General features: G+C 41.1%; 3 protein-coding genes, 1 long non-coding RNA gene and 5 other non-coding genes across 10 annotated transcripts; 6 read left to right on the top strand and 3 right to left on the bottom strand.

The window, feature by feature from the left end:
- The first annotated feature begins 55,532 nt into the window (after nucleotides 1-55,532).
- LOC132898801 (uncharacterized) lies at nucleotides 55,533-57,951 on the top strand. Its single transcript, XR_009656583.1, has 3 exons — nucleotides 55,533-55,727; nucleotides 57,051-57,117; nucleotides 57,347-57,951. It is a non-coding gene; the product is annotated as an uncharacterized LOC132898801 (long non-coding RNA).
- Nucleotides 57,952-73,221: 15,270 nt separating this feature from the next.
- trnar-acg (transfer RNA arginine (anticodon ACG)) lies at nucleotides 73,222-73,294 on the top strand. Its single transcript has one exon. It is a non-coding gene; the product is annotated as a tRNA-Arg (tRNA).
- Nucleotides 73,295-76,329: 3,035 nt separating this feature from the next.
- Nucleotides 76,330-76,402, top strand: trnar-acg (transfer RNA arginine (anticodon ACG)). Its single transcript has one exon. It is a non-coding gene; the product is annotated as a tRNA-Arg (tRNA).
- A 536-nt stretch (nucleotides 76,403-76,938) lies between these two features.
- On the bottom strand, nucleotides 76,939-77,011 carry trnar-ucg (transfer RNA arginine (anticodon UCG)). The gene has a single exon. It is a non-coding gene; the product is annotated as a tRNA-Arg (tRNA).
- Nucleotides 77,012-77,895: 884 nt separating this feature from the next.
- On the top strand, nucleotides 77,896-77,968 carry trnar-acg (transfer RNA arginine (anticodon ACG)). Its single transcript has one exon. It is a non-coding gene; the product is annotated as a tRNA-Arg (tRNA).
- Nucleotides 77,969-78,392: 424 nt separating this feature from the next.
- On the top strand, nucleotides 78,393-78,465 carry trnar-acg (transfer RNA arginine (anticodon ACG)). The gene has a single exon. It is a non-coding gene; the product is annotated as a tRNA-Arg (tRNA).
- A 159-nt stretch (nucleotides 78,466-78,624) lies between these two features.
- Nucleotides 78,625-286,795, bottom strand: kif7 (kinesin family member 7). 2 transcript variants are annotated; one of them, XM_060941068.1, is made up of 19 exons: nucleotides 286,786-286,795; nucleotides 119,867-120,254; nucleotides 114,449-114,649; nucleotides 111,126-111,513; nucleotides 109,461-110,001; nucleotides 106,209-106,346; nucleotides 105,903-106,097; nucleotides 100,517-100,647; nucleotides 99,756-99,883; nucleotides 98,210-98,371; nucleotides 97,677-97,879; nucleotides 91,051-91,248; nucleotides 90,612-90,737; nucleotides 90,087-90,263; nucleotides 88,310-88,525; nucleotides 82,797-83,003; nucleotides 82,403-82,601; nucleotides 79,420-79,569; nucleotides 78,625-79,186 (listed from the first exon to the last, which is right to left on the bottom strand). In XM_060941068.1, exons 2-19 carry the CDS (start codon nucleotides 120,195-120,197, stop codon nucleotides 78,822-78,824), a joined length of 4,056 nt encoding a protein of 1,351 aa, XP_060797051.1. In that variant the 5' UTR covers nucleotides 120,198-120,254; nucleotides 286,786-286,795; the 3' UTR covers nucleotides 78,625-78,821. The 2 variants fall into 2 exon arrangements, with proteins under 2 accessions (XP_060797051.1, XP_060797050.1); XM_060941067.1 differs by lacking the exon at nucleotides 286,786-286,795 and adding an exon at nucleotides 123,028-123,086.
- mrps11 (mitochondrial ribosomal protein S11) lies at nucleotides 167,761-215,994 on the bottom strand. The gene is made up of 6 exons (XM_060940468.1): nucleotides 215,817-215,994; nucleotides 215,369-215,485; nucleotides 202,569-202,667; nucleotides 195,797-195,926; nucleotides 186,887-186,952; nucleotides 167,761-168,088 (listed from the first exon to the last, which is right to left on the bottom strand). The coding sequence occupies exons 1-6, from the start codon at nucleotides 215,903-215,905 to the stop codon at nucleotides 167,981-167,983; spliced, it is 609 nt and encodes a 202-aa protein (XP_060796451.1). The 5' UTR covers nucleotides 215,906-215,994; the 3' UTR covers nucleotides 167,761-167,980.
- mrpl46 (mitochondrial ribosomal protein L46) lies at nucleotides 216,439-231,381 on the top strand. The gene is made up of 4 exons (XM_060941066.1): nucleotides 216,439-216,669; nucleotides 218,382-218,583; nucleotides 227,780-227,950; nucleotides 230,674-231,381. Exons 1-4 carry the CDS (start codon nucleotides 216,439-216,441, stop codon nucleotides 230,919-230,921), a joined length of 852 nt encoding a protein of 283 aa, XP_060797049.1. The 3' UTR covers nucleotides 230,922-231,381.
- Nucleotides 286,796-288,358: the final 1,563 nt, after the last annotated feature.

Here is a 288,358-nt window from a genome sequence, read left to right as displayed (position 1 = left end):
CTGAACCTGGCCTGATTTGCCTTCTGAAAGACACTGTACCCTTGTGATTTAGCCTATCCTTGATCCTGTAACCCTGGTTTGTGTTTTAGTGGGATAGAAAAGAGATGATTTTACTTCTCACTGCATGCATGTGAATGTGTTTTTCTAATGTGGATGCATGAATTTGTGCATGTGCATTTCAACAGAAGCCCGATAACTAACTTGACATGCTTATGTGGAAGAACAGATTTGCTTGGCATTGCCCACCCTATGAAAAGTGGCAAACCTCCAATTGGCATTAGCAGTGCCCTGGCAGCATTGTGTATTGGAATGTGTGAAATGACCCAAGCCTTAGAGTAAGCGCTCATTATGGCTGTGTTGCACTGCAAAAAGGATGTCATGAAACACTGTCCTGTTTCGTTGTGCCGTGCACAGACTGTCAATAAATGTTTTTTTAGGGTGCAGCCAGTTGAAATGATGAGAGACTGCACCATCAAAGTCTCAGAAGATAATTGCACACATTTGATCTCACTAAGGACATCCAGTGTTAATTGGAAGCTCTGAATGGCCAAAGTGGGCAAAGTGAAGGGAAATGTTTGTGCTTTGTTTCACTGTACAAAGCTTGGAGGAAGCTTTGCTGAGGTGCCGAAGTGCACTCTGGCCTTCTGCTCCTGCCTCCTGACTGGCGCCTTGTTCCATTACATCCAGACTTTCCATTACTCTGAACTCAATAATCTAAAACAATGAACTTTTCTGAGAATGTTATCAGAAGAAAAGAAAGCATTTCCCCCTTCTCATCAGTAATTTTCAGACTGCTGGGTATCTAAACAGAGCATTCCTTCTTTGGTTTATTAATGTGAAGTCAAATGTAATAAACTGAGGATACTTGCAAGAAAATTTATTTATGAGAATAATGATTTTTGTGTATCAATCTGTAAAGATGCATTAGTCTGAAAACAGCACAAAAGGTACCCTAACACTGGCTATATGGTCTTTGCTGCCACCAGAGGGTGCCACGGTGGCATGCCAAGGCTAGAGATTGGCATTGTGTACCATTCTATCAGGTGTGACATCAAAAATGCAAATTAGCACCTAACCATAGCACTCTCTCCGTCCTACATTGCAATGGATTTTACATGTAGAGTATATAAGCCTGCACTAAACAGAGTATAAAAGAGTATATAAGGACTGTATAAGGGGTATAATATGCATAATGATGTAATATACTGTATACACACTGATCTTTAAAACCACCTGCCTAATATTGTGTAGGTCCCCCTTTTGCCACCAAAACAGCTCTGACCCATCGAGGCATGGACTCTACAGGACCTCTGAATATGTGTTTCAAGATCTTAACAGCAGATCATTTAAGTATTGTAAGCTGCAAAGTGGGGCCTCCATGGATTGGACATGTTTGTCCAGCACATCCCACAGATGCTCAAGAGGACTGAGATCTGAGGAATTAGGAGGCCAAATCAACACCTTGAACACTTTGTTCTTCATACCATTCCTGAACAAATTTTGCAGTGTGGCAGGGCACATTATACTACTGAAGGAGTGTACTTGATCTGCAACAATGTTTATGTAGGTGGTATGTGTAACATCCACATGAATGCCAGGACCCAGTGTTTCCTAGCAGAACATTGCCCAGAGCATCACACTGCCTCCACTGGCTTGCCTTCTTCCCATCCTGCATCATGGTTCAAACTCTTCCCCAGGTAAGCGATGCACACACACCTGGGCATCTACATGATGTAAAAGAAAACATGATTCAGCAAACCAGGCCACCTTATTCCACTGCTCCATGGTCCAGTTCTGATGCTCACATGCCCATTGTAGGTTCTTTGGGCAATGGACAGGGATCAGAGCTATACAGTCCCATATGCAGCAGGCTGCAATGCACTGTGTTCGGACACATTTCTATCATAGCCAGAATTAACTTTTCAGCAATTTGTGCTGAAAAGTTGTGCTACAATAGCTCTTCTGTGGGATCAGACCAGATGAGCTAGCCTTCACTCCCCCACGATCATCAGTGAGTCTTGGGTGCCCTTGATCCTGTAGCTGGTTCACTGGTTGGCCTGCCTTGGACCACTTATGGAAGGTACTAACCACTATATATTGGGAACACCCCACAAGACTGCCTTTTTGGAGATGAGAACTCTGACCCAGTTGTCTAGCCATTATAATCTGGCCATTGTCAAAGTTGTTCAGATCCTTATGCTTGTCAACTTTTCCTGCCTCCAGCACATCAGCATGCCTAATATAGCCCACTCCCAGGTGCCATTATAATGAGAGATTTTAATGTTATGGTGCCATTATAATGAGAGCTTTTAATGTTATGGCTTGTGTGTGTGTGTGTGCGCACGTGCGTGCACGGTGGTGTAGTTGTTAGCACTATCACCTCACAGTAAGAAGATTCTGGGTTTGAGCCCAGTGGCCAATGGGGGCCTTTTTGTGTGGAGTTTGCATGTTCTCCCTGTGTCTGCGTGGGTTTCCTCCATGTGCTCCAGTTTCCCCCACAGTCCAAAGACATGCAGGTTAGGCTAATTGGTGGCTCTCAATGGACTGTAGGTGTGAATGGTTGTTTGTCTCTATGTATCAGCCCTGCAATGACCTGGAGACTTGTCCAGAGTGTACTCCACCTCTCGCCCATTGTCAGCTGGGATAGGCTCCAGCTTGCCCGTGACCCTGCACAGGATAAGCAGCTACAGATAATGGATGGATATATAAACACACACTCACTGGCTACTTTATTAGGTACACCCATACACTGGCTGTTTTTTGCAGTTATCTGATCAGCCAATCCATTGACAGCAGTACAATGCATAAAATCATGCAGATACAAATTAAGATCTTCAAAAATTGTGATCTCTATGACTTTCACTGTGGCATGGGTGTTGGTGTCAGATGGACTGGTTTGTGTATTTCAAAAACTGCTGATCTGGGGTTTTCACACACAACAGTCTTGAGAGTTAACAAATTGGTGCAAAAAAACAAAAAACACTGAGTGAGTGACAGTTCACTCAATTGGACCAAAAGTGGTCCAAGGAAGGACAACCGGTGAACCAGCGACAGCGTCAGGGGTGGCCAAGGTTAACTGATTTGCATGGGGCACGAAGACTAGCCCATATGATCCAATCCCATAGAAGAGCTACTGTAGCGCAAACTGCTGAAAAAGTTAATGCTGACACCTATCTGTTTTCACCCACATTAACTTTTTTAGTTAATGAAAAAGTTCATTGAACTCTCTCAATTCTGCCAAAAGGAGTGGTCACATATTCAGTCAGATTTCTCCAGAAGCTTGTTAATGGTGACCAAAAGCATCTGGTCATGTTGGAACTTGTGAAGGGACATTTAACCAAATATTAGGTGTACTGTATGTATATTTTTTGACCATGCGTGTATAGTTTGTTATATCTGTATTGATTTCAGAAAACCCTAAATAAATTAAAAATTGTGCACCATATTCTTGTTTTTTTCTCCTACTAAAAATGTATGTTTTACAATCAGTCTGCCACAGAATAAGAACAGTCCAAAGAAATCACTGAAAGCCAAATATTGCCATGTGTCAGGAATGCAGGCTCAGATGAATGTAAAAGCTGAAAGAGAGGGGGATTTTTTTCAGGCAAAACTGACAGACAAATCCAAATCATGAGACAAATAGCAGAATCAAAAACAGGCAATGGTCAGGCGAGGCACAAACAGGGTATCAGAGGCAAAGGCAAAAAAGCAAAATACAAAATCAAAACCAGAATCAGCAGAGCAATAAAAAAAAGGCTTAGTAAAGTCAGACACAAGGAACTGCATGCATACTTCACAATAATCTGTGAGAATTGAAGTCCTTAAGTAGTGAGCTGTGGTGGCTGAACTTTTGCATGTGATTATAACTCAGGAGACTGAGAGTGGTGAGGTGCAGAATGGGTGTTGTAGTCTGTAGTTGTAAGTGTTGAAGGCAGCTGTGAATTCTGGGAAGGGGAGTCTTGAGTGCAAGCAGGTACAGATGTCACAGAGTCCCCCACGTCCTCCCTCTCGAGGAGATACTTTTTCTTGGGTGGCCCTGGGTGTGAAGGCATAGTTTATCAGGGTGCTTGACATGGAATTCTTGGTAAAGGAGTGGGTCTAAAATGTCCTTGGCCAGGACCCAGCAACGCTCCTCAGGGCTGTAGACCTTCCACTTGACCAAGTATTTGCCTCCTTGGTGGCAAGAGTTGAGGATGTTGTGAACAATGTAAGCAGGTTGACTGCCAAGAGTGAGTGGTGCAGGAGGTGAAGTGGAGGGAACATTGGTGGCTAAGGGACCAGGGATAGCAGGTTTTAGGCATGAGACATGGAATGTGGATGAGAGGCTCCTGTGTTGGTGCAGGTCCAGCTTGTAAGTGAAGATTCTGCAACACATCAACATAAAGGGGCCAATGTACTTGGTACTGAGGTGTTTTTTTTAACAAGCTTGTGATTCCTGATGTCCTTGGTTCATAGCCACACTCTGTCACTTAGGTTATATTGGGGGTTTCCCCCTCTATGACCGTCAGTGAAGTGTTTGCATCTTTGCACCACTTGCTCTAAGTGCTAGTGGACACTCTCCCACACCTGTTCACTGCACTTGAACCAGTCATCAACTATGGGTATATTGACAAATTGTCCCATGGGAAGAGGGGAGGTTGATAGCCAAGTATGTATTGCAGAAACAAGTTGGATGGCAGTGTTGCAGTGAGTTTTAGGCGTATTGAGCCCATGGCAGGAACTGCATGCAGTCCTTCTGATTCTCCATGCAGAATACCCAGAAGAAAACACCCAGTCTCTTGGTTGGCCACTTCCACTTGGCCATTTGATACTGGGTGATAACCCATAATAAAGTTCACAGAAAATCCCAGTTTGTTTATGAACCTTGACCATAGATGAAATGTGAACTGTGAACCATGATTGCTGATGATATCCTCTGGGATACCAAAATAATGAAACACATGGGTGAAGAGGAATTCAGATGTCTCAAATGCTGTGGGGAGAACTGGGAGAGGGATAAGTCCTAATGACTTTGAGAATCGATCTATGATGACAAGAAGGCAAGCCGTCCTGGCCCAGATGCAGTAAAACAGGCCCAAACCATGATACTACCACCACCATGTTTCACAGATGGGATAAGGTTCTTATGCTGGAATGCAGTGTTTTCCTTTCTCCAAACATAACGCTTCTCATTTAAACCAAAAAAGTTCTATTTTGGGTTTAATTAATTAACAATTGGAACAATTAATTCAGAATTAATTGTTCCAATTGTTGATGGAACAATTAATTCTGAATTATACCAGTGAATTCTAAAGAAAAATGTCAGGACATCTGTTCATGAACTGAATCTCAAGAGAAAGTGGGTCATGCAGCAAGACAACGACCCTAAGCACACAAGTCATTCTACCAAAGAATGGTTAAAGAAGAATAAAGTTAATGTTTTGGAATGGCCAAGTCAAAGTCCTGACCTTAATCCAATCAAAATGTTGTGGAAGGACCTGAAGCGAGCAGTTCATGTGAGGAAACCCACCAACATCCCAGAGTTGAAGCTGTTCTGTATGGAGGAATGGGCTCAAATTCCTCCAAGCCAGTGTGCAGGACTGATCAACAGTTACTGGAAATGTTTAGTTGCAGTTATTGCTGCACAAGGGGATCACACCAGATACTGAAAGCAAAGGTTCACATACTTTTGCCACTCACAGATATGTAATATTGGATCATTTTCCTCAATAAATAAATGACCAAGTATAATATTTTTGTCTCATTTGTTTAACTGGGTTCTCTTTATCTACTTTTAGCACTTGTGTGAAAATCTGATGATGTTTTAAGTCATATTTATGCAGAAATATAGAAAATTCTAAAGGGTTCACAAACTTTCAAGCACCACTGTAGATTGCTCCCTCCGGCCAGTGCCACCACTCCTCAAGTGTCAGCTTGACAGCTAAAAGCTCCCTGATACCAAAGTCGTAGTTCTGTTCTGTGGGGGTAAGTTTATTGGAAAAGAAAGCTACAAGGGGAAACTTGGGCTTCTCACCAAAATGCTGAGACAGCACTGCTCCAGCTCAGGACTGGGATGAATCAACTTCCATGATGAAAGGATTAGTAGGATCAGGGTGTTTCAGGATGGGAACAGATGTGAATGCTGTTTTGAACTGTGAGTAGGTTCTTTCAGCAGCTGGGTTCCATTGAAAACACTTGGACCCTTTTTGAGTAGGACTGTCCTTGGAATGGTGCAGATGCACACCACATTATACAGTAAGCACTGCATAGGTCAAGCTTGGTAAACACTTTAATCAAATCAAGTTTGTTTGTATAGCACTTTTAATAACAGACATTGTTGCAAAGCAGCTTTATAAAAAATTAAGGACTTTAAACATATGAGCTAATTTTATTCCTAATAAATATATTTATCCCTGATAAGCTAGCCTGTGGTGATGGTGGCAAGGAAAAACTCCCTCAGATGACATGAAGAAACCTTGCGAGGAACCAGATTCAAAACAGATAGTGTAATTATAAATAACTTGCTTTTATAACTGTGCCCTATATAATCAAAGTACAACTGTATAACTAGGAAATTCATTATATTTTAGCATGAAGTCAATTTGTTGAAGTTATCAACTGTTCATTAATGCAGTCCTAAAGTTATCATGGCAATTATAGTCCTCAGTCATCATAGCAAAATTAAATGTCCAGAGCCATCTTCCAAATATGACTTTCAACTGTCCATATGGGGCCATCCTCCACAGGAGCGAGTTGAGACTCCAGCCAGACATAGGGCATCAGGATGGATCAGGCAGGTCCAGAGAACAAAAGAGGTCAGCATCACTGCTGTCTCAGGATTGACATGTAACTCCAAGAGAGAGACAGAGAAGGTAAGGAGAAGAGCAAGAGTGTGAAAACATAGGTTGTTAGGTCTGCCCAGTGTCACCTAATGGTTAAGATCAGTATACATTTTGCACAGAATGCAAGCAAGGACTCTAGCAAAACTAAAGGGGAACGCCAGTAGGTAACAGACATGAGGGAACCCTGGGACATAAAGTAGCCAGCCACTCCACCGTCAAACCTGAATGAATGTGTGAGTGTTTTTTTGTTTGTTTGTTTGTTTGTTTGTTTGTTGTTGTTGTTGTTTTTTTGGGGGGGTCAACAGCATCCATACATCCCAGTTTACCAAAACACTATGCCTGAGGACCCTCCAGATCTACTCCTTTACCTAAGAAAAAGCAATTAACAAAAGGCTTGACTAAAAGAGGTTTTCAGCCTAGACTTAAACATTGAGACTGTGTCCGAGTCCTGAACACTACTTGGAAGACTATTCCATAACTGTGAGGCTTTGTAATAAAAAGTAAAAAGGTTTTGCCCATTGATGTAGCCTTCACTTTATGAGGTACCAAAAGATAGCCTGCATCTTTTGATCCAAGCAGGCATGACATAAAAGACCAGAAGTTCACTCAGGTACTGTGGCTCAAGACCATTCAGTGCTTTATAGGTCAATAGTAGTATTTTATAATCAATACAAAATTTGATTAGGAGCCAGTGCAATGTGGATAAGATAATGATGTGGTCATATGATCATATCTTCTAGTTCTTGTAAGGACTCAATGCTGAATTTTTAACTAACTGGAGCTTGTTTATGCAATTATTGGAACATCCAGATAGTAAGGTGTTACTCTAATCCAACCTAGAGGCAACAAAAGCATGAACTAGTTTTTCTGCATCATGTAGTAACATTATTTCTTATCTTCACAATATTTCTGAGATGAAAGAAAGCCATCCTTGTAATGTTAGCAATATGAGTTTCAAATGAAAAACTGCAGTCATTGATCACCCCAAGGTCTTTTACTGCTGCATGTGAAGAAACAAAGGCCATCCAGAGTTACTCTGTAATCAGAAAGCCTACTTCTAGTTGCACGTGGTCAGAACAAGTACTTCTGTCTTGTTAGAGTTAAGTAGAAGGAAGTTAATAAGCACCCAGTGTCTAGTGTCCTTTACGCGTTCCTCAGTTTTATTAAGCTGGTGTCTCATCCGGCTTTGCAGAAACATACTGTAAGGTAAGGGTGGCTCTTTAGAAGTTATCAGAGATATTAACTGAGCGCCCTTGGTCTAAGTTTCTTTTCAAGGAGGAGGATAACACAATTTTGACAGGTAAGTAAAGTTGAAAAAACACAGCCGCGTTTATTTTAATAAAGAACACAATGAAATTTCTTGTCTTTGCTTTTCTTTGTATAAGCTTAGTCCCTTTAAATTGTCCTTTAAATTGTCCTTTAAATCCTCAAAGAGGAAAGTAGAAGAAATAGAAAAATAGAAAAAACCCTCAGAGCTCTGAATCGAAATAAAATAAAATGAATAAACCCAATGTCCATCTACCCGGGTAGTGTGTTTTTTATGTGTCCCGAGTGTGGGTGTGTGCAACGAATCTCCTTATCTGGAGCCTTTGGATGGAGACACGGGAGTAAACGAGTGGCAAGACGCTCCTCTTCTTCTCTCTACTGGCCGCGCGTGCATCCAGGGAAGTTCGATGACGAAATCAATCTCTCAAAAAAAAAACCAACCTGCATCGCAGGATAACAGTACTGTAAATAACTCTTCTTAAACACGCCTGTCAGATCTGAAACTTATTCTTTGATATTTTAACTCAAAGTGCAGTATTTCAAACGTAATAGTCCATTCAGTCCATAAACTGCACAAAATGAAATTCAGTCGCTAGCTTAGTAGCTCAACAACATGGAATTGAAACGGTATTCACGAGCATGGCAGTCCATTAGTTCAGTGCAGGGGCGTGTTTAGCCTATTTTTGGGGGTGCTCAAGCACCCCCAAAAACGAGCTCAGCACCCCCAAGCTCAGCACCCTCAAAAACACTGCTTTTGGACGTAATTTTCAGAAATAAGTGCCCTTGCGCACTGCGCAATGAATGTGTGCGCGGCCGTGTGTGTGTTCTTGAATTCACCTGTTACGTGATAGTTCTTTGACCAGTAAAATACCTCTCCTCCTTGCGTCCCCTCTGACTGGGTTGCCTGTCCACACGAGTGCTTGCTACGACATGGTGGTTTTTTTAACTGGATTCCACGCCGATGAGGAACTCGAAGTAGCACCTGAGTATTACTGGCATAGCAAGATGTGAAGGTACGGACTGGAGTTACAGTTGTTAAACACAACACAATAATATGCATAATGCAATATTGATGTTCCCTGGTCTATGAACAGAATGATAAAAACGACATTTATCATCCATATCGAGATACTTTTGTGCAGAGCTGTACAAGTGCTACGGTGCTAGACCACCGTGTGTTAGTCAATTTTATTTAATGTAACATAGCGTTTACGTTTGCTTATCATTTATATATTTATATTTATATATTTATCATAAATAACATCATAATAATTAGCAAATTAATCAAAACAGACACTGAAACGTACATGCACGAAGCAAACAATTAAACAAATGACTATCAAAAGAACACGACCAAAATATAACAAATATAACAAAAAATATAAACTAATGTAAACTAATGTAAAATCATAATAATACACACTATTATTACACAATACACAATAACACATTAATTAACAATTACCACTGTTCAAAATGAATAGCTCCAATGTTACAAATGCAGTAGTAGGCCTTGTTTAGTTAAAAATATAACGTAAATATTTGTGTCAGTGGTTGTAAATGTGTAGATATCATAGTTTATTGGGTCAGCTTCTGTTAAAACATTGCATAAGTCTAGTCTTCTTGTCTAGTTAAGTCTAGTCTAAATGCGGAATAAACGTGGAAACACTGTCGTTCAAGCCAGGTGCCTCTGTCAGCTCTGGGGGCTAAGCACCCCCAAAGATCAGATGCTAGAATCGCCCCTGGTTCAGTGTAACTCCAGTTGGTTTTTAGCTTACAGTCAAAATACATCAAAGTTGCTCAAAATAAGCTTACACAATGAAATCATACAACTACATGAACCAAATGCATCTTCATAAGAGAAGTTTTACATGCTCATTTCGCGTTTTTAACCAAGACCATGAATCAAAACCATGTTAGCTAATCACTCGCCTGGCAAGGAAAAAAAAAAAAAAAAACTCACCGGAGTAAAGGAAAGCATAGACACAATAACAGTGCTGTCCGGGTCTTTTCTTGCACAAATCTTGCTTCTCAAATGAAGGATTACTCAAAACAAAAGTAGTTTTTAACTTTATCATGAAAATAAAATATGAATTTAACTCTTTTTAATCTTTGCTTCACCGCAGTTCTTTTGTTGATGCAGTCGTTTCCTCACGTCTATGATCACGCTCTGTTCACATGTACTCTTCATCTACTAATCTCCCTTCCTTACAGTGCTACTACTGCCCGTAGTGGACGGGAATGGAATTTCAAGTAAATAACAAAAGACACATAGGAAATAAAATGAGAAATGAGGTTAACAGAAGGATTCGAGTGGGTTGCATCACAGTTGTGTGTCATCAGCATAAAAGTGGAAGCTAATACCATGCTTACAAATAATATTACACAGAGGTAACATATATAAAGAAAAACACAGTGGGTCTAAGGCAGGGCCTTGTGGAACACCAAACTTTACCTTAGTATGCATAGAAAAAAAGAGGAAAAAAAATAACCACCAACATCAACAAACTGAGAACGATCAGTAAAATAAGACCTGAGCCAGGAGAGGGCCATTCCCTTAACTTCCACATTTTCTAGTCTATCCAGGAGAATGGCATGATCAGTGGTGTCAAAGCCTGCACTAAAAGTCAAGCAATACAAGCAGGGCGACACAGATGCCAACAGTATGTCATTTACTACTTTAACCAGTGCTGTCTGTGCTATGATGAGGTCTAAATCCTGACATATATTTCATGGATGTTATTCCTATGTAGATATGAGCATAACTGCTGTGCCACAGCTTTTTCTTGGAGCTTTGAGATAAAGGGGAGGTTTGATATTGGCCTATAATTGGACAGCTGACAGGGGTCAAAGTCAGGTTTTTTAATCAGGGGTTTGATAACTGCTAGTTTAAAGGATTTGGGTACATAATTCTTCCCTTAGAAGTGGCTATTTTTAGAAGCGGTTCAATTGCTTCTGGTATTATCTGTTTGAAGAGTTATGTAGGTAAGGGCTCTAGTACGCAAGTTGATTTTGATGTGGAAATTAATTAACTTAGTTCAGTTTCTCTAATGGGAGTAAAACATTCTAATTGCTCATCTGATAATTATTGTTAACTACAAGGTTACTTAAGTTGTCTGACCTTAAATTAGGAGCTTGAATTTTTTTGTCAGATATTTTCAATTTTGTCATTGGAAAAAAAAAATCCATGAAGTCATTGTTACTACATATTGCAGGTGTGTATGTGTCTATGGTGGTCTTTTTCCTAGTTAATTTTGCTTAAATAAGAATCTAGGATTATTTTTGTTATATTCTATTAGGGTGGAGATATGTTGATCTAGCAGCACTAAGTGCTTTTCTGTACTTTAAGAGGCTCTCCAAACTACCAATTTTGTTTGACGCCATTTATGTTCTAAATTTTGAGTGGTCTGTTTTAAGGTGCATGTGTAATCATTATACCAGGGTGCTGTTTTTTTTTTCCTCTCTGATCATTTTAAGTGGTATTACATTATCTAAAGCATAGTGGAAAGTTGACTAAGCCATCAGTTGCCCAATCAGATCGTGTGGGGTCTGATGGTGATCCAATCAAAGTTGATAACTCTGGGAGACAAAACTTTGTGAAGCAGTTGATGTGAATGTACAGTATGTTTGACAGTAGTGTGGCAAGGTGCATATATTATTGCTCAGACATATTTTAAATAAGAGATAATGATCTAAGGTAGCTTCAGACTGTGGAAGTGTGACTATGTTTAACCCAAATGTTAGTATTAGATCAAGAGTGTGACCACCATTACGAGTAGGTCCTAGGATGTTCTGATTAAACCCTACTGACTCTAGAATGGACATTCTAGAATGAATGCTGTTTTTAGAGGGTCTTCTGAATTATTGAAATGAAGATTAATGTATCCAACAACTAAATCCACAAATTCAGAATATGGCCCTGGGGGCCTGTAAATAATAGGTAACGGAATTGACCAGGTAGACTTCTTGTGGCTACATACATTAAGTTAGTATGAAGAACTTCAAATGTATTGAAGTTATGTCCAGGTTTGTTATATACCTAGATAATCATTAAAAATAACCACAATGCCGCCTCCTCTGCCAGTTAGACGAGGCTGATGTATATAATTGTATCCAGGAGGACTAGCTTCATTGAATGCTACATATTAATTTGGTTTAATCCGCATTTTATGTTAGATTACTAGAACAAATTCCTAGTATTTTTACTTTTTTGTATAGCTCAGGGAACAGACACAGTCTCAATATAGTGGAACTTGAGTGACGACTCTGTGCAGCTAGCAGACAGTAGGTTTAACCTGTTTGTCTGCTCCCTGACCTTGGCTCTGGACTGTCACAAGTTAACTAGGTCTGTTCTGAGACTATGAGCTTTGCTACAAGAAATGAGAGCAGCAGCTACCCGAGTGGGATGGATACCCAACAGGCCAACCTTGCCCTCAAAACTACTCCAATTATCTATAAAACCCACAATGTTTTCAGAGCACCACCTGGACAACCAGCAGTTCAACGACCAGAACCTGCTGAAAGCTACATCGCCATGCTACATTGGGATGGGGCCAAAGCATACTACAGCATCAGACATTGCCTTTGCTAATTTAAACACTGTAGCGGTTCGTGTAGAAGGGTGGAGCACAGAAGACGGCAGGACAGATCGGGTTGACAGAGCGTTTTATTGCCACACTTTTCAGTTTAACAACTAGTATGCACTTTACAGACACACACACACACACACACTCGGTGTCTGGTTCGGGAAGAGCTCCCTCTGCTCTCGCTCTCCCTCCTTAAGAAGGGCGCGGTCACTGGGAAGACACACAAACACAGGTTAATTGTTCTCAGGTGTAGTGATTCTGCCACTTACCTTCCCTGACTCCACCCCCTGTCACAGACCAGTGCTTGACCACGCCCCCGCTGCCACATACCCCCACCGCCCAACTCAGGCCGGGTGGCCGTCTGGCCTGCAGCCAACTCCCCCCCCCTTGATGGGAGAGGAAGTCCGCCACGACCATCTGCGCCCCCGGCCTGTGGACCACCTTGAAATTAAAGGGTTGGAGTGCCAGATACCAATGGGTGATCCGCGCATTGGCATCCTTCATGCGGTGGAGCCACTGGAGGGGCGCGTGGTCCGAGCAGAGGGTGAAAGGGCGTCCCAGCAGGTAGTAATGGAGGGCGAGGACCGCCCACTTGATCTCCAAGCACTCTTTCTCTATGGTGCTGTAGCGCCCCTCACGCACTGACAGCTTCCTGCTGATGTACAAGACTGGGCGGTCCTCCCCCTCCACCTCCTGGGACAAAACAGCCCCCAGCCCTCTGTCCGACACATCTGTCTGCAACATAAAGGGGAGAGAGAAGTCAGGGGAGTGTAAAAGTGGCCCCCCACACAGTGCAGCCTTTACCTCAGAGAAAGCCCGCTGGCATTGCTCCGTCCACTGGACCGAATCTGGTGCCCCCTTTTTAGTCAGATCAGTCAGTGGGCTGGTGACGTCCGAGTAATTAGGTATAAACCTACGGTAATAGCCAGCCAGCCCCAGGAACTGTCTCACCTCCTTTTTGGTCTTGGGCCTTGGGCAGGCCGCAATTGTTGCCGTCTTATTAATTTGGGGCTGCACCTGCCCGTTGCCCAAGTGGAAGCCCAGATACCGTACTTCCACCCGCCCAATCACACACTTCTTTGGGTTGGCTGTGAGCCCCGCTCGCCTCAGTGACCTAAGGATGGCCCTCAGATGTTCGAGGTGCCTCGGCCAGTCATTACTATAGACGATGATGTCATCTAGGTAAGTGGCTGCATAAGTGGCGTGGGGGCGGAGGACCCTGTCCATCAGCCGCTGAAACGTAGCGGGCACCCCAAACAGCCCAAAAGGAAGTGTGACGAATTGGTGTAATCCGAACGGTGTGGAAAAGGCCGTTTTTTCTCGGGATAGTGGAGTCAAGGGGATCTGCCAGTATCCCTTTGTCAAATCCAGTGTTGAATAAAAGTGAGCCATGCCTACTTGATGGAGCAACTCATCAATCCGAGGCATTGGGTACACGTCAAATTTAGACACCGCGTTGACTTTCCTATAGTCCACACAGAACCGGACCGACCCGTCGGCCTTGGGTACCAAGACCACCGGGCTGCTCCAGTCACTGTGGGACTCCTCGACGATGCCCATTTCGAGCATGGCCTCGAGTTCTTCCCAAACCACCTTTTTTTTGTGTTTGGGTAGCCTGTAAGGGCGGCTACACACTACCACCCCCGGGGCCGTCTCTATGTGGTGCTCTATGAGGTTAGTGTGACCGGGCAGGGGCGAGAACACATGTGAAAACTCGGTCTGCAACTGGGTGACCTCCGCGAGTTGGGTTGGGGAGAGGTGGTCTCCACAGGGGACTGGAGTGATACATGACGCCAATGCCCCTTTTTGAACCTCCGGCCCCAGCTCCGCCTTCTTCGAAACCACTGACACCAACGCCACGGGGACCTCCTCATTCCAGAGTTTAAGCAGATTGAGGTGGTAAATCTGTAGCGCCCCACCCCTGTCCATTCGCCTCACCTCATAGTCGACATCCCCGACTCGCCGTGTGACCTCAAAGGGTCCTTGCCACTTGGTGACCAATTTGGAGCTCGATGTGGGCAACAGTACGAGTACTTTATCTCCCGGTGCAAACTCTCTAAGGCGCGTACCCTTGTTGTACAGGCGGGTTTGCTGTTCTTGGGCCTGCCGCAAATTCTCCTGGGTTAGGTGGGTGAGGGTGTGGAGTTTTGCACGCAGGTCCATAACGTATTGAATTTCGTTTTTGCTTTGTGAAGGTCCCTCCTCCCAATTTTCCCGCAGCACATCTAGAATGCCACGGGGCTTATGCTCATATAATAATTCAAATGGGGAGAACCCCGTGGAGGCTTGGGTACCTCTCGCACTGAAAACAGCAAGGGCTCGAGCCACTTATCCCAATTATGTGCGTCCTCACTTACGAATTTTTTAATTATATTCTTGAGGGTGCGGTTGAACCGTTCAACTAAACCGTCCGTTTCTGGGTGATACACGCTGGTGCGGATCGGCTTAATCCCCAATAACCCATACAGTTCGTGCAGTGTCCGTGACATAAACGTGATGCCTTGATCAGTCAGAATCTCTTTCGGGATTCCAACTCAGGAGATGACGCGGAAGAGCGCCTCCGCAATACTGCGTGCTGAGTTATTGCGCAGAGGCACTGCTTCCGGGTATCGCGTTGCATAGTGCACCAGAACTAATATAAAGCGGTACCCTCATGTTGACCGATCTAATGGCCCGACGAGATCCATCCCAACTCTTTCAAACGGGGTCTCGATTAATGGTAGAGGGCGCAAAGGCGCTTTTGGAATGGCCGCTGGATTTACTAACTGGCATTCGTAGCACGCCGTACACCACCTACGAACATCGCCGCAAATCCCCGGCCAATAGAATCGGGCCATTATTTGGGCTAGTGTCTTATCCTGCCCTAGGTGTCCAGCCATGGGATTAAAGTGAGCCACCTGGAATACCAATTTCCGGCGGCTCTTTGGAATTAAAAGCTGCATGACTTGCTCTTTCGTCTGAGTGTCCTGCATCACTCGGTATAATCTATCCTTCATAATAGAGAAATAGGGGAAGGACAGGGTGGCATTCGGCGGGAGCGTTTGACCATCGATTACTCTCGCTTGGTCAAACGCATGCCGCAGAGTCTCGTCTTGCGACTGTTCTAACTGGAAATCCATGAGGGATTCCCTGAGAGAGAGAGGAGGAGCCTGTGGCTCCTCACTCTGACGCAGAGGTGACATAGACGGCTCTGTGACAGCTGCTCCCATCAAGGCGACACCGGGACCTCCCCCTGCTGAAGTACGGCAGGACCCACTCTCCACTAAACGGCTCATCAACTCCCCGAATCCCGGCCAATCAGTCCCCAAAATTATCGAGTGGGTGAGGCGAGGATTAACCGCCACCTTTACTATGAATTTTTCCCCTCGGAAAAAATGTGGACCGACACCAAAGGGTAGCTGTGAACATCCCCGTGCACACACAACACCTTCACCCCTTGTGCTCCCCCCAATGCCTCATTTTGCACCAGGCTTTGGTGAATTGAGGTTTGATTACACCCGGAATCCACCAACGCCTGATATGTATCCCCTTGAATACTCACTGGTATGCGATACGCTCCGGCCCGATCAAGGGCGGCTTCTGGTGCGTCTGGGATCTGAACCACCGCGCCCACCTCCATTGCTGTGCACTGCTGTTGGAGGTGGCCCAGCTCCCCGCAGCGCCAGCAAACCGGCCCGGGCTTCCTCTCTGCACCGGTGTTCTGGGGCTCACTCACCTGAGGGGGGGGAGAAACAGACACAGAAGGGAGAAACGGGAGGGCACCGCGGGTGCGGCGGGACAGCTGGGGTGGTGCCGGCCCCCACCTCCGCGGTGGGGGAATGGGGCAAGGACGGGACACAGGAGGAGGAGGAGAGAGAGAAAGAGAGAGAGAGAGAGAGAGAGAGAGAGAGAGAAGAGGAGAGAAGAGAAGAGGCTGTCTGCTGTCCTGCTGCCAGAACAGCCGCCAAATGGTCCTCCGCCAGCTCGATGGCCTGATCCAGCGACGCCGGGTGGTGGCACTGGACCCACTCCGCGGTTCCTGTTGGCAAGCACGCGATGAACTGCTCCAGCACCACCTGGTCGACGATCTCCTCGGTGTCGCAGTTGTTGGCCCTCAGCCACTGCCAGCAGGCGTCCCGGAGTTGCTGGCCAAACGCGAACGGCCGGCCGACTTCCTCCAAGCACAAAGCGCGGAAGCGCTGGCGCTGCTGTTCGGAGGTGCACCCCACACGCTGGAGGATGGCCTGGCGGAGGTCTGCGTAGGCCAGCTGGCGGTTGGCGGGGAGCTGTAGCGCGGCCAGCTGCGCCTCTCCCGTTAGCAGTGGGAGGAGGCGCACCATGCGCTGATCCATCGGCCACGCCGAGGTCTCCGCGACTTGCTCAAAGAGCGTGATGAAAGCCTCGGGGTCATCCTACGGGCCCATCTTTGTCAGGGTGAGGGGGGATGGGCCCGCGGTGGAAGCGTCGGTAGTCCCCGCCGAAGTGAGGAGGTGCCAGAACACCTGTCGATCCTCTTGCTGGGCCAACACCAGGGCCTCGAAACGCTGCTCCTGCTCCTTACGGAGCATGACTAGCGCCTGGTGCTGGCTTTGCTGGGGTGTGGTGAGGGCGTGGACCAGGTCAGCGAACGGAGAAGACTCCATGGGGCGGTTCGGTGTCTGTGCTCCAGGTCCCGGGTTTCGGCACCACTGTAGCGGTTCGTGTAGAAGGGTGGAGCACAGAAGATGGTAGGACAGAGATCGGGTTGACAGAGCATTTTATTGCCACACTTTTCAGTTTAACAACTAGTATGCACTTTACAGACACACACACACACACACACACACACACACACACACACACACACACTCGGTGTCTGGTTCGGGAAGAGCTCCCTCTGCTCTCGCTCTCCCTCCTTAAGTAGGGCGCAGTCACTGGGAAGACACACAAACACAGGTTAATTGCTCTCAGGTGTAGTGATTCTGCCACTTACCTTCCCTGACTCCACCCCCCGTCACAGACCAGCGCTTGACCACACCCCCGCTGCCACAAACACCTTTACAAAAGTTACTCTTAATAACCTCAGACTGATGGTGTATATCTGTAGCTCGTATCGAGTGTGGGTGGAGCACAGAGGATGGCAGGACAACATTTGGAGGCAGACAAGGCGATTTATTTTTACAACTTTTCAGTTTAAGTAACCTCATCCATTCACACACACACACACTCGTCTGGTCCCGGGTTGCGCTCCCTCTCCTCTCTCTCTGCCTCCTTAAATAGGGAGCGGTTACTGGGAAAACACACAAACACAGGTTAATTACTGTCAGGTGAAGCGATTCTGCCACTCACCTTCCCTGGCTCCACCCTCCTGTCACAGACCGGCGCTTGACCACGCCCCCGCTGCCACATACCCCCACCGCCCGACTCAGGCCGGGCGCCCGTCCGGCCCGCAGCCGACTCCCCCTCCCCTTGACGGGAGAGGAAGTCCGCCACGACCATCTGCGCCCCCGGCCTGTGGACCACCTTGAAGTTGAAGGGTTGGAGTGCCAGATATCAACGGGTGATCCACGCGTTGGCATCCTTCATGCGGTGGAGCCACTGGAGGGGTGCGTGGTCCAAACAGAGGGTGAAAGAGCGCCCCAGCAGGTAGTAACGGAGGGCGAGGACCGCCCACTTGATCGCCAGGCACTCCTTCTCAATTGTGCTGTAGCGCCCCTCACGCACTGACAGCTTCCTGCTGATGTATAAGACTGGGCGGTCCTCCCCCTCCACCTGCTGGGACAAAACGTCTCCCAGCCCTCTGTCCGATGCATCAGTCTGCAACAAAAAAGGGAGAGAGAAGTCAGGGGAGTGTAAAAGTGGCCCCCCACACAGTGCAGCCTTTACCTCAGAGAAAGCCCGCTGGCACTGCTCTGTCCACTGGACCGGATCTGGCGCCCCCTTTTTAGTGAGGTCAGTCAGCGGGCTGGTGACGTCTGAATAATTAGGTATAAACCTACGATAGTAGCCAGCCTGCCCCAGGAACTGTCTCACCCCCTTTTTGGTCTTGGGCCTCGGGCAGGCCGCAATCGCTGCTGTCTTATTAATTTGGGGACGCACCTGCCCGTTGCCCAAGTGGAAGCCCAGATACCGTACTTCCACCCACCCAATCGCACACTTCTTCGGGTTGGCAGTGAGTCCCACCCACCTCAGCGACCTAAGGATGGCCCTCAGGTGTTGTAGGTGCCTCGGCCAATCATTACTATAAATGATGATATCGTCTAGGTAAGCGGCCGCATAGGTGGCGTGGGGCCGGAGGACCTGGTCCATCAGCCGCTGAAACATAGCGGGCGCCCCAAACAGCCCAAATGGAAGTGTGACGAACTGGTGTAAGCCGAACGGTGTGGAAAAGGCCGTTTTTTCCCGGGATAATGGAGTCAAGGGGATCTGCCAATATCCCTTCGTCAAATCCAGTGTCAAGTAAAAGTGAGCCGTGCCTAGTCGATCGAGCAGCTCATCAATACCAGGCATTGGGTACGCGTCGAATTTAGACACCGCGTTGACTTTTCTATAGTCCACACAGAACCGGACCGAGCCGTCAGCCTTGGGAACCAAGACCACCGGGCTGCTCCAGTCACTGTGGGACTCCTCGACGATGCCCATTTCGAGCATGGCCTGAAGTTCTTCCCGAACCACCTTTTTTTTGTGTTCGGGTAGTCTATAAGGGCAGCTATGCACTACCACCCCCGGGGGCGTCTCTATGTGGTGTTCTATGAGGTTAGTGCGACCGGGCAGGGGCGAGAACACATCCGAAAACTCGGCCTGCAACTGGGCGACCTCCGTGAGTTGGGTCGGGGAGAGGTGGTCTCCACAGGGGACCGGAGAGGTACGTGATGCCAATGACCCTTTTTGGACCTCCGGCCCCAGCTCCACCTTCTCCGGAACTACCGACACCAACGCCACGGGGACCTCCTCGTTCCAGAGTTTCAGCAGATTGAGGTGGTAGATCTGTAGTGCCCCCTCCCTGTCCGTTCACCTAACCTCATAGTCGACGTCCCCGACTTGCCGTGTGACCTCAAAGGGTCCTTGCCACCTGGCGATTAATTTGGAGCTCGACGTGGGCAACAGGATGAGTACCTTATCTCCCGGAGTGAACTCTCTAAGGTGTGTGCCCTTGGTGTACAGGCGGGCTTGCCGTTCCTGGGCCTGCTGCAAATTCTCCTGAGTTAGGTGGGTGAGCGTGTGGAGCTTTGCACGCAGATCCATAACGTACTGAATTTCGTTTTTGCTCGGTGAAGGTCCCTCCTCCCAATTTTCCCGCAGTACATCTAAGATGCCGCATGGCTTACGCCCATATAATAATTCAAATGGGGAGAACCCCGTGGAGGCTTGGGGGACCTCTCGCACTGCAAAGAACAAGGGTTCGAGCCACTTATCCCAGTTACGTGCGTCCTCACTTACGAATTTTTTGATAATATTCTTGAGGGTGCGATTGAACTGTTCAACTAACCCGTCCATCTGTGGGTGATAAACGCTGGTGCGGATCGGCTTAATACCCAGTAGCCCATACAGTTCGCTCAGTGTTCGTGACATAAACGAGGTGCCTTGGTCAGTCAGAATCTCTTTCGGGATTCCAACCCGGGAGATGACGTGGAAGAGGGCCTCCACAATACTGCGTGCTGAGATATTGCGAAGAGGCACCGCTTCCGGGTATCGCGTTGCATAGTCCACCAGAACCAATATAAAGCGGTACCCTCGTGTTGACCGATCTAATGGCCTGACGAGATCCATCCCAATTCTTTCGAACAGGGTCTCGATTAATGGTAGGGGGCGCAAGTGCGCTTTTGGAATGGCCACTGGATTTACTAACTGGCATTCGCGGCACGCCGTACACCACTTACGGACGTTGCCGCGAATCCCCGGCCAATAGAATCGGGCCATTATCCGGGCGAGTGTCTTATCCTGCCCGAGGTGTCCAGCCATGGGATTAAAGTGAGCCGCCTGAAATACCAATTCCCGGCGGCTCTTTGGAATTAACAATTGGGTGACTCGCTCTTTCGTCTGAGTGTCCTGCGTCACTCGGTATAACCTATCCTTCAAAATGGAAAAATAGGGGAAGGACGGGGTGGCGCCCGGCTGGAGCGTCTGACCATCGATTACTCTCACTTGGTCAAACGCGTGTTGCAGAGTCTTGTCTCGCGATTGTTCCAGTGGGAAATCCGCGAGGGATTCCCCAATAGAAAGAGGAGGGGCTGGTGGCTCCTCACTCTGTCGCAGAGATGACGTAGACGGCTCTGCGACCGCAGCTCCAGCCAAAGCGACACCGGGACCTTCCCCTGTTAACCGGCAGGACCCACTCTTTACTAGGCGTGCCATTAAACCCCCAAATCCCGGCCAATCAGTCCCCAAGATCAAAGAGTGGGTAAGGCAAGGATTAACCGCTGCCTTCACTATCGATTTTTCCCCTCTGAAATGTATGTGGACCGACACCAACGGGTAGCTGTGAATATCCCCATGCACACACAACACCTTCACCCCTTGTGCTCCCCCAATGCCTCGTCTTGCACCAGGCTTTGGCGGATCGAGGTCTGATTGCAACCTGAATCCACCAACACCTGATATGTAGCCCCTTGTACACTTACCGGTATGCGATACGCTCCGGCCCGATCGAGGGCAGCCTCTGGCGCGTCGGGGATCCGCACCACCGCCCCCACTTCCATCGCTGCACACTGTTGCTGCCGGTGGCTCGGTTCCCCGCAGCGCCAGCAAACCGGCCTGGGCCTTCCCTCTGAAGCTGTGTTCTGGGGCTCACTCACCTGAGGGGGGGAGAGAGACACAGAAGGGAGAAACGGGAGGGCACCACGGGTGCGGCGGGCCGGCTGGGGTGGAGCCGGCCCCCGCCTCCGTGGTGGGGGAACGGGGCGAGGACGGGACACGGGAGGAGGGGGGGAAGAGAGAGAGAGAAGAGGAGAAAGAAGATGATGTCATCTGCTGTCCTGCCGCCGGAACAGCCACCAGATGATCCTCCGCCAGTCCCACGGCCTGATCCAGTGACGCCAGGCGGTGGCACTGGACCCACTCCGCGGTTCCAGCTGGTAAGCGGGCGATGAACTGTTCCAGCGCCACCTGGTCGATGATTCCCTCGGCGTCGCGATCTTCGGCCCTCAGCCACCACCAGCAGGTGTCCCGGAGCTGCTGGCCGAACGCGAACGGGCTGCCGACTTCCTCCATCCACAGCACGCAGAAGCGCTGGCGCTGCTGCTCCGGCGTGCGCCCCACGCGCTGGAGGACAGCCCGGCGAAGGTCGGCGTAGGCCAACCTGCGGTCGGCGGGGAGCTGTAGTGCGGCCAGCTGCGCCTCTCCCGTCAGGAGGGGGAGGAAGCGCGCCACGCGCTGCTCCATCGGCCACCCCGAGGCTTCGGCGACCTGCTCGAACAATGTGATGAAAGCCTCGGGGTCATCCTGCGGGCCCATCTTGGTCAAGGTGAGGGGAGACGGGCCCGCGGCCGGGGCGCTGGGGGACCCCGCCAACACGAGGAGACGCCGGAACGCCTCTCGATCTTCCTGCTGGGCCAGCACCAGGGCTTCAAAGCAGCGCTCCTGCTCCTTTCGGAGCATGACAAGTGCCTGGTGCTGGCTCTGCTGAGCCATGGCGAGGGCGTGAACCAAGTCCGCGAACGGGGAGGATTCCATGGGGCTGCTGTGTTGGTGCTCCACCTTAATCCCGGGTTTCGGCACCACTGTAGCGCGTATCGAGTGTGGGTGGAGCACAGAGGACGGCAGGACAACGTTTGGAGGCAGACAAGGCGATTTATTTTTACAACTTTTCAGTTTAAGTAACCTCATCCATTCACACACACACCCACTCGTCTGGTCCCAGGTTGCGCTCCCTCTCCTCTCTCTCTGCCTCCTTAAATAGGGAGCGGTTACTGGGAAAACACACAAAAACAGGTTAATTACAGTCAGGTGAAGCGATTCTGCCACTCACCTTCCCTGGCTCCACCCTTCTGTCACAGACTGGCGCTTGACCACGCCCCCGCTGCCACAATATCATTAGCTCCTTCATGGGTAATTATCTTTGAACCCTGTGCTTGCCTAAGCCCCTAAGATTTCAAATGCCATAAGATAGAGGCTCCTACTGTATAAGCAGATCACTTTCAGGTTTCTCAGTGGGTGCTTAAGTGAGGAGAGCTAACCTGTTAGACATGTGAAGCAGAAATGAGTGGTGCTCCTGTGGGTGAGCCTCAGTGATAGCTTTGGCTCTGCAATTATGCCACCAAATTGTAACTCATTTGCCCTGCTGTGAGGGCTTTAATGCTGGGGGTGGGGGCATCCAGACTTTCCCTTACAGAAACTACACTGCTCTCACTAACCCTCTCTAGAGTCTGGATGCACATTTCTAAAGCTGCCATCTTCTCCGTCAGAGAGCTAACTAAAATACACATCACAAATGAAGCCATTACAAGTGATGGAGGAAGAATGACTAAACATCCTGCGCTCAACACACTGAACAAGCTGAATGTGTGCCATGATAAATGGTTTATGTACCTTAATCAAAGATCTGTTGATATTAAAGCAGAGCTGATGTGGCTGGCCTCTGATTGCAGTCTTTGCATATGAAGGAAACAACTTCAGGTCTTTGGGGTTCTCCAAAAAAAATTAAAATGATGGTGAAAGATTATTTGTAGAAAAGATGAAAGATTGTAGATTAAATGCCAACACTGAAAGAAAACTCACATTAAACAACTTGAAGACCAGAATTATGGTCACAGGAAACTTTAGCTGATCTGAGTTGTTCAAGGGCCAAGGGAACTAAATGCCAGGGATGAGGATATTTTACTGTGGCCTGGTTGAGTCCTCTATAGTCAATAGATGGCCTAAGGCCCCTTCCTTTCTTCTCCACAAAAAAGAAACCAGCAGAAGCAGGCGACATGGATGGACATATTGTTGCATATTGTTGCATATGGACATATTGTTGGATGGACTGTTGCAGAGCTTACTGCACATAATCCTCCATTGCCTTCTGCTCCAAGATGGAAAGTGGGTAGATGCAGCAGCGAGGGGGGAGGGTGCCAGGAAGGTGCTCTGTGGCACAGTCCGAGTCAGTGGGGGGGGAGCCCACTGGCTACCGAGTACTTCTAAGTGTTCCCAGTAATATTCTGGAATGTTGGTAGCCATAGTGACTTCAAGACTTTCCACTGAGGTAGAAGCAATGAAGTTTGGGGAGACAATTATTGATGCATAAATGATAGGCCACTGTAATATTTGTCCTGCCATGAAATATGTGGGTCATGCCAATGATGGAATGGTCCTTGGTTACTGTGACAAGGAATGTGATGGTTTCATAATGCAAGGCACTGACTTTGAGCATGAGAGACTTTGTACATGATGTGATCATGCCACTCCTGACAAGTCCCCCATCGATGGTCCTAATCCTCAGGGGTTGTTGGAGTGGTTGTGTGGGCATTTGGAACCTTTGCATGGTGTCACCATTATGAAGTTTCTGGTGGCTCTGGAATTAATCAGGGCTGAAAGAACAAACAGACTCAGATTCTTATCTGTACATGAAGCTTGAAGAATCAGTAAAGCTGGGCATACATTGTGCGATTTTTGGCCCGATTTTGACACGATTTTCACTCGTGCGACTATTTTGGAGATCAGGACGAGTTTTGGCTCAATCGTGCGTCTCGGATCGTGTAGTATACATGGGGTAACGACAAGCAATTAACACCTCACGACCTCCTCCCAGTCGATCGGATGAAAATCAAACCTGTTTGAAATCCTGAGCATCGGAGCAGAGCATCGCATCCGAGCACCGGATCATATAGTGTGAGAACAGGAATCGTAAGCTGTGTGCTGTTTACCCCTGCGATTCACTCGTACAGTGTGAGCAGCAGCTGAATACCGCGATTGAAAAAATCGCACAGTGTATGCCCAGCTTAAAAGAGAGACTTAGACTGACTCACTGGGTGAGGGCTTGGTATAGTTGAGGCTCTCTCAGTAGCCATTGATGCTTTGGAGCCTCCCTGTCAGGAAGGACAGCTTGACACAATGTGTAGGGTCCCCACACTTGAAACAGACTCTCCACAAGCCTCCACTCATGTTCAGAAAGGTTTAGTTTAGTGCATGAGATCCCCATGGGCTTTGGGTCCTCAGTGACGTGTGGGTGGTGCATGGGGTTTTGCAGTGACAGCCGATTCCGGAGTAAAACTGTCGAGCTGAATAGACACATTGATAAGGGAGTCGAAAGGCTTGATCACGGTGACAGGCTAGTTCAGTGAGAATTTCAGGATTGACGCTTTGGGGGAAATGCAGCTTTAAGGGCAGCCTCATTCCAGCTACTTCCTACTGAGTGTGTGCAAAATTCAAGCACTTACTCAGCAACTTGTCTCTTCCCTTGTTTAGCAGTGAATAGTTGTTCCCTGACTTCCACCCCTTCAGGGCTGTAATCAAAATCTTGGTGAACAATTAAATTAACTGCTTGTAGGAAGATGTGGGTTCTCCACCCTTCTGCCATACAGTGGTCAGCCACTTGAGCACTTTACTGGTGAGAAGGTTGATAAACTGAACAATACAAGTTCACCCAGGTGTTGCTGCTGTTCTCCAAGGAGACAACACTGTGTAGAAAAAGTAGTGTGCCTGCTTTTTGCAAAAGAGCAAAATCCAAAGTACAAGCAAAGTCAAACCAAAATCAGCAGCACAATAACAAAAGGCTTTGTAAACTCAGACTCAAGGAACTGACTTCACACGAAACTGTGAGAACTGAAGTCCTTAAGTAGTGATCTGTGCTGATTCTGAACAGGTGCATGTGATTAGAACTCAGGAGCCTGTGAGTAGAGAGGTGCAGGATGGGTGTTGTAGTCCATGGCGGCTATATTTGAAAGCTGCTGTGAATTCTGTGAAATGGAGTCTTGAGTGCAAGGGTGATACCATGACATTCATGTCCATAATGACATCCATGTCTGTGTATGTTAACCTCTGACTGCAACTGTACTTTTTTTCCCAGCCACTGAATCCAGCAAATTGTCTAAGCATATAATCTTCCTCTCTTGATTTTTATAAAGATCAGGAAAGGTCCAAATGGTTCATGCAAGCACATGTCAGCACTGAGAAAAATGGCTTCACCAGTTCACTGAAATAAATTTGATTTTGAATGATGGTGACCGGGGTGGTGTAGTGGTTAGCACTGTTGCCTCACAGCAAGAAGGTCCGGGTTCAAGCCCCGTGGCCGGCGAGGGCCTTTCTGTGCGGAGTTTGCATGTTGTCCGCGTGGGTTTCCTCCGGGTGCTCCGGTTTCCCCCACAGTCCAAAGACATGCAGGCTAGGTTAACTGGTGACTCTAAATTGACCGTGAGTGTGAATGGTTGTCTGTATCTATGTGTCAGCCCTATGATGACCTGGCGACTTGTCCAGGGTGTACCCCGCCTTTCGCCCGTAGTCAGCTGGGATAGGCTCCAGCTTGCCTGCGACCCTGTAGAACAGGATAAAGCGGCTAGAGATAATGAGATGAGATGATGATGGTGACCTTTTATTCTATCATTTGCCCACTGCTCTGGGTATGTGTGTGTGCTCATTGCTCACGTGTGTGTGCATGTGTGTGTTCACTGCTTCAGATGGGTTAAATGCAGAAAGGAATTTCACAAGTGTGTGATGAATAAAGTTGTGCTTTCTTTCTTTCTTTCTTTCTTTCTTTCTTTCTTTCTTTCTTTCTTTCTTTCTTTAGTGCTAACAACCAAGCAGTGTAAACTAACCAATCCAGAAAGCTTGGTCAATTAAAATTAATACATGTTTGTGCACTGCATGTAATTACATGAAATTATATATGCAACAAATGGTGAAATCTGATCACTGAGTTTCATTTTTGTTGAAACTAATAGCTTAGATAAACACTATGGAAAATGGATTCAATAAAACCGCCTGTCAGTTGCCTGCAGTGGGTTTCTAGCCTCTGTTACTGTCAAAAAAGGAAAGCCTCACTTATCATTTTTCTGAAAGGCAAGCAGCATGGGATGTGGGAGGACTTTGTTTTAAGAGCTTATTTTTTTTAATAGAGCCTTGAAAGTGTGGATAATGCATTCTGAATTTGAATCTTAGTGGTGCTGAAAATGGACTATTTTTCAGCATTGGAATGCCTACAGTAAACTAAAATGTCTAGTATTAGACAGTATTATAACATTTAATTATATTATAGAATTATAACAACTGAACAAAACAGATTCAACAACTTTAAAAATCTGTTTCTCATATTGATTGCATGCTGGATATATATATATATATATATATATATATATATATATATATATATATATATATATATATATATATATATATATATATATAATGTATCCTGCGTGAGTGTGTGTGTATGTGTGTGTGTGTATATATATATATATATATATATATATATATATATATATATATATATATATATATATATATATATATATGTGTGTGTGTGTGTGTATGTATGTATGTATGTATTGAATGTGTCAATGTTTTTCTCAGTAAATATATTTCTGATGGGGCTATTGACATGAAATTTTCACCAGATGTTGGTAACACCCCAAGTAATTCACACATACAAAGAAATCAAAACATATATGTCCATAAATTAAGTGGAATGACACAGGGAATAAGTATTGAACACACTTAATGAAATTTATTTAATACTTAGTAGAAAAGCCTTTGTTGGTAATGACAGCATTAAGATGCCTCCTGTATGGAGAAACTAGTCGCATGCATTGCTCAGGCGTGATTTTGGCCCATTCTTCCACACAAACTGTCTTCAAATCTTGAAGGTTCCAGGGGCCTCTTCTATGAACTCTGATCTTCAGTTCTTTCCATAGATTTTCAATTGGATTCAAGTCGGGTGATTGAATGGGTCATTCTAGCAGCTTTATTTTCTTTCTCTGAAACCAATTGGGTTTCCTTGGCTGTGTGTATGGGATTATTGTCTTGCTGAAATGTTCACCCTCATTTCATCTTCAGCATCCTGGTAGATGGCAGCAGATTCTTATCAAGAATGTCTTGGTACATTTCTCCATTCATCCTTCCTTCAATTATATGAAGTCTGCCAGTACCATATGCTGAAAAACAGCCCCACACCATGATGTTCCCACCTCCAAACTTCACTGATGGTATGGTGTTTTTGGGGTGATGTGCAGTGCCATTTCTCCTCCAAACATGGTGTGTGCTATGACATCCAAAGAGTTCAATTTTGGTCTCATCTGACCAGACTATATTCTCTCAGTATTTCATAGGCTTGTCCAAATGTTGTGCAGCAAACTTTAAATGAGCTTCAACATGCTCAGCAATGGAGTCATTCATGGTGAGCGTGCATAGAGACCATGGTGGTTGAATGCATTACTTATTGTGTTCTTTGAAACAAATGTACCTGTTAATTCCAGGTCTTTCTGAAGCTTTCCATGAGTGATCCTTGGCTCTTGGACAACACTTCTGATTATTCTTTTGACTCCTGTTAAAAATTTTGTGAGTAGCACCTGGTCGTGCACTGTAAAAAATGTAACTTGCAAAATTGTTGAGTGAAAAAAGGATTCTAAGTTGAATGAACAAATTTCCCTTCTAATTGTTCAAGTAACTAAAAAAAATAGTTGAGACGCCTTTCCTCGCCACAAGTTCATAGGAATTGGAAAATTAAGTTAAGTGAACTTGGGTGGCACGGTGGTGTAGTGGTTAGCGCTGTCGCCTCACAGCAAGAAGGTCCAGGTTCGAGGGCCTTTCTGTGCGGAGTTTGCATTTTCTCCCCGTGTCCATGTGGGTTTCCTCTGGGTGCTCCGGTTTCCCCCACAGTCCAAAGACATGCAGGTTAGGTTAATTGGTGACTCTAAATTGACCGTAGGTATGAATGTGAGTGTGAATGGCTGTCTGTGTCTATGTGTCAGCCCTGTGATGACCTGGCGACTTGTCCAGGGTGTACCCCGCCTTTCGCCCGTAGTCAGCTGGGATAGGCTCCAGCTTGCCTGCGACCCTGTAGAACAGGATAAAGCGGCTACAGATAATGAGATGAGATGAGTTAAGTGAACTTATATATTCAAGTGCTGATTGACGCCCCTTAACCGATGCCACTGCGCATGCGCACTTCACAAGTTCGAAAGTTTCAATGGTCAGGTGGAGTGAGAAGTCCGTGGAAACTGACACGAAACATTGTATAGGAGTATAGACTAAGCTTTCCTCAACAGAGGCCAGGGAATTCCCTCCTTGTATGTCAGTATTTGTTTCTGTTTGTGTAATAATAGGCAAAGTGAAGTAGAACTTAAGTGTTGAGAGGTTTGTGTTAACTAAAAAATGTAATGCACACTAAATCATTGTAAAAAAAAAATAGTCAAGCCAACTTAAAAATGTAACGCAACCTGCTGCCAAAGGATTTTGAGTAAACTCAACTTAGAACCATGATGTGCCAACTTGCTCTTCTAAGTTAATTGGCATTATTATTTCAATTTATTTCAACTAAACAATTTGTTGGACTGAACTTCTAAAGGCAAGTCAAGTCAACTCAACATAAAATACTCTTCTATGTGAACTTAAAAGAACATTCTCAGGTGGATAAGGCGCCATACCATAAATCCAGGGACTCGGGTTCAATTCTGACCCGAGGTCGTTTCCTGATCCTGTCTCTACACCTTCCTATCCAATAAAGGTGGAAAAAGCCCAAAAAAGATCTTTAAATAGGATAACTTAATGTTTTTTGTGCCAACTTGCTTTTCCAAGTTAATTGGAATGATTATTTCAATTTATTTCAACATCACAATTTGAATGCACTGAACTTGCTAAATAAAGTAAGGTCAACATAAAATACTCATCTGTGTCGACTTAAAAGAGCAAGTCAGCACAACTATTTGGCCCAGAGTTGAGTTTACTCAAAATCCTTTGGCAGCAGGTTGCGTTACATTTTTAAGTTGGCTTGACTAATTTTTTTTTACAGTGTGGCCAGTTTATGGTGAAATGATCTTTCCACTTCCGGATAATGGCCCCAATGGTGCTTACTGGAACATTCAGAAGTTTAGAAATAGATCTGTAACCAATGCCATCAGTATGCTGTGCAACAATAAGGTTGCAAAGGTCTTGAGAGAGCTCTTTTCTTTTACCCATCATGAGATGTTTCTTGTGTGAGACCTTGGTAATGAGAAACCTTTTCTAGGCCATCAATTAGGACTAAACCAGCTGATATTAATTTGCACTGATAGGGGGCAGGATTGCTTTCTAAATACTGACAGATTTCAGCTGGTTTCTTGGCTTTCTATGCCTTTTTGCACCTCCTTTTCTTCATGTGTTCAATACTTATTCCCTGTGTCATTCCACTTTATTACACTTAATTTATGGGCATATATGTTTTGATTTCTTTGTAAGTGTGAAATACTTGGGTTGCTACATACATCTGGTGAAAATTTCATGTCAATAGCCCCATCAGAAATATATTTACTGAGAAAAATGTTGACGCATTCAGTACATACACACACACACATACATATATATATATATATATATATATATATATATATATATATATATATATATATATATATATATATATATATAGTAGTGGGTATATGTGTGTGTACCCCACTTGCCCCTCCTTTGGGCGGTTTTTATTTTCCCTCAAGCTTGGGTCCTCTCAGAGGCCTGGGAGTTTGAGGGTCCTACGCAGTATCTTAGCTGTTCCTAGGCCCGCACTTTTCTGGACAAAGAAATATATATATTTCAAACAGTATGAGAAACAGATTTTTAAAAGTTGTTGAATCTGTTTTGTAATCTAGTTTACATGATGACCACTACAGGTGAAGTGAATAACATTGATTATCTCATTATAATGGCACCTGTCAAGGGGTGGGATATATTAGGCAGCAAGAGAACAGTCAGTTCTTGAAGTTAATGTGTTGGAAGCAGGAAAAATGGGTAAGCATAAGGATCTGAGCAACTTTGACAAGGGCCAAATTATGATTGCCAGATACTGGGTCTCAGCATCTCCAAAATGGCACATCTTGCGGGGTGTTCCTGGTATGCAGTGGTTAGTACCTACCAAAAGTGGTCCAAGGAAGGACAAACGGTGAACTGGCAACAGGGTCATGGGTGTCGAAGCCTTGTTAATTCGCATGGGGCACGAAAGCTAGCCCATTTGGTCCAATCCCACAGAAGAGATCATTTAGCACAAACTGCTGAAAAATTAATGCTGACACCTTTCTGTGTGTGTATATATATATATATATATATATATATATATATATATATATATATATATATATATATATATATATATATATATATATATATATATAAAATTTAAGTGGTCTGAAAAATAAAAAAGATAATTCGCATTATAACAGCTTATATAACAATAGTATGTATTCAATCATGTTCTGACTTATTTAACTTATTTAAATGAACTTATTTAAATGAATTATAGAGATATGTGATTTGAAGTAACATCACAGCAGTTAACAGAGTGGATGTGTGAAAGATGGAGAACTAAGAAGTGTTATAATAAAAAAAATCTGAGAAAATGTGTAGGAAAGGCAGGAGTGTGTCTTGGTTTGTTTTACAGCTCTTAAATAGTTATAAAGGGATGTAGAGGGGAGTTTTATAGCTTAAGACTGAATAAGTGTCCTTATTAAAGCTTCCTTATTATGTATTTAATCTTAATATTCAGGCTACCTCAGGACATAGAGGTATTACATGTTTATAGCACAATGTAAAACTGTTGGTTCTTTAATATCTCCCCTTTCTCCAACCTTTTTACTCCTTTACTGCCTTGACAAAGCCCCAGCATGCCAGGCACCTGGGTGGCACAAAGCAATGTTTCACCCCACTGAGACAAGTGTTATGGCTTTCTTGCCAAGCCTCAAATGCCCTCCATGCCCCCCATGCCAAAACCCAAACCTTTCAACCAATGTTTCCTTGTTTTTCATTCCCTTCTTTCTCAATACAGCACAGGAAGAAGCATTAGAGGGGCAAGAAAAAGCCCAGTTCACAAATCACAACGTTCCCTGCTTGCTGAAAGAAACCTGACGGCAGGCTATTTTAACATTCTGAGCAAGCCACCGAACCCTGAACAGTGATGCTGAAACTCTCTGTGACTGTGACAGACTACAGGACAATGAATCTACTGTGCAACTTCCTCTTCCTTTCACATTCCCTCATTCTCCGAAAGAAGTAAAACACCATCCCTCACCCCATGCCAAAATGAACCACTGAAGGGCTAAAAGCAGGTTTTGCAAACATGGTTTAGGTTTAGTAATGGACTAAAAATGGGCAATTCACAATGTCTATTAAAATTCATGTAAAGTTTAGGAGGTGTTCTTGCAATCCCCAAAACCCAACATTAAAGCCTACAGCTTCCACTGCATGTGATCCAACTGACTGCAACTTATGTACTCATCTAGCACACTCGGTTCCCAACTCTGATCCTGGAGTAACCCTTGTCCTGCACATTTTACTGTTTTCCCTGATCCCAGCACACCCACTTCATATCAGGAAAATTGGTTAATTAGCTGAAAACTAAGTAGATGTTCAGGCAGTGTAATGCAGATAACCAGTCACTTTAATACTAACATCCTAAAAAGGCTAGTTTATTAACTTCATCTACCATATGAAGGCTCATGTCTCATGGCCATGCTATTAACCTATTTGATTTACATTATAATAAGAAAAATTAGAAAGCATTATGATGTCATTACTACATGAGAGTTGAGAAATAAAAACTGTTAAAGATAGCATATTCTACTAGAGCAGGATCACAAATCTTTCAGCTCTTTCAGTATAACTACGTCTGGCAAAAAGTAAGGAATAAAACATGACAAGGAATTTGGGGCAGGAAAGTAATCAATGATGGTGTAGTGTGATGTAACCTGACATGAAACACATAATTTTCCAATAACAGCATTTCTCAAAGTGTTTTATTCCTTTTTTACAATAGCGATTTAACAACTATTGCAAACCTTAATTTATCAATGATACTCATACTTTTTAACTGTTTATAGTTACATTTAATGCTGTGGAATGTCCATGAAACAAGTTAGTTCCTGTTATCACTTACATTACAGCAGCTAGTCATTCCCTCACCAATCTCTTTTCTCTATTTTGAAGTTTCATAGATAGATAGATAGATAGATAGATAGATAGATAGATAGATAGATAGATAGATAGATAGATAGATAGATAGATAGATAGATAGATAGAACCCCAATTCCATACATTTGGGACACTGTGTAAAACGTAAATAAAAAATAGAATATGACGATTTGCAAATCTTGGAAACCCTATATTTCATTGAAAATAGTACAAAGACAACATATCAAATGTTGAAACCAAGAAATTTTTATTGGTTTTTGAAAAACATATGCTGATTTTGGATTTGATCTCAGCAAGAGGTTTCAAAAAAGTTGGGACAGGGGCATGTTTACTACTGTGTTGTGTCACCTCTACTTTTAACAACATTCTGTAAATGGTTGGGGACTGAGACCAATTGCTGTAGGATTGAAAGAGAAATGTTGTCCCATTCTTGCCTGATATACAATTTCAGTTGCTTAACAGTGTTGGGTCTCCTTTATCATATTTTGTGTTTCATAATGCATCAAATGTTTTAAATGGGAGACAGGTCTGGACTGCAGGCAGGCCAGTTTAGCACCCCAACTCTTTTACTACAGAGCCATGCAGTTTTAGTATGTGCAGAAAGTGGTTTGGCATTGTCTTGCTGAAAGAAAGACCTTCCCTGAAAAAGATTTTCTCTGGATGGCAGCATATTGCTCTGAAATGTGTATATATCATTCAGCATTAATGATGCCTTCCCAGATGTACAAGCTATCCATGTCATGTGCACTAATGCACCCTCATATCACAGATGCTGGCTTTTGAACTGTGCACTGATAACTAACTGGATGGTCCATCTCCTCTTTAGCCTGGAGGATGTGGTGTCCATGATTTCTAAAAAGAACTTCTAATTTTGATTCATGAGACCTCTGGACAATTTTCCACTTCGCCTCATCGTAAAAGAGCTCGGGCCCAGAGAAGGTGGTGGTGTTTCTGGATATTGTTTATATATGGTTTTAACTTGCATTTGTGGATGCAGTAATTAGCTGTTTTCATAGACAATGTTTTTCTGAAGTGTTCCTGAGCCTATACAGTGATTTTCAATACAGACATGTCTGCTTTTAATGCAGTGTCACCTGAGGGCCTAAAGATCACTGGCAACCAATGTCAGTTTTCAGCCTTGTCTCTTGCATACAGAGATTTCTCCAGATTCTTTGAATCTTTTAATGATATTATGTAGATGATGTGACCCCCAAATTCTTTGCAATTTTACACTGAAGAATGTTATTCTTAAATTGTTGCACTGTTTGCCCATACAGTCTTTCACAGAGCAGTGAACCCCTCCCCATCTTTACTTCTGAGAGACGCAGCCCCTAGGATGCTCTTTTTATACCCAATCATGTTACTGACCTGTTGCCAATTAACCAAATAATATATTTTTTTTAGTATTACACAACCTATTCAGTCTTTTGTTGCTCTTGTCCCAACTTTTTTGAAAGGTGTTGCTGACATCATATCTCAAATGAGCATATATTTTTCAGAAAACAATAAAATTTCTCAGTTTTAACATTTGATAGGTTGTGTTTGTAATATTTTCAATGAAATTTTGGGTTTCCAAGATTTGCATATCTTATTTATTTATTTATTTATTTATTTATTTATTTATTTAGTTAGTTAGTTAGTTAGTTAGTTAGTTAGTTAGTTACATTTTACACATGTGTCCCAAATTTACAGAATTAGGGTTGTAAATAAATAAATAAATAAATAAATAAATGTTATCTAGAAACTGCAAAGTCCTCTGTCCTGAAGATTCTCCCACAGCAGAAAACTCACTGACCATTGTAAAGCACTGATATGCCAGACTCCCTCCAGAAATAAATGTCTGTGTTCAGAAAACTTCACTGTACCAACGGTTTTATACATCCATCAATCCGTTATCTGTAGACGCTTACCCTGTACAGGGTCGCAGGCAAACTGGAGCCTATCCCAGCTGACTATGGGCTAAAGGCGGGGTACACCTTGGACAAGTCGCCAGGTCATTGCAGGGCTGACACATAGAGACAAACAACCATTTACATCTATGGTCAATTTAGAGTCGCCAATTAGCCTAACCTGCATGTCTTTGGACTGTGAGGAAAACTGGAGTACCCAGAGGAAACCCATGCAGACACAGGGAGAACATGCAAACTCCACACAGAAAGGCCTTCGTCGGCCACTGGGCTCAAACCCAGAACCTTCTTGCTGTGAGGCGACAGTGCTAACCACTACACCACCGTGGCACCATATAAAATAACAACACGGCTTTAACCTCTGTGTATTATTTGTCACTATGTCGAGCATCCGCTATACACGTCCCTGTGAATGAACTGTTACTATACAGAAGCAATAAAGTATAAGAATGAGCGCATTAATACACATGTGAGATTTGAATTACAGCCAGAACTACTATCAGATTCATAAGGTTACAGAGAATTCAACAGCCCTGTGGTATAAATGAATATAGAGATTATAGTGTTTCCTCCTTCAAGACTTCAATCCTCACTCTCATAATGTAATATGAACTTAATATAATAATTTTGTATAGTTTTCTATGCATCAGTTAGAGAGTAATCATTAAGGGTTTGTAAATGTAAAGAAGCATGAGATATTTTGTTGGCTATTATAGTAAGTGTTGCTTTGATTTTAAACAACCACTTGATGACTAATCTTTTTTTTTTTTTTTTAGCCGTTGTCAAGTCCATCTATAACCATGCCTCAGGTTACACGGTCTTTATTTTTGTGAAGGAAAAGGTATCAGACTTTTCTGAAACTATTCGGGAAGGATTTATGGTGTGCAGGACTGAAAACACAAGAGAAATGATCTCGTTAGAGAAGTTAGACGTGGCTTTATTTATTTATTTACTTACACAGACAGACAGAGAGAGAGAGAGAGAGAGAGAGAGAGAGAGAGAGAGAGAGAGTTTAACTGATATTCTATAAATGAACTGCGTATTTATTCCTTTCCTTCTTTGTATTATTATAATCTGCACTACTGTTGCACTAAAATATTCTCAGAAATTTACAAAGTAAGGTTCAAGTGAGACAAACATTTTGTGTATTATTATTATTCATCCATTATCTGTAGCCGCTTACCCTGTGCAGGGTCGTGGGCAAGCTGGACAATGGGCGAGAGAGGGGGTACACCCTGGACAAGTCGACAAGTCATTACAGGGCTGACACATAATCATTCACTCACACCTACGGTCAATTTAAAGCCACCAATTAGCCTAACCTGCATGTATTTGGACTGTGAGGGAAACCGGAGCACCCGGAGGAAACCCATGCAGACACGGGGAGAACGTGCAAACTCCACACAGAAAGGCCCCCGTCGGCCACTGGGCTCGAACCCAGAACCTTCTTGCCGTGAGGCGACAGTGCTAACCACCGTGCCGCCCTAATAATAATAATAATAATAATAAGCTACTAACTACAACTTCAGGTGGCTTGTTCTTTCACTGTATTTGCATTAGTTTCAGAGAATCATTAAAAACATTATATACGTTTATTTAATCAGACAGATACATTCACATAAACATGAAATGTTTTATGCCGGCCTTTAGCGACGTAAATACAGAAATAAAATTAAATGCTTTGTGACCGCACGTCTGAGATAGCCTTTTCCCGTGTGTGTGTGTGTGTGTGTGTGTGAGAGAGAGAGAGAGAGAGAGAGAGAGACCGAGACCTAGGCTAGATAACGCATGTATGAAATTACTGTACGGGCGAAGGGAAGGTGTGAATTTGGCTTATTTGGTTCAACAAACCTACTTCACATTTCAAATCTATATTTGGTAACGTCCTTGTCCCTTAATCTTACTCTCTGTGCTAATAAGAGATCTCATTTTAAGCCTAAAGCGGTGGCCATGTGATGAAACGTTTTTAGTATTTTTCGTTTTGCTTTTTCAGTATGTATGCATGTATGTATGTATGTGTGTGTGTAAAAGCAAAAATTCCCTTTGAAATTAAACCACAAATCTGTATAGAAACATCTATTTCGGAAAAAGGAGAGCGTATACTGAAGCTGAGAGTGCTGACCATAAGCACTCATAACTTTTATACATGCTGCTAATTGACTACTCCTGTGAAAACGGAAAAACTAAAACTAAAGTCATTATTTCAATTCTGATTTAGATTTTTTTTTTTTGCTTAATCACTTTCTGTACATAATCTGTAAATATACTGCTAATTATTTCCAGAAAACAGTGGTTTATGTCAGTATGTTCCCACAACTTGCATTGATGATAGATAGATAGATAGATAGATAGATAGATAGATAGATAGATAGATAGATAGATAGATAGATAGATAGATAGATAGATAGATAGATAGATAGATAGATAGATAAAACCAATTCCGAAACAGCTGAAAGCTTCAGGATAAGTGAGTGCTCGTATAACTTTTAGATGAGTCATTTTTTAGAATCCGCAGGGAAGATTGCTGGTCATGCTGTAGCCTATTCTATTCTTACATGTTAAAAAATTTCTAATGCTTAATAGACTAACATATATAGCCTATATAACCTATAATCTGTATGTTCTTCTAAAGTCGCATGCAGGTTACTAAGTCAGTTTCAGTTTTACTATATTGTAAATAGAATACAAATCCGCACACTTGAAGTCTGTGCAATGATTTCTTTACTGAGATAGCAAGCTTTCGGTCGCTAGACCTTCATCAGGCAGCTAGACTTTACTTAATCCTGCACCTTGCCACAGATGAGCGGTGATCTTTGATTTCTTTACTATATTGTATTACATTGGACTGATTATATAGCCTATAATTGTGAATTCATAAGATTTTCTTGTAATGTGTAATTTAATTGTGATTATACTTTAGAAAAAGGGTTGTTTTTTTGCACAGATATTTATTTTTAAGATAGACTAGCAACATTTTTGTTGAAAATAAAATGAAAAATCACATGGTCACTGTCCTACAAATAGCACACTGAGATTACTACGTTAACTGGTGAATGATTAGTTGAAATAACCATATATATTTTTTTTTAGTTTAAATATTTTTATATTTAACACTTAAAACTCTAAGTTTTCAAAAATAGCCATGTGGGCCAAAAAGATCACGAGCTCTTTAAGCTATTTTGCTCGGTGTGTCCTATTGTTAGTTGGCCTACCTTAGGCCTCGACTTTCATTTGCCATGTGTTGAATTATCTGCAGCAGGGCTGATGGAGGTAATTATGTTTATTAAAGAGGGAAAATGTGCCATGGGTGAAGATGAAATTACAAGGCCAGGTGAACTCTGGGTAAAAGGTTTAGGCTTATTTGTACAGTATGAAAGGTTAAAAAGTTAAACATTCTTTTACATTTAAAACCTTTAGTATAAACAACAAAGGTTATTTGTTCATAAATAGGCCTGTAGGCCATGGGTTCCACTAAAGGGCGATAAGAGGAGGCAGGCTTATAGTTAAACATTTAAATCTAAGGTTAATTGAAATTCACGAAATGGTGGCGAGAACATTGCAATAAACTCGCTCACATGTATGTGTGATTGAGTGTATGTGTCTTTAAGGGCGGCTGAAGTGAAACAGAACCGAGGCGCGTCTCTTTGCTCTCGCGATACAGCGCGCGCAATGTTACATCACTCTCAATTAGTTTATGCATAAATTATCTCGCCGCCATAATTAATGTTGTTTAATGCTTTGATGTGCTCAGTTTCAGTCTGCCCACCAACGAATGCGCCCTAGATGGAGGCGTACATCAATCCTGGGGTAGGAAAATTACTAAAATCTGAGTAGTATTGGACTTTTCCTTATATTATAGGCTATTAAATATTATTTTATTACACAGATGTGATATTTCGAAATAGGTCTATACTACAGAGTACGGCAGCGCTCTGTTTTAAATATGGCCGCGTCTTCCCTTTTGTTAAGCCTGTTAACGTACTCGTTAATCTTTTTGTTTTCTATCATGGAACTTCGGGCGTTACTAAAGCTCTGTGTGAATTTGCTTCGTGTTTCTGCCCAGAGATGTCGCCTTTTTCCCTTAAGTATGGTTTGCATGAGCGCTACAGCCATCAGAAGAGGAGCGGCTTGTGATTGTATTATGCAGTGTGCAGATGCACAATGTGTTTGAGCAGGTGCACAAATTTGGGCTGGTGAAGTACATTAAAAAAAAAATCTATAAAGTGCATCTCTTAAATGTATAATTTAAATGGCAATAACATCTGAGTAACGAAAATCTACACTCTCACACTCATCAGAACATTGCCACGCCGTTTTCATTACTATCAAGTGCATGTCTTGCTATAAAGATGATTAGTTTAGGTATTAGGCGTCAGGGTCGAAATGGCACATTTTATCTTTGCATCAGGATAATGTATTATGCTTGTTGTTGCATGATCCTCTAATGCACAAGTGTGGCATGCATATATATATATATATATATATATATATATATATATATATATATATATATATATATATATGTGTGTGTGTGTGTGTGTGTGTGTGTGCGCTATATATAATTGTTTGGTGTTTCTGAAAATTTTCTATGATGGAAAATTCAGATCAATCTGTCTGGCAATACTGCACAGGTACATTGTTAGGATGTTTTCTTTTGCATCTTATCATAACCTTATTTAATTGACCTTATCTTATTTACTTGAAAAATATCATATCCGTGTATTTATTCGAGGCAAAACTTGCAAACAACAACTCCTGATTAATTTAAACAATTTTGAAAATTGTCATGTCAAAGAATGATAATCTCTATCAGTTTTATAATGAATACGCCAAAATATTTTAATCTATGTTTTATGTATCTTTTAATTTAAAATATTTAAGGCATATTATCATGTTTGATATTTAAATGGTTCTATTTTTATAGCAATGGGAGCACGGTTTATTAGGTTAGGCCAAAAAAAAAAAAGAGGCTTTTATGATGTCCGAAGGTGTCATGAATGCCTAAAACAAACTGCGGATGGATGAGAATAAAGGCGGTTGGGGGCTTAAGATATATTAAATTACCATAATTAAGAATTTAGGCATGGTTCAAGCTTGTAGGAGAGAGGCTGGGAGTCTCAAAGTGGTGCTATTCATCGGAGGGAAAAAGAGAGTCAGGAGGTCGCGGAAGTTCACAGGACCTGTTTCTATTCTTATGCTAACGTATAGCACAAGCTGTAATGCTTATTGATTTGGAAGATATAAATGATGGCACAATTATGCCTTGGTTCTCCAAGACTAGACGAGCAGCTCTATAGCTAATTTGCGCCTTGAATCACATTCACGATGAGATTTAACGGCGATCTATCACCAATAGGCTAGAGGTGCCAATTCTTTTATTTCTTAATTTTCTGATAGGTAGTCACGATAGCCACAAATAAAAGTTGTTGCACAAAACTTCTGCTGTAGGCCTACCTCCATGAGTGCCATACATTTAAGCCTCAGTAGGCCATCAAGGATTTCAGAAATCCAACAGTCAGGAATTTTAACCAAAACGTTCAAATAATTATAGGCGTCTCTCGGTGAGTCACAGATAAGCTGCAGCATTCCAGTTTTTCATCTGGGATATGAAGTAGCTGTTTTGTCTTTTGTTCATTTAGTCATCTTTGACAATCAGAACCTCATCATACCACGAAACATATCGAGTAATGGACCCTGAATGCTTTTTAGTAGCCTACAATAGAAGCTATGCCTATTTATCTCTCTTATGACAAGCAGAAAATCTGACCAGAATCTCAGAATGAATACAAATGATGGTTCAGTACCACACGCAGAGCTGTTCTCATATATAATCAGCTGCACAAACCCATAGCATTCACACACTCTGTCCCTATGAGTTTCATTTTAAATATTTAGCTGTGTTCCAATGAATTAATGAATGGTTTCAGAATAAACAGAATTAGGACAATATTAAATGTATTATGCAAAATATGATAGATTTAAATTAAATAGACTAAAGCTTTCCAGGTCACCCTTGTGTCAAGAATGGATTTATCTCTATAGGCCCATCATATATAAAGATTATGTCTTCAACTCGGAAACAGACATTAGCCTCGATTATTGCACGTGTCGATTTTTAACATGAACTGACATCATGAGGAAAATCGTGCCATTTCCTGTTACCGTGGCCCGTCAGATGAGCCATTAGGGAATAGCCGGACAACCCACTTGACCCCTGATCATCACCTCTGACCCTGGGCGACCCTCCAGAGACTGGGGATCAAAACCAAACTCACACACCGCCAGCTTCCTCTGGCAGCATCTTATTCCAATTAATATAAAGCCATATCGTTTTGTTTTGTTTGTTTGTTTGTTTGTTTGTTTGTTTTTTAACTCACAAAAGCAATGCATGTTTCACTAATTTAACAGCACAGTTAGAATAATTATCTGCACTTAAGTATTGTATTTAGGCCTATTGGGTGTAGTTTCTTTATTTAATCGAATCCACTTGAGACCATTAAAAATGGTAAATTTAAAAAACCTTCACTGGAATCTAGGGTGTCCTTCTAGAAAAGACTGGATCTTTTAGGTACCTAGTTCTATAAGACATCCTGGTGACCAGAATCAAGTAAAATTTTCTTATTATTATGAACATTTTTAACAGAGATACTAATCATGTGGAGAACTAATTTTAATTAATATCAGTATTAATTTTATTAATACTGAGAATGTCTTCGTTGTCAGGAGGTGTGGTCTGGTGCCCAGGTGACCATAGCAACCGACAGCACTTTTGCATAGATCATACAGAACCTCGATTCAACAAAAATGACTTTGACACTGGATTTAAATTATTATTATTATTATTATTATTATTATTATTATTATTATTATTATTATTATTATTATTATTGAATATAAATCAATAAGACTTCCACAGTGAACGGATTCTCCAGTTTCATGGTCAAAACGTTATACAGAAGTATCTAGATAATATAGGGATATCAAAAACCAATAAGTAAGTGTACATTAATGTAAGTTTAACCCTTGTAAAACAAACAAACAAACAAACAAACAAACAAACAAACAAACAACAGATGCCTTGACAACCTGTATGCTTTTTATGTTTAGGCTTATAAAAGGATAATTTCTTTTCTAAATGTAGGCTATGAAGGATTAACCTTTCATACTGACTTTCCTATAAAAACATGTATGAACCACAATTTTAGTTAAAAATTTACTGTTAATAAGACCATGTGCAACTTGCAAATGTAGGTCCATATTATTATTTATAATAATTCAGAAGAAAACTATGGATATTTGTAAATGACGCATCAGTTTGTTTGGTTTTATACCTCTTCTGGGGCAATTTGTCTCTAATGATAATGATAATGTCTTATATGTTTGCTCCAATAGCCACTGACAGATTTCAAAATTCACATTTGAAATGCATTTTTTCCATTATTAGTATTTATTTTACTTGCAGGATCTCTAAGGCAAGCCTGATTGCAGTGTGCTGTAACTTTCTTTCCTAAACCAGAAGCTATCCAGTGACAGCAAGGACTGCTTCATTTATTATCGATAAATCTGGTTCATTTTAGACTAATTATTCCTATTTCTAATACATACAGCATATACTTGTAATGCAGTAAATAGTAATTTTACTAATTGGATCGATCGATCGATAGATAGATCTTATTGATCCCAAGCTGGGAAATTGTTAATAAGCATATTGTTTCAATGTTTTATAAAACTGTAACTGTAAGTGTGTATGTTTTTGCATCAGTGTCATATTGTCTTATTTTCTGTTGATGGCATATCATTATCATTTCCTTAAAAGGCTATAAAATGTATTTATAATATCCTGAGAAGTGAATCAAATCTACCTGAGATAGTGTGGCTGCTTAAATGGACTGCCTGTTTTTTTTTTGTTTTTGTTTTTTTGGGGGGGGGGTTGTTTTTTTTGTTTTTTTTTAATTTAAACTGTTATTCAGTTTCATCTGCACAATAAAACAAATCATTAAATGTATCACTTTATTCTGATGTGTTTGTATTTTTGGAATGTGTACTTCATATGCATAATATGTGGATTTAAAAGCAAGATCTGCTGTGGTCCCACATGAAGAAGTCATTCCCTAGTACACATTTAAAGATCATCACTACCATGACACTGTACATAATTAATTAATTATTGATTTAATCACGATTTAATGATGTAGGTGTTTTAAGCAGAACAATATTGTTTGAATTGGAAAGTGATTCAGTGTAAAGTACCTTATGCTATGCATTATGTCCAGAGTGCCAATCTACAACTATGGCATAATATTTACCAAAAATATTTAACTTAGAGCTGGGAATAACAACTCACCTTATAAATCTCAGTTTTATATTGCACATATTTATTGATTCTTATTTATATAGCACTGAGTAAAGTATTTAAAAAACAGTGTTAAACAATAGAGCCACTGAAAATGTTGTAGCTCTCCATTTCTGTTGCATAGCACATTAAAGACTAAAATGCTAAATGTTGAGTATTATGCAAAAAACAAAAACGACAACAACAACAAAAAAAAGCCAAGAATGCTTTCTTATTCAACTGGGTTTTTAAGAAATCTAACTTTCATCATGGAAAGGAATACATTTCATTTATTCACAGAGACAATGACACACTAAAGGTACAGGTAAAACAGTTAAAACAGGGACAGCAGAAACAACTCACACATACATTAACTATACAGTTGTCTATTAAATGTCATTAATTGCAAATTACATTTGTACTGTAAACAATTCACACATTAAGGCACACTTTCATTAGCCAACATTCTGCACAGTCTAAAATGATCATTAAATGCTTAGCCTTTGCAGCTTAGAAAATACAAATTGTTCAGTTTTATACAGATTGGCATGTTGTTTATTCAAAAAGCAAAAAAGGACTTTATGTCAGTTTTCTAATATCATATGCTTTGCAAATTGTTTTGATTGTCCACTGCAAGATCAGCAAAACCAGTTCGTATCAGGGACCAGAATGGCTAATCTATATGAGAATGCCCCAGGGACATTGGAATAGGATATACTCTCCAGTCTGCTTGATGTTGTCCTCAAGAGAGTTCCTAGAGGAAAAAAAATAGAACAATTAATATGACTTATGTTTTCAGCTCTGACACAACACACAATTGCAGCCAAGGTGGTTATTCAACATCATTCTCTACACAATATACACACATTTGATTGAAACAGTAGAGTATGTAATCTACTTTTTCATCTAACTCTTACTATCCAAAAAAAGGCCCCTGATTAGAGTGCTCTATACTTATGGATGGGAGAACCACCCCTTTGCCATTCCAGACTCATCATCATCATCATCATGTTCCCCTAGTGGAGTATCATACTGTACTTCTCAGGGTGCTCCTGTCAGGACTTGGCCCAACAGTTGCTGGAAGTCTGTGTTATGCATCATTATTGTTCTAATTTGTCTAATCCCAGAAGATTCTCAAACTTTGTCCATCTAGAAGATTGTGCGTCAAATAGAAGTTGTTTTTGGAGTTCACTATTGTCCAGACGGCAAATGTGTGCCAAGTTCTTTAGTTGTTGTTCAAAACAGAATAGCTTTATGGACTGGGTCTTAGTTTTTTCTCGCAAGTCCGCATTAGACAGTTTAAAGCTCCAATCCAATTCCCCATCGAGACCATCATATTCTGGATCATTACATTTAGGGGACCTTTTCCTTTTGTAGCCTCCCTTTATCATCTTGCGTAAGAAGCCGTGCCAGACTACTTCAATCTTTTGGATTTCATTGGCAGATAGCTGCCACGTCTGTACACTATACAAAAGATGGAATCGGACACAGGTCGTAAGAAACTTCACCCTTGTTGGTAAATAAATATGGTGGTCCGTGAATACGTTTTAATTCATTCCATTTCTGGAATGCAGACCCAATCCTCATGCCAAGAAGGTATGTTTCTTCTTCTTTGGAGTTAGTAATCGTGTAACTGAGGTAGACTGACTCAGCAAATTTCTGAGAGAACGTGCCTACTCTGACGTTGACAGAATCCCAAGAAGCATGTTATGTGTAATGCATTCTCTCAAAATCGAGAGCTGTTTTACCGTATGACAAAGATTCAGTTGCATTCTAAAACTTAGTCTCTATGCACAGTAAATGACTAGAAATTGATTTTGTGATTGATGCAAAGCATATTGTGGTTGTAATTGTGCCAAAAAACATATTGTGGTTGTAACTGTGCCAGCTGATAAATTGGCAAATAAGAATTTTTAGGAAATCTGCATGTTTGAGCAGTTTCATAAATGTGTTAGTATGCATCAATAATCATGTTTTATTGGACCTGCACAAGGCTTGTTTTATATTTTGTGCTATGTAGTGTTCTTACATATCTTGAGTTGCAACATTACCTTTTTATGGTTGTAATGTTGCTTAATACTGATCAATACATTTTCATTCTGTCAAAATGATTAATAATTCAGGCTACTCTATATGATCAACTGGCAGTGTCCTTTCTCCCATTTCTTTACAGCGCCCTTGTCCTGTTTTTTCTTGTTTGCCTCACAAAGTCATAAAAATCACTGCTGTTCTTCATCATGAACAAGTACTATGTAGTGGTGCCATTAACAGTTTGAACAAATTATATGTAGAGAGGCTTTTGGACAATTTAATCCCTCCAGGAGACTTGGTGAAACCTCTTTCTCTGTTAATTTTCACCCTCTCCCTCATTCAAGCACCCTCTCTCTTTCTCTGCCTCCACAATGTGGGGTTTCTTTCTTTCCTTTTTTATGTTCCCTTATATCGTTTTTTCCCTCCCCAGCTTCCACCCCCAAGCCCTCAGACAGCATGCAGCTTATGCAAATCATTGGCCTTTTATTCTCGATCCTCGTCCTCCGACTTCAATGAGACCTCAAAAAAACACAACCTCACATGCAACATTAGGTTTTTCTTTCTCACCAATATTCTCCCAAGCTACTGTACACTGTATATACACACACACACACACACACACACACACACACACACAGAGCTCAGCATTATTTTGTTACACTACCAAAAAAAACAGATTTATTTAAAATTTCCCATAAGCCCACATCACAGTGGTCTATGGAAACATTCACTGAGCACAAAAAAAAAAAAAAAACACTGAAAGCAACATCATATTAAAAATATTAAAATATCCTCACAAAATAGCCCATATTCTTTAACTTTGAACATTTCCTCATTTTCTCTGTCTGGAAAAGTGCTTTTTTCATATTTTAATGGAACACAGCAATTGATGTCCAGTTCATTTGGGCTCTTTTTTTTTCTTTTTTTTTTTTAACCAAGAGCTGATCAGACATCGGGGAGGGGTAGTTAGTAGATGGAGATAGACTAGACACTTAAGATGACGGGGGCTGTTTACCAAAGTCACTGAGAGAGGGGGAGGAGGGAGGGCCTGATGAATATAAAATGCTCATTGGAAAGCTGACTTTCCCAGGCCCTGGAAATGCACCCACACTCACACTGTAGTCGTGCCCAGCTGCTAGGGATGGCATGTGGAGTGTGTATGGGGGTGCAGGGGGGGGGGGGGGGGGGGGGGGCAACTAGCCTGACTTTCCTCAGACACTTTGACAGGCCGGCCTTTTCAGCAACACATTTCTGGGCCTGTCTGCCCCCTCTCCCTTGGCAACTGCCCTGAGTTGAGAGACCCCTCCCTTTGGTTGGGGGTGGACGGGGAAACAAAGTTGACATAACTGGATGAAGAAGTACCCAGTCTGTCTGGCTTTGGCTAGACATCCCTCCAAGTGAACTTGAACTTGACTCTGGTGGAGAAGCTCAGAGAAACAATATTAAATTAGCTGTATTTATTTGCATTTCATTTAAAGAGGTATCAGGTTTAATTGGATGAGAACCAATCACAGAACCCATGGGTTATTTAACTGTGACCAATTTGAGAGTACATGGAAAAAAAAACAGAATATTGTGTTCTCATTTCCCATGTAGGGTGACATAGTCTAGAAAAAATTTAGAAAAATATTTTTGCTCTTCTTATGTTGTTGCATCCACTGGTAATTTTTGAACATATACTCTAATGTTAAGTATTCTGTGACTCATATTCTCTCATAATGCTTATAATACAGTTACTGGTGTCCAATTTGTCCTCTTCTTTTAGGATTTCAGCTAAAGTCAGAGACTGACTCTAATTTCTGCAGCTCTATCATTGTGTAATGCTGTGGAACTCGGTTTCTAGCAGAACATTTAAATGTCTATTATTATGGACATGTACAGAAAACACTTTTATCATAATGGGTGCAAAGAGCTTAGAAAACACCGGTTAGCAAAGAAAAAGACATTTAGATGATTTTGTTTCAGTATATATTTTTCTTCCAAAGTAGTAGCATAGGTATGGTAGTGGTGCTATGAGAATATATTTTGAGTTGGATTGGAGCCTGACCACATAAGTAACATTTGTGCAATTTCCATAAGTATCATATGGAAATATTACGACAGTTAGCATCAAATACACACACACGTATTATATACATAGATAGATAGATAGATAGATAGATAGATAGATAGATAGATAGAGCGGTGGCACGGTGGTGTAGTGGTTAGCGCTGTTGCCTCACAGCAAGAAGGTCTGGGTTCGAGCCCCCTGGCTGGTGAGGGCCTTTCTGTGTGGAGTTTGCATGTTCTCCCCGTGTCCGCGTGGGTTTCCTCCGGGTGCTCCGGTTTCCCCCAAAGACATGCAGGTTAGGTTAACTGGTGACTCTAAATTGACCATAGATGTGAGTGTGAATGGTTGTCTGTGTCTATGGCCAAGTTTACATTAGACCGTATCTGTCTCGTTTTCTTCGCGGATGCACTGTCCGTTTACATTAAAACGCCTGGAAACGCCGGGAAACGGGAATCCGCCAGGGTCCATGTATTCAATCCAGATCGTGTCTGGTCCGGTGCTGTGTAAACATTGAGAATACGCGGATACGCTGTGCTGAGCTCTAGCTGGCGTCGTCATTGGACAACGTCACTGTGACATCCACCTTCCTGATTTGCTGGCGTTGGTCATATGACGCGAATGCTGAAAAACGGCGCGGACTTCCGCCTTGTATCACCTTTCATTAAAGAGTATAAAAGTATGAAAATACTGCAAATACTGATGCAAATACTGCCCACTGTGTAGTTATGATTGTCTTTAGGCTTGCCATCCTTCCACTTGCAAGTGGTGAGTGACTTGCGCACAGCGGCTCAGTCCCGAATCACTGCTCGTGCGCTTCACTCGAGCGCTCTGTGAGCTGCGCAGGGCTGGAGTGCGCACCCTCCAGAGGGCACTCGCTGTTCAGGGCGGAGTGATTTGGAGCGCAGCCGCTGAGGAGGAAACAATGAGCCGCACTGACACATTTCAACTTGCATGCCAAATTAGTCATGTGATTAGCGTATCCGTGTATTGGCGTTGCTGTGTGCACGCGAATCGTGTATTGGCGTTGCTGTGTGCACGCTAATCGTTTTTAAAAACGTTAATCTGATGATCCGCTGATACGGTCTAATGTAAACCCCACCTATGTGTCAGCCCTGTGATGACCTGGTGACTTGTCCAGGGTGTACCCCGCCTTTCGCCCATAGTCAGCTGGGATAGGCTCCAGCTTGCCTGCGACCCTGTAGAACAGGATAAAGTGGCTAGAGATAATGAGATGAGAGATTTTATATATATATATATATATATATATATATATATATATATATATATATATATATATATATATATATATATTACACACGAGTGGATATATATATATATATATATATATATATATATATATATATATATATATATATATATATATATATATCTGAATGGGTAAGTCAAAAAGTTCTAAGACAGATGTTATAATTTCAAAAGGAATACAAAGAAGGAATTCTCTGATGGAAACATCACTTACAGAAGTGTTTAGACTTAAATGGAGGATAATGTAGAGAAATAGCTTTGTTATTTTCATAAATAAAGATTTTTTTCATTTGTCTTAGAACTTTCTGACTTACTCTCGTATATATATCATCACTGTCATGGTGAATTCAAAATCACTAGCCTCCAAACCAAATTTGCCTAACCATGTTCCTGTATGTTTGGAACACATTTGGTGATTTCCCTGTTCTAACCCACTTGGCCAACAAAACCCATCTCAGAATGCAAGTGATGATCTGGGATGACCAGGAGAAGAACCTCCTTCATGCATGGCCATGCTGATCTTAGCAAGTGAAAATATCTTAAACATAGTCAGATTAATCAGTATTTTCTATTACAAGATTACTGCAAAACAAATATGCGATTATTAAACCTATTTCTGGGAATTTTTCTAATTTCAGTCTTTACATTTCTATATTCTATTCGAAAATTATTTGTTTCTTTCTGGAAATAATTTCTTAAAGTTATCAAATTTATTTGCTAATAGAACAAGAGTAGTTCAGGCTTGAAATTAGTACAAATAGATTTAATAATCTTATATTTTGTTTATTGCAATCTTAAAATCGGAAATACTAGATAAATTTGACTATATATTCAAAATATTTTCACTTGCTAAGATGTCATTTTTGCAGTGCAGAAATTCCCATGCCAAACTTTTCACGGCCAATTGGCCAGCAACAGGGCAAAGAAAGGGTAACAGGCCATTTGAAAGCACCCCTGTAGCTGATATAAAGCTGAGAACAAGCATTCTCAGCTTGTCATAAAGTGATAATTACTTTTATGCTGGGATTAAAACAGGATCAGCAGCTGAGGTAGGATCAATGGATGAAAAAGGGATTTTACCATAAAAGATCCTTCAGAGAAATCTCAGAGGTGGCTTGACAAGATTCTGACTGTGTTGAATGATCACTATGGTAGTTGCATGCATCTTTATGTTTTGACACAATTCTGTGGTCTATATCTAGAGTATAATGTAGTAAACATATGATGAAATTTACATGCATATATCACAAATCTAAATGAACATGAACGTAAATGGAGCAGTCTTGCAAGTCATGCAATAACAGAAATGTTTAAGGTAATATGTTATTGCAAGTGTGTCACTTCTACCATGTACCGTGTTTCATAATACCAAAAGCAGAGTTCTCTATCTTAAATTAATAGTGATCATAATATTAAAAATTAACAAAAATCTCACTTATACTTAACATGAAAGATGACATATGAAGTTTGGGAGGTGGGTGGGGGGGGTGAGGGAGACTGGGTGAGGGATGTTAACCGGGGGGTGCTGTAAATTCTGTTACTATGCCAGACAAATATTCCCAGATAGTTGGCTCCCATAGACCTTTGCTATTAGCATGCCAGCTGCAGCATCTGCCACATGGGGCCACAGGCAGAGCCAGAGAGTAAAGCCCTTCTGCCCCTCCCCATACAGCAGATATCGCCTTCTACTCCTCACCACACACATGGTGGAACCAAAGGTTCTCACTATACAAACACCAGCCCCATCATGTGGTTATCTGAGATTTGTTCTTAATATTGTCCTTATCTAATCTGGTGAAGGGGAGACAACCTATTGATCCAGGTGAGCTTAATGCAGAGAGATATATTTTGTCTCTTATTCACGATACTTTGGGAATAGGTTATGCCCTGTTTTGTCTCCAGTACTTCATGCTTTTCCCATGAAATACTGCCTCAGTCCCTGGTGTAAACTTTTGTTCTCTTTCTCAATGGCTTTCTGTATCGCTGGTTCAATTCTTCTGGGTAATATATTATAATGGTGCTTTAATTAATTGCTCTCCCAACTGCTCTGCTATGGCAGAAGGGAAAAGAGAGACAGACAGACTGTCTGTCAGGTCTACACTGTTATTTTTCCTGGACCTCACGTTCAGATTCATTGTTTTATTTCTATGATAAACCAAAAAAATTTTTGCTGGTATTGATCTAATTTCTAATATACTACTTCATATCATACTTTGTGCACTTCAAAATAAGGAACAAAGATGTATATAAAATGTATGACTATGTGATGCACTGAACACACAAACATCACTTGTAGACGGTCGCTATTGCATGTGCACATGTGAAACAGTGTAGGCACCTATACACTCACAATCATTTATCCACATGCACAGAAAAATAAGGGCTCTCTCTCGGTTGTCTTTTCCTCTTCAGTAGATTGTCTCTCAGGGTTTGGGCGCTAATTTAGGCATCTGGGCTCCGTCTGGGACTGAGCATCTTTCCCAGTCTAGTGCCTCCTGTGTCTCTCACTCCACATCCACACTGACAATGGTGGGAAAAAGGGGCACCATAGAATCACGTCAAGAGCTACACTCACAATGCTGCTATTGTAGAGGGCAGACGAGGATCAGAATAATAATGCAGTAACGTCTAACTGTTTACCAACATGTACCCTACAGCTGCAGACTTCACCAAGCCAACCATCTACATTGCAATGAACCAGAATTTAACATTCAAGCAGGTTTTTTTTTTAACCATGATTTGTAATTTAGTAACCAGTTTGCCAGTACGTCATTTGTTAAATAATATTTAGAAAGCCATAAATGCATTTCTTTGTTCTGACACTGAGCATTTTGCTATTTATTATATAGAATGCTAAGGTCTGGCATTGCTAGCTTTCCTGAACACACACACACACACACACACACACACACACACACACACACACAAAGATGGTCCTTCTACAGATGCTAATTTTTAATGCAGCTAATCAATACGAGGCTTACATCTACACCAGATATTCCTATCTTTGTGACTACATTTTATCCTCACCAAGATATAAAAACAAGCACCCCCCTCCCCCCGACACACACTGTTGCCCTAATATGCACAACTAGATATCTAATCAGTCATTCTCAAGATCTGTCTATTAAAGACAAAGACAACCAATATACTACACTAAACATGAAGATTATTACATGCTGAGAAGCAATGAAGGTCAGTCTAATGTCATCCAGTTTTAACACAGTTCGATGTGGTTAAATATTCAGCAGAAATCTTCAGTATCCTAAAAATTATCATGATTTAAGCGACAGTTTTAATTACACAGCATAGTCTTCATCTCAAATGTAGATTAAAGCTTTAGCATATACAATTAAAATTCACAGAAAAAAGGCAAGCATGCAGTTTGTGTTGTACAACAATACAGTCATTATCCTGATTCCTTGTCATAAAGAGATAGGTATTATTTCTCAAAACTACATCATTAACCACAAGGTATATATTTATCCTACACAGCTGAAAAACACAGCAGCTGGCTGTTTGTGCTGAACCTCAATAACAAAGCTCATTTTATGTTGCATGTTTAAAACTGGAAAAATCTGGTATAGGATTGACACCGTGCCAAGTGGCATAATTAACACTTAACGCCAGTTCTCTGCAGCAGTCACACTATGCTTACACACACACACACACACACACACACACAGCTTCTCGTCTAATACACAAAATAACATTTGTAGAATAAATGAATAAAATGATAAGTGAATTTTTAGTGCAACTTCATGCTGGCATTTGCAGCTATATCTTATCTTTATGTGGTCTCTTGTATTGTTCTGTGAATCTATCTTATACACATAGGCAGTGAAGATCTTGCACATAAAGGTCTGAGAGATGCAAAACAGGAAGGGGAGCCTCCACTCCCCTTTCTCTAGTAATACACTGCCTAATTAGAAAACAGCTATTAAAGGCAAAGCGCTCTCATTTCAGCCACAGACAATTCTGGCCATGAATATAGCCTACAGTGATGTGCCAAATAGTATATATATAAAAAGACGATGCGTTTCTTTTTGTAAATACATCATAATGTATTAAAATTGTGTAACACACAACAATGAACTTTTGAATATGGGATTTTGCACTGAATTTGTCCACTGCATAACCTTAATCTGAATAACCATCACCACACGTTTGTCAATAGGTATTGTGAAGATGCATTTGATTAGGCATTCTAATAGTTTCCTGTGCATTTATGTCCATTATGGATGCAACAGCATCTCCCACACTTTGCATTAATGTGTATGACATTTAGGCTTACTGCAGGGGCGTAGCTGGGGGGGCCTGGGATGCCCATGCCCCCCCCCCCCCCCCCCCCCTTTGTTGGACCATACGTTTTTTCAATAGCCGCATAAGAATATTAGAAAAGCGCACACTGTAATTTTTCTAACATTTTTTTTTTTAACTAGATTGTCACCTCAGCCTCATTAGGGTTTCTATAACCTTGTATGGACTTCCTGTGGTTTGGGCGCAAAAACCTAGTTCTGTGCAAGTGCAACATGATTGCACTAGAAAGCATGGTCAAGCTGCATTGGGTGACTAGGGTAAGATATTGAGCCGCTATCCATACACTGCCAGATAAAGCTTATTTGGCCTAATCATTGTCCGACATCTCAACAGCTCGCAACATGAGATGAAAGAATGATGCAAAGATGGTGTTATTTTCTCAAATGTATTCAATGTATTTTTTCATTTACAAACCTATGGGTATGTACTGTACTCAGGCTGCCAGTCAGTGTATGACCCCCCCTTTGAAAAATCCTAGCTACGCCCCTGTACTGACTCTGTGCTCTCCTGCATCATGTTTGTGCTATCACTGCTGGTTTTGAGGGCTTATGATATTTCTGAGGGATTCTACTTTAACTGAAAGCCTTGGCCTGGCTTTAAATAGGAAATATTTGTTTAAATAGACCCCTTCGCAGTAAACGTCATTCATACGTAAGAGGAAATTGCGCGCGCAGCCTGGACCCAAAAAAGACTCAGCGACGGTAGAGACGAGAAGAAATATTTGGAAGAAATGCCTAGTTGTTGTGTTGTCGGGTGTCAGAATGTGATGGGGTTAAAATGTACAGAATTCCAGCAGGATCTCACCCATTCCAAAAAAAAAGCCGACGTCTATGGCTACAAGCCATCAAACGTGTAGACTGGGATGAAAACACTATCAAAAATGCGCGGGTTTGCAGCGCCCACTTCATCACAGGTAAGATCAGGCTATTTATTAAATCTTTCTTTTTTATTCTTTCTAGTCTTCATTTATTGATGTAGCAAAATACTTTGGTAACGTTTGTCTGATTAGCTGGGTCATAGTTACACAATGTAATGAATATTGTTAGCATGTTAACTTAGCTTTGCATGCAATTTTGTTTGTAGGAGAGGTCTCGCTTGACTCAAGCAGTCCAGATTTTGTGCCATCATTATTTGTGTATGCCGAAAATCACAATTTTAAAGCAAGGATGGAAAGGTAAAATTGTGCGCCCTCACTCTAAATGCCAACTTACGTTGACTACTCTAACCTAGCTCCCGCCCCATTCAGTTTCATTTCTGGTCTCTGCCTCTCGCTTTTTACGCAGCTCTGATTTCTCTTAGCTGCACTCTTTACACTATCATTCCTTTCATGCCATTACCTCCTGCAAATTGCTGTTTAGTGTTGGTATTTGCTGTTGTAGCTAAAGCCACATTGCCATCACATCACTGGCATAATTTGATTAAAACAAAATGAATATGAATGTCCCATTGTTAATCAAGTTGTAGTCTAGCTGTAACCAGAATGTTGATGGCAGGCTACTTTTGTAAATAGGGGTTGTTGTTGGGGTTTTTTTTGAGTTTGACATTTTTTGTAAATAGTATGACTGCCTTCAGGTATCAGAGGAAAACTTACTAACATCGTCCGTCCACTCTTTAATTAAATACGGATCCGGTAGGCGATGTCCACTTGTTAGAGTTAATTTATTTATGTAGCATTCTCGATCTTGTAACGACAATTGTTTTGCATAATCTGACAGCTCATAAGGGCGGCACGGTGGTGTAGTGGTTAGCGCTGTCGCCTCACAGCAAGAAGGTCCGGGTTCGAGCCCCGTGGCCGGCGAGGGCCTTTCTGTGTGGAGTTTGCATGTTCTCCCCGTGTCCGCGTGGGTTTCCTCCGGGTGCTCCGGTTTCCCCCACAGTCCAAAGACATGCAGGTTAGGTTAACTGGTGGCTCTAAATTGACCGTAGGTGTGAATGTGAGTGTGAATGGTTGTCTGTGTCTATGTGTCAGCCCTGTGATGACCTGGCGACTTGTCCAGGGTGTACCCCGCCTTTCGCCCGTAGTCAGCTGGGATAGGCTCCAGCTTGCCTGTGACCCTGTGTAGAAGGATAAAGCGGCTAGAGATAATGAGATGAGAGATGAGATGACAGCTCATAATGCCGGTCTATGGGCAGCGCCATTGTTTCTGAGTCCAGGCTGCGCGCGCATCCTAGCAACGGTCGGTTTGTTTACAAACATGCGAAGGGGTCTATTGGAAATGAAACAAACGAATTCAGTTATCTATCATGATGGATGCTTTAAAATACCTGGGACGGGTCTCAGTTTAAAGGGCGGCACGGTGGTGTAGTGGTTAGCACTGTCGCCTCACAGCAAGAAGGTCCGGGGTTCGAGCCCCGGGGCTGGCGAGGGCCTTTCTGTGCGGAGTTTGCATGTTCTCCCCGTGTCCGCGTGGGTTTCCTCCGGGTGCTCCGGTTTCCCCCACAGTCCAAAGACATGCAGGTTAGGTTAACTGGTGACTCTAAAGTGAGTGTGAATGGTTGTCTGTGTCTATGTGTCAGCCCTGTGATGACCTGGCGACTTGTCCAGGGTGTACCCCGCTTTTCGCCCATAGTCAGCTGGGATAGGCTCCAGCTTGCCTGCGACCCTGTAGAAGGATAAAAGCGGCTACAGATAATGAGATGAGATGAGATGAGATGAGATGGGTCTCAGTTTACACATGAACTTCACCTGAAACCTGAACTCAGGAGCTGATGCTGTTTCATGTGACCTCGAGACAGGTTGGCATTTGGTGCGCGCACGCGCAGTGAAACACTTCAATGCTTTTCAGAAACTGAGGCTGCATTAAAAAAAAAAAAGCGTCGCTGCGCCTTTAATTGTGAGCTCGCGCGCCTATGCAATTATGCTAATATGAGCGCGTGTCCTCTTTTTCATTAGCACACGGCGTCTGTGTTGTTGCTCCTGTTTTTGTTTTTTTTCTCCAAGGCACACGAAGCCAGCAAAAGCGTTTCTTATGGCTTCAGTTTTAATTCCACTTTATTTATCTTCTACATGAAGTGACTGTCTGACATTCTCTCTGTGAACGGCGGTTTGTTTGTTTTTACATAAACAATTAGGACAGAGAATCAGCCTTTGTTAACAACAGACTGTCTTTAGCCTTCTTCCTACAGGTAAGCTGTGTCCTTCCTCAGGACGTCAAAAATATGTTACAGACACGTAGCTGTTGATCTGGTCGTTTTCATTTCATACATTTCAGAGATAAAAACGTAAATTAGTGACAAATATTGTTCCTAACAGGCCTGACTTGCTTTTCATTAGTCGTTATAGTTGTAATCACACACACACACACACACACACACAAGGACTTAACCAGTGGAAGCATCAACAGCCTTCTGGTGTTAACAACCTTCTAGATCTAGCCATTTTAAAGTAACAGTATTTTGGCACATGATGCATGAAAACCTGCAATTTTAATACGTTGTGATAAGTTTACTATATAAAAGTAATGTATAAAACTTCATAGACTGTCAAAAATCACCACATCTGCATGTCTCTCAGCGTCGCTATTGTGGTGTCCAGACATGGTGTTTTCATCTATTATTTGCTAAATACTGCCTCTTTTGTATGTACTCATTTTTCTCCAGCAGTATTTTATGAGGTATGTGTTTTGTTATTTCTATATACAGCCCCTGGTTACATTTAAAACCTTACACTCGCATGCCAAATAGTCTAGTGGGGTCCAGGGACACCTATGGGTCTATGACTCTTTTAATTATATTCCACTGCTGGAAATTACAACCTGCTTTTATCAAAAGTATTATATTATTGAGTTCTTATAGTTATTAGCCATATTTACTGCTCACTTGAATAAAAATCTTTTGAGGGTTCCAATAAATAGCCAGAGAATTACTGTACATGTTTAAATAAGGACCTTAATATTTGAATGGATTATGATCAGAAAATAAATCTGTCCTGAGCTGGTCTATTTTACAGTTATGGAGTGCCTGAAGAAGTTTGAGAAACTCTGATCTCGTGTGTTTCTCTGTTAACAGCCATCCATTTACATGTGCATGATGATGTGGTTTGTTTTTCCAGAATGGTTAAGTCAACCAGTAGAACCTAATTGAAGCTTTTAAATTGCAAAATGTTCAACCGAGGTACACCACACTAAATTCAATATACACCATGTTACTACATTGCAAATTAGGTGTTGATACTTCTGAGGTTTCCTGTGTGGTTTTACAAAATAATGGCATTTGAATGTCTGAGGAGCGGCCTTGACGCCCTATCATGAGATTAAGTGTAGATGATGCTCTAAATAGAGTGAGCAATTCAACTTGCTCTTTATTGTAGGAGTAAAAACTAATTTTATGAAAACTACTCAAAGAGCCTGAAAGTACTTCAAAATGGGTCAGGTCTGGTTCACTGGTCAAAAGGATGACTGTATATCAACATATTTGGTTAAAAGTGAAGTAGTTGTGATCTTTTTACAGGAGGTTCAGCAAAATTTAACAAGTAAGGATCTTTGTGTGTATGCTGGTTTAAGTGACCCTTGATGTGGTAAGTGTTCCTATTATGTAATTTTTTTTTTTTTTAATTCTCATAATTTTTATTCAGTCTTACATCGTGCAGGCTGATTATTATAATAAAGCAACTGGGTGATTTTGTTTTAATTACAAATGACTAAAGCTTATTTTAAACTATGTGATCACCTTCTTACTATATATTTATGTAACCTTTTGATATTCTGGTGAGATTGACTGAAGGCTTGTCCATATTCATTTTATAGAATGATTTCACTGCATGCTAATAAAAGCTGGGTGCAACATGAACAAATGATGATAAAAACGGAGTAATATGTTGTTGACATATTGTCAAGAACCAGGTTCTGTACTACTACTGCATTTGAAAGGACTGGAGCAATTGATATGATCAGCATGACCAGTGGAGAGGTTAAAGTGAGCTCAAAGCTTTGTTGTGAACTAGGACTAATGGAGAATGCTTGGTCAAACAGAGGCAACGATGCAAACGTACCTCATGCCAACACAGCCATTTTAGGAAGCAGGGAGCCAGCCTTTCCATCAAGATGGCTTCCTCAAAGCACAGCCCCTCATTCAGAGCTCCAATCTTCAGCATCTGTGGGGATCGTGGCGACTGGCAGCCTCTTTGTCTCCACTGGCACATGAACTGTAGCCTCTTGCTCATCATTTTTCTCTTCTCCCGCCCTCTGCTCCAGGGGGTATGCATGGCACCGAGTGCTTCCGTTGATGAAGGGAGGAGGCTGGTAGAAAGAGGATGAAAGTTGACCATTATTTTATGCTCTTTAATTTAGCTGGCCCTTTTTGTGTGTGTGTGTGTGTGTGTGTGTACACTGTGCTCCATCAAGACAGTGTGAATGGCCTGGCAGTCACTGGGGGGGGGGGGCAAGAATAAAGTGCAATTAAAGAAAAAGCCCCTTTTAATCACTGCCAAAGCAGATGTCATGGCAACTACCATATAATCTGTCTTTAGATAGAGGGGGAAAAAATATCAAGGAACAAAATCACTGTAATTCCTTTGTCCCCTCCACAAAGCAAGTCCACAATAAAGAACTTGACAGTTGTTGGCTTTACCAATCCTACTTCTGCCTTTTACTATTGTCTCTTCAGTGGAATACTAAAATGCAGTATTCCAGATTGTGTAATCCTTGGCTCTTTGATTCTTATAGTTGTATGGTTTTATGTAGCGGTTGCAGGATAGGTGTACTAAATCAGCTTCACCATCAATTGCTGTCCACCCATAATTTCATATCATAACCCTTATTCAATTTAGCTGGGTAACCAGTTTAGCTGGAAAAGATCATTTGTTAATGAATGATGACACAATTTCTTTGCTTGCATTAATTTTACATAACAGTAATATGTAATGTGATGGCTAGCCATACATTTTTATCATTATTGAGATGGAGACAGACATATAATTTCCTCTCTCTGCTCATTTATTGCACTGAAGCCCCCAGCCTAATGTCCTGGAGTCATTCTAACTGCATCTTCTAAAGCACGCCAAAAGACATTCAAATTTAGTCTCACTCTCTTTGATCTTATCTAGGATTCATACAAAATATATTTTGTGGCTTTAACATGACATCATTGAGTTCTGTGCATTAGCATCATTTTTACTTCCAGCTTCAGCTAGTCATAATTGATGGATATTCCAAGTGCTCTTTTTGATAGATGATAACTAACATCTTGTATTTTGTATAAAACTAAAAATAGCATATTACTGCAAAAAAAAAATTATATAACCATGAGTATGAAATACAAAGTGATGGTCTTTTTTTTTTTTTTAAATAGAATTCTGTTTTATACAGAAAAGTCAAATGGTGGAGTGCCAGACCAAGATGGAAAACTGATTTTTCATTTCTGGAGAAGACTGGAAATCAGAGCTGCCATTTATGTTGACAGGATGTGTTACAGGAACTGTGAATATCGAGGGCCAGGTGATGGGTGTGTGGACGCAAGAGTGGCAACACACACAGACAAAAGATATGACAAAATAATCAGAGTAAACAAATGCCAGAGGATAAAGAGGCTAGTACAAGTGCTGACGTTTCTGCTTTCCTTTTCATCTGTTCTCCATGTTCTGATTCTAGAGCAGATGGTTAAAACTCAAAGCTAAATATCATACTACATGTGACTTCCAGAACCACAGATAAAAACATAGCTGCAAAAACATTTTGTTGCTTTGATATTTTCAGCTGCTTCTTGTAAGAACCTGGTTATATTTTACACTGCCAGGATGTTTGAATACAGTACTCATGTCAAAAGTAAGGGACAGTTCAAGGTCAGCATTTAGTAGTGATCATTTTCAGTGATGTGTTCAATGTGCTTCACACTTAGTAAACCACACAACAACCCCAATTTGAATATCATGGGAGATCTTGGTTGTTCTTACCACATGGTGGTGTTCCAGGGCATAGTGGTCCGGCCTCTCAGCAAACGCTACAGTCATGAAGGAGCTAGAGGTTTGAATGAAAAACATGTCTGACTTTTCAGAGTATTCTTAGGACTCTAATGATTGTACTAAAATATATAATTAATTTACAGGCATTTAGCAGACACTCTTAACCAGAGCAAGATACAACAGCACCCTGACATAGCCACAGCAGTGGGGGGTTAGGTGCCTTGCTCAAGGGCATTTCAACTATTCCTGGGAATCAAACCAGCAACCTTTTGGTCCCGAAGCTGCAGCTCTAGCCTTTAGGCCATGGCTTCCCATGACCTGCTGAACAAAACTTGATTGACTGAATGCATGAATGAATGAATATCCTTATATATTGATTTTTTTTTCTCTGATTTTATTTTTCATTTGTGTTGAACTGGCAGTTTTACAGGTCTACTTGTGAATCATCCACTTTATTCTATCATATTGATAACTAAAACAGGCTCTTTGAAATATATGAAATGAATGAGTACAAGTAGTTGCACATTATGATGATATATCTAATAAACCTGCACAGCAAATTCCCCAGTGTTGAAGTAACACCCAGTGTGTTTATATTGGTCCAATTGGACCAATATAGACACTCTGGGTGTTACTTCAACACTGGGGAATTTGCTGTGTGCCCAGCTGTACATTTTTGTCTTTGTGGTTACAAATGGATCTTGGTTTCCCTTATAATGAGACTCCTGGTGATGTGACACCGATATTGTGGTTAAGCAGCTAACTGTGACTAAACCACTAACGAAGCCACATGTATATGGCATAGTGATACAGACCACTCAAAGCTTTATGTAATAGTTCGCTTTATGTAATATCACTTGGATGCATGAAACAGCTGGCCTGCACATATGTATTGGAGCCTCATGCAGCATGTTTAGAACATTTTGTCATTTTGCCACAGAATATAGGAATTATGTAAACTTGACGACAACCTACACAAGTGTTCATGGCATCAACACACATTTTACTTTGCCTATAAGCAAAAATATAATTTCTTATGCAACATTTTGTGATCTCAAACAAGCATGATGATGTTATCCTGGACACTTTGAAAAATTGTGACCCTTAAAGGGGGTGGCCTAGGTATGCAGCATTTTTGGACAAGGTTTGCACGCACACAAAAAAACTCTGTCCCATTCAGAAGGCAGTATAACACATTTATTTTTCTCATTGCATGTGTTCTCCCCAGAAAGGGCAGCTCTATAATTCTGTTCACCAGACAGTGATGTAAAATGGCAAATGTTACCTGTCAGTTAGGCTGCAGACAGTTAGTTAGCTTTGTAAAATATATTGTAAACTATGATAAAATATTTAATGTTCAAGATATAATTTGGTCTTTGGTCATGGTTTGTGACATTCCTGACAAATGATGACAACTACAAGCGTGCTTCTGTTTTGCCATTAATAGAGCATTTAAGTTTATATAGCTCTTTGTGTGTGTGTGTCTGTGTGAGAGAGAGATTATTCAAATGAGAGAGAGCCAGCCCATAAGCCGCCTCATCATCTACTGTCTTTGTATTGAGGGGGGAAATCCACACTGGCCCCTGAACTACTTCGGGCAGAAATCCGTGCCGTCGTGGGAAAACCCTGCACGGCCCTTTCACAAGTCCCTCCAAATCAAACCAATTAGTAAGGACCGTGCTCAAGCCATTGAGCACCACTACACGCCTATTGAGCGCCACTGTAGGCCTCACGGCTGAGAGTGCTATAGGCTGTAATGTAGCCCTGTTGGCTGAAAGAAAGTGGTTCATCACGTTTGGGAGCCAGCGACAGAGTCCTATATACATAGGCAATCAGGATGAAGAGCTTGAGGTAGGCTGAATTGACTTTATTCAAAGCCTTGTCCTGAAAAATCCCCAGTCTTGAATTTACATGAACAAAATTGCCCAGTGTACAGTGGGTGTTAATCTACACCTGTAGGTGTAAATTCAACATTAGCCGTGTATGATTTAAATAGTAGTTAAAATATTATTAAAAATAATCAAAGGGCATAGGTTGGTTTGGGTTCCCCACTCACAGAATGTATGGCTTACGACAGCCTACACAGAAAAATCACCCTAAAAGAAGTGTGTTTTTAAAAAAGGATTTCCTTTTAAATGTCAAATGAACTGCAGATGTAAATAATGTCTCCTTTCCTTGTTATTTTAGCAGTGGAGTTTGTTTTAAAAAAAATGACAGAAGCAACTTGAAGATGAACAGTGATTTGAACCAAATTTAATGATAAAAACAACTAATTTCTCAAATTTTGTTAAATATATGTTAATATGGTAAGACAGGCTATATCTGCAAAGTAGGCCTCGATTAGAATCGCAAGGTCTGAACAAAACAAATTGACCATTTCACAATTATTATTAATAAATGTTATTGAGCATATTTGGAATCAATTATCATGCAAATGACATTTAAACTGGGAGGAAGCAAGAACAAGTTCGCTGAATATCGTGCGCGCAAAATCGTCCCACTAACCCCGCCCCTCACATTACCGTTAATAGGTAGTAACTTTTAATAGGACTACGAACTGGGTCGTGCATCAGCTTAGCATAAACAAACAATAAATAAGGCTGCATAGTACGAAATTATATGGGTAAGGCAGGATGTCGTGGGCTTAGATAACATTGACGTAGGCCTCAGTGACACGTAGCTGCCTATATCGAGTCACAGTATAATGTCTAAATAAGGTTTCAGTATTCTAGGATATTAACATTGTTTTAGAATGTCACTAGTAAGATTTAAGTATTCTAAGATGTTAATACAAAGTATGAACGTCAAACTATTTCCAGTGTTCCAGAACATCAGTAGTCAGGTTTCAGTATTATTATAATGCGAAAAAAATCACATTCTAGAACGCCAAACTATGTTTTCAGTGTACTAGAATGTGAGTAGTCAGTTTTCAGTATTTTATATTATTTAAAAAATTTAAATATCCGTATTCTAGAACGCCAGTGTTATACAATGTCAGTAGTTAGAGTCCAGTATTCTAGAATCCCAAGACCATGTTTTCGGTATTCTAGAATATCACAACTAATGTTTCAGTATTCTAGAATGTTTTATATTTATTTAAAAAAAAACGTGCACACACTTGCTTACCTTCCTTATGATGGGTCCCCATGCACTCAGAGGTCAATATTTTTCCTGCTCATGCTCTAGTGCAGGAGCAGTGCGCAGTACAGGAGACCGCTCCTACTTTCGGTTATCTAGCTTTATGACGGAGGAGAAACACTCATACAGCTAGATAACCAAAGATAGCAACCGACCCCTTCACACACGACACAAGTAACGAGGAGGATCTCGTAAGAGTAGACCTGATAATGAACAAAGAAGAGGTACAAATGTTAGCCAACGAACAAAGGGGACAGTTTGGTTTTGAATGCACTCTGCATCATCGCTACGCACAGAGGCCTGAGCATTTATTCAACCTGATCATCAGAGTTGCCGGTGCTGTCGTTTTGTGGGGTTGTCATTCATTTGGCTCCTTTAGACACGATTAGTCCCCGTCGTCTAATAACAGCCAGCACAAGCTTACTATTCCTAAAATAGACCATTGTATGTTTCTCCGGTATTAGGCTCCAGTCTTCATGATCGCTTTGGCCCTTTCAGTGCTCTATTTCTGAGTTTGCACAAAATGAAAGGAACAGACGTGTGTTCATTTTCAGATGGGAAATTAAACATAACAGTCTGAATAGAAATCTCACTGCGAGCAGGATAATATATATAACAGTTTAGTTATGGCAAAACAGTTTAGTTATGGCATAAGTTACAGGACGGACTGATGATGCTAAAAAGCTCAATGCTGCAATATCAATAAACATACACACGTAATAAAATGTGTGTGTGTATGTGTATATATATATATATATATATATATATATATATATATATATATATATATATATATATATATATATAATCTGTCTGTAACGGACCAAAATAAGACTACAGCCTATAATTATTAACAAGGTTTACACTAAAAGCGTTATGTAATGCCCCTTCCCTCGGGAAGTAACTTTTAATCGCGAGAAAATTATTTTTATTGAGTGTAGTTTACTCAGGGCATTGCGCCAGAAATTACCAAGTTATATTGATGAATGGCATTGCAATGAGCTAATCGTAACTTCACATTTGAATCTAAAAGAATTTTATTTTCTTGTTTAAAAAAAGTAATAAATGGAAACATTGTTTTCTTAATATCACTGGTGACAACAAATAAAATTATATGCTTCTAACATTAAAAGCCTAACTTCTTCTTATGATGATGATGAGGAATTTCTTGTTTATTTATTTCATTTTTTTTTTAAGTATTATTTCGCTGTAGCTACTATAAATTTTGACGCCATCCCTTAATAATGACCCTACAATTCTCTGGAGCGCGGTGCATGACGTCATGTGGCTTGATTTCTTTGTGACTGCTTGGCTTACCTGTTGTGTTGCATATTAAATAAGATTTATGAAGCAAGTGAATAGATTTACACCGAGTCATACAGTCTACTACAGGGCACAATAATTATGATAAAAAAACAAAACAATAACAAACAAACCCATCTTCATGTTGTCTTAGTAATACACTTATATATGATTACAGTCATATAATATTTAAGATAGGCATGCAAACTTTTTTCAAAATTATTATTGCAATTGTTTAACCTTTTAAAACACATTTTCTCAAAATGTACCAGAGTTCAAAGAACACCAATTCTGACACCCTGAAATACATTTTATAAAATTTTATTACACAGACACATAGATAACTTCTTATTGGCCTCTATGCCATTATTGCATCCTTATGCAAGTCGTACATTGAACTTGTGGGAGGGTTTTAGCATCCACCGTTTTACAGGACTCGGTTTAACAGGATATACATTCTCTTGCCGTTATAATGAGCATTATTACACAGTGTGTACCTAATAATGTTTCTTTCTAAAAGTTAACACTATTTTGCGAATTACTTATATTTAGCTATATTGCTTTTTCGCTGCTTCTTTTTCACGGTGTAATTGGAGAAGGAATATGGAAAGGAATTGTTAGCACTTTGTCTGGCCTCTTCTCTTAGTCTGTACAGGAGATAACTATGCAAACATTCACGTGTCTCCATTAATAAACTTAACAATGACGATAATCACATGCTGGGCGATGACCATTAGATATGATCATTTAATAATGAGCGAGTTCGTATGATCCAGAGATCAAGTGCAATTCCTGACAATGAAATATGAAGTCTTACTTTTTATGATGCCGTGCGTATTCCTTTCGGTCGTGCTCAGGATGCAAAGTGTTAAGTGCCCAAGTGTTGGGCACATCTAAGTGCTGGTCTCTGTGTCTGCCAAGCAAGATCAACGCCGCGCAAGATGCGTTAACAGCACTGTGTGATGCACTTGTGAAACATTCACTGCCAAAAATGAAATAAATCGTGATCGTCAATGGCACCAGCCATGGCGCGTTTTCCTCTGTAAGTCCGTGAAGCCTGGGATGGCGTTTCTTTAAGATCCAGTGAGCAGGAACTGGGCAGTTTATTTCCAACATGGGGGATTTCCTCCCATGAAACCAGCACAGCCTTGGTTTTATGTTTTATTTAAGATGCACGTGGCTTTGCCTGACTTTTCACAGGCCGAGCTAAGCTTCAGGCTGGAGTGGACTCTTTCGTGCGTGTGGTGCGCTCAATCTCTCTCTCTCGGTCTAGCTCTGGAGTCTTTAGTTTTCGGATCTAAAAGCCTGCACGGTCGCTTCTTTCCCGCAGTGACGTCAAGAAGCAGCAGGCCACGGGCCAATCAGAGACAAGAGGATCAAAGATGAGAGAGAAGAGACGCATCTCTCTCTCTCTCTCTCTCTCTCTCTCTCTGCATCAGCAGGTAGTGGATATCTGTGAGATCTTTGTAGTCACCGAGGTCTTTTATAGATAATAAACTTTAAAAATCGATGGCCTAATTCCTAGGTATGTAACAGCTGTAATGTTGAACACTAATGTTGTATATATTATGGTATGGCCAAAAACACCATATTGCATTTATCTGCGATCACAATGTGCTTAAAACAAACTAGTAAAGTCTTAATGTTTTATTTAAAGATTTGCTGCACTAATTTAACTAAATTATATTTTCCCCCCTCTTCCAATGAAAATGTTCATCAAAACACCGCAAGAAACCGTATCTGGAACCTGTGAGAATGCACTTTATAATGCAGTTTATAATGCGATATTATGTAGCCTATGAAAAGGCAATTCTGAGATGACTCTGAGATTACTACTAACAAACGTGTATCACTATTACATAGTAAAAGTGTTAAATAAACCCACAAAAGTGAAAAATAATTTTGTTTTCAGTTGTTAACACCTAGTGTTCATCTCTGTCCAGCTAGACTTAAATTAGCACTTTAGGGGTTAATGGAAAGTTCGCCTCACTGACCTCTTGGTCAAGACCATTATTTCTAACTATACAACTTTAAAGATATATATTTTAAAAAATTATATTTTATATGTGTACCTCATGGTTTACCCACCCACCCCCAATAATTGCAGTCGCTATATTGCAATTAGCTGAAGGCATTTTGCAAAGGTGATAATTCTCTTCTTTACACCTGCTGTCGGGATTCATGACGCCATGAAACAAATACTGCATCCCTAATTGCATCAATCATTATATGTAATAAAGCAAGACAACATCATTTCCATCTAGAAGAGTAGCACAAAATACAGAGCAAGGTAATATAGAGCGGTTTGACATTTGACAGGGGCTATCTGTGGTTTTATTTTTTATCATGCATCTTGGAATTAGTTCTTTGTTACCTCGAAGGAGTCTGCTAATAGCCCAACACAAACAACTATATGTTTAGACAATGTAGCTGAAACATGTGGCTTCTTAGTGCGTCTATGAGACAATCATACTTCTATCAAACCCATGTATTGCGATATTTATTTATGTATTTATTATAATTTTAAAATGTTCGAATGCTTCGGCAGTAAAACTCTTTGAACCGTCAGTGAATTTCGTTTCATTGTCAGTTGAATCACAAATAACATCCATCACTGGCCTACTCGTACAATGCAGACCTGCAGATCTCAATATCTAAGAATAATGAGTTTTTAATTACTCGCTAACTTGTAAATAAAGAAGAGTAAAAGCTCAATTTCATCTCCAACACACACAGACATGTCATCATCTCACTTATATTTACAGGCTGTTTTTAATTCCGAGATAAAATACAATTGGTTTTCATCATAAAGGAAGGACAATGAGACCGACTGGCCAGTCTGATGGAAGTCCTTGACCCCTGCCTTTCCGTATTGTGATTATAAAGTGCTCACTTTAAGAGTCCACCCTCTCGGTTTAGTGCAGGTCAGAAGGGAAGCCACTGGTTGTCCTTTGACCCTCGATCTGGTTATTATCAGTCGCCCAACACATCGTCTATAGTCCATGGTCATTCAGTGCTGTGGTTTATCCCAGCCTGACATCTTATTTTATGGTGGTTAAAACAGGCAAGGTATAGTTCCTCTGGATTTATTTTCCACAAAACGCAACCAAGGGATATGCTATATTTATAGTCAAATTAGTACAGGCTCATTAGTTAGTTTAGTTACTGGCAAGAATAATATGCATAGCCTAATTCCTGTTTTCCAAAGCCATCTTGGATTATTTTTAAGTTACCAGTTAAAAAGTGTTTTTCTTGGCAAAAAAAAAAATTAAACTTTTCAGAAAATTATATTTTTCTTTCTGTTTTTTAACATTAAAAACATATATATTTAAGTGCAAAATAAATGTGCATGGATTCGATGGATTCGTACATTTGAATATTTATTTACAGTATTTGTGTACTTTTACTTTCCTGGCGGCCTTGGGGATGGTGATTGAGTAGTAAACTATTTTACATTCAAAGAGAGAAACCCTGTGAGAAAAAGATTCACGAATGAATGAATAGGCATACTCTGTTTTTATATAATATTGCACTAGTTCTGAACAGTTTTGTATATTAGTCTTCAATGTCATGCATTCATATTCAACTTTAATTTCAGCAGATCCTCTGACTGGATAATTCAGACAGATAATTATAAGATAATACAAGTAGAACTGTTGATGGATCATTCACTTTCCGTAATGCGTTTTTTGTATATGCTGATCATGAATTCACTAATCTTAAAATATATCATTGTTCAATATATAATTGTATAATCTTAAAATATATACTTGTTGCCAAGTTGTCTGAGAATCAGAATGATCACAAATCCTACATTTTTGACGAGCCTATAAATTATGCAGGGCCACAAATACGTTAATCATCATAAAACTGTTTTTCTGCGAGCCTTGCTGTACCAACACTGACCTCTAGCGACCAGAGCTCGCTATGATCATCTGATTGCGTCAAATACCGTTTTCTTTAAACGACTCAAAAATACATCAAGGTATGATCATATTCGTGTCTGTTTCTCAGAATCGTGCTAACCTTTTAATTTTGTATAATTCAACAAGGTTGCATCTAAAATCTACACATTTAAAAATGCAGGGTATATAGGTTACTTAACGTAATAACTCTAATAATGGAAATAATCCGCTATTTAATTCTTCTCTAGGTCACACAAACACCAGCACACATACTGCTTGTCAGACCTTTTTAATTACCCTTTTCTTATTGGTACGAGTTTACTCTGAAGAAGTCTGATGAAACCTCTGAAACTGTTCTGAAAGATTTCTGTTAAGTGTCCGAAAAATACAGCATGAGATTTTAAGTGCTCCACTAATACAGAGTATCATATTAATTTGCTATAAAAATGCATAAATTTTTGCGCACACAGTTTTTTTTTTTTCTCACGTGATAAACACAATGGGGGAAAAAGAGATTTGTGATATTTTCCTCCACAATATTAAAAACACAATAAAGCGCCTCCTGTTGCTCTTTTTGCCCATTTCAGCTAATTTTCTTGTAGCTATGGAGGCTATAGTTTTTAAATATATAACTGTACCTCTTTTGTTCTGGTGTCCATTTAATTTTCTTGCATTGAGTGTTAATATGGGATAAAGGTTTTAGAGAGAAACTGATACCATTCTTTAAGCAAATACAACTAGAGTCGATTTCCTGTGGTTTATTTTATGATTGTCTGAGAAGAAAAATGTACATCAAGTATTTTTGTAATGTAAGCAAAATGCACCACAATTAAGTATAAAGGCTACTCCAAACTGTAAAATGAAATTTGAGATTGCCTTTGGTTTATAAAGTTTTTTTTTTTTTTTTTTTTTTTTTTTTTTACTTTTTTGTGTAAAACATTAAACATACATACAAATATGAAGGTGTTCACCCCTTCTTGATATATTTGGTGCTTACACAATAATCTGAAAGTCTTTAACCTGCACTGCTCTTTACTGTCTGTTTGAAATTACAAATCGGCGATGAATTAACTTTCACATGCCGATACTATAGCTATTTCAGTAAAATTAGCTTTTTCCAGTACTTCACAAATGTTTTCATTTGCCTGTATTAATCAGTCGCAACCTGCCCGAATTATGTCTGGGTGCAGATTGGCACAAGAAGAAAACCCTTTTAAAGGGGTTTGTTCATTGACAACGGTTTAAAGTTTTTATTGATTTGACGGAACATTAGCAATAACAACGCTATTACACAGCAGGCTATGTATAATAGCGACGGTTTTCAAAAATATATTCTGAAATAGGCCTACATTTTTTATAAATTCTAGATTTGGAGTTGAAAATGTAGCGGCTGGCTGTATTGAAAGTGAACAGTGTCATCTAGTGGTCAGATTATGGAACTGCAATAATGTTTATAATTTTTTTTTTTTCGGTTTGCAAAGCAGTCGGTTACCATGGAGACACTCGGTGTACAGTGCGGCAACAGCCTTTCTTAGACAACCTTTTTTTTTGTCATTCAGTATGCAGCAAGTGTACACCGAACGAAATTTCGTTGCAATTTGGCTCAGCACAGAATTAAATATGAAGTGTATTAAATTAAATTATGCAGCAGCAAAAATATTATAAAGTGCAGTAGTATAAAGTGACCTGTGGAATTAGGAATGTTCAAGTTATAAATAGCAGTTTAGAGTTTGGATTTGGAGTTCAGCAGTCTGGTGACCTGGGGGAAAAAAGCTGTTACAGAACCTGATGGTCCTGCACCTAATGCTGCGGAACCTCTTTCCAGAGGCCAGAGGGAACAGTCCATAGTGAGGGTGTGAGGGGTCACTGATGATGTTTCTGGCTCGAGACATGCAATGTCTTGGTGCAATGTCCTGAATGGAGGGAAGAGAAGTCCCAATGATTTTCTCTGCTGTCCTCACCACTTTCCTCACATTCTTCCAGTCAGAGGCACTGCAGCCTCCACACCACACAGAGATGCAGCTGGTGATGCATCTTCCAATATGAGTTTAATTCGCACTCTTATTGACTTTTGTCACCATTGTAATGCTTAATTTGATTATTCTGATGTTTAGTAGATGGGTCCACGAAAGCCCAAGACACTATAAATGTATCCAGAAAAATTTGCAGATGCACTTCTCTTTTTAAAATAGAAGTTGCTTACAAATGCCAACAGCTTAAAAATTTTGTTTTATCAGGGTTTAATTATATAAGTTTAAAGCAATTTAATTCAGGCACATTTATAATGAAAAGCAAAGCTTAGCCACTTGACTCTCGGTGGAAATGTGGTCCGGGGTGAGGTTTCAATGCTAACTCAACAATAACTGCTCTTAAATTTTAGCTGCAGTTTCTCTAAGAGGTACATTCTGAGAGCACAAACCGATTAAACTGTATATCACCTGGGTGGCACGGTGGTGTAATGTCCCAGAACCTCACAGCAAGAAGGTTCTGGGTTTGAGCCCAGTGGCCAATGGGGGCCTTTCTGTGTGGTGTTGGCATGTTCTCCCCGTGTCTGCTTGGGTTTTCTCTGGGTGCTCCGGTTTCCCCCATAGTTCAAAAACCTGCGGTTCGGTTAACATGGGGCAGCCATGGCCTGAGGTTGGGCTGAAGTGCCCTTGAGCAAGGGTAACTAACCCACAACTGCTCCCCAGATGCTGTAGTATAGCTGCCTACTGCTCTGGGTATATTATGTGTGTGTTCACTGCTTCAGATGGGTTAAATGCAGAGGTTAAATTTCACTAAGTACTTAAGTCTGTGCTTGAGTGTACATGTGACAAATAAAGGCTGCTTGGCTACCAAACAGAGATGGGTTACCCAAAAGCCTCTTAATGCTAAAAAAAGTTCATTGTACTGCTCACTCTATCATTTAAAGGTAGACGGTCTTTCAGATTTTTCAAGTTTAATTCATAAGAATTTTCCCTGACACCCAGTTGTTTTTGTTTAGTGGACCAAGAGCTACTGAATTTGAATCACAGATTTCCAATTTTTTTTAGGGGTTTTTGTTTTGTTTTTGTTTTTTTAAGTAGAACAATTAATGAATTTAGGGCCACACAGCCTTAAATTCTCCGCTATTTTTTCCTGCTTCACCATGACCCAATTCAAGATACTACATCATGCATCACATGGTGGGCTTTCCCTGTTCGCACAAGGCATTGTGGGATACAAATTTGAAAGAGGAGAGAAAAATGGAGGACATGAATGAAACATGAAAGACCAACTACAGTAATGGAAAGCGAGAAGAAAAGACGTTATGTTGCGAAGGAAAGGAAACACAGGACCAAACTAATAAATATCGGTGGTCAGTGAGCACCTCGGTGTGATTAGCTGTTTGTTTAGCAACAGAATGATGTCAGTGCACGGTCGAGGTAAACCTGTAGATGGCAGTAATGCAACACTGGACGTCAGCTGCCGTAAAACCCAGAAGAAGAAGAAGAAGAAGGTGGTAAACCTGCACATGCGCATGCTAGACTTCCTCTGTCTGCTGACTGCGCGAAGCGAGTGATTTCATGCACATTTATTTGCTAAGGAATCCCCTCAAATTAAATAACTTCCCAGCCACAGAATGGCCTCTTTTGTTTTTTTTTTTTGTTTTTTATGAAGATATTACAGAAGTAAACATATATCACAATTTGACCAATTTGAGAGAACTAAATTTCACCGATTTTATGAAATCGAAAGGCCGTCTAGCTTTAATGATGATCTTTGTGTTACGATGCTTTGGGGAAACTCAGGCCAGATGTGCAGATTGCAATTCATTACATTAACTAAATAACTGATAAGATTAATATTGGGCGCACTCTGTTTCTTCACTTTTCATAACACACAGGATGTTCCAACCAGCACACTAACTGTTACTATCTTATTCTTCTGATCTCAAGTTCAACTCCTTACTTGGTAGCACTCTAAAGTCTGTCTTTGTTAACCAGTTGTAGAAAAAACACGTATTTCTTTGTTTTGAATTGACCGATCATGTTTGTCTCACCGCACCTTTGTGTGAATATATACTCATGCTTGACCTACAATAATCTGAGAAACATCTCTGAACAGTTGTGTCTGCATCAGTGAATGTCACTCCCAGATATCCATGAGGCAGAATGGGTGGCAGAGGACTTTTATTTCTTGATAACTCATACTTTATCGATTCAACTTTCTTCAGTACAGACAAATCAAAACCTAGCAGTTAAAAGACATTCACTTCATAAGTCACATAGTTAGTTGATTAAGATCCACGTGTGTAATATTAGTGTCACGTCATCAAAAACATTGGCACCCCACAGGGATGTGCCCTCAGCCCCATCCTCTACACTCTGTTCACCCATGACTGTGTCGCCTCCCACAAGGACACCATCATCCTGAAGTTTGCGGACGACACTGCAGTGATAGGATGCATCACTGGTAGTGACAAAACAGCCTACAGGAGGGAGGTAGCCAGTCTGGTGTCATGGTGTGAGGACAACAACCTCACCCTCAACATGGACAAGACGAAGGAGATGATAGTGGACATGAGGAAGGAGAGGAGACCTCATCGGCCACTGTTCATCCAGGAGCTTGAGGTGGAGAGGGTGAGCAGCTTCAAGTACCTGGGTGTTCACATCAGTGAGGACCTCACATGGACACTTAACACCACACAGCTGGTTAGGAAGGCTCAGCAGTGGCTGTACTTTCTGAGGAGGCTGAGGAAGTTTGGTATGTCACCCAAGATCCTCAGCAACTTCTACAGCTGCATGATTGAGAGCATCCTCACCAACTGCATCACTGTGTGGTATGGCAGCACTACAGCAATGGACTGCAAACACCTGCAGAGGGTGGTGAAGACTGCTGAGAGGATCAACAAAACTCCACTGCCCTCTCTGCAGAGCATCTACCACCACAGAGTCCACAGGAGAGCTACCTCCATCCTCAAAGACCCCATCCACCCCCAGCACGGACTGTTCATACTCCTCCTACCCTCAGGCCGGAGGTACAGAAGTGTGAAAAGAAACTGTCAGACTAAAGAACTTTCTTTCCCACCGCCATCAGACTCCTGAACAGCTGACAGGAGTCTTAAACCATGGATTACCTCTCTGTAAACTGTCCTTGACTGTTTCCATTTGTTTGCACATTACTGCCCTTTTTGTTGCTGTTCCTTGACTGTTTACATCTGATTACATTGTTTGCACATATTTGCGCATTACTGCTATTTTGCTGCTGTTTCCTTGACTGTTTGCACATTCGCACATTACTGCTCTTCTGCTGCTACGTCTGATTATTGCCTTCTTTTTTTGTTACACTACCATTTTTGCACTACATTTACAATTGCAACTCATTAGGTCAATTTTGGGCAGCGTTTTACATCATCGGGCCAGTGGCGCAATGGATAACGCGTCTGACTACGGATCAGAAGATTCTAGGTTCGACTCCTGGCTGGCTCGGTTGTTCCTTGTTTTCCATTTGGACACGGGGACACACACAAAATAACAAAAAAAACCAACTGCGAGTTAATCAAAATTTTAATTTTGAACCAGTTCACCATTTTGACAAAGCGCATCCAGTCAGCGGGAAAACACTGGGAGTCAGATCATCGGAGTGACATATCGGAAAATGTCACTCAAATTTGCAATGTATTTCATATTAAAGTTTTTTCAACACGAGAAGATAAAGTCCATATCTTCAAGCCAAGATGTGATTTTCTTTTTATTATATAGACACATTCACAAACAAAAAATACCCAAATTTATCAAAACAATTCATCAGTTTCCTCACAAGTGACCTGTAGAGATTTACAGTTTTGGTTCTCTATGTCCCGGATGTAGCATGTATGAAGAATATGAGTGGTGTATTTCCCAGTAAAACACTTGTTTCCATATAATATATAGTACGGTATGCAGGGAAATGCTCAGTGCAAATTGAATATAATAAATAGAATAAAAAATAACGTGATAGAATACTCTGCAGAATATTATACTTCATAGCGGAGCTCCAGCGGAGCACCATACCTAAGCAGTGCCGTATTAAGCCAATGCGGTGCCCCTGGGCACTATACCTCAAGTGCCCCACCACCACCACCCTGCGCGCACGCGTTCAGTAACCTCCTGCACACACTCACAAACCTTGCCCTTTGCTGTCAAATTCGCACATATCCTCCTCCCTGGGGTCTCCCTCGCTCCCATCTTCCTCAAGGGGATCCTCGTCGTCGCCGACCCCTCGGCTAACACTGGCTGTGATTGTAGCATCTCCCCGGCTAGTGCTAGCAGGGCCATCTCCCTCACTAGCATCGCTGATTTCACTAGCTTCGGCTTCAGCGCTGGTAGTGACAGCAGTTGTCGATGTTTTTATAAAAAAACTATCTAAGACTGGAACATTTTTTAATTGTAGCTACACGCCTGGAGTCTTTCTCTTTTTTTAATTTTCTCTTCACACAACCACTCAATTGATGTCTGTCCATTTTTCATTTCTACCGCGTTTTTTTAAAAATTGATACATTTCACCGTAGGTGAACTGACAGGTTGAGGAAAGGGGGGTTAATGGTCACATAGGCCACTCTTGCTCAGAATTATGATTATTGTTGTTGTTCTTATGAAATTAGTGTTCATAATGAATTATATATGACTATTTAACAATGTCAAGTGTATAACCATTTTAAGTGTACAAACATTCACGAAAAATATTTTTAAAGTTTCTGTCATGTGGTGCCCCCCCACTGGCTGTGAGTGGTTAGTGCAGGGCACTGTGCCGCAGGCCCATATAGTTAATCCGGCCTTGTACCTAAGAAAAAATGGTAAGCCCATCGAATCGATTTTTTGTGGTTTGTCCGTGTACCACCAGTCATACACACCGCCTAGTGGTCAGTGTTAGTAATTACCAGTCATACCGCCTAGTGGTCAGTGTTAGTAATTACCAGTCATACACACCGCCTCGTGGCCAGTGTTACCAGTCATACACACCGCCTAGTGGTCAGTGTTACCAGTCATACACACCGCCTAGTGGTCAGTGTTACCAGTCATACACACCGCCTAGTGGTCAGTGTTAGTAATTACCAGTCATACACACCGCCTCGTGGCCAGTGTTACCAGTCATACACACCGCCTAGTGGTCAGTGTTACCAGTCATACACACCGCCTAGTGGTCAGTGTTACCAGTCATACACACCGCCTCGTGGCCAGTGTTACCAGTCATACACACCGCCTCGTGGCCAGTGTTACCAGTCATACACACCGCCTCGTGGCCAGTGTTACCAGTCATACACACCGCCTCGTGGCCAGTGTTACCAGTCATACACACCGCCTCGTGGCCAGTGTTACCAGTCATACACACCGCCTAGTGGTCAGTGTTACCAGTCATACACACCGCCTAGTGGTCAGTGTTACCAGTCATACACACCGCCTCGTGGCCAGTGTTACCAGTCATACACACCGCCTCGTGGCCAGTGTTACCAGTCATACACACCGCCTCGTGGCCAGTGTTACCAGTCATACACACCGCCTCGTGGCCAGTGTTACCAGTCATACACACCGCCTCGTGGCCAGTGTTACCAGTCATACACACCGCCTAGTGGCCAGTGTTACCAGTCATACACACCGCCTAGTGGCCAGTGTTACCAGTCATACACACCGCCTAGTGGCCAGTGTTACCAGTCATACACACCGCCTAGTGGCCAGTGTTACCAGTCATACACACCGCCTAGTGGCCAGTGTTACCAGTCATACACACCGCCTAGTGGCCAGTGTTACCAGTCATACACACCGCCTAGTGGTCAGTGTTACCAGTCATACACACCGCCTAGTGGTCAGTGCTAGTAATTACCAGTCATACACACCGCCTAGTGGCCAGTGCTAGCCAGTAAAGAAATAAAACAAAAGAGACTGGCTATGATATAAGAAAATTCTACAACCCAGAAACAGATGGGAGCTCCGCTTTTAGGCAGTGCCTAAATCTATATATTATATTTAAACTAATATAGTTTAAATTACTATTGCCCGTCTAAGGCCATACATGTACACATGAGGGTGTAAAAATAGTGAGCTACGCCCGCTAGTGTCAGGATGGCGTCTGTTCACAACTCTAACCTGCTCTGGATAAGTATCGAAGTATAATATCAAATATAAACACCGCAAAATACTGCAATGATTAACGTTTGTTAAAACAAAATAATCACAAAAACTAATGAGCATTTTGATTTAAAAAAAAAAAAAACTCATACCCAATCCGTTATCTGGACTAACTGCAACCTTTTCATTCTTTTTTTATATTTTAAATAAATAACTAAAATAGCATAAAACCACTGTCTAAACCAGAGTATGTAAGTGTCGAAAAACTCATTGTTAGTTTGTACTTTTTCTTTTTTTGCGAGCCGATATTTCTTATCTCATTATCTCTAGCTAGCCGCTTTATCCAGTTCTACAGGGTCGCAGGCAAGCTGGAGCCGATATGTGTATTCATAAAGAATAGTTCAACTTCTTACGTCATTGGGCCAGTGGCGCAATGGATAACGCGTCTGACTACGGATCAGAAGATTCTAGGTTCGACTCCTGGCTGGCTCGGGAGCTATTTTCTTTCCATATAGTTTTAACTGTGTTACATGTTTGCAGACCGTCATTTTCAAACCGAACATAAATTACTTCCCCCCCCCCCCCCAAAAAAAGTCACACATGCTAATATTTCCTTGGACCACTTTTAGCGTTTTTCAAGGAGTTTAAGGTCAAGACTCTGTGGTGGCCACTGCTCAAGATGTTTTTATGGTTTATTATTCATTCAGTAATGCATATAACACCGAAGTTCCACATCTAACTTACAGTAGGCTAAACGATCAACACATTGATAATCGGTCTAATTTATCAATGCATATCCTCAAAGAAAACAAGCAACACTGAGCGGGCAGAAAAATGCCAAAAAGGTTAAAAGAGAGATATCTTTCTACAAAGACACTAAAGCAATATGAAGAGATAATACATTTAAAAAGCAAATAAGAACAAAAAGATTTGTTAATAGTCTATATGTGTATAATTCTGTGTGTAATTTTTATTTGTATTTTTGACTAAAATAATTTTTTACTTGCGATAACTCCCCCTCAAAAATCCGACCCCGGCAGGACTCGAACCTGCAATCTTCTGATCCGAAGTCAGACGCCTTATCCATTAGGCCACGAGGCCGTTTCTTTAATAATGTTGGACACGTTCCAATTTCAACTACTACTCAAAGATAGCGCCCTTACAAGTCTATATATGTACATATGAGGGTGTAAATATTGAGATACGACCGCTCGCGATAGGACGGAAACTATTTTGACAACTCTCTATTGGTCTAGATTTCCTACTGTGGGGTTAAATATCGGGATATAATACCAGCTACAAAAACCGCGAAATACTGCGATGGTTAATAAAAAGAACCACACACACACACACACACAAAAACGATAACTAATGACCATTTTGATAAAAGTACTCATACCCGTTCAGTTATCTGGACTAACTGCAACCGTTTTGTTCTATTTATATTTTTAATAAAGAAATAAAATAGTATTTAATCATGCATATTACTGTTGAAAAAAATATTTCTAAGCCTATTTCTATATTATAACTATTTTTTTTTGCTTGCAAAATTTATATAGAAACGAATCCGATTCCATGGAATCGATTCATAAAAGATTCATAAAGAACGAACCAGTCGTTCGGACTCTGAGAATATGATTCAGTCACGTGACAAGAAGACTCATTTGTAAACTGAGTGACGTGCATGTGTGAACGAATCACTCACTGAGACAACTCGTTAATTTCGAATGACACAAAAGATTAGTTCAAAATAAACGAGTCATTCACGAATGACACATCAGTAGAGTCCGAGAGGGAGGGGGGCGTGTGGCGCGTCGTCGCCATATCCAACTACCTCATTCAGGAAAAAAGAAAAATGTGTTATATAACAAATTGCTTCTGAAATGTTATATACCCGAGTGTTTATTTTGTATTGCAAGTATGTATAAATAAAATCAGACTGCAGAAATCAGTTCATAATTAATAGTTCAATATTTTACGTCATCGGGCCAGTGGCGCAATGGATAACGCGTCTGACTACGGATCAGAAGATTCTAGGTTCGACTCCTGGCTGGCTCGGAAATGTTTTGCGTTAGATTTACATTTAAACACGATTAGCAGTTAAACATAAAATTGATAAATTCAGTGAAATGTTGCTGCTATTTTATTCCAGTCAGTTCAATCTACAACACTGTCTAAGACAAGCAATCAATATTTTATTTGGGTGTAATGTTAGCTTGTTAAGATTACTCGTTCGGCTTTGAGCAAGACTATACGCATCCGACTAAACGAAAATTACAGTCTGACAATATTTATAGTGTGAAAATTTATCTTTATCTGACGACGTGTCTAGGATGTACCTCGCTCGTAGTCTGCTGGGATGGGCTCCAGCTTACCCGCTACTCTGCATAGGATAAACAGTTATGAATGGAAAGTTACGTTTCATAATTACATACTTATGTATTTTTATTTATATATAGCCGACTCCGTACTATAACCTATTGGGCCAGTGGCGCAATGGATAACGCGTCTGACTACGGATCAGAAGATTCTAGGTTCGACTCCTGGCTGGCTCGAGAGTTTTTCTGTTAATAATTTGTTTTACAAACTATGTTATAGACACAATGTCATGATGTATAAATGTTTTAATTGTATAAAAATATCTCATTGTTCTTTTAAACTAGTTATCAAAAAATATTCTTCTAAAATCCACCAAAAGCAGACACAAGACAAAATCTGCTCAAGAAATTTAATTACCATTACATAAAGTGCTTTTGTACTGTACACAAGAATGTTATATAACAATGTTTTAAAAAGGTCCATAGTATAAATTTAGCACTGGATTTGTACACGGCAGAGATGCAGTTGAATGAAAAATAAATGTATAATAGAAATAAAAGTAAACAGATTTGACTGTCAAATGACAAGCTTGCTATAATGGATTTTTCCGAACATCAATGATTGCAGAGTTTGAACTAATGAGTCCTGGGTTTAGGCTTGACCTCCGACTCTCTCTCCGTGTTTTGATAAGAGACAGTGGGCCTGTTCCGCTCCAATATGCAGTGTTCATATTAGGTTGGACAATTCTGTTGGCTGGCAGCTCACAAGCTACCCTCTGCCTAAGCTCCTCCATTCCATGCTGGTCTTCAGTGGGGAGGGAGGAGCGCCTCCATGTGGGGGGCAGAGGTGCATTTACTAACTCCCTCATTTCCTCTCTTGACTTGTGAACTCTTTCAGGTTCAGGAGTGTACTTGGTACTGTCTCCACCTACCTTGCCCTGCACCTTGTCTACTCCACCTGCAAAAATCAGACATTTCACCATATTAAGATAAGTTTTATAAATATGAAAAATATATTTATAAAATAAATATGTACAAATTTAAGACTAAAGCAAGCTAGGTGTTGCTCACTGTGTTTACTGTGAGTAATTTAGGATACAGATTCTCAATTTACATTACTGATACAAATAATAATGGCACCATGAATTAGCACACTGTCATCTTTATAATAACATTTAACTAAAGGCTCACTCTTGCTCTGATCTCCCAGTCCACACATGTCTCTTATTTTGTTATTGAGCTCCTGATTGGCTGCTCTGCACAGGTTCAGTTCTTTGCTCAAGTTGTGGATCAATCCCTCATACTGTCGCTGTCTACCAGCCAGACCTTCATCCATTTGATCTGTGGAAGAAGTCCAGTAAGACTTGTTTCACTTGTATGTAAGTATTTTATCTCCACAACACATTCCAGTTGATGACTTGGGAGCTGATTCACAAAACAGAAACCTTGTAATTAAAAAAAGCTTTAAAAAAATTCAAGCCATCAAACTACTTCATTATAGCATATTATCAGATTAAAAAAAAGAAAGAATAAAAGGAAAAAAAAAACATTCAGATATGCACATTAAGAAACAGGTTTTTAGAATCCTTTGCAATATTTTCTTGGACCCAAAGTAAACAATGGCGATTAAAAGCTGACAAATACACTTATAGAATAATTCATTATTATGCTGACCTTCATACCTGGTATTGTTTTTCCTAATGCTTTCTCTCGCTTCTCTGCTGCCATTAATTTGCATTTTATACTGAAAATGTAGATATGTCATTGCCTTACCTTCTTCACAGCTCCTTCTGTTACAGCACTTACATATCCACAGGAAAAACAGCAACTTAAAGCCTGGCCTCTTCCTCTTTCCCTGGACTGGAATCCTAAACCCTCTTCAGACATTTGTTTTTGTTTGTTACTGTTTTGCATGTAACGTGTCTAGATGACCTCTGTGCTACTTTAAATTTATGAGATTATAATTAAGCACTATCTTTAAAGCCCAAGGGAAAATAAAAGTGATTATTTTTGAATTATGGTTAGTACTTTCTAATAATGTTGGTTTTATGGCACACAATATGCAGCAACAAATATGAGTAATGAAAGCATGAACAATTGGTTCATTTTTCAAAGCTAATAAATAGGACAATAAGATATGAATCAAGTGTGCTCATTAGAATATTAGGTTCAGCCCAAATAATTCCCACGTGTCGAATTTGCAAATTCAGATGACTTCTTTTTTTATGTTTATATCTTGTTTTTCCCCCAATTTTCTGGATTTTTTGTAGCAAATAAGACAGCATACATTTAAATATTTGACACTACAATTCCTGTAAATTTAAAAAATGAAAAATTGTCTGTTGTGCCCTGAGGCCTTGTTCATAACTAGTGTTATGTTTACATTTACAGTATTTTATGAATACATTGTTACATCTTTTTACACATCATGCTACATCTTGCACCTTATTCATACCAGAACTGTGTACTGGTTTTGTAATGTGCCTGTTGTCCTGTCATTATTGCACTATCTTGTAATGTTTGCACTTTATGTAGTTTCATGTAGTCCTGTGTTGTTTTACATAGCACCATGATCCTGGAGAAATGTTGTTTTAATAATGTTCGGGAATCAGACACAGTCTCAGCATTTAAGTCTAGGCTGAAAACATATCTGTTTAGTCAAGCCTTTTATTAATGATGTTTATGAGGTAAAGGAGTAGATCTGGAGGGTCCTCAGACATAGAGTGTTTTGGTAAACTGGGATGTATGGATGCTGTCAGTCCCCACTCGCTTGCTCACTCGAGTTTGTTGACGGTGCAGTGGCTGGCTGCTTTATGTCCCGGGGCTCCCTCATGCCTGTGTTACCTTCTGGCTCTCTCCTTTTAGTTATGCTGTCATAGTTAGTTGCCGGAGTCCCTGCTTGTACTCGGTGCAATATGTATACTGTTCCTACTTATTCAGGTGACATCGGGCATACCTAACCACCTGTGTTTTCTTTCTCTCCCCCCCCACTCCAAATCTGTCCCTCTGAGTTACATGGAGTCAACAGGAAATCTTTTGGTGGAGACGGTGTGGACCTCGACTGGCTATCGTAGCCTGCAGGGAATCGGCCGTCAGACATTCTGTCGCATGTCCCAGACCCGGTTAAATGTAACTGAATTGTCTTGGCCAGCCCTAAGGGTCCCATCTGCATCTCATCATTGGTGAGGAGTGTGCTCCCATCACCCAATCAAGCATCCAGCCAGAGCAGGTCATGATATATTTTTTTTTACCATATTAACATGCCATTGTGTGTCATGCCTGATGTAAAGACTCTCGTCTCTGCGAGCCTACCACACAGATTTAATACTTGTCATTTTTAGGGCATACCTAACAACATGTTTTCTTCCCCCCCCCCCCCCCCCCCCCCCCCCCCCCCCCCGTCCCTCTGAGTTACATGTTGATCCTGGGATTGAGATGCTGGCCTCTTCTGCCCCTCGGACCTGCTTGATCCATCCTGGTGCCCTGTGTCTGGTCGGAGTTTTATCGCCCCACTCCTGTGAAGGACGGCCCCATGAGGACAGTTGAGGGTTATACCTGTTAAAACTGTTAATATTATAGTCAGGCTGTCTGTTGTTGCCCAAATGAGGATGGGTTCCCTTTTGAGTCTGGTTCCTCTCGAGGTTTCTTCCTCATGTCGTCTGAGGGAGTTTTTCCTTGCCACCGTCGCCACAGGCTTGCTCATTGGGGATAGATTAGGGATAAAATTAGCTCATGTTTTAAGTCGTTCAAATTCTGTAAAGCTGCTTTGCGACAATGTTTATTGTTAAAAGCGCTGTACAAATAAACTTGATTTGATTTGATTTGATTTGTTTTGTTTCACTGTGTACTGTACCAACTATGTATGGCTGAAATGACAATAAAGCCACTTGACTTGACTTGAGTAACATAAACAAAAGAAATGTAAAAAGAAGCATTGCTCATAAAACCCAAATACTCTCCATTTCATTTGATGTCCCATGCTGAAGGTAGAAAACAGCTCTTCTTTAAAGTATCACTACAGCTTTTCTTAAATAACATCTAAAACTGAAAGCACTAAAACTGAGCTTTCTTATTACTGACAGTATAAGTCAAGCAAGAATCTTATTCTGAACAACTGAACACAAGGGCAAGTGTCTGAGTAAGCCGTTTGTCTGCTGATGAATTTGACAGTCACCTCGGCACTGCTGCAGCAGGAGCTGTATGTTTCTTTCATGCTCTTTTTGTTGTTGTGTGAGCCGGCGGTCTGCGTCCAGCTGTTGGCGCTCCAGAGCTGCTTCCAACCACCCGACCAGGTGCTGCTGCTCCTCCACCCGCATCTCCAGCTCAGCCAGGGCCATCTGCAGCTTCCGCTCTTCCTCTCGCAGGGACACCACCTTCACAAGAATTTACAGGAAACATGGGGGAAAACAAACCAAAAAAATTTAAGTGTAACTACGTTTTCATTTTAATGCAACATCAGACATGAAAAATACAAAGGTAAAAAATATACACTCAACTATTAGTGACACTCCCTTTGAGAGCAGACAATAATAACAAACATCAGTTAAAAAAAAAGAGAAGGTGCAGACCTTATCAAAGTACTTGCAGAGCAAAGCGCGTGTCTCAGAAGCAGACAAGTAGGTGAGTTTGGCCATCAGGTTCATCTCCCACTGAGTGAGCATGCTACCTGACGCTCTCAGTTGCCTCTGCCTCTGTGTAATGGCCTCATTCTTGTACTCAATAGCAGCGTCCAGCGCCTCTATAGCCTCATCTAGCTGGAACAGGGTGCGCTCCTCCTACAGGACAGTTAGGAGACAGTGAGCATTTAGAGGTGATTCCCTTACAGGAACATCTTCAAAAACCACAAAGCCTTTTCAAGGACTTGCTGGAAGAATCAGAAGGTACTCTCCAGCAATCCTGGAGCTATTGGGGTGGAGCTTGCTGTTCTAAACACAACAACTGGTGAAAAATCAGCTTAAAGGTCATAGGCAATGGTCGGAGGTGAAACATAGAATATCAACTTTATTGTCTAGAAGAACGACCCAAAAAGCGAATTCAATTTTCCTAGTGTCTAATTTGCACCCTAAAATTGAATAAAACGGTTAAAATATACTGTTTTGCCCAATTTCCGAAGGTTTGTTTACATATCACTTATGTGCACTTTCACCACCAGGGGACCGTCGTCATGACGTCATTTAAGCCAAACAGACTGGGAGCAGCTCTGTGTTTACTTGCAAACCGAGCACACGTGTACAGACTTTGGTCGTGAGAGGTTGTGTAAAATGTCTGAAAGCGATAGCGATTTTGAAGTAAGAACTCTCCAAATTGAATATCGAGAGGTGAAACCATATATGCATGAACCTATGGCCGTTGCGAAGCAATCGGTGAATGTGGCTCACTGGTTTGACCGGGCGGCCTCGGAATCGGACAGCGACTCGGCCGACTCTGATCGCGGTAACCCCAGACCTCAACAAGACTCGCGCCCAAACTATTTATCCTGGTAGTTATGATAAATTCCTACTTTTATCGTAATACTAAATAAGAGCCCTTTCGAAGAATAATTAAACCTCCCTCCCTAGTGGATATAGGTAACGATTAACTTGACAGTGCGCCGGTAGGCCACATTAGCCCGCCATCCGCGGCATTATACTATTTATAGCCTACTCTAAGCAAGGAAATATCCCTTTGTCTCATTTCCACAATGATTGCACAGGATCCCTCAGGATTCTTGACTTGCCAATTGCAAGCAAAAGTAAAAATTTTTACCTCCAATCTTCTCCTTTTTGCTTGAGCGTTGCTGCGCCATTTCTTCTTTGACTGCTTGATTTTGTTTCACGTGCACTGTAGGTACAGTCCCTTTAAGAACTACATTTCCCATCAGCCAACTTCCACGTTGGCCTACGTCACGCCTGGGCTAACTTATTTTAATTATTACTTATTAACAATACTTCTTGGGACCAGAAGAAAATTACAGAGGGTTTTTTAACATATAAAGTTTCAAATGTGCATAAAATTAAAACTGCTGCCTATGAGCTTTAATGCTAACCCTCTTACACATCACAAACCTAAAGCTCTTACTAATGCTGTATAACAGAGGTTATGGTGAAGCTATGCTTTTGGCAGGAGTGTATCTTGTACATTTAATACATATCCAGAATGTATTTTGTTCAGTTGTTTCTTGTTGCTTACTGCTTGTGGCAAGCATCAACAACAGACTTGTGACCACTGCTTTTCATGCATACCTCGTTTAAATGTTACAATAACTTTAACGTCATATTTGCACAACAAAGAAAAACAATATAACATAAACCAAACAAAACTTAAATTTCTACCAGTGGTGTGTGTCACCATTTTGCCTAACGGTTAGAGGCCCTTGTAAGCAGGAACCCACAAGCAATTTAAAATACTGTTAGAATCATTAGTGGTTACTAATTATAACTATAAGAACCTCTTGTTAGCATGATAATGTGATAAACTTTGTCACAAAAGGTATGGCTGTCACCTACAAGCCATATCAATATTAACACGTGTTGCCAGGCAAAACAAACCTCGCCCGGTAGCACTTATGATGAATACGAAGGAAGATATCGCGAAAAAAAATAGGTACCCTATGGGTACATGTAGCTACTGCTTATAAATAAAACTGTTTTCTGATACCATGTCCATACAGTAAATAGTTTTAGAACATTTTTATTGTCATTGTAAATAAATACAACGAAATTAAATGCAATCCTTGGTGCAAAAAAAAGTGCATCTAAAAAACCTATGAAAATAATACAAGATAAACTCATAAATATATAAATAAATAATTTAAAAAGTTACTTAAAACAGCAGTCATCACTCGCAAACATTTACATCCTATGGTGTGGAGGGCATTGCACGATCCCATATTGTATTATATTGTATTATTGAATGTACAGGTTTGCTTTATTTAATGCCCTTATGGCACTGCAGTGTTCTCCACTATCGTTAATGACTCGGCGGCCCGCCGAGTCATAACGGCTAGAAGAGCTATTACCGCCGACTCATAAATGCGCCACCGAGCCTTAATTTTTGGCCGCCCAGTCAAAAAAAAAAAAGTTTACTTCAATGAAAAGTAAAAAAAACCACGCCAATTCAAACACCAAATACAAACACCAAAGTAATTCTCTGATCACAGATTGCTGATGTGCTTTACTTTACAATAGGTTCAACAGAGGCCCTTAACGCTTGCTCGCTCACTTGTCACTACACATGTGTAGTGCGGCGACAGAGCAGTGCGTGTCAGTTAAGTGGCTCCGATTGCCTCAGACCTCCGAGAGGAGTACGGTGGAAAGAAAAGACACATACTGCACATCAAATGAAAGGTAATTTTGTGTAGAATTCAACTTAAAACAAAGATATTCTATTCAATAAACATTTCAGTAACGGAGTGACAAAATAAATGTAAAGTCGGCTCCCAGTGTCAGAAGATTTTGCACAAAAGCAGCTACTTTCGAAATAAATAACATGCAACTTAGATGCCAGGAAATGGCATCTGAGGGGTTTCTTATTTCAAAATTTTCTGGTGCGAGGGGGGACACCCCCCTTGCGAACCCCCCGGGGACGGCCACTCAATACTACCGCCGAGCTACAACTTCAGGTAGTGGAGAACACTGCACTGGCATAGAAACTGTTCCTAATCCTGTTTGTCCTGGCTGTTAATGGCCTGTAATGTCTGCCTGAAGGCAGCAGTTCAAGCACAGTGTGTCCGGGGTGAGATGGGTCCCCGAGAATGTTTTGTGCTTTTTTTTATACTGCGAGAACTGTACAAATCCTCCAGAGAGGGGAGAGGGTAGCCAATGAGCTTCTGGGCCGTAGTGACAACCCTCTGGAGCACTTTCCTGGCTCCTACTGTGCAACTAGAAAACCATACACAAAAACAGTAAGTCAATATGCTCTCAATTGAGCAACGGTAGAAGGACACAGGTAGTTTTTGTGAAAGATGGTAGTCCCTGAGGGGCGGCACGGTGGTGTAGTGGTTAGCACTGTCGCCTCACAGCAAGAAGGTCCTGGGTTCGAGCCTGGAGGTCCTGGAGTTTGCATGTTGTCTGTGTGGGTTTCTTCCGGGTGCTCCGGTTTCCCCCACAGTCCAAAGGCATGCAGGTTAGGCTAACTGGTGGCTCTAAATTGACCATAGGTGTGAATGGTTGTTTGTGTCTCTGTGTCAGCCCTGCGATAACCTGGCGACTTGTCCAGGGTGTACCCCGCCTCTCGCCCATAGTCAGCTGGGATAGGCTCCAGCTTGCCTGCGACCCTGTAGGACAGGATAAGCAGCTACAGATAATGGATGGATGGAGGGTAGTTCCTGAGCACTCTCAAGAAATACAGTCTTTGCTGTGCCTTCTTGATAACATTTGTAGTGCTGACGCTCCAGGTCAGGTTGTCCTGAATGTGGAGCCCCAGAAACCGAAATTCTGAGACCCTCTCCATACAGTTCCCACTAATAAACAGGGGCAGAATGAAATATAGCATATACAGGGGGCTGCAAAAGTAGGTATACAGTAATGATTTTTCCAGTATTATAATAGTGGCGAGGCGGCACGGTGGTGTAGTGGTTAGTGCTGTCGCCTCACAGCAAGAAGGTCTGGGTTCGAGCCCCGTGGCCGGCGAGGGCCTTTCTGTGTGGAGTTTGCATGTTCTCCCCGTGTCCGCGTGGGTTTCCTCCGGGTGCTCCGGTTTCCCCCACAGTCCAAAGACATGCAGGTTAGGCTAACTGGTGGCTTTAAATTGACCGTGAGTGTGAATGGTTGTCTGTGTCTATGTGTCAGCCCTGTGATGACCTGGCGACTTGTCCAGGGTGTACCCCGCCTTTCGCCCGTAGTCAGCTGGGATAGGCTCCAGCTTGCCTACGACCCTGTAGAAGGATAAAGCGGCTAGAGATAATGAGAGATGAGATAATAGTGGCGCCCAGTTTCATTTAATACTAACATTTTGTGTGAACATTTTGTTTTTCATTACTGTATAACTACTTTTGCAGCCCCCTGTATATTTACTCTATGAGGCAGTAGCCACAAAAATGAAGCATAATCCAAAAATGAACAATTTAAAAAATCACAGAAGTAAAATATACTGAGTGTCTGTACTTTACATTATTCTACTCTTACCCCTTACATTTTTCGAAACTGAAACCTCCGAACCGAGGCTGACATACACGTGTTGTCGCCATGGCCGAAACTCTTATTTCCTGGAAATGGCCCGGCGCTAGAGCTCAGTGGAACGCACTTTCCTTCTGTAATAAGCATAAACATGTCTGAAAGCGATTTCTTTAGTCTAATCCATTTATTTCGAATGGTGAACCGAATTGTATACACTCACCAGCCATTTTAATCGGAACATGTGTATACGCATGCGCAGTGTGTGATTGTTACACTCTTACCTTCTTACAGCACGATGACATAGTGGCTAGCGCCTCTATATGAGGCAGTAGCCACAACAAAAACGATTTTGACCTTTTTGGCGACCTTGACCGGATGACCCTCAAAATGTTGGAGGTTCTATTTGAGACCAATGCCCATCTATCCTGAAAGTTTCATAAAGATTGATCCAGCTATTTTCCTGTAATATCGTTAACAAAAAAACAAAGAAACAAACAAATAAAGAAACCCGACCGAAAACAATACCTTGCCCCCTGGTGGACTCCGTCCCGGGTGAGGTAAAAAGACTTGGTGAATTCAAGTGGCATTCAACTTGGGATATAACAGCATGTCTGCATAAGCTGGTTAGTTACATAGATCAGGCAATGCTCTATCATTTGTCATTTGTTTATGGTTATAACCTTTCATACAATGCATAGGAAGAGTTCAAATGAGAAATTACTTTATAGAAATAAATTTTAAAGGATGATCAAGCATGATTGATTTTCTAAAATGATCTCGACCCAAATGTTAATTTTTTTAGCTATGAGCTTAGCTTATCTGTCAAAGCTTATCTTCTCACACTATGTCTATCTAAGCAACAATAGAATTAGAGAGAGAGAGAGAGAGAGAGAGAGAGAGAGAGAGATGCAATGTGTAATGAGGTCACTAACGTAATTTGTTCCATTAATGTAGCTAATAGAGTAGTGTTTATGCTGTGTACCCACCTCAGCAGACAGCAGGTTACCCTGGCGGAGCTTGTCATCCAGTTCTACTCTCTGTTTGAGGAGCTGCTCTTTCTCCTGCCGTAGGTTGGAGATCTCCTGGCGGATGTGCTGTGAGTCTTGAGCACTGCTACTGCGCAACTGGCCATTCCGCTCACTCAGCTCCTGCTCCAGTGATTCAATACGGTTTGACAGTGTCGCCAGATCCTTACTCAGAGCCTGCCAAGTGAAATGAGCATGGTGGACTTTCACACAGCATTACTATATGCTTCAGTAATAACAGTACTGTGTACTTGAGACTGGAAATATTTGTGACTAAACAACATTCAGGTTTTTTATAAGCTTAATGGGGTATTGCTGGAGCCATATTCAGAGTTTTTTGTATTTAGATAAGAAAACATGTCAGAGAGATATTTTGATTTAGATTACGATATTTTTGATTGATGAGATATTATGAAATGTGTTAAAACTGTTATAGCCCAAAGGAGATCGATTACTTAGGTGATGACTATGTGTGAAGTATATTGTGCACACCCTGGATTCTGTGTCACAAGAGCACGGATAGGTAGCCTTTAATTAGGAAACTGAGATATTCGTTTGTGGCAGAGAGCAAGAGTCATTAAAGTATTCTGAATCCTGTGTTTGATCTTGTTTTATTTTCTTTCTGGAAAAGTCAACCAGAGTTTATACAGTGGTGCTTGAAAGTTTGTGAACCCTTTACAATTTTGTATATTTCTGCATAAATATGACCTAAAAAATCATCAGATTTTCACAAAGTCCTAAACGTAGATAAAGAGAACCCAGTTAAACAAATGAGACAAAAATATTATACTTGGTCATTTATTTATTGAGGAAAATGATCCAATATTACATATCTGTGAGTGGCAAAAGTATGTGAACCTCTAAGATTAACAGTTAATTTGAAGGTGAAATTAGCCAGGTGTTTTCCATCAATGGGATGACAATCAGGTGTGAGTGGGCACCCTGTTTTATTTAAAGAACAGGGATCTATCAAAGTCTTCTTATTCAAAGAAGAATAAAGTTAATGTTTTGGAATGGCCAAGTCAAAGTCCTGACCTTAATCCAATCGAAATGTTGTGGAAGGACCTGAAGCGAGCAGTTCATGTGAGGAAACCCACCAACATTCCAGAGTCGAAGCTGTTCTGTACGGAGGAATGGGCTAAAATTCTTCCAAGCCGGTGTGCAGGACTGATCAACAGTTACCGGAAACGTTTAGTTGCAGTTATTGCTGCACAAGGGGGTCACACCAGATACTGAAAGCAAAGGTTCACATACTTTTGCCACTCAAGATATGTACTATTGGATCATTTTCCTCAATAAATAAATGACCAAGTAAAATATTTTTGTCTCATTTGTTTAACTTGGTTCTCTTTATCTACTTTTAGGACTTGTGTGAAAATGTGATGATGTTTTCGGTCACATTTATGCAGAAATATAGAAAATTCTAAAGGGTTCACAAACTTTCAAGCACCACTGTAGCTTAAATTATGTTTCAGTTATTTTGACCAGCCTATATACATGCATGTACACGCGTGCGCACACACACACACACACACACACACACACACGCACACAGTATAATGAACAGTATGTGTATTTAAGGCTGTAATTTTGCTGTAGGGTTTTCACTGGGTTCAACACTTGATCAGTCAGATTGCTTTTTTATGAGAGCAAGAACTTTGTCAGGGCCATATGTGTGGAGTTTACACGTATTTTGTATCAAATCATACAGGCGTTGGATGAACAAGGTCAGACATACCTGGCTGGACCGGAGTCGTTTGGTCTCCAGGCCGCTACGCTCTAAGAGCAATGCCTCCTTCTTGGCCAGGATCTCTTCTCTTTTGGTCAACTCTCCCTCCAGGTCTTCAAGACCCCTCCTCTGTCCCAGAACTTTCTCCATCTCTTCATCTAGCCATCGCTTCTGTTCTTCTATCTTCTGCTCAGAAGATCAACACAAAAAGACTGCAACAAACTGAACTCTGCTACATTTTTTTCTTTATCTAAAATGCTGTTACTCTTAGGGAAGCTCAAAAACTTTGAGACATGACGAAGCATGTTTACTGCAGACAGGAATAACACTGTTATCAAAACACAAGTTCAAATACCAGTCCAAGAGTGAGTAAGAGCAGAGAGTGTAAACTTAAAACATGCTGAAACAAGCCATGAGACAGTAACATCAAGTCTGCCTATTATGAAACAAAACCACGTAAGAACTACACAAGCTTAAGGTAGAGTTTCATTTCTATTTTGATAACGCTGTGGTTAGGCTTCTCCAGGTCTTCACCTGTTGTTCCTCTAGTGAGACGACTGAGCCGTTACTGCCGCTCCTTCTTTGCCTTTGGAAGGCAGCAATTTCTTCTGTCTTAATCCGCAGAATCTTCTGCTGCTGCTCGTTTTTTATCTCCAGCTCCTAAAAACAGACAGGTAGCATACACAGTAAATCACAAAATCTCCACACTTCTGATACAACCTTTTAGGATCATTATATTCCAGGCATACACTATACAACCCTATTTTTTATAAGTGTAAACTGGCTGTAAAATCTGGTGGTATTTCACATGTATCAGCCATCACTTGATGTGTGAAGCAGGGGCACTGATGCCAAATTAACTACCCAAACAATCTCAGAATGAGCTGTTGGATGATTGATCAGACTGATCATAAAAATACAGGTGATATGAGTAAGCTCCTAAGGCTGAAAAGCCCCTGGCTAATGTGCTCACCTTTACACGATGTTTGCCTCGTTGCATCTCATTCTCCAGCCTTCTCTTTTGTTGGCACTCCTCCCGAAGGCGCCGCTGGAGCTGGTCTTGCTGTTGCCGCAAGCTTTGCACACTCCTCTCTAGCTCCTGCACACGCCGCTCACTCTGCACTGACAGAGAGGCCAGCTGCGCAGTGTCCCGCTGCTTCTGCTTCAGCACCTGCAAACATGCGAAACAAAGATATCACACTCAGAGCATCTATGGAAAATTAAAGCTGTCAGTGGTGCAAAAATTCACACAGACTTAGGGAATGTTTTGAGAAATACGACTATGTGGATATTCTTTGGCCAGAAAATCTTAAATCACACTTAACAGCCATTTAAGAAAAGGCATGAAACAGTGTCACAGGCTTTGAGGCACAGACATTCTCTGTTACCATTATAGACAAAAACCAGAGGTGCCAACATTGCTAAAAAAAAAAAAATCCTGGCAGGCTGAGAGGCAAAACAGGATCTTACCACAAACCCCAGCATATGCCAGTGGATGGAACAGCATATGCTAACAGCAGAAATGATATTTAACTGCAATCTGCAGACATGTTTGGACTGATAAGGCTCCAATGAAGTATATAAGCTCCAGCTGAGTGTAAAAGCTTACTTTATACAAATGTCACAAAATGAACACATTGTCTGTCCGGTCTGCAATTCAGTCCATGTCAGATGTTGCAGATAATAAACTCTACAACTATATATAAAATGGCTTCAAATTTGACATATCAGAATAATGCCTGTGCATTTTCTTGTTCAAGCAGAGGATTTTAGCTTGTTTAGGATCTAGAAAATCATTTGATCAGTGTTTAGTTGATAGCTTCTTTAACACCGTGGGCTGAAAAATGTTAAAAAAAAACAACTCCTTTTTTCTAAGCAGGTTTATAAGTACACTACCTGTGGAATTTAACCACTTGTCTAGAGAAGTGAAATATTTCATCAAGGCTGCAGTGATCCTGTAGCACTACAACCTAATCAAGGACTTTCTGGTAGGGAGATGATTCTATAGTAGGTAGAAGGGATTGAATGTCCATGGCAGACAGTGTGGGACATTAGGTGTTTTACGGACGGTGTGGGACACTTAAAAATATTAACGTTGAATACGTACAGTGGTGCTTGAAAGTTTGTGAACCCTTTAGAATTTTCTAAATTTCTGCATAAATATGACCTAAACCATCATCAGATTTTCACACAAGTCCTACAAGTAGATAAAGAAAACCCAGTTAAACAAATGAGACAAAATATTATACTTGGTCATTTATATATTGAGGAAAATGATGCAATATTACATATCTGTGAGTGGCAAAAGTATGTGAACCTTTGCTTTCAGTATCTGGTGTGACCCCCCTTGTGCAGCAATAACTGCAATTAAACGTTTCCGATAACTGTTGATCAGTCCTGCACACTGGCTTGGAGGAATTTTAGCCCATTCCTCCGTACAGAACAGCTTCAACTCTGGGATGCTGGTGGTGATGAACTGCTCGCTTCAGGTCCTTCCACAGTATTTCGACTGGATTAAGGTCAGGACTTTGACTTGGCCATTCCAGAACATTAACTTTATTCTTCTTTAACCATTCTTTGGTAGAACAACTTGTGTGCTTAGGGTCGTTGTCTTGCTGCATGACCCACCTTCTCTTGAGATTCAGTTCATGGACAGATGTCCTGACATTTTCCTTTCGAATTCACTGGTATATTTCAGAATTTATTGTTCCATCAATGATGGCAAGCCGTCCTGACCCAGATGCAACAAAACAACCCCAAACCATGATACTACCACCACCATGTTTCACAGATGGGGTAAGGTTCTTATGCTGGAATGCAGTGTTTTCCTTTATCCAAACATAACGCTTCTCATTTAAACCAAAAAGTTCTATTTTGGTCTCATCCGTCCACAAAACATTTTTTCAGTAGCCTGCTGGCTTATCCACGTGATCTTTAACAAACTGCAGACAAGCAGCAATGTTCTTTTTGGAGAGTAGTGGCTTTCTCCTTGCAACCCTGCCATGCACACCATTGTTGTTCAGTATTCTCCTGATGGTGGACTTATGAACATTAACATTAGCCAATGTGAGAGAGGCCTTCAGTTGCTTGGAAGTTGCCCTGGGGTCCTTTATGACCTCACCGACTATTACACACCTTGCTCTTGGAGTGATCTTTGTTCGTCGACCACTCCTGGGGAGGGTAACAATGGTCTTGAATTTCCTCCATTTGTACACAATCTGTCTGACTGTGGATTGGTGGAGTCCAAACTCTTTAGAGATGGTTTTGTCATCTTTTCCAGCCTGATGAGCATCAACAACACTTTTTCTGAGGTCCTCAGAAATCTCCTTTGTTCATCCCATGATACACTTCCACAAACACGTGTTGTGAAGATCAGACTTTGATAGATCCCTGTTCTTTAAATAAAATTGGGTGCCCACTCACACCTGATTGTCATCCCATTGATTGAAAACACCTGACTCTATTTTCACCTTGAAATCACTGGTTCATCCTAGAGGTTCACATACTTTTGCCACTCACAGATATGTAATATTGGATCATTTTCCTCAATGAATAAATGACCAAGCATAATATTTTTGTCTCATTTGTTTAATTGGGTTCTCTTTCTCTACTTTTAGGATTTGTGTGAAAATCTGATGATGTTTTAGGTCATATTTATGCAGAAATAGAGAAAATTATAAAGGGTTCACAAACTTTCAAGCACCACTGTAAATAATAAAGGCTGCTTTATTCGCATGGAATTAATGCATCACAAAAAATGACATTTTTAGAGAACCATTAACTATCAAGTGTATTATAAAAACAATGAACTACTGTATGTAAAACAAAAACGTTTCAAAAGTACCACTGAAGGTGAGGAGCTCTTTGCGTTATCCTGCACCTGGCTCAAATTGAAATAAGCATGTCACAGCGGGCTTTTAGGGAGGGGCGAAAGTGCACCACTGGAAAGGAAAAAAGGATGCACTAGATTTACAACATGACAAAACAAGCGCGTCATTGTGAAACATTTATATAATCATTTACAGAATTGAATAATTGTTTTATCTCAATTATCTTGTTTTTATAATTGTTTAAAGCCAAAATCGTAATTGAAAATAAACTCCAATTAATTACCCAGTCCTACTATGACCTTGTATTACACTGATGACTAGTCTGTTTAGTACATTCTAATAAATAGCCTTGACATTTGGCTCAGTTGCACTTAAGTGCAGCTTTCCTGTCATGGTAAATGCACCTATTTTCTACCTTAATTTTACTGATATCAGCTGAATGGATAAACAAAGTGCTGGTCATGTAAACTACAGCTGGGCTGTCAAACTCGGGTTCCAGACCACCAGATTACATCCATGAAGGCCTTATTGGGTGTGTTAAAATAGTTAAAATAAACAAGAAAATTAGATATTTGTAGCACTGGGATCCCCTGACTCTAACACGTCTGCACTGGAGAGTAATCACATATCGACAACTTATTGACATATGCAGATAAATGGATTCTAGTAATAGTAGGGATATTTTATCCAAAGTAATTAGCATGCATTGCAATGATTTATTTTTCCATGTGACATTAGTGTTCCTGGAGGCATTGTAAGGTCTTGTGATTTTGAATTACACTCCTCAAGTGCCTGAGGACAATCTCTAGAAGAAAAATGGTGAAAGGATGTTTAAGTTATAGCTGCAGGCCTAAAACACTTTGTCCCAATATCTTAATGCTCCACTGGGAAATCAACTCTTCAACCCTACAGTAAAAAGCATAGAGCCACTGCTCCGTTCAAATGTAATTGCCAAAACAAAAACCATGTGATCTTTGGTTATGTTGGTAAATAGATTACATGGATGACAAAGCCCACAAATTAAGAGTCAGGGATAAAATGACAGTATGATTTCATCAAACAAATCAAGCATGTGCTGAAAGGGACACTCGCCAAAAATAAATAAATAAATAGATAGATAGATAGATAGATAGATACATCTGCTGTAAAATGCAACACAGCTTCAAACAAGATGAGAATGATTCTGCTATTTTGTCTGTAGCCTCATGCAAAAAAAGGCCAGCACACTCTAACAGAAACATTTATTATTTGAAACATTAATTTCAGTGGTCAGTCTACTTTAAAAATGTAGTTCCCTTTCAAGATACAAGTTAATCTATTAAAAAATAGGAATGCAGGAAGCTGTTCTACATTGGGGGTCCTGGAAGCTGAAAACGTGCCGTTTGCTATGACGCCACACCCAAACGATTCTAATAAATTCATTCAATCTGTTATTCTTTTAACAGAGAAATGTGTCTTGATTGTAATGATATATATGAAAGAATTCTCATTAATTTCATCCAACGATTTTCGATAACATCACAGCTCTGACAGTACTGCAGTTATGGCAGTAACAAAAATGACACATTTATTAATGCCCTTGTTCTAATATGTTATCTTTTCTATAGTAACAGCTCATACACATAATCAATCCTAGTACAAGCATATAAAATGTGTGGTTTAACAGTGACAAGAGTATAATCACTGACAGGGTGAAGTCTTGAATATAGGTGCTTTGTAATGGTCAGTAAGTTTCCCTCCATGGAGACTAGCTCATGTAATTGTTCATTACAGTAGCTATATACAGTCATTGTCTCACCACAATCTGCTTTTGTTTTCATTAACTTATCTTGAAGTTAATGAGACAAAAATAAATGCAGTTTGCCATATTACTGAGAAAGCAGAAGGCGCAAACTCCTCAGTCCTGAAGACTTGAGGTTTTTCGCTGTTCCATAACATCAAACAGATAAAATGTGTGATGTGCTGTTCATTAAAAAATGCAGAATTGTAATCATTAGCAAATTGTTGTGGCATAAGAGGAACGCTATCTCTGACATACAAACTCAAAAGACTCAAGTTTAAAGTTTGCTTATTTCTTTCTTTGTTTATCTATCGATATATCATTATTATTTTTCTCTCTTTTTTTTCCCACAGCTGCAGTTAAAGGAATCAAGTTTGTAGTGTTTACACCCCCGACTTCCCATGTCCTCACCTGAAACACTCACTACGTTTACATGCACATAGAGAGAATCGAATTTCTGCCGTTGCTCGACTGAAATCGAAGTTCAAAATGCCATGTATACACCTTAATTCGGCTGAAATTGAACCGAACTTGATTTCTCGGAATCGAGCTACACGACCTAGTTTATGCGATTTCTGCCGAGCTACTTTGTGCATGTATACCCTATCGAGCTAGTTGTCGAGCTACTTCCGGAAGTGACGAGTGACGAGACCACAAGCGGGAAACACAACAGCCTCGGTCGGCATGACAACGAATCATGACAACGGCATGAATCTTTTCTTTTTGTGGCATTGTTTGCACTGTTAAAATTTAGCTCACTTACTGTATCACCAAATACATCTGTACAGCTGTTGCATAGCTGTGAATTGTGTACATAAGTCATTGTATTTGTGTGTGTGTGTGTGTGTGTGTGTGTGTGTGTGTGTATATATATATATATATATATATATATATATATATGTCCAACATCTGAAGAATGTCAATAAAAACAAAACAATTGAACTTTTTGTGTGTTTATTAAGACATAAGTTAAATTGTAAGCAAAAAAAAAAAATTTTTTTGTAAGCAAAAAATGGACTTTAGAAAAATATTATTGTGCAAAATAAGTTGTCTTACAAAACAGTGGTCTGCGCCGGACAGTTTGTAGCCATAGTCTGTTAGAGCAAGCCTAACAGCTTGAACATGGAACTGCTAGTGTTGCCAGATTGGGGGTTTTAAGTGCATTTTAGCGGATTTGAACATGTTTTGGGCTGGAAAACGTCAGCAGTATCTGGCAACACTATAGCTCTTCTTCATGACGACAACCGGAAGTGTACCAACACGATGGGGCGTGTAGCGCCACGTGTGGCTCGGGTGCACAATGCACCTTGCACAATAGCCCGATTTCACTTGTGCATGTAGGATTGGATTTCTCTGGCACCCCTGCTGGGACCCTTTGCTCGATTACCAACAGCAGCTCGATTTGGACGTGCATGTAAACGTAGTCACTGATTCCATAAAATCAGGCAATGACCTGAAAGAGAAACACTACTTCACCTGACCAACTTGATAAGCAAGGAATAAAAAATAGATGGGGTGTGCTATTAGAGGAAAATAATCAACATAAGCAATTGGTTTTCCTATAACAGCATGCCCTGTGTTTTATTCTTCTTACACCACAGCCATTTTCCAATGATTACAATTTTGTATTAATAAAAAAAACAAAACATTGTACTTTCTACCTGCTTACAGTAACATTATGTTGAGCAACATCCACATAACAAGCTAGTTATCATTTAGGTTACTGCAGCTATAAACAGTTCCCTCATACCTTCTGACTAATCACTATCAAAATTTCAACAGCACTGCGTTATACTATTTTAATGACCAAGTAATGCTTATTGAAGGTATTAGAAGCTCGTTTGGAAAGAAATCTATAAATTAGGATTAATAGATTTTAACATAACAAATGTAATTAAAAGCCATTTTATACTGGAATTCCTGTTTAACAAACATTCAGTAACACAGCATGCTAGTTTTACTTCAGAAAAACACATTTAACAGCCTGACCTGCACTTTGCTTTGTGCAGCGGCGATCTTTCTCCTGCACTCCTGAGCTTTAGAGCGGTCAGCGGCGTCACGACTGCCCTGCACCTCCAGCTCCTGCAGTTGTTTGTGGGCCTCGGTGAGCTCGGCTCGTGCCTGCTCAGCCTCCTGCTCCAGCTCAGCTACCTTTCGGCTGTACTGCTTGTTCATGGCTTGGGCATCTTTACCTGAGAAAACACCATTAGGATCCCATCATGGGCAATGTGTAGAGACATACTGGTTCAACAATCTAATATGACAAATGAGTGTTTACACTTAGACAGCAGAGCAGAAAGAAAATCATTATATTTGTCATTCAACTGTGCTTAAATATTTACTCTGCCACAGAAATTGTATATTTCATTGCTTTGTCTTATATAAATCTTTTACTTCATTCCAGGGTTTTGGTTCTGCTCTGGGACACCATGTATATTCATGCAAGAGTCTCTCATGACTGGGACTGCTTTAGAGTTTTCTAAAATTGAAAATCACACATGCATCTGTATGACCATAGTTACCTGTTTTGACCAACTCCTTGATGAGATCCTCCTTCATCCGGATGGTGACAGAGAGCTCTCTGATCTTCTGCTGGGCCAAGAGCAACCCTTTCTCTGAGCCCATCTCCCACATGCAGCCTCTTAGACTCTCCAGCACTGAGCTTTCACCTACACTGCTGTTCGCTATTCACACAAAACAAAGTCAAACTAAGTGTACACGGGGTCCTAACTGCATATGCTCATCTATCGAAGATTGAAACTTCATATTTCACTAACAAATGAAAGGTAGATGCATTGCACAAATTCAAACTAGGCTAAACAGATTTTGGCATCATTCATTTATTTTAGTCACCTAAGCATTTTGGGGGAAATAAAACAACTTTAAAGAAATGCTGCGGTTGCTCATTTAGGGAAGTATAGTACTGATACAAGGATATACACAGAGCATGCTGCAGTTATGAATGGAACTGTTCTGTGAAAAAAATGGACCACTCAGATATCATTTCACCATAGGATGCAAAATCATTTATAAATTCTAAAATACATTACATTTATAGCAGTGCTATAAATACAGTATATTTATAACAATGCTGTTTCATAGTAATAATTACTTCCAAGGTGCTTTTATAATGCCACTCACTGTCATTACTGCTGTAATTAACTATCATGTCAATGTACAGGCAAATAAATATTCATATAATTATTCAAGAATATTTGAATACGCCACAAGGCTAAATTGCCCCGGGTGTGAATAAGTGTATGAATGGGTGACAAAGATAAAGCAGTTAATGAAGATGAAAATGTCACACAATTTTTTTAACACTTGTTATAAAATGTCTACAAGATTAATATTAAATGTGATATAATTAAATACAATACTTGTGTTCATGAGCAAAAGGTTTTGTCTTGTTCACTAAGTTCATGAAATTTGTGATATAATGCAGCCCTTTCAACTGGCTATATCTATAATTAGAAATGTTAAAGAATACAAATCAAGCACTGTCTTTATTGGTTAAGGTATTCGATAAAACAATGACACTATACTCCAATTCTGGAAGCCCAAATTATTGTCTTAACAGTGGATTTCCAGATGTTTAGCTATTTTTAATCCTCACTTCTTGATTTATGAAGGACAGCAGCTTTTCATTTTTGTATTCAAGAATCTTCCCATATTAATGAGAAATGTGGCCTCTGTATCACCTCATATTTATACCCAAGTGGAACATGGACATGGTCATGGATGGCTGCTTTAAAAGAATAAAATATTCATGGAAATATAGTCCAGTTAGAGTTTCTGCATAAGAATTTCTACGGGTGCCAATAATTGTGACATATGTAGTTTTGTTAAAATTATTTCTGATAAGGTTTTTAGTTTTTTAAAAACATTTTCTTATAATACATTTAACTGAATTAAAGACAATATTTCTCTCATATTTTCAGTCTGAGATTAAGCTAATTAACTGTAAAACCTTTTTTTTTTTTTCAAATCTTTTTAAACCCATCTCTGCCAAGGGTGCTCATAATTCTGAAGCTGACTGTACTTAAACCATTTCAGTGCTGAACTCACAAGTCCGTCTGCTGTAGTGTAATCCTGGAGGGTGGCCAGGCCCCAGGACCTGAGACAGGGTTCCCCTAGCTCTTCTGGGTGATCCTTGAAATGGCGCATCCTTCTTTGCCCAGGTAATATTCATGCATCTGTAGAAAAGGCATATGAATACAGAATCCAAGAATCCACAATGAAGCTACTTGCAAAGAATTAAAGCTATATTTAGATTAGTGACTGCACTATTTGGCAAAGCAAATAATGTCTTGTAATCATTCAGCCGATCATTAGATTGGAGTAGAGTGTGTGCAAGTGTTTTTCACACCCACCAACTCTAAATAACAACTCTAGAATCACATTTCACTATGCTGCCTACATATTACATTTTGGTTCAGGGCACTCTTCATGCTAATTTGCTCCCTCCTTTTTACCGTGTTCAAACTGGCAGTTTTTCGCCTCACTTCACTCAAGTGACTGAATGTAACTTTCTTGTGGGTGGTCCTAGCTTGAGATACTGCCAGCTGTTACGGTTTTCATGGTTGTCCCTGGCTAGTGGAATATGGCCACAGTTATATATCTCTATCCCTCACTCTCATTAGTAGTTTCCAAAAAGTTAAGCTCAGCTCAGCTCAGTTGAAAATGAATGGCTTTCAGATGCTCCATTGTGCATTCATTTCAGGCACAAGGTTACATTTGCACCCCTGATTTGCAGTTAGAAGCAAGCACCTACTGAGTGAACCTATTTATTTGTAGAGAAGTAGCAAGATAAAGAGTACCATCCATACTTGCGTTTGTCTTTGACTCCTCTGTTGGAAGTGTTCTCGCCTTCTCTGTCCTCTCCACAGGACTCGCACTCCTTGTTCCACGGGGGCTGTTCAGAAAATGAACGGTTGACGATAGAAACACTCAGGCCAGTCTGAAAGCATACAATATAGAGAACATTATTTTTACTGCAAAATACACTATAAGGCAGACATTTAGAGAAGATTATCACAGTGCATCTCACAACAAATAATTGATACAGGCTCCCACACTCAGTGAAGGTATTCTGACAAGATGGTATACAATGATACAGGAATATCACATAGCTACAACACTTTTAACATTGTGCCAAACTACTGTCACTATTTAGGTTTGATGCCTCACAAAATTGATCTCATCTCAATATCTCTAGCCGCTTTATCCTTCGACAGGGTCGCAGGCAAGCTGGAGCCTATCCCAGCTGACTACGGGCGAAAGGCGGGGTACACCCTGGACAAGTCGCCAGGTCATCACAGGGCTGACACATAGACACAGACAACCATTCACACTCACATTCACACCTACGGTCAATTTAGAGTCACCAGTTAACCTAACCTGCATGTCTTTGGACTGTGGGGGAAACCGGAGCACCCGGAGGAAACCCACGCAGACACGGGGAGAACATGCAAACTCCGCACAGAAAGGCCCTCGTCAGCCACGGGGCTCGAACCCGGACCTTCTTGCCGTGAGCCGACAGCGCTAACCACTACACCACTGTGCCGCCCCGCCTCACAGAATGATCACACAAAATTTTTAAAACAGCCTAGTAAACAGACTAGGCTTAATACAAGCAATTTCCCTACAAAATAACCGAATCCTTACCCTGTCCCTACATATTATGCTACACTCACATCACAAGGCTGAAGCCTTAATGTGACACAGCTCCAATGTTTTCAGGGCTGTGTGGACACAGAAATCTGATTTTTTCACGTCAGATTTGAGTCACTTTCATATGTGGTCCTAAATCAGATACATATCTGATTCGTGGCACGATGGTGTAGTGGTTAGCACTGTTCGAGCCCAGTTGCTGACAAGGGCCTTTCTGTGTGGAGTTTGCATGTTCTCCCCGTGTCTGCATGGGTTTCCTCCGGGTGCTCCGGTTTCCACCACAGTCCAAAGACATGCAGGTTAGGCTAATTGGTGGCTCTAAATTGACCGTAGGTGTGAATGTGAGTGTGAATGGTTGTTTGTCTCTATGTGTCAGCCCTGAGATGACCTGGCGACTTGTCCAGGGTGTACCCCGCCTCTTGCCCATAGTTAGCTGGGATAGGCTCCAGTTTGCCTGTGACCCTGTACAGGATAAGTGGCTACAGATAACGGATGGATGTGATTCGTGGCCTTGTGACATGAATGAGAATGGGCAGATTGAAATTCATGTGGCTTTTTGCCTGTACACATGCGCTGAGCCCTGTCTTCTTCAGCCAGCTCTGGTAGCGCAGTAAAACAACAATGGAGGAGAGCTACAATAGCTGAGAAAACCAAAAGCTAACCGTTTGGCTTTTTTCACCTTCTCAACCCAATAAAGTACAACTGACAAAATGTCCGGAGCAAAATGCAACGCATGCATTAGCTACTCGCGTGTTCAATATGTCAGTTTTAATACAATGAATTCATTCATTCATTATCTCTAGCCGCTTTATCCTTCGACAGGGTCGCAGGCAAGCTGGAGCCTATCCCAGCTGACTACGGGCGAAAGGCGGGGTACACCCTGGACAAGTCGCCAGGTCATCACAGGGCTGACACATAGACACAGACAACCATTCAGACCCACATTCACACCTACGGTCAATTTAGAGTCACCAGTTAACCTAACCTGCATGTCTTTGGACTGTGGGGGAAACCGGAGCACCCCCACGCGGACACGGGGAGAACATGCAAACTCCACACAGAAAGGCCCTCGCCGGCCCTGGGGCTCGAACCCAGGACCTTCTTGCTGTGAGGCGACAGCACTAACCACTACACTACCGTGCCGCTCAATACAATGAATTGTCTCATAAATATGATGTTTTTTTGTTGGTGGTGGTGATGCAGATGTCTCATGCAAAAACATATATTAGATACAGGTAACTTGTAATTATGAATGTGAACCATCAAGATAGTCAAATTGGATCTGAGCAAAAAATCGGAAATGAACAACGAGGCTTAAATGTGAACATAACCTTATATAGCTCCCTACTAGCCTAATAGCATCTAGCTAGGAGGCTAGGTAGATGCATTGACAACACTGCCTTCACTAGCTAGCTAACATGTTCCTCCATGCTTGAATGGTGGTTATATAACAAGACACTGATCATCATGATTTTTGCACAGATACACAGTATATTAGAGACCCAAATAGATGATAATGACATTTTATAAAGAGCAATGTGGAGCCACTTGGACATGCTGGCTCTCCCCTAAATAAATTGTCTATTAAACAGAATTTGTAAGCATAATGAAAACAAGTGAATATAACCAAAATGCCACATTTTCTTTCATTAGCACCAATGCATGCTTTATGTCACTGCTTTAAAATGTCTGAGCATAACTGATGTTATTCTATCTACATTCACTGGATATGAGTAATTGTGTGCTCTGATTGGCTACTCTACTACTAGGCTATCAGCTCATATACCGTGAGTAGAGAAAAACAAAATGGCAGAGCTTGTTGCTGAACCAACCAAGGATGAAATAAAAACTATTCAAAAACAAAACCCCAAAAATTATCAAGTATTTAAAAGAAACAGAAATAGCTTAAAGAATATAGTTTTTTTCACCCAATATCTCCTGTTCCACACTCCAGCCCAGTCAGTGGTGGTAAAGCACCTTTAAGTTGGTTTGCCAACCGCCAAAAACACCCTAAAGGAGACCCCAAAAATGTGAAAAAAGCAACAAAATCTGAAATAAAAGTATTTGATGGTAAGAACGTATCTTTTTTCTTTTTCAAAAATTATTATAAAATTTAACAAATGCCCTGCGATAACCTGGCGACTTGTCCAGGGTGTACCCCGCCTCTCGCCCATAGTCAGCTGGGATAGGCTCCAGCTTGCCTGCGACCCTGTAGAACAGGATAAGTGGCTACAGATGATGGATGGATTTTTAACAAATTGATACTGTCATTTCGCTGGTTTGTTTACATTCTAAGCATAAATGATTTTATTGGATGTTTTGCATAAAGTTTTTTTTATCAAATTTGCAAAAAATAAAAATGCTCTGTTTCTGAAAAGCCAGTGAATGTGGATCGAATCAGCTCATGTACAACTCATGTACGACTCAATTTCATGAAATATCTGTTAATTAGCTTGTGCTAACATCAGTTATGCTCTGTCTAAAGTTACTAGGCAGTCTAGAGTTATTACTGCCTACAGTGTCTTGCAAAAGTATTCATCCCCCTTAGTGTTTGTCCTGTTTTGCTGCATTACAAGCTGGAATTAAAATGGATTTTTGGGGGGTTAGCACCATTTGATTTACACAACATGCCTACCACTTTAACGGTGCACAGTGTTTTTTTTTATTGTGACACAAATAATAATTAAGATGAAAAAACAGAAATCTGGAGTGTGCACAGGTATTCACTCCCCTGAAAGTCAATACTTTGTAGAGCCACCTTTTGCTACAATTACAGCTGCAAGTCTCTTGGGGTATGTCTCTATTAGCTTAGCACATCTAGCCACTGGGATTTTTGCCCATTCCTCAAGGCAAAACTGCTCCAACTCCTTCAAGTTAGATGGGTTGCGTTGGTGTACAGCAACCTTCAAGTTATGCCACAGATTCTCAATTGGATTGGACTGAGGTCTGAGCTTTGATTAGGCCATTGCAAGACATTTAAATGTTTCCCTTTAAACCACTCCAGTGTCACTTTAGCAGTATGTTGAGGGTCATTGTCCTGCTGGACCATGAACCTTCATCCCAGTCTGAAACCTCTGGCTGACTCAAACAGGTTTTCCTCCAGAATTGCCCGGAATTTAGTGCCATCCATCTTTCCTTCAGTCCTGACCAGCTTTCCTGTCAATGCAGATGAAAAACATCCCCACAGCATGATGCTGCCACCATCATGCTTCACTGTAGGAATGGTGTTCTCAGGGTGTTGGGTTTGTGCCACACATAGCATTTCCCATGATGGCCAGAACATTCAGTTTTAGTCTCATTTGACCAGAGAATGTTCTTTCATGTGTTTGGGGAGTCTGTTACATGCTGTTGGGCAAACTCCAAACGTGTTTTCTTCAGCAATTACTTTTTTCTGGCCACTCTTCCATAAAGCCCCACTCTGTGGAGTGTACAGCTTAAAGTGGTCCTATGGACAGATACTCCCATCTCTGCTGTGGATCTTTGCAGCTCCTCCAGTGTTATCTTTGGTGTCTTTGTTGCATCGCTGATTAATGCCCTCCTTGCCCGGTCTGTGAGTTTTGTGGGCGGCCTTCTCTTGTCAGGTTTGTAGTGGTGCCATGTTCTTTTCATTTTGCTATAATGGATTTAATGGTGCTCCCTGGGACATTCAAAGTTAGGGATATTTTTTATAACCCAACCCTGATCTATATTTCTCCACAATTTTGTCTCTGACCTGTTTGGAGTGCTCCTTGGTTTTCATGTTGCTTGCTTAGTGGTGTTGCAGAGTCAGGGTCCTTCCAGAACAGGCTGATTTATACAGACATCATGTCACAGATCATATGACACATTGTTTGCACACAAGTGGATCTTAATCAACTCATTATGCAACTTTTGGATCAGCTCTTATTTAGGGGTTTCATACGAAAGGGGGTGAATACTTATACTCCAGATTTCTGTTTTTTCATCTTAATTATTGTTTGTGTCACAATAAAAAAAAACAATGTGTGCCTTTAAAGTGGTAGGCATGTTGTGTAAATCAAATGGTGCTTACCCCCCAAAAATCCATTTTAATTCCAGCTTGTAATGTAACAAAACAGGACAAACACCAAGGGGGATGAATACTTTTGTAAGGCACTGTATATGCAGTATAGTGTTACTCGAAAAATCAAGACTTAATATAACTACTCAGTTTTCTCTCACTATATTAGCTAAATTGATGAAATTCAGTTAAGCACGTAAGCTGACTCACCAATGTTAACAATGTAGGATGGATTTAGTGTTAAGACTGTTAACAGCATTTTCTTATTTAAAAGTTGCAAACACTAAAGTGCATTATATAAGTGTTGTTTTTTGTAGATAATATATGCTTTTTGAAGAACAAAGACTTTAAAAAATAAAATATAATATGTTGCTGGAACTGTGGCTTCAAAAAGTTGGCTGAATAGAATAATATTTTCACTCCTGCTGTTGACCCTCAATTCATCTGTACCATCTGTGACAAATAAGCCATATTTCTTATTACGGTCTGGTTTTTTTAACATAAAGAAGGGGGAAAGTATCTACCTGTCGTGCAGGGATTCCTCCGGCTTCTCCATCGCAGAAAGGTGTCAAATGGCCTGGGCCAAGGCTTGCTTGTTGTAATGAGTTAATAGGTGCAGTGTGGGGTCTCTGTGTCAGCTGCAGCATCCCCATCCCTGGATGGGCAAGAAGACAATGCAGCTCTTCTATGAGGTCCTGCTGCTCCTGGAGCTTATCACTCTGAAAGGGAGGCCAAAGCCAAGGCATACAATTGAGCTATAAGGCCATTAAAACATCAAAATATGTATCTTTTACCTCTGATGAAGGTCGAATGTACACAAATTCTCTCACCTGCTGTTTGTACTGTTCCATTGCATCTTCCAGTGCAGCGAGGAAGTCTGTGTTTTCCTGCTCTAGTCGCTGGATTTGTGCTTGCAGCTGGGAGATATTCTCCCTTTCCCTGTTCCACTCTTCTTTCACATCTGGCTCCTGGGAAACCGAAACATGTAAGTATAAATGTACAACATAAGGTATGGAATAAGAGATAACCAAAATGGTAGGGTTTTTCACTTAGAAGGCAACAAATTGGTCTCTGCTCCTTCTGCCTCTCTGTACTTCACAAAGATGAAGAAGAAAAATCTCTTAAATGATAACTATAGTGAAAGCAACACAAAATACAGCTAGCATTTGGTCATAGGCTACATCTCGAAAACAGAAAATTGTTAACCAGAAATAATTATGGCCACCTTTTTCATATACTATTTTAGCAAAACATAAGCATGTCTATTTGGGTGAAGCTGTTTAGAAATGCCAGAGACTTATTAACCCCGTTTCCAGAAAAGTTGGGATATTTTCCAAAATGCACTAAAGACAAAAATCTTTGATTTGTTAATTCATGTGAATCTTTATTTAACTGACAAAAGTACAATGAAAATATGTTCAATAGTTTTCCTGAACAGCTTAATTGTATTTCGCAATAAACAAAGTTAGAATCTGATGCCTGCAACAAACTAAAAAAAAAAAAAGTTGGGACAAAGGCAACATAAGACTAAAAAGTTCATAGGATATTCAAATAACTCCATTTTGGAAGATTCCACAACAAGCAATTTAATTGGTAACACTATCGGGTATAAAAGGAGCATGCACCAAAGGGTCAGTCTTTGCAAGCAATGATGAGTTGGGGCTCACCCCTTTGTGCCAAAATTTGTGAGAGAATTGTTAGTCAATTCAAAAAGAACATTTCTCAATGCAAAGTTTTAGGTCTTTCAAAATCTACAGTACATAATATTGTGAAAAGATTCAGGGAATACAGAGACATCTCAGGCCCTGTCCACACGGCAACGGATTCAGGTGAATCCGATAAAATTGTTTATCGTTTCGGCCTGGCGTCCACACGGCACCGGCGTTTTGGGTGCCCCAAAACGAAATCTTTTGAGAACGGGCTCCAGAGTGGAAAGATCTGGCAACGGAGCCGTTGTGAAGTCGTCTGGATGAGTAGAATGGATTTGTTTACGATGACGTCACAACCACATGTGCTTCACGCCGGGTAGAAGTGTAACAAACTCGATGCGAGTTGTCAACAAATCCTATAACTTGGTTCATGAAACGCGCTTACAAAATATTTTCACTGTGAATATTTATTGTGTAATGGTGCAAAGTGTGAGAGAGAGAGTGAGAGTCAATCCCACCAGCAAAAATAGGGAAAAAAAGGAGCGATCTCACCTCTTCAGATGTTGGTTTAAGTCCTACAATACATTCCTCAAAAAGGGAGTAGAAGAATAAATTAATCCATCAATGTGTAGCATTCAATTTATTCCAGACCATTAAAGACGCCGCCTTCCGCGTAGAATCATACGTCATCCTCGCCGCCATATTGGATGGGTCAAAGCGGAGAATAAAGATGCCTCATTCATGTGCTGCATTTAACTGTACCAACAGGTTTGCCGTCTAAACGAGATCACATGGGATTACCTTTCACAGGTGAGACTGGAAAAATACTTTTCATTGTATTTGGTCATTATAATGTAATTTTACGAACAGATTTTTCTGACTTTGTGGCTAATATGAAGTCTCGCGCATAATAATTTATGCGCATGCGTCCTTACTTCTTCTATTGTTCTGGTGTCTACGAAGGGACCGTCTTACAGCGCCCCTAGAGGTGTGGCATGTGTATTGCATCGTTTTCAGCAAGCGTTGCGTTGCCATATGTACCTGATATTTTACTGATCCGTTGCCCATGTGGACACGATATTTTTTTTAATAACATCTCGTTGCCGCTGTCGTGTGGATGTAGCCTCAGTGTGTAAAGGACAAGGTTGGAAACCACTGTTGAATGTGCATGACCTTCAAGCCTTCAGATGGCACTGCCTGAGAAATTGTCATGCTAATGTGACAAATATAGCCACATGCGCTCGGGAGTACTTCGGTAAACCACTGTCACTTAACACAGTTTGCTGCTGCATCCAGAAATGCAACCTGAAACTGTATTACGCAAGGAGGAAGCCATTCATCAATTCTATGCAGAAACATCACTGATTTCTCTGGGCCCGAACTCATTTCTGATGAACCAAAAGACAGTGGAAACATGTGCATGTGCTTGACTGGCCTGCTGTGAGTCCAGATCTGTCTCTTATTGAGAATCGGTGCATCATGAAGAGCAGAATCAGACAATGGCTACTATGGACTGCTGAGCAGCTAAAGTCTTGTATCAAGCAAGAATGGACAAAAATTCCAATTGCAAAACTGCAACAATTAGTATCCTCAGATCCAGTATAATTAAAAAGTGTTATTAAAGGAAAGGTGATGTAACACAATGGTAATAATGCCTCTTTCCCAACTTTTTTTGAGTGCGTTGCAGGCATCAAACTCTAACTTTGTTTACAAAATACAATTCATTTGTTCAGTAAAACTATTGAAAATCTTTTCTTTGTACATTTGTCAGTTAAATAAAGGTTCACGTCAATTAACAAATCACAGATTTTTGTTTTTATTGCATTTTGGAAAATATCACAACTTTTCTGGAAATGGGGTTAGTACATATAGATTTATAAATTCAGTCAGACGCGCAACAGAGGTAACTTAGCAAGCTACTAGACTTATATACATAAATTATAACACACATACACACACACATACTAGCTAGCATTTTACATCCTTCATGGTGATTTCATTTCTATGCAAAAAAGAATCATGACCTCTTAATTTTGTTAGGCAAGCTGAAATTGTTGACCAACACTGGCATGGTTTTTGCACCATAACCCGAATTTTGTTACTCTGACAGGCACCACGTGCGCAATGATTTCTCAGGGTCGAGCATGCATGCCACACCGCCTGCCACTCCGTCTGTGTCACTCTGCCTGCCTGCTTGATGAATACAGGGTGAGCGACTGTCACTTCTCATGTGAAAAACACTTAAAATGACCAAGAACATTAGCACTGCTACAAGCTTTGGTTAGTGTCAGACATAAGAACAAACTGACACCTAAATAAGAATGAAATGAGATCTATTCTCTAAGCTATTGGAGCTGGTACAATAATGAATTTTGGCCTCTGGGTGTATTTCTGTTCAATGTATGAATAAAACTTTACTGTTGGATGGCCCACCTGGCACTTTAGAAGCTCCCGTCCCTTTTTCAGTGCAGTGGTGTCCTCAGTGGAACTGCTCTCAATGCCACTGTCCAGCCCTGAGGCTGTACTCAAACCACTGCGCTCTTCCTCTACAGTGCAAAACCACTCCTTCACACGCAACAGCTGGCTTGGGTTTAGTGTTCCTTCTCCCTGCAGCTCCATCAACAGCCTGTAGGCTGAGTCTGTGCACGTTCTATAGTGGGTGCTCTCCGCCTGCAACTTACTCACATCTGGTTCAAGGGAACGCACCTGGCGCTCTGGCTCGGAACGAGCAAGGATTCGGGTCTCAGAGCGCTGCCGGTTCTCCAGGGCTCGCTTTAGAGCTTTGATCTGGAGTTCCAGACTTTCCACTCGATCTGGCTCCCCATGACAGTTCACCATGGCTCGGTTTTGAATGTTGCGAGCACGTTTAGCATAATTGAGGGTGTTAAGACTTTCGTCAAAGTCAGAGGATGAGGGACTGATGCAGGCAATCATGAGTGTTTTGGCATTGCCTCCAAGAGAGTCTTTTAAGATTCTGAAGAAAGATGGGAAAATATACAATTCTGTATTATATCGTTCTTTCAAGGAATAGCTAAAAAATAATAATAAAAGGTGTCACTATGCATAAAATAAATCATGCTAACTGGTCCCTAGGGCTGGCCAATATGACAATATTGATGTCGAAATATTAAAATACCGTTTTATTTAGCATAGCAAGTATCTTCAATACTGCCATAACATTTATTGTTACTCAATATATAATTCGATTGTTAATCAGCTAGCAAGGAGCTGAATAGATGTTAAAATCTATTTTTGTATTCATTATTACTTTTACGCCTCTCTTTATTAAGAACTTGTGTACATGTTAAAAATCATTCAAAGTCTCATAACTACACTAACCATCTTAGCATCATAAATATTAAAAGTTCTTTAATCAGCATATACACTATATGGTCAAAAGTTTGTTTGTGGACACTTGACCATCCCATTTGAACACCCATATGTGCTTTTTGAACACCCCATTCTATATTTAGCCCCCCCGACATAATATCCTCCACTCTTCTGGCAAGGTTTTCCACTAGACCTTGGAGTGTGCCTATGGGGATTTGTGCTCATTCAGCCACAAGATCTTTAGTGAGGTCAGGCACTGATGTTGGGTGAGCAGTCCTGGGGTGCAGTCGGCATTCCAATACATCCCAAATGTGTTAATTGGGGTTGAGGTCAGGGCTCTATGCAGGCTAGAGTTCTTCCACTCCAACCTCAGCAAACCATGTTTTTTTGGCGCTCAATTTGTGCATGGGGTATTGTCATGCTGGAACAGGTTTGGCCTTCTTAATTCCAGTGAAGGGAAATTGTAATGCTACAGCATAAAAAGGCATCCTATACAACTGTGCACTTCCAACTTTGAGGCAACAGTTTGGGGAAGAACCACATGGTTGTGATGGTTAGGTGTTCATAAACTTTTGGCCATATAGCGTATTCAACCATCACTGATCCCAATACCATTCTTTCACTACTAGCTCTTTCAAATGTTAGCATTCCTTTTTATTATAGACCACAATAAATAATTCTCTGATGTCTAATTCAGATTAATTACTGTACAAGAAATGGTTCTCTGGGGTACACTGGAAAATTAGACTTTTAAACTATGCTTCATACCTTGTGATTTTGGAGTCCCTGTAAGGAACATGGCTGCCTTTCCTTTTTGGGTCCCCTAGCGCCCCGATCACATTTCCCAGAGCAAGAAGTCCACTGTTGATCTGAATGCTCTCCTTGAGTCGTTCCCCAGTGTTGCCTGTTTTAAGAATTCGCTCGGATCCGGCCAGATCCACAAAGTGGAATTTAGAGGACAGGATCTGTGAGTTCCTGCTGGCAGCTCGAGAGCCACCACGCCTCTGCTCCATCAGCACAGTGAAGATAGTGTGAGAGCGGCTGGAGTGAGGGTTCATCTGAGTAGCTCCTGTGTGGCGGGCCGTGTTTCCGGATTCTAAAAGACTTAAGACCTCATCAAGTCCCTCCACCTCACATTCTTTCACTCCACACAGAACTGTGGAGAAAGAAGCACAGAAAAACACTTTGTTGTACCTTCAAAGCAGACTTTTGGTCCAGAGTCTAAGAGAGCATAAAGTTGGGTGCATCTACAGGGAAGATTCACAGAATACCACCACCGGGACTGGGAAATAATAACATCATACAAGCTGATGTAATATTTCAAATGTATAAACATAATGCTGTACAACCCCGATTCCAAAAAAGTTGGGACAAAGTACAAATTGTAAATAAAAACGGAATGCAATAATTTACAAATCTCAAAAAATGATCTTGTATTCACAATAGAACATAGACAACATATCAAATGTCGAAAGTGAGACATTTTTAAATTTCATGCCAAATATTGGCTCATTTGAAATTTCATGACAGCAACACATCTCAAAAAAGTTGGGACGGGGCAATAAGAGGCTGGAAAAGTTAAAGGTACAAAAAAGGAACAGCTGGAGGACCAAATTGCAACTCATTAGGTCAATTGGCAATAGGTCATTAACATGACTGGGTATAAAAAGAGCATCTTGGAGTGGCAGCGGCTCTCAGAAGTAAAGATGGGAAGAGGATCACCAATCCCCCTAATTCTGCGCCGACAAATAGTGGAGCAATATCAGAAAGGAGTTCAACAGTGTAAAATTGCAAAGAGTTTGAACATATCATCATATACAGTGCATAATATCATCAAAAGATTCAGAGAATCTGGAAGAATCTCTGTGCGTAAGGGTCAAGGCCGGAAAACCATACTGGGTGCCTGTGATCTTCGGGCCCTTAGACGGCACTGCATCACATACAGGCATGCTTCTGTATTGGAAATCACAAAATGGGCTCAGGAATATTTCCAGAGAACATTATCTGTGAACACAATTCACCGTGCCATCCGCCGTTGCCAGCTAAAACTCTATAGTTCAAAGAAGCAGCCGTATCTAAACATGATCCAGAAGCGCAGACGTCTTCTCTGGGCCAAGGCTCATTTAAAATGGACTGTGGCAAAGTGGAAAACTGTTCTGTGGTCAGACGAATCAAAATTTGAAGTTCTTTATGGAAATCAGGGACGCCGTGTCATTCGGACTAAAGAGGAGAAGGACGACCCAAGTTGTTATCAGCGCTCAGTTCAGAAGCCTGCATCTCTGATGGTATGGGGTTGCATTAGTGCGTGTGGCATGGGCAGCTTACACATCTGGAAAGACACCATCAATGCTGAAAGGTATATCCAGGTTCTAGAGCAACATACGGTATGCTCCCATCCAGATGACGTCTCTTTCAGGGAAGACCTTGCATTTTCCAATATGACAATGCCAAACCATATACTGCATCAATTACAGCATCATAGCTGCGTAGAAGAAGGGTCCGGGTACTGAACTGGCCAGCCTGCAGTCCAGATCTTTCACCCATAGAAAACATTTGGCGCCTCATAAAACGGAAGATACGACAAAAAAGACCTAAGACAGTTGAGCAGCTAGAATCCTACATTAGACAAGAATGGGTTAACATTCCTATCCCTAAACTTGAGCAACTTGTCTCCTCAGTCCCCAGACGTTTACAGACTGTTGTAAAGAGAAAAGGGGATGTCTCACAGTGGTAAACATGGCCTTGTCCCAACTTTTTTGAGATGTGTTGTTGTCATGAAATTTAAAATCACCTAATTTTTCTCTTTAAATGATACATTTTCTAAGTTTAAACATTTGATATGTCATCTATGTTCTATTCTGAATAAAATATGTAATTTTGAAACTTCCACATCATTGCATTCCGTTTTTATTTACAATTTGTACTTTGTCCCAACTTTTTTGGAATCGGAGTTGTAATACAGGTTGTAATTTTTATTGCTTTTTGATGCTTAATTGCATTACATTGCACAAAATTTAATTATTGCATCAGTTTTTATGTCCTTTGGGCATTTTATGTGTATAAAAATAAACATGACGTTTTATGAAAATTGTGACACACATAAGCAAGCCTTTCTACCACAGCAGCTAATTATTGTGCTAGTATCTAGTATTCTCTTGCAAATATCTTTCCATGATATAAGGGGTAAGGCTATGTGGGGCTCAGTAGGAGCTATTTCGTCACTCATACACACAGTAATAAACAAGCACCTACTCTTCTACAAACCTGTTTTGACATTCAGACATGTGACATGAGTTGACAATGTTATTAATGGGGCCAGAGCATAACTTCAAGTCCCACTGCCAAACAAATGTACTCCATGGTAAATTGCAAAAACAGGATGCTACTAATGGACTGTTAATTATACCTGTTAAATATTTGTCTAACCAAACATACTGCATTTCATGACTAAAAATATATGTTTCAGGGAGGAAGCGAAAGGCATAAGAGAAAACATGCAGTATGAAAAATCAAAGGCTTTTATCATGTGAAATTCTGAGTAAAATGAAGTCAGTGCTACCGTTTCCTATCTAAAGAAGCAGGCTAATTTGAGATCCATTTATTGGACATGTATCAAGAAATGGAACCGCCTGCAGAGATCTCAGCGACAACCGTGGGCACACTGTGTTCACAAACAAGCCCACAAACACATCCATAAACTGTCTATTTAAGCTCCACTTACTCCAAGAGCTTTTAAAGTCTCTTCATGATCCAACCATAATAATTTAGGCAATCCTGTTAATAATAATTTCAGCAATAAGGATGTTTACTTTATCCACAGGTTCTTTATCCTTGGAGTGACTGACATTTGTTAATGCCAATTTCAACATATTTGTCATTTGATACAAACTAAAATACAGTTGCTTGTCATGACAATATTGTTTATTTGCTTATATGTTTACTGGGTGCATACTCAAATATAAATATTACCTGCAGACAAACTGATATTTGAATCGCTGTGCAAATCCATACATGGCAATGAAGAACATGGCATTTCGCTTAGGCATTTCAAAGATTCTTTAGGAAACCCTGCACCAACACAAGCTCCTCACCTATACTGCCCTTGTCATCCTCTCGGATATGAATGTCTTTGCTTGCTGTTTCCACCTCCAAAAGGTCTCTGAAGATTTCCTTGTAAACCTCGAGGTAGGACACTCTGACGGAGAAGTCGCTGAGGTCATTCTCGTCCAGGAGCTTGAAGATCTCAGCCACTGCTCTGGGAATGATTCCTTGCTCGTCATCACTGAAGGAGGCTGCAGCCAAAAAAACAGCAGTGGGTTCAAAATCGCTCTCCACAGCCAAATGCCAAAAAGCAAGATCTCAGATGGCAAGAGGGGCTGTGCTTTCGAGCAGTGACAGCTGTACCAGGGGAAGTGTTGCTGGCATCCCAAATGTGTGTGAACTCATAGGAAGATTTTAACAAGAAGCAAGCAACCATCTTCAAACCCAGAAAATTGCTGGCCTTGATAAAACACAAAAACTCTATAGTTGTCATGAGAAGCACTCTTTAAGATAACACTAGTTTAAGTAAATTCAAATACACTGAGGCATGTCAATGAATCATGATTTCTTTCAGGAAATATCTTTCGCCTTTGTGTAAAAATTTCCGGTCAGCTACTTGGCTAGCTAGTGAGTTAACCAAATTAACAACAACAAACAAAATGAACGAAGTTACATGGGAAGAAACCAAAGAAGGAAAAAGAAGCTTGAATGGAACAAGATTACCTCATCTAAGGGTTATAACACATACCCCTTTTTGACCAACAGGGAACGGGTTCTTGAACCGGTGTAACTTTGGACCTTGGTGCCAGCTAACAAACCGGCCCACATTTTCGCCAGTTTTGAGCAGAACTGTTGTAATCAAGGATGCATTATGAACAGAGAGTGTTGCACAAATCACAACGGGAGCAAACAGTAGTAGTAAGATGACAGAGTGTATTGATTACCTGCGAGCTTTTGTTCTGTTATTGCAGATATTTGTTTTTGGTCCATTTCTTTCTGAAGATGTATCCTTTTCCATTGTGTTCTCCATTGCTGTGCTCTGCTTCCTCTCCAAACTAACGACACATCCAATGATGTCGCCATGGTTCGTGCTGGAAAAACCAGCTTTTTTTCGGTTCCCACTGGGAACCAATTTGTCAGGTTCCAAACCAATTTATTTTTGTTTGAAATACTCTGAACAGTTCAAAATCTGGTGCGCTAATCAGAATGGAACCCGTTCCCTGTTAGTCGAAAAGGGTAATAGTGGTTGGATGAAAGGTGGCATGGTGGTGTAGTGGTTAACACTGTCACCTCACAGCAAGAAGGTTCTGGGTTCCAACCTCACGGCCAACGGGGGCCTTTCTGTGTGGAGTCTGCATGTTCTCCCCATGTCTGCGTGGGTTTCTTCTGGGTGCTCCAGTTTCCCCCACAGTCCAGACATGCAGGTTAGGTTAATTGGTGGTTCTAAATGGACCATAGGCGTCAATGTGAGTTTGTCTCTATGTCTCAGTCCTGCGATGATTTGGCGACTTGTCCAGGGTGTACCCCGCCTCTCGCCCATAGTCAGCTGGGATAAGCTCCAGCTTGCCTGCGACCCTGCACAGGATAAGTGGTTATGAATGGCTGGATGAGATGAAAAGGTGTCCTATGGTGACTTTTTCAATTATTTTGTCCTCTCAGTAAGCACAGACAGTTTGGCGAGAAAAAACTATTTAAGTACGGAAAAGCAAAGGTGCCTATGTAGTGGGAAGGTTAGCTATGTATTCCTACACAAAGAGGGTGAATTCATATTCCTTAAAGCTAATGTAAACCCAAGTCAAGCCAGCTGCCTGAGCCACTCAGTGTGGGTGCTGGTTGTAGCCCAGGGAGCTGTGGAGATGAGAGGGTGTTCCTGTATCGCCAGCTTAGAAAGATTCTTCAGTCATGCCACAGCAATATTGTGGAGGTAAGCTTGTATACTGTATGGGCCAACGTTATGTTCTGCTTCTTCTTCTTTCAGCTGCTCCCATTAGGGGTCGCCACAGCAGATCTATTCCATATATTTGATTTGGTTTTACACCAGATGCCTTTCCTGATGCAACCCTCCCCAATCTATCCGGACTTGGAACCAGCACTAAGTATGCACTAGCTTATACAATCCCAGTGGCTGGGTATTTTACCTAACCTGCATGAGAACATGCAAACTCCACACACCTCCATCAGCCACGAGGTTTGAACCCAGAACCTTCCTTCTTGCTATGAGGCAACAGTGCTAACCACTGCACCACAGTACCGCCCATGGACCAACATTATGTTAATGTGCACATTTCAGTGACAGTCAGCCTTTCTCTCACGTAATTCTGCAAACTTATCTGCTGTCTGTCAACTGCATATGACATTGGCTAGCGTTTCCTCATACTTTTCCAGTGTTCCAGCTAGTCTTCCAAGACAGCAGGGCACGAATGATTATTGCAGGAAATTTTTTGTGGATCTAGGGCAATTTTGCGCACATCACTATGAATAGTCTATCATGCAAAATTAGCCATACTGGGCAACTATGCAAGGTAGATTACTTTTATAAAACAAAGTAAGCAAATCTGAAAGTTTAGTTAACCAGTTTAATACAATGCTTCATAATAGTATTATAGTATTATTAATATTATATTGATCCACACACATCTCAAAAAATTAAAACATCGTGAAAAAGTTTTTTTTCGTAATTTGATTCAAAAAGGTAAACTTTCATATATTCTATATTCATTACATGTACAATGAAATATTCCAAGCCTTTTTTTGTTTTAATTTTGATGATTATGGATTATAGCTCATGAAAATCAGAAATCCAGTATCTCACATTATTAGAATATTTCATTTCGAGTTTAAGTAAACAGTATAAATACCATGTATCTCTCGGCCTAGGTCAGTACACACAACCACAATCATGAGGAAGGCTGCTACCTACTTATTCCTACACCATACCCTACAGTGTAGATTCAATGCAGAAGTATAAATTAACCCTGCTGTTCATGCAAAATACTCATCTTCTTCCAATTCTTTTGACACCACCTAACTGAACATATTACACTACTTGTACTGTATGTGTATTATCGCTGTGGCTTTAATCTGAATCAGTGGATCAGCTGTTGCACTGGAAGTTCCAACACAAAGTAAACAAACATGGCTCTTCCTTTGTTGTCATGGAAAATGAGGTGAATAGGTCATTAGGTGGGCGGCACGGTGGTGTAGTGGTTAGCGCTGTCGCCTCACAGCAAGAAGGTCCGGGTTCGAGCCCTGTGGCTGGCGAGGGCCTTTCTGTGTGAAATGTGCATGTTCTCCCCGTGTCCGCGTGGGTTTCCTCCAGGTGCTCCGGTTTTCCCCACAGGCCAAAGACATGCAGGTTAGGTTAACTGGTGACTCTAAATTGACCGTAGGTGTGAATGTGAGTGTGAATGGTTGTCTGTGTCTATGTGTCAGCCCTGTGATGACCTGGCGACTTGTCCAGGGTGTACCCCGCCTTTCGCCCGTAGTCAGCTGGGATAGGCTCCAGCTTGTCTGCGACCCTGTAGAACAGGATAAAGCGGCTAGAGATAATGAGATGAGATGAGATAATGAGATGAGATGATGAGGTCATTAGGTAGTACTGTTACTAACTGTAGCTCATCTGTTACTATACACAGTGTGTCACCCTGTCTGGACTTCATCCATCAGTGCAAAGGGACTCCCATAGGACAACTACTAACCAAAGATCTTCAACCAGTTTCACTCATGTACTGAGCATCATCAACCAAAATATTCTACCAACAACAGTCTAGAACTGAACTCTACTATCAAATTGGATTCCCAGAATGGGTACCAACAAGGTAGGTTTGACAATATAGTGGCCAGACTGCCCTGTGCTAAGAATAATCCACCACCCTCAGAATATATGCTCAATAGTGGTAATTATAGACTAATGGAAGATCTACAGACAGCTACCATTTACCTATAAATCACACCTATGTGGTAACTAATTATCCAGCGTATATTTTCATTAGCTATTTAAGTAATAAAACAAAGCAAGGCAAGCTGATGCAAATTTACTGTTTCCACCCCCAGTGTGTTTTGCTTTTCTTTTTTTTTAATCCATGTACAGCTATATGGAACTTCCACAAATCATTTATAACACCTATAAAGAGCCATTTCTTCACCGACCTCTTTTTCTTCTCTTGAAGTTAAAGGTGCTGACTGCAAAATCATCTGAAATTTAAAAATTTTTTTTGACTGTGCATGGCATTTTCCTATGAATTTTCCTGAGAACTATATCATGCGGACGAGATGTGATCATTTTGATGTGCTGAGGGTCACTTTCCTCCGTTTTGGGACCGAATATCCGACCTCTTGAGGTAAACAGTATGGCCCTACAGAAACAGCCGAACGCAAGGAGCTTGAACTAATTAGCATAATTACGGAACTGGGTCACATCAAAATGGCGATGCGCAGAAAACATCATGACTCTGCATCGACCTCTGAGAGTTTTGAGTCACAGGTATGTAATTTGTGGTGGATATTCGCGAATAAATCCATGAAACAAAAGATGAATATATCTTTTCTCTGTTACTGCTTTTGTGTTATTGTTTCTTTCTCTGTAAGATCAAAATATTAGGTGTATAACGCCATACTCAGACTCACCAATCCAGGAAAAGCGCTGCAAATTCTTCATCAGATTTCGTGCCTGTTTCATCCTTCAGTCAATTCCAGCGATCGATCTGGTTTCCATCGGTTTTCTGGCACACTTTCTAGCTGACTGGCTTTCATATTTTCCTTTTCCTTTCCACTGACTTTTAGCTGGCGGGAGAGTGGAGTCCGCCATGTTTGCCCATGCTGACTTGTTTTGGTTAAAAGTAGGTCAAACACGCCCCACGGTGGTCATGTGATATTGTTGCTCACTTGCTTTGGCAATCTCCAGAATCATAAAATGAGGGACGCATTTTATCTTGGCAAAACATTTACACATAGGATACACGGTGTTTGCAGTAGCGCAACTCCTCAAGTTCAACTCAAGTCAACTTCACATCAATGCGAAACATCTTGAAACTCCAACAGCAATAGAAATAGAATATTTTTGCCCAGAATTCAACTTTGCAGTCAGAACCTTTAATAAGCAGCCCATCGTGTAGTCCAATAGTCCATTCTCAAGACTATTCCATATCAGAAAACCTAAAGGAACAGCTTTACCTCTGACTGTTAAAGCTCTGGCATTGGAGACTCCTTCCACAAATTCTAAATAAACATATCCTCACAGACAATTTCAACAAATTAAAATAAACTTGTGATTACCCTACTCTTCCTGCTGAGCTGTTATAGAAAATCTCACCAGTCAGAATCGAGAATTCAACAGAACTGCAGTATAAGACTGGAAACATGCCACACATCATGTGATTTGTGAGATTACTTATCGGCTAAATGCACTGCATACTGTCCTCCTGAGACACTGAGGCAAACTGCAGAGGTAATGCAGAAAATATACTTACATATATTAGCCTCTCCAATCGTGTATGTTTTGCCTGAGCCTGTCTGACCATAAGCGAAGACAGTGGCATTAAAACCCTGAAAAAAGGCTTCGATGAGGGGTTGGACACAGGCTGCATATACATCCTCCTGGGCAGCAGTTTCCTCGAAAACAAAGTCAAAGTGGAAGTGGCGATCATGGCCGAGAGTAACCCTTTTATCTTCAGGCAGTGCAGTGATGCAGCTCTCATGGTTGTGCAGGATTTCTTTAGGGATCAGTGGACGTACTCGCACTGCCACCTGCACAGCTGTGTCCTCGGCCTTACCCTGCTGGTGTGCCACTTTGGGAGACATGACCGTGTAGATCTACAGCACAACACTGCTCAGGATCCTGCATCCATTTTCCTTTTTCTCCAAAAGATCAATGAAAGTTTATTTAGAAAGTATTTAAAATGGACTACATTCAGAGCAAAAGCATTTCTGTGAAAGCTACTAATTGGGCTAATATTTTCACTACGTATGAGAAAACATTACACAAACCACATTTTGGTGAGACTACTGTGGTGATATTAAATACAGTACTATGGGATACATTAGGAGTACTTTGAACAGCTCTTTATCAGTACACAATATAGCAATAATACAGGGTTGGTCAAAATTATGTTAACACTTAAATGGTAGAAACCATTTATTCACAAAACATACATCATATGTGTAAGATGATTTACAGGATGGTCTCAACCTGTTCGAGCAACAGTACCATTTAAAACCCGGACACACATTTCACGGTCACGGCGCACCACACATTCAGGAGAAAAATAATCCATTAGTATTAACATAATTTTGACTAACCCTGTATATTATTGTCATACATTTAGTCACACACCGTTTACAAAGTACGGATGAGTCACGGAATACGGATTCACGGAAAATAAAAAATATAATAACAAATACGGATCTTTTATTCATGGATATGTGATATTTTCCGTGAAATATCAATAATAAATTAGTACAGTAAACATATAAATGCAGGTAAGATATTTTAATTATGAACTTCAGCAGTCCAAATATTTAATTGTTTTAGACTTCTTAATTTTTTTTTTAAGTAGCTGAAGTTGAAGACTTTAGTTTAATTCATTCAGCATGTCTCCCATGCCTGAAATTACAATAAGATCCGGAAAAGTTGCAATGAAATGAAAATCCTTTGTCTTCATGTGCAATTGCTTGCAAATTTATTAGGGCATCTTTAGTCAGCCTTTCTTCTCTTTTGTTTTTCTCTTTAAGGTAATGGATTTGACGGCCATTCCGTGGCGTGTCCAGGATTTCTGCCTTCTTTTCTGTGGCTACAGACTCTTTGTATAATTTATGGACACTTTGGTCCGTGTTGCTTTTTACCGTCTCCTCCAACTTTTTAATGACAGAAGGCTTTGGTCTTATAGATATTTTTGTTTGCTTTATGCAATTTCCGTGTGCCTTCGGTTTAGATATAGATTCATCACCGATATAACGTGCAATGTTCTTAAAGTTTTGCGACAACGGGATGTAAACTTCTTTTCGAACTTCTTTTCTACATCAGTCTTTGGGTGAAATACGTAAACTTCACCCCCTTTTGGCAAAAAGGGCATTTCAGAGTTGTGTTCTCTGTATGTTATTAGACGTTCCACGTCTCTTATCGAAAGACTCGTCTGCCGATTAGTTAGTATTGGCTCGACTTTATCTGGCGCTGTTCTACCTCCATCATGTAGCTACCATCAGCAGGTAACATCACCGTGGAGACGATCTTTGTGATGTTCCTTAGACTCGTAGAAACATTGCTTCGTAGACTCTGTAGAAACGTCTGTAAAATTAACCATCCGTGATCCGTATGAAATCCATAATACACTGAAACATCCGTGATCAATCTGTAAATTACTAGCCTCTGTGATGCATCCATATTAAAATCTGCAACCACTTTGAGTTTTGTATCCTTTTTTATTATATTTCCGTAATCTGTGTTCTGTATCCTTTTTTATTATATTTCCGTAATCTGTAGTCTGTGACCTATCTGTGTTTTGTCAACCAACTTAGTCACATTAATATTCAACTGTAAATGTAGGTTTAACTGAGACCATTCGTTTGATCATTTACATTGTTTTATATCCATTCTCTGGGCAGCACGGTGGTGTGTTGGTTAGCACTGTTGCCTCACAGCAAGAAGGTTTCGGGTTCGAGCCCCGTGGCCCTTTCTGTATGGAGTTTGCATGTTCTCCCCGTGTCTGCGTGGGTTTCCTCCGGGTGCTCTGGTTTCCCCCACGGTCCAAAGACATGCAGTTAGGTTAACGTGGGGTGGCCTTGGGCTGAAGTGCCCTTGAGCAGGGTACCTAACCCCTGACTGTGTGTGTGTGTGTTCACTGCTTCAGATGGGTTAAATGCATAGGATAAATTTCACTGTGCTTGAAGTGTGCATGTGACAAATAAAGGTTTCTTCTTCTTCTGGATATGAAACCAGGTTTGTTTGTTTGTTTGTTTGTTTGTTTTTTTCCCATTGGGCATTTTGTAGAATCTGAATTTTACACACAATTCACATGACTTTATATTGCAGGTTCAATACAATCCCCATTTTTTCCTAACAATGACAATCTAACTGGCAAAGTGTACACTAACCAACAGCATTATTATTAGTAGTAGTAGTACTAATAATGATTAATAATAACTATTACGTTGTAATAAATGCTGTTTTACTTAGCATGCTGCAGCTTTAGGATTATTTGCTAACTTTACATGATCTAGCACACTTTCTTCTGCTAAATTTATTCTTATTTACTGTTTTACTTTTTGAAAAACTTACATTACATGTGGAAGATACACTATGATAACACAGACACGAGGGAGTATTTTTTTAATCACCAATGAGTCACAAGAAACGTACTGATAAAAGTATAAATTTGCGATTTTCACAAGTTTTACAGATGTACAATGCAGCGTATAACTTTGTTAGCTCGGATGCTACAAGCGTTAGCTCGAAAAAGAACCAAAAAAAGTTAAATGCATTTTATTTTTATCGTTTAACATTTTAACCATTCATTTTTTTATATGAACAGCATTCTGACAGTCTGTTAATGGTCGAATTTATCGTTTACCTACTAAAACGAAATTTTTGGCAAACTGTGGTTTGTGAAAGTCTGTAATAATTTAACAAACTTACTGTTGCTTCCGACTCCATGTTTTTCTCCAAAAAGCCCTAACGCGTTTTCTCCCCACCCGTATTCCAAAAATCCCGCCTCCTCTGCTATGATTGGCTTGTATCCAGAGTTCCTGTCTACTATTGGTGAACTGCTTATGAATTAGGATTATTAGCCAATCCTAGCTCATGACACGGGATTTAATGGAGTGGGGGAAATGTTATACATCCAGCAGGAGAGGAGGAGTTTGTAAATCTGGGTTCTTTGTGACTTTCCGAAATCTGTGCATCAAACATTTCTGCTACACAGAATTACTTATGGTTTCCATTAAACATTTTAATTTTCATCAACCGAATTATTTCACTTGTGGCTAATAGAATTATGGTTTGTGACGGTTTTTTCTAACGTGAACAGCGGTTTACTCAGTAAACTTTACTGTAAATAAATGTAAATATTTGGGATCAAATTAAACTAAAACAACCTTCGAGATATTTCATTGAATCAGAATCAGAAATGTTTCAGACACATAAATGCTACTTTTGAAGTGGTTTGGGGTTACATGTCCTGCTCAAAACACATGCAGTTGCATTATTAATTCATTTTTTTTTATTTTAGAAAATTATTTATTGAAAATAAAATGAATCCCTTTAACCTGAGTGAATTTTGATTTGCAATTCACTACATCTACAAATGTTTGTTGGCTGCAGTTAAAACTTTACAGTTACAATCATGACCTTAAGCTACAGTTGTAAACTTACAGTTTACAGTGTGACATAACTTTACAGTTTAAGTTATAGCCTCACAACTTCACTTACAGACTTACAGTTACTGTTATAGCCTCACAGCTTCACTTACAGACTTACAGTTACTGTTATAGCCTCACAGCTTCACTTACAGACTTACAGTTACTGTTATAGCCTCACAGCTTCACTTATAGACTTACAGTTAGCCTCACAGCTTCACTGATAGACTTACAGTTACTGTTATAGCCTCACAGCTTCACTTATAGCCTCACAGCTTCACTTATAGACTTACAGTTACTGTTATAGCCTCACAGCTTCACTTACAGACTTACAATTACTGTTATAGCCTCACAGCTTCACTTATAGACTTACAGTTACTGTTATAGCCTCACAGCTTCACTTATAGACTTACAGTTACTGTTATAGCCTCACAGCTTCACTTATAGACTTACAGTTACTGTTATAGCCTCACAGCTTTCTCTCCTCTTCCTCTCCTCTCTCTTGTGGTGTCCCGCAGGGGTCAGTTCTGGGCCCACTCCTTTTTACACTGTACATGTTACCGCTGGGTCATATTATAAATAGTTTTAATATCACTTATCATATGTACGCAGACAATTTACAACTTCATTTTAATTTTAAACCCAAGGAGGCGTCAAGGTTCTCTAGGCTCCTAGGCTGCCTAGATGCCATCAAGAAGTGGATGGCAGGAATTTTTTTGCAGCTGAACACTGGTAAAACAGAGGTGTTAATATTTGCTCCTGATAATGTTGCACCTGAGATTATACAGAATATTGGGCCTTATTCACCTTTTGTTCAGTCCAGTCTGAGAAACCTAGGGGTGACTTTTGACAAGTCCTTGTCTTTCGAAACAGATATCAAACAGTTAAACAAATCATGTTTTTTTCATCTGCGTAAAATTAGTAAACTGAGATCTATGGTGTCTTACACAGAATTAGAGATGCTTCTTCATGCTTTCATCTCTTCCCGCATTGATTATTGTAACGTTCGTTTCTCTTCCCTTAACAAATCTGTCCTTTCTCGCTTACAGTCCATTCAAAATGCTGCTGCTAGGCTACTTACTAAATCAGACAGATATTCCCACATTACTCCAATTCTCAGCTCCCTTCACTGGCTTCCTGTACAGTACAGGATTCAGTTTAAAATTCTCACTATCACCTATAGAACACTACATGGCCAGGCCCCTGCCTATTTAGCAGATTTAATTCACCCTCACATACTAGCACGTTCTCTCAGGTCTGACAATCAAAACCTTCTGTCTGTCCCACGTACTCGTCTAAAAACCCGTGGTGACCGTGCGTTTGAGACAGTTACCCCTAAATTGTGGAATGCCCTACCTATTCATCTCAGGTTTGCTGTCTCTGTAGACTGTTTTAAAAGGCAGCTAAAGACACATTTCTTTAAACTAGCTTTTGGTTAACATTGTATACCTATTGCTACATTATCTGTGACTATGTCTCATTGTGTTATTATGTTACTGTGTTTTAGCCTTTTAATTATTCTGTTATTGTGAAGCACCTTGTGACTGTTTTGTCTGGGAAAAGCGCTATATACAACCCCAATTCCAAAAAGGTTGGGACACTGTGTAAAACAGAAATAAAAACAGAATGTGAAGATTTGCAAATCATGGAAACCCTATATTTCACTGAAAATAGAACAAAGACAACATATCAAATGTTGAAACTGAGAAATTTTATTGTTTTCTGAAAAATATATGCTCATTTTGAATTTGATGTCAGCAACACATTTCAGAAAAGTTGGGACAGGGGCAACAAAAGACTGAAAAATTTGTGTTATGCTCACCAAAAAAAAATAAAATAAAATAAAAATTTGGTTAATTGGCAACAGGTCAGTAACATGATTGTGTATAAAAAGAGCATCCCAGAGAGGCAGAGTCTCTCAGAAGTAAAGATGGGGAGGGGTTCACCGCTCTGTGAAAGACTGCATGGGCAAACAGTGGAACAATTTAAGAATAACATTACTCAATGTAAAATTGCAAAGAATTTGGGAATCGCATCATCTGTGGTGCATAATATCATGAAAAGATTCAGAGAATCTGGAGAAATCTCTGTATGTAAGAGACAAGGCTGAAAACTGACATTGGATACCTGTGATCTTCAGACACGTGTCTGTACTGGAAATCACTATATGGGCTCAGGAACACTTCAGAAAACCATCGTCTGTGAAAACAGTTCATTACTGCATCCACAAATGCAAGTTAAAACTGGATATAAACAATATCCAGAAACACCGCCACCTTCTCTGGGCCCGAGCTCTTTTATGATGGACTGAGGCGAAGTGGAAAATTGTCCCGAGGTCTGACGAATCAAAAGTAGAAATTCTTTTTAGAAATCATGGACACCACATCCTCCAGGCTAGAGTCGAGGGGCCATCTGGTTTGTTATCAGTGCACAGTTCAAAAGCCATCATCTGCGATGGTATGAGGGTGCATTAGTGCACATGACATGGGTAGCTTGTACATCTGAGAAGGCCTCATTAATGCTGAATGATATATACATGTTTCAGAGCAATATGCTGCCATCCAGACAAAATCTTTTTTAGGGAAGGCCTTCCTTCTTTCAGCAAGACAATGCCAAACTGCTTTCTGCACATATTAAAACTGCATGGCTCTGTAGTCAAAGAGTCCAGGTGCTAAACTGGCCTGCCTGCAGTCCAGACCTGTCTCCCATTTAAAATACTGTAGTTGGCACATTATGAAGCACAAAATACGACAAAGGAGAACTCAAACTGTTGAGCAACTGAAATTGTATATCAGGCAAGAATGGGACAACATTTCCCTTTCAAAACTACAGTGATTGGTCTCCTCAGTTCCCAAACATTTACAGTGTTGTTAAAAGTAGAGGTGATGCAACACAGTGGTAAACATGCCCCTGTCCCAACTTTTTTGAAATGTGTTGCTGACATCAAATTCAAAATGAGCATATATTTTTCAAAAAACAACAAAATTTCTCAGTTTCAACATTTGATATGTTGTCTTTGTACTATTTTCAATGAAATATAAGGTTTCCATGATTTGGAAATTATTGCATTCTGTTTTTATTTACAGTTTACATAGCATCCCAACTTTTTTGGAATTGGGATTGTAAATAAATTTTACTTTACTTTACAGCTTCACTTATAGACTTACAGTTACAGTTATATCCTTGCAGTTTTGATTATAACCTTGCAGATACAGATATAAATGTATCGCTACAGTTGCAAATTTACAGTTACTGTTATATTCTTACAGCTTCAGTTATAAACTTACAGTTACGGTTATATCCAGTACTTGCAGTGTTAGTTACATCCTTGCAGTTTTGGCTATAACTTTATGGTTATAAACTTACAGTTATAACTGTCCAGTTACAGTCATATACTTGCAGTTTTGGTTATAACCTTACAGGTACAGATATAACTTCATGGTTACAGTTGTAAACTTACAGTTACTGTTCTATCCTTACACCTTCAGTTGTAACCTTACAGTTTCAGTTATACACTTGTAATTTTGGTTATCACATTACAGGTACAGATATAACCTGATAGTTACAGTTGTAAACTTACAGTTACTTTTATATCCTTACAATCTCAGTTATAACCATACAGTTACCATTATATTCTTGCAGTTTTGGTTATAACTTTACAGTTTTAATCTTACAGTTATAGCCTTACAATTATAACCTTACAGTGACAGTCATATCCTTGCAATTTTGGTTATAACCTTACAGATACAGATATAACTATGGTTACAAATGTAAAGTTACAGTTACTGTTATATCCTTACAGCTTCAGTTGTAACCTTACAGTTTCGATTAGAACCTTGCAGTTACAGTTATATACTTGCAGTTTTGGTTATAATCTTACAGGTACAGGTATAACCTTATGGTTACAGCTGTAAACTTACAGTTCCTGTTTTTGCCTTACAGCTTCAGTTGTAACCTTACAGTTTCAGTTAAACACTTATGATTCCAGTTATAAGCTTACAGTTTTGGTTAAAACAGGGATTCCCAATCTAAGAGTTGTTAATTTCACAATGCAACAAATAATTTAAAATTTGAATTTACATTTTAATCATGCTAATTATCATTTATAATTCCTAATTAATTAATCAATAACATTCTGTACATCATCCTTTCATCCAAAGCCAGCTACTAAAACTGTGTCAGCTTAAATAAAAACAGGGTTGTTTTAAGTATTTTAATTATTAATTTATGTATAGTTTGGTCAACAGAACCAACTAAGTTAATTACAAGAAATAACATGCGCAGGTGCAACAAAAATAACTGAGAGAGCAAAACTTTCTTTAGGATGTACTGAGCTGGTTAGTATTTCTTTGTCTAGAATTAACAAAGTTATAGATTTGCCACCGTTTTGCCACCAGGCTGTTGCTTAATGAACATCTGCATCCTAGCTAGACTAGATCAGTGTTTCTCAACCACTGGGCCGTGAAGCGCCATCTAGTGGGCCTCGATTTTTTTTTCAAGTTTGAAGCCAAATACTAAATAGTTCAAGATGTCGTAGTGTCCCAAATCCAGTAGCTGGTTTGACGTACACCTTTTAAGTGGAATAAATACATTTGTGGGTAAATTAAGAAGAACAAGTCTTTATTGTCACGTTCCTCCTTTGCATTTAACCCCCATGTGCGCGCACACACACACATAGACAGAGCATGCACACGCAGTGGATAGAATAAATAAATACATTTGTGGGTAAATTATATGGATCTGTGATGCCTGCAGGAAGAGAAGAGCAGGGAGGATTGAGAATCAATAAGCTGTGGTTTGTTTATACCCAATACTAAAACTTCTAGCATCCTCGCAACCATCTCAAAGACACGTACAAAGCCCAGAAATTCCTCCTTACCCGGGCAAAAACGATACAGGATTTATCTTGTAGTGTCCTGATCCCCAGATCTTTAACCCAGCCTCATATAAAAAGTTGCACTCCTCCATGCTCTTCCAGGTTTTCATCTGTTTGTCCGTGTAGAATGATGTCTGCAGCACCAGGTAGTTTGAGATGTCAGGGAACTCAATGGATGGATAATTTTACAACGTATAATGAATGAATGAATGAATAACTATATTTAAACATGATAAGTTGATCAGCAGAGCAGGTGGAGTTGCGCATGTACAGATACAAATAATTATGAATACTAAATACTAAAAATAAACACAATCTTAAAAAAACCTTAAAATCTGTTGATTATTTGTTAATTAGCTTCACATTAAGTTAATTAATAGTATGCATAACTATTGTCTTTGTATTTAGTTCCGGCTACAATAGGATCAAAATTAATTCTACTCATGTCAAATTTAGCTAATAAATTTTTCTTTCATAGGAAAATTTTTTCTTTGTTAATGTGTAAGGATCTATCCTATTGAGTGGGTTCTATATCCACTTCTTTTGAGTGAACTTCTTGGTTTTAATAACTTGCTTGTTTGCTGGACACAAACATGGCAGTAAGTTCTTGTGTTAACTGGCCAGACTCCACTTTTGGATCATTAAACCCTTTTGAGTGAGAATGTCCTGCATGCATGGTTTTATGTTGGTTTCTGGCACATCCATAGAATTTTAAATACAATACCTACAATTAGGCGGCATGGTGGTGTAGTGGTTTAGCCTGTGCCTGCCCATCCTAAGTGTGACGCAACACGGGGGGCTGTTGCGAACTTAGTCTGGCAAGGCAAGCTATCTCCAGCTCTTCCAAGCTCCCGAAAAATCGGGAGCCAATCAACTTTGAGCATCTCCAACGGCCCTGGGTAGAGGCGTGTTCAAGGCAGTGACGTAGTAGAACTGCGACCGGAAGCCATAGATTGTTTACAGAATCTATGCTGGAAGCGCTTCATTCACTAGAAACATTATGAACATGGAGCAGCGGCAAGCCTTTGACACAGTGGTAGATGCTGTATTGAAAGCATTCAACGGGAAGTTCTCATTGAAAACGGAGCAAAGAGCAGCCCTGGAGGTATTTATTGAAAGGAAGGACGTTTTTGCCTTGCTCCCGACCGGCTTCGGTAAGAGTTTAATCTACCAGTTAGCCCCGCTGGTAGCCAAATCAATGGGGCTCAGCGAGAATCCTATCGTCGCGTCACATACGTCAGAGGAAAGAGTGATGTGATTGGTTTAAGCTTCGTCACAGCCTTTTCTGGCTTTGAGCAGTAGCAAACTGAAGCATTTCAGGGAGGCAGGTCAACCACGCGCTTTGGGAAATGGTTGGGCTTAATATCTATGCCAGACCAATGCTCGCAGAGCTTTGAAGTTGCGTTAGCCAGACTAGTAGTGGTTAGCACTGTCGCCTCACAGCAAGAAGGTCCTGGGTTCAAGCCCAGTGGCCGGCGAGGGCCTTTCTGTGTGGAGTTTGCATGTTCTCCCCGTGTCTGCGTGGGTTTCCTCTGGGTGCTCCGGTTTCCCCCACAGTCCAAAGACATGCAGGTTAGGCTAATTGGTGGTTCTAAATTGACCGTAGGTGTGAATGGTTGTTTGTCTATATGTCAGCCCTGCGATGACCTGGCAACTTGTCCAGGGTGTACCCCGCCTCTTGCCCATAGTCAGCTGGGATAAGCTCCAGCATGCCTGCGGCCCTGTAGAACAGGATAAGCGGCTACAGATAATGGATGGATGGATGGATGGATACCTACAATTAAAAACAGTTTGTTTTTATTGCATTTATTTAATTCCTGGGCTCCCATCTGTAACAGGAAGTGATGTTGCATCCCATTAATACACTTTACAATAAATTATTGATTCTAATAGAATAGATGAGCCAAAATAATTAGGGATCTTTTTTAATGGGCCCCAACTCGTTACAAGTATGGGGGTGGGCCTCAAAGCAGAAAAGGTTGAGAACTTCTGATCTAGATAACAGTTTGGATTGAACTTGTTAATCAGCAAGATTTCAACAAAAGCCAAGTGAGACATGGATGACCAAAGTAACCACACTATTTAAATTTGAAAGGCACACAGTAGAGTGCATACCTTTGCCAAGCCACACATTATTGTCATCAAAATCAAATCACTTGAACCTAGGATAAGACTGAAGCTGTACACCAAATTTCATCAAATTCCGTTCACTACTTTTTGAGTTACACTGGGAACAGTGAAAAAAATAAATAAATCAGGGATCCATGTACATATCGGGATCCTGGATCCACATACATATCCGGATTTGTATCAAAATCTAATAAATTGTTCCTTGGCTTATGGCACACCTTTCCTCAAAATGTCATCAAAATCCATTCACTATTTTTTGTGTTATGTTGGAAACAGACAAACAAACAAACAAATGGAGGTGAAAACATAACCTCCTTCAACAAAGTTGGTGGAGGTAAAAAAAAAAAAAATTAAAAGTACCAAGAATGTAGTGTTCATTATGCTGGCTTAAAAGCAATAGTGTATCTTGTATTTCTGTCATAAAATATTTACAAGATATTTTGATATCACTTTTATCCTGGAAAGGACAAACAAGGAATACTGAAAACTTGAAATCTGGCCACCCAATTGTACTTCGATACATTAAGTCCTGACTATTTAGCACTCTCCAGAAATGTAAGAACAATACACTCACTGCAGCAGAAGGCAAGATAGGGAATCTTAGGACTTTATCACCTGCTTTGGTGGTCAGGATACCTGTAGCTTGAACCATAGTCACCAGCTGCTAAGCAAATAGATCCATATGGTGTTCTGATGTGTACAAAGTCAGAAGAAGAAAGGGCAGGATGACTGTATGCCAATTGTGTTTATAGCAAATACCAAATTATATGTCATCTGCACCCCAATGTCTTGGATTATATAAAGTAACACAAAATAATTATTTAAAAACCTTCTATAGTCCTCCTCTTTTCCATGACAAACAGCTTTTGAGTCACCTTCATAAAAACTGCAAATTTCTGTTATTCATGAGTAATTTGTATATTTTTGCCACACACAAAAATACTCACTATGTACAGTGGTGCTTGAAAGTTTGTGAACCTTTTAGAATTTTCTATATTTCTGCATAATTATGACCTAAAACATCATCAGATTTTCACACAAGTCCTAAAAGTAGATAAAGAGAACCCAGTTAAACAAATGAGACAAAAATATTATACTTGGTCATTTATTTATTGAGGAAAATGATCCAATATTACATATCTGTGAGTGGCAAAAGTATATGAACCTTTGCTTTCAGTATCTGGTGTGACCCCCTTGTGCAGCAATAACTGCAACTAAACATTTCTGGTAACTGTTGATCAGTCCTGCACACTGGCTTGGAGGAATTTTAGCCCATTCCTCTGTACAGAACAGCTTCAACTCTGGGATGTTGGTGGGTTTCCTCACATGAACTGCTCACTTCAGGTCCTTCCACAACATTTCGATTGGATTAAGGTCAGGACTTTGACTTGGCCATTCCAAAACATTAACTTTATTCTTCTTTAACCATTCTTTGGTAGAACAACTTGTGTGCTGAGGGTCGTTGTCTTGCTGCATGACCCACCTTCTCTTGAGATTTAGTTCATGGACAGATGTCCTGACATTTTCCTTTAGAATTCACTGGTATAATTCAGAATTCATTGTTCCATCAATGATGGCAAGCCGTCCTGGCCCAGATGCAGCAAAACAGGCCCAAACCATGATACTACCACCACTATATTTCACAGATGGGATAAGGTTCTTATGCTGGAATGCAGTGTTTTCCTTTATCCAAACATAACGCGTCTCATTTCAACCAAAAAGTTCTATTTTGGTTTCATCCAACCACAAAATATTTTTCTAATAGCCTTCTGGCTTGTCCATGTGATCTTTAGTAAACTGCAGATGAGCAGCAATGTTCTTTTTGGAGAGTAGTGGCTTTCTCCTTGCAACCCTGCCATGCACACCATTGTTGTTCAGTGTTCTCCTGATGGTGGACTCATGAACATTAACATTAGCCAATGTGAGAGAGGCCTTCAGTTGCTTAGAAGTTACTCTGGGGTCCTTTGTGACCTTGCCAACTATTACACACCTTGCTCTTGGAGTGATCTTTGTTGGTCGACCACTCCTGGGGAGGGTAACAATGATCTTGAATTTCCTCCATTTGTACACAATCTGTCTGACTGTGGATTGGTGGAGTCCAAGCTCTTTAGAGATGGTTTTGTAACCTTTTCCAGCCTGATGAGCATCAACAATGCTTTTTCTGAGTTCCTCAGAAATCTCCTTTGTTCGTGCCATGATACACTTCCACAAACACGTGTTGTGAAGATCAGACTTTGATAGATCCCTGCTCTTTAAATAAAACAGGGTGCCCACTCACACCTGAGTTTCATTCCATTGATTTTAAAACACCTGACTCTAATTTCACCTTCAAATTAACTGCTAATCCTAGAGGTTCATATACTTTTGCCACTCACAGATATGTAATATTGGATCATTTCCCTCAATAAATAAATGACCAAGTATAATATTTTTGTCTCATTTGCTTAACTGGGTTCTCTTTATCTACTTTTAGGTCTTGTGTGAAAATCTGATGATGTTTTAGGTCATATTTATGCAGAAATGTAGAAAATTCTAAAGGGTTCACAAACTTTCAAGCACCACTGTATGTTGCCATTAAAAACTTTGTGGCATTGTTTAAACTGTTATTGAACTGTATCTTGATATTGCTATTGGTTTAGCAAAAAAAACAACAACAACAACCAAAAAAAAACCCTATTCCATGAGCATGAAGGTTATATGATTCTGATTGCTTTTATAATCTTTGTAAAGAAGAAATGTATTATTTCTCATTTATTGTATGTATTATTCCATGTTCATTTTAAGCATCTTTTACAATAATAATAGTCAATACTTTTTTGTTCAGAACATGGACAGAGAAATGGGCTATGTGCTGGGCATAAAGAGCCTGGCATTGGCTATTCCTACAGAAAAATTAGATCACAACTTAGTGAGAAGTGGACCAATAATGCAAGAAGTGAAAACCATTGAATTTCAGCAGACACACAGGCAAAAGAAAGAACTATGTGCTTTAAAGAATGCCCAGGTTAAGTGTAAATTCCTACCTCCAAATAAAATGTGACTGTCTTTTTTTTGTGACAGGTAGAGATTGTGGACAGAGAGTTTGAATGTGGAAATTAAATTGAGGAAATGTGCAACACCCTGGTTGCTAGATAATCAGAGTTAAATGCATGTATAGGTCTAGTTCCGTTGTTATACTGTGTTGCCATGTGACCCCAAAATACATCCTAAAGTAAAAAATAAAAAGGAATAATATTAACATTGTGAAAGTGTCAAGTGAATAAAATGCAATATGGCTTTTTTTTCATGTCAGTATAATATGTGCAGTAGAGGGATGAGAAAAATGTCAACTGAAAATTTTAAACTTACTGAACAGACAAGGGTGATGTGACTGAAGGTATCAAAATGTGAAATCAACTGATATAAATGGTGAAAAATTATCAACGTATCCCCACCCCTGGGAAAAAAAAAAAAAACCAACAACTCCTATTTGCTCCTGAAAATGTTTTCCCAACTCACTTAAAATAATGCAAATGTTAATTTAAAAAATCGATTATTTGGCAAAGGAAGAATGTCCCATTGTAATATGCTATCCTCAGACACTTGCCTATGCCAAAGCAAGTATGTGGAACAGATCTGCTGTAGTGGCCCTGAACATATGGGGGCAGCCAAAAGAAGAAGAAGAAGAAGAGGAGGATCCTCAGACAGGAGTATTTGTATAAACCAAGGCCTCAAACTGAGCACACGCTTCTCTTATTACAGTACTAGTCTTTTAATTCTCACCATCATGTTTAAAAACTAAATGAAGAATTGGAGGGAATGTAAATGCATTAAATGAGACACCAAATAATCAAGTTTCTTATTTCTCAATAATTTGCTCTATGAATTTGATGTAACCTGGTGTAATTCTGAAATTTTGCTGTTTTTTTTCTCTTTTTAACTTGAACAGCTTAGCATCCTGGTTTCTCAGATTTTGCCTTTTGAAATCCATCACAGTTAAAATTATTTAAACTGTAATCTACTGACATCAAGTGTGAAAAGTAAAGGATTCTCAAGAATTCCCAAGGACGCACTCGACTCTCTTTGTACCCCACACCAATCAGCGTGGTAGTCATGACTACACATTATTTGAATATGTATTATAATCTCTCTCATCTTTTCTCATGATAAATGCTTCATTGGTATAAAAAGAACTGTGTTTATAAAACTACATCGCTATTTAATGGCCAATCTTAAGGCTGATGGATGCTGAGTGATATATGCAGACATCCTATCAGGCATTGTTACAGCCATGAGACAGACATTTTTTTTTTTATGTCTAGAAGACTTTGTGCTTGAATTGTGATAGAGGCTGACAAAGGAAATAAAAGGATCCATTCTACTGTCTGTGAAATTATTTTGATTTATAATCACTCCTTATTTGTTTGGTCAGGAATGAGACAGAAACCTCAGTGAATTGTCTTTATTTGACAGGTCAGGTTAAAAAAAAAACTTCAGCTTGTACATAAAAGAAGTTGGCCATGAAAAGAAAAGAGGAAAGAATAATTACCTATAATGACAGGGAAAAAAAGTCAAGCATTTCTTTGTCTCTTTACAGCATGCTAAAAAGAACATTTTAAAATTTTCCACTTATATCAGGTCTTGAGAATGAGATTTTACACTAGTAATGATTATCATAGCGAATGTGTCCCGGTCACTGAGGTAGACTATGACTTGTTGTCGCCATTGTTATATTTTCAACAACAAAATCACTAGTCTTCCACAATACCCAGAACTAAACTGGAATCAGTATGTAGGCTGTGTTTATCATGTATATCACGATGTATTATTCATATTTATTGGAAACAAGGATATCAAGTTACAGGTTATTTGAAGCAAAAGAACCCAAGAAAGCATAACTGGCCTGTTCACTGTGTGGAAGGGATAGCTTCTGTCTGTCCACTATTGATGAAAGTGAAAATAGGAAATCAAAGGTATTTGTTAGTTCATATATTCAGAATTGCGCAGTTAGCATCTCCGCCTCGTTCATCCAGAAATCCTGTGACATTACAAAAGCAACAGTTTGAAAATATGCAGAGGGTTCATGTATCTTGAAGGATGTCTTTAGCCTCCTAGACTGGGCGAGACTTGGATTAAAGATAAGAATAACAAGAGGAAAATATTTCATTACAAATTAGAAGACAGTTTGATATACATACTGCATATTAGTGGTGTGATTATAAATTAGCACAATTATGATGTGTTATGATAATTAAACATGAAATAACTGTATGGTATGGTGTGCTGTGGTGTGGTATGATATGGTATGCTAGTCTAGATATTGACATCAGAAATATAGTTCCACTTGAAATATGATGCAAATGAATGAAACCAGTAACTACTGAATAAACTACTCATGTCTGTTTTTTTTTTTAAATAAAGCAAATATTTGTATCCTTGCATGGCTGCTGAGTTATAAAGACAATATTGTGTCTTATTGTGCTTTTGAAAGCAGTGACTTGCATAAACCTGTGATGCAGGGCTGAGATGTGTGTCATACCATGAATATTTCATATCGTTCCCATCAACTTGACTGCATTACATACATTTTATATATTTTCATATACGTATGCCACAATTACATGCAGATTTATAATCTGATGAATACCGGTCACATGTTTTTCGAAATGTTTCAAGCCAGAGCTGAAAGACCTTTAAACGAACAGTCTGAGAGAGCCTTTTGTAATATAAAGTGACTTACGCAGCCCTGAAAAATATCTCCAATTAAAAATGTCATGCTACTGAGGCACATGCCCTTTCCACAAACCGTCCAGTCCAGTCCCATATTCACCTTGATGTCAAAGTTCTGTCTCTGTCCCTCGTTTGTTCTATGTTTTTCACCCCACTGGCTCATTTTTTTTTCTGAAGATAATTAATGTGTATGAAATGCATTTATTGGTTTGTGTCAAGCCTTTCTAATTCTACCAACTGTGTAATTATGTCTGTAGCTCGCTCAGTAAACAACATCATAAGAGCACAGAACAATTGTAATCAAATTCAGAAGGATGGATATCTCTCTTTCTTTTTGCCTACCTCATTTTTCTTGGATCCTTGTGGCCTTCTGGGCATGTGTTCATCCATAGCTATTCATCTGTTTGAATATCTTTTACATTAATTGTTAAGAGCTCTGCAGAAAAAAAGAAAAAAAAAAAACATACAATTGAAAGCTTGTAAAAATGAGTGATGTGCTCAAAGTCTGGGGAATGAGAAACACCTTGTCAAGTAAGGCAGCTTTGAAATTTACTTCATGTTCAAATCGTGGTATATGCCTTGCTGATTTAAACTATAGTTCTCTTGAGACTATACAACCAAAGTCCTGGGGGAATATAATGGCTGCCATGCTGAACAGTACTGCATTATTAAAATCTGAGAAATTATATCCCTGGATGTGATGAAAGCTTTACATTCTGCTCGACTGCTGACGTTTCTCAGCAAGGAGAGATGGCCAAGCACAGCAGCGCGAACTTCCGTCCCTCCACCATCTGAATGGAAACTAATGATCACGATAAGTGCTCATGCAATTTGGCAGACATATGACTTAGAAAGCATAGCCAATCTTTCTTATGACCACTTCGGATAAGAAGGGAAATACAATGCGAGCTACGGAGCACAGTTTTGAAAGAAAAAAAAAAGCTATATTGAAATAAATGATTTGAAGAAAACCAAGTCAGCCATAAGGAATTTGACTGAAATTATAAGTCAAGATGAGTGGCAATGTCAAAGGATTTTTTTAAAAAAATCATAACCAACAGAGATTTTATTATTCTATTCAATTTTTCATATGCATTCAGTAAATATGGATTAGCCAGCATCAGAAGCTTATTAAAGTCACCGTCCTGATGTTGTATTCATGCAGGCAAACTCATATATAGTCAGTAATAAATATGAATATATGAGAACAGATACATAACAAACTTCTGTTAAGTACGTTTTTATGAAACCTGATTAGTAAACTCAGAGCTGACACACAGATTTCAAATATTGGGTCAGTAAACCTGACAACTAATAATAATAGAAAACATTTCATAAATTTTGGGATATTTTTACACACTTTGCTCTATGCAAATGTGGCCAGAATTCTACATTTGTAGTTATAGTTCTACATCAGATAAATTAAAATGTTATTGGAATGGTAATACAATGCAAAAAGAAAAAAGAAAAAAAGATGTGGCTCAGATTGATAACAGGAAACATAATGATGCGAAATTAATATTTTGCTGGGGACGCAAAATAATGTAATAGCATTTATTTTGAAAAATTGTGCCTTTAAGGCAGAACACTGTCCTCTCCTTATGCCATGATTTGATTATGCTGACATATCAAACAAGCTTGCTATTGGGAGAATGTGACAGAAATATTTTACACACTTTCTTTATTCAATGTGTTTTTCATTAATTTTTTCTTGTTCCTGGCGTGCAGAGGGATTTATGGAAATAAGCAATGGCACCTCACTCAATCTTTTTCTCCTTTGGTCTCTCTCTCTCTGAATGCTTCCCCTCACACACAGGAGGTAGATTAGGTTTAGAAGAAACCAATCAGCCCAGCCAACCCGCAGTATTCCTTCCCTCTGTGTGTGTGTATGGGCAGAAAGAGAAAGATGCAGCACCATGCTGGCACCATCAGATGCACCAAGCAGGCTCCATATTAACCCTAATAAAATATGACAATAAAAATAATGGTGACATTTCTTATCAGTGTAGTTGGTGTCATGGTATCGTTCGTGAGGGGTAATGTGGTGCCTGGCTGGTGTATCTGTATTTGTTTCTGGACAAAGTTTATAAATTGTTGTGATAACTACAACACGATTACAGCGAATATTTTTTTTTGCATGCACTTTCTGTCCACAAAATTGCACTGTGCTACAGCTGAAAACTGGATTAGTTGTATAACCATGCCAGTTTGCAGTGAAAATCAATAATCATCAGAAGAGAGAAAAACATAATATAAATTTTAATTTTAAAATGTTTTGGAATTTCTGATTTAATTGAACAACAACTTCAATGTAAGACCTGCATCCAAAAAAAATGCAGTTGTAAACATTATTTTCTTTGACAATGTCATCAAGGAAAGGAACAAGAGATTGCTTGGTGTCTATTAAGAGTATTGACATCTGCAAAGGAAATTAGTAATGGCTGAAAGCCAGGAAGTTTGAGCCTTGCTAGCTGGTTCCAGATTTCATTAACCTTAAATACTGCACCTTTTTCATATTTTTTTCGGTCATATTGAGAGAAGGACCTTGACTCAAAGAACAAGGTAAGGATGGATCTGGCCTCCTACTCTTGTTTCTCGCTCAACTCCATGCCACAAGAGAACCACCATGGTTGGAAGGACTCTTTGTAGGCATCATCCAACACCCCCACTTTTGGTGCCCCCTCATTTTAGTAATCATATTTCCTCCTAACATTCTCAGATTTTCCTGCCTCTGTCACATTCAGCTTTCTTATTAGTGGTCTCTGTGTGGACCTCTGTAAAGCTACTTTCTGTCCAGCTGTTGTTCAAAGCACTATATGAGTACACTGAAACATTTAATAATGAACCCTGTTTAAATTTGTTGATGAAATCTTTCTAACAAGGCTTTCATGTTCATATTGAGCTGGTGTCAATCATCCTGTTGTCTTTAGATGGCATTTCTAAACCAGAAAGTCACTTGATAGCTTGCGCATCTTAACCATTTCCTTGACTCAGTAAAGAGCCTCAGCATTTCCTCCCCCTCCCTTTATACTACCACTACCACATCAAAAACAGCCTGTGCCCCCCCTTCCAGCCTCTAGGGACCACAAACCCTGCCGGTCTAGTGCTCTACCACAGACTGTAATAGTGCATCAAATGTGTCCTTAAATGGAGTCCCTTTACACACATTCTATCATGTTTTGATCTCAGTTTTTCCCCCAGTGTCCTGGTGCTTCAAAAGAGTCAGTTGTCTTCTTCAAAAGCCCATAGGCCTCTTCAAAGATGGCTGCAAAATTATAGCACCTCCATGTCTAAAGTCATCCATCCGCACAGGCTATGTTTATCGTGCACTTTGGCAGCAGGCTGAATCTATAAGTAGTGTGTGCCTGTGTGTGTCATGCACTTATAATTACAGTATACCAAGAAAAACCCCAAAATAAACATACAGCAGGGTGGCAGTTTCAATTCACTGTACACAAGAGACAGCACTAAATAAACCTAAATGAATCAGAAACAAGTCCCTTTAATATCATCTGTGCATGATGTGCAAAATGAAAGCTCAAGAGGAGCATTGAAACTATATTTCAGTATCGTTTACAACTGGATTAAACTGCACAATTATCACATCACAATCTGTTAATTAAATGCAATTTGTTAATGTAACCTTTTGAGGTAAAGGTTAGCACATGCACACATCAAGCAAGAATTTTTGCCTTATTTACTGTCGATTTGATTTAATCAGGTTAATCTGCTCCCCACCCTGACCTTTCACAGCTTGCAGGGTATTTATGTGCAGCTGCAGTTAGGTGGTTTCTAATACAGCAAACATTTCCAAAACTACAGCATGCAATAAATAGTGTTATAATGTCATAATTTGTCAGTTAGGAATTCATTCAGTAGTTTATCGATTGGAAGGAACATTTAAAGAGCATACATGTAAATCTCTTCACACCAGAACCGTTACAGTACATTCTGCATGTCAGATGAACTATAAACCAGCACTTTAAATAAATTAGTAACAACAATAACAACAACAACAGCAGCAGCAGCAGCAGCAGCAGCAGCAGCAAATAAATCAAAGCTTATTAGCGGCAGTACATTTATGAGTAGACTGTATCTGTTTTGGTTTTAGGAGCTGTCCTCCTCTCGGTGCTGAAACACCCTTAGCTGCTGAGGGTATTCCATGAAGGTCTGTAGTTCTGACCCCCATGTAACCCTAAACCTAACCGAATAACCGCTAATGATAATCATATACAGCGATCTGACTAAATGAATTCTGGCAGAGGAACGGAAATGTCCCTGTATAACAATACACGCTTATAGGCTATTTAATCTATCATTTCATCCATTATCGTTAAATATTCTCGTAAACCAAAAGCAAAAGCGTTCATCTGCTTCCCATGAGCTGCAATTAATTGTTTAGAGCGAGACTAAGGCTTTATATATATATATATATATATATATATATATATATATATATATATATATATATATATATATATATATCGCTTTTAAAAGGCTCAGATGACTTCCGAGCTAAAGAAGATAAATAGATAAGAAAAATCTATAAAGAATACAAAATAACTCAGGATAAGGCATACGTGGACGAGAGCAGGTTAAAATGAAAAAGAAAGAGCAAAAAAAAAAAAACTACAACAACAAAAATGCATGTCAATATGAGAATAAAATACATAAAAATATTCTGACAAAAAAAATATGGAGTTGAGCACGGGTTGGGAAAACAGTCTATATGAAGATTAATTGTTTTATAGTATAATAATAATAATAATAATAATAAGAAGAAGAAGAAGAAGAAGAAGAGAAGAAGAAGAAGCAGCGGTAAGAACATATATATCGCGGATTTCCGACTGAAAACGTGACTGAAATATAAAAATCTACCTGTTGCATCGATGCCCCTGAACTGTGCGCGCGCGCGCGCGCCCGCCCGCCCGCCCGCACACACACACACACACACACACACACACACACACAGAGCCACACCAGAACCCGTCAGCAAAGCCGTCATGAAGGAAGGAAGGAAGAAGGTGGGATACACACGTCTGTCTGATCGAGGTCCCCTTTTTCCCCCGACATTTGCCTTTCCTGTTGTTCACACGTCATCGCATTTATTCGCTGATTTAAACGACAAAGGCTGTGTTTTTCTTTCTCTCCGCATATCGACCATCTCTGATCGCACTGATAATCTCGCTTGCCGTTTGCACAAGCAGCTCCTTCTGCACCATGTGAGATGAAAAAGCTCTGGCTTTCACGCCAGCGCCGCTTCTTAAAGGCCCGGCAATTTCACCCCACGTGACGTCATCGCGACGCAAGCGCCATTAAAAGAAACAAATAAATGAAATAAAACCTTCGCGCGCACCTTCATAACAAGATACCCTGCGGGTTGGGGGTGGGGTTGGGGTGCACGTTTGAATGACAAGAAAGGGCGAAAGGTGCTCATTAAAAACTGGCATGGGATTCAAACTCAAACCGAGTCACAAAAAAAAAGGCATTATGATTTCATCACTGTTGTTCTGTCCTTTTTGCTCCACAAATGCAAAGATTTCCACTTACCAACAAGCAGGTTATGCTCAAGTCTCACTCCTTCCTTCTTCATCTGGATGTAAGCATATATCTAAGAACTGCTGCTGTAATCCTAAAGACCATACCCTCTTTTTCTCAGCCTGTTCAAGGTGGGCATGTTATACCTTTATTCCACCTGACTGTTCTGTATAACGTGTATAAAAATGAAATGGAGGGTCATTGTTGATACGCCTCTGGCCTGGCAGCAGAGATAATCACAGCGCCGAATCGAAGTCTGTGTAAAAGGGAAAGCCGGCACGATGGAACAGGGGTGTGACATTTTGATGACATATCATGTGCATGACCTGACACCAGGGGATTTAAAAATCTCTGAAGAAGTTGTTGTTAGCAGCTAATACACTCAATTCATCCTCCATTATTGCTTTGAAAGCAAGGCTGGTATGCTCGGGGTATTCGTATTACCGACGTGTAGTATGTTATACTACACGTCATGCTAGATACCGACGCTCTACTGTGTTAAACATCATGTCTCTGGTTTCAGACCACTGGCATCTCATCTCATTATCTCTAGTCGCTTTATCCTGTTCTACAGGGTCGCAGGCAAGCTGGAGCCTATCCCAGCTGACTACTGGCGAAAGGCGGGGTACACCCTGGACAAGTCGCCAGGTCATCACAGGGCTGACACATAGACACAGACAACCATTCACACTCACACCTACGGTCAATTTAGAGTCACCAGTTAACCTAACCTGCATGTCTTTGGACTGTGGGGGAAACCGGAGCACCCAGAGGAAACTCACACGGACACGGGGAGAACATGCAAACTCCGCACAGAAAGGCCCTCGCCGGCCATGGGGCTCGAACCCGGACCTTCTTGTTGTGAGGCGACAGCACTAACCACTACACCACCGTGCTGCCCTGAACACTGGCATGCTATCTAAAAAACACACACTGGGGTGGCTTTATGCCGGCTCTGTTTGGTTCAGTGTAAACAACCAAAGCCAGCATAATGAGGGATCATTTTAATGGCAATATAATGGGATCTCTGTTTAAAAGGGGCTTAAGATGAACATCCTTTCAGTGCTCTTAAGAAGATAAGATGGGTTCTTGTTTGAATCTGGTTCCTCTCAATGTTTCTTCCTCATGTTATCTCAGGGAGTTTTTCCTTGCCACTCCCATTCATTTACTGATCTAAATCAAAATCGGATTTCTGCAAGGCCGCTTTGTGACAATGTCTGTGTAAAAACACTAAACAAATTTCACTGAACTGAAACCATTTCAGTTCAGTTCAATTGTATTTTAATAATGGACATTGTCACAAAGCAGCTTCACAGAAATCCACATAAAGCTTTAGATTTATCCCTAATGCGCAAGTCAGAGGTGGTGTTGGCAAGGAAACACTCCCTAACAAAGAAACTCCAGTTCTTAATATGAAACAGTTACTACAGTCATGTTAGCGAGCTCATTAGAGGACATGGCAAACAATCATTTTAACGTACTTAATTTTAAAATATAACTTTTGAATTAAAATATGAAAGTTCATCAGATGAAGATCCAAAGGAAGCAGGGAAGCCAATTTTACCAGAAGCACCCTTAACAGGATTGAGGATCATCAGGATAAAGTGAGCGTGGCTCCTTTTGGATCTATTTCCGCTCACATAGGAAAAATAAACCATATTGGCCATATTGTATCCAAAATGTCAATTACTGTATTAATTTCTTGTTTATAGAACTGTTGTATAAAAGCAGTATCACACTCAAGGTCGTGCTGTTGTACTGAATATCAGCACGGCTGTGATTATTTTTGGCACTTGGTCTACGGCCTTGTGTCTACGCCCGAATCACAGCTGAGCTGATATTGAGTATGACAGCACTCCCTCTCGTGTGATATTGATTAATTCTAAGAGTTCACACCCTGATCACACATATCATTTTGGCCCAATTTCAATAAGCCTGTGCTCATATGTATAACGCAGACTTTATTGTTCAAAAGTTAGCGTATCAGATATTTTACTGACAGACACAGTATATTTTAACTAAAACAGCAATCATACTCCTACTTACCTAGAGTAACATTATCCAAAGAGATTCTTAATCTAATCCAAAAAGGTACTGAAAACGTCATGCTCAAAGGCCCAACAGTGACTCTCTGCCCTAAATGGGTTTTTAATTCAAATCTTCTGATCACTAGGTCAATGCTTACACTATAGAAACAGAGTGAAATTACAGCTAATTAAATTTCACTGTGCTTAAGTGTACATGTGACAAATAAAGGTTTCTTCTTCTTAATTATAACACATTTACAGTAAATTACAGAAACATATTTAAAGGTAATTACTGTACTTTACTGTTGGTTTCATTCAATGTGACATAATTGAAACAGGATACAACTGAGCAGTTGAATTTTAAGGGTATTGCTGACCGACTCAACCATGGCAGCTTAGCGGTACAGGAATTTGAACTCACAACCTTCTTACCTATATCTCCAAACCTTACTCACTGCACCACCACCAATTCCTGTTAAGTAGTGTAGGTGCATTTGGGTAATTGAGTGATCAATCTCATTAAATCTGAAGGTTAATAATTAAAATTGAATCAGACTCATTTGAATTGTTTTCAGTGAATCATTTTCATTGAATCAGTCTCATATTATCATTAAATCACTCATGGAATCAGTCTCATTTTATCATTAAATCAGTCTCATTAATTAATACCATTAATTTTGGTGCTTAATAAATTACCAAACAGCTAAATTATGGTATATTCCAAATTATTATGATCACTTACCATATTACATAAATCATATGCACCTTTTAGAATTCTTTGGAGATTGGGGACTTCAGAGATATTGGAACACAAATAAACACACAGTTTCAATAATAAATGAATTTATTATAACAAAGATAAAAATGGATAATGGCAGTTGAAATATATACAAACACTGAGATGTGTGTGTGTGTGAGATGTGCGTGTGTGTGTGAGTGAAAGGCCCTATGGCCTGAGCAGAAGGCTAGCGTGGGATGCTAGCTAGGTATGTTCGTGTGTGTCCACGTGGTGTAGGGATCACCACATGGGATTTGAGGAGAACAAAGGAATTAGCCTTGTGTGGCTAATCTAAGACAAAGGGATGCTAGCTAAGGTGGGTTTGTGTGTGGGGAGAGAGAGAGGCCTTGTGTGTGGCCTACAAAAAGGATTAGCTCTGGTAGCTAACTCCACGTGTGTTTATGGGGGAGGAATTGACCACGTGGTAAGGCCTATGGCCTAGCAAAAGAAAGAAGCTAGCCTGGGATGCTAACTGAGGTGTGTTCGTGAGGCCAGGTGAGGCCTGTGACCACATGTTCGTGTAGGCCTAGATTAACCTCGTGTGGCTAAGCTAAGACAAAGGAATGCTAGCTAAGGTGTGTTTGTGAGAGGCCACGTGTTTGTGTAGGCCTAGATTAGCCTTGTGTTTAGCTAAGGCAAAGGAAAGCTAGCTAAGGTGTGTTTGTGAGAGGCCATGTGTTTCTAAGACAATACACTTAGCTTTGGATGCTAATGGGACAAAAGAAATTAGCCGTAGGCTAATTTCACTAGCTTATAACAGTACTGAATCCACTGAAACCTTGATAAGGTCAAAATGTCTCATCTCATCTCATCTCATTATCTCTAGCCGCTTTATCCTTCTACAGGGTCGCAGGCAAGCTGGAGCCTATCCCAGCTGACTACGGGCGAAAGGCGGGGTACACCCTGGACAAGTCGCCAGGTCATCACAGGCAACAGACAACCATTCACACTCACATTCACACCTACGGTCAATTTAGAGTCACCAGTTAACCTAACCTGCATGTCTTTGGACTGTGGGGGAAACCGGAGCACCCGGAGGAAACCCACGCGGACACGGGGAGAACATGCAAACTCCACACAGAAGGGCCCTCGCCGGCCCCGGGGCTCGAACCCAGGACCTTCTTGCTGTGAGGCGACAGCGCTAACCACTACACCACCGTGCCGCCCAGGTCAAAATGTGTGATAAGGAAATTAAAGTGTTAGTCAGGAATAAAGAGAAGCATGCACAGCCTATCTATTAAAACAACTGAGAGATTAAAACAAAACAATAAATCAATTCAACACGCTGCGTGTTTACAGTGTAACAAACCGTTCCTGAGGTTAAATTCACACTACTTCAATAAAAGCTAATTCCTAAGACTAGGTTTATCTGCCCAAATGCCAAGTCTTACTCAGTATCTTGCCTCTAGCAAGATTATGAAGAGATGTTCCGAGACTTTTGGAGTTTCGCCGTTGTGGAGCACGTGAGTCGCTTCCGTGAGGCGCAGAGAACTTCTTGATCTGACGCGTGGTCGCTCGTGATGAAAAGAAATTCTCTGATTAAACAATGTGCACAGCTTTTGAGTTAAAAAGGATCCAGTTGCTTCTTAACTTTAAAATAACTGCCTGGACTGCAGTAGTACGTACTTATAAGGAACAAATGAAAAACCAGTTGTAAACTCAAGCTGAGTTTAAAATCGCGCGATCTTAGAGTCTACCCTGGCCAAAGGTAAACAAAGAAAAGCGCGAAACTCTGATTCTTGCAAGAAAGAAAAGAAAAGACGTCTTTTTGGGTTTGCTCGCGGAGCGAGCGATTCCTCCCTGTGTCCGTGTTGAAATCATGGCGCCAAAAGAGGAGGAGCTAGGAGTTCCCGGGTTTCTTATGCTTTCATGGAGGATGTGACGTTGGTGATCCCGCCCCCGCGTGACGCAGGTCAACGCGGAAGTTGGCTGATGGGAAATGTAGTTAAAAAGGGACTGTACCTACAGTAGCTTGCACTGATTCAACCAACTCTACCTTTGAACTGAATCGCACTAAATGACAAACTTCAGTGCTTTATTTTAGCAAGTTTTTACGAGTACATACATCAAAGAGAGTTTGGTAGCACATTTCTCTACTAGTAAGGACAAAAGTGCCTGGATGATTTTACGTCAATATGCATTTGATTACAGTGGGGCAAAAAAGTATTTAGTCAGCCACCAATTGTGCAAGTTCTCCCACTTAAAAAGATGTGAGAGGCCTGTAATTTTCATCATAGGTAGACTTCAACTATGAGAGACAGAATGGGGGGAAAGAATCCAGGAAATCACATTGTAGGATTTTTAATGAATTAATTGGTAAATTCCTCGGTAAAATAAGTATTTGGTCACCTACAAACAAGCAAGATTTCTGGCTCTCACAGACCTGTAACAACTTCTTTAAGAGGCTCCTCTGTCCTCCACTCGTTACCTGTATTAATGGCACCTGTTTGAACTCGTGATCAGTATAAAAGACACCTGTCCACAACCTCAAACAGTCACACTCCAAACTCCACTATGGCCAAGACCAAAGAGCTGTCAAAGGACACCAGAAACAAAATTGTAGACCTGCACCAGGCTGGGAAGACTGAATCTGCAATAGGTAAGCAGCTTGGTGTGAAGAAATCAACTGTGGGAGCAATTATTAGAAAATGGAAGACATAGAAGACCACTGATAATCTCCCTCGATCTGGGGCTCCATACAAGATCTCACCCTGTGGGGTCAAAATGATCACAAGAACGGTGAGCAAAAATCCCAGAACCACACGGGGGGACCTAATGAATGACCTGCAGAGAGCTGGGACCAAAGTAACAAAGGCTACCATCAGTAACACACCACGCCACCAGGGACTCAAATCCTGCAGTGCCAGACGTGTCCCCCTGCTTAAGCCAGTACATGTCCAGGCCCGTCTGAAGTTTGCTAGAGAGCATTTGGATGATCCAGAAGAGGATTGGGAGAATGTCATATGGTCAGATGAAACCAAAATAGAACTTTTTGGTAAAAACTCAACTTGTTGTGTTTGGAGGAGAAAGAATGCTGAGTTGCATCCAAAGAACACCATATCTACTGTGAAGCATGGGGGTGGAAACATCATGCTTTGGGGCTGTTTTTCTGCAAAGGGACCAGGACGACTGATCCGTGTAAAGGAAAGAATGAATGGGGCCATGTATCGTGAGATTTTGAGTGAAAACCTCCTTCCATCAGCAAGGGCATTGAAGATGAAACGTGGCTGGGTCTTTCAGCATGACAATGATTCCAAACACACCGCCCGGGCAACGAAGGACTGGCTTCGTAAGAAGCATTTCAAGGTCCTGGAGTGGCCTAGCCAGTCTCCAGATCTCAACCCCATAGAAAATCTTTGGAGGGAGTTGAAAGTCCATGTTGCCCAGCGACAGCCCCAAAACATCACTGCTCTAGAGGAGATCTGCATGGAGGAATGGGCCAAAATACCAGCAACAGTGTGTGAAAACCTTGTGAAGACTTATAGAAAACGTTTGACCTCTGTCATTGCCAACAAAGGGTATATAACAAAGTATTGAGATGAACTTTTGCTATTGACCAAATACTTATTTTCCACCATAATTTACAAATAGGGCGGTACGGTGGTGTAGTGGTTAGCGCTGTCGCCTCACAGCAAGAAGGTCCTGGGTTCGAGCCCCATGGCCGGCAAGGGCCTTTCTGTACGGAGTTTGCATGTTGTCCGCGTGGGTTTCCTCCGGGTGCTCCGGTTTCCCCCACAGTCCAAAGACATGCAGGTTAGGTTAACTGGTGACTCTAAATTGACTGTAGGTGTGAATGGTTGTCTATGTGTCAGCCCTGTGATGACCTGGCGACTTGTCCAGGGTGTACCCTGCCTTTTGCCCGTAGTCAGCTGGGATAGGCTCCAGCTTGCCTGCGACCCTGTAGAAGGATAAAGCGGCTAGAGATAATGAGATGAGATGAGAATTTGCAAATAAATTCCTTAAAAATCAGACAATGTGATTTTCTGGATTTTTTTTCTCATTTTGTCTCTCATAGTTGAGGTATCCCTATGATGAAAATTACAGGCCTCTCTCATCTTTTTAAGTGGGAGAACTTGCACAATTGGTGACTGACTAAATACTTTTTTGCCCCACTGTATGTAGTAGCTAAGCTCATAGGTACATGCTATAAGGCAAATTACCATTATGAGGAAACGGTAATTGAAGTGCAAAAGGTTTTTTCTAAATTTAATCAGGGATTGGAGATGAGATATTTAACACCCTTTGTTACTGAAGGAGGGTGGTACACAGTTGGGGGCAAATTGTTGCCCTCTTGTGGACCCCAAATACATTACATTTATACATTGTGTGTAGATCTAACCCCTGCCCTAACCTCTTTGCCCTCACACACACATAGCACACAAACCCACACTCACAGTACCGGGTGTACAACTCCCCCCAACATGCACGCATGCACCTGCCCTGACTAAAACCCCCCCATTTACATGACTCACTAACTGAATTACACACAACTAGCACACACAATCACCTACTTGCTGTGGGCATCCGCCACCCCTCGACCACCCACCCCCACCCCACTTCCTGTTTCCCCCCTCTCCTTTGGCAATGTACAGTAACCATGACAACGAGTATCAGGGAGCCATAAGTATAGAGAAATGTTTTGTCTGAGGCTGTCAGGATATCCCGTGTAAGCAAACAGGGATGCGGTCTGTGTCGTGAAAAAAAACAATAAATGGAAAAAAGGAAATAAATAGCAGATATTTACCAGTACAAGGTTAATGTTGCTGTAGGTATGAAAAACAGAGACAACAGAAGATGAGGCGTGTTAAACGTTCATATTTAGAGAGGAAATTACAACTGCTGTCAATTTCAAGCCATGCAGCGCAGACCAAGCGAAGTGACAATTAAGGCAGAATAGTCATGTTCCTAAGCAACAGAGGCCTGTCACATTGATGGCTAATCATCCAAGCAATCCCTTGTTGGACTTTTTAGTCAAACCAAATGCCTCTGTAGAGAGGTTTGTTTGTTTCTGTGCATGTCTTTCATGCCCAGGATTCTCTGCATCTAAGGTGACGCTTGTTGCTTCTCTTTTTCCACGTTTTGTGTACAAAATTTGGGTTTTGTGATGATTCATAATACTGTGTTCCTCTGAACAAAAGACCAGAAATTAAAGAAATTTTGTTATATCTATGTCAGATTTCAGATGCAATCATCAGCTATCACAACTATTTATATTCAGTGACAAAGCCATGTTACCGTTTTGAGTAATTGGTATAATATAATATATTATTATACATACAGGCCACTTTTTCCATGGAATAAAAACATGTATTCTATTCCCTTTTAGTGGGTTTATTGATAGCATGCAATATTGTTATCATATCGCTTATCCTCCATGTATTACACCACTCTCTCCAGTGGAGAATGCTTGTGCAATATTGTTACAATATTGCATGTTGTCAAGACAACACGATGTCACACATCAGAGCTCATGCGAAGATCCAATGACAAAACTTTTCTGCTGCGCATGTTCACAATCATTTCTTTGTCAGCCGGGAAAGAGAAAAGATCCAGTGCTAGGTTTAACCACTAAATAAATAAACCAAAAACTGAAACTAAAGATGCACTGAACACCCGAAAGGCTACCAAAACTTCATTATATATTCTTCACGTACATTTACAAGAGAAAAACAGACCAATGGACATCAAAAAACTGGAAAAGAGACACATTGGAGACGTAAAACTCCTGCACTAGTGAGTGACTGTGACAGTTTGTACACAAACATGGCTGCAAGGTTTGCTTCATTAAAAGCGGAAGATTTAGAGAGAATTTTGAAAGAGAGAGATGCGCTGAACACCCAAAAGGCTACCAAAACGTCACTGGATATTATTCACACATTTAATCTTCTGCATTAAATATATGGGAAAGCTGGAAAAGAGACACGTCGGAGATGTAAAACTTCCACGCAAATGAGTGACTATGACAGTTTGTACACAAACATGGCAGCGAGGTTTGCTTCGTTAAAAGCACATGATTTAAAGAGAAAGACGCGCTGAACACCCAAAAGGCTACCAAAACTTCACTGGATATTCTTCACGCATATTTACAAGAAAAAAAACCATACCAACAGACATAGAAAAACTGGAAAAGAGAGCAATAGCGGAAATATTGTCAAAGTTCTATTTGGAGGTGAGGAAAAGTGACGGAGACTTTTACAAGAGGACTTCACTCGTGGACTTCACTCAGCAAAGTGCGTTTGTTTTGATCAACTGCAATGTAACAATTAACTCTGACCAAAAGTAACTTTGAACTTGAACTGTCAACCTGTATATAGCTTGTATATAAGTTGGGTTGTTGTTCAGGCTTTTTGGACTTGTACCATTTTTATTGTTCGAACTTTGACTTTGTACGTGTACATTGGATTGACAGAACATTGAATTACATTTGATCAGAATCAGCATTCAATATTGCTAAGTTACTTCAACTCACTCAGTATCATGCTAGCTGAATGGAATATATCTGATATACCACTCAAAGCCAGCCAATATTATTTAAATATAATATAATATAATATAATATAATATAATATAATATAATATATACAGGACACTTTTTCAGTGAAATAAAAGCATCTATTCTATTTCCTTCTAGTGGGTTTTATTCATTTGGTTTGATAGCATGCAACATTGTTAGCATATCGCTTATCCTACGTGTATTACGTCACTCGACCCAATGGAGAATGAGTGTTGAATATGCTTTACGATATTGCATGGTTGTCAAGACAACATGATATCACACATCGAAGCTGATGCAAATAATCAATGAGAAAGTTTTCTGCTGCACATGCACAGAAGCATTTCTTTCTTCACCGCCAGCACCTGCAGTAATCTGTCGCAGTGAATTGAAAAAGCCATAAGATATGTATTACACGTAAAACATCTGCGCTAGCGAGCAACTGTGACAAGTTGTAAACAAATCTATAATTGTTCCACTGAATATGTATAATAATAATAATAATAATAATAATAATCTGGCTTTTTTTCATGGTATATCAGATATACTCCATTCAGCTAGCATGATACTAAACTTGTCTTCGACTTGTTCAGTATCATGCTAGCTGAATGGAGTATATATAATATACCACTCAGCACTCAATGCCAGACAATATTATTTAAATATAATGCAGGTGCTGTCATAATGCTGTTTTGGACAAATGTACTGTAATTAGCTATGCTAGTATGATATACCACTCAAAGCCAGCCTATATTATTTAAATATAATATAATATAATATAATATAATATAATATAATATAATATAATATAATATAATACAATACATACAGGACACTTTTTCAATGAAATAAAAGCATCTATTCTATTTCCTTCTAGTGGGTTTTATTCATTTGGTTTGATAGCATGCAACATTGTTAGCATATCGCTTATCCTACGTGTATTACGTCACTCGACCCAATGGAGAATGAGTGTTGAATATGCTTTACGATATTGCATGGTTGTCAAGACAACATGATATCACACATCGAAGCTGATGCAAATAATCAATGAGAAAGTTTTCTGCTGCACATGCACAGAAGCATTTCTTTCTTCACCGCCAGCACCTGCAGTAATCTGTCGCAGTGAATTGAAAAAGCCATAAGATATGTATTACACGTAAAACATCCGCGCTAGCGAGCAACTGTGACAAGTTGTAAACAAATCTATAATTGTTCCACTGAATGTGTATAATAATAATAATAATAATAATAATAATCTGGCTTTTTTTCATGGTATATCAGATATACTCCATTCAGCTAGCATGATACTAAACTTGTCTTCGACTTGTTCAGTATCATGCTAGCTGAATGGAGTATATATAATATACCACTCAATGCCAGACAATATTATTTAAATATAATGCAGGTGCTGTCATAATGCTGTTTTGGACAAATGTACTGTAATTAGCTATGCTAGTACATTTACAGTGCAATGTTATGGTCACATTGCCCACAGTAGTACCATAGTCTGCATGAAGAACCTGTCATGAAATATGTAATAGGGTATAAGATGTAACATACTGTAGTCTGTCATGCCATTAAACATCACATTATCACTTGACATAAACAATTAATATAAATATGTAGGTGATTATAGAAAATCGTGTGCACTGATTGGTCGAGAAATTCGTCTATTTCTTGATAATCACCTCGAGCGATTTGGCAAAATGGCAGCCAATCGTTTTGTCACCGTAAGTGAGGAAGAATTACAAATGATGAAAGAAAATGCTGTTCCTAAAAGCACTAAAAGGTGCTACAAAGTTTGGTCAAAAACTATTCAAAGGTAAGGTGGAATTGTGATTTATTTTATCTATTTCAAAACAAAGTATTTTATGTGAGTTGGCATCAATAAATTACAAGTCTGCGCACATTACCATGCATGCTGCTTTTGAAGATTGAAACAAGACAATTAATTAAAAATTTTTTTTTAATAATCACCTGTGTACTTATACTAAAAAATTTTTTTGCCTCAGGCTCAGTGAATATCGGTGAATAATAACCCCGACTTCGTCTTGGTTATCATTCACTGATATTCACTTCGCCTTCGGTGAATAATTGTTAATTAATGATGGCACATGACCACTGGCATAATGTATTTAATATGATCATGACAGATAAAGAAAAAAACCCAAACAAACACAACATCCAACATCCTATAATCAACCCAGCCCCAGCCAAGCGACCCCCAAAACTCATATTCAGCTTGGTTAAAAATGATTATACATATTATTAATTAATAGAAAATATCAACAATTGTTATACACCTGAGGGATTTATTCAAATAAAACAGGTCAAAATATTTCACACAGCTATAACTAGAGCAGACTGTATATCAAAACCTGTAACTGATTCATTGTGAACTAAGAGCATGCAGGTAAACAAACTGCGCAGTAATGCCAGGCTAAGGGCATGGCCAATAGCAGTCTATGCTCCTGGGTTTAATTATGCCATTGTATATCTTCCAAACGTCTTATACTGTATCTCAAAAGCCTTGGACATGCTGGCCAATGCGGAGCTGAGTCCTTCCTTAGTTTAGAACAAAGGTGCTATTGAATGTAGCAGGGCAGTTAAGAGCACCTAAATGGAGCTCAAGTGGGTTCTGGCCTTCTTGACTGAATAGCTAATGAGCATTCAAACCTTGCCATTCATTCTCTGCCTCGATCTATCTGTCTCTGCTCCCACTGCATTTTAAAAATGTACCATTGCTGGCAGCTGCTAAAAGCTTGGGCATGGAGTAGGAGGAATATTAGGCAACAACAACGATAACAACAACCAAAAAAAAAAAAAAGCCAAAGCTGCTGTCTTTAGGATCCTCCTGGTTGAAACAGGTAAAGGCAGATTTCAAAAGGGAAGAACATTAAGGACCAAATGGCTGCTGCTCAAAAACCAACAACCAGAAAACATTTTCAGAGTCCACTTAGCATAACTCCTAGTCTTCTCACACATTTTTTGTAAAACTACAGCTCCCCATCCATGTTCCAAGCCTGCCATTATAGTAAATTACAACTAAGTCTAGATTCTTCGAACAGGGATAATTGGAAGGCCATTATCCAGCACTCATGGCCAAACACAGAGCTTTCTTTCCTGCTTTTAATGTGTTAGTCCTTTGCTCTTTACCTTTTTTTAAATAAAAAAAAACATGCTTGCTGTAAAAAAAAAAAAAACAGAAACAAAAAAACTACAACGTGCAAAGAAGCTGCAGGAACAGCTCTAGCCACCGCACAGCCACCTCTCCATCATTGCTTGTTAGTTTCATTTAGGCTTTTCCAGAACATGCAGCATGTCTCATGAAAGAAACACCAATCAGTCAGATTCTCCCCCACAACAAACTCCGCTGAACCAGAGGATAGAGATGTGGCATTAATAACAAAATATCATAACGGGGAGAAACAGAACACATAATTGCTCAAAGAATTACTTGCAATTTTAAATGTTGGTTGGCGGAAAATATGTGCCTTCCATATGATGACCTCCTTTAAATAAGCAGAGGCAATTAAATGGAAAATGCTCATAATGGTTGCAAAATCCATATTCAACACTGCAGGGTGTACTTAGCAGTATGAATATGTTTGATTATAATAGTGCAAATGGATTCCTGAACAGTTCTCATTATATTGCCAAGGATTACCGAGGTCTGAGGTCAAAACATGTTTTGATGTCCTTACCAGAGTCACAGCATCAGTATTATTTACAGTGATCGTTTCGAATCTGGACTTTTCCAGCTAGCAAGTGAGAACGACAAGCATGATCCCAGAGACAGGGCTGTAACCTGTAATGAAATGTCACACTGCGTGTTTCCAAAATGAAAAGGAAACAAGACATGTACTGATTACAAGTCCGATGTATGCTGATCTTTTGATGGAAAACCAATCTGGCATGTTTGCATGAAAACTGGACATCTGGATAAATAACATCTTGGTCACATTGATTTTACCGTTCCAGTAAATACAACAAAAATGAAATAAAAGGCTGAAGGAGTTATAATTTTGCTGCATGTAGCCTTTTTTCCCCCCACAGGATTTGTGCAGGCACAAAATTTCAGCACAAAAGAGGACTTTGACTTGTAATTACATAAATTGCCTTTCAAAAGGTTCAGTCATTTTCAGAATTGTCTTTCTCAACATTCTTAAATGTGTTTTTTTTTAAAATCCAAACTGAATCCTTTGTACCTTTTTGTGTTGGTTCATTGGTGAAATTGGTTTAGTAACTAACTTCAGATGCATCACTAAGAAATGTATAACATATGGAAAAATGAAATGAGCAAGCACTGCTATTTAACAGTTATTCCACGAAATCGAGTCGTACATGAGCTGATAGCTGACGAGGTGTGTAGCACCAAGTTGGCTAAAAGCCATGTACGATGAGCTTGAGTGGAATAACTGTTTTATTCTATCCACAGTCACTGGATTTTGAGAAACAAGGCATTTTTATTTTTAGCAAATTCGATAAATAAAAATAAAATAAAAACTATACAAAATGTCCGACAAAATCATTTCTGCTTAGAATGTAAACAAACTGGTGAAATGACAGAAGCAATTTGTGAAAAGCGCTATAATAATAATAATTCTTGAAAAATTAAAAAAAAGATACTTTCTTACCATCAAATACTTTTATTCCATATTTTATTGCTTTTTTGTATTTTTGGGGGTTTTGTTTTCGAGTAGAGTTTTTATTTCACCCTTGGTTGGTTCAGCAACATGCTCCGGCATTTTGTTTTTCTCTACTCATGGTATATGAGCTGATAGCCTAGTAATAGAGTAGCCAATCAGAGCATGCGATGGCTCATATCCAGTGAATGTGGATAGAATAAGATGCATTATTTTTTTTCACGGTCCAAATCCTGCGCTCTGATTGGCTGGTGAGCGGGTCCGTATCCTACGATACGGACCCTGGTTACGGACCTCTGGCGACTCGCTCGTTCACAACAACAACAACAAACAAACGTAGCATTTTTTTTGTCAACATTGATCTTTTTTTATAAGATTTATTTATAAGATTATCAAAAATCTTATAAATTTTTGCCAGCATTTCTCAGGAGAATAGCATTAATTTTACAGCATGGATAGTGATAACGACAGTGTTCACAGCGAAAGCGAGTTTTACTACCCTGAGGAAGACAAAATAAAAGAAAACATTTCAGGAGAAAGCTAAAAACATGTAACTTGCTAACACCGAGCAAAAACATGGCTGAATCCTGAATGACTCAATTTTGTATAAATAGGGGACTACATAGGCGGCAAAATGTAGTTTTTTTCCTGCCATGGAAGTGCACTTGTATACCGAAGAGGAAATAATTTGCATTACAGCCGTGAATGAGGATTCAAAATAGCATTAATTTTACAGCATGGATAGTGATAACGACAGTGTTCACAGCGAAAGTGAGTTTTACTACCCTGAGGAAGACAAAATTAAAGAAAACATTTCAGGAGAAAGCTAAAAACCTCTAACTTGCTAACAGTTTGATCTCATTAGTTAATGAGGCCCATTTTGGACCATGTTATCCTAATACATAATATTACGTTTGGTAAAAACTTTAAACCAGTACAATCTCTTCTTCAAAGTTTCACTAAATGGCTTTATTGATGCAATATAAAGGTCATAATACTGTATAACTTTGGTCGAGCAAAAACACTGAGCAAAAACATGGCTGAATCCTGAATGACTCAATTTTGTATAAATAGGGGACTACATAGGTGGCAAAATGTAGTTTTTTTCCTGCCATGGAAGTGCACTTGTATACCGAGGAGGAAGCAATTTGCATTACAGCCGTGAATGAGGATTCAAAATGGTGGCTCGACTCGGTTTTCCCTTTTGGGTGCTCTCGTTTTCTGTTAGAATTTGGTAAAGAAAAAAATATATATTATTTACCTGCTTAAGGTCGGTCCGTATGGTGAAATACCGTGACCTCCGCCTTGAATACTGACCTCGGCCCAGAGGGCCTCGCTCAGTACTTCCATCCTTCCCTCACTCGTGAACAAGATCCCGAGATACTTAAACTCTTCCACTTGAGGCAGGACTTCTCCACCAACCTGGAGAGGGCAAGCCACCCTTTTCCGGTCGAGAACCATGGCCTCGGACTTGGAGGTGCTGATTCTCATCCCAGCCACTTCACACTCGACTGCAAACCGCCCCAGTGCATGCTGGAGGTCCTGGTTTGAAGAAGCCAACAGGACAACATCATCCGCAAAAAGCAGAGATGAAATCCTGTGGTTCCCAAACAGGATTCCTTCCGGCCCCTGGCTGCGCCTAGAAATTCTGTCCATAAAAATTATGAACAGAACCGAATAATATATATATATATATATATATCAGCTGGATAGTACAGTGGTAATGCTCACTGACTACGACGCAGGAGATCGGGGTTCGAATCCCGGTCGGGGCAAAACATCATCCAGTAAGGGTCCTTAGGCAAAAACCCCTCATGATATATCAGCCTACCTCAGGAATGAGTGAAAACATAACTAATAGAGTCATACCGGCTCAGACGTCGCCCGGGTCAACAAGGTCTGCGTCAGTTGCTAGGGAACCAGGGCAAACTGATGAGAAATGGGCTACTGGAACAAGACATCGATGGACGAGGACAGAAAATACGGATTTGCTGGAATGCTACTATACAAGCAATCCCAGAGAGAGGGGATACATGCAGAGAATGTGGGACCATTGGATACTTTGAAACCCACAATCAAGGCTAACAAAGAAACAGCTATTAGCCCAGTGTTCCAACATCCATAATCGAAATCTGCTATCACAACTAGAGATTAATGAAATACAACAACGATGCTACGGCAAGGGGGAGCCAGGAAGACAGGTCAGCGGGGAGATGTCATCATCCCCACAACCAGAGATTGGGTACCAAGCCCCAACAGCTAACAGCCTCAACACAAGAGCTGCTGACCTGAGAAGGAAGATCGTGACCCAACTGGAAACCTGGAGCCCCCGACGAATACCGAAGCTGAGTTGCCAAGTACCTTCAGAAGATCTACTAGTAGATGTGAATGCTGCTCTGAAGACAATCTCCACAAGAACCATCACTGAGACCAACAAGCTGATACACAGTACAGCAACAGTAATCATGGAGATGCTTGGACACAAGGTGGGCTCGGGACATAACAAACAGTATCCACCAGTATCCATACCAGAGGCACTCGAAACTGCCAAACAGCGACTAACAGCTCTGGCCACCCGGTTGAGGAGATACACCAAGGAAGGAGAGGCCAGGAGAATAAACAAGCTGTTCTCCACTGAACCAGCCAAGGTGTACTCTCAATGGCAGGGGAACAACAACCGGTCAGACCCACCAAGAGCTGAGGTGGAAAAATACTGGAAAGACATATGGGAAAGAAAGGCATCACACAACACCGATGCCCAATGGTTAGTGGACCTAAGAGCTGACCACAGCAACCTCCCAGAACAAGAACCAGTAACCATCTCAATGGCAGACGTCCAAGAAAGAGTGTCAAAGATGAAGAGCTGGACAGCACCAGGCCCCGATATGATCCATATGTACTGGCTGAAGAAGCTAACTGCACTCCATGAACGCCTAGCAGCACAGATGAACCAGCTGCTGAGGGATGGAACCCACCCAGAATGGCTAACCCAAGGCAGGACAGTCCTAATCATGAAGGACCCCCAGAAGGGACCCATCCCATCCAACTACCGGCCAATTACCTGTCTCTGCACAACATGGAAGGCCCTGTCAGGCATCATTGCGGCAAAAATGAGTAAGCATGTGGCTCAATACATGAGCGAGGCACAGAAAGGAATTGGCAGTAACACCAGAGGAGCCAAGCACCAGCTACTGGCCGATAGAACAGTCGCCCGAGACTGTAAGAAGAGACAGACCAACCTGTGCACTGCCTGGATTGACTACAAGAAAGCCTACGACTCAATGCCACACACATGGATACTGGAATGTCTGGAACTGTATAAGATCAACAGGAACCTAAGGACCTTCATACAGAACTCAATGGAAATGTGGAAGACAACCCTAGAGGCCAACTCAAAACCCATTGCCCAAGTCAACATCAAGTGCGGCATATACCAAGGAGATGCGCTATCACCACTGCTGTTCTGCATAGGCCTGAACCCCCTCAGTCAGATCATCACGAAGAGCGGCTACGGGTACCGATTCCGTAGTGGGGCAACAATCAGCCACCTGCTCTACATGGATGACATCAAGCTGTATGCCAGGAATGAGCGAGAAATAGACTCGCTGATCCACACCACCCGGATCTACAGCAATGACATAGGGATGTCATTCGGATTGGACAAGTGTGGCCGGATGGTCTCAAAGAGAGGCAAGATGATCTGGACTGAAGGGATTGACCTACCAGAGGGCAACATAGGTGATATCCAAGACAGCTACAAGTACCTTGGCATCCCACAGGCTAATGGAAACCATGAAGAGGCCACAAGGAAGTCAACCACAGCCAAATACCTCCAGAGAGTAAGGCAGGTCCTGAAAAGTCAGCTGAATGGTAAAAACAAGGTCCAAGCCATCAACATGTACGCACTACCAGTCATCAGATACCCCGCTGGTATCATAAACTGGCCAAAGGAGGAGATAGAAGCCACAGATATCAAGACTAGAAAGCTCCTCACCATGCATGGAGGGTTCCACCCCAAGTCCAGCACCCTGAGACTATACACTAAGCGGAAAGAGGGAGGCCGAGGGCTAGTGAGCGTCAAGACCACGGTCCAGGATGAAACATCGAAAATCCGAGAATACATCAGAAAGATGGCCCCAAAGGATGAACTGCTAAGTGAATGTCTCAGGCAGCAGAACCCTGATGAGAGTGCAGAGGAGGAGGAGGAACAGACAACCTGGAGAGACAAACCCCTACATGGCATGTACCACCGTCAGATAGAGGAAGTGGCTGATATCAAGAAATCCTACCAGTGGCTGGATAATGCAGGACTGACAGACAGCACAGAGGCACTAATCATGGCAGCACAAGAACAGGCCATAAGCACAAGAGCCATAGAGGCCAGGATCTACCAGAGTAGATCAGACCCAAGATGCAGACTGTGCAAAGAAGCCCCTGAAACAGTCCAGCACATAGTAGCAGGGTGTAAGATGCTAGCTGGATCAGCGTACATGGAGAGGCACAATCAAGTGGCTGGGATAGTATACAGGAACATCTGCAACCAGTATGGAATAGAAATGCCCAAGTCCCAATGGGCCATACCACAGAAGGTGGCTGAGAACAACAGGGCCAAGATTCTGTGGGACTTCAGCTTCCAGACTGACAAACAGATCCTGGCTAACCAACCGGACATAGTGGTGGTGGACAAAGAGCAGAAGAGGGTGGTGGTGATAGATGTGGCGATCCCAGCTGACGCCAACATCAGGAAGAAGGAACATGAGAAACTTGAGAAGTATCAAGGGTTGAAAGAGCAGCTGGAACGGATGTGGAAGGTCAAGGGTTGCGTGGTCCCCGTGGTAGTGGGGGCACTTGGGGCAGTAACCCCCAAACTGGGAGAGTGGCTCCAGCAAATCCCAGGAACAACATCTGAAGCCTCAGTCCAGAAAAGCGCAGTCCTTGGAACATCGAAGATACTGCGCAGAACCCTCAAACTCCCAGGCCTCTGGTAGAGGACCCGAGCTTGAGGATGACATGGATACCACCCCCCCGCCGGGGGTGAGAAGGAGATTATATATATATATATATATATATATATATATATATATATATATATATATATATATATAATGCATAAAATATTTATAATATCAATAATATAGAATATCTATCATATATACAGTAGTATACATTATAAATATGTAGGAACTAAATTGTCTTCATGATGGCACTGCGTTTTTTTCCCCCATTTATAGTTACGTTTAAAGTTGTGGGACATCTGAGACAAGTTAGTTCCCCTCATCAGTTACCTTCTAGTAATGATAAACAGTTCTTCCCTTCCACTTCACCAGACATGTGGTAGTCAAGACCACCTAAACTGAGACCAAGTCATAACCGAAACCAGAGTGAATCGAGACCAAGACAAGACCAAGACTTTGAGGGGTTGAGATCAAGTCAAGAGCAAGACCAAGGCAGGGTGAGATCATGTCAAGACCAGGACCAGACCAGTGCATGTGAAAGGGTGGGGGAGGGGTGGCCATCATTACAGTAACGAAAATTCAAAATGATCAGTGAATTATGTCATTGGTTGCATTTGAAGCAGGAAATTTTACATCCAATCACAGACACAATGTTAACAAATAAATCAGACAGTGCACAGGCAACTTAGTGAAATCCCCACAGTTATGGTCTTGAAATAAAATCCCGAGTCCTGTATGTCCGAGACCGAGACAAGACTGAGTAAAAATGCAGTCGATTCTGAGACAAGCCCGAGACCTTCAAAAAGGGTCTTGAGACCAATCTCGAGTATTGGCTATAAGCCATGTACGACAAGATTGAGTGGAATAACTGTTTTATTCTATCCACATTCACTGGATTTTGAGAAATGGAGCATTTTTTGCAAATTTGATAAAATCTTTATACAAAATCTCATCTCATCTCATTATCTCTAGCTGCTTTATCCTGTTCTACAGGGTCGCAGGCAAGCTGGAGCCTATCCCAGCTGACTATGGGCGAAAGGCGGGGTACACCCTGGACAAGTCGCCAGGTCATCACAGGGCTGACACATAGACACAGACAACCATTCACACTCACATTCACACCTACGGTCAATTTAGAATCACCAGTTAACCTAACCTGCATGTCTTTGGACTGTGGGGGAAACCGGAGCACCCGGAGGAAACCCACGCGGACACGGGGAGAACATGCAAACTCCGCACAGAAAGGCCCTCGCCGGCCACAGGGCTCGAACCCGGACCTTCTTGCTGTGAGGCAACAGCGCTAACCACTACACCACCGTGCCGCCCCCTTTATACAAAATGTCTGACAAAATCATTTCCGCTTAGAATGTAAACAAACTGGCAAAATGACAGTAGCAATTTATGAAAAATGCTATAATCATAATTCTTGAAAACTAAAAAAAAGTATACATTCTTACCATCAAATACTTTTATTCCATATTTTCTTGCTTTTTTATTTTTGGGGGGGTTTGTTTTCGAGTAGTTTTTATTTTGTCCTCGGTTGGTTCAGCAACACACTCCACCATTTTGTTTTTTTCTACTCATGGTATATGAGCTGATATCCTAGGAGTAGAGTAGCCAATCAGAGCACGCGATTGCTCATATCCAGTGAATGTTGATAGAATAGTTTAATATAGATTACTGTATATGACCATATACAGTATGTGTATACGAGGTCAGTTTCTCTGTTGATAAAATGCACAAGTTAATAAATGAAAGTTCAATTTCAGTCCTTTGAGGTATTTTTTGAGGATTTTTCTAATCAAGCACAGCACAAAACCTCAGCAGGCGTTCTCAAGTTCCACTTGTGTTCTACCTCTGCATGTAAAAGGCTAACTGAGGACATCTGAGACGCCTGGCCATCTGGGTGAAACACTCAGTGCCTCTGGATGCTTGCTGATCGAAGAACGGCTCTGCTGTTTCGGCCCGATTAGATGATGTTATAAAGACGCTGACCTTAGAACAGTGACCGGGAATCTGCCCCATCAGCCTGAAATTTCGTTTGGGGAAGGTTTTCCTCCTGGGTAATTCTCTTTAATGAATTTAATTTCTTCGTGCTAGAATGCATGGAACCAGCAGCATGGTGTTCATGCGGCTTTTCTGCCTCCATTCAGAATCGATAGCTTCTGTCGTTGTTGTCATGGTTACTATGAACAAATCGATGATATATTTGATCATCTTTGTGTATATTCTAAAACATAATCTGAAATACATAACATTGCACTAATTTCCTTTTCCCAAGCCCCAGGATGCTGTATGTTCTGTGATCAAACTCTCTCCCTAAATATGACTTGTATAGAATTGCTAATACTTCCACACTAGACCTACTTATCCAAGTGCATTATTATATTCATTGGACACAGAATTGTCTTCAAATTCAAATTTCCTATTCCAGATATCGCAATCATAGATCTAACAAAGACACAATATATTTTCATATATTGCATGACTATTGTGATTTTCACATGTGAAACAATATAAGGTCATCTAGCAATCCACTGAGAAGTGAGGAGTTTTGAAGTTTATGAGGAAAAAAGGTCATTACATGACGGTTGAACGAGAGACTTGTGTGTGCGTGCGTGTGTGAGAAAGCTGTAATTTTGAGGATGAGGACACAGCAGCTGTGCTGATACACTTCTGCTTTCAGTGAATCACAATAAAGAATACAGTGACATTAAGTGTCAAATGCCGCATGAGCGACAGGGACACAACTGCCTTGTGCTTAATAACAATACTGATATTCTGCCAGCAATGGATGGAAGTAATGCTAGATGCAGGATTTTGTAGGATATGAATACATTCAAATAATGGGTTTGTATCCTAGTTTCGGTAAACATCCCCAAAATCATGCGCATAAATACGAGAAGAAAGAATACTCCACATTTTCTTTATTCTGTCTACTATAAATCCTAGTCTTTCAATCAATTATTATTATTAAAGTCTGGGATATATAAAGTAATACGTATTGTTATCAGGATCCCAAGAAGACATCTCATCTCATCTCATTATCTCTAGCCGCTTTATACTTCTACAGGGTCGCAGGCAAGCTGGAGCCTATCCCAGCTGACTACGGGCGAAAGGCGGGGTACACCCTGGACAAGTCGCCAGGTCATCACAGGGCTGACACATAGACACAGACAACCATTCACACTCACATTCACACCTACGGTCAATTTAGAGTCACCAGTTAACCTAACCTGCATGTCTTTGGACTGTGGGGGAAACCGGAGCACCCGGAGGAAACCCACGCAGACACGGGGAGAACATGCAAACTCCACACAGAAAGGCCCTCGCCGGCCCCGGGGCTCAAACCCAGGACCTTCTTGCTGTGAGGCGACAGCGCTAACCACTACACCACCGTGCCGCCCCCCAAGAAGACATCTATTAATTAAATATCCTAATTAGATTTTCTTCCTGTCAAACAGCAATACTGCTATTTTGCGAGCAATGGAGATGGAGTTAATGCTATAACTATACACAGGAGCTTGTACAAATATTCAAACAAAACTTGAATGATAACCCTTGTCGGGAAAATCAAATCCGACAACAGATGAATAATTATTCTTTATGCCATTTTCAGGGATCATCAGGGTCTACATTCATCTTAGGCATGTAGGAAACCTATAACAGCTAACTTACCAACATTATTAGCCAAACTGATGTGTTGAATCAGATAGCAGTAGTATAGCTCTTAACTTGGTTTATGGACATTATTCATGTGATCTCATAAGTGCATTCAAATATTGGCCTGGTCCAGACTTTAGGTGCAGTAAAACCCTTAATAAGCACTGAAAGGAAATAAATAAGAGACAAAACAAGATCAACTGTGAGCTACTGCTCACTTGCATATCCCCCCGCTCTCGCTTATATCAGAATGCAAGCAATTGAAGGAATAAGACACTTATTATGAATGTTGACTTCAACAAATAAGTAACCCTGAAACAAGGAAGTAAAGAGCAGTGTTCTCTCCAGGTATTTCGAACAGCATCCTGGTAAACTGTCATTTTGAAATAGCGTTTTACTTCTTGAAATAGCATCAAAATCCATGCTATATGTTTCGTAAATACATTCAGTCGGTTAACAGGAAGTTGATGTGCGACAGACCTGAAAACGATATACGCAGTATAGAACCCCAAGCTGAAGCTCGATACCAAATATCAAGCAGTTGTGATTTGTAGTTGCTGAAAAAAGTGAAAATTTTGTAAATCCACGCTATATGTTTCGTAAATACATTCAGTTGGTAAACAGGAAGTCGATGTGGGACAGACCTGAAAACGGTATACATGGTATAGAACCCCAAGCTGAAGTTCAATACCAAATATCAAGCAGTTGTGATTTGCAGTTGCTGAGAAAAGTGTTATGAAAATTTTGTAAATCCACGCTATATGTTTCGTAAATGCATTCAGTCGGTAAACAGGAAGTCAACGTAGGACAGACCTGAAAACGGTATACATGGTATAGAACCCCAAGCTGAAGCTCAATACCAAATATCAAGTAGTTGTGATTTGTAGTTGCTGAGAAAACAGTGTGATGAAAATTTTGTAAATCTACGCTATATGTTTCATAAATACATTCAGTCGGTAAACAGGAAGTCAACCTAGGACAGACCTGAAAACAGTATACACGGTATAGAACCCCAAGCTGAAGTTTGGTACCAAGTGGCTATGATTTGTGGTTGCTGAGAAAAAGGGTGTTTCGGACGGACAGAGATGTGGACGGACAGACAGAGGTAAACCAGTATATTCCCCTCCTTCGGAGTGGGGGTATAAATAATAATAATAATAATAATATCCTGGCTTATTAATCTATTATTATTTATTTTATTAAGGTGTACTGTATGTACATTAGACATTATGGGAAATCAGGGTGCGAGATGGGAAAACACCCTCGATGGGAGGCCAGTTCTTTGCAGGGCACCATACGTACAAATTCACATACATTTCACACCTGGGGCAATTTGGCATAGCTAATTTAGCTCTCAAAATGTTTTGGGCATGTGTAAACATACCCAGAGAGCCCAAAGGAAACTCCACACAGACAGGACCATGGAGCTGTGAGAAATTTTTGCTGGCCAAAATATAACGCTGTTAAAAAATGCCACTGTCAGATAACAATACATGAAGAGCTTTTAACGTGGTAAAGATTATTGACTGTTGGTTCTTGCCTTGTGATGAAAGCTATTAATTTGACAACAGCAGTAGCCCGTGAATGCGTCCAGATTACGGCTTCTTTTATATTTCAGCTATAGGAGACAGAGTAAAACCTGATCCATAAGGCCACCTTCAACCACTGAAAGGGAAAAAAAAACAACAACAACCCACAGTCATAATGCATAGACCAATTATTATACTTAAAGTCATGGATCATTTATAAAGTCATATAAAGCCAGAAATATACACTTGCAGCTTGAATACTCATCGATGTGTAAAAAGTTAACCCATGACCAGAAAACAAAGCAAACTGGTATGCTTGAACAACTCCGTGTTTCTTTATGCTGTTGGTTCTTGCCTTGTTCTAATAGACAATATTAATTAGACAGCAACCTGTACAAATTTCAGATAATGACTTGCTTCGTTTGGTTGAACACCTTAAAAACTGTTAACAACCACAAAGAACAAAACTGCATTTTTGCTACTCAGGTCAAATATGACACTCCATGTTTTGATCAATTGCTTTAATTTCTGACTTACTATTACTCTCATGAACAGGGATTGATTAAGCATATATTTCTATTGAGAATGAAAGAGTACATTATGACTTTTCACCAAAATGCATTATGTTTATGAGTCCACTGTTGGAAACCAGCAGATTTAACATGTTCCTGTGTTGTTTCGTTGTTGCGCTGCTAATAATTATTAGTTTGAAGATGGCAGAAGCCCGTAAATGCAATAATAATAATAATAATAATAATAATCACCGAACCCTAAAAACAACCACTGACTTGACAATTTGGGTCAAATCCGACAATTACGCAACGTCCTGACTAATTCTTCTTTTTCAAGTAGCAGACATTTTGATTTTAATCAGAGTACACTGCACCTCTGAAATCAAGTGAAAATATCACAAGGTTGTATTCAACAGGTTAGAAATCAACAGTCTGTAACAGTGACTGGTGTTAAAATGGTTCTTTAGGTCACTGGCAATTGGTTCTCATCTTCCTAAGAATGCTATAAATTTGAAGATGGCAGTATGCGCTTAAGACCCTTCCTTCAGTGATAGTAAGACTACCACTTTGTTTTCTAATTACTGCTTTAATTGGGGTCTAAATAGAAGCCATAAGCCTCATGGTGCCACAACATTTTGGAAATGGCCTCCCACACAGCCTAATGCTCCCTTAACCCTCTAGCTTTAGTGCACGCTGAAAGCGGGTTAGCAATGAAAAGCAGACGTGTGTTGCGGGCCTGACCTTGGTTGCCATGGGTACGAGGGACAGGCTCGTATTCAACCTCCCGCCCGAGTCCTTGCTAATTGCTGTCGCTATGGCAACGAAGCACCTGATGTAACACTAGGAAAGGGCAATAACCTTACAACAGTCCATTTATTTATAGGGAGCTATTCTGCACTCTGCCTCTCACTCAGTACTGGGAAAACGGACTTGAGAGGCGGATCTGACATATCTAATACCAGTGATGGTGCAAAAAAAAAATTCTTAAGTGTACATTAGAATGATGGGTACCATTGTTAGAACTGAACGAGCATCAAAAGGTGCCTTTCGCCCATTTTCTATAACTAGCACCTTCATATGGCAGTGATGACTGTCTTTAGCATGCACAAAATTACAGCTGCTGAAGATATGTGATGATGTAAGAAGAGAAGACAAATGTTAACTCTTTAATTCCATTGGTTTAATACTTTAAAAAACAAAAACAAACAAAAAAAACAACAAAGAAGCCACAAAAATCTACCAAAATACCCCAAGTAGTTACATGAAGTGTGATACGTCATACTGTGCAAAGGAAATGAGCAATGTGTTCAGCTCCTCCGCTCAGACTGCAGGCTCAGCTGTTGATGCTTTCGGCACAGACGGACTGGATTACTGGGGTTTACATCCTCCGAGCTTTACGAGGCCGACAGCCATTGTGTGGAACCGGCGTGTTGTCAGTGATGGACACAATCTCCAGTCCTCCCATGGTTAACCCTTTAATAGCAGACTGAACACAGAAACAGAAAAGACTGAACCACCTGGGGGGGGGGGGGGGGGACATTTACAGTAACACAATGCTTTTCATGTTTTTAATTTATTTTTTAAGTTCTATATTTGGGTGAATCCCAAATACAGAACTTGTAAAGTGATTGAGGTCACATGACCTCAACAACACCTTTTAATTATGCATCTCTGAATCACAGTCAAATAACTTTTTTTTTTAAAATGCCAAATTAAACGTATTACTGATTCAAGAAGACGCTGATGGGAGGAACAAAAACAAAAGGTTCTGAGACTCAACTTGGAAACACAAGGTGAATGCCTACATTAGTTAATTTTCATCTTTACCTTATTTTACTCTGGTCATTGTTGTATAGCTGCTGAAACAGGTTTTTATCAAGTTCCCTGAAAGTAAGCAAGCTATTACGGATATACGTGTTTTTATTTGAATCACAACTTATGTATTGTCTTGTCAGAAACAGCACCTTGGCTTATTACTTGTTTAGATTCATTTGTCGTCTTTCTGTTTTGTGTGACAGATTAGTAATAGTAAGTTTTAATATGCATGGATGATTTCAATTTATTTGCACCATCACAGCTTTACACCATGAATATTCTGTTACCACTTACTGGGTATATTTTCACCTGCAGAAATGAACATGCATTAAAAAAAATCAGGTTGATTACGAGACAAATATTATTCAGGTACTTGTATGGAAACACCAGCAAGTATTGAAAGTCTGCAAAATGCTGTTCAGGCCACTGGACACATGTTTCTTTCTCAAATGTGCTGAAAGAACTTTAGATGGATGCAGCAAACATCAGCAAGTTGACTCCATCTGCAGTATACATGTAAATTTAAACCATTACAAATAACGAGTTCAATAATAAATTTATTTAAAGCTATACGGCCTTTCGATTTCATAAAATCTGTGAAATTTAGTTCCCTCTGAAATTTGGTCATTGTGATGTATGTTTATTTCTGCAATATCTAAAAAAACAACCCCCAGGCCATTCTGTGGCTGGGAAGTTATTTAATTTGAGGAGATTCCCGAGCAAATAATGTGCATGAAATTGCTCGCTTTGTACAGTCAAGCAGACGGAGGAAGTCCGTGTGCGCATGCACAGGTTTACCTTCTTCTTCTTTTGGGTTTTACAGCAGCTGGCATCCAGTGTTGCATTACTGCCATCTACAGGTTTACCTTTGACCGTGCACTGACGGTTACATCATTTTGTCACTAAATGAACAGTTGATCACACCGAGGTGCTCGCTGACCGCCGATATTTATTAGTTTGGTCCTGCGTTTCCTTTCCTTTGTAACATTACGCCTTTTCTTCTCGCTTTCTGTTACTGTCATCGGTCTTTCATGTTTCATTCACGTCCTCCATTTGTCTCTCCTGTTTCAAATTTGTATCCCACAGTGCCTTGCGTGAACGGGGAAAGCCCACCACGTGATGCATGATGTAGTATCTTGAATTGGGTCAGGGTGAAGCAGGAAAAAATAGTAGAGAATTTAGGGCCACGTGGCCCTAAATTCATTAATTGTTCTATTAAAAAAATAAAACTAATAAAATTGGAAGTCTGTGATTCGAATTCAGCAGCTTTTGGTCCACTGAACAAAAATAATCGGGTGTCAGGGAAATTCTTTTTCTGATCTAAACTTGAAAAATATGAAAGGCAGTCAACCTTTAATTTGCCCAAGAAATTGGTAAGCTTGCTTCAGAACATCTATACAAGCTTACTCTCATAAAGGATAAGCAGCATTGATGATAGGCTGTAGGTCTTTGGATTTTTTTCATGATCACAAACCTAGCTCATACATCATCCTCTCGAAATCATTTTTTGCAGATACTATCCCCCCACTGAATAGAAATTCTCTCATTAAATAAACAATACCCATGTAAAGTCTTAAAACAATTTTCCTTAAACACCAATCTACGTAATCAGTATCAGATATCTGACCGTTTTATAACGTTCCGTTACATAACAGAAGTATTTTTCCTTGAATCTTTGTCTTCAGGATCACATCAGAATCACAGAAAGATGAAAAATGTCCCCAATGTCTGTTATCCTGTATACCCCTGGTTCTCAATGCAGGGACTGAGGACCCCCAGGGGTCTCTGTTGTCTGAGTGTGAATCACATGACATTATCAACTAATTGTACGTCACTCTGGATAAGAGCATCTGCTAAATGCCATGGAACGTAATGCAATGTAACCAGTATCAATGCTGTTATAGTTACTAGTTAGTTATTACAGTTGTAATCCATTGTTATATGAAAGGGGTTCATCTCAACTATAAAACAAGTATAAATAATCTCAACTTTAATCAAGATTTAAATTGAAACCAGCAAGTGATGTTAATATGATTAGACAGTGTTTAAAATCTACATATCGATGAGTGAAAAAGGTCAGGAATAAAAACGCTCTCATGGTGCAACTAAATGAATATGATGGCACATGTTTGCCCTGTTGTTCTTCAAAATAAATCTGTGCTGTGGTGATAAGGAGCATGGAAGAAGTCTGCAAAAAAAGTTTAAGAAAACATTGCTCTATACACAGAGACAAAAAGAAAAATGGCTACTTTAAATACACTGGAGTGGATGGGATTTTGGGGTCAACTTGAGAGTTAAAGGCCTCGTTCCTGAGACCGACAGGTGCTGGGAATGAAATGTTCAACCTTTCACTTAACTGCCTGACCATGAGCGTTGATGCCTGATGAACAATCACTGCTGTCTGAGAAACTGCCATCACATATATTACCTCTTGACTAGGTAAGAAAGCTACTTGAAGCTAATCTTAGGGTGTGTAATGAGTTTAAGGAGTCATTAAACTGATGCCAAAAAAAAATAAATATGTGTTCTCTTGCGGCTGTTTTGGTGGCGTATTGGTTAACGTTGCTGCTATAGGGTCTCTGGTTCAATCCTGAGCTCAGGTTATTCAAGCATCATCCTTTTAACATTTCATCTCCAAGATAACCATCACCATACTATTCAACCCCCTCGAGGTTCAAGTCCACATTAGTCATTACTGTAGCGCCCCCTCCCGCTGGTATGTCCAGGCTAACATTAGCTTTAATACATTGCGATTCTAGATCCTTCTTGAATATTCTGGGGTGGGGGAAAAAAAAAAAAAAGGCACAGAGGTCTTAAAAGCCTGCGATTGCCTGCGGTTCTGAAGGAGCTCATTATATTCTCGCCCTGCCTTAATGTCCACCTCCCCAGCTTTCACTCGACAGCCAGGGAACCTGCTGCGGGCAATCAGGTCGACGGTCAGGCTCATATTATTTATTGGAAAATTAGCATTCATAAACTTTGCCTTACAGGGCACGAAAGTTTAAAAAAAAAGAAAGAAAAGAAAAAAGAACAAGACATGCAATGATGTCATGGAGAGATTATGCCAAAAACAAAAGATTTTGGTTGATACAGCACATTAGATGAACAGTGTTAGCACAATGCATTGAATCATGTAGAATTAAGATGCTGGTACAACTGAGTCAATGAGTCTCTCTTTGCAAGTATAATTTGCACAACAGTTTGTGATTCAAAATACGCTGAAGTTACTGTATCTTCACTTCTACTTATTCCATTTTCCTCAACTGTCTTTCCATCAGGCAATTTTCCAGTTTTGTCCCATTGCTATTCTTTTTTGTTGTTGTTGCTACCATCCCCAATCAAACCTGTCAGCTTTACAGATGCATTTTATAAGGGGGTGAAAATAACAAAAATTAGTTGATTAAAATTTATTTATATTGTATGTGAAGTAAAAATTAATCTGAGGGAAAGTCATTTGCTTTCATAAATCAAAATAATGTGATTAAATCTCAACAGAATTTGATAAAATATGAGCCGTGATCATCATCGTTATCATTTAAACCACAAAACTACCGTTAACATTCTGGCTAGACACAGTGCACAGTATTAAACAAACAAAATTATTAATTAAAACTGTGATTTTATTACATTTCTATTACCTTTGTGTAATTTTATCATTTTGGTCAGTGCTGGTTATCATTAAAATACTTCTTGTTACTTCCTCCACATTTCTGTTACTTCTGACTACCAGCTAATTGAATCTGTAAGAGATTGTGTGGTGAATGTTGATCGATTGCTGTGCAGAAGAGATAAGATTAGTTGAGCGCTGCTGAATATAAACATTATCCAAGCCAAATGATGAACGAGACAGAAGTAAGAAAAACTACCTGAGGAAAACGATTAACAAGGTGGACAGATACTCAACTGATAACACGGAGATGAGGAAAAAAGCCCTCAAATGATGAAATGATCAAATCATAATTCTAAGAACATTTTTTTTTTAAATCAAGTATTACTTTCATCCTTACGTCTGACTTCTGTTTTGTAGTTTGAATGCTAAACACTGATGGGCAGAAAGTGGTGATAAATTATATTCACAGCTCATTTTATAAAATCTGCACCGTTTAATCAAATTTATCAACTCAAATTGCTGTTTAATCACTCATTCATTTAATTAACTTGCATTTTGATGAGCTTGATTTTGACTTTTTGTATTTGTCAAATCCATTTTATAATTTTTTTTTTGTAACTTGCACACCTAACATTTTAAATGCTTTCTTATGTTCAAAAATTAAAAAGTGGGCTCAGCAATTTGGAGGTCAAAATACTTTTGGAAATATTTGGTGAAGTAAAATACATGTTTAGAGAAGCAGTTCAGGACAAGGCACCTCTACTCACCTGTCAATTCAGGAAACATTTTTTTTGTACTAGCATTTAGACAGAGTAGCTTAGACTGAATAGAGGATCTGAATTTCCACTAGCAAGTGACAAAGCTACAGGTGACCATTCGTTTTCCATTCTCGATTTTCTCACCTCTGTACAAATTACATATGATGCGGTAAAGTGACCAATTCAAACAGCTGGCTCAAATGAATGACTGGACCAATTGTATGGAGTGTGTGGCGCAACGTTTTTTTTTCCCCCCGTTCTCTATTCACAACTTTATTTCTTATCTGCTATTAGTTCCCATTTACTGTTTGGCGCACAAAGAAAAACTTGTACTCATCTTATCCTGTCATATACGACCTTGAATTAAATGTGTACAGAGACATCTCATCTCATCTCATTATCTCTAGCCGCTTTATCCTTCTACAGGGTCGCAGGCAAGCTGGAGCCTATCCCAGCTGACTACGGGCGAAAGGCGGGGTACACCCTGGACAAGTCGCCAGGTCATCACAGGGCTGACACATAGACACAGACAACCATTCACACTCACATTCACACCTACGGTCAATTTAGAGTCACCAGTTAACCTAACCTGCACGTCTTTGGACTGTGGGGGAAACCGGAGCACCCGGAGGAAACCCACGCGGAGAACATGCAAACTCCACACAGAAAGACCCTCGCCGGCCACGGGGCTTGAACCCGGACCTTCTTGCTGTGAGGCAACAGCGCTAACCACTACACCACCGTGCCGCCCTGTACAGAGACAACATGAAGAAAAATAAAAGCTTGGAAGGAAACAGCAGAGATTATTGGTGCCTTTGGTAAGTGTATGAAGCCAGTACAGTTAGTATACACCAAATCAGCCATAACATTAAAAACCACCTGCCAAATATTGTGTAGGTCCCACTTGTGCCTCAAAAACAGCTTTGACCCGTCAAGACCTCTGAAGGTGTGTTGTGGTATCTGGCACCAAGACTTGAGCAGCAGATCCTTTAACTCATGTAAATTGTGAGGTGGAGCCTCCCTCCATGGATCAGACTTGTTTGTCCAGCATGTCCCACAGATGCACCACTGGACTTAGAGCTGGGGAATCTGGAGGCCCAGTTAACACCTGTTCACTCGAAGCGTTCCCGCATTTTTTACAGTGCGTCAGAGCATATTATCCTGCTGAAAGAGGCCACTGCCATGACTGAATACCGTTACCATGAAGGGCTGTAATTGGTATGCAACAATGTTTAGGTAGGGGATGTGTGTCAAAGTAACATCCGCATGAATGCCAGGACCCAAGGTTTCCCAGCAGATCATCACACTGTCTCCATCAGCTTGCCTTTTTCTCATCGTGTATCCTGGTGCCATGACTTCCCCAGGTAAGTGATGCACATACACCCAGCCATCAACATGATGCAAAAGAAAATATCATTTATCAGACTAGGCCACCTTCTTCCACTGCTCCATGGTCCAGTTCTGATGCTCATGTGCACATTGCAGGTGCTTTCGGCAGTGGCCAGGGGTCAGCATGGGCACTCTGATTAGTCTGTGACTACACAGCCCCATATGCAGAAAGCTGTAACACACTGTGTGCACCTTTCTATCACAGCCAGCATTAACTTTTTCAGCATCTTGTGCAACAGTAGCTCTTCTGTGGGATCGGACCAGATGGGCTAGTCTTCCCTCGCTACACACATGAATAAGCCTTGGGCACCTATGACCCTGTCGCTGGTTCACCAGTTGTTCTTTCTTGGACCACTTTTGGTAGGTACTAACCTCTGCATACCAGAAACACCCCACAAGACCGATGTAGTACGTTATTCTATAGCAAGAATACAGGTGAATACAGTTTTAATGCCCATAAAAGACAAACTCTAAGTTATTGAAATCCTCACAGCTGTGTGAACACCAGGTAATATATGGTTTTGCTGTGGTTACCAAGATGATGTATATTGCAATACTAATATTAAAGATAATGAATCATAAACATAGCTGCAAGTGGTGATCTTCAGGGGTCCAAGCACTCTCTGCAAATATTGCCCCCAATGGCCAGTTCAAGCCAATTTACACTGAACAATAAAGAGGTGATAGATAGCCTACTTATTTAATTTTGTGACAACAGCACTAATGCTCAGTGCCAAATGTGAAACGCGTGCCCAATGATATCTGATTGGTGGATGTCAGCCACGCAGTACACCAAACATGAGTTTGATCAGACTTATGGTTACTGAGAAAAAACTATTTAAACTTAAGCCCTCCCCTTTTTAACCCTCTTCTTTAAATAAAGAAAAAAAAAAATCATTTTCTTAATAACCAACAATAATTATTTACCCATATGTGTAAAAGTATAATAGTCTATTAGCTTAAATATTACCTTCATTAAAAATGAAAAATGTTCATGACTAATAGGCATTTTCTTCATAAACTTTTAGGAACATTTTATTACCTACTATTTTTCTTCTCTTTTCTTTAGCTTTCGGCAAATCAGTAAAAAGATATCTCTGACTTCTTATTAAATTCGTTTGTACATTCAAACGCACAACAGCTCTTTCCCATTTTAGCTCTTTTCTTTTTTTTTGTTTAATGCCATGTTACTGCTGTCTACGGTGAAGTCACACGTATTCCTGCTATTTTACGTTACTGCCCTCTCGTGTCTAAACAATGCAATCACAACTAGGAAAAACCAAGAGATTATGCAGCCTGATAAAAAATGAATTGTCTGTTTTCACTTAGAATTTGAGGCCTTCGTTAGAATCTTGGCGTGAAAATGCCTTTTCGAATTTCATGATCAGTCCTGAGTTACAGCTGTTTGAGTAAACCAAACTTTACCCCACTGGGATTGATTGGCATGTGGTGGCCATATTGTTTATTGAGACCCTGTAACTCGGACAATTACGTAGTTGTAGTTAGCATGTCGATCGCTCGTGATTTTCCACATTACACACATATATGGTAAAACATTAGCTCAGTACAAAGTCTTTTTTATTAATTTTTTTTACATTCTTAAATGGCTTCTCACCCATGAGCTTTATCCAGAAAACAGCAGTCAGCACAGGAAAACATGTCAATAATAAATGCTCTAACAGGCACTTTTGTATCATGCTAATTTCTCACTTGACATACAGACCACTTTAATTCCTTTCACTACCACCACCACCAAAAAGACCCATTGCATTTAATGCATCCCAAATATGAACCCCTGAGAACTCAATTAATGCATCTTTAACCAAATCAAATATCAACTGAGTCAATAAAATTAAGGACAAAAAAAACAAATGAGCATCTCAAAGATGTCGAAGGATGTCATGACATTCATTATTACACAGCAATGAACACCTTTGTTTCCTCTTCAGGAACTCATTTTGGATCACAGTCCTGTTGCATGAGCAGACAAGCTTTTTTCCAGACACTACAGAATTCACCCTGCTGTCACTGTCACAAGCCAACTGCACTGGCAGCTACACATGCCCAAGCAATGGTTCACAGATGGTGGTACGCTTTGGAGTTCAAACTAAAACCAATCCCCCCCAAAACCTTCAGTTTCCTGAATATCCTAATACATCCACAGGTTTCTGACGCTCAAGCAGGGGTGTTTTTATGAGACTGTAATCAGGCTGCTGTGATTTATGAAATGTTTGTTTGGTGGTGCACCAGCTCAGTTCCTGATGCATCAGATTATTGTCTGAAGGAGTTTTCCTTCAGTACAAGAGTCTTTATTAGACCAATAGAGATTATAGGATACCACATAGACACGGAATCCTTGAGTATCAGCCGATATCGATATCCAGCCAACATTTTTTATTTCATGTAATATATAAAATCATGACAAAAAAAAAATTTGGTTAAATATTATATATATTAAAAAGTATACATCAATCTGAACACAAATTACAAATCAAATCTCTTTATATGCAAATTTTTTCAGTTCCAAAACTAGTAGGGCATTTGAAGAGTGCAGACCTCCACCAAGGACAATAGTCAACTCTTGTAATGGGATGCAAATCTGCAACCCAAACCACTTTATATTTCTGGATATACTGCTAAAACTATTAGAATTATGTGCCTACATGGGTATCACAGAGAATTACTGGTCTCCATAAATGTGGATTGTGATATGGGGTGATCGTATTTCTACATTGGATATATCTTGACACTACCGAACTCTACTGCCATCAACTGGATTTTAAGGTCTATGGCAATGTTGAGTGCAGACTTCCGCCAAGGCCAAATACCGTATCTTGCAACATTAGCAAAAACTAAATTTGTGGATCTGCCCCATGACTCAGATCAGCTACAAAATTTAATGAGTTCTTCCTTGGTCCATGCTACACCCTCCCATCAAGTATCATTCAAAAATTTTGTTGGTATGTTTTGAGCAATACTACTTAGTCAGACAAACAGAGAAACAAACTGCATTGAAAACATAACCACCTTAGTGGAGGTTTAAAAAAAAATCCCTTTTTCAAATCCAATACCATCTTTTACAACAACATATTGAATTCATTCTTTTCCTCCCACAAACATCCAGCATTTTTTGCTGGTGTTGACCTGAAACCAATTCTGGGTATTGCTGGGTTTCACGTGACATCACATCCACCTCATTAGTTATTCAAAACTTTAGCTGGTGGTCTACCAAAGCTCAGTTGACAAAGCGTTTATATGGAGAAGGTACATTGCTTGCATGAAAAATACCTTACGCTTGCATTGTTTTAAGTTGTTCGAATCGATCAAACCATGAAACTGATAAAAGTTTCTTCAGGGTTCCCCGTGAACTAATAAAAAAGGGTGAACGAACACAGGATTTCACAAAAAGATGTCGAGAAAGGTGGCTTTTGAACCTCTCACTGAAATCGAAGGGAGCCGAGTCGAAGCATGCTCGAGTCTGCAGTGATCACTTGGTGAATGGTTTGTATCTCCCTCTCAGCTATGTCCTTAGTGTTTTCCAAGTACTTTTCTTGCTATGTGTCATTATTTTACGTTACTTTTTTTTTAAAATCACGAAGCGCTAAAGTCCCCAGCTGTTTCTTTGTTTACTCTTCACAAAGTCCATATGCATGAAGGTCGCGACAAAATTCTTACCCAGCCAAACAGTTACAATGCACCGTGATCACTTCTCCGTCTTGTTTAACTAAGATCCAGGTCTTTAAAAGAGGTTTCTGATGATCTTTGTGAATGATTTACCTGAGAGATAAGAGCCAACACAAGGGAGAATCAAGCGAACTGTTGTTTGTTTACACTTCAACTTGCAGCACTTCGTTGTAAAGACGTGAACGAAAAGCTTAAAAAAAACCAAACCATATTTACATGGGCAAAAACAATACAGGATTCATTTGGCAGCGACTTGATACCAAGGTCCTTTACCCAGCCACATACAAAAAAAGTTGTAAGCCTCCATACTCTTCCACGCTTTCATCTGTTTTGCGGTGTAGAAGGACGTCTGCAACACCAGATAGTTCGAGATGTCGGGGAATTCGACTGAAGGGTAGTTTTCGAGCTCGTATGACAAATCCTTCTTTCTCAGACTGTAGGGGTCGATTCCATTGCACATAGCAATCTTCTGAATAGATCTAAAAGCGAGCAGTGGCTTCTAGATTACGAGCGTACTCTGATAACGTCTCACTAGTTGTTTGCACTACGGCAGCCGTTCAGACCACCAGCTATTTCACTTCCGATAAAACTGCTAAGAAAAGTCACGTGACTGAAACCCAGCAATTGGATCAGTGCCACCTCTAACTATAACCAGGAGCATCTAATTTGAGTGAAATCTCCCCAATCAATTTTTTTTTGTGTGTGTGACATTTTATTAAATATTGAGTTAGGTGCTGTGGATGTGTGTGCACAGCTGATGTCATTAGAGTAAGTGAAAAACATACTCCTTCAAAATGTGAACAACAAAAACGTTAGCTCCAGCTATTAGACTGGAACGGACAAATGCCGTTACAACTTGATAATGGAGATGACTCCACTCCCAACAAGTGTAGTCGTTTGTTATTAATTTGTATGCCAGAAATACCCTTCAAATACATTTTAAAGTGCTGATGACACGTTTTTGACATCTTTGGCGATGTTTTATAACATAAAAAGTAATTCCCGATGATCCATATATTAATTCACGAAGGCGCCTATTTTACAAGTTATGATGATAAACGCTAAACGCGGCTATTTGGGCAAATCTGACAGGGCTGCAGCACCCAGGAGATGAAGGAGGAGGAGGAGCTATATGACGTCAGCGAAAGAACCTTCCTCCTAACTTACCAGTTTGTTGTTGATGCGACAGGTGTTCAGTTTATCATTATTAGTATTTTTATTAGACATTATTATACATATAGTTATTATGCCTTTGCGTTGTGTTGCCGGCTTTTGCTCCAAAACCCACAAGGATGGGGTAAGTTTATTCAAGTTTCCCAGAGATCCCGAGCTGCATGCGAAGTGGGTGAAGCAAGTCAGGCGCACTCGTGACAAGTGGGAGCCCTCACCAACATCCGTCCTGTGCTCTGAACACTTCGATTTGGATTGTTTTGACACCCTTCCCAGCTTAAAAGAATCTCTTGGGTGTTCAGTTCAGCACAAACGTGTGTTACTACCATCAGCAGTGCCTAAACAGTGTTGCCAGATTGGGAGGTTTCCCGCCCAGTTGGGCGGTTTCAAGTGCACCAAAATGCACTTGAAACCACCCAACTAGGCGGGAAACCTCCCAATCTGGCAACACTGCCAGTATTCCGGAGGGGCTCTACTAGTAGCTATGCCGGATCCAAAGACAGTCCTCCTGTCAGAACATGTGTTGTGAAATGACATAAGATAAAGGTACGTAGAGCTATAGATTCTACATGATAATCATAAATGTAATCATAAAGTCGGCGTGATATCAGTCATGTATTTGCTTGTGAAAGCTTGCGGCTTTCATGTAACTGCCGCCTAGCAATGAGAGGCAAAGGGTAAAGAGGGTAGACTATCATAGATTCTATTTGGAAGAGATCAACACAATTCTAGACTCCCAGAAGAGGAAGAGCTAGCACTAGAGAGTTCACCGGCGTTTTCATGCGCCATTTCCATTGAGTAGAACCAGAGTAGAACAGCCAGTGAACCGCAGCGTGTTCTTCCGCTGACGTCACAACATGGCCGCGAGCCACGGACCCAGTTTTCTTGCGCTGTGCAATTAAAAGTTGGATATTTGCGTAACAACAGCTTCTTTTCACGTAATTATAACAGAAATCTAACATGTTTGCCATGTTGTATAGTTTATTTAAGAAATTGCATAGAGTCATATTCTTGTCATCAGCCCTTTAAACAGGAAGGAAGCTAGTGAAGAAAACTCTTTCAGACATTTGACATTGCTGTGACCTTGGCTGGATCAATTCCAAAGTGTAAACAGTTCACCTGCTGGTTACAAAGATCATTCCATATAAATCATACAAACGTTCACTCATGAGTTCTTGGGATATCACACTAATGAGAATCTCTGAGGAATGGATGAACAACCAACCCAAAAACAGCAAGGCGGCATGAACATGAGTAATTGGTGATGAAAGGTAAAAGCATATCCGTAGAGTTTGGTGCAGATCTCATTCTGACACATTTTGTAATATATAGATTTAGGCACTGCCTAAAAGCAGAGCTCCCAATTTTTAGCCCTCATTTATCACACCTCAATGTGTGGCCGTGAATTCAATTACTAGCTTCAATATGATGTCACATTAAGTAAGGAACAGAAAAATACGAAATAAACTTGGATAAAATTTAAAACATGTTATCGATAAATTATATTGGCTACAGATATTATAACTATATTACACCAGTGTATTTGAACGCAGTAATTTAAAGTTAATAGATATACATTTACTTTTACTAGGACGTGCTCTTTTTTTTTTTTTATAGGAGCACATTAAATGTCGCTCTCTAGTGCACTTAGCAGTTAATTTTTCAGGCTTTTGTAATCAATACCAGTACGTTCACTGTATCATATAGTATCCTCAGTTAGAGATGCGAGCGAGCATCCATAGGATGAAAAACCCTGACGTGCCCGCAACGCATACTCAACAACTAGGGAAAATCCCAGCCCTATGGATCGCACCACTGCTCGTCTTGCTGGGCTCGGACTTCAAACAAAACTTTAGAAAATAGAACAGATTTCACATTAGCGTTGTGAAAGCTATTGTAATGGAGCAATCACTAGCCAATCAGAATCGAGGCGGACACGGAAGGACGGAGCACGGAATTGACCTTCACCTTGGTCGACGTTCAAAATTCACTTTGATACCTATTGTTACCCTTTTTTCTTAGGTACCGTGCACTGCTCGCACAGGTCTTCGGCCCACGCGGGAACGCCACTAAAACCAGTTGAGCAGCAGTGGTTTCTGAAACAATTACGGTGCAAGAGTGGTTTTAATTCAGATCACATGTTTAACCTTATGCAGGCAGATATAGAGAGACAGCTAGGTGATACCCAAAGTAGAACGTTGTAAATGAATGAATGAATGAATGAATGAATGAAGTGTAATAATCTTCCACTGAATGTTGGTACTCATTTGAAATACATTACTATTTGACTTGGGTCAAATCTAATTGATGACTCCTGCTCTAAAAGATTAATTACTGAGATCAACCAGTGGATCCTTTCTCTTTGATTTCACAGTCAGTTCTGAAAACCTGTTATGTTACCATGACTTCGGCAATTAATTTATTCTGATTATAAATGCTGTTCTGCTTCACCCTGAAAAATGTTTTTGACCTCACGATTGGCAGGTTTTTGAAAAAGTCTTTTCAATGGAAATGAGTTACTGGCAGCAAAATACGCAAACATTATCTAATGGTGGACGTCAACAACAGAGCCAGAAACTTGCTTGTGGTTAGTACTGACTCATGCACACTGTGAGTGCCAACCACAGCAAAACACACCTGACCGATAAAAACAGCTACGAACTGATCCATAAGAACATGAATAATTTCTAAATATTTCTAAAAGGTTCATTCAATGTGAACACAACTACTTTAATTTAAAGGTGTTCAGTCACTTTAAGCCTGAAAATCATTGCATCATTCCAGTTTTGTGGATCTGGTGAAAGCATTATTGTCCAAATATTTGTCAAGCCAATACTGAAAAATGTACATTCAGTTTCTTTCTCCTCGTTCCTTTCTTTATTCATTCCTTTTACCAAAAACACCCCCTACCCCACCTCTGCATAAATCCTTGGCACTCAGGTAAAACATCCAACTACTATAGAGCTCTCCTTCATTTTCAAGGCCATAACTAATGCCATGTCTTAGCTGACGAGGTGTTGCTGTGACTGCTATATGGTTTGTTTTCTTCTTCTATCCACTAAATCAAACCAGGTTTCACTCGCCATGTCCTTCATGTCCTCAAGCAACCGCTAGCACGTTGGTGTATTAGACAGTATAATGCTTATTTCTACACCTCAATTCTGTCCCTTATAGACCAATTGGTTTTGGTTTGAAACTAAAGTTTGGTATAATTAACAGTTATTCCACGAAATCAGAGTTGTACATGAGCTGATAGCCAACAAGGCACATAGCGCTGAGTTGGCTATAAGCCATGTTGTCAGTGAATCAGTTGAGAACACCCTGACTACAAACACGGACACTTCAAACTACAACTCCCAAGTCTCACAGCGCCCTCGGTCTCCCGAGTTTTGAACACAGCTGACACTCATTTCCTTAAAATTACCACTCTCTCCATTTGAGCCTCACACACACGCCACTTCAGTGTGAAGTATTGTTCTGCTCTTCCCAGTACATACCAAGCCTTATTTCTCTGACTCTTTTCCTGCCCTTTCTTGTTTCCGCTCTTTATCTCGCCTCTTCATAGTTGTTTGCCGATCGCCTGACCCTCGCTAGTGTACGACCACAATTTCTGTCTCTCGATTTGGCTTCATTATCAGTTTGTTTCTCTATTTCTTCTGCCCATACATCCATAAGTGCCTGCATTATGACACATCTATGACGAGATTGAGTGGAATAATTGTTTTATTCTATCCACATTCACTGGATTTTGAGAAACAAAACATTTTTATTTTTTGGAAATTCAATAAATAAAAACTTTATACAAAAAGTCCGACAAAATAATTTCCATTTAGGCGGACTTCTTAAAAACTTATCGATGGGTGCACGAATTGACTTTAGTGGGGTTTTTTTTTGTAGAAAGTGCCATCTTGCTGAGGTATAGAATAACTTTAGACATTTATTTAATTCTTCCTTGGACATTTCAGTTATGTAATCTTCAAACTTCTTTGGGCTTTTGAACCAGTCTAAAAAAAAATTTCAACAAATTTTGATGCTTTAAGAACGTGAACCAGCGAAATGACAGGAGCAATTTGTGAAAAACGCAATAATAATAATAATAATAATAATAATAATTCTTAAAAAAAAGATTCATTTTTACCATCAAATACTTTCATTCCATATTTTGTTGCTTTTTTGTATTTTTTGGGTTTTTTTCTTTTCGAGTTTTTATTTCATCCTTGGTTGGTTCAGCAACATGCTCCGCCATTTTGTTTTTCTCTACTCATGGTATATGAGCTGATAGCCCAGTAGTAGCCAATCAGAGCATGCGATTGCTCATATCCAGTGAATGTGGATATAATATAAGCAGTTATCCTTATGTTTCTATACTCAGCTCATATGCTAGGCGCCCTTTCAAATGTAGCTACAGTTCCAGTCAAAAGTTTGATATATAAATATTATATGGACATAAGTGTTTTACTGGGAAATATGCCACTCATATTCTTCATATGAACTACATCCAGGGCACTGAGTGACATTTTTCAATAAATGTTACCCATGGGGAAATTGATGGATTGTGTACAAATTACAAATGACAGAGCGGTGGCTACAATTATCGACAGTCCATAATTATTGACACCTTTTCAGATTTACCAATAAAAAACAATTTTACAAAGGTGAGTTTCAGTTGCGGGCGGCATGGTGGTGTAGTGGTTAGCGCTGTCGCCTCACAGCAAGAAGGTCGGGGTTCGAGCCCCGTGGCCGGCGAGGGCCTTTCTGTGTGGAGTTTGCATGCTCTCCCCGTGTCCGCGTGGGTTTCCTCTGGGTGCTCCGTTTTCCCCCACAGTCCAAAGACATGCAGGTTAGGTTAACTGGTGACTCTAAATTGACCGTAGGTGTGAATGTGAGTGTGAATGGTTGTCTATGTGTCAGGCCTGTGATGACCTGGCGACTTGTCCAGGGTGTACCCCGCCTTTCGCCCGTAGTCAGCTGGGATAGGCTCCAGCTTGCCTGCGACCCTGTAGAACAGGATAAAGCGGCTAGAGATAATGAGATGAGATTCAGTTGTCACAGTTATTGGTTAATTAAATCAACCAGAAGACCCCCCCTCGCCCTTTGATCTTGTCATCTGATGACACCACTCATTACCTGAGATGGAATTTTTTTTAGCACGATCAGCAATTTGAGGAAAACCCGGATGTTATCATTGCAGGTAAGCATGGTGGAAAGATCATGGACATGTTTTTACTGATCAAATTTACCGATATTTCATGATATCCTTGTTGAAACCTACTTTGTTTCTTACTCTTTCATTTGACAGTCGCCATTTTGTATCTAAACGCATCTTTGAGAAGTAACGTGAGGTGTTGATAATAGTGATCACTTTCACCGGTGTCCACCATTATCGACACCCTGTGGAATTAAGTGACATTTGCAACTGTTATGGATCGATCTTTAAGTAACATTGTTGTAGTAGATGAAGTACTTTAAAAAAATAAAAGTGCTGTGATTTATAATAATTTTTTTCTGATTCATAACAGAATGGAATGTTTATAGAATATTTGGAATCCTGTTGCAATAAATAGAATTAGACCAGAATTAAATTCCTAGCATATAAAAATTACAGGCATGAAATATTTAGATTTTTCGATTCCATTCAGAATTTTTTTTTGCAGTTTGCTCTAAATACCTACCACATATTACAATATTAGTAGACATTGTAGATTTTGGTTCGAGGAATTACATGCGACCTTTGACCTGGATTTTCATGTGGTTACAACCTCAACCGCCTGTTGACATTTATTGGTAAACTACAAAACTAGAAATTAATACAAACAACAACAACAACGACGAATGATTAACAAAATGTCATCTACAAAAATACTTAGAAAGTGGGTAGAAAGCGGAACAAAAAGATTTGACACAGGTTAAACATTATCAGTTCATTTGTTTACAAACATTAGAATTACTTCCTCATTTACGTAAGCACCAACATTGATATATTTATCTCACTCATTCTCATCTCATTATCTCTAGCCGCTTTATCCTGTTCTACAGGGTCGCAGGCAAGCTGGAGCCTATCCCAGCTGACTACGGGCGAAAGGTGGGGTACACCCTGGACAAGTCGCCAGGTCATCACAGGGCTGACACATAGACACAGACAACCATTCACACTCACATTCACACCTACGGTCAATTTAGAGTCACCAGTTAACCTAACCTGCATGTCTTTGGACTGTGGGGGAAACCGGAGCACCCGGAGGAAACCCACGCGGACACGGGGAGAACATGCAAACTCCACACAGAAAGGCCCTCGCTGGCCACGGGGCTCAAACCTGGACCTTCTTGCTGTGAGGCGACAGCGCTAACCACTACACCACCTATAAAAGATATTTTGTACTAAATATAAGTCTATGTAAAACAAATTTTAAATAAAAACTATGTTTTGTTAACTTAATACCACATACTGATTTTTTAATAAATAATCAACTGGATGTCCATAATTATGAAAAGGTGTCGATAATTGTGGAACGTGATCTGATACAAATCAGGAATCAACTCATTTTTTTTCCCCAGTGGCAGTTTGAGTAATTATTCATGCACAATTTATGTACTGAAACTCTCTTCTACTTTTGCAACGGCCAAAAGCTTGTTAAGGTGTCGATAATTGTAGCCGCCGCTCTAGTGTACAAAGCGTCATCAAAGTAAACGGTGGCCATTTTGAAGAATCTAAAATATGAAACATATTTTGGTTTGTTTTTTAAGCACTTTTTTTTTGTGCACCACATAATTCCATACATGTTCCAGATGAGATAATGAGATGAGATCATTTCTTCAGTATTGTTCTACAATGTAGAAAATGGTCAAAATACAGAAAAATCCTATGAATGAATAGGGGTGTACAAACTTTTGACTGGCACTGTAGATAGAAACATGATAGAAAGACCCATACATCTTATTTGGATAACCATGGTAAATAATTAAGCTAATGCTTAAGCAAAGTATTTACATACAACACCAGCAGCAGCAGCAACTAAACACAAACAAAAATAATACCTGCTATTATAATAAAAAAGTGATGATTAAAAAAAAAACATCACATCAAAACCATGCATGCTCAAACTTTTTCCTCAACTATTTAAACACCAATTGTCAGAATACTACAATAAAGATGACTTAATTGCTTTTTGAATTTTTAGGACATGGTTTTAATTAACCTGACTCACAAGCAAAGCATAGACTCTGGTGAACAAGGGATAATTAAGCACACGTGTCTCAGTGCTCACATAACTCAAGTCCTCACATGTGACAGATTCTCTGCAGTGCTCCACGCCTGTAAATACTTTTGTGTGCATGGAATTCAGAGCACATTTTTCAAGCCCATGCTCATGGATACTGCTTTGTGTGCTCAGGTCTGCGAGAGATGGCAAACCTGTGGACAGTTCATTTTATTTTTACGTTCACATAACCTAGGCTACTGAAGAAGACAGGATGTGTGTGTAGGCTAGGTATGATGCCTGACTACCATAACAGCACACAATGCCCTGCCATTTCAAGCGCTTTCACAAGCACGGCTCAATTTCTCTAAGCTAGGTACAATAGATATAGTATTAATTTATGCAATGACATCACCTAACACAATTACAGGTTATTCACATGTGAGAATACTAGTTAGTGTCTCGCTACAATTCTCATTAATCTTTTTTTTTTTTTAAACCTGTGTTAAACAAGTTTCTACCATCACTGGGGGTTGTTACCATGGTAACCCAGTTAACCATCACTAGGCACAGCCCTATATTTATTGAGTTATATGAAAATTACATACACAGTTAACCTATACATGCACATCTAAATCAAGGTCAGAATTAGCAATACTCACCAAGCGCCCTGGACCAAGTCCTTTGACTATGACACGCACAAAGGTCACCCCCTTCGCCTGTGCCTTCTGTTACAAGGAAACAAATCACAAAGTAAGGCACTTGTTCTATTAACGGCTAATAAATGACAGGAGCAAAACAAAGCCATGGGGGGGAGTTGTGAGAGCTTGGGGGAAAAGACTGATTTAGACAATGCTGCTTGTGTCTGCACAGTAAATGAAGGGCTGTAAGAATAAAGTCATGCAGTTATTATCTGTGGAGCTGCAGTGTGGGGTTCTCATTAACTCCCCCGCCGCAGACGCTGATGAAATTATGATCACGCCGCTGAGGTAGCTCAGAAGGTGAAGGATAAATATAAATGAATGATATTTCTGTCCATCGGCCTAATTGTCTGATTTACGAGTGAATAAATTCAACGTACAGGAAACATCTTGATAGAAAAAAAAACATGCACATTTGAAAAAGTTGGCTGAGGTACTTCTGTCTGAGGAAAATCATACCGACTATAATAGATGGAGAAACACATCCTCTCACAAGGAGGCAAAAGAGGAAAACAAGCCTTAATCAGAAAGTCCAGTGCCATTGCTGTGCAATATATTACTGAGTAATTGTTATTGATACCACAGCGTTGTTTAGTTCACAGTTCTGATTGGTCAGAAGGCGTTGACTGATTCTCTTCAACAGTAACTTTGACAGTCGATGGGTTTCTGTTGCAGTTTTGCACAAAATAGAAGGAATGTTTTAAAATAAAAAGGTGACAAAATAATTGCTAATGGTCCGTGTTTCCAGTAAATGATGTGATTAAAGCTAGCGTTTCACCACTCACGATAGTCATTCCAAGTAAACATGGTGATGGATCTCCAAGACCTGATAAGTGCTGGCATGGTAATTTCACTGAGAAAAACATTGTCATTTTCAATTTTGCTAATTATGGCAGTGTTGAATCATCTGAAAAGCCACATCATTCAAGTGTATAAATTTCATGTTTTTTAGTTCGCAATTTCAAACCGCACAGTCCATCCATCCATTATCCATAGCCACTTATCCTGTACAGGGTCGCGGGCAAGCTGGAGCCGATCCCAGCTGATTATAGGCGAGAGGTGGGGTACACCCTGGACAATTCACCAGATCATCGCAGGGCTGACACAAAGAGACAGACAACAATTTATACTCACATTCACACCTACGGTCAATTTAGAGCCACCAATTAACCCACGCAGACACAGGGAGAACATGCAAACTCCACAAAGAACCCCCGTCGGCCACTGGGCTCGAACCCAGAACCTTCTTGCTGTGAGGCGACAGTGCTAACCACTACACCACCGTACCACTCATCAAACTGCACAGTAAGCAAGAAAATGGAAACCCACCTAACATTGGTTTATATTAATGTGGTCATTCTTATACGTTATCGCTTCTATAGGATCAACTTACATGAGGACTTACATGGCAGGTGCACCACATAAAATCTGTGTAATTTTTGATATGGTGATGTTTTCTTAATTTCGTATTTATGGAAGGAGCCTCCAGAGGCAGCAACAGTCACACAGTAAAAGGCCCAATCCCAATTCCCCCTTAGCCCTACCACTTGTCCCCATGCCTTTTTTTTATGCATTCCCATGTTGGGTCAAGTGTCCCATTTCTTTTGGGGATCGAGGGGTATTGCTCATCTAGCCCTCCAGATGGCCCTTGAAACAGAGTGTTTTCAGACACAGACTTCAAATGGAGAGGTGGAAATTTTTTTTCCTTTTTTCTTCCCTCTCCCCCTTCCCCCTCTTTTTTCTTTCTGTGTTTGTATTATTTGATGCTTGTTCTTTCTTTGAATGTTTTATCTGCCGGTTGTGGCGTAGCTCCAGACCCAGTTTTGGGCACTGGTTTCCTCAGGCCTTGGTCCGCCATGGGTTATGCGTGTTCTGCCTGCTTTGGACTGCAGTGAGCTTACTGTTCTCTTTAACATCGGAGTTGCCCAGTACTTCTGTGCTCGCTTTCTGGATCCATGACGTGGTGTTCCGAGCACTGTTGCCTGGTGGAGTCATGGTGGCTGTGCAGGCGGTGTGGGATTTACCCTCATGCACCTTTTGGTGGGATTGTGTGTAGCTACACCACTGGAGTTACACATCGTGACCCCTTTTGGTGGATTTTTTTTTTTTTTTTGTAATTATAAAGCGACCTTGGGTGCGAGAAATACGCTATACAAGTTAAACTTATTAATTCCCAGAATGTTTTGCGAACTTATGGCAGTGTAACATGCACCATGGCTACCGGTGCAGGAAAGATGATGATGATGATGATATATATATATATATATATATATATATATATATATATATATATATATATATATCATGCAAAGGTTTTAAATTGGTTAGAATATTTTAATGTAGGTACAAAGGAACATGTAATTGGACCATTATAACAACCATCTCAGAAAACTCGTTATTCATGAGACCAATAGAACTTTGTGTAAACAGAGTTTATTCAGCTCAGTCCACTTAAAACGCTCAGCATAAAGTCCATTCTACACATATTTCCAGGAAAAATAGAGGAATTTGGTTTTGATAAATTTTAGAAATGGTAAAATAAGTTGCTTTTAACTTGAGAGGTTCCCTTTGAAGTAAATCAACAAAAAACCAGTTGGTTTGAACTCCAGCTGACACTGATGTTGTCCACATGAGTGCCACATCTGTCCAATCAGCAGCTCTGCTTTACACTCACACACAGCACAGATGCACCCCTTCTCTCACCCATTCTCTCCTCTTCATTATTCTGCCCAGCCTCTCTCTCACTTTGTTCCCCCCCTTTACTGCCTACCTGCTTATTTCACAAGATTTATTTTTCCTCTTTGTTAGATTTTCCTCATTTTCTCCTACTGTACACCGCTCATTCTCCCTCTTCCTTTCTGTCTTTCCACCTTCACCAGTCTCTTTTCTCATTTTCTTTCATTTTTCTCACCCTGTCTACGATGACCTTTACTCCTTTTTTTTTTTATTTTTTGCATACTGCAAAGACGACTGTGCCTGCCTTACACAACATCATAATCAGTATATGCCTCTTACATCCCTCATTCAATCGGTTCCTACACCCACTGAGTTTAATGTGGTGCTTGTCTATTAACTAAATAAACAATAAACAAGTAATTCACAGTATAGTGTGTGAAATTTCTTTCTTTCTTCCTTTTTTAATTAAAGCCTTAAGTAACTATTAAAAAAAAAAAAAGCATATGGGCTCAACACATTACTAAAAGGAACAGTGGCGCCATCCAGTGGACAACACACTGCTAAATCAGAGTTAAGAGAATGGACAGTGTATAAACAGCAAGTTCCTCTGTTGTGTCAAATTTTAGTTTTGAAAAAACACAAAGAATTAACAAGACCCTATTACTTTTCAATAGCAAATGTAGGTAGCGCTACACCTGGCCTACAATAAGATTTTTTTTTTCTGTTCTGTTTTTGTGAAACGTCCCCACACTAATGCATTAAAACAATCCTGGCTGACTTTAACAAAAGTAGGCATTTACACAAACTCTCAACAGCAAATATAAAAGGTTTACATCTGCTGTTCTTTAAGCAACATCATACTCGGTTGTGTCGTTAAACTGAATATCAACTCGGCTGTGATTTGGGTGTAGGCATGAGGCTGTAGCTAATTACAGCCGTACTGATATCCAGTACAAGAGCACAACCAAATGTGAGTGTGATATTACTTTTATACAACGGTTCTATGAACAAGAAATTAATATAGAGTAAGTGACCCTTTGGACACAATATGGCCAAATGTTCTGTTTATTTTTGCTCTGTTTATTTCTAGCGGAAATAGATCCTGAAACAGTTACACTCGCATTATAACACACCGGCTAGCTGGATAGCTCACACTGATTTGTACATTCCTATTAAAGGTGCTACGGGTATAATTGGCATCCCATCTTCCTTTTCATCTTCATCTGACGCGCTTTTATATTTTATTTTAAGTCAAAAGTTATACTCCTGAAAAGTATCATGCCCTCTGATGATGTCACTAGCTACCGTTTCAAACTATGAAGTGGAATTTTATGGAGCGAACACAAATGAGCAGATTGACACACACAGTGAAACGTCCCGGTGCCATGTGCGAAATATCATCACTTTTGGAACACAGTTCGACCAATCAAGTTAGTGAACCAGAACTATCTATCTTCTATTATGCATACAATTATTTGTGTATTAAAAGTTAAAGAATCCTGTACAGTAAATCTACATCCGAACTGCATATTGGTTTAGTTGAAAGTTAAATACAGTATTGCTTGTGCACTATTCTACACTGAGGAGATCATTTTTAAATTCGGTGTTGTGTTTGAATTCTGTTTTTTTGTGTAGTTGTATTGTGATTGTTTTGTATACGAATTAAAAAAAAAGTTAAATATACGGTAGTATTGCTTGTGCACTATTCTGCACTGAGATCATTCAGTTGTTTTGTACTGATTCCTAAGAAATGATCTATATTTTACACACACACACACACACACACACACACACACACACACACACACACACACACACACACACACAGAGTACTGTGCAAAAGTCTTAGACACATATAAAGAAATGCAGTAGACCAAAAATAGCTTAAAAATAATGAAATGAAATGCTTCAACATTTAATTAAAAAAAAAAACCACAAGGGCGGCACGGTGGTGTAGTGGTTAGCGCTGTCGCCTCACAGCAAGAAGGTCGGGGTTCGAGCCCCGTGGCCGGCGAGGGCCTTTCTGTGTGGAGTTTGCATGCTCTCCCCGTGTCCGCGTGGGTTTCCTCTGGGTGCTCCGTTTTCCCCCACAGTCCAAAGACATGCAGGTTAGGTTAACTGGTGACTCTAAATTGACCGTAGGTGTGAATGTGAGTGTGAATGGTTGTCTATGTGTCAGGCCTGTGATGACCTGGCGACTTGTCCAGGGTGTACCCCGCCTTTCGCCCGTAGTCAGCTGGGATAGGCTCCAGCTTGCCTGCGACCCTGTAGAACAGGATAAAGCGGCTAGAGATAATGAGATGAGATGAGATAAAACTATAAACAGCATTAAGCCATAATAAATGAAACAAAGTCAATATTTGGTGTGAGATGACCCTTTGCTTTAAAAAAAATAAAAAAAAGCAGTCTCAGGTACAATGAGTGCAGTTTGATAAGAAAATGAGCTACAGGTTTTATGGAGCGTTTTACAGAACCAGCCACAGTTGTTCTGGATACTTTAATGGTCACATTTGCTTTTTCATTTTGCACCAAACCCTGCAACCTTCATTATGTTTTCTTTTTCAATCTGAAAAGTGCTCTCTTATGGAGTATGCTGCTCAGATACAAACATTTTTTTCTGTAACATTTAATTTTGTGCTGGAAAACGAACGTTTGGAACTCTACATTTTTTTTTACTGACTCAGTAATGTAGAAGTCAGAAAACAGAAATCTATAACAAAGCTTGTATGAGGAAAAAAAATAGGGTGCCTCTATCTATCTATCTATCTATCTATCTATCTATCTATCTATCTATCTATCTATCTATCTATCTATCTATGCGATTCTATAATTTGGGGTACATTCCATGTCTGCTGATGTTTACTGATGTTTCTGACTATTAAAAATCTTTTTTTTCTCTGGAATTTCACATTTTAAGCATGTATACACATCATGCAATTTAACTATAAAAACATTTAACATATTTTTTGATTATTAGTAATTAAAATCTATCATGATATTCTTAGAGTTTTCATTTTTTCCATGTCCGATTTCCTGTTTCACTATTTTGTGTTCAAAATAAAGCATTAAAAAACATCAAAGTCAATAATATTATTTTATAATGTTCTTAAGGGTGTTAAGTACTAGCAGAAAATAATAATTTCATATTACATTTTAACATCTTAATACTTAAAATATTAATTTTACCGCTGTCCGCAAAATTTATGTCAACTAAGCCCATGCTTACATTAGACCGTATCAGCGGATCATCAGATTAACGTTTTTAAAACGATTAGTGTGCACACAGCAACACCAATACACGATTCGCGTGCACACAGCAACACCAATACACGGATACGCTCGGCTCCGCAGGCATCCTGCGCTCCAAATCACTCCGCCCTGAACAGCGAGTGCCCTCTGGAGGGTGCGCACTCCGGCCCTGCGCAGCTCACAGAGCGCGCGAGTGAAGTGCACGAGCAGTGATTCGGGACTGAGCCGCTGTGTGTGTGATCCCAGCGCATATCACTTACCACTTGCAAGTGGAAGGATGGCAAGCCTAAAGACAATCATAACTACACAATGGGCAGTATTTGCATCAGTATTTGCAGTATTTTCATACTTTTATACTCTTTAATGAAAGGTGATACAAGGCGGAAGTCCGCGCCGTTTTTCAGCAGTCGCGTCACATGACCAACGCCAGCGAATCAGGAAGGTGGATGTCACAGTGACGTTGTCCAATGACGACGCCAGCTAGAGCTCAGCACAGCGTATCCGCGTATCTCAATGTTTACACAGCACCGGAGCTGACACGATCTGGATTGAATACGTGGATGCTGGCGGATTCCCGTTTCCAGGCGGTTTAATGTAAACGGACAGTGCATCCGCGAAGAAAACGAGACAGATAGGGTCTAATGTAAACTTGGCCTAAGTTACTAACAAGACTCCCTCGCTGAAACCCAAAAATGGTTTGCTCCAACACCATGTGACCAGCCCTGTGTGGTGACGCCTTCCTCTCTGGCGGGCATTTTGAATGCATCATGGTGAGTCTCCTCTAATTTTCTTCAATATTTGATCTAAAATTACATATGGTCTGGGAGCATATTAATTAAGCGTCAACTAAGTTACTCATATAATCATGGGTTTTGATGTTTCAATATTTTAATTAACTTACCTGATTAAAAAAGCTGTTAACCTCTTTAAGAAAATGCCATGTGCTTAGCAATGCTACATTAGCTAAGGAAGTTATGAGACAAAACATGGAAATTGTCAACTAAGTTACCTGTCATCTAAGTTACACAGACTGGGTAACTTAGTTGACAGGCAACTCCAGTGCTCTCTGACATCAGTAATTTTCACTACATCATTGTCATTATCAGTCTGCCTATCTCAATGAATACTGTAGTTAATAGAGTGCATCTTACTTTTTCACTATACAAGTTAATTTAGTATTTTAAAATCTATTTGACCGGGTGCTCCGGTTTCCCCCACAGTCCAAAGACATGCAGGTTAGGTTAACTGGTGACTCTAAATTGACCGTAGGTGTGAATGTGAGTGTGAATGGTTGTCTGTGTCTATGTGTCAGCCCTGTGATGACCTGGCGACTTGTCCAGGGTGTACCCCGCCTTTCGCCCGTAGTCAGCTGGGATAGGCTCCAGCTTGCCTGCGAGCCTGTAGAAGGATAAAGCGGCTAGAGATAATGAGATGAGAAATCTATTTGAAATAGGTGTCAGCAGCTGAAAAACAGCGCAAATACAGGGCTCGAAGAGATGCTGATCCAGCAAGAAGGGCAGCATATTTGGAGAAGCAAAGACAGGCATGGCACAGGCTAAGGGCACAGAGAAAGGTGAAAACTGTTGGAATGATGAGTGAGAGAGAGAAGAGAAGCAAGAGGGCCTATTGGAGGAAGGCGCAGAAGGAAAGCAGGGAAAGAAAGACGAAACTTCAGTATCGGGATGTCAGTTGCCCTTGTACCACTAGGCAAAGTTTTGAATGCAGATGTGATGGCACACATGACTTTGCCTTTGATGTTGAACACACAGCTACATTAGTCCCTCAAACACACAAAGCAGCAGCATGTGAAATTCCTTGGGGTCCTGATCTAATTGGAGAATGGTGTGTTGTAAGATACGAAGGGGACATTTACCCTGGGATAATTCAGGACATCATGGAAACCCATGTACAGGGTGAAGTGCATGAGTAACATTGGAGTAAACCGTTTCTCCTGGCCACTCAGAGAGGATGTGCTATGGTACCTGTTTGAGGATGTGTTGAGAATGATTCTACTGATGATTACTACTGATATTTTACTGTAACTGAGTTGCAGTTACATGGTTACTGTTGCTTATTTCCTTGTCACTGTTTTATCCATCACCTTGCCTATGAATTTACTTAAATGATCTTTCATTAAATTTCATACTACCTTAAAATAACATGGTACTGGTTGTTTAATGTGTCCTGTCAACCAAGTTACTTGTGTCAACCGCATTACCTCCATCGTCAACTAAGTTACACTTACATTTGTCAAGTTAAAAGAATGAAAATGAGGTCTATAACATAACTTGATGATTGGTATAGATGTGACCAGTTGTGAACTTTGGCAGCCTTTTCTTTAAATTGTGAAAATGACTGGTATGGCATTTTTGTAAATGAAAAAATCATGGTCCTAATAACAGTTGTAGTCGAATTACTTACATACTGGGGGAAATTTAAATGAATAAAATATTTTTTTTTAATATTGTATATCTGGCAGAAAAGACTAAATATGTCTTCAAATCTAATTTTACTTTAAGTGTAAGATTCCGCCAAATTGATTGAAATCATATCAGTTTGTCCGTAACTTAGTTGACAAGCTCGGAAGGAAAAACATTTTATTTCATTAAAATTAGAAAAAATGGTTAATGATTAAGCTTTGCAACAACTGGATATGTTACCCTGAAGGATTATGCTAACTTGTAAGACTGGTTGATTCACTGAAAAACAATATGTTTTTTTATTTTTTTCTTACGGTGAAATGTACCCCAAATTATAGAATCACCCATATATATATATATATATATATATATATATATATATATATATATATATATATAATACACACACTATCTGCAAATTGTACATTATGCAACATTCATTATGCTAAATAAAGTGGATGCTAAATTTGCTAGGAAACTTGATCAAGCTAATGGGGCAATTTCATCTTGACTGAACACATCTTACCGCAGCAGCTGAGATGCCGGTGGTCTGGGCCGCAATTGGAGTGGACTTTTTTATATTACGGAAGCCCTCTGTCCCACACGAGGTTCTGGCCATGGACTGACCCTCGCTGTCCGTCACTTGGATGTGAGTGCTGCAGAAAAGAAGGAGAATTTGATCAAAGGTCCTCTTTCAGACCCCGGCTTCAGCTGCCTGATTCTCTAGCTACCACCAGGACCTATAATACACTTATCCAAGTTACATTTATGAATTCAGCAGATGCTTTCATCCAAAGTGATTTAGAAACTGAGACAAGGTGAGAAGTTGTGGGTTAAGGGTCTTGCTCAAGGGGCTTTCTGAAGGCTCTGGGATTTGAACTTACAGGCTTCTGATTATGAGCTCAATTTCAGTGCCTGTGTACTTCAACAGGAGAGCAAAGGTTTCAGGTATATTGTAAGATTACAATGATCTTTTTTTGATAGACATGTTGCACTTAGCCTTTACAGAAACAATTTTTTATTTTGCCTTAGAATGTTTAAAAGACAGCTTAAAAAAAAAAACCACCTTTTCAGCCTTGGTAAGTTAAATCCATGTTCAAATGGTCTGTATTAACAGCTTTTAGTTACGATAGGATTAAAAAAAAATACTACTGAAGCAGGGCAATAAATTATATTTTTTTTTTGTGGTCCCGTTTCCATCAAATCGTGCGTTCTGATTGGCTGGTGAGCGGGTCCATATCCTACAATACAGACCCCGGTTACGGACCTCTGGCGACTCGCTCATTCACAACAACAACAAAACACGGTAGCAATTTTTGTCAACATTTATTTTCGCATTTCTCAGGAGAATAGCATTAATTTTACATCATGGATAGTAATAATGACAGTCTTCACAGTGAAAGCGAGTTTTACTACCCTGAGCAGGGCTTGACATTAACGGTTGTCCGCTTGTCCGGGACAAGTGATACTTAATGTCGGACAAGTTCATCGTCTCCGTTACTTGTCCGATCGGACAAGTGCCAAAATACGCCGATATTCGGGTTACATATCAAATTTATCAGTTTATTCACATGATTTCCGAAGCATCTCACTCGACATATTGTTTTGATGAATTGCCGGATGTTTCTATTCAGAAAGAGCGATGTGCGCATGCACAACATTCCACTTGCGAAACCGGCCAATACCGCTTCGTGTATTTGAGCTGAAAAGTAAACGGTCGTTTATGATCGGTTTTAATCGTGCCATACAAGTGGATTTGTTGACATTTCTGTTGGCGGGATCATTATTCAACTGTATATTTACGTTGAGTATGTGGTAATTTCCAAATCTTTGAATTGTTGTTGATGGTGTTCATTATATAGCCGAGCGTGTGTGGCGGGGAACGTGCGCCTGCATGCGTGTGAATTGACAGGGAGTGAGGTAGGAGTAGGGAAAGTTATCTATGAAATACCAAGCTGTCAAATGGCTGCTAATTAGGTTACCGGCTGTATTAATTAACTAATTATAATGGGAGTTTAGGAATTTGAAACAGGGCTCTATAATTTAGATATAAATTATGGATTATTTGAAATGATCTTTTTTTGACCATTAAATACCATACAGGAGCCACACTGAATAATTAGACAACAATAATTAATCAGTGGAGGATATATATTCAAAATTAATAATTTAAAAATGAAAACATATATATAATTTTAATTTTCTGGTTTTCAATTTCTCATAAATAAATTAATGATTGATGGAGTCCAATTAATGGAGCAGAACTAAAGGGTTGATAGATGAAGATGAATAGAAACTTTATTTGTATCCATTCATCTGTGAGTCAATAGAGGTGTGGAGGTTTTCATAAGATATATTATCTTGTCATTTGATAACTAGATTTCAGTGTATAATAAATCAGTGATTTACAGCATTAATCAGTCAATTTTGTTATCAGTTGTTTTTATTTGTAGCATTGTTGTTTGTTTCTCTTGTCCAAACTAGTGGTATCTCATCAAGTCATAAATTTTATGATAATGTTACTTTTTGTGATATTTGTTACTGAACTGCAGAGTACTGATCTGTGTGTATATAATGGTTAGTGTTTCTGGATTTCATAGTATAGTTATTTTGTTCTTAATTTTATGTTCATAATTTCTATTCTATTGGAATATATTGCTTCTGAACTTCAGCATAATAATTGGTGAACTAGACCGGACAATTCCCCGGGGGAAATTGTGAGAGGATGCAGTGCGCGAAGCAATTCGGTCACGCATGTTTGCAGGCCGTGAATGTGTGACCCGCAATGATGTTTCAATGCAATGATTATGTGTGTGCTTGAGACAGCAGCCGTCATGAAGAAGAGCTATTCAAGAGTATAAACAAAGTGACTACAGGCGGAAATTAGCATGTACTGCTATAACCTGGGACAGACATCTGTCCTTACCACAAGGATAATGTTTAATTTGTGCACTGTCACTTTTAAAAATAAAATAAACTCTAAACTCTAAGAAGAGTGTTTGTAGTTTGTATGTACGAACAGAAGTGTTCCTAATAAAGTGGGCGGCTAAGGTGAAGTGTCATGCCGACCGAGGCTGTTTTTTTTTTTTCACAAAAAAAAAAAGAAATTCACAAAATTCTTTCACAGTGAGCGCTAGAAGGGTCTCCTGAATAGACTGATGTAATTTTTTGTCTGTAGTGTTAAAAATGAGAGACTTTTCTGTCACTTTTATAATGGGTGTCAATGAGCTAAGACACACAAGGTATGGAGTTTTGTGCCGTTTTTCATGAAGGACCAGGCCTCGAACAATGACAAATAACTCGACAACGGAAGCAGCTATTCACAAAATTCTTTCACAGTGAGCGCTAGAAGGGTCTCCTGAATAAAATGATGTATTTTTTTGTCTGTAGTGTTAAAAATAATGACACTAGAGCAAGTTAAAAATGAGTGACTTTTCTGTCCCGTTTATAATGGGTGTCAATGAAGCCTCTCGGCTGCACTCTTCTCAGTTTGAGGCTTCTCATTCAAAAACTGTAAATCCTATCGTTTAGTTAGACACATTGTGTGAATCAGGACAAGTTTTCCTACTACTTTTGAGAAAATCATGTCTGTAGAGTGAAATTTGTGGCTGAAAACACAGTTTAAGTGAGAAAGTTTGACCTTTTTTTTCAAGCTGTCTACACTCTAGGGTTAACGAGCTTCACTGGTGTGTAACGCAATAGACACCCATTCAAAAGCCGGATTTTCTCCTGGAACCCACATGGCGTTTGAGCCGGGACTGATCCGAAAGTGTAGAACCTAGCAGAAAAGTTGAATGCCAGATCCACAGAGGAGAAGTTTTCCTACGTTTTAGAGTTTGAATCACGTCTCTAGGTGAAAGCATGCCAGAGCAGTGGATGTTTGAAAAAGTGCTTTTTTTTCAATTAATTCCATAGAAATGAATGGGGTTTTTTGGGGCGATTTTTTCGCGACTACGTCGCAAAAAAATCGTATTCTGTAGAGAAAAGTAAAAGCATAGCGAGTCCGATCGAGCCGCATGTTTTGATATATTGTTTGTCTGTGTGCGACGTATGGTTATTGAGTTATTTGAAATCAAAATTTGCGTAGGAGGAAGAAGAATACGGAAGAAGAAGAAGAAGAAGAAGAAACACGTAGAAGAACAATAGTTGCAGTGCTTTGCACTGCAACCTATGGGCTCCCCTAGGGGAGCCCATAGGTTGCTGTGCAGTAGCACTGCATCCTAATTATGGTATCAGTCAGTCTGTTTTACTATATTTTTGAACTTTTGCCTCAGTATATCAAGTATTGATTACTTTTGATTCATAGATATTACGCATATGTTGTGAATTCGGAAACAAATGCCATAAAGATTGTTGGGTTACAAATAGTTTGTGGGTTTTTTTCCCCTTTCTCAAATATTTCTTCGGACAAGTCAACTTCACATTCGGACAAGTAAATTTCCTTTCAACTTGCCCGACAGGACAAGCGGTTTCAAAAGTTAATGTAGAGCCCTGCCTGAGGAAGAAGAAATAAAACATTGCAGGAGAAAGCTAAAAACCTGTAACTGTTGCTAACGCTGAGCAAAAACATGGCTGAATCCTGAATGACTCAATTTTGTATAAATAGGGGACTACATAGGCAGCAAAATGTAGTTTTTTTTCCTGCCATGGAAGTGCACTTGTGTACTGAGGAGGAAGCAATTTGCATTACAGCCGTGAATGAGGATTCAAAATGGTGGCTCGACTCGGTTTTCCCTTTTGGGTGCTCTCGTTTTCTGTTCAAATTTGGTAAAGAAAAAAATAAATATATTATTTACCAGCTTAAGGTTGGTCCGTATGGTGAAATACCGTGACCTCGGCCAGTACTTTCAAGACCTCGGTCACGGTATTTCACGATACGGACCTCCCAGTTGGTAAATAATATATATTTCTTTTAATAAGGGATATCGAGTTGAAATTTTGTACATCAGTTCAGATACATTAATCATTACCATCGGGTCCCAACTTCTTTAGGCACCAATAAATAAATAAATAAATAAATAAATAAATCTGTAGCTTTAATTAATAAGTAAATAAATAATAATTTAAAAAAATACTCGGTCAGTTTTACTATTTGGTGAACATTATGTGGTTTGGGACACAGCTGTGAATTCTACCTGAATGTGTGCACTAGTAGCCAGGGGATTAATGTGCAAAATGGAGAATGACACACAACATTACAAAATGTCCTTCAGGTGCCTCACACAGGCATTTTTCTACGAAAGAGGAAACATTTTCAGAATCTTACATCCTGTATCTTTGACAAATAAAATTCTTTAGTCATTAATCGAATACTAAAATTCAGAGACGTTTGTCAGGCTCAAAATGGACACTGATTTTTGACCATGTTTCCACATTTTGTTTTTACAAGCAAATTAAATCTGGATGGATAAATTACATTATTCTAAGCTACGTAATCTATGTGCTTTCAATAGGGAGTATGTCTCATTGTGGAAGAAAAAAAAATCCCATTTTTAGTTCACACTGCCTTTAAACATCCTGTAGCATATTTTAAAGGTGGTACGTAGATGTTACCAAGTGAAATGTTTTTCAGCGTAATTTATAGAGGATATTAGTCAGTGACACAAAGGTATGAAGTTTATGTTCGAGTGGTGAACATATTTAGGAGTGAGTGAAGCAAATGAGTGAAAATGTTTTCAACACCAGAAGATAAACTTCATATCTTCACCCCACCGTGTAATGTTCTTTATATTATGTGGACTGAACCACAAAAAAAATGCAAGTTAATCAAAAGAATTTTAATTTTGAATCGGTTCACCATTTTGACAATGCACATCCAGTCAGCGGGAAAACACTGGGAGTGACATCATCGGAGTGAAATATCAGGAATTATAATACATACAGGACACTTTTTCGATGGAATAAAAACATGTATTCTATTCCCTCCTAGCAGGTTTCATTCATTTCTTTTTGACAGCATTCAATATTATTAGCATATCGCGTATCCTACGTGTATTACATCACTCTACCCAACGGAGAATGAGCATTGAACATGGTTTATGATATTGCATGATTGTCAAGACAACATGACGTCACATGTCGGAGCTGATGTAAATATTCAATGAGAAAATTTTCTGCTGCGCATGCACAGAAGCATTTCTTTGTTCACCAGGAAAGAGAAAGATGCGTTGAACACCTGAAAGGCTCCCAAAACTTCATTAGGTATTCTTCATGCATATTTACAAGAGAAAAACATACAAATGGACACCAAAAAACTGGAAGAGAGAGTCTGTATGTACTATAACAACAACAACAATAATATTGGCTGGCTTTTTTTGTGGTATATCAGATATATTCCATTCACTCGTCTTTGACTTGTTCAGTATCATGCTAGCTGAAGGGAATATATGATATACCACTCAACACCAGCCAATATCATTTAAACATATCACTAAGATCTGTGATGCATTTCGTATGAAAAAAATACGAGTGTTTCAGCACAAGAAGATAAACTTCCTATCTTCAAGCCAATGCGTGATTTTCTTTTTGTTGTATCGCCACAAACAAGAAGTTCCCAAATTTATCAAAACAATTCATCGATTTCCTCACGAATGACATATAGAGATTTATGTCACAGTTTTGGTTCTCCATGTCCCGGATGTAGCTTGTATAAAAAAAAAAAATTAAAAAAAAAAAAAACACGAGTGGTGAATTTCCCAGTAAAACTCTCGTTTCCATATAATATATACACTGGTATTAAGAGTGCACCATGGCACCTCTAAACCAGAACAAGTTTGCAAGTGTTCAGCAGTCAAAAATCCTCATGTGCTATAGCAAGCTATAACTGGCAAACACAAGCACATACCCAGGAGTGAGGAACTCAACTGCCCTTTATTTTTAGTGTAAGGATTCATGGGGGAATACGGGAATGTGTGTGAGAGAACGAGCGAGTGCATGCGCAAGAGAATCAGGTGCAGTGATGCCCTCCAGGTGCTGTGATGCCAGGAGGGCGCACACACACACACACACACACACACACACACACACTCTCTCTTTCCCATATTCCCCCATGAATCGTTACACTAAAAATAAAGAGCACTTGAACTCCTCACTCCTGGGTATGTGCTTGTGTTTTCCAGTTATAGCTTGCTGTAGTGGTTGAGAATTTGGGCACGAACATGGCAACTTCCCCGATGGTGCTGAAAAGACAGCTCTGCATTCTGCACTAGTGTTTTGGACAGTAGAGTGAAGTGCGAAGTGATGTAAACACAAAGAGTTTCTTGAGCCACTGTCAGAGTGCTGAAAATGCAGTAACTTACTTGTTATAAGTGGCTTTTATGTGAACTACTGGTAATTCTTCAAACTTTTTGCCGCCCCATCTTAAACCGCTGTCCTGGCCTGGAAAGGGAGGATAAAAACTGGGGGGGGAATGAATGAGACGTTATTTAGGCATGCAAAGAAAAATAATGCACACTGCACTGTATTATTAGAATTAGACATGTTCTATTATTTATAAATAAACATGCAGTATTTCTTTAATTTCCTTACCCACAGTACATGCAGTCTGTAAGTAATTGGTTATTTTTAACACTGAAATTAAACAATCTAACATTGTATTTTTACATCTAATCTTATTAAACCAATTAAGTTAAAATGAGCTAGCAACAAAAATGCCCTCCCAACTAGTATTTAACTATTTTGTAAAATTCAGCACTGCTTACTACAGTAAATATACAATAAGATATTTATCAGTAACCACTGCTTAATGTCCATGTACTACTCATGTTCCAGGATTATTAATAAAAATAAAACATGAGCATGAAGAGACACTTCAAGGTGTGAAGACACCATCACCAGTCTCTATTTTTTCCTCTCACATGAAGTTGAGAATACAAAAAAAATTCAGCTCGTCATTTTTCTGAAAAATCACGAAGCACAAATCCCTCTTTCCTGAATACTTACATGTTGTAGAAAACTTAAAGAAACTGTACCTCTCTGACTGTCACAAAGTGAGGACACCTTGTAAAAAAAATAGGCACCCAATGGGTACATGTGGCTACAGCTTATAAATAAAATTGTTTTCTGATCCCATGTCCATACAGTAAATATAGCATATATATGTTATTAATTCTCCTTGCCTCATCTCTTGCAAGCATCACCAAGCGGTGAGCAGCATCAGGGCTTGGAGTATTTTGGTTACCAATTTTGTTTACTGTGCTTTGTTCAAAATACAGTGCTGTGAACTAGATCTATTTTCAAAATGGTAAGAAAGCACTTGTTCATTAATTATCTTAGAAGCATTATTTAGTACTATTGAGCACATTTTGTTTCACAAGTGTAGTGTAAAGACTCTAAAATAAATAATTAAATTTAAACATTAAAGCGAATAGCAGAAGTTTGACCAATTACAGTATACTTTTAACTTTTACTCTTAGTTTTCACGAAGGAGCTGATTTATTCCCACATGGGACTTTTGTAATTGCAAACCGAGCGGCTTGCTCAAAAAATTCCAACGTCGTCTTTGCTGCCTCGAGTTTTTGTTGAATGGCTGGAATTCTTGGCGTAAATATCTGCCAAAAAGCTTAAAACACCTTACAAAACCTTTCATTTGCCCTGTCAGAAGGACCAAACAAAAGCTGTGATAATCAAAAGGTTAATTTTCTTAAAATAAAAACACCACTTACTTGATATTGAATCAGTAGCCTTGATGAACCACGAGGTGAATTTCGTTTATCTTTTTATCTGCCGATTATCTTCCAATACTACGAAGTTATAACAAGGTCTCTCTTATTTCGTTTCTGGTTCTGATTAGTTCCGAAGTTTATCAAGAAGTAGAACAGGTAATTGAACTCGATCAGGATAAGTGCTGGTTGGTTACAAAGTTTCGCTATTGTTACACTCAGGCCAAGTTTACAATAGACCGTATCTGTCTCGTTTTCTTCGCGGATGCACTGTCCGTTTACATTAAAACGCCGGGAAACGGGAATCCGCCAGCGTCCACGTATTCAATCCAGATCGTGTCTGGTCCGGTGCTGTGTAAACATTGAGAATACGCGGATACGCTGTGCTGAGCTCTAGCTGGCGTCGTCATTGGACAACGTCACTGTGACATCCACCTTCCTGATTCGCTGGCGTTGGTCATGTGACGCGACTGCTGAAAAATGGCGCGGACTTCCGCCTTGTATCACCTTTCATTAAAGAGTATAAAAGTATGAAAATACTGCAAATACTGATGCAAATACTGCCCATTGTGTAGTTATGATTGTCTTTAGGCTTGCCATCCTTCCACTTGCAAGTGGTAAGTGACGCGCATGCCCAATATGCACTGAGATCACACACACAGCGGCTCAGTCCCGAATCACTGCTCGTGCACTTCACTCGCGCGCTCTGTGAGCTGTGCAGGGCCGGAGTGCGCACCCTCCAGAGGGCAGTCGCTGTTCAGGGCGGAGTGATTTGGAGCGCAGGATGCCTGCGGAGCCGAGCGTATCAGTGTATTGGCGTTGCTGTGTGCACGCGAATCGTGTATTGGTGTTGCTGTGTGCATGTTAATCGTTTTAAAAACGTTAATCTGATGATCCGCTGATATGGTCTAATGTAAACCCCACCTCAATCTTACAACACGATGCCATACAGTGCCTTGCAAAAGTATTCATCCCCCTTGGTGTTTATCCTGTTTTGTTACATTACAAGCTGGAATTAAAATGGATTTTGAGGGGGTTAACACCATTTGATTTACACAACATGCCTACCACTTTAAAGGTGCACATTTTTTTTTTTTATTGTGACACAAACAATAATTAAGATGAAAAAACAGAAATCTGGAGTGTGCATAAGTATTCCCTTCCAAGTCAATACTTTATAGAGCCACCTTTTGCTACAATTACAGCTGTAAGTCTCTTGGGGTACAGTGGTGCTTGAAAGTTTGTGAACCTAGGGCTGTGCAATATATCGAATATATTCGATATATCGCCGAAAAGTCTGTGTGCGATACATAAAAATGATGTTTTGCAGATCTCTCTCTTCTCTCCCTCAAGCTCTCTCTCTATTGTGAATGTTCCAGTGGTTCTCAGTAGTCAGGTTAATAGCTTGGAGATCTATTTTTTAAAAAAATAATTTAATGAAAGAGCACTTTTCTTATTTAGGCTAAATGTCTTTCTCAGTGTTGAGCTTGCACTTTATTGGTTTGAGCTCTGAGCAGCTCTGTATTGTATTGCCCCTTTGTTGCAATTTTCAAGATTGTTTTTGCAGTTTGTGCCAAATCTTTGTTGAATAAAAATAGTCTTATTTCAATTCAATTGTGATTAATCACGAACATGACAATTTAAAATGTGTTGTTGAAAACCACCTGTAAAGTTAACCAAGAATGTTATTTAATCTGCAGGGATTGTAGTGAAAACAGTAAAGAGTAAAAGTTAGATTTCATGGGGTCCTTTAGAGGAGATTTAAATATATCGAGATATATATCATATATCGTGAAATGGAGAAAATGTATCGGGATATTCATTTTTTCCCATATCGCACAGCTCTATGTGAACCCTTTAGAATTTTCTATATTTCTGTATAAATATGACCTAAAACATCATCAGATTTTCACACAAGTCATAAAAGTGGATAAACAGAACCCAGTTAAACAAATGAGACAAAAATATTATACTTGATCATTTATTTATTGAGGAAAATGATCCAATATTACATATCTGTGAGTGGCAAAAGTATGTGAACCTTTGCTTTCAGTATCTGGTGTGACCCCCTTGTGCAGCAATAACTGCAACTAAACATTTCCAGTAACTGTTGATCAGTCCTGCACACTGGCTTGGAGGAATTTTAGCCCATTCCTCCGTACAGAACAGCTTCAACTCTTGGATATTGGCGGGTTTCCTCACATGAACTGCTCGCTTCAGGTTCTTCCTTCGGCGGTATGGTGGTGTAGTGGTTAGCACGGTCGCCTCACAGCAAGAAGGTTCCGGGTTCAAACCCAGTGGCTGGCGAGGGCCTTTCTATGTGGAGTTTGCATGTTCTCCCCGTGTCTGCGTGGATTTCCTCCGGGTGCTCCGGTTTCCCCCACAATCCAAAGACACGCAGTTAGGTTAATGTGGGGTGGCCTTGGGCTGAGGTGCCCTTGAGCAAGGTACCTGACCCCTGACTGCTCCCCGGGTGCTCTGGTGTGGCTGCCCACTGCATTGTGTGTGTGTGTGTGTGTGTGTTCTCTGCTTCAGATGGGTTAAATGCAGAAGATGAATTTCACTGTGCTTGAAGTGTGCATGTGACAAATAAAGGTTTCTTCTTTTCCACAACATTTCGATTGGATTAAGGTCAGGACTTTGACTTGGCCATTCCAAAACATTAACGTTACTCTTCTTTAACCATTCTTTGGTAGAACGACTTGTGTGCTTAGGGTCGTTGTCTTGCTGCATGACCCACCTTCTCTTGAGATTTGGTTCATGGACAGATGTCCTGACATTTTCCTTTAGAATTTGCTGGTATAATTCAGAATTCATTGTTCCATCAATGATGGCAAGCCGTCCTGGCCCAGATACAGCAAAACAGGCCCAAACCATGATACTACCACCACCATGTTTCACAGATGGGATAAGGTTCTTATGCTGGAATGCAGTGTTGTCCTTTCTCCAAACATAACGCTTCTCATTTAAACCAAAAAGTTCTATTTTGGTCTCATCTGTCCACAAAACATTTTTCCAATAACCTTCTGGCTTGTCCACGTGATCTTTAGCAAACTGCAGATGAGCAGCAATGTTCTTTTTGGAGAGCAGTGGCTTTCTCCTTGCAACCCTGCCATGCACACCATTGTTGTTCAGTGTTCTCCTGATGGTGGACTCATGAACATTAACATTAGTCAATGTGAGAGAGGCCTTCAGTTGCTTAGAAGTTACCCTGGGGTCCTTTGTGACCTCGCCAACTATTACACGCCTTGCTCTTGGAGTGATCTTTGTTGGTCGACCACTCCTGGGAAGGGTAACAATGGTCTTGAATTTCCTCGATTTCTACATAATCTGTCTGACTGTGGATTGGTGGAGTCCAAACTCTTTAGAGATGGTTTTGTAATCTTTTCCAGCCTGATGAGCATCAACAATGCTTTTTCTGAGGTCCTCAGAAATCTCCTTTGTTCATGCCATGATACACTTCCACAAAGATGTGTTGTGAAGATCAGACTTTGATAGATCCCTGTTCTTTAAATAAAACAGGGTGCCCACTCACACCTGATTATCATCCCATTGATTGAAAACACCTGACTCTAATTTCACCTTCAAATTAACTGCTAATCCTAGAGGTTCATATACTTTTGCCACTCACAGATATGTAATATTGGATCATTTTCCTCAATAAATAAATGACCAAGTATAATTTTTTTGTCTCATTTATTTAACTGGGTTCTCTTTATCTACTTTTAGGACTTGTGTGAAAATCTGATGTTTTAGGTCATATTTATGCAGAAATATAGAAAATTCTAAAGGGTTCACAAACTTTCAAGCACCACTGTATGTCTCTATTAGCTTAGCACATCTAGCCACTGGGATTTTTGCTCATTCCTCAAAGCAAAACTGCTCCAGCTCCTTCAAGTTAGATGGGTTGCATTAGTGTACAGCAATCTTCAATTTATGCCACAGATTCTCAATTGGATTGAGGTCTGGGCTTTGATTAGGCCATTCCAAGACATTTAAATGTTTCCCGTTAAACCACTCCAGTGTAGCTTTAGCAGTATGTTGAGGGTCATTGTCCTGCTGGACCGAGAACCTTTGTCCCAGTCTCAAACCTCTGGCTGACTCAAACAGGTTTTCCTCCAGAATTGCCCTGTATTTAGTGACATCCATCTTTCCTTCAGTCCTGACCAGCTTTCCTGTCCCTGCAGATGAAAAACATCCCCACAGCATGATGCTGCCACCACCATGCTTCACTGTAGGGATGGTGTTCTCAGGGTGTTGGATTTGTACCACACATGGCGTTTCCCATGATGGTCAAAAAGTTCAATTTTTGTCTCATTTGACCAGAGAATCTTCTTCCATGTGTTTGGGGAGTCTGACACATGCTGTTGGGCAAACTCCAAACATGATTTTTTTAAGCAATGACTTTTTTTCTGGCTACTCTTCCATTAAGCCCCAATCTGTGGAGTGTATGGCTTAAAGTGGTCCTATGGACAGATACTCCCATCTCCACTGTGGATCTTTGCAGCTCCCTTAGTGTTATTGTTGGTGTCTTTGTTGCAACTCTGATGAATGCCCTCCTTGCCCTGTCTGTGAATTTTGGTGGGCGGCCTTCTCTTGTCAGGTTTGTAGTGGTGCCATATTCTTTCCATTTTGCTATAATGGATTTAATGGTGCTCCCTGGGATATTCAAAGTTTGGAATATTTTTTATGACCCAACCCTGATCTATACTTCTCCACAACTTTGTCTCTGACCAGTTTGGAGTGCTCCTTGGTTTCCATGTTGCTTGCTTAGTAGTGTTGCAGAGTCAGGGTCCTTCCAGAACAGGCTGATTTATACAGACATCATGTGACAGATCATGTGACACTTTGATTGCACACAGGTGGATCTTAATCAACTAATTATGTGACGTATGAAGTGAACTGGTTGGACCAGCTCTTATTTAGGGGTTTCATACGAAAGGGATGAATACCTATGCACACTCCAGATTTCTGTTTTTTCATCTTAATTATTGCTTGTGTCACAATAAAAAAAAATGTGTACCTTTAAAGTGGTAGGCATACTGTGTAAATCAAATGGTGCTAAACCCCAAAAATCCATTTTAATTCCAGCTTGTAATGCGACAAACACCAAGGGGGATGAATACTTTTGCAAGACACTGTAGTGGCTTCACCACTTGTTCTTATGTACCTTTAATAACGTGAGATCATGATTCGCCGTTCTGGTGATTGTAATGCTTATGCGCAATGCGCTGTTGTTACACTCATTTTTACATTCTGACGACATGACGACAGTGGCTCCGCCTCTATGAGGCAGTAGCCACAAAAAATGCCAAATAAACATCTTCTTACTGAAAACTTCAGTATTTATTCTGGGGCAGCCATGGCCTGAAGGTTAAAATCATACTATAGAACAAACATGAAGTATTTGTAAAGTAATAATACTCAAATAGTGTGATCTGGACACGTGTCATGTACAGTGTGTACTTTAAGTCAGGTTAAATATGTAGTGACAGTATTAACATTCGCTATCTAGCATTTATGTGTGGTTTATTCCACAATAACTGTGTGAAATTAAGACAATATTTAATGGATTCTTTACCAGCTGTTATCTCACCGTTCTTTAACCAGACAATCACTGTATTTTAAAGCAGTCTCCTTCAGATGTGAGTTTTTCAAAACAGGATATTTACAAGCCTGTTCAGTGTTTTACCTAAATATAACAGGTTCTGACAAAATAAATTGCGGCTCTGAAATAACTGGATAGAAAAAATCTAACAATCATAATAATGGTTAAAATATCATACAGTATTAATATCCTGGGGGCAGCCATGGCCTGAAGGTTAGAGAATCAGCCTTGGGCCCAAAGGGTCACCAGTTCCATTCCTGGGACCGGCAGGACAAATATGAGTGGAGTTGAGTGAATGTATTCCTTTGTATCATGGCTGAAGTGCACTTGAGCAAGGCACCTAACCCCCAACTGCTCCCCAGGCCCTGTAGCATAGCTGTCCACTGCTCTGGGTTTGTGTGTGCACTGCGTCAGATAGGTTAAATGCAGAGAAGGAATTTCACTGCGCTTGAGTGTACATGTGACGAAAAATTACAGACATTTTAAAACGGCAACTTAATGGACTAGCCAGACTTGAAAATTTATATTTAATTAATATCAACAACATAAATATTTGCTTGTATGTCCAACATTTGTCTTCATAAACACGTCCAACCTCTTTTATGTGTTAGGATTTATGAGGATTCAGAACAGCTTTTGGATCCTTTGAGCCATTCTAGCTTTTCTCATCTGTAATGTAGTGTCACTGTGGGAACGTTAACCCTGTGTCCGAAATCACTCCCTACTCACTATATAGCAGACTAGATAGCGAGTTCGCCATTTTGTAGTGCTGTCCGAATGTATAGTGAGAATTATTACACCCTGTACAGTGGATTCATAGTATCCCAGAATGCATCATGAAAAGTAGTGTCCAACCGATGGTCACTAACCAAGCAATATATACCATCATGCATTGCGGTTGCGCAGAAAGAAAGAAAGAAAGAAAGAAAGAACGAAAGAACGAACGGTGTGTTGGAGTGAATGGATGGAGGAAGAAACACATTATAAATGGACATTCAAGTACAATTGAAATAGTAAGAAAATAGAAAATAAGTTAAAATAGAATAAGGCAGATAAAATACAAGAATAAACGTAACAGTGCAGAACGAGGAATTAATCACAAACCTCAAATTTAATGTAATGAAAGGCAGCGGCAAAGAAGAAAGTATTCAGCCTTGATTTAAAAGAACTGAAAGATGCAGCAGACACAGTACGTTGTATTTATTCATGTGGGGAAATACACTCAGTATTATATATATATATATATATATATATATATATATATATCACAAAAATACATGCATGTATTTATTATTTTGAAAACTCACCAGCTGACTGGTCTGGCACATTTTAATTGTGCGACAGTAATGACGTAAATAACAGCGCGACGGAGTAGCGTCCGAAAGCGTTTGTTCATTTTACCAATGAGCTCACTATATGGTCCTCTAATGCTGGGTTTCAGTCATGTGACTTTGCTTAGCGGTTTTACTGGAAGTGAAATAGCTGGTGGTCTAAACAGCTGCCGTAGTGCAAACAACTAGCGAGAAGTTATCAGAGTATGCTCGTAATCTAGAAGCCACTGCTGGCTTTCAATATAGTCATAAGATTGCTATGTGCAATGGAATCGACCCCTACAGTCTGGGAAAGAAGGATTTGTCATACGATCTCGAAAACTACCCTTCAGTCGAGTTCCCCGACATCTCAAACTATCTGGTGTTGCAGACGTCCTTCTACACCGCAAAACAGATGAAAGCGTGGAAGAGTATGGAGGCTTACAACTTTTTTGTATGTGGCTGGGTAAAGGACCTCGGTCTCAAGTCACTGCTGAATGAATCCTGGATTGTTTTTGCCTGTGTGAGTATGGGTTTTTTTTTGGTTTTTTTAAGCTTTTTGTTCGCGTCTTTACAACAAAGCGCTGCAAGTTGAAGTGTAAACAAACAACAGTTCGCTTGATTCTCACTTGTTGGCTCTTCTCTCTCAGGTAAATCATTCACAAAGATCATCAGAAACCTCTTTAAAGACCTGGACCTTAGTTAAACAAGATGGAGAAGTGATCACGGTGCATTGTAACTGTATGGCTGGGTAAGAATTTTGTCGCGACCTTCACGCATATGGACTTTGTGAGGAGTAAACAAAGAAACAGCTGGGGACTTTAGTGCTTCGTGACTAAAAAAGTACCGTAAAATAACGACACATAGCAAGAAAAGTGCTTGGAAAACACTAAGGACATAGCTGAGAGGGAGATACAAACCATTCACCAAGTGATCACTGCAAACTCGAGCATGCTTCAACTCGGCTCCCTTCGATTTCAGTGAGAGGCTCAAAAGCCACCTTTCTTGGCATCTTTTTGTGAAATCCTGTGTTCGTTCACCCTTTTTTATTAGTTCACAGGGAACCCTGAAGAAACTTATCAGTTTCAGTTTGATCAATTCGAACAACCTAAAACAAACAATGCAAGCATAAGGCATTTTTCATGCAAGTAATGCACCTTCCAGGGGCGTGGGGGGGGGGGGGGGGGGTGTGTCCTGGGGTGCCTGTGACCCCCCCCCTTTGTCAGACCGTACATTTTTTCAATAGCCGCATAAGAATATTAGAAAAGCGGCCACTGTAATTTTTCTAACTTTTTTTTTTTTTTTAAACTAGATTGTCACCTCAGCCTCATTAGGGTTTCTGTAACCTTGTATAGACTTCCTGTGGTTTGGGTGCAAAAACTCAGTTCTGCGCAAGTGCAACACGATTGCACTAGAAAGCATGGTCAAGCTGCCTGTGTAGTTGCAGTCTTTTTAGTTGTGAATTACGAGTGTTTCCTCTTGTGTTAATAATTCACCATGTCAAAGCAAGCAAAACTTTCCTCCTTCTTTCGACATGAAACAATTTATTATATATTTTTTTCCATCAAAGTTGCATTTTGTGGCTTCGAAGCCAAGTTTTAGTGTGCCGTTTCTAAAACACATCAAGAAAACGTGGAAGAATACACTATGGGAGAGTGATCGACATTGACAAGATCGTTGACATCTTTGCCATTTGTCACCCACGACACCTTTTACTGTTGTTTAAGAAACATTTTGGCCGATGAGCAGTAAGACAACAAGAATAGAGAGATCTGCATCGGTTGACGAGGGTAAGATATCAAGCCGCTATCCATACACTGCCGGATAAAGCTGATTTGGCCTAATCATTGTCCGACATCTCAACAGCTCGCAACATGAGATGAAAGAATGACGCAATGACCGTGTTATTTTCTCAAATTTATTCAGTGTATTTTTTTTTTATTTACAAACCTGCGTATGTACTCAGGCCGCCAGTCAGTGTGTGACCCCCGTCTTTGAAAAATCCTCGCTACGCCCCTGCCTTCTCCATACAAACGCTTTGTCAACTGAGCTTTGGTAGACCACCAGCTAAAGTTTCGAATAACTAATGAGGCGGCTGTGACGTCACGTGAAACCCAACAATATAGTAATTCCCTATATGGAGCACTTGCATGTGACGTCACATCCGATCCAGATTGTAAACAGACGCCACCTTGTCGGTCAAACGCCATATTTCCGCCTTCTACTTCTACCTTTTCTTCTGGAAAACCCTACTATATACAATTCTACTACAACGTCAACTCCACTGAAAATCAATAAAACATAAGACGAGTGGAATCCTGTGTCCGAGTCCTTCCCTTTCAAGTGTGGGAAACCCATGATGCTCACATACACTTGACAGTAGGCTGCCACGGGACCCTGACAGGCGTGCAAAATGGATTGCTGCTATCAGGTATACCATATATACAGTAATAGTGATAGACTACAAGTTCTCCCTACCTGTGCACGTTTATGATTTTGTGTGTATTTTTGCGTGTTGTTCGTCTGTACCGGACTTCAATATCCACTACAACCATATGGACTTACTGGACATTGGTTTCCAGCAGAAAATGACGGTTTGTAGCGATTTCCATCGCATGCACAACATTCCGGACGAGATAGCGAGACCAGCGGGGTCTCAATACTTAAGTGACTTACCCGTCCAATGAGGATTGTTATTTTCTTGTTTACAAGATGCCACATCTGAGGGGGGCTGACAAACCCTGAATTTCTGTAAAGATAACTGTCCAGAGATTTATAAGCACGCAGTGCTTCACCACTGAACAGCGAGGGAAAGTTAATGAGGTAATTATACACATCTGGGTATTCCGCTGGCAGTTCAATATCCACTGATACGGTCGTGAAAACTACGTCCGGTAATCGATAAGGGTCACTAATCTGTAGGTCGTTTATTTTAGACATATATCTAGTTATCTGTTCAGGGATGTGATTTGGGGCTGGTGAAATTATCTGAAAATTTTAGCCGGGGGTCTGGGGGCCGCAGGCCCCCCAGAAGCTCCTGGGTTCTGGGGTTTTCCGACTTAAAAATTGTACTAAAATGGCAAGCAAACACACAAGAAAAAACTTGTCATGATTAACAAATTCAAGCCAATTTAATGGTCAACATGCAACTCTGAGCCCCTATAGTAAATTCAATGATTCTTAACTGACAAAAAGCCAAAACATGAAACCTAAAAATGTAATTCTAAATTAAATCATCTGCATTAGAATAAATAGAAAATTGTATAAGGAAAAACAAAATTTATACTTTCAATTACTGTAGAAGTTGAACATACCTAAATGTGCCTTTTCAAACAAACATGATGCAACATAAGAATTCATCCACAAGTCTTCAGGAACTCTCAAAGAAAAAAAGATGCTAGCATCCATGTCCAGTTCCAGCATATCAGTCACTTTTTTTCTGCAGTTTCTACTCTAGCAATGTCAACTTCATATACATAACTATAGTGTTCACTCACCAAAGGATAATCATAACTCCACAGTGTTCACTCACTTAAGGATATTCAGAACCCCAGTGTTCACTCACTTAAGGATATTCAAAACTACTGTGTTCACTCACTTAGGTTTCGTTTCTATCCCGGGCTCCAGCCCAACTTTGCACGCTCGTAGCTCGGGCAGGGGAGGTCCCAGCATCCCCAAACTTGACAGCCAGAGTCCTCTGCCCTCCCCCCAAAGAACCAGCGTGGGCAGGGCGCACTAGCCCCGCGCCTCGGGACGTAATTCGCCCCGAGGCTAGCCGCAGCGCTCCGCTTAGGTTTCGTTTCTATCCAGGGCTCCAGCCCAACTTTGCACACTCGTAGCTCGGGCAGGGGAGGTCCCAGCATCCCCAAACTTGACAGCCAGAGACCTCTGCCCTCTCCCCAAAGAACGAAATCGCTGAACAAATGTCTCACAGTCTTATGTCCAACGTCTGTAGCAACCTCTTTCTCCAACCATTCCCAGCGGAACTTGTTTTTCACTATTCTGTCAATTTCTTTAACTCGATTTGCATCTTTACGCTCGATCACGGAGGCTGCCATCTTTCAACTCTTTGTTTGAAGCGAGCTTACGTACAGCTATCTAACAAGCGCGTTCACTGGTTGTTACAGAGCGATGGGCCAATCACGTACCTCGTTTCATCTCAATGACGGAATTACTGAAAGTCGGAACGAATAGGATACGAATGCGGATTTTTGAGTGAAAAATCTGAAATTTTTTTTTCAAATTTTGAGGTGAAAAAAAGCGGAATTCCGCGAATTCGCGGAAAAATCACATCCCTGATCTGTTCATTCGAAAAATGAGCCGTGTAGTCCGTCGGTTGAAATTGATCCATTTTGTACACGAGTGCAGCAGTATTCAGCTGTGTTTTTTACCGACAAGATGGCGGCTGTTTACATTCCGGTCACGTGACTGCAAGAGGTCTATAGTGAGTAGTGAATGAGTGATTTCGGACACAGTGTAAGAGTCAAAGAAGGTAACTGTGCCCTGGTTTGGTGACCTACCTGAACTCTTTGGAGCTTTTTGGAGAAGTCATGCTGGATGTGAACTCTTGCGACTGAGCTTCAACTTCTTGTAATCGGACAGAACTTGAATAAAGTGTCCGCAGGACATTTCCTCCTCTGCATTCAAAACAAACAGATAATTAAATTCCAACAGTTCATTTTTGTTGTTGAAAATCTGGCCTCAAAGCTAATCACAATAGTCCAAAAGTTTGTGGGACACCTGACCATAACACTCATATCTAGATTTTGATGGGAAAAGGAATTACACGCGTTTATATTACATAGCCAGCTAATATAAATTATTATTTTACTGTTTTATTAACCAAAAAAAGCCAAGTGCATGGAATACTACACTCCTCGGTTATCTCACATCACTGTATGTCTGGTTTGTATCACTGCTCCACATGCAGCTTCTCTGATGCTAGCTAGCCAAACACACACAACTTACATCGTTCTTCCGGATAAATTCAAAGGCTCAAGAAGCTGCTGACATGCCCCTCTAACAAACGACGAAAAAAACCACTGTATTTTGTACATTTTGTTTTTATGCCATTTATTTACTAGTATCTTAAACTAGCTACGACACTTCAGTTTTTCCCTAACCGTTTTCCGAAAACCCCCGCCTCTCTGTCTGTGATTGGATGGTACACGCCGGCTTTCTGGACAAGGATTGGTTAGTATCACGTATTCAGCGGAAGTCTATCGGTAATAACCAATCATAGCCGCGTAGACGGGGTTTGTCAGAAAGCGGGTCGGAAATAAGATAACAGAGCTGCATGACATTGCGGGGTCGCGTGTATCTGGAATGTTCCATTCGGTAAAATCAGTGGGGTGGTCCTAATGCATTGCCAGGTCATGTACTTTTGCAAATGCAGGTAGCAAGTACACTTTAGTTTTATACTTTAAACATGTTAGATACTGTTATGTTCTGTAAACACAAGGATGTCTAGGTTTAATATATTAGCTTAAAACTACATTGTAGTACTAGTGTCACCTACCAACTCCATAATCGTTAGACCCTACTTCTTGAAGCGCTTGCGCTCACCGTTGCATTGTGGGTACTTTCAAAAATGGCGGCGCCCTGTTGGAGGTATGCCTGGCGACCGCTCTGGCAAATTAGTTCAGGACCAGGGAGGTTAAAAGATGCAGTGCGATATGTTTCTTCCAGCGCTCAGAAAGTCAAGACGGCAACTCCACCGTCGCCCTGGGTTCTACACGGCGCCGTGTGTTTACAGAGACTTCCGGTCATCTCTCAGGACCTGAGCCCGGTTGAGGAGAAATTCATGGAGCTCATGCGCCAGGTCATCTTCAACAAAATAAAAACCCAGTTTAGAATGACAACATGAGCAACCTGATATTATGTTCAATATGGCTGCTGTGCAACTGTTTACATCTTAATCTAAATCCCGAGTTACAGTCTTTTTAGGTCAATATTGCTCTGTTTAAAGTGTGAAGCTTATTTCAAACCCATTGTCGTGGAGTGAACAGAATACTGAATCCTATTTGACTCCATGTTTGACCTAAATTGGGCTACATCTGATGAAGTCATTAAATTGGGGGAAGTCATTGCCTAATGGTTAGAGAAGCAGCTTTGGGACCAAAAGGTTGCTGGTTCGATTCCCTGAACCTGCAGGAATGGCTGAAGGGCCCTTGAGCAAGGCACCTAACCCCCATCTGCTCCCCAGGCTGCCCTGAGTATGTTGCATGTCACTCTGGATAAGAGCATCTGCTAAATGCCAGTAATGTAATCGTGCTTCCTGTAGTGCACATTTAAGTATGGAGCCATTTAGGATTTAACCTTTCGGCTTAAGTACCCAAATCCTGAGGAGCACATCACTGTCGTGAATACTGAAGTCACATTTTGAAGTATTCACATTTACAATACAAGTATAAGAGCTCTTACTATTGATTTAGTGCATAATATGTATCCAATAGTAATAAAGCAGACTCCAGTTGACAGGTTAATGTGAAACACAAGAGACTTGATGAGATTGTACACATGCTGCTCATGTTGTAGGTACAGCATGCTTTTTAATTTAAAACGAAATTTTCAAGGGTGTTTCATGCAGTGTTGTAGTCGAATCCGAATCTAGTCTCAAGTCCGAGTCATTAAAGAAATTCGAGTCGAGTTCACTATTGATCTGAGTCGAATCCGAGAACAAGACTCCAACCGCACCGTATGACGGTGGCTGTTGCTGCCTTTGTGTGAAAGCGTCTCTGCTACTGTGTTGGACTAATGTTACTGCTCGACCGCCCCATTTTAGTTAACAGGCTACGGATAAAAAGCTTGTTCATTGCTCAGCAAGCCCCGCCCACTATCAACAGGGCAAATAATATGAGAGAGGGTTAACGCTAGCTAGTTCATCAGTCAGCAAGCCCTGCTCTCAACAGAGCAATGAACATAGTGTGTCACTTCCTTCACCGGGTGGAGTCTTGCCAAATGACAATTGAAGTTTGAGGTTGTCCCCGTCATCTCCTTGATAGTTCTACATACGGAACACACAGCAGTGCATTTTTTCCCACTGCACGAGAAGTCTGTATAAGCAAAGCGGACAATCCTAGAGGCGTTCTCTCCAGGCATTTTAGCACCATTAATGTTAGTTTGTTCCTGAACATGACGTATGAACAGGTGAATGTGCATTCTCTTGCACAAAATTAGTATAAAAATTAATGTGCAAAATTATTATGGCATGTTACAAAAAATGAAGAAGAAAATCCAAAGTCCTTGCCTTCAATTTATGAGTTCAAATGTAGTTAATGCACGAGTCCAAGTTCAAGTCATCAGTGCTCTGCTCAAGTCACGAGTCCTTAAAATTAGAGCACGAGTTGGACTTGAGTCCGAGTCCTGGACTCGAGTACTACAACCCTGGTTTCATGTATATGTTTACTGTACACAAGATTGATAATTATGTCAAAGTTTTAAAGGTCTCCTGCATGGCTTTATCCAGACTTCATCCTACTGTAGCTCTTTGTTGTAAGAAGTTTTAACATTGTGCTGTGGGGCTTGTTGTAGATGGAGCTGGAGAGAAGCCTGCTCTCAGACCACGAGCTGCGGCTGTTGGAGGACGCCGAGCGCATGAGCCGCAAACAGGATGCTGATTATGACTCGGATGATGAAGAGGGCTACGGTGGTCAAGAGATCGTCACAGCACAGGATTTGGAGGACGCATGGGAACAGAAGCTCAAGCTATTTCAACCTGCTCTGAGAACAAAAGGTGTGGAGACTAATGAAATTTAAAGAAGTTTATTTTATGCAATAAGTAATTCAGAGTAACAGTGAAATAGGTATGTGCTGATCCCATTTTGTAACTTACTGAATTAATGGGAAATACCTGCTGAAATTTGATCCTAATCTACTTACTTTTGTCACGGTGGTGTAGTGGTTAGCACGGTCGCCTCACAGCAAGAAGGTTCCAGGTTCGAACCCAGCAGCTGGCGAGGGCCTTTCTGTGTGGAGTTTGCATGTTCTCCCTGTGTCTGCGTGGGTTTCCCCCACAGTCCAAAGACATGCAGGTTAGGTTAACGTGGGGCAGCCTTGGGCTGAGGTGCCCTTGAGCAAGGTACCTAACCCCTGACTGCTCCCCGGGTGTTCTGGTGTGGCTGCCCACTGCTGTGTGTGTGTGTTCACTGCTTCAGATGGGTTAAATGCAGAGGATGAATTTCACTGTGCTTGAAGTGTGCATGTGACAAATAAAGGTTTCTTTTCAATTTAATAATTGCACAAGCAAGCTTGAGCTTCCTGAGATTTGGACTGATCGACACTTCTTGGCTGGTCAGCTGCATTTGATGTAAGAGGGAAAATAAGTTTTTGTTAATCTGGCTTCTGGCTGACTGATTTATTTAAAATGGGACGCAATGATCCTAAATTGGCTACTTGGGTTTATATAAAAAGGAGGAAAAAAATGTCATTCGTACATCAGTGGATAGTGATCCAGCACGCCAAACTTGTTTCTTCCCTGTATCATTCTTAGGGTGGGTCTCAACAACAAGGATTAAATTTAGAGCTATTAAAGGTTTTTTTTTTTTAGTTTTTAGCGCTTGACTGGAGGCAACCACAGACATTTTGTGTCTTGTCAGTTTAGGCAGGAAAGTCTAATATTAAATGAGTTAAGTCAGCTTAATCCAGTAGGCGTTTGCAAATATTTATTTTTTTTTCTTCCTGTTTTTCATTTTAAAATATTAAAAATGTTTTATTTCCGGCTTAAGGAGAGTTGGGGAAGGTGTCATAATATTAGCAGCTGTGAAGTGAGGAACTGTGGCAAATGCAAAAACTCACCTGGGTGGTGGATTTTTAAGCTATTCTGCATTAACGCACAACAAACAGTTAAAGACATTTTCGGTATAATCCTTTTACAAATCAGCTGTCTAATGTTCACATGCCCACCAGTTTCACTGTTGATGCTGCACATTGTTGAGCAAGACCTTCAGTGAATGCTTAATTAATCTTTTTGGGTCCAAAAAGACTTTGACTGTCTCATGTGAAAGCAGCGAGACACAATTGAGGTTTTTCACCTGACGTCACAGGGTCACGTGACGCCCCGGTGTCCGCCATTTTGAAGGTCAAGCTAGCTAATGTCAACAACATCATAGCTGGTATGTTACTGTAGCAATGTTTACGTTCAGTCATTTGGATGACTGTTAAAACCTTTCAGTCTCAAGTTTTTCCTTTACTGTATTTACTAGTTTACTGTAATTATGATCCAGCAGCTATTTACACCGGATCCAGTGTAAATAGCTGCCGAAGCGCGCTCTGGCTTGCTCCCCCTCAAATTAAGCAGCGCGCTCCGGCTTGCTCCCGGAGTGCTCCGGCCGAGGTTCCGGAGTGCGCTCCGGCTTGCTCCCCCTCAAATTAAGCAGCGCGCTCCGGGAGCAAGCCGGAGCGCGCTGCTTAATTTGAGGGGGAGCAAGCCGGAGCGCGCTCCGGCAGCTATTTACACTGGATCCGGTGTAAATAGCTGCCGGATCATAATTACAGTAAACTAGTAAATACAGTAAAGGAAAAACTTGAGACTGAAAGGTTTTAACAGTCATCCAAATGACTGAACGTAAACATTGCTACAGTAACATACCAGCTATGATGTTGTTGACATTAGCTAGTGCTAACAGCTAGCTGCTAGTGCACTGCTACAACACAGACACCGACCCTAATAATACAGTTCTTGGTCATTGCCTGGTAACGGCAAATTTATAACGGGCCATGTCTCAACAGACTAAGAAGTTATTTCAATGACATTTAATAACATTTTGTTTATCCTGAGGACCAAAAGTAAATGAAAATGTGAACAAACCTTAGCTGTAATAAGATGGCGACCACCGGCTCCAGGGACGACCCGCTGATGTAGGCATGTTACCCAGCCTGACACAAAATATTTGTAGGCATCCAAACTCTTATACGCTTTCAGATCAATACCTGTGTATGGCGATGGGTTTTTAACGACATAGGTATACAGATCATGTGGGCCAAAGTCAGGTAAAGACGAGGGCTTCGTGTACTTCCGTACGTCAGTGAACAATCCTGGTGGAAGCAGGTAAATGTCGTTCTCCAAGCCTGCTAACCTCAATTTTTGCAAATACCTCTCCCTCTGCTCGCCCTGTAAATGCCCTACGTCGCTGGATAGTGAAGATGTTTTCTGCATCTCGCTCCTTTTTCTTTAATGTTTTTCGTTTGTCGCCTTCCTCGCATTCAAACTGATTCGAGCCGTGACGTCCAAAATGGCAGCATCACATGACTTGGTCACGTGGGTGAAAAACCTCTGCTGTCCTAAATGTTTGTTTTGACCTGAAGTCATTTTTGGTCACAAACTAATGAGATGAAAGTCACAATCGCTGATTTGTGAACATAATTTGAAAGCAAGTCATTTATTCTTAAATGTAATGAGGTTTCATGACTGAAGGACAATCCAGGAAAAAACAAATTAAATCTGTCATTACATTACATTACATTACAGGCATTTAGCAGATGCTGTTATCCAGAGCGACATACAACATACCCAGAGCAGCCTGGGGAGCAGTTGGGGTTAGGTGCCTTGCTCAAGGGCACTTCAGCCATTCCCTGGACCAGCAGGAATCAAACCAGCAACCTTTTGGTCTCAAACTATTTGATCATCCACAAACAATAGCCCAAATAAAAGTAGGAAAGGGCATTTCCACCATTTTATGTTTAACCCCCCTGGTGTCTAAAGGTATTTTCTGGTACTATAATGATTTTGGCATGCTCTGATTTTGTCGTCAATTTCAACAAATCTAAGCAGTATTTTCAAAGTCATATGACCTTTTTTTTTTTTTGTATTCAGCACAAGTTCAGCTACAATAATATCTCTGTAGTATGTCGGTCATGATTGTACTTAAACAAAAACAAAAAAAACAGTTAAATAATGTTATAAAAGCAGTTTTAGAACTGTGTTGGAATGTGTGAAAAATACATGATCTTACCCATTGTGACGAACCGTTTTGGTCACGTGAGGTGATTCTGTTCAGTCTTAGGAATGTAATCAAGCACAAAAACTTAAATCTGCTCCACTGATTTGGGCAATTAACTGGCCATCAAAAAATTATGTCCTATTGTTTTGGGATAAAGGGTTGGCAGTGGGAGGGGTATTTAATGAGAAGTGTAAAAATTTTCATTCATTCAATGAGAAGAGTGAAACCCCCTCCCACTGCCATCTCTTAATCCCATCAGGTCAAGTCACAATGGGTAAGGTAATGCTTTTTCCACACATTCCAACACAGTTCTAAAACTGCTTTTTACAACAGCTTCATTTATCTGGTATTTGACTTTATTTTAGTATTTGACTCTTCAGTGTGTCTTGAAATTAACTCTTGTACTATTTTACACAGTTCAGAGCTACAACCAGCTCTGTTACACAATTACTCTGTAATTTTGCTCCATCTCCAAATTTTACTCTCTAAACTCAAAATGGAGCAAAATTAACTATTTTTGAGGAAAATACTTTTAACTCTGGAAGAATTGCTCAGTCATTTTTCCTGTGTATGCACTACAGCGTACACACATCTGCTCATCAGAAATAGAAGAAATATTTACACTTACTCAAGTTGATCTTCGACCGGATCAAGTCGAAGTGTGTGTAAGTAGTTGTTAAAAAAAAAAAAGGCACTGCTCATCAGTGTTGCAGTTCCCAAGATTGAACAGAATCGCTGCCCTGAATCATGAAATGAATCATGAATTGACTCGCTCTCCTGAATTGTGAAATGAATCAAATCACTGTCCTGAATTGTGAAATGAATAATGAATTGAAATCACTGTCCTGAATCATCCGAAGCGCATAAAATCTGCATGCCATCTCTCAAGTTTTACCTCCAAATAGCCTGAACTATGCCGGAGAGATTTTATCCTGTTTACGGTGGGCGTTCCCACCACAAAAGAGAAACCAATCGAAACCGAAAGAGTGAAAGTGATTATTATGCCGTTACCATGTGAATAGTCTTTTATGAATGTGTAATTGCATGCTCAGCGCGCCGACTCCAGTGTGACTGAGTAAGGTGACAAGTTTTATGTTTCATCTAATTTGGGTAATTTAAAAACTATATTATTTGGCAGTGGGCACATAGGAAATTACAAAGTACAAAGTTTCTGTCAATATGTTTATCATGCTTGTATGATTAAAAAAACCCCGAAGATATTTATCCAAATACATGACCTACTCATTCTGAAACTGCCGAGCTTCGCCGACGAAGCTCTCGACCCCAAAGGGTTAAAGGGAATACGGGAGGGCGTAATAATGCTGCATTCATGATGCCTTGTAAGTGTTGGCAACAAGCTAGCCAGTGGACAAGCAAGTAGCATTCGCAACAAACCAGCTAGTCAACCAACCTTAGTAATATCTCTAACGATAAGCTCAAAACAGCAATTAGTATGGCCAATGTTATAGATTTAACCAAATACTATGTCTGTATATTAACTGATCTAAAGCCAGTATGAACAAATTTAAAAGTTTGCACTCCAATGTATGCAGCCATATTGATTTGATTTGGCGTCACTCTCTGTAAACTAGAAAGGAACTGGTAGTGTTAGAAGACTACCCCAAGATGATAACCTGATGGGGCATTTTTGGTGGATTTTACTGGTTGTCGGCCAGGAATTACTTGTACGAGTTGCAGTCTCGCCTTGAACACAGCATAACGTTATTAGCTGTGCAGTCAGGAACTGCTGGATGGCAGTGGCAAAAGCTCAGCTGGATGGTGAATCTCATCATTATCTCTAGCCGCTTTATACTGTTCTACAGGGTCGCAGGCAAGCTGGAGCCTATCCCAGCTGACTATGGGCGAAAGGCGGGGTACACCCTGGACAAGTCGCCAGGTCATCACAGGGCTGACACATAGACACAGACAACCATTCACACTCACATTCACACCTACGGTCAATTTAGAGTCACCAGTTAACCTAACCTGCATGTCTTTGGACTGTGGGGGAAACCCACATGGACACGGGGAGAACATGCAAACTCCGCACAGAAAGGCCCTCGCTGGCCACGGGGCTCGAACCTGGACCTTCTTGCTGTGTGTGTGTGTGTGTGTCTAAAAAAATATATATATATATATATATATATATATATATATATATATATATATATATATATATATATATATATATATATATATTTTATTTATTTATTTTTTTTGTGCAGTGGCAGAAATGTTTAAACAATTCCTCATACATTTATACACCACTACAACAACAGGCTTCACTTCAGACAGCCATCTTCCTATTTTTCTCAGGGGAATAATTCTTCGGTTTCTCAGAGGCTCTGGCTGAACTATGGGATAGCGTAGTGTTGTACGTTTGTATACTGTAGAGCTAGTAGATCATGCAGGTACCGTTCAACTTCTATCAAATGCCTACTGAGTATTCACACACCCTATGGGAGTATGTGTATTTGGATGCAGTACAGGAGAGCAAAATTAGGCCGTGCTCTCGGGGGGAGGGGTGGCATAGTCTCTTTCCACTGTCAATCACCGCGACACTAGCCGATCATGGGCGTCTGTGAGCTCATGTATACAGAAGTGGGCAGATAGCCCGTTCCTCCAAGTGTGTTAGTGTGGTGATACAGTTACTTTTTAACCATGCGTTCGTGTAGAGAACTGGCCGCATTATGAACATAACCATTCACACACTTGACTGTACTGCATGTGTTGCTGGGGGATTCCACAATGTTCTACGTCATGAGCGTCTGCCATGATGGTGGATATACAAAGCAACTAGGATGGCAGCTGCTGAAAGCGTGTCTGTAAACAATGCTGAATTTTCTCAGTGCTATCACGATTTGAACGGTCGAGCGAAGATTCGATACAAAGAGAAGATGGATATGTGTGGCTTTGACCCATATTATTAAAAAAAAAAAAGTTGGATTTTTCTGGTTTGGCAGACTTTGTGGGTTGACAAATCTCAAATGAAGGCTTATAAGTCCATGGAAGCCTATAGCCTTTTGTGTCTGGATGGGTAAATACCTTATTAAACCATTCAATGATGACAAAGCAGTTGTACTTGCAAGGGTGAGTTAGGGCTTCTTTTGCATTTAGTTTACTTCTATGTGTAAACAACAGATGACGTGTGAAATTGACAAGTCTCTAGCTTTATGGCTCACAAATCACTTTAATTTGTTTCAGGTCAACCACTCTAAAATAATTTTATAGTTTTATAATAGTTATATGAACCACGACAAAAGAATGCTCATTTTAGAGCAAAATTCTAGCAACACGAACTAAAATTCTTCCATGATATTATTGAGAGAGCTTTTGAATCTCACTTGAGATGAAATGATTACTGCAAACATGAGCTGTTTTGGTTTTAGCCTCTGTTAGATCAGCCCTGCCAATGTTGTTCAGCCGTGTTCGTCTTCCCTCTGTACTAAGCCTCAGTTTCCTCGCCCTCTTTACGAATCACGGACAGAATTCTGAAAAATTGGAACGTGCCACGTTCACGAGTACTGCTGTGACCACAACCATATACAGCACAAAGATATGACAGAGCTAAAAGAACGCTTAAAGGAGAACTGAAGTCATTTTTAAACTTGCTTTATTTCTTAATGTGTTATTCAATTACATTTTTGGTTTTAGTAACCTTATATCATGACTCGTATTGGCAACTAATTGCAATTAAATATACTTATCGGCTTATTTGGTTCATAGCCATATTGAATTTAGTTCGTTTGGTCCACGGCAGGCGTCACTTATCCGCACGATCTTCACGAGACTTGTGCGAGACTTAGAAACGTGAAGTGTCAGCCAGGTGTCAGTGCTGCCATTTTGAAAACTGTTTTCCAAACGAAATATTGCACAAAAACGAGTTTAAATGACGATTACTGCCTGCTTTTTTCAAACTTTCCTGATTGCTATCAAAACAAACAAAACTTTTGGCTTGATTACATCAGCGTTCGAAAGAGGGTGCGTGTGTCTTTTGACAACGTTGGCAGATGTTGGTGACTGATTTCCGCTGTACGTTTTACTTCCGTCCTGTGATGTCTCGCACAGGTCTCAACGAATCTCGTTTATGGCCACTGCTTTGACATATGGACTGATATATTACATAGCGTATTTCAAACGCTCATAACTTGCTATAGCAGTGACAAAATAGCTCTCAAAAATGCATTCCGATATTTAATAAAATGAGAGAAATAGAATTTTGATGATAAATTTGCCTTCAGTTCTCCTTTAAAGCAGTGGAAAAACGGAGTGTTGCACACGCGTGACTGTTTTGTATGGAATGTTGCTTGACCCCACATTTATATATCCACCAACGCGGCTGACATCCGGGTTTCTATTTTGCTTTGACGTCACTTGCAAGTCAAGGATATAGAACTTCCGGATTTACATGATGTAACCAGTAAACATGGTGACACTCTAGGATGTTAGTACAGTATTTGGTTGTACTGTTCCTACACTGCCCCTACTGTTAACGTGCATATTGCATCTTGTGGATGCGTAGCATCAGTTTTTGAGGACGAGGACAACCGATGCACCAAACAGACGCAGAACAGCCATCATGCACACATGAAAGCAAAGTTAAAGGCAACTATATCTCCGCTCCGACGCTGCCCCCGACTTCATATGAGCAGCAGTTTGAAAAGATGCGGTTGGCTGGGGTCGCGTGCCTCAGAGGAGGCACATAATAGCCTTCACCCTCCCTAGTTCGTAGCTGTTGCGCGATAGAGTTGTCTGGTGGGTGGGAATTGGCCAGGACTAAATTAGGGAGAAAATCGGGGAAAAATGCCCCCAAAAAGTGATAATTTTTTTTCCCTTTTTTGGCTGAAAACCAAAAGTGCCTTTTTGACTATTTTTCCCTAATAAACATATTTACTGTTGTTGTCTGTACTTAACTATATACTTGACTCAAATTGGCTAAGTCTAGGATACTTTGACAGATTTTCTTTCAAATTACTGAACTTGACATTTTCCTTTTTCCAAAGAAAATGATGGAAAGAAAGCGAAGATTCCTCCAAGTCCAGTCCAGCCAATCAATTTGCACGTCTCGTGCTCTTAAAATCTATCTATATATCCATCTATCGAGTCCGTCTGTCCAGGACGCCCCACTGACCAGACACGACTTCTCCACTGATCTCTGTCCATCATTGCAGTTCCCGAATGTTCGCTATTCCAGAGTCATCCAGTAGGTTGTCTATATACGTGACTCGTCTTCGTCCTTTGTTGACTTTACTTTCGATTGGTTGCCAGAGTACAAGTTTGTTGGCCGTTTCTTCATGTCTTACACAATGTCCCGCCAATCTCATTTCACGCTGACGAACCTTTGTTGATATTTTAGGAAGTTCCCCCATAACATCGTACAGGTGTTTTTAAAAGACTGCTCCCTGTCATGTGAGGACCAGGGCGAGGTTTCCAGATGGTGTCATTTAATTTCAGAGAGTCCAGAACACCTGTGCAAATCATTCCAGATTACTGTGCCGATTTGCTCATCACCTATTTTATTGGGGAGAAAAAGAGACAGCTCTTTGAGTGTATTTTTTTGAGTGATAACTCGTACTAGTGTACTCCGATGTTAAATTGCGGTGCTTCTATGCAAAAATCGCAATGGTCGCGTGGTCAGGAAATGTAATCTAATCAGAGTGATATCGTAGCAGTGTAAAATCATGTCGAGACGATTAACGCATCGCACGAGCATGCTGTAGTCGTTCACCTCGCTTACATTAATAGCGTTGTGTAAGTCGTGCTGTGCAGCCTGGACCTTATTTAATCCAAAAGCAGTGTGTGTCCTGATAAAATAACTATACTGTAATTGTTTTCTTCCTGATATAATTTGAACTACAGCAGTGATGTCTCGTTGCCCCAGCTGGATTATTTGTTCTTCCCACACTGCAGCTATTCAGAGGATAAATATTAGCGAGCACAACTAGTGCTAAGTGTCTCATACTGAGTCAGTGATCTCCAAACATTTTGTAGCTTCTGACACCACAGATGTGAGCTTGGCTGAGCGCTGCCTGGGAGACAGCGTGGTGCTGCTGGTGAATCAGGATGCTGGCTCCCAGAAGGTTTGGCTTCTGCCTCAGTTGCCGTGGGAGCCAGGAGAGACGCTGAGGCAGACCGCAGAGCGTGCCCTCACCAGTTTGCCAGGTAATGTGCCCACTTCCTTTTACACCATGTCTGTGTGCCAAGAAGAAAATTTAACTTGGTCATTTTGATATGAACTTTTATAATGGCTTTTACTTGTTCCAAGAGCAAAATAACATCCAGACAAGAGCACAAACAATTGTGCTGGCTAAAAAAAATAAAATCTGAGAGACACTCAAGCTGCTTTATAATGGCAGAGAAGATTAAACAGGTGCACATGGGATCCGGTTGTAGGTGATTAATCATACTAGCACAGTTTTCTCTGATTCTGTAATATATGCATCCTTTTTTTTTTTTTAAGCAATTAACATATTTTCCAGACTACAAGTCGCTCCTGGATACACATACACCCTATTACATTCGATCAGGTTATGGAAGTGTCAGTGCTGCTTCTTTATAAAACTGGCACAATGACCTGCGAATTACACAATGTTTATACATTCATTTTACTCTTCAGCCATTTAAATACTTTCTGTTGGACTGATACAACAGTAACCTGTTTACCAGCAGCATGGAAACTGTTGTTTACAAGTGTGATAATTAAGTGCATGAATTTATTTATTTATTTATTTATTTATTTATTTATTTATTTCATTTTAATGTATGTTTCCTGAGTGTGTAATAAACATGGGTTTCAATTTATGTATCCAGTTCATTTTAAAGTTGTAAAAATAAGCAAAGGACAACTTTTAGACTAATGCAAAATGATGTACATCGATTTGCCAGTTTATTTGTGAGCTTGTAGCTACTCACATTGGCTGTTCTCAGAAGAGCTACTGTAGCACAAACTGCTGAAAAAGTTAATGCTGACACCTTTCTGTTTCAGCCAGCATTAACCCTTTCAACAGTTTGTGCTACAGTAGCTCTTCTGTGGGATTGGACCATATGGGCCGAGCCTTCATGTCCCATGCGAATCAACAAGCCTTCGACACCCATGACCCTGTTGCTGGTTCACCGTTTGTCCTTTCTTGGGCCACTTTTGGTAGGAACTAACCACTGCATACCAGGAACACCCCACAAGCTGTGCCATTTTGTTCGATGCTCAGACCCAGTCATCTAGCCATCACAATTTGGCCCTTGTCAAAGTTGCTCAGATCCTTACGCTTGCCCATTTTTCCTGCTTCTAACACATCAACTTCAAGAACTGACTGTTCTCTTGCTGCCTAATATAGCCCACCTCTTGACAGGTGCCATTGTAATGAGATAATCAGTGTTATTTACGTCATTTAACATTATTTATATAATTACTGACCTCTTTGAGTGGTGAAATGTATACATCACGAGTGAGTGAGGCAAGAAGATGACGATAAACTTCAGATCTTCATGCCACCATGTAATATTCTTTTATATAGACACATTCACAAAAAAAAGCAATTTAATCAAAAGAATTTTAATTTTGAACCAGTTCACTATTTTGACAAGAAGTGTCCAGTCAGCAGGAAAACACTGGGAGTGACGTCATCGGAGTGAAATATCAGGAATTATTATACATATAGGGCACTTTTTCCATGGAATAAAAACCTGTGTTCTATTCCCTTCTAGCAGGTTTCATTTATTTGGTTTGATAGCATGCAGTATTGTTAACATACCGCATATCCTACGTGTATTATGTCACTCTACCCAATGGAGAATGAGCGTTGAATATGGTTTATGATATTGCATGATTGTCGAGACGTGATGTCACATGTCGGAGCTGATGTGACTATCCATTGACAACTTTTCTGCTGCGCCTGCGCAGAACCATTTCTTTGTCCGTCAGGAAAGGGAGAAGCAGTAGCACTGGATTAGCCTTGTCTAGGGTTAGCTATGCTATAAATAAACTGAAACTAAAGACGCACTGAACATCCGAAAGGCTACCAAAACTTCATTAGATATTCTTCACGCATATTTACAAGAGAAAAACATGCAGACAGACATCGAAAAACCGGAAAAGAGACACATCGGAGACGTAAAACTTCTGTGCTAGTGAGCGACTGGGACAATTTGTAAATTAACAGGGCCACAAGGTTCGCTTTGCTAAATACGGAAGATTTTAAAAGAATTTTGGCTGCCAGGCTGCCCCGTTGTGTGTAGTTGTCGATGTTGATTTTAAAAGTAACTAAGTAAATTACACAGGGAAAGGAGTACTTAAGTATGAGTGAAAAATACTATGGTGAGCATGCGTGGAAGAAGAGACTGGAGACGGAAATCTTAGTTTCTTGGTTGTTAGCCTGTGCTGCTTGCTCTCGATAGCACTGGCTTGACTGCACTAGCATTAGCCTTCGTGAACACTACTGCTGAATGCTACATGGGTTGGAAGGTGAGTATGCTGATGTGAAGAGAATGTGTATGTATAATAATATTGGCTGGCTTTTTTTCATGGTATATCAGATATATTCCATTCAGCTACTCGTCTTTGACTCGTTCAAGATCATGCTAGCTGAATAGAATATATCTGATGGACCACTCAATGCCAGCCAATATTATTTAAAAATGTCATTCAGATTCACGATGTATTTCATCTGAAAAATGCAAGTTTTTCAACACGAGATGATGAACTGCATCTCTTCAAGCCAATGTGTCCCCCCAACCAAAGTATCCAAATTTATCAAAACAATTGAAAAATGTTACACAATGGCCTGGAGGTAGTTCGTATGAAAAATACAAGTTGTGTATTTCCCAGTAAAACACTTGTCTGTATTTTATATAATATATACAAATAGTGCTTTTGTTTTTTCTGCACTTAGGTGCAAAATTGAACGCAACTTTCCTCGGAAATGCTCCTTGTGGATTTTACAAGTACAAATTCCCCAAAAGCATCCGGACCGAGAACAGAATAGGAGCCAAGGTGTTTTTCTTCAAAGCCGTGCTCTCTGGTCGCGGCAGTCTGCCACCGGAGAAAGACGGCTTCGTGTGGGCGAGAAAGGATGAGCTCCAAGATTACCTCAAGCCAGAATACCTGAAACAGGTCAAGCGATTTATTTTGGATCTGTGACATGCTGAGAAACTGGACCCCATGTAGAAATGTTATACACACTGATGTAAGGCACTTGCTCTGACTCGATGTGGTGGGATTGTGACAAATCAGATCCCTTGTCTCTGCTGATTAAAAATAAAATGTTTGGGTTTTTTTTTTTTTTGGAGCTCCATTTCCACACTATAATCAGTTATGGCTGTGTGACTAAGCCTGACATAACAGACTAAATAAATGCAAATTTCTAGAGGAGTTAAATGAATCAGGTGTGATGGGCAGTGTGCATCGGAGTGTGGCGGGGTCTGGAGTTTGACTGAATTATGTACCAGTTCCGCAACCACAGATGAGACAAATATACCCTGTTATTTTACAAATGTATGTTAAAGATAACAATCTGGTCTTTTCTAATGTTTGAAATTTGTTCTCTTTGTATTTCTTTGTCATGTTTTGAAAAATAAATTGAATGTTTGGTTTTTTTGTAGCCTACCTGCATGAAGTTGACCTTTAAACTTCATTTTTTTTTCTGCCCCACTGACTCAGTCCTTCTTTTTTTAGACTTTATAGTAATGTTTTATGTTTTTGTGTCACTGATCATCAATATTAATAATGTCTGATGGAACTTGAGCCCTATAACCCTTCAGTGCTTGTTTTTTTTTCTTAATACCAGCTGTAGAAATGTAAATAGGAGATGGAAGTCGTGTAATACTGAGTAAAATCTCTTTGAAAAAATTTCATTTCACCTTGTTACTCTCAGCTCGAGCCTTAAACAACATCTTTAATGAAAATTTTAATTCTTCAATGATTTGTCATGTTAAACATGACTGATGTCACTGTTGTTGAATTCTGGAAAACGGTTTAAAAAAAAAAGTTTGAGCCACAGTGGGGTTTATCTGTACATATGTGCTATATAGCCAAAAGTTTGTGTACATGTCACTATCCCACCCATATATCAGCTTTCCTTAAACTGCAGCCACAAAGTTGGAACCATTCAGTTGTATAGGATGCCTTTGTATGCTGAATCATTGCAGTTTCCCTTCACTTGAATTACTGGAACCGAGCCCAAACATGTTCCTGCATGACAATGGCCCTGTGCACAAAGGGAGGTCCATAAGATTTGCCAAGGTTGGTGTGGAAAATCCAAATTCTTGTTCTTGGCTGACACGTGTGGAAGCTGATATGGTCTTCTGTTTTTGTTGCCCATCCACCTCAAGCTTCAATTTATGGTGCTTTCTCAGATGCTTTTCTGCTCACCATGGTTGTAAAGAGTGGTTGTTAGCTCATCTGGCTGACAGGTGATGAGTTTATGCCATCATGTGTTGTCCGGCGTCGTCCATGTTTCACGAAAATCACTTCTCTCAATTCTTCCCCGATTTTTATTCTTTGTGGCAGGAAGGTAGGTCTGCCTGGAGTGCATATGGCTTCTACCCAAATTTGCATAATTGCAGTTAATAATGAAGATATGGAGTAATTAAACCCTAATGAGCAGTTTCCACACACATTGCTTCTTCTCCCTCAGTTCAACAATTTTGATTCTTTCTGGCATGAAGGTAGGGGTACCTAGACTGCATATAACTTCTACCCAGATTTGCTTAATTATAATTATTAATGAAGTAATGGACTAATTAAACCTTAATGAGCAGTTCAACAAAAATTGCTTCTCAGTCAATTCCTTGCCGTTTTGGATTCTTTCTGGCAAATAGGTAGGTATTCCTAGGGTGTATATAGCTTGCAACATTTATTGCACAAAGCGGCCCACTTTAGATCGTTCCTTCTGGACTAAATGGTGCTGGAGTGAGCTACGCTGTCATTAATGGTCTCGTTTGAATTTCCCACAGCCTTCCTGTCTGCTCAGCGGTGGGTTTCCCAAAAGAATTGTTGGGTTCGCCCAGAAAGAGACCCTGGATTCCTTCGTGAATGCCTTCCCTTCGGAAGGGACGAGTCTCTTAACGTGAAGAGCATCTTAACTAGGAGAGAGAGCGCTCATTGTGTGGCTTGCTCTACCATTTAACGATGATCTTTGTACTGCGATACTTTTGCAAAACTCAGGCCTGGTTGTTCTCCTCTGATGTCTCTCCTCAGCAAGTTCTTTTTGCAGCATTCTGTGTAAACATTAGAGAGACTAGTAAGTGAAAAGCCCTGGGAGATCAGCATTTTCTGAAAATACCCAGAGCAGCCTGTCGAGCACCAACAACCATGCTATAGTCACTGAGACTCCGGGAAATGAAAACCAACTTTGTCAACGTCCAAATATTTATTGACCTGAATGGATATATAGTCTGCTTAAAGATAATTAAAAGCTGGCTAGCTAAATGTAATTTCCAAACACAGTGAAAGTAACAAAAAACACACAGAAGCCTAATTAGTTCAGTTTGAAATCAGGTGCTAGCTGTCAAAGTGTCATTATTTTCTCTCTTAACTTGACTCATGGATGAGAGAGATGCAAAAGAACAACATAGTCGTCAAAGGTGTCAAAATTTCAGTGTTCTTGAACATACCACTGATTCACTAACCAACTTCTTCCTCTACAAAAGCCCACTGGGAGGCAGTAGTGAGTTGTAGAATTGAGGAAAGGCACTTTGAGGACGTGAGAGTGATGTTCTATAGACAATAAATTTCTCTGTCGTCAAACACCGAAAGAACATGCTTTTAATATCGTTCACTCCAAAGCATCAAACACTCAATGGCTTTTGTGCTGAATGTGCGTAAACAGGCATTAGTGAAACTATTCCTGATTGGACAATTTGATTGCGTGGGTGTCAGAAAATTGGAGTTTGACATATTTTAGTCAGCATTTTGAGACAGGCTTTGCTCGTATATATTAACCATACGTTTTCAAAACCACACGAAAACAATAAAACAGTATGGTGATGACTTGTGACAGCCTGTGTGTGAGACAGATAAGTTTGATGTAGTACCTGTGTGTCTCATCTCATTATCTGTAGCCGCTTTATCCTGTTCTACAGGGTCGCAGGCAAGCTGGAGCCTATCCCAGCTGACTATGGGCGAATGGCGGGGTACACCCTGGACAAGTCACCAGGTCATCACAGGGCTGACACATAGACACAGACAACCATTCACACTCACATTCACACCTACGGTCAATTTAGAGTCACCAGTTAACCTAACCTGCATGTCTTTAGACTGTGGGGGAAACCGGAGCACCCGGAGGAAACCCACGCGGACAACATGCAAACTCCGCACAGAAAGGCCCTCACCAGCCACGGGGCTCGAACCCGGACCTTCTTGCTGTGAGGCGACAGCGCTAACCACTACACCACCGTGCCGCCCGTACCTGTGTGTATGAACATCATTCCAAACTCCAATATCTCCATTTTCCACTGAGATTTTTCACTTATATATTACCCAAACCGGGCGGCATGGTGGCGTAGTGGTTAGCGCTGTCGCCTCACAGCAAGAAGGTCCGGGTTCGAGCCCCGTGGCCGGCGAGGGCCTTTCTGTGCGGAGTTTGCATGTTCTCCCCGTGTCCGCGTGGGTTTCCTCCGGGTGCTCCGGTTTCCCCCACAGTCCAAAGACATGCAGGTTAGGTTAACTGGTGACTCTAAATTGACCGTAGGTGTGAATGTGAGTGTGAATGGTTGTCTGTGTCTATGTGTCAGCCCTGTGATGACCTGGCGACTTGTCCAGGGTGTACCCCGCCTTTCTCCCGTAGTCAGCTGGGATAGGCTCCAGCTTGCCTGCAACCCTGTAGAACAGGATAAAGCGGCTACAGATAATGAGATGAGATGAGATGAGATGAGATATTACCCAAACCACAATGGCGCAGACAGTCGACAGCAGAAAAACACATCAGCGTGCACTCAGGCTTTTAATGTAGCCATGTTAGAGAGTTAAATAAACACATCTAAGGTCAAAGACTTAGTCAATAAGAAGGAGGACGAGAAGGAGATAAGGCTGAATGATTCTTGATGAAAATAGTTATGTTAAATTTCTGGCTTTGAAGTGGTCATGATTCTTTGACAAATTTTGTATATTTATTAAATTATTACATTCACAGAGTGGTAGCTATTTTCCTAGCAGATGTTTATGAAAGATGACTCATCTGCATTTTGTATGAATTGCTGATTTACTGGCACATTTGTACTGGGATAGCCTCAATCCAGAGCAAAAATAACCACCATGTGCAGCAATGACTCACACCACCGTCATACATTTCATAATTTTAGCCATTGTTTGTCTACTGGAATTTAATATTCAGTACATAATATTACAGTACAAACATTTGTTGAGAACAAATCTGTTTCTTCTCTCTACAAGCAAGCATTCTTTACAACTCGCCATCGTTTCTCCACTTTTTCATTTCTAGACTCATCAACCTTCAACTGCATGTGTGTAGTCATGTGATATAATGTCTGTAGTTTTTGTTCGCAACCATCGACTGGATGAAAAATGAACAGGGCATCAGCCCGACAAAGTGAAGCCACTGTAGTTCTAGCCACCATACTGTGCCGAGTTTCCCAAAAGCATCATAGCACAAAGATCATCGTTAAATGGTAGAGCGAGCAGCACAATGAACACTCTCTCTCCTAGTGAAGATGCTCTTAGCGTTAAGAGGTTTTTGGGAAACCCATCCCTGGCTGGTTGCAGTATTTTTTTTCCCGCACTGCTTATCCCCATTTCTTTCAATGACAAAACGGCCTTTTTTTCCCCATGTCACACTTCTTGTCAAAACGGTCTTTCCATCTGCAGTGTCTAATTCGAAAAGTTCATTGTCCCTATCCTGATATCTGCACATTGAAAAAAATTTCCTCCAGAGATCATTCTTAAGTGAATGACGTGATTGACAGCTTTCCTGGAAGAGACAAGCTATAGCCATCCAGCTAACTTCACCACAGATTTTACCATTATATGCGTACTTATTTGAACTTTTCTGGACACATGCACTAATACTTAACAGTTATTCCAAGAAATCGAGTCATACATGAGCTGATAATCGATGAGGCGCATAAGCCATGTATGAGGAGATTGAGTGGAATAACTGTTTTATTCTATCCACATTCACTGGATTTTGAGAAATAGCATTTTTAGCAAATTTGATATATAAAAATTTTGTACAAAACATCCAACAAAATAATTTCTGCTTAGAATGTAAACAAACCGGCGAAATGACAGTAGCAATTTGTGAAAAATGATATAATAATAATTCTTGAAAAAAGATACGTTCTTACCATCAAATACTTTCATTCCATATTTTGTTTTCAAGTAGTTTTTATTTAATCCTCGGTTGGTTTAGCAACATGGTCTGCCATTTTCTTCTTCTTCTTTAGGTTTTTTTTTGGTGGTTGGCAAACCAACTTAAAGGTGCATTACCGCTATCAACTGGGCTGGAGTGTGGACCAGGCGATATTAGGGCGGGAAAAAACTATATTCTTTTAGCTATTTCTGTTTCTTTTAAATACTTGATAACAAAGTGATATATCTGACTTGATGCACTCAGCCATTTTGTTTTTCTCTAATCATGGTATATGAGCTGATAGCCTAGTAGTAGAGTAGCCAATCAGAGCACGCAATTGCTCATGTCCAGTGAATGTGGATAGAATAAAAACCGTTAGCCATATTTGTTAAAAACATTTGAAACATTGAGAGGTTTAATAGGAAAAAGGCTAGTTTAATTGCGCTAGCTTAATCTTCTTAGCACATATAGCCACCATGATGACAATATTATTTCACGACATCCAGCCAGCCAGCTATCGAAATTTGCGCAAACGCTATTTGTTTATTTGTGAACACATACGTTACCAATAACATTAATATTTTATAAGTAGGTGTCCCAAATAATAAGCTTTTAACTTGCTGTGCACTGCCGACTATGGTCTAAATTGGCTGCTTTTCCTGAAACCACGGTTAATCTATTAGGGAATGTCCAGTACATGTCTGAGTGCTAAATGTCCTGATTAGACGTATATGCATTAATGAAATATCTCCAAGGAGTTGGATTTACCAAACAATTGAGGTCTAACTCACTTTGCCTCTCTACTTTCTCAGACTTTGGCTGCAAATTTGACAACATTGCAGAGGTATTTCAGTTTCATTTCTACATAATGCGAGTGAATGGTAGCACGCCGTCCATATCTTTTTACAGTCTGTGGTTATAGTGAATAAGAAGGACTAGATGGATGCTTTTCTTGAATCAAATTGCATCAAGATATGTAATGAAATGATGATTTTAATAAGATTGTTATGTCCAGTACCAGGTACAGATCAAATTAAAGGTACTGTGAATCCCAGAAGTTAATGAATTGTGGTTTTCTTTCTGAAATGTCAAAAGTTTAAATGATTTGTTCAAGTTCCATCTTGTACTTGATTTCACCCTTAGTTTTTGCGCTAGTGAGAACCGCACTAATTGTCCATGACAGTGCACTTTAGCACCAACTGAATCAGCATCAGAGGACAGTGATGTGAACATTTCTGACCATGTGGTTAGCTGAATGCAGGGTAGATTGGCTAGTTTGTTTGACTTGTATTTCCCAAAGTGCAAACTGACATCACTAAATACTGTCACAATTCATAAACATACCTATGGTCACTATACAGTATGGTACTGATGTGGTACTGAAAGAAAGCTCTCCAATTACGCGGAACTGATAAGCAATTGTCAGCAGTCAGGATGGAGAGTAGGGTCGGCTGTAGGGGATTCTTGGCCTGTTCTTTAGCCAGAGCCTTCATTAGTTTGGGCATTGAAGGTGAGAGGAAGACAGTGGCGGCTGGTAGTCTTTCAAACAGGGGAGGCTGGCCGGTTACGATATTTCCAGATTTTAAAAGGAAAAAAGAAAAAACACATCAATTTTGCCCATACTCTTGCCTCTGATCTGGCTGATTGTTGGCAGGGTCACAAACTGTGAAATAACAGGTTCTTTTGGCACATTAGCCTACTGTCCAATATACATGATGGTGGTGTTGGGGGGGTATATTTTAACATTTTATATTTTAAAATTGTGGCATGTGGCATGTTGTTTAAAAATTGATCATTATTGAAAGCAACTGTTTGTCAGAAACCTCAGCAGTAACAGCAGAGTGTTCTGGAATAGGCACAAGCACTGACCTTGGGGAGCCAAACATAGAGCTGGGTGCTACACATTTCATTCAATGACACTTTCCCTATATTTTACTTATTTTGACTGAGAAATGTTTTATTGACAATTCTGATAACCCTTCACTTTTAATCCAGGTCTGTAGTGTGAAATGTTCTCGGCTGTGTTTTTGTTTAAAAATGTTTTCCAAATTGTAGCTGTGTTTAATTCATATCCAGAAAAATATATATTCCAATATAATATACTCAGCATAAACATTTTAAATAGATTCTATATTTTTGGTCCATCCATGACATATTACTAAAGTAGCCTATTTACTGTTGTTGATGTGGGTCACTTGCTGTTAGCCAATTCACTTTCTTGTACCAGGAGAGCTGAAAGGAACGAGTATTATTCCCTACCTTTTTCACCAAGTCAATTTGAGGTGTTGGTCTACCCTGCTCTTTAATTTTAATTTTTTCCTTGAAAGGAAGACTGGCAAATGGCTTCGCCAAAATTAAATCAGCAATGCTTGGCATCCGTGCGCAGCTTTCTTGCTAGCTGACTAGCCCCCTCAAGTTCAAGTTCAGTCACTCAAATAAACGAAATTTCTGGAACTAAGATAGCAAACTTGACAACACTATATTTACACTTTATTTACAATGAAAATATATACAAACTAAAAAAGCTGGTAGAAACCGTATGTAATGAATGAAATCGAAATGTAAGCTGATCTCTTACAATACACCACACCACTTGCGAATCCGCATGGGACTGAACTGAAATTCACCGCTGCCTGTATTTGAAACGAGCTGTCAATCAAAGAAAATATCCGGCCGCTTTCACCAATCACCAGTCTCCTCGCGGAAAGCTTTGCCATGTCCCTCCCACTGTGAGGCTGGGAGTCCGTGGGTGGGCGTTTTCGCAGTATTTGTCCAATAATCGTCTTGCATTTTGAGATTGAAAAGCGCATAGCTCCCAAATGCCATTGAAGTCCACTGTGAGGCTGGGAGTCCGTGGGAGTCCATGGGCGGGCATTTTCGCAGTATTTGTCCAATAATCGTCTTGCATTTTGATATTGAAAAGCGCATAGCTCCCAAATGCCATTGAAGTCCACTGAGGCTGGGCTGCATCGCGTTGTCACGAGGGGGAAAAACTCACGCACACATTAGGCGAACTGGGGAAAGTTATAACGGAATGATTTCGCACTGTAGTTGGGTTGAGCACATATATTTCTATGATTCTGGATCTGAAATAGCAATGTTATAAGGTCGGCTATAACATAAGCCTAGCGCAATTCATCCTACATGATGTTCATCATTTTTAGAGGAGACTGAGGTGGGGTTTGCATTAGACCGTATCAGCGGATCATCAGATTAACGTTTTTAAAACGATTAGTGTGCACACAGCAATGCCAATAAATGGATACGCTCGGCTCCGCAGGCATCCTGTGCTCCAAATCACTCCGCCCTGAACAGCGAGTGCCCTCTGGAGGGTGCGCACTCCGGCCCTGCGCAGCTCACAGAGCGCGCGAGTGAAGTGCACAAGCAATGATTCGGGACTGAGCCGCTGTGTGTGTGATCCCAGTGCATATCACTTACCACTTGCAAGTGGAAGGATGGCAAGCCTAAAGACAATCATAACTACACAATTGGCAGTATTTGCATCAGTATTTGCAGTATTTTCATACTTTTATACTCTTTAATGAAAGGTGATACAAGGCGGAAGTCCGCGCCGTTTTTCAGCAGTCGCGTCACATGACCAACGCCAGCGAATCAGGAAGGTGGATGTCACAGTGACGTTGTCCAATGACGACGCCAGCTAGAGTTCAGCACAGCGTATCCGCGTATTCTCAATGTTTACACAGCACCGGACCAGACACGATCTAGATTGAATACGTGGACCCTGGCGGATTCCCATTTTCCGGCGTTTCCAGGCGTTTTAATGTAAACGGACAGTGCATCCGCGAAGAAAACGAGACAGATACGGTCTAATGTAAACTTGGCCTGAGCCTCCCTCGTTGTCTTAGAGCAATCGCCTGTGGAGGAAGAGGAGAGCCATCCACAGCACCATCAAGATGGCTGAGAAAGCCTCAAGATGGCTGTGGGTAAAAAGAGGAGAGCCATTGGGAACAGAGTAGTTAGAGCTGTCTGGACACACGCTGTGGTCTGATCAACCCCAGTGGAGGAGAGTGTATGATGTTGAAAGACCCGAAACACCCAATGATCCCAGGAACATCACTGATGATGTGTCCAGATTAAGGCATCAGGAAATGCATGTTTACAACATACTAGTAAACCTTAGGTGGTGTTGTATTCTATACTAGACATACCAGTTCTGTAGTGTGTGATTCGATAAGTCGACTTTATGCTACAGGGAAATTGGGCCTCCAGTTTCTTTTTAAATTATGAATACAGACTATTGCCTTCTAGTATGGAGTATTTTTTTTCCATGACTGGTACAGATCTTACATCATCAACTGAAGTTACTGTGAAGCTCTTGTTGCGTAACTGATGGCCCACTGTTGTTTTCTGTGGTGAGGCAACACGAACTCATCTGTCAGCCGGTGTATATTCCTAGTGCATGTTGGTTCTGTGCTATCATCTGGAAGGGTTTAAATTCAACTTTCAGAACTGCCAGAGAGCTACTGAAGGACTCTTAGACAAGGACCCTGAACTACTTAGCTTCGTTCATGGTTATATGCCAAATGATTTGCCAAACTCAAATACTGTAATTTTGAATTTAATCAAACATTTTAAGGTAAGATCAACATTAAACAAGCAACAAGAACTCATAACGTCTGCCAAGGACTCATTAAGATAATTCATTAAAATAATTCAGTCAAAAAGTTTAGAAAATGCTTCAACAGACAGAGAGATAGGTAGATTACATTGTGACTTTATTATGGGTATATTATAAAAAGCCCTACATCAGTGTAAGTAAAGCTTCATTAATAATTCTTAAGTGAATAAAGTTCATCCTCAGATTGACATCCACTGTCTGGGGCACCTGCTTGACAGAGAGTTTGCTTGTTTTCTTGCCTTATAGCTTAGCCTCTGGCAAGATGGCTCGCTAGTTTTGTACATTGCCCATATAATGTAAGTGGATGAAGAGATTTGTTGATTGAAAGCATTGCACACTTGGCTGTATCTTCCCATTGTGACAGAAAGAAAAAAAATCAGTCAAAGCCAAATGTTGTGGTTTAGTTCATCCTTCAATGAAGAGATTGAATCCGTACCCCTGTGCTGGTGTGCAGAGGTTATTTTTTTTATCCAATCAGACCTGCTGCACTAGATGAAAATCCAGCTATAAGAACATCAGTATATATATATATATATATATATATATATATATATATATATATATATATATATATATTACACACACACATGACTTAGTCTCGGTTACACTGACAACACTACCATCACACCCATATGTGATGTTTGATCATCCCATTGCAGATTTAGTCCCTCCTTTACTGTTATAATAGTCTCCACTCTTGGCTTTCCTCTAGATTTTGGAGTGTGGCTGTGAGCATTTGCTCATTCAACCACAACAGCAATACTGAGGTCAGGCACTTACGTTGGATGAGGAGTCCTGTTCCAATACATCCCAAAGATGTTTAGTGGGGTTGTAGTCAGGGCTCTGTGCAGGACACTTGCATTTTTCCACTCTAGCCTTGGCAAACCTCGCCTTCATGGACCTCGCTTTGTGCACAGGGGAACTGTTATGCTAGAACATGTTTAGACTAGACCAGTTCCAGTGAGTGAAATTGTAATGTTACAGCATACAAAAAAAGACACCCTTTAAAGTTGTTTGCTTCCAAATTTGTGGCAACAGTTTGGGGAAGAATAACATATGGATGTGATAGTCAAGTTTACACAAATTATATCTGGCCATATAGTGTATGTTCCATACCCTTGAGAGTGTTTAGCTGTCTTATGATGTAGCATGACCAGCAGGTCGTAGCACGACCTCCCCAGTTAATAGCTGTTGTCTGTTAGGGGAGTTGCTAGTTAGTGAGTGGGAATTGACAAATTGGGACAAAATCCAACAAAATGATCTGGATTCGAAATTTGATTTGTATATTTTTAGTATAACCTTATACCGCAAGTTGGCCTAGTGGTTAGCATGTATGTCTCTCAATCGGGAGATCGTGAGTTCTGCTCGTGGTCGGGTCATACCAAACACCATCATACAAATGGTACCTACTGCCATCTGGCGAGGCCACATCACAGATGTGAGTAGGGAGTCAAACTCTCGCAGTTACCAAAGGACCAGCCCCCCAACACACACAATGTAACCTCAGCTATGTAATAGGCGAGAGGCCGAGGGCTACAGAAACGGGGATTGGCACTGCCCAAAGTGCCTAATGGCATGGGAAGGAATATGAGCTTATTCTGTTATTTTATGAAATTATTTTCATAGTTTACATAAGCTTCCCTTAATTTCTGGCAACATTAATATCAGAAATCCAACAGAAATAAAATTAAAGACATCAAACATGTCCAAGTCAATCAGCTGAACTAAAATATACTTTTATTTCTTGACAAAAATATGGATTTAAAACACACTGGTAACAATATATTTTGTAGGACAGACTGTTCCAGTAATGGATGTCTCAGGCCAGTCTGTGCTCAACAGGAAGCCATCCTTTCCATCAAAGAAGACCACAGCCAACTGTACCCTCATGGTTTCCTGGTCACAGATGGCTGTAGCATTACACACAGCAGGTTTATGACTGGCCCCTCTCAGTTTGTAAAGACAAAGAAGCTCTGTTGTGGTTTGCATGCAACTATGATCAATTCTACAACTGATTTCCATCTTTACAATCTGCTGTACTAGGAAGGTATAAGATCTTTATCTGTGAGGCTTATGAGCTTTATTAGGATGTTTGACATTACCACAATAAACTCTGTATTACATTTAACATCAATGTATGAGGCTATCACAGGAACTGTGGGTGTAAGGTGTAAAGGAATACACTTTGGATGGGACACCAGTCAATTGCAAGATACCATGGACACATTCACATCAATTTAGGTGCAATTTAGTGTCACCATGTCCATCTATGAAGCCAATCAAGTTGTTTATATCGAAAAAAACTGTACAGTATATCATTGTTTGTAACATTATGTTACACATACAGTATAAGCACGACATACTTCGACTTGAATCCCATTTCAAATTCAATTAAATTATGGCCTCGGTTCATAAACACAGTAAAGTCTGAAAGCTTACTTTCTAACTGAGAGGTAAACCAAGGACTTATAGGTCTTAAGAGGCAAGTAAATGGGTCTGGAATGTAATAAATGGGCTATAAGGATGCACCATTCTGCACTTTAAAAACCACAGGTGCTGAAATCAGCAGGATGAGATCAAGTGGGGCTACTGAGAGACTACAGCAATTCACTGACCGGTAACCCAATCCACTCTCATCCTTATGTTCCTTGCAATTATGTCTGAGAACAATGGCCTTTTTTCACAACATTATTATCCATTCAGTGTATTATAAATACAATAGGAGATCAGATTCTTGACTCAGATCAGAGCATTACTTCATTTGGGATGTTTTAGAAGGAATATTTACATCGCTCTGATTAAAAACTGAATCAACATTTGTCCATTGCATGTTTATTTTATACTAAGACTTATATTTACAATATGTACTAGTGCATCTCAAAAAATTTGAATATCACGAAAAAGTTCTTTTTTTTTAATTTAATTCCGAAAGATAAACTTTCATATATTCTATATTCATTACATGTAAAGTGAAATATTTCAAGCCTTTTTGTTTTAATTTTGATGATTATGGCTTATAGCTCATGAAAATCAGAAATCCAGTATCTCAAATTATTAGAATATTTCCTAAGATCAATCAAAAAAGGATTTACAATACAGAAATATTCAACATCTGAAAAGTATGTTCATTTATACGTTCCATACTTGGTTGGTGCTGCTTTACCACAAATTACTGCATCAGTGCGGCGTGGCATGGAGGCGATCAGCCTGTGGCACTGTTGAGGTGTTACTGAAGCCCAGGTTGCTTTGATAGTGGCCTTCAGCTCGTCTGTATTTTTGGGTCGGGTGTTTCTCATCTTCCTCTTGATAATACCCCATAGATTCTCTATGGGGTTCAGGTCAGGCGAGTTAGCTGGCCAATCAAGCACAGTAATATCATGGTCGGTGAACCATTTGGTAGTAGCTTTGGCACTGTGGGTAGGTGCTAAGTCCTGCTGGAAAAGGAAATTGGCATTTCCATAAAGCTTGTCAACAGATGGAAGCATGAAGTGCTCTAAAATCTCCTGGTAGATGGCTGCATTGACTTTGGGCTTGATCAAACACAGTGGACCAACACCAGCAGATGACATGGCACCGCAAATCATCACAGACTGCAGAATCTTCACACTGGACTTCAAACACCTTGGATTCTGTGCCTCTCTACTCTTCTTCCAGACTCTAGGACCTTGATTTCCAAATGAAATGCAAAATTTACTTTCATTTGAAAAAAAGAGGACTTTGGACCACTGAGCAACAGTCCAGTTCTTTCTCTCCTTAGCCCAGGTAAGATGCTTCTGATGCTGTCTCTGGTTCAGGAGTGGCTTGATATTAGGAATGCGACAGTTGTAGCCCCTTTCCTGAAGATGTCTGTGCACAGTGGCTCTTGATGCATTGACACCAGCCTCAGTTCACTTCTTGTGAAGCTCACCCAAGTTCTTGTTCCCAAGTTCCCTCTACATTGTATTGGAATAATCAAAATTAGTGTTTTGATGATGGCTCTAGATTGGCTCTAAAATTTCTCATAGGTGTTCAGGTGGGTTGAGACATATGACTTTCATCATTATGAAATAATAATAATAATAATAATAATAATAATAAAATTTATTAGGCACAGGGTTTCAAAAGCTGACACTTATTTACATGAAAGCTGTGCATAACGAATATAAATGAATGGCAAATATATAATAACAAATAGAAAAATTTTAAAATATGATAATCTCATTCTCATTATCTCTAGCCGCTTTATCCTGTTCTACAGGGTCGCAGGCAAGCTGGAGCCTATCCCAGCTGACTACGGGCGAAAGGCGGGGTACACCCTGGACAAGTCGCCAGGTCATCACAGGGCTGACACACAGACACCGACAACCATTCACACTCACATTCACACCTACGGTCAATTTAGAGTCACCAGTTAACCTAACCTGCATGTCTTTGGACTGTGGGGGAAACCGGAGCACCCGGAGGAAACCCACGCGGACACAGGGAGAACATGCAAACTCCGCACAGAAAGGCCCTCGCCGGCCACGGGGCTCGAACCCGGACCTTCTTGCTGTGAGGCGACAGCACTAACCACTACACCACCATGCCGCCAAATATGATAATGTGGATAAAAATATTAAAATTTATAGTGATTTGCATTGACAAAGGAAACTTTAAGAAATAGTCTGAAAATTATACTAACTTAGAGGTTTGAGTACATTGGGCAATTTAGAGTTAATCTAGAACATTTTTAGTCATATACGTCAATAGTTTGAGCAAAATGATTTAACACACTTTGAGTTTATAACTATAGAATTCAAACTGTTGTATAATTTAGCAGCAGAATATTTGAAGGATCTATAACCAGACTTGGATGATATTTCAACCATGTGAATGTTAGATTTGTTTCTAGTGTTGTAGTTGTGTACTTCAGTTATTCATTCAGTGACTCTTGTGTCATGAGAATAGGGGATGGGGGTGGAGTTATCTTGAAAAATACCTAAAATGACTAAAAATGTTCTAGATTAACTCTAAATTGCCCAGTGTACTCAAACCTCTAAGTTAGTATAATTTTCAGACTATTTCTTAAAGTTTCCTTTGTCAATGCAAATCACTATAAATTTTAATATTTTTATCCACATTATCATATTTGGCGGCATGGTGGTGTAGTGGTTAGCGCTGTCGCCTCACAGCAAGAAGGTCCGGGTTCGAGCCCCGTGGCCGGCGAGGGCCTTTCTGTGCGGAGTTTGCATGTTCTCCCTGTGTCCGCGTGGGTTTCCTCCGGGTGCTCCGGTTTCCCCCACAGTCCAAAGACATGCAGGTTAGGTTAACTGGTGACTCTAAATTGACCGTAGGTGTGAATGTGAGTGTGAATGGTTGTCTGTGTCTATGTGTCAGCCCTGTGATGACCTGGCGACTTGTCCAGGGTGTACCCCGCCTTTCGCCCGTAGTCAGCTGGGATAGGCTCCAGCTTGCCTGTGACCCTGTAGAACAGGATAAAGCGGCTAAAGATAATGAGATGAGATAATTATGTAAAGATTGGTGAATTAAAGCACATCTCCTTTCACTGAAGCACACAGCAGGTAAATAAAATGCATTAAAAACTAGAATTTGTTTTGTTTGTCAATTTTCTGAGACCAAATACAGCTGTGCATTACAAGTACTTATGCTATATAATTTTGAACATAAGAAGAGGAAGTGTTTTGAAGCATCGTCAATTGAAATTTATAGGCGCAATACAGTATACCTCCACAAGCAGAGATACATTTACTTTTGTACTGTAATGGAAATATTACAAAGTAATTATTCATGAAAATGATGTTATGGTCTTGTGTGGTGTGGGAAAAATATTCCAAGTGTTTGCAGGCCGAAACCAAGACAAGGCTGAGTACAATTTCACCTGAGTTTATGACCAGACAAAGACCATTGATTTGTGGTCTCAAGACTGGTCTTAAAACTGAGACTGCTCTCAGGTAACACAGTACTAGATAGCTTTATACAAAATGAATTGAATTGGATAATTTTATGTTATCTCCGTTTCTCTTAGTATCATATCATGGAAAATCAACTTTTTTTATACACACATATACAGTATCTCATTTCGTCTCATTATCTCTAGCCGCTTTATCCTGTTCTACAGGGTCGCAGGCAAGCTGGAGCCAATCCCAGCTGACTACGGGCGAAAGGCGGGGTACACCCTGGACAGGTCGCCAGGTCATCACAGGGCTGACACATAGACACAGACAACCATTCACATTCACGCCTACGGTCAATTTAGAGCCACCAGTTAACCTAACCTGCATGTCTTTGGACTGTGGGGGAAACCGGAGCACCCGGACACGGGGAGAACATGCAAACTCTGCACAGAAAGGCCCTTGCCGGCCACGGAGCTCGAACCCGGACCTTCTTGCTGTGAGGCGACAGCGCTAACCACTACACCACCGTGCCGCTCCACATATACAATATATATATTATATATAATATAGACATGAGTGTTTTACTGGGAAATACACCACTCGTATTTTTCATACACGCTACATCTGGAGAACCAAAACTATGACACAAATCTCTATATGTCACTTGCGAGGAAATTGATGATAAATTTGGGTGCTTTTTGTTTGTGAATGTGTTAATATAATAAAAAAGAACATCACATGTTGGCTTGAAGATATGAAGTTTATCTTCTTGTGTTGAAAAACTGACATTTTTCATACAAAATACACTGTGGATCTGAGTGACATATTTAAATAATATTGACTGGCTTTTTTTAATGGTGTATCAGATATATTCTTTTCAGCTAACTTGATATTGGACGAATCAAAGACAAGTTCAATATTATGCCTGCTGAATGGAATATATCTGATATACCATGAAAAAAAAGCCAGCCAATACTATTATTATTATTATTATTATTATTATACATACATATTCCTTTCGGGTGTTCAACAAGTCTTTCTCTTTCAAAATTCTCTCAAAATCTTCCACATTTAACGAAGCAAACCTGGCAGCCATGTTTGTTTAAAATTGTCACAGTCGCTCACTAGCGTGGAAGTTTTACATCTCCGACGTGTGACGTCATGTTGTCTTGACAACCATGCAATATCATAAACCATATTCAACGCTCATTCTCCATTGGGTAGAGTGACGTAATACACGTAGGATAAGTGATATGCTAACAATACTGCATGCTATCAAACCAAATGAAACCCACGAGAAGGGAATAGAATACATTTTTTTATTCCATGGAAAAAGTGTCAAGTCAAGTCAATTTATTTATAGAGCACATTTAAAAAACAACACGAGTTGACCCAAAGTGCTTTACAGGCATAGCTAGTAATAAACTTAAAAACATAGTCTAGCTAGGCTTATAGCTCAGAGCTGAGGCACCACAGAATTACAGCTGGAATAAATACATAAAAGAATATATAATAACAACAATGATAAACTGTAAATATTTCTTGACTTATAGAATGCCACCTAGAGTCACCCAAAGTTGTGTGTGTGTGCAGCAATCATAAGCCAAAGTCCAAAATACAACCCCGATTCCAGAAAAGTTGGGACAAAGTACAAATTGTAAATAAAAACAGAATTCAATAATTTACAAATCTCAAAAACTGATATTGTATTCACAATAGAACATAGACAACATATCAAATGTCGAAAGTGAGACATTTTTAAATTTCATGCCAAATATTGGCTCATGGGTGGCACGGTGGTGTAGTGGTTAGCGCTGTCGCCTCACAGCAAGAAGGTCCTGCGTTCGAGCCCCGTGGCCGGCGAGGGCCTTTCTGTGTGGAGTTTGCATGTTCTCCCCGTGTCCGCGTGGGTTTCCTCCGGGTGCTCCGGTTTCCCCCACAGTCCAAAGACATGCAGGTTAGGTTAACTGGTGACTCTAAATTGACTGTAGGTGTGAATGTGAGTGTGAATGGTTGTCTGTGTCTATGTGTCAGCCCTGTGATGACCTGGCGACTTGTCCAGGGTGTACCCCGCCTTTCGCCCGTAGTCAGCTGGGATAGGCTCCAGCTTGCCTGCGACCCTGTAGAAGGATAAAGCGGCTAGAGATAATGAGATGAGATGAGATATTGGCTCATTTGAAATTTCATGACAGCAACACATCTCAAAAAAGTTGGGACGGGGCAATAAGAGGCTGGAAAAGTTAAAGGTACAAAAAAGGAACAGCTGGAGGACCAAATTGCAACTCATTAGGTCAACTGGCAACAGGTCATTAACATGACTGGGTATAAAAAGAGCATCTTGGAGTGGCAGCGGCTCTCAGAAGTAAAGATGGGAAGAGGATCACCAATCCCCCTAATTCTGCACTGACAAATAGTGGAGCAATATCAGAAAGGAGTTCGACAGTGTAAAATTGCAAAGAGTTTGAACGTCATCATCTACAGTGCATAATATCATCAAAAGATTCAGAGAATCTGGAAGAATCTCTGTGCGTAAGGGTCAAGGCCGGAAAACCATACTGGGTGCCCGTGATCTTCGGGCCCTTAGACGGGACTGCATCACATACTGTACAGGCATGCTTCTGTATTGGAAATCACAAAATGGGCTCAGGAATATTTCCAGAGAACATTATCTGTGAACACAATTCACCGTGCCATCCGCCGTTACCAGCTAAAACTCTATAGTTCAACGAAGAAGCCGTATCTAAACATGATCCAGAAGCGCAGACGTCTTCTCTGGGCCAAGGCTCATTTAAAATGGACTGTGGCAAAGTGGAAAACTGTTCTGTGGTCAGACGAATCAAAATTTGAAGTTCTTTATGGAAATCAGGGACGCCGTGTCATTCGGACTAAAGAGGAGAAGGACGACCCAAGTTGTTATCAGTGCTCAGTTCAGAAGCCTGCATCTCTGATGGTATGGGGTTGCATTAGTGCGTGTGGCATGGACAGCTTACACATCTGGAAAGACACCATCAATGCTGAAAGGTATATCCAGGTTCTAGAGCAACATATGCTCCCATCCAGACGACGCCTCTTTCAGGGAAGACCTTGCATTTTCCAACATGACAATGCCAAACCACATACTGCATCAATTACAGCATCATGGCTGCGTAAAAGAAGGGTCTGGGTACTGAACTGGCCAGCCTGCAGTCCAGATCTTTCACCCATAGCAAACATTTGGCACATCATAAAATGGAAGATACGACAAAAAAGACCTAAGACAGTTGAGCAACTAGAATCCTACATTAGACAAGAATGGGTTAACATTCCTATCCCTAAACTTGAGCAACTTGTCTCCTCAGTCCCCAGACGTTTACAGACTGTTGTAAAGAGAAAAGGGGATGTCTCACAGTGGTAAACATGGCCTTGTCCCAACTTTTTTGAGATGTGTTGTTGTCATGAAATTTAAAATCACCTAATTTTTCTCTTTAAATGATACATTTTCTCAGTTTAAACATTTGATGTGTCATCTATGTTCTATTCTGAATAAAATATGGAATTTTAAAACTTCCACATCATTGCATTCCGTTTTTATTTACAATTTGTACTTTGTCCCAACTTTTTTGGAATCGGGGTTGCATATATCTTCATTAAAGGTTTGAAATTTTTCCAAATGACAAATGATCTGTATATATTTTTAAATTATTGATGCCAGGAGCATCACTCTTTTATCCCAATGAGACTTTTCTGGTCGTTCAATAAAGACTTTGTGAAAATACTTGTTTGGTCTCCATTGTGGATTTATAGTTACAGATGGTGCAGGACTGTCAGACACACCATAAGGGGAATGAAGACAGATGACAACTTTGAGAACTTTAGACTTTTAATGGTCAAGGTATACAGTACGTTTTCAAATTTTCTTTTTTTGTTGCTGTGGTTACATAGGATCTGTATTTCTGAATGTAATCAGCATAATTGTGTTGTAAATAATTGTGATGTTTTGTCCTTTTAACCATTAATATTTATAGAATCAGTACAAAATGACATATGACTTCAACCTGAAACACAAATCATTTAAACTCTTAGCTATTTTACATATAATCAACCATTTATCAGTGTTTTTAGCATTCAAGATGAGGTTCACAAACCTTGGTTTGATGTCTGAACTTCACATATTTCTATTTTTAGATGTGCTCATGTGGTTTTATTGCTTCATGCATAGCTATATTTAGAAGAGTGCTGCTCATATACTGATGTCAGAAGAGATATTATTGTCTCCCACAAAAGTGTCAGTGCTATAAAGAGAGCCGTTAAAGCAACATGTTGCGCCATTCTAAGTAAGTAAATAAATAAATAAATAATTCCATACAGAAGCAGGGTTGACTACTTGAGAACAAAGCTGGAAGTGTCACTGGGTGCTATTACATGTTATATTAGAAACCCCACAGGTCTGTTCTGCTCTTGCCGTGCTTTTGTGAGTTAAAAAGTCCATCAAAAAGCCATTACAGCTGCAGGGAAGCAAGATGAGTATGACGCTCTTGGCAAAAAAGGGCCAGCAGAAATTGTCCCATCTATCATAATTACATTTATTGCGTGCCACTATGAGGGGCCAAGGGACCGAGCCCCTTGGCTGACCTGGAGCAGGTTACATGGTAGCTGAACTCTCTGGCCGGTATAGAGGCACAGAGGAATTAGACATGTTTTAGAGTATCTGTGTTAGGAAAGTTGTATTAGATGAGTTATAATGGCTTTGGGGATGCTTCTTTTTATTTGTGAGAATGTACTGCTTGTTCTGAATATAGCACCAACCCTTCCATTGATCCCTTTGCACCTATTAGAGCAGGGGTCATCAAAGGACAGACTGCAGTCTGGATAGAGATCCAACATGTCAGTATTTCAGCTGATGGAAAGCTGTACTTGGAAAATCAAGCAGCAGAGCTGATGACTGTCTGAAAAAAAAGCGTGATCCTAATTTCCAATTTTGCTTCAATGTTGCAGTTACGTCCATCCATCCATCCATCCATCTATCTTAGCTGAAGACCACTCATCAGACCACAGATGATGTACAGCTGTAGACATATTTGGTCAGAAAAAGTTGAGTTTTCACAGACTTTCCATTTTATTTCCCCTCTGTGGTTTGATAACATGGCTTGTTTCCAGCAAGGTTGGTGATATAAATGGGATATTTAAAGATGAGTGGACCAAGTCATACAAGTTTATTCTCCCAGTGTCAATGTTCTATGACACTATTCAAAAATAGTAATGCGATGCAGTACTACACAACAAAACAAAAACTTCAAATTGTCTTATTTATAGCAGTATATTCTATATGGGATATAATGGTTAAGCACTAAAAATACTTGATGTGCCAATCCTTGTTTTTTTTTGTGTATAAAATGTTAAAGGCAATGAGGACATAAAGTTTAGTTTTTATAAATATGTGTTATCCCTAGCATGGATGTTGCAGTCATAACAAAAGGCTACTTAATATAAAAGCTTGATACATTGCATTTCTCTTTGCAACTGACAGTGAGAAAACGTCCTCAGCATGAGCCACAGTGGGTATTGGGCTCAGGATGTGACTGATGTAGATGTCAGCACTGTGCCATGAATCCCTCTTGATCCATGGCTTCTTCACCTGCTGCCATCTGCACATCCCCTCACCCGGGGCTGCCCCAACTGAGGGATGCCAAACATCCATGGAGACAGTTATTATTAATGACAACCACGCACCATGCTTGAAAACATGGAGATGAAATAATGTGTGAAATCCGCACCTGTTTGCAGCAGAGGTGCTGTGGCTCCTTCCCCAGGACCACCTGACCCGGGTAGTTTCCGCGAGGTTGGGTTTTATTGGTGAACACAGAAAGATGGGAGTCTAGGCATCAATCTTTGAGCTGACAGCTGGAGAGAACTACTGTGTGAAAATGACTGATGAGAACAAACGTCTAATGGTCTATTGCTTTTAATAGGATTAGGAAGCTTGATTCGAAATATTTCCTCAGACGAGTTCATCTGATGCTAGTCTGTTCAGGTCACAAACATTTCACAGCTTTAAAGGAATGATTAGCTGAAAATTAAAATCAACACAATTTTCTGCCTACTCTAAATGTTTTAATTAGCGGAGATAGGTTTGGTGTCTGATATGGCTTCGGTTTTGCACTGAAGCTGGGAGGCTAATAAGGCTAAAAATTGTTAACAAGGAAGAGAAGTCTATTTCAAACAAATATATTCAGTGGTGCTTGAAAGTTTGTGAACCCTTTAGAATTTATCTTTCTGCATAAATATGACATAAAACATCATCAGATGTTAACACAGGTCCTAAAAGTAGATAAAGAGAACCCAGTTAAACAAATGAGACAAAAATATTTTACTTTGTCATTTATTTATTGAGGAAAATGATCCAATATTACATATCTGTGAGTGGCAAAAGTATGTGAACCTTTGCTTTCAGTATCTGGTGTGACCCCCTTGTGCAGCAATAACTGCAACTAAACGTTTCCGGTAACTGTTGATCAGTCCTGCACACTAGCTTGGAGGAATTTTAGCCCATTCCTCCATACAGAACAGCCCCAACTCTGGGATGCTGGTGGGTTTCCTCACATGAACTGCTCGCTTCAGGTCCTTCCACAACATTTCCATTGGATTAAGGTCAGGACTTTGACTTGGCCATTCCAAAACATTAACTTTATTCTTCTCTAACCATTCTTTGGTAGAACGACTTGTCTGCTTAGGGTCTTTGTCTTGCTGCATGACCCACTTTCTCTTGAGATTCAGTTCATGGACAGATGTCCTGACATTTTCCTTTAGAATTCGCTGGTATAATTCAGAATTCATTGGTCCATCAATGATGGCAAGCTGTCCTGGCCCAGATGCAGCAAAACAGGCCCAAACCTTGATACTACCACCACCATGTTTCATAGATGGGATAAGGTTCTTATGCTGGAATGCAGTGTTTTCCTTTCTCCAAACAAAATGCTTCTCATTTAAACCAAAAAGTTCTATTTTGGTCTCATCTGTCCACAAAACATTTTTCCAATAGCCTTCTGGCTTGTCCATGTGATCTTTAGCAAACTGCAGATGAGCAGCAATGTTCTTTTTGGAGAGCAGTGACTTTCTCCTTGCAGTCCTGCTATGCACACCATTGTTGTTCAGTGTTCTCCTGATGCTGGACTCATGAACATTAATATTAGCCAATGTGAGAAAGGCCTTCAGTTGCTTAGAAGTTACCCTGGGGTCCTTTGTGACCTCGCCGACTATTACACGCCTTGCTCTAGGAGTGATCTTTGCTGGTCGATCACTCTTGGGGAGGGTAACAATGGTCTTGAATTTCCTCCATTTGTACACAATCTGTCTGACTGTGGATTGGTGGAGTCCAAACTCTTTAGAGATGGCTTTGTAACCTTTCCCAGCCTGATGAGCATCACCAATGCTTTTTCTGAGGTCCTCAGAAATCTCCTTTGTTTGTGCCATGATACACTTCCACAAACGTGTTGTGAAGATCAGACTTTGATAGATCCCTGTTCTTTAAATAAAACAGGGTGCCCAGTCACACCTGATTGTCATCCCATTGATTGAAAACACCTGACTCTAATTTCACTTTCAAATTAACTGCTAATCCTAGAGGTTCACATACTTTTGCTACTCACAGATATGTAATATTGGATCATTTTCCTCAATAAATAAATGACCAAGTATAATTTTTTTGTCTCATTTATTTAACTGGGTTCTCTTTATCTACTTTTAGGACTTGTGTGAAAATCTGATGTTGTTTTAGGTCATATTTATGCAGAAATATAGACAATTCTAAAGGGTTCACAAACTTTCAAGCATCACTGTAGAATATGTGTAGATATACAGTAACAGTCAAAAGTTTGGACACCCCTTCAAATTCATTGTTTATTTTTATTCATTAAAAGACCCTTCATGTCTTAAAGCAACGATGGATGTTGTTTCTCTTTACTTAGTTGAGCATTACTTGACATAATATGGATTACTACAGTTGTGGAATAGGGCTATTAACTGTATATTTATTATTTATTGATCTCAAATGCATTAAGCAGGCAAGCAATTTTACTAATTAACTTTTGACAAGACACTTGTTAATTGAAAAGCATTCCAAGTAGCTACATTACATTAACAGCATTTAGCAGATGCTCTTATTCAGAGCGAAGTACAGTACAATATACCCAGAGCAACCTAGGGAGCAGTTGGGGTTTGGGTGCCATGCTCAAGGGCACGTCAGCCCTTTCTGCTGGTCCAGGGAATTGAACCAACAACCTTTTGGTCCAAAAACTGCTTCTCTAACCATTAGGCCATGGTTTCCCTGAGTCCCATGACTACCTCATGAAGCTGGTTAAGACAATGTCAATAGTGTGTAAAGCATCATTAAGGTAAATGCTGGCTTCATTGAAGAATCTAAAATATGAAACATATTTTTTAAACACCTTTGTGTTTACCACATAATTCCATATAGGTTCTATATGTCAGGGGTTCTCAACCTTTTCTACTTTAAGGCCCACCTATTCATATTTGTAACAAATCGGGGCCCGTTAAAAAAGATCCCCAATTATTTTGGCTCATCTATGCTATTAGAATCTAATAATCTATTGTAAAGTGTATTAATGGGATGCAACATCACTCCCTTTTACAGATGGGAGCCCAGGAATTAAATTACTGCAATGAAAACAAACTGTTTTTAATTGTAGGTATTGTATTTAAAATTGTATGGATGTGCCAGAAACCAACATAAAACCATGCATGCAGGGCATTCTCACTCAAAAGGGATTAATGATCCAAAAGTGGAGTCTGGCCAATTAACACAAGAACTTATTGCCATGTTTGTGTCCAGCAAACAAGGACGTTATTAAAACCAAGAAGTACACTCAAAAGAAGTGGATATAGAAACCACTCAATGGGATACATCCTTCCACGCTAACAATGTAAATGTTTTGTATGGTTTGTCAGTGATTCTCATGATATTTTATTAATTAAGAAATAAAACTTCTTCATTGGCAATAAAAATGCCCATTTAAATCCAGCATGATAAGGGTTAGTATGCCACCCTCACCTTTCATCCAGACTTGGGACTGGCCTGTGTGTGTCTTGTGGCTATTATATAAAGGTCTCGTCTCGTCTCATCTCGTCTTCTTCCGCTTTATCCGGGACCGGGTCGTGGAGGCAGCAGTCTAAGCAGGGAAGCCCAAACTTCCCTTTCCCCAGACACCTCAGCCAGCTCCTCGGGAAGAACACAGAGGTGTTCCCAGGCCAGCCGAGAGACATAGTCCCTCCAGCATGTCCTGGGTCTTCCCCGGGGCCTCCTCCCGGGGGGACATGCCTGGAACACCTCCCCAGGGAGGCGTCCAGGAGGCATCCGAAAAAGATGCCCAAGCCACCTCAGCTGATTCCTCTCGATGTGGAGCAGCAGCGGCTCTACTCCGAGCTCCTCCCGAGTGACTGTGCTTCTCACCCTATCTCTAAGGGAGCGCCCAGCCACCCTGCGAAGGAAACTCATTTCGGCCGCTTGTATCCGCGATCTTGTCCTTTCGGTCATTACCCAAAGCTCATGACCATAGGTGAGAGTCAGAACGTAGATCGACCGGTAAATTGAGAGCTTCGCCTTTTGGCTCAGCTCCTTCTTCACCACGACGGACCGGTAAAGCGACCGCATCACTGCGGAGGCTGCACCGATCCGCCTGTCGATCTCACGCTCCATCCTTCCCTCACTCGTGAACAAGATCCCGAGATACTTAAACTCCTCCACTTGAGGCAGAACTTCTCCACCAACCTGGAGAGGGCAAGCCACCCTTTTCCGGTCGAGAACCATGGCCTCGGACTTGGAGGTGCTGATTCTCATCCCAGCCGCTTCACACTCAACTGCAAACCGCCCCAGTGCATGCTGAAGGTCCTGGTTTGAAGAAGCCAACAGGACAACATCATCCGCAAAAAGCAGAGATGAAATCCTGTGGTTCCCAAACAGGATTCCTTCTGGCCCCTGGCTGCACCTAGAAAGTCTGTCCATAAAAATTATGAACAGAACCGGTGACAAAGGGCAGCCCTGCCGGAGTCCAACATGCACTGGGAACAGGTCTGACTTACTGCTGGCAATGCGAACCAGACTCCTGCTCCGTTCGTACAGGGACCGGACAGCCCTTAGCAAAGAGCCCCGAACCCCATACTCCCAAAGCACCCCCCACAGAATACTACGGGGGACACGGTCGAATGCCTTCTCCAGATCCACAAAGCACATGTGGACTGGTTGGGCAAACTCCCATGAACCCTCGAGCACCCTATGAAGGGTATAGAGCTGGTCCAGTGTTCCGCGACCAGGACGAAAACCGCATTGTTCCTCCTGGATCCGAGGTTCGACTATTGGTCGAATTCTCCTATCCAGTACCCTGGAGTAAACCTTCCCTGGGAGGCTGAGAAGTGTGATTCCCCTATAATTGGAGCACACTCTCCGGTCCCCTTTCTTAAAAAGAGGGACCACCACCCCAGTCTGCAACTCCAGAGGCACTGTCCCTGACCGCCACGCGATGTTGCAGAGGTGTGTGAACCAAGACAGCCCCACAACATCCAGAGACTTGAGATACTCAGGGCGGATCTCATCCACCCCCGGTGCCTTGCCACCGAGGAGCTTGCAAACCACCTCAGTGACTTCGGCTTGGGTAATGGACGAGTCCACCTCTGAGTCATCAGCCTCAGTCTCCTCAGTGGAAGACATGACGGTAGGATTGAGGAGATCCTCAAAGTATTCCTTCCACCGCCCGACAATGTCCCCAGTCAAGGTCAACAGCTCCCCACCCGCACTGTAAACAGTGTTGGCAGAGTACTGCTTCCCCCTCCTGAGGCACCGGACGGTTTGCCAGAATTTCTTCGAGGCCGACCGATAGTCCTTCTCCATGGCCTCCCCGAACTCCTCCCAGTTCCGAGTTTTTGCCTCCGCAACTGCCCAAGCTGCAGCACGCCTGGCCTGCCGATACCCGTCAGCTGCCTCAGGAGTCCTGGAGGTTAATATGGCCCGATAGGACTCCTTCTTCAGCTTGACGGCATCCCTTACTTCTGGTGTCCACCACCGGGTTCGGGGATTGCCGCCACGACAGGCACCGGAGACCTTGCGGCCACAGTTCCGAACAGCTGCGTCCACAATGGAGGTAGAGAACGTGGTCCACTCAGACTCAATGTCCCCCGCCTCCCTCGGAAGCTGGGAAAAGCTCTCCCGGAGGTGGGAGTTAAAGACCTCCCCAACAGAGTGCTCGGCCAGACGTTCCCAGCAGACCCTCACCATACGTTTGGGCCTGCCAGGTCTGTCCAGCTTCCTCCTCCGTCAGCGGATCCAACTCACCACCAGGTGGTGATCAGTTGACAGCTCAGCCCCTCTCTTCACCCGAGTGTCCAAGACATAGGGCCGGAGATCAGATGAAACGACTACAAAGTCTATCATCGACCTCCGACCTAAGGTGTCCTGGTGCCACGTGCACTTATGGACACCCCTATGCTCGAACATGGTGTTCGTTATGGACAAACCGTGACTAGCACAGAAGTCCAATAACAAAACACCACTCGGGTTCAGATCGGGGAGGCCGTTCTTCCCAACCACGCCCCTCCAGGTGTCACTGTCATCGCCCACGTGAGCATTGAAGTCCCCCAGTAGCACAATGGAGTCCCCAGTCTGAGCACTCCTCAGTACCTCTCCCAGGGACTCCAAGAAGGCCGGATACTCTATACTGCTATTTGGGCCGTAGGCACAAACAACAGCAAGAGCCCTCTCCCCAATCCGAAGGCGCAGAGAGGCGACCCTCTCGTTCACTGGGGTAAACTCCAACACATGACGGCTGAGCTGGGGAGCTATAAGCAAGCCCACACCAGCCCGCCGCCGCTCACCACGGGCGACTCCAGAGAAGTGGAGAGTCCAGCCCCTCTCGAGGAGCTGGGTTCCAGAGCCCAAGCTGTGCGTGGAGGTGAGCCCGACTATCTCTAGCCGGTACCTCTCAACCTCCTGCACAAGCTCAGGCTCTTTCCCCCCCAGTGAAGTGACATTCCATGTCCCAACAGCCAGCCGCTGTGTCCGGGGATCAGGTCGTCGAGGCCCCTGCCTTCGACTGCCACCCAATCCACATTGCACCAGTCCCCTACTGCTACCTCTGTGGGTGGTGAACCCACAGGAGGTCGGGCCCACGTCACCTCTTCGGGCTGAGCCCGGCCGGGCCCCATGGGCAAAGGCCCGGCCACCAAGCGCTCGCATACGAGCCCCAACCCCGGGCCTGGCTCCAGGGTGGGGCCCCGGCTGCGTCATCCCGGGCAACATCACGGTCCTCAGATTTTTCTCCATAGGGGTTTTGGTGAACTGCTCTTAGTCTGGCCTGTCACCTAGGACCTGTCTGCCTTGGGAAACCCTGACAGGGGCATAATGCCCCCGACAACATAGCTCCTAGGATCATTCAAGCACACAAACCCCTCCACCACAATAAGGTGGCAGTTCTAGGAGGGGTATTATATAAAGGTGCATATAAAAAGTTCATTGTACCTCTATTTCTATTAGAATATCTACAGTGGTGAGAATTCAATATCTACAATGTTGAGAATATATGAGCCAAAGTTGAAACCATGACAAAAAAGGAAAATATGTCTATATCACACAGGGTGGGTTACAGGCAAAGCTTATTCTATAAACAAGTTAGTGAGGCAAAACTTAGCTTATTCTAAAACTTATACAAACAACTGTTAATGTAAAACAGTAATCAACAGCATGTGTTAAACGAACAGAGAACAAAAACAAAGGAAATTTTTTAATGTAATTAAGAAATTGATAGAACAAGAAATGCAAACAATAAAATATCAATGTGAACAAACAATAAAGATATAATAATGTTAGCAAAATATGAATAATCTTATTTTCATTAATTTCACCTTAAAATGCACCAGAATGCATGAATATGAATTGAAAAATCAAAATTTTCCAGGGGAGGGCCCCCGGACCCCCCCCTTTTGTGCAACCACCTATGGTGCTTGCAGCGGCTGCCTGCGGCAGCCGTGGTTTGGGTACCACGCGTATTCGGGCCACCACATTTTCCATTTGGGCCAGTAACTTTTCAATTCCACTGGCCCAATGGGCCACCAGTGGTAAATGCTTAATGTCTAGGCCTGCCATATTTGCATGTGCTGATCGCACTCAAATCAGTATCAGGCTTTTCCCATAACAACTGGGTCCCAAGCGTGCACACAACGTGAGTGAGCGTGGCCACTCAAGCTGCGCTACACTCAAGTGCGCGAAGGCGTGACCGTCAAATGTTCACCTGCTGTGTGACTACAACTTTTAGCTCACGTGTATATCGCCAAGCATTGCCGCCAAAATGCTTTATTTTCATTAATAACCCCTTGTAAAGCATTGCGAGCTGTAGTATGTCCGTTGCTTAATGAGGCGGATGTGATGTCGGATGCAACTCAGCAATTGTACCCTACTACGGGTAAAAATTATCTGTCAGAAATGGCGAGCTGAGGTGAAGTGAGGACCCAAGAGCAGACTCAAAACAGGCAGTGCTCAGAGAAAAACTTCCTTAATGAAGTAGAGGGCAGAGGTACAATAGGGCTCAGGCAAAAATCAGTGGTCAAAGAACGGGCCAAGAGATCAAAAACACAGTGGAGCAGGCAGGCACAGTCAGGGATGAAAACAGGACAGAAAAATCTTCACAAAAACCGAAGAACACAGGGACAAGGGAAATACACACAGAGGAAGCAAAAACACAATCCAAAAGAACAGGCAGGTACAACAGGGGCAAAAAACTGGACAGAAAACTAGACAAGAAAAAACAAGGAATAATTCAGGCAGGGGGAATCAAGAAGGCACAATATCAAGAGGCTGTAGCAAGGCGAGGAAAGTCTACAGGAGACAGTCTGGCAACTGGAGTCTTCTTCTTCTTCTTCTTGGATTTTTATGGCGGTTGGCAACTTAACGTATGAGGTGCATTACCGCCACCTGCTGGACAGGGGTATGGTTCAAGAGCCTATTCTACAACTAACCTGGGTGATTAAAAAAAAAAAAAAAAGATTGGTGACACTAGATCCTCTGAATAAGCCCTGTATCCCTCAGAAACTTAAAAACATAATTATAGCAGACATGGCCTGAGCTTACTTTCAAAAGTTCCTGTATACTCAAACTTAGTTTTTCTTTTCTCAGCTGTTCCATTAAAACATTCCTTTCTGCTTGATATTCAGGACATTCACACATGACATGTTGTACAGATTCTGGGCTACCACAAAACTCACATCTTCCATCTACATGCTTACCCATAAGTGCTAGGGTGACGTTCAGCCTAGTGTGCCCAAATCTCATCCTTGAAAGAATGTCTTCTTCTCCCTTACTCCTGTTTGAGGATCTACATCGACCTATACTATTTTGTATGCTGTATAAATGCCTTCCAGTACGTCCACTGTCCCATAGAGACTGCCATGATTCTCTAGTTTTTCTTTTTATTATGCTTTTGACTTCAGCCTTGCTGTAGTCCACTTCTAACTCAACATTGCTGTTGCTGGCAGCTTTTTTGGCACAGCTATCAGCCATTTCATTGCCTGCTACTCCTATGTGAGCAGGTACCCATACAAAAGAAAGTTTTACTCCGTTTTTTAGCAAGGTGTTGCAGACTTGTGATATATTGGACACTACATCCTGCCTTGATTTTGACTGCCAGGTATCAATGCTGATCAGCGCAGAACTGGAGTCTGAGGCAATAACTACCTTGTCAGGCCTATTCCGCTCCACCCACTGCAGTGCAATCCACACAGCAACTAATTCAGCCGTGTAGACGGCCAAGTCATCCGTGACTCTCATGCCTACTTCAGTGCTGTGTTCAGGGATGACAAATGCAACCCCAACTGATCCATCTGTTTGTTTGGAGGCATCTGTAAATATTTTAACCTCATCCCAATATTTCTCATTTAAATACTCTTGCACTCTGTATTTATCCAGTTCTTCACCTTGTTTTTCTTCCAGTAGCAGGAAATCAGTGGGCACCCCTTCCATAACCCAAGGCGGAGTAGGTGGAATAAACACAGTAGGGCTGATTTTCAGGTCCCCAATAGCCATACCTTTCACCCTTTCACCAATCGTCCAACCATAACTCCTGGAGTGTGCCTGCAACCTTTCTTGACATGGCTGTAATACACACTGGCTTATGTGGTCAACTCTATGTCCTTTCAGATTTACCCAAAATACAGAGGCAAGCTGATCCCTTCTGAGATGAAGGGGCATGTCCTCCATCTCAACTTGTATGGCCGCCACAGGGGTGGTGTTCATGGCACCACAACACAGCCTTAATGCTTGGTTCTGGACCACATCCAGTTTCTTCAGTAACGTATTGGCTGCTGAGCCATAAATGAAACTACCATAATCCAGTACAGACCTTATTAGGCCAGTGTATATTGACCTCAAGGCATGTCTATTTGCTCCCCAATCTGTACCACGTAGGCATCGCATCACATTAAGGACTTTTTTGCATCTTTCCAACATACTATCAATATGCAGTGCCCATGACAGCTTTTGGTCTAGCCACATGCCCAAATACTTAAAAGAGTTAACCCTTTCCAGTTCTAGACCAGATATTGCGATTTTAATGTCTTCCACCACCTTCTTTCTAGTAAAGATCATTGTTTTTGTTTTTTGCACAGAGATTCTGAAGCCCCATCGAATGGCCCATGTCTCCACCGCAGTGACTGCCTGCTGAATTTTCCTGCCCACAAAGTCAAGATTTCTCCCTCTTTTCCACAGGGCACCATCGTCAGCATATAGGGCAACCTCCACATGGTTCTCTACTTCGCTAAAAATCCCATTTATCATTATGGCAAACAACAGGGGGCTGACTATGCTTCCTTGTGGAATGCCATTTTCAATTGCATAGCTCTGACTAAATAAACCATTTATCCTAACCTTAATGGTTCTGGCTGTTAGGAACTCCCTGATCCAAATAAACATTCTCCCCTTAAACCCCATTTTTTTCAGCTTAATCAGCAGTCCCTCTTTCCACAACATGTCGTAGGCTCTCTCAATATCAAAGAACACAGCTACAACATTCTCCCTGTTTGCCTGCGCTCTGCGTATAGCGTCCTCTAGGACCACTAATGGGTCCATTGTGCCTCTGCCCCTTCTGAATCCACTCTGGTAGCCCTGTATCAAACCTTTCGACTCAATTATATAGTTCATTCTGTCATTTATCATTTTCTCCATAGTCTTTCCCATCTGTGAGGTTGGCAACTGGAGTGGCTCCAAACAGTTCTTAAAAAGGCCCTGGCTGATGGGAGAGGAGTGGTGGGAGAGGAGTGGTAGCAGGTGTGGGAGTGCCTTCAGGGAAAATGGCCTTCAGCAAGGCAGGACTGAATTCCTGTCCCGGATTCGGCCTGGAGCCGGCATGGGAGTCCCATAAACTCAGGCATGGATGGACCGGACTGGACCAGACTGTGACATTATCTTCAACTTCGAAAAAAAAATCGCGGCCCACTAGATGGCGCTTCACGGCCTACTAATGTGCCACAGCCCAGTGGTTCAGAAACACTGCTATGTTATTTCATAGTTTTGATGTCTTCAGTATTGTTCTACAATGTAGAAAATAGTCAAAATACAGAAAAAAACTATGAATAAGTAGGGGTGTACAAACTTTTGACTGGTTCTATATGTAAATATGATGTGGTTTAGTACACACAGTACGACATTAAATGTAATAAAAAAATCCATACATTAATCTCATATTTCTGGTGCATGACTAAAGATACTGAGTAGACAAATGTAGTTTCGCAGTGAAAACAATAAACGTTTGACCAGATGTAGAATATGGTCTCATTTTATTCTCTTAACTATTCTTTTATACAGCAGTTTGTTCTAGTTCACAAATTTAATTTATAGAGCTGCTTTCCAAGAGTGCTTATATTCAGTATAACCGCATTGGGGTGTTTCACTGTGTGTATCACTCTACTTGTCTTTGCTCATTATGTGAAATTCTGATTCTACCATCAGTCACTGAAACTGTCCCTGTCTCCGAAATCACTCATTCGTTCACGACTCCCTACTCACTATATAGGGAATTACTATATAGAGGACTATATAGTGAGCTCATTGGTAAAATGAACAAACACTTTCAGACACTACTCCGTCGCGCCATTATTTACATCATTACTGTCGCACAATTAAAACATGCCAGACCAGTCGGCTGCTGGGTTTTTAAAATAATAAATACATGCATTTATTTTTTATACGGTCCAGTTTCCATCAAATCATGAGCTCTGATTGGCTCGCGAGCGGTCCAGAATCCTATGATACGGACCCCGGTTATGGACCTTTGGCGACTCGCTTGTTCACAACAACAACAAACATGTTAGCAATTTTTTGTCAACATTTATTTTTGAATTTCTCAGTATAATAGCATTAATTTTACAGCATGGATAGCGATAACGACAGTGTTCACAGTGAAAGCGAGTTTTACTACCCTGATGAAGATGAAATAAAAGAAAACATTTCAGGAGAAAGCTGAAAACCTGTAACTGTTGCTAATGCCGAGCAAAAACATGGCTGAATCCTGAATGACTCAATTTTGTTTAATTAGAGGACTACATAGGTGGCAAAATGTAGTTTTTTTCCTGCCATGGAAGTGCACTTGTATACCGAGGAAGAGGCCATTTGCATTACAGCTTTGAATGAGGATTCAAAATGCCAGCTCGTCTTAGCTTTGTTTTCCCTTTTGGATGCTCTCATTTTTTGTTAGAATTTGGTAAAGAAAAAAATTAATATATTATTTAATAGCTTAAGGTCAGTCCGTATCATGAAATACCATGACCTCGGCCTTGAAAATACTGACCTCAGCCTAGAGGCCTCGGTCAGTTTTTTCAAAACCTCGGTCACGGTATTTCACGATACAGACCTCCCAGCTGGTAAATAATATACATGTATTTTTGTGATAAATATATATTATACTGAGCGTATTTCCCCACATTAATAAATACAAAGTGCTGCATCTTTCAGTTCTTTTAAATCAAGGCTGAATACTTTCTTCTTTGCCGCTGCCTTTTAGTAAATCAAATTTGAGGTTTGTGATTAATTCCTCTGCACTGTCACTTTTATTACTGTATTTTATATGCCTCATTCAATTTTAGCTTATTTTCTTACTATTTTTAATTGTACTTGAATGTCCATTTATGATTGTAAGAGTTTGAGCGGGTGGGTGGAGCACAGAAGTACGGCAGGCTAGAACTGAGTTGTCAAGACTCTTTATTGTGTTACTTTTCAGTCACACACAATCTCCCAGTCACCCAGACACACACACACACATTAGTCGTCTGGTTCGGGAGAGAGCTCTCTTCCTCCTCTCTCTCCCTCCTTATAGAGGGCGCGGTCACTGGGGAAGACACACAAACACAGGTTAATTGATGTCAGGTGCAGTGATTCTGCCACTTACCTTCCCTGACTCCGCCCTCCGGTCACAGACCGATGCTTGACCACGCCCCCGCTGCCACATACCCCCACCGCACAACTCAGGCCGGGCAGCCATCTGGCCTGCAGCCGACTCCCCCCCCCCCCCCCCCCTTGACGGGAGAGGAAGTCTGCCACGACCATCTGCGCCCCCGGCCTGTGGATCACCTTGAAGTTAAAGGGCTGGAGTGCCAGATACCAACGGGTGATCCGTGCGTTGGCATCCTTCATGCGGTGGAGCCACTGGAGGGGCGCGTGGTCTGAACAGAGGGTGCAAGGGCATCCCAGCAGGTAGTAGCGGAGGGCGAGGACCGCCCACTTGATGGCGAGGCACTCCTTCTCTATTGTGCTGTAGCGCCCCTTATGCACTGACAGCTTCCTGCTGATGTACAGCATGGGGCGATCCTCCCCCTCCACCTCATGGGACAAAACAGCCCCCAGCCCTCTGTCCGACACGTCCGTCTGCAACATAAAGGGGAGAGAAAAGTCAGGGGAGTGTAACAGTGTCCCCCACACAGTGCAGCCTTCACCTCAGAGAAAGCCCGCTGGCATTGCTCTGTCCACTGGACCAGATCTGGTGCCCCCTTTTTAGTGAGATCAGTCAGCGGGCTGGTGGCGTCTGAATAATTAGGTATAAACCTACGATAATAGCCAGCCAGCCCCAGGAACTGTCTCACCCCCTTTTTGGTCTTGGGCCTCGGGCAGGCTGCAATCGCTGCCATCTTATTAATTTGGGGATGCACCTGCCCATTGCCCAAGTGGAAGCCCAGATACCGTACTTCCACCCGCCCAATCACATACTTCTTCGGGTTGGCCGTGAGACCCGCTCGCCTCAGCGACCCAAGGATGGCCCTCAGGTGTTGTAGATGCCGCGGCCAGTCATTACTATAGATTATAATATCATCCAAGTATGCGGCCGCATAGGTGGCGTGGGGGCGGAGGACCCTGTCCATAAGCCGCTGAAACGTAGCGGGCGCCCCAAACAGCCCAAAAGGAAGTGTGACGAATTGGTGTAAGCCAAACGGTGTGGAACAGGCCGTTTTTTCTCAGGATAGTGGAGTCAAGGGGATCTGCCAATAACCCTTTGTTAAATCCAGTGTTGAATAAAAGCGAGCCATGCCTAGTCGATCCAGCACCTCGTCAATACGAGCCATTGGGTATGCATCGAATTTAGACACCGCGTTGACTTTTCTATAGTCCACACAGAACCGGACCGACCTGTCGGCCTTGGGAACCAAGACCACCGGGCTGCTCCAGTCACTGTGGGACTCCTTGATGATGCCCATTTCGAGCATGGCCTCGAGTTCTTCCCGAACCACCTTTTTTTTGCGTTCGGATAGCCTGTAAGGGCGGCTGCGCACTACCACCCCCGGGGGCATCTCAATGTGGTGTTCTATGAGGCGGGTGCGGCCAGGCAGGGGTGAGAACACGTCCGAAAATTCGGTCTGCAACTGGGCAACCTCCGTGAGTTGGGTCGGGGAGAGGTGGTCTCCACAGGGGACCAGAGAGGTACACGATGTCAATATTCCCTTTTGAACCTCCGGCCCCAGCTTTGCCTTCTCCGGAACCAACGACACCAACGCCACGGGGACCTCCTCGTTCCAGAGTTTGAGTAGGTTGAGGTGGTAAATCTGTAGCGCCCCACCCCTGTCCATTTGCCTCACCTCATAGTCAACGTCCCTGACTCGCCGTGTGACCTCAAAGGGTCCTTGCCACTTGGCGATCAATTTGGAGCTCGACGTGGGCAACAGTACGAGTACTTTATCTCCCGGTGCGAACTCCCTAAGGTGCGTACCCCTGTCGTACAGGCGGATTTGCCATTCTTGGGCCTGCCACAAATTCTCCTGGGTTAGGTGTGTGAGTGTGTGGAGTTTTGCGCGCAGGTCAATAACGTATTGGATTTCATTTTTGCTCAGTGAAGATCCCTCCTCCCAATTTTCCCGCAGTACATCTAGGATGCCACGCGGCTTATGCCCATATAATAATTTGAACGGGGAGAACCCAGTGGAGGCTTGGGGGATCTCTTGCACTGCGAATAACAGGGGTTTGAGCCATTTATCCCAATTGCGTGCATCTTCGCTTACGAATTTTTAAATTATATTCTTGAGTGTGCGGTTGAACCTTTCAACTAAACCATCCATTTGTGGATGATAAATGCTGGTGCGGATTGGCTTAATTCCCAATAACCCATACAGTTTGCTCAGTGTGCACAACATAAACAAAGTGCCTTGATCAGTCAGAATCTTCTTGGGGATTCCGACTCAGGAGATGATGTGGAAGAGTGCTTCCGCAATACTGCGTGCTGAGATATTGCAAAGAGGCACTGCTTCTGGGTATCGCATTGCATAGTCCACCAGGACTAAAATAAAGCAATACCCACGTGTTGACCGATCTAATGGCCCGACGAGATCCATCCCAATTCTTTCGAACGGGGTCTCGATTAATGGTAGAGGGCGCAAAGGTGCTTTTGGAATGGCCACTGGATTTACTAACTGGCATTCGCGGCACGCCGTACACCACCTACGGACATTGCCGCGAATCCCTGGCCAATAGAATCGGGCCATTATTCGGGCTAGTGTCTTATCCTGCCCCAAGTGTCCAGCCATGGGATTAAAGTGAGCCGCCTGAAATACCAATTCCCGGCGGCTCTTTGGGATCAAAAGTTGCATGATCTGCTCTTTAGTCTGAGTGTCCTGCGTCACTCGGTATAATCTATCTTTCATAATGGAGAAATAGGGGAAGGACGGTGTGGTGTTTGGCTGGAGCATTTGACCATTGATTACTCTCACTTGGTCAAACGCATGCCGCAGAGTCTCATCTCGCGACTGCTCTAACGGGAAATCCGCGAGGGATTCCCAGAGAGAGGGAGGAGGAGCCTGCCGCTCCTCACTCTGACGCGGAGATGGTGTAGACGGCTCTGTGACAGCTGCTCCCGCCAATGCCACACCGGGACCTCCCCCTGCTGAACTACGGCAGGACCCACTCTTTACTAAATGAGTCACTAACTCCCCAAATCCCGGCCAATCAGACCCCAAAACTATCGAGTGGGTAAGGCGAGGATTAACCGCTGCCTTTACACTAAATTTTTCCCCTCGAAATAGAATGTGGACTGACACTAAAGGGTAGTTGTGAACATCCCCGTGCACACACAACACCTTCACCAATTGTGCTCTCCCCAATGCCTCGTCTTGCACCAGGCTTTGGTGGATTGAGGTCTGATTACAGCCGGAGTCCACCAAAGCCTGATACGTATCCCCTTGGACATTCACCGGTATGCGATATGCTCCGGCCTGATTGAGGGCGGTTCCTGGCACGTTGGGGATCTGGACCACCGTGCCCACCTCCATTGTCGAGCACTGCTGCTGGAGGTGCCCCAGCTCCCCGCAGCGCCAGCAAACTGGCCCGGGCTTTCTCTCTGCACCAGCGCTCTGGGGCTCACTCACCTGAGGGGGGGGAGAGACAGACACGGAAGCGGGAAATGGGAGGGCACTGCGGGTGCGGCGGGCCGGCTGTGAGGGAGCCGGCCCCTGCCTCCGCGGTGGGGGAATGGGGTGAGGACGAGACTCAGAAAGGGGGGGAAGAGAGAGAGAAAGAGGAGAGAAGCAAAGAGGGGATCTGTGATCCTGCTATGGGAACAGCCGCCAAATGATCCTCCGCCAACTCGATGGCCTGATCCAGCGACGCCGGGCGATGGCACTGGACCCACTCCGCGGTCCCTTTGGGAAGTTGTACGATGAACTGCTCCAGTGCCACCAGATCGACAACTCCCTCGGCGTCGCGGTTGTCAGCCCTCAGCCACCGCCGACAGGCGTCCCGGAGTTGCTGGCCAAACGCGAACAGGTGGCCGACCTCCTCTTGGCACAGAGCTCAGAAGCACTGTCGATGTTGTTTGGGGGTGCACCCCACACGCTGGATGACGGCCCGGCGCAGGTCCAAGTAGACCAGCCGGCTGTCGGCGGGGAGCTGTAGCGCGGCCAGCTGCACCTCGCCCGTTAGCAGGGGGAGGAGGTGCGCCCCGCGCTGTTCCACCGGCCAGCCTGAGGCCTCTGCTGCTTGTTCGAATAGCGCGAGGAAGGCCTTGGGGTTGTCGTGCGGGCCCATCTTCGTTAGGGTGAGGTGGGGAGGGCCCGCGGCGGTGGAGGTGGTTGACCCCGCCGACGCGAGGAGGTGCCGGAACGCCTGACGATTTTCCTGTTGCGCCAGCACCAGGGACTCGAACCTTTGCTCTAGCTCCTTTCGGAGGGCGACCAACGCCTGGTGCTGGCTCTCTTGGGCTGTGGCGAGGGCGTGGACCAGGTCTGCGAAGGGGGAGGACTCCATGGGGCTGTTCTCCTCTGTGCTCCGTCCTGGGTTTCGGCACCACTGTAAGAGTTTGAGTGGGTGGGTGGAGCACAGAAGTACGCCAGGCTAGAACTGAGTTGTCAAAACTCTTTATTGTGTTACTTTTCAGTCACACACACTCTCCCAGTCACTCAGACACACACTAGTCATCTGGTTCGGGAGAGAGCTCTCTTCCTCCTCTCTCTCCCTCCTTATATAGGGCGCGGTCACTGGGGAAGACACACAAACACAGGTTAATTGACATCAGGTGCAGTGATTCTGCCACTTACCTTCCCTGACTCCACCCTCCGGTCACAGACCGATGCTTGACCACGCCCCCGCTGCCACAATGATGTGTTTCTTCCTCCATCCATTCACTCCAACACATTTTTTTTTCTTTCAGCATGACTGCAATGCATGATGGGCTACATTGCTTGGTTAGTGACCATCAATTGGACACTACTTTTCATGATGCATTGTGGGATTGTGTGCACTATATAGGGTGTAATAATTCTCACTATACATTGGGACAGCACTACAAAATGGCGAACTCACTATATAGTCGACTATGTAGTGAGTAGGGAGTGATTTCGGACATAGGATGTTAGTGCAGAGTGAGGAACATCATCAGAGGACATAGCAAATGTTACATTTCTCATGAATATAACTTTTGACTTAAAAAAATGAAAGCTCATCAAATGAAGATGAAAAGGAATAAGTGAAGCCAGTTTCACTGAATACACTTTTAACAGGAACGTACAAATCAGTGTGGGTGCAATGAGCAGCAAGTTAGCCAGCTATCCAATGGGCACTCAGTGAATGAGGCTTCTTTGGGATTGATTTCTGTTAAGAGAGTGAAAATAAACAAAAAACGGAGTGTGAAATGTTACTGTAACCACCCAGAAGTTGTTTCCTATAATACCTCATTACAAAGTGTTTTATTTCTCTTACACCAGAGCAATTTGGTATAAATTATTATTTATTCATGAATATGCCATGCTTTTAACCATTTATAGTTACCTCTGCCAACTTTGTTGGTTTGTTAGATTGTTTTTCTGTTCCCAACATAACTCAAAAAGTAGTGAATGAATTCTGATGAAATTTTGAAGAAAGGTGAGCAATGGGCCAAGGAGCAATTGATTTACATTTTGATGCAAATCTGGAAATGTACAGTACTGTGCAAAAGTCTTAGGCACATGTAAAGAAATGCTGTAGACCAAAAAGGGCTTAAAAATAATTAAATGAAATGTTTCAACATTTAAAAAAAATAGAGTAAACAGCAGTAAGCCATAATAAATGAAACAAAGTCAATATTTGGTGTGAGACGACCCTTTGCTTTAAAAAAAAAAAATAGTAGTCTCAGGTACAGTGAGTGCAGTTTTATAAGGAAATGAGCTGTAGGTTTTACTGAGCATCTTACAGAACCAGCCACAGTTCTTCTGGACACTTTGACTGTCACACTCGCTTCTTAATTTTGCACCAAAACCCAGTAGCCTTCATTATGTTTTCTTTTTTAATCTGAAAAGTCCACTCTTATGTAATATGCTGCTCAGATACAAACTTTTTTTCCCTGTAACATTTAATTTTGTGCTGGAAAACGAACGTTTGGAACTCTAAAATGTTTTCATACTGACTCGATTATGTAGACGTCATAAAGTAGAAATCTATAACAAAGTTTGTATGAAAAAAATAGGTTGCCTAACACTTTTGCACAGTACTGTCTGTGGATCCAGGATTTTTTTTTTGTCTGTTCCCAACATAACTCAAAAAGTAGTGAATGGATTTTGATGAAATTTTTAAAGGTTTTCAGCTTCAGATGTGTACGTGTTTCCTTAAGTCCACTAAATATCATTCTTCTTTTTGCATCCGACAGAGAGAAATTCTCTGAGTTTTGAGTGGCAGTGGGCTTGAGCTGTGACTGATTTAGCTCTAATCCTTCATTTCTCTGGTTCTCCTTCTGCCTCTTAACATTCTTCCATGGCACTGATTAAACATACCCACATCTGTCAGCACAATCTGTTTGTTCTTTCTCAGGATAGGGAATAGTGGCTCATTTTTGGATCATGTTTTTAAAAAGGAGAGAAATATAATCACATTATGGCAAGTGATGGTTTCTCACAGCTTCAGAAAGGATGAAAAAAGGGATGAAATAATGATTTAACTCCCTTCAAATGAGCAGGCTATTAACAAAGGTATCACGTAATCAACAGTGTGACAGTGGATATTAATAAAAGCTCTTTTTTCTTTAAATCCTTCGTAAGCTAACAAATGTTAATGCATTTTCCTGGGCAGGGTGATATTACGGGCACTTCATGGATCATTAGACATCAAAGCACATAATGTTTCTAACCTTAAGCTGTGCAATATTGCAATATTTCATGGCAGAGGATTCATTTTAATGATGCAAAACTGGAGGCTGTGGGCAAAGATGACTAAATTGAACTTTGCTTCTCTGAAGGTATGGGATAAAATACTGCATCATTAGACTTATAGACTTGTCATGACACATGGCTGTTAAGGTCGTATTCAAGGGCAGTTGAAGACCTATTATTATTATTATTACTACTACAACCCCAATTCCATAAATTTGGGACACTTTGTAAAATGTAAATTAAAAAAAAAAACAGAATATGTTGATTTGCAAATCATGGAAACCCTATATTTCATTAAAATAGTACAAAGACAACATATCAACTGTTGAAACTGAGCAATTTTATTGTTTTTTGAAAAATATTCTTATTTTGAATTTTATGTCAGCAGCACATTTCAAGAAAGTTGGGACAGGGACATGTTTACCACTGTGTTGGATCACCTCTACTTTTAACAAGACTGTAAACATTTGGGAACTGAGGAGACCAATTGCTGTAGTTTTGAAAGAGAAATGTCCCATTCTTGCCTGATATACAATTTCAGTTGCTCAACAATCTGGAGTCTCCTTTGTTGTATTTTGTGCTTCATAATGTACCAAATGTTTAAAATGGGAGACAGGTCTGGACTGCAGGCAGGCCAGTTTAGCACTCAGACTCTTTTACTACTGAGCCATGCAGTTTTAATATGTGCAGAAAGCGGTTTGACATTGTCTTGCTGAAAGAAGGAAGGCCTTCTCTGAAAAAGATTTTGTCTGGATGACAGCATATTGCTCTGAAACGTGTATATATCATTCAGCATTAATGATGCCTTCCCAGCTGTACAAGCTACCCATGTCATGTGCACTAATGCACCCTCATACCATCACAGATGCTGGCTTTTGAACTGTGCACTGATAACAAGCTGGATGGTCCCTTTCCTATTTAGCCTGGAGGACTCTGTGTCCATGATGTCTAAAAATAATTTCTACTTTTGATTCGTCAGACCTCGGGACAATTTCCCACTTTGCCTCAGTCCATCATAAAAGAGCTCGGGCCCAGAGAAGGTGGCGGTGTTTCTGAATATTGTTTATATCTGGTTTTAACTTGCATTTGTGGATACAGTAATGAACTGTTTTCACAGACGATGGTTTTCTGAAATGTTCCTGAGCCCATACAGTGATTTCCACCACAGACACATGTCTGTTTTTAATGCAGTGTCTCCTGACGGCCTGAAGATCACAGGCATCCAATATCAGTTTTCAGCCTTGTATCTTGCATACAGAGAGTTCTCCAGATTCTCTGAATCATTTAATGATATTATGTACCATAGATGATGTGATCCCCAAATTCTTTGCAATTTTACATTGAGGAATGTTATTCTTAAATAGTTGCACTGTTTGCCTACGCAGTCTTTGACAGAGCAGTGAACCCCTCCACATCTTTACTTCTGAGAGACTCCACCTCTCTGGGATACTCTTTTTATACCCAGTCATGTTACTGACCTGTTGCCAGTTAACCAAATTAGTTTTTTTTTTAGCATTACACAACTTTATCAGTTTCGCCCATAGTCAGCTGGGATAGGCTCCAGCTTGCCTGCGACCCTGTAGAAGGATAAAGCGGCTAGAGATAATGAGATGAGATGAGACAAATTTATCAGTTGTTTGTTGCCTGTCCCAACTTTTCTGAGATGTGTTGCTGACATGAAATTCAAAATGAGCATATATTTTTCAAAAAACAATTAAATTTCTCAGTGTCAACGTTTGATATGTTGTTTTTGTACTATTTTGAATGAAATTTAGGGTTTCCATTATTTGCAAATGATCATATTCTGTTTTTTATTTATGTTTTATACAGTGCCTCAAATGTATGAAATTGGGGTATTATTATTATTATTATTATTATTATTATTATCCATCCATCCATCCATTATCTGTAGTCGCTTATCCTGTCCTATAGGGTTGCAGGCAAGCTGGAGCCTATCCCAGCTGACTATGGGCGAGAGGCGGGGTACACCCTGGACAAGTCGCCAGGCCATCGCAGGGCTGACACATAGACACAGACAACCATTCACACTCACATTCACACCTACGGTCAATTTAGAGCCACCAATTAACCTAACCTGCATGCCTTTGGACTGTGGGGGAAACCGGAGCACCCGGAGGAAACCCACACGGACACGGGGAGAGCATGCAAACTCCACACAGAAAGGCCCTCGCCGGCCACGGGGCTCGAACCCAGGACCTTCTTGCTGTGAGGTGACAGTGCTAACCACTACACCACCATGCCACCCCATTATTATTATTATTATTATTATTATTATTATTATTATTATTATTATCAGCAGCAGCAGCAGCAGTAGTACTTGGTCCACCCTGGGTAAATTCCAGAGCAGAATTAACACATTATCTTTGTCTTTTCTCCTTGTTGTAGCCTCAATTTCCTTTGCTCATGTTGTTTTTCTGTCCCCCCCCCAAAAAAAAAAAACCCCTTGTACTCATTAGAAAGGCTTTGTGAATCAATAGATTTGAGGGATTGCCTATACTGAGTGGTACATGAGTCCTAAAGACTACTGCCTCCAGACTAACAGCTACCATCAAAACCTCTCAAAATGCTATGGAGGTAAAATATCTGCTCCAAGATGCTGAAAAAGCAATGTCCAAAAACAGCCTCTTGATACCCACTGTTAAGGAGTGTGGATGAAGGAAAGTTCACCACATTAGAGGGGAATGATTTCTGATGAGAATAAAACATTTGAGTTGGACCCTGTGTGTTACATTTTCTCCCAAGTCACTGTTTACCTTGTCAAAGGAAGGGAATACACAATTGTGCCCAAGTGACAACTGGATGGTGGACTGGGTTACATGAGTAAAATCAGAAAAGACATATGGAGAAAGATATAAAACGATAAAACTAAAACACACACTCTTAGAGAAAATAACAAGTCAAATCTACAACTCTAAAGGGGTTCGATAGTTTGACCCATGAGAGATCTACACTAGCATGCTCCAAATAGTACTCCTTTAGAAAGCTGTAAACACTTAACTATTCAAAGAACTCTTGAAGTACTTTTTTTTTGGGGGGGGGGCCTCTGAGCATATAAACTAATGAAGCAGGGAACATATTAGCAATGTTAGATTTTTAGAATTGGTTTGTCCTGAGGCGGCATGGTGGTGTAGTGGTTAGCGCTGTCGCCTCACAGCAAGAAGGTCTGGGTTCGAGCCCCGTGGCCGGCGAGGGCCTTTCTGTGCGGAGTTTGCATGTTCTCCCCGTGTCCATGTGGGTTTCCTCCAGGTGCTCCGGTTTCCCCCACAGTCCAAAGACATGCAGGTTAGGTTAACTGGTGACTCTAAATTGACCGTGAGTGTGAATGGTTGTCTGTGTCTATGTGTCAGCCCTGTGATGACCTGGCGACTTGTCCAGGGTGTACCCCGCCTTTCGCCCGTAGTCAGCTGGGATAGGCTCCAGCTTGCCTGCGACCCTGTAGAACAGGATAAAGCGGCTACAGATAATGAGATGAGATTTGTCCTGAATATTACAAACACCCTGAATAAAGGACTGAATAATGGCGTTCAGGTTTAGTGCCTAACAGAATAATACAGTGTGTTTAAAAAAAAATTGATATTTTTTGAGATGTAAATATCCCAGAAACTACATAGTCTATGCAAATGAAACTGAACAGGCTTAATTTTGAGCAATATAAGATTTATTCCTCAAAATTTGAATCAGAAATTCAAAGGTATGTGGATTCCAGGAACGATTTCACAAATTTTCAATATGCATGCCGCCTGAGACATAGACACACAGACAGCCTTCCTCTTTGAACTTTTTGTGCCATGCCCAAATCTGTATTGCAGTTGGGGCATTTTTAGAGAATTCTCTCATAAATGCATGCTGCACAGTCTTGTTCGACTGTGTTCGAGCGTATTCTAACACACAAAACTCCTTTTCCAGTGAGTGACATTTCTATACCTAAAAAGATAAAAACAAAAAACATCAAACATGACATTTTGACCTGTTTCCACACATGCTGTTAAAATTTAAGGTCAATTGAACGAGAATTGGCAAAGTTATTAGATTGTGAAATTATATCAAATTTTTTGAAACACCCTGTATTTGAATAGAGTATGGCATTGGAAGGGGAGCTTACTGTATTCTAGTTTGATAATTATAACAACACATTATTCATGAAATTAACTGCTATTGTTAATAATCTTTATTCTTCCAATGTAAATATACAGTATTGTGCAAAAGTCTTAGGTTCCCTATTGTTTTTCAGTACAAAATTAAATGTTGCAGACAAATGTTTGTATGTCAGCAAAGGAAGCAGCATATTACATAACAGACCACTTTTCAGGCAAAAACATAATGAAGGCTGCTGGGTTTTGGTGCAAAATTAAGAAGCAAGTATGACAGTCAAAGTGTCCAGAAGAACTGTGGCTGGTTCAGTAAGATGCTCAGTAAAACCTACTGGTACAGCTCATTTCCTTATAAAACTGCACTCATTGTACCCGAGACAACTATTTTTATTTTTATTTTTTTTTAAGCAAAGGGTCGTCTCAAACCAAATATTGACTTTTTTATGCATTATGGGTTACTGATTTTTATGGTGTTTTTAAAATGCAGAAATATTTAATTTGATTATTTTTGAAGGCATCTTTGCTCTACAGCATTTCATTGCATGTGCCTAAGACTTTTGCACAGTACTGTAAATCTCTTCTGCAAAGAAGGTAATAATAGACTATAAAGAATGTCTGTAATTTTGACAATAAAATGCTGTGTTCAAGCCAGTTTAATACTTTAATACTGTCTTTTACAGTTCAGTACAGCCTGTTTGGTATTCTGAGAAAATATTTATAGCTACAGTAATACTGTGGTGATTGTAATGTAATACCACAGTAAAACATGCAGTGCATTAACTTTACTATAAAACTAGACACCAAAAGCATTTACCACATACAGCAAAGGAACCATATCTTTCATTTTGTCCTTCATTTCCCCCCCCCCATGTTTTGCACAATTTCAGGTATTTCAGCACAGCAGGGTAAATCGAAATGGTTAAAACTGGAGGTAAAGGTAGACATGGGAAGCCATGGCTTAAATCAATCAATCAATCAATCAATCAATCAATCAATCAATCAATCAATCAATCAATCAATCAATCAATCAATCAATCAAATTTTATTTATATAGCCCTTTACACTAACCAAAAGGTACCCAAAGTGCTTTACATCAAAGCCATAAAACAGAACACCAAAACACATAAAAACACAGGTTTTAACTGCAGAAGGTGCCACCGTGCTGCAGATTACCAAAAGCCTTTCAGAAGTACATGAAATAAAACAGACGAAACGAAGCACCCCTCAAAAACAAGACTCCCCTAGTCAGGATTGTATGCCAATCTAAAAAAGTAGGTCTTCAACTTTGATTTAAAAAGGCCGGGATCAATAGTGGTGCGAATGTCGGGGGGCAGATTGTTCCACAGTCTGGGAGCAGCGACAGCAAAAGAACGATCACCCCACTGTTTATATCTTGACCTTGGAACTTCTAACAGAAGCTGACCCGAAGAACACAGGGCCCTACCATGATCACGAATAGTTAAAATCTCAGACAAGTAAGAGGGAGCCAGGCCATTGATGGCATTAAAAACAAACAACAGAAGTTTAAAATCAATTCTAAAACAGACTGGAAGCCAATGGAGTGACGACAACACAGGAGTAATGTTAGATTAAAGGTTGGAGAAGCAGCTTTGGGACTAAAATGTCACTGGTTTGAATCCCTGGACCAGCATGAATGGCTGAAGTGCTCTTGAGCAAGGCACTGAACCCCCAACTGCTCCCTGGGTGCTGCAGCACAGCTATTCACTGCTCTGGGTATGTGTGTGTGCTCACATCCCCAGATGGGTTAAATACAGAGAAAGAATTTCATTGAGCTCTAATGTACATGTGACAAATAAAAGCTTAAAAAATTAATAGGTAATGTGTGCCATGCTAGGTCACCCTACCCTGATATTTTAAATAGATAACTCATATAGCCTACTTATTTTTTGTTTCTTTTCTGTTATATTCAGGACTTTGACCCATTTATTATGTCACATTTCTTATTACTCTCATTCATTTTAGAATTTTCTTATTGTGCAATTAGATATGTGATTTGTTTTGTGAACTGAATGAAATGACTGTGTAATTTGTGGAAGCGGGATGCAGGATGCATTTTATTAAAGGCAATCCATTAAATGCTGTCAGAAATCTCAGCACAGGTCAGGGCACAAGTAGACAGCAACAAACTACAGTAGAATGATCCAGAGTTGTAAGATGGAAAAAAACAGGTGAGGGTTAAACCCCAGAAATGCTCTTAGTTCTTGAGAAAAAATACAGTGCCTTGCAAAAGTATTTATCCCCCTTGGTGTTTGTCCTGATTTGTTGCATTACAAGCTGGAATTAAAATGGATTTTGGGGGGTGTTAGCACCATTTGATTTACACAACATGTCTACCACTTTAAAGGTGCACACTGTTTTTTTTTTATTGTGACGCAAACAATAATTAAGATGAAAAAAAAAACAGAAATCTGGAGTGTGCATAGGTATTCACCCCCCCCCAAAAAAAAAAAGTCAATACTTTGTAGAGCCACCTTTTGCTACAATTACAGCTGCAAGTCTTTTGGGGTATGTCTCTATTAGCTTAGCACATCTAGCCACTGGGATTTTTGCCCATTCCTCAAGGCAAAACTGCTCCAAGTCCTTCAAGTTAGATGGGTTGCGTTGGTGTACAGCAATCTTCAAGTTGTGCCACAGATTCTCAATTGGATTGAGGTCTGGGCTTTGATTAGGCCATTCCAAGACATTTAAATGTTTCCCTTTAAACCACTCCAGTGTAGCTTTAGCAATATGTTTCTGGTCATTGTCCTGCTGGATCGTGAACCTTCGTCCCAGTCTCAAACCTCTGGCCGACTCAAACAGGTTTTCCTTCAGAATTGCCCTGTATTTAGTGACATCCATCTTTCCTTCAGTCCTGACCAGCTTTCCTGTCCCTGCAGATGAAAAACATCCCCACAGCATGATGATGCTGCCATCATGCTTCACTGTAGGGATGGTGTTCTCAGGGTGTTGGATTTGCACCACACATGGCATTTCCCATGATGGCCAAAAAGTTAAATTTTTGTCTCATTTGACCAGAGAATCTTCTTCCAATGTGTTTGGGGAGTCTGCCACATGCTGTTGGGCAAACTCCAAATGTGATTTTTTAAGCAATTACTTTTTTCTGGCCACTCTTCCATAAAGTTCTTCTCTGTGGAGTGTATGGCTTAAAGTGGTCCTATGGACAGATACTCCCATCTCTGCTGTGGATCTTTGCAGCTCCTCCAGTGTGATCTTTGGTATCTTTGTTGCAACTCTGATTAATGCCCTCCTTGCCCGTTCTGTGATTTTTGGTGGGTGGCCTTCTCTTGTCAGGTTTATAGTGGTGCCATATTCTTTTCTTTTTGCTATAATGGATTTAATGGTGCTTCCTGGGATATTCAAAGTTTAGGATATTTTTATGACCCAACCCTGATCTATACTTCTCCACAACTTTGTCTCTGACCAGTTTGGAGTGCTCCTTGGTTTTCATGTTGCTTGCTTAGTAGTGTTGCAGAGTCAGGGTCCTTTCAGAACAGGTTGATTTATACAGACTGTGGCAGCGGGGGCGTGGTCAAGCGCCGGTCTGTGACAGGAGGGTGGAGTCAGGGAAGGTAAGTGGCAGAATCATGTCACCTGAGAGCAATTAACCTGTTTGTGTGTCTTCCCAGTGACTGCGCCCTATATCAGGAGGGAGAGCGAGAGCAGAAGGAGCTCAGCCCTGAACCAGACGCCGGTTGTGTGTCTGTGAATGTCATTGTTATACTGGAAAGTGTGGCAATAAAGCCATTTATAAACCTGATCTCTGTCCTGCCGTCCTCTGTGCTCCACCCACACGTAGGGTCGCTTACAGTGGTGCCGAAACCCGGGACAGTGGAGCACCAAACCAGCAGCCCCATGGAATCCTCCCCGTTCGCCGATCTGGTCCACGCCCTCGCCACGGCTCAGCAAAGCCAGCACCAGGCACTCGTCACGCTCCGAAAGGAGCAGGAGCAGCGCTTCGAAGCCCTGGTGCTGGCCCAGCAGGAAGATCGCGAGGCGTTCCGGCATCTCCTCGCGTCGGCGGGGTCCACCAGCGCTCCGGCCGCGGGCCCGTCTCCCCTCATTGTCACCAAGATGGGCCCGCAGGACGACCCCGAGGCGTTCATCACGTTGTTTGAACAGGTCGCTGAAGCCTCGGGGTGGCCGATGGAGCAGCGCGCGGCGCGCCTCCTCCCCCTGCTCACGGGAGAGGCACAGCTGGCCGCGCTACAGCTCCCCGCCGACCGCCGGCTGGCCTTCGCGGACCTCCGCCGGGCCGTCCTCCAGCGCGTGGGGCGCACACCGGAGCAACAGCGCCAGCGCTTCCGCGCGCTGCGACTGGAGGAAGTCGGCCGGCCGTTCGCGTTCGGCCAGCAGCTCCGGGACGCCTGCTGGCGGTGGCTGAGGGCCAACGATCGCGACGCCGAGGGAATCGTCGACCAGGTGGTACTGGAACAGTTCATCGCCCGCTTACCAGCCGGAACCGCGGAGTGGGTCCAGTGCCACCGCCCGGCGTCGCTGGATCAGGCAGTCGAGCTGGCGGAGGATCATCTGGCGGCTGTCCCGGCGGCAGGACAGCAGATGGCATCTCTTCTCTCCTCTTCTCTCTCTCTCTCTCCCCCTCCTCCTGTGTCCTGTCCTCGCCCCATTCCCCCTCCGCGGAGGCGGGGGCCGGCACCCCCCCAGCCGGCCCGCCGCACCCGCGGTGCCCTCCCGTTTCTCCCTTCTGTCTGTCTCTCCCCCACCTCAGGTGAGTGAACCCCAGATCACCGGTGCAGAGGGAAAGCCCGGGCCGGTTTGCTGGCGCTGCGGGGAACCGGGCCACCTTCAACAGCAGTGCACGGCAATGGAAGTGGGCGCGGTGGTTCGGATCCCCGACGCGCCAGAGGCCGCCCTCGATCGGGCCGGAGCGTATCGCATACCGGTGAGTATCCAAGGGGCTACATATCAGGCGTTGGTGGATTCTGGTTGTAATCAGACCTCAATTCGCCAAAGCCTGGTTCAAAACGAGGCATTGGGGGGAGCACAAGGGGTGAAGGTGTTATGTGTGCACGGGGATGTTCACAGCTACCCTTTGGTGTCGGTCCACATTATTTTCAGAGGGGAAAAATTCATAGTAAAGGCGGCGGTTAATCCTCGCCTTACCCACTCTCTAATTTTGGGGACTGATTGGCCGGGATTTCGGGGTTTAATGACACGCCTAGTCGAGAGTGGGTCCTGCCATTTGACAGGGGGAGGTCCCGGTGTCGCTTTGGCGGGAGCAGCTGTCACAGAGCCGTCTACGTCATCTCCGCGTCAGAGTGAGGAGCCGCCGGCTCCTCCTCTCTCTCTCGGGGAATCCCTCGCGGATTTCCCATTAGAGCAGTCGCGAGACGAGACTCTGCGGCATGCGTTTGACCAAGTGAGAGTAATCGATGGTCAAACGCTCCCGCCGAACGCCACCGCGTCCTTCCCCTACTTCGCGATTATGAAGGATAGGTTATACCGAGTGACGCAGGACACTCAAACGAAAGAGCGAGTCACGCAGCTTTTAATTCCGAAGAGCCGCCGGGAATTGGTATTCCAGGCGGCTCACTTTAATCCCATGGCTGGACACTTAGGGCAGGATAAAACACTAGCCCGAATAATGGCCCGTTTCTATTGGCCGGGGATTCGCGGCGATGTCCGTAGGTGGTGTACGGCATGCCGCGAATGCCAGTTAGTAAACCCAGCGGCCATTCCAAAAGCGCCTTTGCGCCCTCTACCGTTAATCGAGACCCCGTTTGAGAGAATTGGGATGGATCTCGTCGGGCCATTAGATCGGTCAGCACGAGGGTACCGCTTTATATTAGTTCTGGTGGACTATGCAACGCGATACCCGGAAGCAGTGCCTCTGCGCAATATCTCAGCACGCAGTATTGCAGAGGCACTCTTCCGCGTCATCTCCCGAGTTGGAATCCCGAAAGAGATTCTGACTGACCAAGGCACTACGTTTATGTCACGAACACTGCGCGAACTGTATGGGTTATTGGGGATTAAGCCGATCCGCACCAGCGTGTATCACCCACAAACGGACGGTGTAGTGGAACGATTCAACCGCACCCTCAAAAATATTATTAAAAAATTCGTAAGTGAGGACGCACGTAACTGGGATAAGTGGCTCGAACCCTTGCTGTTCTCAGTGCGAGAGGTCCCCCAAGCCTCCACGGGGTTCTCCCCGTTTGAATTATTATATGGGCGTAAGCCGCGCGGCATCCTGGACGTGCTGCGGGAAAATTGGGAGGAGGGACCTTCACAAAGTAAGAACGAAATTCAGTACGTTATGGACCTGCGCGCAAAACTCCACACGCTCACCCACCTAACTCAGGAGAATTTGCGGCAGGCCCAGGAACGGCAAGCCCGCCTGTACAACAAGGGTACGCGCCTTAGAGAGTTCACTCCGGGAGATAAGGTACTCGTACTGTTGCCCACGTCGAGCTCCAAATTGATCGCCAAGTGGCAAGGACCCTTTGAGGTCACACGGCGAGTCGGGGACGTCGACTATGAGGTGAGGCGAACGGACAGGGGTGGGGCGCTACAGATTTACCACCTCAACCTGCTTAAACTCTGGAACGAGGAGGTCCCCGTGGCGTTGGTGTCGGTAGTTCCAGAGAAGGCGGAGCTGGGGCCGGAGGTTCAAAAAGGGACATTGGCATCACGTACCTCTCCGGTCCCCTGTGGAGACCACCTCTCCCCGACCCAACTCACGGAGGTCGCCCAGTTGCAGACCGAGTTTTCGGATGTGTTCTCGCCCCTGCCCGGTCGCACTAACCTCATAGAGCACCACATAGAGACGCCCCCGGGGGTGGTAGTGCGTAGCCGCCCTTACAGGCTACCTGAACACAAAAAAAAGGTGGTTCGGGAAGAACTTCAGACCATGCTCGAAATGGGCATCGTCGAGGAGTCCTACAGTGACTGGAGCAGCCCGGTGGTCTTGGTACCCAAGGCCGACGGGTCGGTCCGGTTCTGTGTGGACTATAGAAAAGTCAACGCGGTGTCTAAATTCGACGCGTACCCAATGCCTCGTATTGATGAGTTGCTCGATCGACTCGGCACTGCTCGCTTTTATTCGACACTGGATTTAACGAAGGGATATTGGCAGATCCCCTTGACTCCACTATCCCGAGAAAAAACGGCCTTTTCCACACCGTTTGGTTTACACCAATTCGTCACCCTTCCGTTTGGGCTGTTTGGGGCCCCCGCAACGTTTCAGCGGCTGATGGACAGAGTCCTCCGCCCTCACGCCACATATGCTGCCGCATATTTAGATGACATAATCATCTATAGCAATGACTGGCAGCGGCACCTCGAACATCTGAGGGCCGTCCTTAGGTCGCTGAGGCGAGCGGGGCTCACAGCCAACCCAAAGAAGTGTGCGATTGGGCGGGTGGAAGTACGGTATCTGGGCTTCCACTTGGGCAACGGGCAGGTGCGTCCCCAAATTAATAAGACGGCAGCAATTGCGGCCTGCCCGAGGCCCAAGACCAAAAAGGGGGTGAGACAGTTCCTGGGGCTGGCTGGCTATTATCGCAGGTTTATACCTAATTATTCGGACGTCACCAGCCCGCTGACTGATCTCACTAAAAAGGGGGCACCAGACCCGGTCCAGTGGACGGAGCAGTGCCAGCGGGCTTTCTCAGAGGTAAAGGCTGCACTGTGTGGGGGGCCACTTCTACACTCCCCTGACTTTTCTCTCCCTTTTATGTTGCAGACCGATGCGTCGGACAGAGGGCTGGGGGCGGTTTTGTCCCAGGAGGTGGAGGGGGAGGACCGCCCTGTCCTGTATATCAGCAGGAAGCTGTCGGTGCGTGAGGGGCGCTACAGCACCATAGAGAAAGAGTGTCTGGCCATCAAGTGGGCGGTTCTTGCCCTCCGGTACTACCTGCTGGGGCGCCCTTTCACCCTCTGTTCGGACCACGCGCCCCTCCAGTGGCTCCACCGCATGAAAGATGCCAACGCGCGGATCACCCGTTGGTATCTGGCGCTCCAACCCTTTAATTTCAAGGTGGTCCACAGGCCGGGGGCGCAGATGGTCGTGGCGGACTTCCTCTCCCGTCAAGGGGGGGGGGGGGAGAGTCGGCTGCAGGCCGGACGGCCGCCCGGCCTGAGTCGGGCGGTGGGGGTATGTGGCAGCGGGGGCGTGGTCAAGCGCCGGTCTGTGACAGGAGGGTGGAGTCAGGGAAGGTAAGTGGCAGAATCATGTCACCTGAGAGCAATTAACCTGTTTGTGTGTCTTCCCAGTGACTGCGCCCTATATCAGGAGGGAGAGCGAGAGCAGAAGGAGCTCAGCCCTGAACCAGACGCCGGTTGTGTGTCTGTGAATGTCATTGTTATACTGGAAAGTGTGGCAATAAAGCCATTTATAAACCTGATCTCTGTCCTGCCGTCCTCTGTGCTCCACCCACACGTAGGGTCGCTTACACAGACATCATGTGACAGATCATGTGACACTTTGATTGCACACAGGTGGATCTTAATCAACTCATTATGTGACTTATGGAGTGAATTGATTGGACCAGCTCTTATTTAGGGGTATCATATGAAAGGAGGTGAATACATACAGTGGTGCTTGAAAGTTTGTGAACCCTTTAGAATTTTCTATATTTCTGCATAAATATGACCTAACACATCATCAGATTTTCACACAGGTCCTAAAAGTAGATAAAGAGAACCCAGTTAAACAAATGAGACAAAAATATTATACTTGGTCATTTATTTATTGAGGAAAATGATCCAATATTCCATATCTGTGAGTGGCAAAAGTATGTGAACCTTTGCTTTCAGTATCTGGTGTGACCGTATTGTGCAGCAATGACTGCAACTAAATGTTTCTGGTAACTGTTGATCAGTCCTGCACACTGGCTTGGAGGAATTTTAGCCCATTCCCCCTTACAGAACAGCTTCAACTCTGGGATGTTGGTGGGTTTCCTCACATGAACTGCTCGCTTCAGGTCCTTCCACAACATTTTGATTGGATTAAGGTCAGGACTTTGACTTGGCCATTCCAAAACCTTAACTTTATTCTTCTTTAACCGTTCTTTGGTAGAACGACCTGTGTACTTAGGGTTGTTGTCTTACTGAATGACCCACCTTCTCTTGAGATTCAGTTCATGGACAGATGTCCTGACATTTTCCAATAGAACTGGCTGGTATAATTCAGAATTCATTGTTCCATCAATGATGGCAAGCCGTCTTGGCCCAGATGCAGCAAAACAAGCCCAAACCATGATACTACCACCACCATGTTTCACAGATGGGATAAGGTTCTTATGCTGGAATGCAGTGTTTTCCTTTCTCCAAACATAATGCTTCTCATTTAAACCAAAAAGTTCTATTTTGGTCTCATCTGTCCACAAAACATTTTTCCAATAGCCTTCTGGCTTGTCCATGTGATCTTTAGCAAACTGCAGATGAGCAGCAATGTTCTTTTTGGAGAGCAGTGGCTTTCTCCTTGTAACCCTGCCATGCACACCATTGTTGTTCAGTGTTCTCCTGATGGTGGACTCATGAACATTAGCCAATGTGAGAGAGGCCTTCAGCTGCTTAGAAGTTACCCTGGGGTCCTTTGTGACCTCGCCGACTATTACACACCTTGCTCTTGGAGTGATTTTTGTCGGTCAACCACTCCTGGGGAGGGCAACAATGGTCTTGAATTTCCTCCATTTGTACACAACCTGACTGTTGATTGGTGGAGTCCAAACTCTTTAGAGATGGTTTTGTAACCTTTTCCAGCCTGATGAGCATCAACAACGCGTTTTCTGAGGTCCTCAGAAATCTTCTTTGTTCGTGCCATGATACACTTTAACAAACATGTGTTGTGAACATCAGACTTTGATAGATCCCTGTTCTTTAAATAAAACAGGGTGCCCACTCACACCTGATTGTCATCCCACTGACTAAAAACACCTGACTCTAATTTCACCTTCAAATTAACTGCTAATCCTAGAGGTTCACATACTTTTGCCACTCATAGAGATGCAATATTGGATCATTTTCCTCAATAAATAAATGACCAAGTATAATATATTTGTCTCATTTGTTTAACTGGGTTCTCTTTATCTACTTTTAGGACGTGTGAAAATCTGATGATGTTTGAGGTCATATTTATGCAGAAATATAGACAATTCTAAAGGGTTCACAAACCTTCAAGCACCACTGTATGCACACTCCAGATTTCTGTTTTTTCATCTTAATTATTGTTTGCATCACAATAAAACAACAATTTGCACCTTTAAATTGCTAGGCATGTTGTGTAAATCAAATGGTGCTAATCCCCTCAAAATCCAGTTTAATTCCAGCTTGTAATGCGACAAAACAGGAGAAACACCAAGGGGGATGAATACTTTTGTAAGACACTCAATAATTATGACTTAGGTTTCAAGATATATCTTTATGGTGCGCTGGGATGTATCCTCAGTTTTGTGCCTGGGGTCATTGGGGGTTTTGGGTCTTGCAACATCAGACTTCCTCACCCAGGTGACCCAGCTGGGGTTGATCAGGTCCTGGCTTGCATCCCAGCAGCAAAAAGCCATGGGTCTCCCCTCTTCATCCAGAGTCACCTTGTGGCTCTTTCTGTGGCTTCAGTGATGGAGCATATGGAGGATGGGTTCCCTTTTGAGTCTGGTTCCTCTTGAGGTTTCTTCCTCATGTCGTCTGAGGGAGTTTTTCCTTGCCACTGTCGCCACAGGCTTGCTCATTGGGGATAGATTAGGGATAAAATTAGCTCATGTTTTAAGTCGTTCAAATTCTGTAAAGCTGCTTTGCGACAATGTTTATTGTTAAAAGCGCTATACAAATAAACTTGATTTGATTTGATTTGATATGGCTCTCTTTCTTTGTGTTGCAGTCACTCCCTGCACTGTCAGGGCTTTGCAGTGATAGCGGCCTATGAACCCTTGACAGGCCACTTCAATGGCGTAACAGCGAGCTCGCCAGCTGTTGCTTCTACGCTCCTCCACGTACTCCTGGTGTTTGCCCAATTTCCTCTCATGGGCCTCCTCCATGTTTTCTTCCCAGGGCACTGTGAGTTCCCACACGATAACTTGTCTGGTGGAGTCTGAGATGATGATCAGGTCCAGGTGAAGTGTGGAATGGGTGATGTGCTCTGGAAACTTTAGCTGTTTTCCAAGGTCCACGCTCAGCTGCCAGTCTGGAGCTGTGGAAAGCAGGCACAGTTTTGACCGTAGTGGTGGGTGAGACTCGCCAGCTTTTAGGAAGTTGATGGAAACCTTCCCAGGATGGAACTTGCTGGAGTTGATGGCACTGCTTATCACTTCCGTAAGCACCTTCAGCACCTTGTCATGGTGCCAGTGATAGCAACCATCAGCCAGGGCCTTAGAACAGCTGCTAAGGAGGTGTTGCAGGGTTCCTCTCCCACCACACTAAGGGCAGGAAAGTGACTCTGCCTTGCCCCAAGTGTGGAGGTTGGTGGGGCTTCGTAAAGTGTCATACATTGCCTGGACCAGGAATGTGATGCGGTGGAAGTCAGACCGCCAGAAGTCTGGCCAGGTGATCTTGTGCTGTTCCATATTCTCCCACCTTGTCCAGACTCCTTGTTGGCCAAGTCCTGCCATCCTGCTTACACGTACTTCCTCCACTCCTGCCCAGACCTCCTCCTGGAGGAGATGCCACCTCTCTTTTCCTGTGACTTTGCTGATGTTGTAACTAGGAGAGTATCCCAGACCTGCTCTTCCTGTTGCCACGGTTCCAACCAGAGTCCTTTGTCTCTGCTGAGACTCTGCCACCTCCAGCTCTCTGGCAGCACTCCACTTTCTGCCAGTGTGCACCTCAATTCCTGCAGCTGATATTTTTGGGTCCCTGGAGTATCTGTACTGCATGACCTCCTTTGTTCATATCACCACAAACTCCTCAGTGAGGCCTTTTGAGGGGAGCTGTAGGGTCTTGGTTGTTCCATACAGCACAGCATTGCTTAAGCTCCTTGGCAAGCCAAGCCACCTTCGCAGGTAGCTGCTGATCTTCTTCTCCAGGGGCTCCACATTTGACAATGAAAACTCATACAGTAACAGGGGCCACAACACCCTGGGTAGGATGGTGTGCTGGTATATCCATGCCTTGAATTGACCAGGAAGCCCGGATCTATCAACCTTGTTTAACCAAGTCTCGAGGTCTCAGCAGGTCTTCTGAATGGCAGCTGTGTCTTTCAGGCTGAAGTCAAAAAGTTTTCCCAGGCTCCTGACTGGCTCTTCTGATAATGTTGGGATAGTTGTCCCGGAGATGGTGAAACATAACTTATCCATCACTTGTCCTTTTTTGATTACAAGGGATCTCGACTTTGATCATTTGAAGCTCATTCTTGCCCATGAGATGAGCTTCTTGAGTCCTTGTAAAATTCACCTGCTGCCAGGGACTGATGTGGTGACTTGCAGGTCATCCATAAAGGCTCTGATGGAGGGTAATCACACACCCATTTTAGTTTGGGGTCCTCGACACTCCACCTCTGCTGCTTTGACCACCATGTTCATGGCAAGGGCAAAAAAGATGACTGAGAT

Source organism: Neoarius graeffei, chromosome 15 (genome assembly GCF_027579695.1).
Source record: "Neoarius graeffei isolate fNeoGra1 chromosome 15, fNeoGra1.pri, whole genome shotgun sequence".
NCBI lineage: Eukaryota > Metazoa > Chordata > Actinopteri > Siluriformes > Ariidae > Neoarius > Neoarius graeffei.
This window is presented reverse-complemented; position numbering and strand designations above follow the sequence as displayed.

Excerpts from the sequence above, each read along its gene's own strand:
- mrps11 (XM_060940468.1), bottom strand. The coding sequence starts at position 215,905 with ATGTACAAAATACAGTGGTTTTTTTCGTCGTTTGTTAGAGGGGCATGT. Across the intron at positions 215,486-215,816 it reads AATTTATCCGGAAGAACGAT|AGGAGGAAATGTCCTGCGGA; the intron begins GTAAGTTGTGTG and ends TTTTGAATGCAG. Across the intron at positions 186,953-195,796 it reads CCGGCATCTCAGCTGCTGCG|AAGGCACAGGCGAAGGGGGT; the intron begins GTAAGATGTGTT and ends TCCTTGTAACAG.
- kif7 (XM_060941068.1), bottom strand. The coding sequence starts at position 120,197 with ATGTCTCCCAAAGTGGCACACCAGCAGGGTAAGGCCGAGGACACAGCT. Across the intron at positions 97,880-98,209 it reads CAAGGAGTTGGTCAAAACAG|GTAAAGATGCCCAAGCCATG; the intron begins GTAACTATGGTC and ends GTGTTTTCTCAG. Across the intron at positions 79,187-79,419 it reads ACTGGGAGATCAGAGCAAGA|GTGGAGTAGACAAGGTGCAG; the intron begins GTGAGCCTTTAG and ends TGATTTTTGCAG.
- mrpl46 (XM_060941066.1), top strand. The coding sequence starts at position 216,439 with ATGGCGGCGCCCTGTTGGAGGTATGCCTGGCGACCGCTCTGGCAAATT. Across the intron at positions 216,670-218,381 it reads TCATGGAGCTCATGCGCCAG|ATGGAGCTGGAGAGAAGCCT; the intron begins GTCATCTTCAAC and ends GGCTTGTTGTAG. Across the intron at positions 227,951-230,673 it reads TGCCCTCACCAGTTTGCCAG|GTGCAAAATTGAACGCAACT; the intron begins GTAATGTGCCCA and ends TTCTGCACTTAG.